The sequence below is a fragment of the Procambarus clarkii genome, chromosome 64 (genome assembly GCF_040958095.1).
Source record: "Procambarus clarkii isolate CNS0578487 chromosome 64, FALCON_Pclarkii_2.0, whole genome shotgun sequence".
NCBI classification, from domain to species: Eukaryota; Metazoa; Arthropoda; class Malacostraca; order Decapoda; family Cambaridae; genus Procambarus; species Procambarus clarkii.
The window spans coordinates 11,792,898-12,081,255 of NC_091213.1; the positions used below are offsets into that span (position 1 = coordinate 11,792,898).

The 288,358-nt window shown below is 42.6% G+C and overlaps 3 protein-coding genes and 1 long non-coding RNA gene across 7 annotated transcripts; 1 reads left to right on the plus strand and 3 right to left on the minus strand.

Moving 5' to 3' along the window:
* Positions 1-33,739: 33,739 nt before the first annotated feature.
* LOC123768994 (probable Na(+)/H(+) antiporter nhx-9) lies at positions 33,740-214,461 on the minus strand. Of its 3 annotated transcripts, none has more exons than XM_045759925.2 (18): positions 213,884-214,461; positions 66,243-66,506; positions 63,941-64,137; positions 62,946-63,100; positions 61,870-61,971; positions 60,697-60,914; positions 59,228-59,430; positions 58,268-58,357; positions 57,841-57,911; positions 56,731-56,925; positions 56,329-56,458; positions 55,273-55,416; positions 47,945-48,035; positions 47,016-47,087; positions 46,150-46,227; positions 43,313-43,372; positions 40,597-40,752; positions 33,740-40,441 (listed from the first exon to the last, which is right to left on the minus strand). In XM_045759925.2, exons 1-18 carry the CDS (start codon positions 214,293-214,295, stop codon positions 40,086-40,088), a joined length of 2,994 nt encoding a protein of 997 aa, XP_045615881.1. In that variant the 5' UTR covers positions 214,296-214,461; the 3' UTR covers positions 33,740-40,085. The 3 variants fall into 3 exon arrangements, with proteins under 3 accessions (XP_045615881.1, XP_045615882.2, XP_069165288.1); XM_045759926.2 differs by lacking the exon at positions 213,884-214,461 and adding an exon at positions 204,941-205,671; XM_069309187.1 differs by lacking the exon at positions 213,884-214,461 and adding an exon at positions 92,532-92,797.
* Positions 214,462-227,391: 12,930 nt separating this feature from the next.
* Positions 227,392-232,606, plus strand: LOC123768995 (regulatory particle non-ATPase 6). Its single transcript, XM_045759927.2, is given in 3 exon segments — positions 227,392-227,553; positions 230,542-230,786; positions 230,788-232,606. Coding segments are annotated over 3 exon segments (1,248 nt in total). The 5' UTR covers positions 227,392-227,468; the 3' UTR covers positions 231,706-232,606.
* Positions 232,607-234,800: 2,194 nt separating this feature from the next.
* Trmt112 (tRNA methyltransferase subunit 11-2) lies at positions 234,801-245,899 on the minus strand. Of its 2 annotated transcripts, XR_011223669.1 has the most exons (5): positions 245,470-245,899; positions 243,768-243,869; positions 242,401-242,493; positions 235,945-237,113; positions 234,801-235,906 (listed from the first exon to the last, which is right to left on the minus strand). XR_011223669.1 is itself a non-coding variant. In XM_045759928.2 (4 exons), the coding sequence occupies exons 1-4, from the start codon at positions 245,545-245,547 to the stop codon at positions 237,012-237,014; spliced, it is 375 nt and encodes a 124-aa protein (XP_045615884.1). In that variant the 5' UTR covers positions 245,548-245,899; the 3' UTR covers positions 234,801-237,011. The 2 variants fall into 2 exon arrangements, 1 of the variants encoding a protein (XP_045615884.1); XM_045759928.2 differs by having other exon boundaries at positions 234,801-237,113.
* Positions 245,900-251,751: 5,852 nt separating this feature from the next.
* LOC138354729 (uncharacterized) lies at positions 251,752-255,433 on the minus strand. Its single transcript, XR_011223670.1, has 3 exons — positions 255,338-255,433; positions 252,296-252,448; positions 251,752-252,013 (listed from the first exon to the last, which is right to left on the minus strand). It is a non-coding gene; the product is annotated as an uncharacterized lncRNA (long non-coding RNA).
* Positions 255,434-288,358: the final 32,925 nt, after the last annotated feature.

Genomic DNA, 288,358 nt, shown 5'->3' on the forward strand with positions numbered 1-288,358 from the left:
CGCCGCTAGCGGCCAGAAACTATGCGATTTTTGCAGCTGGCGGGCTAAAACAATGCGATTTTCGCAGCTGGCGGGCAAAAATTGCGATTTTCGCCGCTACCGGCCAAAAATAGCGCGATTTTCGACGCTAGCGGCCAAAAACCGTGCGATTTTTGCCGCTAGCGGCCAAAAATCGGGCGATTTTTGCCGCTAACGGCCGAAAACCGCGCTATTTTCGACGCTAGCGGCCAGAAACAATGCGATTTTTGCAGCTGGCGGGCAAAAATCGCGCGAATTTCGCCGCTACCTGCCAAAAATCGACCGATTTTCGCCGCTAGCGGCAAAAAAAGGGGCTATTTTCGCCGCTAGCGGCCAAAAACGGGGCGATTTTCGCCACTAGCGGCCAAAAATCGTGCAAATTTCGCCGCTAGTGGCCAAAAATCGTGCGAATTTCGCCGCTAGCGGCCAAAAGTCGCGCGATTTTTTACGCTAGCGGCCAGAAACTATGCGATTTTTGCAGCTGGCGGGCAAAAATAGCGCGATTTTCGCCGCTACCGGCCAAAAACCGCGCGATTTTCGCCGCTAGCGGCCAAAAACCATGCGATTTTCGCACCTGGCGGGCAAAAATCGCGATTTACACCGCTACCGGCCAAAAATAGCGCGATTTTCGCCGCTAGCGGCCAAAAACCGTGCGATTTTCGCCGCTAGCGGCCAAAAATCGGGCGATTTTTGCCGCTAACGGCCGAAAACCGCGTTATTTTCGACGCTAGCGGCCAAAAACCATGCAATTTTTGCAGCTGGGGGGCAGAAATCGCGCGAATTTCGCCGCTACCGGCCAAAAATCGCGTGATTTTCGCCGCTAGCGGCCAAAAACCATGCGATTTTCGCCGCTAGCGACCAAAAATCGCGCGATTTTCGCCGCTAGCGGCCAGAAACTATGCGATTTTTGCAGCTGGCATGCAAAAATAGCGCGATTTTCGCCGCTACCGGCCAAAAACCGCGCGATTTTCGCCTCTAGCGGCCAAAAACAATGCAATTTTCGCAGCTGGCGGGCAAAAATCGCGATTTTCGCCGCTACCGGCCAAAAATAGCGCGATTTTCGCCGCTAGCGGCCAAAAACCGTGCGATTTTCGCCGCTAGCGACCAAAAGTCGGGCGATTTTTGCCGCTAATGGCCAAAAACCGCGCTATTTTCGACGCTAGCGGCCAGAAACCATGCGATTTTTGCAGCTGGCGGGCAAAAATCGCGCGAATTTCGCCGCTACCTACCAAAAATCGACCGATTTTCGCCGCTAGCGGCCAAAAATGAGGCGATTTTTGCCGCTAGCGGCCAAAAATCGCGCGATTTTCGCCGCTAGCGGCCAGAAACTATGCGATTTTTGCAGCTGGCGGGCTAAAACAATGCGATTTTCGCAGCTGGCGGGCAAAAATTGCGATTTTCGCCGCTACCGGCCAAAAATAGCGCGATTTTCGACGCTAGCGGCCAAAAACCGTGCGATTTTTGCCGCTAGCGGCCAAAAATCGGGCGATTTTTACCGCTAACGGCCGAAAACCGCGCTATTTTCGACGCTAGCGGCCAGAAACAATGCGATTTTTGCAGCTGGCGGGCAAAAATCGCGCGAATTTCGCCGCTACCTGCCAAAAATCGACCGATTTTCGCCGCTAGCGGCAAAAAAAGGGGCTATTTTCGCCGCTAGCGGCCAAAAACGGGGCGATTTTCGCCACTAGCGGCCAAAAATCGTGCAAATTTTGCCGCTAGTGGCCAAAAATCGTGCGAATTTCGCCGCTAGCGGCCAAAAGTCGCGCGATTTTTTACGCTAGCGGCCAGAAACTATGCGATTTTTGCAGCTGGCGGGCAAAAATAGCGCGATTTTCGCCGCTACCGGCCAAAAACCGCGCGATTTTCGCCGCTAGCGGCCAAAAACCATGCGATTTTCGCACCTGGCGGGCAAAAATCGCGATTTACACCGCTACCGGCCAAAAATAGCGCGATTTTCGCCGCTAGCGGCCAAAAACCGTGCGATTTTCGCCGCTAGCGGCCAAAAATCGGGCGATTTTTGCCGCTAACGGCCGAAAACCGCGTTATTTTCGACGCTAGCGGCCAAAAACCATGCAATTTTTGCAGCTGGGGGGCAGAAATCGCGCGAATTTCGCCGCTACCGGCCAAAAATCGCGTGATTTTCGCCGCTAGCGGCCAAAAACCATGCGATTTTCGCCGCTAGCGACCAAAAATCGCGCGATTTTCGCCGCTAGCGGCCAGAAACTATGCGATTTTTGCAGCTGGCATGCAAAAATAGCGCGATTTTCGCCGCTACCGGCCAAAAACCGCGCGATTTTCGCCTCTAGCGGCCAAAAACAATGCAATTTTCGCAGCTGGCGGGCAAAAATCGCGATTTTCGCCGCTACCGGCCAAAAATAGCGCGATTTTCGCCGCTAGCGGCCAAAAACCGTGCGATTTTCGCCGCTAGCGACCAAAAGTCGGGCGATTTTTGCCGCTAATGGCCAAAAACCGCGCTATTTTCGACGCTAGCGGCCAGAAACCATGCGATTTTTGCAGCTGGCGGGCAAAAATCGCGCGAATTTCGCCGCTACCTACCAAAAATCGACCGATTTTCGCCGCTAGCGGCCAAAAATGAGGCGATTTTTGCCGCTAGCGGCCAAAAATCGCGCGATTTTCGCCGCTAGCGGCCAGAAACTATGCGATTTTTGCAGCTGGCGGGCTAAAACAATGCGATTTTCGCAGCTGGCGGGCAAAAATTGCGATTTTCGCCGCTACCGGCCAAAAATAGCGCGATTTTCGACGCTAGCGGCCAAAAACCGTGCGATTTTTGCCGCTAGCGGCCAAAAATCGGGCGATTTTTACCGCTAACGGCCGAAAACCGCGCTATTTTCGACGCTAGCGGCCAGAAACAATGCGATTTTTGCAGCTGGCGGGCAAAAATCGCGCGAATTTCGCCGCTACCTGCCAAAAATCGACCGATTTTCGCCGCTAGCGGCAAAAAAAGGGGCTATTTTCGCCGCTAGCGGCCAAAAACGGGGCGATTTTCGCCACTAGCGGCCAAAAATCGTGCAAATTTTGCCGCTAGTGGCCAAAAATCGTGCGAATTTCGCCGCTAGCGGCCAAAAGTCGCGCGATTTTTTACGCTAGCGGCCAGAAACTATGCGATTTTTGCAGCTGGCGGGCAAAAATAGCGCGATTTTCGCCGCTACCGGCCAAAAACCGCGCGATTTTCGCCGCTAGCGGCCAAAAACCATGCGATTTTCGCAGCTGGCGGGCAAAAATCGCGATTTTCGCCGCTACCGGTCAAAAATAGCGCGATTTTCGCCGCTAGCGGCCAAAAACCTGTGCGATTTTCGCCGCTAGCGGCCAAAAATCGGGCGATTTTTGCCGCTAACGGCCGAAAACCGCGCTATTTTCGACGCTAGCGGCCAAAAACCATGCAATTTTTGCAGCTGGCGGGCAGAAATCGCGCGAATTTCGCCGCTACCTGCCAAAAATCGACCGATTTTCGCCGCTAGCGGCCAAAAAAGGGGCTATTTTCGCCGATAGGGGCCAAAAATGGGGCAATTTTCGCCGTTAGCGGCCAAAAATCGTGCGAATTTCGCCGCTAGCGGCCAAAAATTGCGCGATTTGCGCCGCTAGTGGCCAGAAACTATGCGATTTTTGCAGCTGGCGGGCAAAAATAGCGCCATTTTCGCCGCTACTGGCCAAAAACCGCGCGATTTTCGCCGCTAGCGGCCAAAAACCATGCAATTTTCGAAGCTGGAGGGCAAAAATCGCGATTTTCGCCGCTACGGGCCAAAAATAGCGCGATTTTTGCCGCTAGCGGCCAAAAACCATTCGATTTTCGCCGCTAGCGCCAAAAATCGGGCGATTTTTGCCGTTAACGGCCGAAAACCGCGCTATTTTCAACGCTAGCGGCCAGAAACCATGCGATTTTTGCAGCTGGCGGGCAGAAATGGCGCGAATTTCGCCGCTACTTGCCAAAAATCGACCGATTTTCGCCGCTAGCGGCCAAAAACGGGGCGAATTTTGTTGCTAGCGGCTAAAAATCGTGCAAATTTCGCCGCTAGCGGCCAAAAATCGTGCGAATTTCGCCGCTAGCGGCCAAAAATCGCGCGATTTTCGCCGCTAGCGGCCAGAAACTATGCGATTTTTGCAGCTGGCGGGCAAAAATAGCGCGATTTTCGCCGCTACCGGCCAAAAACCGCGCGATTTTCGCCTCTAGCGGCCAAAAACCATGCAATTTTCGCAGCTGGCGGGCAAAAATCGCGATTTTCGCCGCTACCGGCCAAAAATAGCGCGATTTTCGCCGCTAGCGGCCAAAACCCGTGCGATTTTCGCCGCTAGCGGCCAAAAATCGGGCGATTTTTGCCGCTAATGGGAGAAAACCGCGCTATTTTCGACGTTAGCGGCCAGAAACCATGCGATTTTTGCAGCTGGCGGGTAAAAATCGCGCGAATTTCGCCGCTACTTACCAAAAATCGACCGATTTTCGCCGCTAGCGGCCAAAAAAGGGGCTATTTTCGCCGCTAGGGGCCAAAAACCGTGTAAATTTCGCCGCTATCGGCCAAAAATCGCGCGATTTTCGCCGCTAGCGGCCAGAAACTGCGATTTTTGCAGCTGGCGGGCAAAAATAGCGCGATTTTCGCCGCTACCGGCCAAAAACCGCGCGATTTTCGCCGCTAGCGGCCAAAAACCATGCGATTTTCGCACCTGGCGGGCAAAAATCGCGATTTACGCAGCTACCGGCCAAAAATAGCGCGATTTTCGCCGCTAGCGGCCAAAAACCGTGCGATTTTCGCCGCTAGCGGCCAAAAATCGGGCGATTTTTGCCGCTAACGGCCGAAAACCGCGTTATTTTCGACGCTAGCGGCCAAAAACCATGCAATTTTTGCAGCTGGGGGGCAGAAATCGCGCGAATTTCGCCGCTACCGGCCAAAAATCGCGTGATTTTCGCCGCTAGCGGCCAAAAACCATGCGATTTTCGCCGCTAGCGACCAAAAATCGCGCGATTTTCGCCGCTAGCGGCCAGAAACTATGCGATTTTTGCAGCTGGCATGCAAAAATAGCGCGATTTTCGCCGCTACCGGCCAAAAACCGCGCGATTTTCGCCTCTAGCGGCCAAAAACAATGCAATTTTCGCAGCTGGCGGGCAAAAATCGCGATTTTCGCCGCTACCGGCCAAAAATAGCGCGATTTTCGCCCCTAGCGGCCAAAAACCGTGCGATTTTCGCCGCTAGCGACCAAAAGTCGGGCGATTTTTGCCGCTAATGGCCGAAAACCGCGCTATTTTCGACGCTAGCGGCCAGAAACCATGCGATTTTTGCAGCTGGCGGGCAAAAATAGCGCGATTTTCGCCGCTACCGGCCAAAAACCGCGCGATTTTCGCCGCTAGCGGCCAAAAACCATGCGATTTTCGCACCTGGCGGGCAAAAATCGCGATTTACGCCGCTACCGGCCAAAAATAGCGCGATTTTCGCCGCTAGCGGCCAAAAACCGTGCGATTTTCGCCGCTAGCGGCCAAAAATCGGGCGATTTTTGCCGCTAACGGCCGAAAACCGCGTTATTTTCGACGCTAGCGGCCAAAAACCATGCAATTTTTGCAGCTGGGGGGCAGAAATCGCGCGAATTTCGCCGCTACCGGCCAAAAATCGCGTGATTTTCGCCGCTAGCGGCCAAAAACCATGCGATTTTCGCCGCTAGCGACCAAAAATCGCGCGATTTTCGCCGCTAGCGGCCAGAAACTATGCGATTTTTGCAGCTGGCATGCAAAAATAGCGCGATTTTCGCCGCTAGCGACCAAAAATCGCGCGATTTTCGCCGCTAGCGGCCAGAAACTATGCGATTTTTGCAGCTGGCATGCAAAAATAGCGCGATTTTCGCCGCTACCGGCCAAAAACCGCGCGATTTTCGCCTTTAGCGGCCAAAAACAATGCAATTTTCGCAGCTGGCGGGCAAAAATCGCGATTTTCGCCGCTACCGGCCAAAAATAGCGCGATTTTCGCCGCTAGCGGCCAAAAACCGTGCGATTTTCGCCGCTAGCGACCAAAAGTCGGGCGATTTTTGCCGCTAATGGCCGAAAACCGCGCTATTTTCGACGCTAGCGGCCAGAAACCATGCAATTTTTGCAGCTGGGGGGCAGAAATCGCGCGAATTTCGCCGCTACCGGCCAAAAATCGCGTGATTTTCGCCGCTAGCGGCCAAAAACCATGCGATTTTCGCCGCTAGCGACCAAAAATCGCGCGATTTTCGCCGCTAGCGGCCAGAAACTATGCGATTTTTGCAGCTGGCGGGCTAAAACAATGCGATTTTCGCAGCTGGCGGGCAAAAATTTCGATTTTCGCCGCTACCGGCCAAAAATAGCGCGATTTTCGACGCTAGCGGCCAAAAACCGTGCGATTTTTGCCGCTAGCGGCCAAAAATCGGGCGATTTTTGCCGCTAACGGCCGAAAACCGCGCTATTTTCGACGCTAGCGGCCAGAAACAATGCGATTTTTGCAGCTGGCGGGCAAAAATCGCGCGAATTTCGCCGCTACCTGCCAAAAATCGACCGATTTTCGCCGCTAGCGGCAAAAAACGGGGCTATTTTCGCCGCTAGCGGCCAAAAACGGGGCGATTTTCGCCACTAGCGGCCAAAAATCGTGCAAATTTCGCCGCTAGTGGCCAAAAATCGTGCGAATTTCGCCGCTAGCGGCCAAAAGTCGCGCGATTTTTTACGCTAGCGGCCAGAAACTATGCGATTTTTGCAGCTGGCGGGCAAAAATAGCGCGATTTTCGCCGCTACCGGCCAAAAACCGCGCGATTTTCGCCGCTAGCGGCCAAAAACAATGCGATTTTCGCAGCTGGCGGGCAAAAATCGCGATTTTCGCCGCTACCGGTCAAAAATAGCGCGATTTTCGCCGCTAGCGGCCAAAAACCTGTGCGATTTTCGCCGCAAGCGGCCAAAAATCGGGCGATTTTTGCCGCTAACGGCCGAAAACCGCGCTATTTTCGACGCTAGCGGCCAAAAACCATGCAATTTTTGCAGCTGGGGGGCAGAAATCGCGCGAATTTCGCCGCTACCTGCCAAAAATCGACCGATTTTCGCCGCTAGCGGCCAAAAAAGGGGCTATTTTCGCCGATAGGGGCCAAAAATGGGGCAATTTTCGCCGTTAGCGGCCAAAAATCGTGCGAATTTCGCCGCTAGCGGCCAAAAATCGCGCGATTTGCGCCGCTAGTGGCCAGAAACTATGCGATTTTTGCAGCTGGCGGGCAAAAATAGCGCCATTTTCGCCGCTACTGGCCAAAAACCGCGCGATTTTCGCCGCTAGCGGCCAAAAACCATGCAATTTTCGAAGCTGGAGGGCAAAAATCGCGATTTTCGCCGCTACGGGCCAAAAATAGCGCGATTTTTGCCGCTAGCGGCCAAAAACCATTCGATTTTCGCCGCTAGCGCCAAAAATCGGGCGATTTTTGCCGTTAACGGCCGAAAACCGCGCTATTTTCAACGCTAGCGGCCAGAAACCATGCGATTTTTGCAGCTGGCGGGCAGAAATGGCGCGAATTTCGCCGCTACTTGCCAAAAATCGACCGATTTTCGCCGCTAGCGGCCAAAAACGGGGCGAATTTTGTTGCTAGCGGCTAAAAATCGTGCAAATTTCGCCGCTAGCGGCCAAAAATCGTGCGAATTTCGCCGCTAGCGGCCAAAAATCGCGCGATTTTCGCCGCTAGCGGCCAGAAACTATGCGATTTTTGCAGCTGGCGGGCAAAAATAGCGCGATTTTCGCCGCTACCGGCCAAAAACCGCGCGATTTTCGCCTCTAGCGGCCAAAAACCATGCAATTTTTGCAGCTGGCGGGCAAAAATCGCGATTTTCGCCGCTACCGGCCAAAAATAGCGCGATTTTCGCCGCTAGCGGCCAAAACCCGTGCGATTTTCGCCGCTAGCGGCCAAAAATCGGGCGATTTTTGCCGCTAATGGGAGAAAACCGCGCTATTTTCGACGCTAGCGGCCAGAAACCATGCGATTTTTGCAGCTGGCGGGTAAAAATCGCGCGAATTTCGCCGCTACTTACCAAAAATCGACCGATTTTCGCCGCTAGCGGCCAAAAAAAGGGGCTATTTTCGCCGCTAGGGGCCAAAAACCGTGTAAATTTCGCCGCTATCGGCCAAAAATCGCGCGATTTTCGCCGCTAGCGGCCAGAAACTGCGATTTTTGCAGCTGGCGGGCAAAAATAGCGCGATTTTCGCCGCTACCGGCCAAAAACCGCGCGATTTTCGCCGCTAGCGGCCAAAAACCATGCGATTTTCGCACCTGGCGGGCAAAAATCGCGATTTACGCCGCTACCGGCCAAAAATAGCGCGATTTTCGCCGCTAGCGGCCAAAAACCGTGTGATTTTCGCCGCTAGCGGCCAAAAATCGGGCGATTTTTGCCGCTAACGGCCGAAAACCGCGTTATTTTCGACGCTAGCGGCCAAAAACCATGCAATTTTTGCAGCTGGGGGGCAGAAATCGCGCGAATTTCGCCGCTACCGGCCAAAAATCGCGTGATTTTCGCCGCTAGCGGCCAAAAACCATGCGATTTTCGCCGCTAGCGACCAAAAATCGCGCGATTTTCGCCGCTAGCGGCCAGAAACTATGCGATTTTTGCAGCTGGCATGCAAAAATAGCGCGATTTTCGCCGCTACCGGCCAAAAACCGCGCGATTTTCGCCTCTAGCGGCCAAAAACAATGCAATTTTCGCAGCTGGCGGGCAAAAATCGCGATTTTCGCCGCTACCGGCCAAAAATAGCGCGATTTTCGCCGCTAGCGGCCAAAAACCGTGCGATTTTCGCCGCTAGCGGCCAGAAACCATGCGATTTTTGCAGCTGGCGGGCAAAAATCGCGCGAATTTCGCCGCTACCTACCAAAAATCGACCGATTTTCGCCGCTAGCGGCCAAAAATGAGGCATTTTTGCCGCTAGCGGCCAAAAATCGCGCGATTTTCGCCGCTAGCGGCCAGAAACTATGCGATTTTTGCAGCTGGCGGGCTAAAACAATGCGATTTTCGCAGCTGGCGGGCAAAAATTTCGATTTTCGCCGATACCGGCCAAAAATAGCGCGATTTTCGACGCTAGCGGCCAAAAACCGTGCGATTTTTGCCGCTAGCGGCCAAAAATCGGGCGATTTTTGCCGCTAACGGCCGAAAACCGCGCTATTTTCGACGCTAGCGGCCAGAAACAATGCGATTTTTGCAGCTGGCGGGCAAAAATCGCGCGAATTTCGCCGCTACCTGCCAAAAATCGACCGATTTTCGCCGCTAGCGGCCAAAAAAGGGGCTATTTTCGCCGATAGGGGCCAAAAACGGGGCGATTTTCGCCACTAGCGGCCAAAAATCGTGCAAATTTCGCCGCTAGTGGCCAAAAATCGTGCGAATTTCGCCGCTAGCGGCCAAAAGTCGCGCGATTTTTTACGCTAGCGGCCAGAAACTATGCGATTTTTGCAGCTGGCGGGCAAAAATAGCGCGATTTTCGCCGCTACCGGCCAAAAACCGCGCGATTTTCGCCGCTAGCGGCCAAAAACCATGCGATTTTCGCAGCTGGCGGGCAAAAATCGCGATTTTCGCCGCTACCGGTCAAAAATAGCGCGATTTTCGCCGCTAGCGGCCAAAAACCTGTGCGATTTTCGCCGCTAGCGGCCAAAAATCGGGCGATTTTTGCCGCTAACGGCCGAAAACCGCGCTATTTTCGACGCTAGCGGCCAAAAACCATGCAATTTTTGCAGCTGGCGGGCAGAAATCGCGCGATTTTCGCCGCTACCGGCCAAAAATAGCGCGATTTTCGCCGCTAGCGGCCAAAAAAGGGGCTATTTTCGCCGATAGGGGCCAAAAATGGGGCAATTTTCGCCGTTAGCGGCCAAAAATCGTGCGAATTTCGCCGCTAGCGGCCAAAAATCGCGCGATTTGCGCCGCTAGTGGCCAGAAACTATGCGATTTTTGCAGCTGGCGGGCAAAAATAGCGCCATTTTCGCCGCTACTGGCCAAAAACCGCGCGATTTATGCCGCTAGCGGCCAAAAACCATGCAATTTTCGAAGCTGGAGGGCAAAAATCGCGATTTTCGCCGCTACGGGCCAAAAATAGCGCGATTTTTGCCGCTAGCGGCTAAAAACCATTCGATTTTCGCCGCTAGCGCCAAAAATCGGGCGATTTTTGCCGTTAACGGCCGAAAACCGCGCTATTTTCAACGCTAGCGGCCAGAAACCATGCGATTTTTGCAGCTGGCGGGCAGAAATGGCGCGAATTTCGCCGCTACTTGCCAAAAATCGACCGATTTTCGCCGCTAGCGGCCAAAAACGGGGAGAATTTTGTTGCTAGCGGCTAAAAATCGTGCAAATTTCGCCGCTAGCGGCCAAAAATCGTGCGAATTTCGCCGCTAGCGGCCAAAAATCGCGCGATTTTCGCCGCTAGCGGCCAGAAACTATGCGATTTTTGCAGCTGGCGGGCAAAAATAGCGCGATTTTCGCCGCTACCGGCCAAAAACCGCGCGATTTTCGCCTCTAGCGGCCAAAAACCATGCAATTTTCGCCGCTACCGGCCAAAAATAGCGCGATTTTCGCCGCTAGCGGCCAAAACCCGTGCGATTTTCGCCGCTAGCGGCCAAAAATCGGGCGATTTTTGCCGCTAATGGGAGAAAACCGCGCTATTTTCGACGCTAGCGGCCAGAAACCATGCGATTTTTGCAGCTGGCGGGTAAAAATCGCGCGAATTTCGCCGCTACTTACCAAAAATCGACCGATTTTCGCCGCTAGCGGCCAAAAAAGGGGCTATTTTCGCCGCTAGGGGCCAAAAACCGTGTAAATTTCGCCGCTATCGGCCAAAAATCGCGCGATTTTCGCCGCTAGCGGCCAGAAACTGCGATTTTTGCAGCTGGCGGGCAAAAATAGCGCGATTTTCGCCGCTACCGGCCAAAAACCGCGCGATTTTCGCCGCTAGCGGCCAAAAACCATGCGATTTTCGCACCTGGCGGGCAAAAATCGCGATTTACGCCGCTACCGGCCAAAAATAGCGCGATTTTCGCCGCTAGCGGCCAAAAACCGTGCGATTTTCGCCGCTAGCGGCCAAAAATCGGGCGATTATTGCCGCTAACGGCCGAAAACCGCGTTATTTTCGACGCTCGGCCAAAAACCATGCAATTTTTGCAGCTGGGGGGCAGAAATCGCGCGAATTTCGCCGCTACCGGCCAAAAATCGCGTGATTTTCGCCGCTGGCGGCCAAAAACCATGCGATTTTCGCCGCTAGCGACCAAAAATCGCGCGATTTTCGCCGCTAGCGGCCAGAAACTGCGATTTTTGCAGCTGGCGGGCAAAAATAGCGCGATTTTCGCCGCTACCGGCCAAAAACCGCGCGATTTTCGCCGCTAGCGGCCAAAAACCATGCGATTTTCGCACCTGGCGGGCAAAAATCGCGATTTACGCCGCTACCGGCCAAAAATAGCGCGATTTTCGCCGCTAGCGGCCAAAAACCGTGCGATTTTCGCCGCTAGCGGCCAAAAATCGGGCGATTTTTGCCGCTAACGGCCGAAAACCGCGTTATTTTCGACGCTCGGCCAAAAACCATGCAATTTTTGCAGCTGGGGGGGCAGAAATCGCGCGAATTTCGCCGCTACCGGCCAAAAATCGCGTGATTTTCGCCGCTAGCGGCCAAAAACCATGCGATTTTCGCCGCTAGCGACCAAAAATCGCGCGATTTTCGCCGCTAGCGGCCAGAAACTATGCGATTTTTGCAGCTGGCATGCAAAAATAGCGCGATTTTCGTCGCTACCGGCCAAAAACCGCGCGATTTTCGCCTCTAGCGGCCAAAAACAATGCAATTTTCGCAGCTGGCGGGCAAAAATCGCGATTTTCGCCGCTACCGGCCAAAAATAGCGCGATTTTCGCCGCTAGCGGCCAAAAACCGTGCGATTTTCGCCGCTAGCGACCAAAAGTCGGGCGATTTTTGCCGCTAATGGCCGAAAACCGCGCTGTTTTCGACGCTAGCGGCCAGAAACCATGCGATTTTTGCAGCTGGCGGGCAAAAATAGCGCGATTTTCGCCGCTACCGGCCAAAAACCGCGCGATTTTCGCCGCTAGCGGCCAAAAACCATGCGATTTTCGCACCTGGCGGGCAAAAATCGCGATTTACGCCGCTACCGGCCAAAAATAGCGCGATTTTCGCCGCTAGCGGCCAAAAACCGTGCGATTTTCGCCGCTAGCGGCCAAAAATCGGGCGATTTTTGCCGCTAACGGCCGAAAACCGCGTTATTTTCGACGCTAGCGGCCAAAAACCATGCAATTTTTGCAGCTGGGGGGCAGAAATCGCGCGAATTTCGCCGCTACCGGCCAAAAATCGCGTGATTTTCGCCGCTAGCGGCCAAAAACCATGCGATTTTCGCCGCTAGCGACCAAAAATCGCGCGATTTTCGCCGCTAGCGGCCAGAAACTATGCGATTTTTGCAGCTGGCATGCAAAAATAGCGCGATTTTCGCCGCTAGCGACCAAAAATCGCGCGATTTTCGCCGCTAGCGGCCAGAAACTATGCGATTTTTGCAGCTGGCATGCAAAAATAGCGCGATTTTCGCCGCTACCGGCCAAAAACCGCGCGATTTTCGCCTCTAGCGGCCAAAAACAATGCAATTTTCGCAGCTGGCGGGCAAAAATCGCGATTTTCGCCGCTACCGGCCAAAAATAGCGCGATTTTCGCCGCTAGCGGCCAAAAAACCGTGCGATTTTCGCCGCTAGCGACCAAAAGTCGGGCGATTTTTGCCGCTAATGGCCGAAAACCGCGCTATTTTCGACGCTAGCGGCCAGAAACCATGCGATTTTTGCAGCTGGCGGGCAAAAATAGCGCGATTTTCGCCGCTACCGGCCAAAAACCGCGCGATTTTCGCCGCTAGCGGCCAAAAACCATGCGATTTTCGCACCTGGCGGGCAAAAATCGCGATTTACACCGCTACCGGCCAAAAATAGCGCGATTTTCGCCGCTAGCGGCCAAAAACCGTGCGATTTTCGCCGCTAGCGGCCAAAAATCGGGCGATTTTTGCCGCTAACGGCCGAAAACCGCGTTATTTTCGACGCTAGCGGCCAAAAACCATGCAATTTTTGCAGCTGGGGGGCAGAAATCGCGCGAATTTCGCCGCTACCGGCCAAAAATCGCGTGATTTTCGCCGCTAGCGGCCAAAAACTATGCGATTTTCGCCGCTAGCGACCAAAAATCGCGCGATTTTCGCCGCTAGCGGCCAGAAACTATGCGATTTTTGCAGCTGGCGGGCTAAAACAATGCGATTTTCGCAGCTGGCGGGCAAAAATTTCGATTTTCGCCGATACCGGCCAAAAATAGCGCGATTTTCGACGCTAGCGGCCAAAAACCGTGCGATTTTTGCCGCTAGCGGCCAAAAATCGGGCGATTTTTGCCGCTAACGGCCGAAAGCCGCGCTATTTTCGACGCTAGCGGCCAGAAACAATGCGATTTTTGCAGCTGGCGGGCAAAAATCGCGCGAATTTCGCCGCTACCTGCCAAAAATCGACCGATTTTCGCCGCTAGCGGCAAAAAAAGGGGCTATTTTCGCCGCTAGCGGCCAAAAACGGGGCGATTTTCGCCACTAGCGGCCAAAAATCGTGCAAATTTCGCCGCTAGTGGCCAAAAATCGTGCGAATTTCGCCGCTAGCGGCCAAAAGTCGCGCGATTTTTTACGCTAGCGGCCAGAAACTATGCGATTTTTGCAGCTGGCGGGCAAAAATAGCGCGATTTTCGCCGCTACCGGCCAAAAACCGCGCGATTTTCGCCGCTAGCGGCCAAAAACCATGCGATTTTCGCAGCTGGCGGGCAAAAATCGCGATTTTCGCCGCTACCGGTCAAAAATAGCGCGATTTTCGCCGCTAGCGGCCAAAAACCTGTGCGATTTTCGCCGCTAGCGGCCAAAAATCGGGCGATTTTTGCCGCTAACGGCCGAAAACCGCGCTATTTTCGACGCTAGCGGCCAAAAACCATGCAATTTTTGCAGCTGGCGGGCAGAAATCGCGCGAATTTCGCCGCTACCTGCCAAAAATCGACCGATTTTCGCCGCTAGCGGCCAAAAAAGGGGCTATTTTCGCCGATAGGGGCCAAAAATGGGGCAATTTTCGCCGTTAGCGGCCAAAAATCGTGCGAATTTCGCCGCTAGCGGCCAAAAATCGCGCGATTTGCGCCGCTAGTGGCCAGAAACTATGCGATTTTTGCAGCTGACGGGCAAAAATAGCGCCATTTTCGCCGCTACTGGCCAAAAACCGCGCGATTTTCGCCGCTAGCGGCCAAAAACCATGCAATTTTCGAAGCTGGAGGGCAAAAATCGCGATTTTCGCCGCTACGGGCCAAAAATAGCGCGATTTTTGCCGCTAGCGGCCAAAAACCATTCGATTTTCGCCGCTAGCGCCAAAAATCGGGCGATTTTTGCCGTTAACGGCCGAAAACCGCGCTATTTTCAACGCTAGCGGCCAGAAACCATGCGATTTTTGCAGCTGGCGGGCAGAAATGGCGCGAATTTCGCCGCTACTTGCCAAAAATCGACCGATTTTCGCCGCTAGCGGCCAAAAACGGGGCGAATTTTGTTGCTAGCGGCTAAAAATCGTGCAAATTTCGCCGCTAGCGGCCAAAAATCGTGCGAATTTCGTCGCTAGCGGCCAAAAATCGCGCGATTTTCGCCGCTAGCGGCCAGAAACTATGCGATTTTTGCAGCTGGCGGGCAAAAATAGCGCGATTTTCGCCGCTACCGGCCAAAAAACCGCGCGATTTTCGCCTCTAGCGGCCAAAAACCATGCAATTTTCGCAGCTGGCGGGCAAAAATCGCGATTTTCGCCGCTACCGGCCAAAAATAGCGCGATTTTCGCCGCTAGCGGCCAAAACCCGTGCGATTTTCGCCGCTAGCGGCCAAAAATCGGGCGATTTTTGCCGCTAATGGGAGAAAACCGCGCTATTTTCGACGCTAGCGGCCAGAAACCATGCGATTTTTGCAGCTGGCGGGTAAAAATCGCGCGAATTTCGCCGCTACTTACCAAAAATCGACCGATTTTCGCCGCTAGCGGCCAAAAAAAGGGGCTATTTTCGCCGCTAGGGGCCAAAAACCGTGTAAATTTCGCCGCTATCGGCCAAAAATCGCGCGATTTTCGCCGCTTGCGGCCAGAAACTGCGATTTTTGCAGCTGGCGGGCAAAAATAGCGCGATTTTCGCCGCTACCGGCCAAAAACCGCGCGATTTTCGCCGCTAGCGGCCAAAAACCATGCGATTTTCGCACCTGGCGGGCAAAAATCGCGATTTACGCCGCTACCGGCCAAAAATAGCGCGATTTTCGCCGCTAGCGGCCAAAAACCGTGCGATTTTCGCCGCTAGCGGCCAAAAATCGGGCGATTTTTGCCGCTAACGGCCGAAAACCGCGTTATTTTCGACGCTAGCGGCCAAAAACCATGCAATTTTTGCAGCTGGGGGGCAGAAATCGCGCGAATTTCGCCGCTACCGGCCAAAAATCGCGTGATTTTCGCCGCTAGCGGCCAAAAACCATGCGATTTTCGCCGCTAGCGACCAAAAATCGCGCGATTTTCGCCGCTAGCGGCCAGAAACTATGCGATTTTTGCAGCTGGCATGCAAAAATAGCGCGATTTTCGCCGCTACCGGCCAAAAACCGCGCGATTTTCGCCTCTAGCGGCCAAAAACAATGCAATTTTCGCAGCTGGCGGGCAAAAATCGCGATTTTCGCCGCTACCGGCCAAAAATAGGGCGATTTTCGCCGCTAGCGGCCAAAAACCGTGCGATTTTCGCCGCTAGCGACCAAAAGTCGGGCGATTTTTGCCGCTAATGGCCGAAAACCGCGCTATTTTCGACGCTAGCGGCCAGAAACCATGCGATTTTTGCAGCTGGCGGGCAAAAATAGCGCGATTTTCGCCGCTACCGGCCAAAAACCGCGCGATTTTCGCCGCTAGCGGCCAAAAACCATGCGATTTTCGCACCTGGCGGGCAAAAATCGCGATTTACGCCGCTACCGGCCAAAAATAGCGCGATTTTCGCCGCTAGCGGCCAAAAACCGTGCGATTTTCGCCTCTAGCGGCCAAAAACAATGCAATTTTCGCAGCTGGGGGGCAGAAATCGCGCGAATTTCGCCGCTACCGGCCAAAAATCGCGTGATTTTCGCCGCTAGCGGCCAAAAACCATGCGATTTTCGCCGCTAGCGACCAAAAATCGCGCGATTTTCGCCGCTAGCGGCCAGAAACTATGCGATTTTTGCAGCTGGCATGCAAAAATAGCGCGATTTTCGCCGCTACCGGCCAAAAACCGCGCGATTTTCGCCTCTAGCGGCCAAAAACAATGCAATTTTCGCAGCTGGCGGGCAAAAATCGCGATTTTCGCCGCTACCGGCCAAAAATAGCGCGATTTTCGCCGCTAGCGGACAAAAACCGTGCGATTTTCGCCGCTAGCGACCAAAAGTCGGGCGATTTTTGCCGCTAATGGCCGAAAACCGCGCTATTTTCGACGCTAGCGGCCAGAAACCATGCGATTTTTGCAGCTGGCGGGCAAAAATCGCGCGAATTTCGCCGCTACCTACCAAAAATCGACCGATTTTCGCCGCTAGCGGCCAAAAATGAGGCGATTTTTGCCGCTAGCGGCCAAAAATCGCGCGATTTTCGCCGCTAGCGGCCAGAAACTATGCGATTTTTGCAGCTGGCGGGCTAAAACAATGCGATTTTCGCAGCTGGCGGGCAAAAATTGCGATTTTCGCCGCTACCGGCCAAAAATAGCGCGATTTTCGACGCTAGCGGCCAAAAACCGTGCGATTTTTGCCGCTAGCGGCCAAAAATCGGGCGATTTTTGCCGCTAACGGCCGAAAACCGCGCTATTTTCGACGCTAGCGGCCAGAAACAATGCGATTTTTGCAGCTGGCGGGCAAAAATCGCGCGAATTTCGCCGCTCCCTGCCAAAAATCGACCGATTTTCGCCGCTAGCGGCAAAAAAAGGGGCTATTTTCGCCGCTAGCGGCCAAAAACGGGGCGATTTTCGCCAGTAGCGGCCAAAAATCGTGCAAATTTCGCCGCTAGTGGCCAAAAATCGTGCGAATTTCGCCGCTAGCGGCCAAAAGTCGCGCGATTTTTTACGCTAGCGGACAGAAACTATGAGAATTTTTGCAGCTGGCGTGCAAAAATAGCGCGATTTTCGCCGCTACCGGCCAAAAACCGCGCGATTTTCGCCGCTAGCGGCCAAAAACCATGCGATTTTCGCAGCTGGCGGGCAAAAATCGCGATTTTCGCCGCTACCGGTCAAAAATAGCGCGATTTTCGCCGCTAGCGGCCAAAAACCTGTGCGATTTTCGCCGCTAGCGGCCAAAAATCGGGCGATTTTTGCCGCTAACGGCCGAAAACCGCGTTATTTTCGACGCTAGCGGCCAAAAACCATGCAATTTTTGCAGCTGGGGGGCAGAAATCGCGCGAATTTCGCCGCTACCGGCCAAAAATCGCGTGATTTTCGCCGCTAGCGGCCAAAAACCATGCGATTTTCGCCGCTAGCGACCAAAAATCGCGCGATTTTCGCCGCTAGCGGCCAGAAACTATGCGATTTTTGCAGCTGGCATGCAAAAATAGCGCGATTTTCGCCGCTAGCGACCAAAAATCGCGCGATTTTCGCCGCTAGCGGCCAGAAACTATGCGATTTTTGCAGCTGGCATGCAAAAATAGCGCGATTTTCGCCGCTACCGGCCAAAAACCGCGCGATTTTCGCCTCTAGCGGCCAAAAACAATGCAATTTTCGCAGCTGGCGGGCAAAAATCGCGATTTTCGCCGCTACCGGCCAAAAATAGCGCGATTTTCGCCGCTAGCGGCCAAAAACCGTGCGATTTTCGCCGCTAGCGACCAAAAGTCGGGCGATTTTTGCCGCTAATGGCCGAAAACCGCGCTATTTTCGACGCTAGCGGCCAGAAACCATGCGATTTTTGCAGCTGGCGGGCAAAAATAGCGCGATTTTCGCCGCTACCGGCCAAAAAACCGCGCGATTTTCGCCGCTAGCGGCCAAAAACCATGCGATTTTCGCACCTGGCGGGCAAAAATCGCGATTTACACCGCTACCGGCCAAAAATAGCGCGATTTTCGCCGCTAGCGGCCAAAAACCGTGCGATTTTCGCCGCTAGCGGCCAAAAATCGGGCGACTTTTGCCGCTAACGGCCGAAAACCGCGTTATTTTCGACGCTAGCGGCCAAAAACCATGCAATTTTTGCAGCTGGGGGGCAGAAATCGCGCGAATTTCGCCGCTACCGGCCAAAAATCGCGTGATTTTCGCCGCTAGCGGCCAAAAACCATGCGATTTTCGCCGCTAGCGACCAAAAATCGCGCGATTTTCGCCGCTAGCGGCCAGAAACTATGCGATTTTTGCAGCTGGCGGGCTAAAACAATGCGATTTTCGCAGCTGGCGGGCAAAAATTTCGATTTTCGCCGATACCGGCCAAAAATAGCGCGATTTTCGACGCTAGCGGCCAAAAACCGTGCGATTTTTGCCGCTAGCGGCCAAAAATCGGGCGATTTTTGCCGCTAACGGCCGAAAGCCGCGCTATTTTCGACGCTAGCGGCCAGAAACAATGCGATTTTTGCAGCTGGCGGGCAAAAATCGCGCGAATTTCGCCGCTACCTGCCAAAAATCGACCGATTTTCGCCGCTAGCGGCAAAAAAAGGGGCTATTTTCGCCGCTAGCGGCCAAAAACGGGGCGATTTTCGCCACTAGCGGCCAAAAATCGTGCAAATTTCGCCGCTAGTGGCCAAAAATCGTGCGAATTTCGCCGCTAGCGGCCAAAAGTCGCGCGATTTTTTACGCTAGCGGCCAGAAACTATGCGATTTTTGCAGCTGGCGGGCAAAAATAGCGCGATTTTCGCCGCTACCGGCCAAAAACCGCGCGATTTTCGCCGCTAGCGGCCAAAAACCATGCGATTTTCGCAGCTGGCGGGCAAAAATCGCGATTTTCGCCGCTACCGGTCAAAAATAGCGCGATTTTCGCCGCTAGCGGCCAAAAACCTGTGCGATTTTCGCCGCTAGCGGCCAAAAATCGGGCGATTTTTGCCGCTAACGGCCGAAAACCGCGCTATTTTCGACGCTAGCGGCCAAAAACCATGCAATTTTTGCAGCTGGCGGGCAGAAATCGCGCGAATTTCGCCGCTACCTGCCAAAAATCGACCGATTTTCGCCGCTAGCGGCCAAAAAAGGGGCTATTTTCGCCGATAGGGGCCAAAAATGGGGCAATTTTCGCCGTTAGCGGCCAAAAATCGTGCGAATTTCGCCGCTAGCGGCCAAAAATCGCGCGATTTGCGCCGCTAGTGGCCAGAAACTATGCGATTTTTGCAGCTGACGGGCAAAAATAGCGCCATTTTCGCCGCTACTGGCCAAAAACCGCGCGATTTTCGCCGCTAGCGGCCAAAAACCATGCAATTTTCGAAGCTGGAGGGCAAAAATCGCGATTTTCGCCGCTACGGGCCAAAAATAGCGCGATTTTTGCCGCTAGCGGCCAAAAACCATTCGATTTTCGCCGCTAGCGCCAAAAATCGGGCGATTTTTGCCGTTAACGGCCGAAAACCGCGCTATTTTCAACGCTAGCGGCCAGAAACCATGCGATTTTTGCAGCTGGCGGGCAGAAATGGCGCGAATTTCGCCGCTACTTGCCAAAAATCGACCGATTTTCGCCGCTAGCGGCCAAAAACGGGGCGAATTTTGTTGCTAGCGGCTAAAAATCGTGCAAATTTCGCCGCTAGCGGCCAAAAATCGTGCGAATTTCGTCGCTAGCGGCCAAAAATCGCGCGATTTTCGCCGCTAGCGGCCAGAAACTATGCGATTTTTGCAGCTGGCGGGCAAAAATAGCGCGATTTTCGCCGCTACCGGCCAAAAACCGCGCGATTTTCGCCTCTAGCGGCCAAAAACCATGCAATTTTCGCAGCTGGCGGGCAAAAATCGCGATTTTCGCCGCTACCGGCCAAAAATAGCGCGATTTTCGCCGCTAGCGGCCAAAACCCGTGCGATTTTCGCCGCTAGCGGCCAAAAATCGGGCGATTTTTGCCGCTAATGGGAGAAAACCGCGCTATTTTCGACGCTAGCGGCCAGAAACCATGCGATTTTTGCAGCTGGCGGGTAAAAATCGCGCGAATTTCGCCGCTACTTACCAAAAATCGACCGATTTTCGCCGCTAGCGGCCAAAAAAGGGGCTATTTTCGCCGCTAGGGGCCAAAAACCGTGTAAATTTCGCCGCTATCGGCCAAAAATCGCGCGATTTTCGCCGCTTGCGGCCAGAAACTGCGATTTTTGCAGCTGGCGGGCAAAAATAGCGCGATTTTCGCCGCTACCGGCCAAAAACCGCGCGATTTTCGCCGCTAGCGGCCAAAAACCATGCGATTTTCGCACCTGGCGGGCAAAAATCGCGATTTACGCCGCTACCGGCCAAAAATAGCGCGATTTTCGCCGCTAGCGGCCAAAAACCGTGCGATTTTCGCCGCTAGCGGCCAAAAATCGGGCGATTTTTGCCGCTAACGGCCGAAAACCGCGTTATTTTCGACGCTAGCGGCCAAAAACCATGCAATTTTTGCAGCTGGGGGGCAGAAATCGCGCGAATTTCGCCGCTACCGGCCAAAAATCGCGTGATTTTCGCCGCTAGCGGCCAAAAACCATGCGATTTTCGCCGCTAGCGACCAAAAATCGCGCGATTTTCGCCGCTAGCGGCCAGAAACTATGCGATTTTTGCAGCTGGCATGCAAAAATAGCGCGATTTTCGCCGCTACCGGCCAAAAACCGCGCGATTTTCGCCTCTAGCGGCCAAAAACAATGCAATTTTCGCAGCTGGCGGGCAAAAATCGCGATTTTCGCCGCTACCGGCCAAAAATAGGGCGATTTTCGCCGCTAGCGGCCAAAAACCGTGCGATTTTCGCCGCTAGCGACCAAAAGTCGGGCGATTTTTGCCGCTAATGGCCGAAAACCGCGCTATTTTCGACGCTAGCGGCCAGAAACCATGCGATTTTTGCAGCTGGCGGGCAAAAATCGCGCGAATTTCGCCGCTACCTACCAAAAATCGACCGATTTTCGCCGCTAGCGGCCAAAAATGAGGCGATTTTTGCCGCTAGCGGCCAAAAATCGCGCGATTTTCGCCGCTAGCGGCCAGAAACTATGCGATTTTTGCAGCTGGCGGGCTAAAACAATGCGATTTTCGCACCTGGCGGGCAAAAATTGCGATTTTCGCCGCTACCGGCCAAAAATAGCGCGATTTTCGACGCTAGCGGCCAAAAACCGTGCGATTTTTGCCGCTAGCGGCCAAAAATCGGGCGATTTTTGCCGCTAACGGCCGAAAACCGCGTTATTTTCGACGCTAGCGGCCAAAAACCATGCAATTTTTGCAGCTGGGGGGCAGAAATCGCGCGAATTTCGCCGCTACCGGCCAAAAATCGCGTGATTTTCGCCGCTAGCGGCCAAAAACCATGCGATTTTCGCCGCTAGCGACCAAAAATCGCGCGATTTTCGCCGCTAGCGGCCAGAAACTATGCGATTTTTGCAGCTGGCATGCAAAAATAGCGCGATTTTCGCCGCTACCGGCCAAAAACCGCGCGATTTTCGCCTCTAGCGGCCAAAAACAATGCAATTTTCGCAGCTGGCGGGCAAAAATCGCGATTTTCGCCGCTACCGGCCAAAAATAGCGCGATTTTCGCCGCTAGCGGCCAAAAACCGTGCGATTTTCGCCGCTAGCGACCAAAAGTCGGGCGATTTTTGCCGCTAATGGCCGAAAACCGCGCTATTTTCGACGCTAGCGGCCAGAAACCATGCGATTTTTGCAGCTGGCGGGCAAAAATCGCGCGAATTTCGCCGCTACCTACCAAAAATCGACCGATTTTCGCCGCTAGCGGCCAAAAATGAGGCGATTTTTGCCGCTAGCGGCCAAAAATCGCGCGATTTTCGCCGCTAGCGGCCAGAAACTATGCGATTTTTGCAGCTGGCGGGCTAAAACAATGCGATTTTCGCAGCTGGCGGGCAAAAATTGCGATTTTCGCCGCTACCGGCCAAAAATAGCGCGATTTTCGACGCTAGCGGCCAAAAACCGTGCGATTTTTGCCGCTAGCGGCCAAAAATCGGGCGATTTTTGCCGCTAACGGCCGAAAACCGCGCTATTTTCGACGCTAGCGGCCAGAAACAATGCGATTTTTGCAGCTGGCGGGCAAAAATCGCGCGAATTTCGCCGCTACCTGCCAAAAATCGACCGATTTTCGCCGCTAGCGGCAAAAAAAGGGGCTATTTTCGCCGCTAGCGGCCAAAAACGGGGCGATTTTCGTCACTAGCGGCCAAAAATCGTGCAAATTTCGCCGCTAGTGGCCAAAAATCGTGCGAATTTCGCCGCTAGCGGCCAAAAGTCGCGCGATTTTTTACGCTAGCGGCCAGAAACTATGCGATTTTTGCAGCTGGCGGGCAAAAATAGCGCGATTTTCGCCGCTACCGGCCAAAAACCGCGCGATTTTCGCCGCTAGCGGCCAAAAACCATGCGATTTTCGCAGCTGACGGGCAAAAATCGCGATTTTCGCCGCTACCGGTCAAAAATAGCGCGATTTTCGCCGCTAGCGGCCAAAAACCTGTGCGATTTTCGCCGCTAGCGGCCAAAAATCGGGCGATTTTTGCCGCTAACGGCTGAAAACCGCGCTATTTTCGACGCTAGCGGCCAAAAACCATGCAATTTTTGCAGCTGGCGGGCAGAAATCGCGCGAATTTCGCCGCTACCTGCCAAAAATCGACCGATTTTCGCCGCTAGCGGCCAAAAATGGGGCAATTTTCGCCGTTAGCGGCCAAAAATCGTGCGAATTTCGCCGCTAGCGGCCAAAAATCGCGCGATTTGCGCCGCTAGTGGCCAGAAACTATGCGATTTTTGCAGCTGGCGGGCAAAAATAGCGCCATTTTCGCCGCTACTGGCCAAAAACCGCGCGATTTTCGCCGCTAGCGGCCAAAAACCATGCAATTTTCGAAGCTGGAGGGCAAAAATCGCGATTTTCGCCGCTACGGGCCAAAAATAGCGCGATTTTTGCCGCTAGCGGCCAAAAACCATTCGATTTTCGCCGCTAGCGCCAAAAATCGGGCGATTTTTGCCTTTAACGGCCGAAAACCGCGCTATTTTCAACGCTAGCGGCCAGAAACCATGCGATTTTTGCAGCTGGCGGGCAGAAATGGCGCGAATTTCGCCGCTACTTGCCAAAAATCGACCGATTTTCGCCGCTAGCGGCCAAAAACGGGGCGAATTTTGTTGCTAGCGGCTAAAAATCGTGCAAATTTCGCCGCTAGCGGCCAAAAATCGTGCGAATTTCGCCGCTAGCGGCCAAAAATCGCGCGATTTTCGCCGCTAGCGGCCAGAAACTATGCGATTTTTGCAGCTGGCGGGCAAAAATAGCGCGATTTTCGCCGCTACCGGCCAAAAACCGCGCGATTTTCGCCTCTAGCGGCCAAAAACCATGCAATTTTCGCAGCTGGCGGGCAAAAATCGCGATTTTCGCTGCTACCGGCCAAAAATAGCGCGATTTTCGCCGCTAGCGGCCAAAACCCGTGCGATTTTCGCCGCTAGCGGCCAAAAATCGGGCGATTTTTGCCGCTAATGGGAGAAAACTGCGCTATTTTCGACGCTAGCGGCCAGAAACCATGCGATTTTTGCAGCTGGCGGGCAAAAATCGCGCGAATTTCGCCGCTACTTACCAAAAATCGACCGATTTTCGCCGCTAGCGGCCAAAAAAGGGGCGATTTTCGCCGCTAGCGGCCAGAAACTGCGATTTTTGCAGCTGGCGGGCAAAAATAGCGCGATTTTCGCCGCTACCGGCCAAAAACCGCGCGATTTTCGCCGCTAGCGGCCAAAAACCATGCGATTTTCGCAGCTGGCGGGCAAAAATCGCGATTTTCGCCGCTAGCGGCCAAAAAAGGGGCGATTTTCGCCGCTAGCGGCCAGAAACCGCGATTTTTGCAGCTGGCGGGCAAAAATCGCGCGATTTTCGCCGCTACCTACCAAAAATCGACCGATTTTCGCCGCTAGCGGCCAAAAAAGGGGCTATTTTCGCCGCTAGCGGCCAAAAACCGTGCAAATTGCTATTAGCGGCCAAAAATCGGGCGATTTTTGTCGCTAAGGGCCGAAAACCGCGCAAAAATCTACCGATTTTTGCCCGCTAGCGGCAAAAATCGCCCTATTTTTCGCCGCTAGCGGCGAAAATAGCCCCTTTTTTGGCTGCTAGCGGCGAAAATCGGTCGATTTTTGGTAGGTAGCGGCGAAATTCGCGCGATTTTTGCCCGCCAGCTGCAAAAATTGCATGGTTTCTGGCCGCTAGCGTCGACAGTAATCTGTTTTGCCCTTTCAAACAATGGTTTTAATCTAGGTAAAATATTTCAGAATATCTGAAGTTTGGCAGACAAATCATTTAAGAGCTTTGATTAAATTTAAGTTAAAGACTTTGAAGCATCTATACAACATGGTTTTCACAGTCTCACTTTTCTAATGTTTTGTAAATTTAACAATGATCTTTAGTTAATTTAATCATAATTTGTACAAAGCTTAGGTGTTGCATAGCTTTAAATTTACTTTCAAATATGAAAACTAAAATATTTACTAAAGTTTCTTCCACTTTAATATTTCAGACAAACTAACAAATATTGCAAGTTAATGTAAATTGAATAGGTAGTCCACTTTTACATCTTTTCAATGCATTTTGCATGCACCTATGTAACAAGTTACAAATAGGTGTAAATTTTACCAAGTATTTATTTTCAAAGTAAAACAATTTCAGATGTTTAAACATTGCATCAATAGTAGTAAACAATTTCCAGCATAATTTCAGGATAAGGTATATAAAGTAGTTTCATTAAAATTGTTTTATTTAATAAGTTTTACATATAGTATTTATAATACATCTAATATTTATTACCGTTTCAGGTTGTGGGACAGATGCTCCTAGATGAACAGAAGATCCAAAAGGCCAGGACAACTCCAGAGACAATCACCTGTAAAAGAAAAATAAACATTAAACAGGGACACTATTTTTATTATCACCAATGCCTAATAAGCAAAAAAAATCCTAACACCCAACCTTTTAAAATTGGCTCAGCAAGGCCTATGCCTTCCTCTGATTTTAGTGCAGAGTTTGTTCCCCGAATGGGAACATTACATCCACCACTTTAGTGCCATCAACACATTGTACATATGCTTTACTGAAAGCCCTGTACAATGCATGCCAGGCACTAAAGTTTTAGATGCATCCACCCATTCAGCAAACAAGCCCTGTGAGAATTAACAATGTAACCATTGTTAAGGGTCCCTAAACCTATGCAAATCTAGTCCATCTATTAGATGGGTAGTAGAGCAAAGCTCTGAAAAAGCCAAGCCAGGGAAATCTGCAGGACTGCCTGGTCCCCTTTTATGAAATCGGGTAGGATCAGTACAAACTGCATCATCCCCTGTGGGTTGTAACGGTAGGACATGGTTACACACCTATAAATGGACTAGATAAGAGAATTAAGATTAGGTCATTGATATAGCTAAAACATCAAATTCAAACTCTCCCACTTTTGTAGATTTCCTTTTGCAGAGTAAAGGAGCCTCACTCCAAGCCAGTCCATGCATCATAATCACTTTCACCTGAAAAATATTTCAACAAATTAATTTCAGATTTAAAGCCAATCTTTCTTTACTTTTCAAATTAGCATTCAGTAGTTTACAAATTCAGATGGAAAAAATTTCTTTAAGGAATTTACCTTTCCTACATATTCTAGTAGCAGTAGTAAAGATCTAATTTAGCAATATAAATATATATGGCATAAATTTGCCAAGTTTCAGTAAATGTCATTTGAGAAACTATCCACAACTGCACTTCAATGGCAACTTACATTTATCTTTAGCCAATGCAATATTGTTTAAGTTATTACTATATTTTTACTTTTATGCAAATCTGTTCAGATTAACCTTTACTACAACTCGCCTGATTCTGTTTAAGCAATTAACTTCCAACTGACGGACTTCTGGACTTTCCAAACCACATTCTGGAAAGCTATATAAATTTAAAACCAAACTAAAGTAGACATTGAATATTTTTTTTACTTTCAAGGGAAAAATACCATCACTTAGAACAAAACTTTCCCTGCCACTCTGCACCAGGCCCGGATTCTTGGAACTCCATATACATAAAGAACTAAAAAACCACTATCGCAGGCCCTCCACATTCTGTGGAGACAAAGCCTAGATACTGGCGTTATTCCTGATATACTAAAAACAGCAGAGATAGCACCACTTCATAAAGGAGGAAATAAGGCAGAGGCAAAAAATTACAGACCGATAGCGCTAACATCGCACAAAAATTTTTGAGAAGAGTGCTAAGTAAAATCACAAAATACATGGAATCACAGCAACTCCATAACCCCGGACAACATGGTTTCAGAACAGGGAGCTCTTGCCTGTCGCAGTTGCTGGACCACTATGATATGGCATTAGATGCTATGGAAGACAAACATAACGAGGATGTAATTTACACAGATTTCACAAAAGCTTTTTATAAATGTGACCATGGTGTTATTGCACAAAATGCGTTCAAAAGGAATTACCGGAAAAATAGGCAGATGGATCTACAATTTCCTGACCAACAGAACCCAATGTGTAATAGTCAACAAAAAATCCAGCCCATCAACCGTGAAGAGCTCAGTCCCCCAGGGTACTGTGCTTGCTCCAGTACTTTTTCTCATCCTCATTTCAGACAGACAAGAACACAACCTATAGCACTATCATCCTTTGCAGATGACACTAGGATCTCCATGAGAGTAGGCAACATAGAGGTCACGGCGTGGCAACTACCGACCAATCTCACTCTTAGACTCAATAGGCAAGTGCTTTGAAAAAATCATGTCAAACCGCCTTAACTACTACATGGAGTACAACAACCTCTTCACAGAAAAGCAGTTTGGCTTTCGAGCACATAGATCAACCCAGCACGCAATTAACATCATCTACGACGCCTTAAGCTCAATTCGCAAGCAAAAACAGGTAGCCTTGATTGCGACGAGGGACGTACACAAGGCCTTCGACAGCCTGTGGCACGATGGTCTGGTGTACAAACTAGCAGACTTACCAGCGCAAAACTGGACCCTCCTCAGGCTGATCAGTAATTTCCTTAAGAATAGGCAAGTTACCCCCAGCTTCAAGGCAAACGAGGCCGCAGCCTTCACCCCAACAGCTGGAGTCCCCCAAGGATCATGCTTGAGCCCGGTTCTCTTCAACATCTTTGTAAATGACCTGCCCCAACCAGAGTATAGGGACACCATTATCGTGCAATTTGCGGACGACGTAACGCACGTAATAACATCTAACCCTAGCAGCCAAGCGGCCAAACATGCAACTGCAACCCGTAAGGCAAACGTAGAACTAGCAAGGACTGCTAACTGGGAAAGGAAATGGAGGATCACCACTAACCCAGAAAAGATTCAATTAAGCACTGTCGGCTGTATGGCCTTCTCAATTGAAAACGAGGGGGGAATAAGAATCAGGGGTGAACCCATAGCCATCTCAAACTCCAACACAGTGCTCGGTTACAACTTCAACAGGCTTCTCAACTCCTCCCAGTACGTATCCCAGAAGACAGCGATGGCCCGGGGCTCACTGGCGAGGCTCTTCCGTTTCAACCAAGCCCCATCCCACATCAAGCTCCACCTATACAGAATGATCATAAGGCCTAGCTTGGAATACCCATACGTTCCCCTGAACCTCACCAACAAATCCAACATGTTGAAGATTCAACGAGTACAAAACAAAGCACTTCGCTTTGCAGAGGGCCTGACTCTGAGTGACAGGGTGAGAACCGACCTGATCCATGAGACGCTCAACATGAAGCCAATGAACATTAGGCTCAGTTACCTGGCCAGAAGACAGCTGTACCGTATGAAGAACATGTATGTCCCAGACCCAGAAGATCCCTTCGTAGCAGAAAACACCACCAGCGACTACGAGATCCACGAACCACCACACAGAACCAGAAGAATCACTCTCCAACAAAAAGTGATCAGACATATCCATGATGAGGCCTTCCCAAGCCCTCAGATACTAAGCGGTCTGCCAGACGATCCAGATGAGTGGCCCATCCCGGACCCAATCTACACCAAATGAAGAATAAAGAAAGAAAGAAAAAAAAAAATAAATAAATATAAATAATAAAAAAAAAAAAAAAAATAATAATAATAAATAAATAAATAAATAAAAAAATATATATAAATAAAACACCTACAAAAAATATAAAACCAAAAAACCATTTGTCGTGGCGTCAGAAGTGTAACTACCCTGATGTTTCTAAGATTAGCCTCCTTCAGCCAACTCCATCGGCTCTAGTGCTTTAGGACACCAACAAGGTCACAAACACTAGCCCCCCCAGCCAATGTACTGACAACCCAACATAACACACACGCAAACAAACAACACATACAAAAATGTCAACCCATGGTGGACAGGCCACCGAACTTTCAAACCTCCTCTCTCTCGACACCCGCATCCTCTTCCTGAATTTCATCTCCCCATCCCTCTACCTCCCCCATCCTTTCCATTCCCTATGGACATCAAAGCAAAGGTCACGGCGAACCTCCAGTCAGATGTAGATCAGGTCTTTCTATGGGCTACAGAAAATAATATGGTGTTTAACGAACATAAGTTCCAGCTCATGCGCTATGGAAAAAATGAATATAAAAACGGAAACCACGTACAAAACTCAGGCAAATCATAACATAGAACGAAAAGGCAATGTAAAGGATCTGGGTGTACTCATGTCGGAAGACCTTACCTTTAAAGAACACAAAGTAGCCGTCACAACTGCAAGAAAAATGACAGGTTGGATAACAAGAACTTTTCACACTAGATATGCTATACCGATGATACTTTTCAAAACGCTTGTGCTCTCTAGAGTGGAGTACTGCTGCACAATGACGGCACCTTTCAAAGCTGGAGAAATTACTGAACTGGAGAGCGTGCAGAGATCCTTTACTGCTAGAATCCACTCAGTAAAACATCTAAACTATTGGGACCGACTAAAGAGCCTAAAACTGTACTCCCTTGAGCGCTGGCGGGAGAGGTACATAATTTACACGTGGAAATTATTAGAGGGGCTGGTCCCAAACCTGCACACAGAAATAACATCACATGAGACCAGAAGACATGGCAGGATGTGCAGAATACCCCCGTTGAAAAACATAGGTGCAACTAGTTCTCGGAGAACTATCAACATCAGAGGTCCGAGACTGTTCAACACGCTTCCACTACACATAAGGGGCATAACTGGCCGACCCCTCACAGTGTTCGAGAGAACTGGATAAGCACCTCCAAAGGATACCTGATCAACCAGGCTGTGACTCGTACGTCAGGCTGCGAGCAGCCGCGTCCAACAGCCTGGTTGATCAGTCCGGCAACCAGGAGGCCTGGTCGACGACCGGGCCGCGGGGACGCTAAGCCCCGGAAGCACCTCAAGGTAACCTCAAGGTAGCCATTAACTTTATTTGACTCAATATTACCCTTAACAGTGTTATACATTTATAGATTAAAGCTTATTTAACAAACATTTAATGTTAACTAAACAAGATTTATATTTCATTAAAATTATTAATAAAACACCCTCAACTATGCTGTTTAAGATCTAATGCCTCACATTAGAATTTTCACAATTTCAACATACCATTCTATTCAATACATTCCTGAAAGGACTAAACTTGCAGATATGGTACCCACTAGCCTAAGCCTAGACTTCCATACCCATTCAATTTCCATACCCTAATATTTAATAGGTTTTTAGCAATTAACTTGTACCCTCTAATTCCAATGTACACAACACTACTTACTGTAGATCTGCAAGTATTTTCCTGCAGCTCTGTTGCCAGGACCTTCCACAACCTGTCATGTGAACAGTAAATATTACTAAAGTTATTTGCATAGCGATGTTATTTTGTTCATACCTGTACCACCAGTTTAACAGTTGCCCATTTACTGTACCACTTACATTTTAGTGTGGGCTTCATCCACTATCCTGATGTTAGCTGGAACATTTGTGCCAGCTGCTGGTTTGAAAGGGAGGCATACCATGTGCCAATTCAGGAAGCTTTCCACGTTCCTCACTGCATGTCAGCTCAGGACTTCACTACCATGTTGGGAGGCAGTTGAAGACTAACCAATCAACATCCCAGGCTGGAGAGCAGTGCCAGCTCGGGGAGAATTTACCACCTGCAAAAAATTTAATACTCTTAACAATCTACATCTATCTCATCTTTACCTAGCCCCCAAACCTTACATTTGTCAGCATTAAACTGCATCTGGTAGTCTTAACCATTTCAAAACTATATAGGGCATCGGTATTTTTTATTTGCCAATTCTGCAACTATTGCAGTCTAAACCATAATCTTGCGAATAACCGAGGTCCAAGGAGAGCTTTTAGGCACTACTTACAAAACTTCTCCCAACTTAACCCCATTTATACTAATTTCCTTTGGTATAGCCATGACCTAATCAACTTTAGTCAGCATTCCTAATGATCCGAGCCCCTATCAATTTTGCGCCACTATCAAAATCTCTGCTGAAGTCAAGGTACACAAAAAACCAAACCTTATCACCATTTCCTCAACTATGCAACCTAATCCATGAACATTTAGTAATAAAACTATGCGATTCATGTATCTAGTCATGTTTCTCAAAAAGAGTAGAGAAATGGCACTTGCAATGTTAGATTCTAGTAACTTTCCTCACAATAGACTAAGCTAATTGGTCACTAACTTAAGCGTTAAAGTTAACTCAAACTTTTCCTTTAAAACTTGCTATATTAGGAACTTTCCACGACCGGCCTTTACCCGACATAATTAAATAGGGTAAAAACGGTATTAAATGCAGTAAAACTACGGTAAATTCAATATGATAAACTTGCATTCTTTAAGCATGGGCTGCATAGTAAGTGAACTAAACTAAATGTTAAGCACCCTGGCAAACCACTTCGTTATATTCAATTTATTTAATCACTTTGTCCGGCTAGAATTTTTAAGATTAGATTAAAGGAACACCCTCCCTGGTAACGGCTGAACTAGTTAACCAAATACAAATATTTAGGCAAAATACTTTCATAAAACCCGTCTACTTCCCCCACCAGTAGACTTGTTCAGCTAAAGGCATACTGTAATGTTCCACTTTAGTAAATAAAGACTTAAAAAAACACTACCCCATCTGTGTAGTTACCGGTTACCTGACATTCTACGCTTAAAATAACCCATCTATTCTCCATAATTGTTCGATATAACTTACCTCTCACCCGCTGGTCGAGTACACAGCAGTATATATCCTCCTCCATCACTCACCGCGTGGATACTATTTCACTCTGGCCGCAAATTGCCTCAAATCACCTACGTTGTCCATAAACATATATAGAAGAGCAACTGACCATAACACCCGTATAGCGATCATCACATAACGTGGGAACATTAGTAGTACTGCTGTCAAAACATAGATGGCGCCAGGACAAACGGTAATTCCTATGGACTCGCCTAGTTATGCGTAGGGAATTGAGCTTCAGCTGTTTGGTCCCGCCCCTCAGCTGTATTCACCTAGTTGTACTCACCTAATTTGTGCTTGCAGGGGTTGAGCTTTGGTTCTTTGGTCCCGACTCTCAACCGTCAATCAACAGGTGTAAAGGTTCCTGAGCCTATTGGGCTCTATCACATCTACATTTGAAATTGTGTATGGAGTCAGCCTCCACCACATCACTGCTTAATACATTCCATTTGTTAACTACTCTGACACTGAAAAAATTCTTTCTAATATCTCTGTGGCTCATTTGGGTACTAAGTTCCCCTTGTTCGTGTTCCACCCGTGTTAAAGAGCTGTCTTTGTAACTATCAAAATGCATATATCTTTGCTTTCACTTCAGTTATATTTATGATATGGGATTTAAAATTTGCCTATATTTCTGCTTCTCTGATGACATTAAAAAGTTTCGTTTATTACAGTATCTACATAAAATTAACATTTATCTTCATTAGGTTGTAGTTCTCATCAATAGGGAGAGCGTCGGTAAAAAAAAAAAAAAATTGTTTAAATATAAATATCTTTCCTCTCTCAATAATATGCCCGAAACGCTATGCGTACTAGTGGCTTTAGGTATTGTATGTACTAGCTCTATCTATAAATATCTATTTCTGCCCGAAACGCTTTGCGTAATAGTGGCTAGGCATTGTATGTACTAGCTCTATCTATAAAGCCAACAAACTTTGTAAAATCTCTTTATGTATGTACCTTACCTAAATAAAAATTATTATTATTATTATTATAAATCCAATATTATGTTTGTAAATCGACTATTTATGTACTTTCCTCAATAAAATGAACTTTACTTTACTAATATCTAATCTCTGTGACTAAAACGTAAGAACGACTTTATCTATGCCTTTTTGATAACATATACAATTATAAGCTTTATTAGTGAATCTCTATTAATTAAACAATATATCAGAGAGTGTGTAAGGTTCGGTGTTCCATGTGCGAAGAGACATGGGAGATTTTACATCAGTACAGTAAATGTTTTAAGTAGCGAACGCATACTAACGAATAACGATTAGTATAGACCAACACTATTGTTCTATGAAGTCGATCTAACTTCCAGACAAAGTATTTTTCAATAAGTCTTAAATATTTTCTAGCTAGTTATGTTAGATATTATTAGAAATACGTATTCTACTTGTTAATATAATAAACTAAATTCTCATCTATGTCATTGATGTATATGACAAAAAGGGTAAGCCCCAAAATGAACCCTCTGTGGCACTCCATTTATCACATTTCTCCATTCAAATTCGTCCCCTAAGATGGGTATGGGGTGCATAATAAATGAACTAAACTAACTAAATTCGTCCCCATCTAGCATGGCCCTTTATTCCGTTTGTTTTAACCATTATTTTATCCTCTCTAGTATATTACCATTTCTTCCATTCGCCTGTAATTTAATTGCCAGTCTTTCATGTGGTACCTTATCAAAGGCTTTAACAAAATCCATGTATATTACATCTACTGAAAGGCCTTTATCTGAATATCTGATTACCGTTTAAAAAAATGTGAGCAGGTTTGTAAGGCAGGAATCTATTTTTAAAAAATTGAACGCCCTTAAAGGCAGCCTGTCCCCTTGGCCGTATTCTAGCACCATAATCGGCAGTGGGAAATAGTTCTGGCCGAGTCAAATATTGTCCAAACACTCTTAACTCGCAGGCACTTAATGGAATGCCACCCAGCTCCTTATTGTCCAAACTGCATTGTCCCACTTCATCATGCATCTCCTTGTAGAATGTGGAGATTTTCAGGATAATCATGTCTTGCTTCACTAATGTTCCACAAGGTCATTTATCTATAAACAGAATCCTTGGTGAATCTGATACCTTCGACATCACTCGTGTGCTTTTGTTCTCATATTGGCTTCCTAAGTGATATTTAGCACCTTTTGAATATCTAAGAACACTGATGGTACTACACAAGTGTCCCCAGCTTAGAGCCTTCATTTGATAATTACTTAAATATATTCTAGATACCTTTTTTCCATTGGTTTATGGGTGGGGAAAATGCATATACATAATCTTTCCCAAATTATTTTACTGAAAACATGTGTTAATGAATTTAATATCCTGAATAAGCAAGTTTCTTTAAACAAACATTCAAAAATTTATGAATAGGAACAGAAATTTCTATGTTTTCCAAATTCTGATGGTAAAAAATTAAAAAAAAAAGAGGTAGATTGTTTCTTTATATTTATTTACTATTTACAGTCATATAAAAATAGACTCCCACAATGCAGTGGCAACAGTATCACAACGAGTATGTTAAGACTGGGATAAAATAGGGAAGCCGGGCCAATGGAAGGAGAATTGAGGTAAAACATGGATTGGAAAGTTAATGTTATAGAGTTATTGAGATGTAATCAAACAGGGAACTGCTGGGTACAAACAAGGAAGAGATAGTGGAGGTAGAAAGGAGAGAGTGGAGTGAAAATAGATAGAAGTCAAGATAAAATAAATTGGGGATGAAACAGGAATGACTGAGGTAATGAGGGAGTGTGTACAAGATTGACTGCAATATAATTTAGATAATTAGTCTAAAGAATTAGGGTTGCAACTAGTAAAGTCATAATATAGAACTTAGGTTCCCATATTAAAGTATGATGGCTGGTGTTAGTAAGGTAGTTGAGAAGTGGAGAAGGAAAACATCCCAGTCCTCTGGATCTTATAACCCATACTGCCAAGATTTGTCAAAAGTTCCTTAAGTTCAATTAGCACATCTACCACCACTTTCCCACTTCCACTGAATGGGAAAGCACTTGGCCTTAAATGGGAAGATATAATAAAGTCTATACCCCAGTCTACTTCCTTAAAGACAGGGCCAGGCACATACAAAAATTTGACAGTCAAACCGTTGGACAACAGATACTAAACATCAGAATTTTGGCAACTTGCTAAAAGCTTCTGGGTAAGGTAAGCCAGAAGGTAACCACAAGGTAAGCCTTCTGAAACAGCAGACTGACAGCACCAACATAAGTAGTGCATAGTTAAAAGCATGCTATAAATATTACACCAAACCAAGATTTTCAAACAAGCAATACAAATCATAAGAAGATTCTTTTACCCTTTTTTGCAATCAATTAAGGCATGGTTTTGAGATACAAGAAATGCCTCATTTTAATATTTAGCCTTAAAATTTGCAAATTTGCTTGAAATAAAAGTAAGATCTAACAAATATAACAACAATTTGTGACCATTTAAGAGACCATTAGTAGTCCCAAACAACATTGCCCTAAAATACTGGAAATCTTGCATAACATCCCTAGGCTAGCAATTAAACTCCTCTTTATGTAATGGGAATAATTATTGCTATGTGTTAAGTATATATTATTTATAGTTTATACAAGGTATGGCAACTATCAACAGTACACACCTGATTTTGTGTAAATATTAAGAAGTGTTAGGTAGATCTGCCAGAATTGCCAACCATATAGCTCAAAAGAGCATTGCACCATTGTACATAAATGTTCATAGTTATATATATATTATATATATTGTACCTAATATCCAGAATTGCCCAAGCTGAATTATCTTTTAAGCATTAAATTTGTCAACAAATCCTCTTTGAATTATACTTCTTTTATTATATACATGACCTTTTTTTTCTTTTTTGGAATCAAAAGTTAGAACCTAGCAAAGTATTTTTCAATACTGCCTACCATAGGTAAAACTTGGCCTAAGTTAGAAATTCATGTCAATATCCCAATATTATTAGTGCAAAAATGCTCTGACTATTAGACAAAGTAGTACAGTTCTGGTTATTAGGTTTGACATTAATTGTTATACTGTATTTATGTATATACTGTTTTATTTCTATATATATATAATATACATATTATATATATATATATATAATATATAATTTTGATTGCTCATGCATTCTCTCTCTCTCTCTCACACATATACACACACACACTTCTATTATAAAACAGTATATTCACTGCATAGTTTTAAAATTTCAATCTATAAATAATTTAACTCGTACACTATGTACAGCATCCACACTCAGAAAGGCCAAGTTCCACGACCAATTTTCACACATAATTAATTAATCGGCCATAAAAGCTTTGCATTAGTCAGCACCAAAGCAATTGCACACAGATGAAGTTGTTGGTAGTAATGCTGAAGACATTCCAAGAACAGATCAGAAGTGACACAGTGCCAAAGCTGGTACGTATATATATAGACTATATGTACACTGCTAAAAGCTTATGCAATATACAGTAGTTTTACAGTATCTTGTTCTCGTGAGTTTAATTATTTTGACAGCAGGAAAAAAAAAGTGTCCAAGCTGTAATGTCCCTGTATGTATGACATGCTTGTCAATTCATCAGTCTGGTTACATACTGCTGGATCTGGTTACATACTGCTGGATCTGTCCAGTAACTGGATGAGTGACCATGCATATAGTCTTGCCCATGGCTTTAAGGGGCTCCCAATAAGCCATATAGGGTTCTTGTCTTTGAAAATGGTGCACCAGAGTGAGTGAGTGTGTGTGTGAGTGAGAGTGTGTGAGTGAGAGTGTGTGAGTATGAGTGTGTGAGTATGAGTGAGTATGAGTGTGTGAGTATGAGTGTGTGAGTATGAGTGTGTGAGTGTGAGTGAGTGTGTGTGTATTCACATAGTTGTGTTTGCGGGGGTTGAGCTTTGCTCTTTCGGCCCGCCTCTCAACTGTCAATCAACTGTTTACTACTTTTTTTTTCACACCACACACACACTCCAGGAAGCAGCCCGTGACAGCTGACTAACTCCCAGGTATCTATTTACTGCTAGGTAACAGGGGCATTCAGGGTGAAAGAAACTTTGCCCATTTGTTTCTGCCTGGTGCGGGAATCGAACCCACGCCAGAGAATTACGAGTCCTGCATGCTATCCATCAGGCTACCTGGCCCCGGGTGTGTGTATATGTGTGCGAGTGTGTGAGTGAGTGTGAGTGAATGTACTGTATATATACATACACCTACATAGTGGTGTGTACATACATGTACCTACATAGTGAATGTATGTATGCATGTATATATGTATGAGTATATATATGTATCTATATATGTACATCTGAATGTATGTATCTATAATATGTTATTGCTGGAAACATGTAGAAGATAATTCACAGGTTATTAAGTTCAGTTGTTTTATGCAGTAACTAGGCATACTTTACTGTACAATCCTGCAAGTATAATGCCTGAGCAAATCATTGTCAAAACCACTAAGGCAACTCCTACGAGTCTCTTATTTAGTTATCTGAAGAGCTCTGACATATATATACATATATAATCTAATGTTTAAAAGCTGCATGAACGCGCAAGCCATAGATCACTAGGAACTATTTGACCCGGCAAGGATTTAAACCCATGCCTTCCGCGTACCGGTGGTCACAGTACTGTGTACGTTTAGGGGTGATCCTGGACGGTATGGGTTTGAATCCTGGTGGGCATTGGTTCGAATCCTGGCCGGGTCAAATAGTGTTGTTAGTGATATAATCTAATATTTAAAAAAGGCATCCAACCATGCAGGACTGATTACATTAGGCAAGATGCTCAACATGGTTAACAGGTTAGCACAAGAGCATTATCTCTGCCTGTTCCGAGTACTGATCTGTCTGAGCGAAAAATTAAACTAAACCAAAAACCTCAAGTGGGCTTCAGGACAAGAATCAGCAAACTTTAAATTGCTTCAACAGTATTTTTGTGCATATTTACAACAATCAAATCCAGTGATGACCAAGTCAAAGAATCTATGTACAATATACAACACGATCTAATGCATTATTAACTAGCTGAAAGTGTTACTTTGAATCATATTACTTTGTCTAGAAACTTTATATTATAAATGTGTTAGGAGAAAATTAGTACTGTACAATCATTTGCATAAATATCACTGATATTAGTACAGTGCAAAAATATTAGGGTCAAAATGCCAGTAACAAAATGAAAATAGTGGACAAATATGTAATGAATAATTAAATAATCATTATTAATATATCTGGCATGCAATCCCAATTATGAGATCTAAGAAATGGGCAAATATAACCAGTTAAAAATATTAAACTGAAATCTGTAAATTACAACAGAAGGGAATGGTTATTATAAATATTTGATTGTATTTTGCAAATGCATCATCCAACTTTAACTAAACATTCAAACTTATACAACTTAAAACAATTTTAAGATAAAATTTAAAAACAAATGTATAATCTTATATTACAGTACATCAAAGATTATTTCCAAGTGAGTATCATCTGCATTGATCTGTATCAATACAGATATTCAACAAAACCTTGCCTGCATTTAATGGATAAAATACAAGTAGACTCATCTTATGTCAGTGATGATAACACCAGATCACTCGAGATGTCCCTACACGTATTCATCAATATATATATGTGTATATATAAATAAACATTTTTATGTGTGCAAAAGCACACATAAAAACTTAAAACACAAGACAAAGGGTCTTTCTACAATGGAATGTCTAGCTTTTGGTACCTCTATAGTGTTGACTTAATTTAGTCTCTTAACATTGTGGAATATTAGTAAAGCACAAAGTGGTTTAGCAGTAAAATCACTTAGGACTAGCTAACGCCTCACCCAGGTTGCCACCATAATGGTAAGAAATGGTTTCAAAACATTAACTTGGCATAATCACCACACATGGGGACAAATTTGATAATACTGCCACAAAAGCAGCCAAGAGATACTGTAACTATGTAAAAAATTGCCTCATGTGTGGGAGTAAAGCAAAGCCCAGCATCTCATACATAGTATCTTATATATGCATTAAATATTTGGCCACTTTTTCCCACCATGCTCCAGATTAATACGCATGTTTCTTCAAACCATTTCAGAATCTTTTAGCTGAAGAAATTAAATATAAAGTCGTTTAAAGCTTGAAAATATAATCTAATTTTACAGGAAATGCATTACAAAGATGAAAATATAGCTTAAATACAAGCATAGTCTGTGTGTAGAGTGCAGTGGATGACGTACATATCGATCAGTCAGGTTAAGGTAGGCACTGGATGGATGACCACTTGGACAACCTCCTTCCCTAACTAGGGAAACCTTGATAAGACTAAAAGGCTGCCTGTCTCAGACAGGCTTTACTTTTACAATTTGTAAATATAAGGCAGAAATGAGAAAGTATTGTAATGTGTACAGTACATATTAATAAATCTATAATATATACAGCAGTTAAGTACTCCTTCAAATCTGAACACAAAAATGTCAAATTAGCATCAACTTCAAGTAGCAGTTGCCTCGGCATGCAAGGTGGTATTAATCTTGAGCAAAATATAAAAAGGGATATGGATTATTAAAAACGTTAAAACAAAATTCACCTGCATTTATCTGTTGGTCACCCTCTCCAATGGCCTTGTTGGAAACACAGAAGCACCTGGCTTGTGAAGGGTCCCCTATTTTGTCCAATGATTTTGTCTAGGTATGCTTTAAATTAGCATTGTCCTTGCTTTGGAAAGTTTAGACTGCTTCTTAACTTGCTCTTTACAAGGATATCCTGTCGTCAATTCTACAATGTGCCTTAGCATTCTTGAAAACATTCTCTTATACATGTTGAAAACGTGTTTAGAGTTTAACTTATTGAACCTGTTCAATATCCTGCACGTTTCTTGATGATCAGCTCTATTGTGCCTTGTTTGAAACAGTGTCTGCCGCTGAGCCTTCAGTCACCTATCCTGGTAAAGAAGGTGACTTCTGGTTTGATTCTTTTTATCCCCCTTCACAATTTTAGCCACAATCTTCCTGTTCCTACTACAGCCACTATGGGGACACTGGCCAATAGATAACTCATCCATACAGACAACTAAATAAAACTTTTTATATGAGCAAGAAACAAAGTATAAATAATGTTAACAATTTTGAGGGTGAGGTTTAAAAAATTAATGTTTTGCATTTGCTACAATTTATAATGCATAAGAATGTATAAAATGCAATAAAGTACCAGTAATCATTATTTGTAAACAAATTATGCAAATACATCTACTGTAATCAAAATATTGTCACCCATGAACTATTTTAGGTACATTGGCCAGCAGGCTACATAGGAAGTATAATGTTTATGAAGACATTAGGCCTATATATTTGACTAATGACAATTTTAATTATAAAGTAAGGCTCATGTCTAGTTCACTGATCAAAATGCAATACCAGCCTATAAGATGCTGCACCATTTGGATACGGAACATAATGTAACCAGCACATTTGGCCTGACCATTGAAAAAACTAGGCACCATATCTAGCACTTACCAGGGTCTGGATACAGTATACTACTGGAAATAGCACTGCAAAAACTAATATAATACATTTGCCCTAAGAAGTAGTGCCCAAAACTTAATATAGGCATTAGGCAAGGTAGGCATTATCTTGGAATACAGTAAACTTATACATTCCAATAAAATACATCAGAACATAAAATCTTTGTCTACATTTAACACTAAAAGATAAACGTTTTACTAATTTTACCTTTATAAGGACAGTTACAAAAATTTGTGTATGTCTGTCAAGTGCACAGACTACATTCGCGTTTGTTCCCGTTCTCCATCAGGATTCATTTCAATTACTGTATCACACCGCCGTCCTTCCTCTTCTGCAATTGTAGTATTAAGAAGGGAATGTTCTCCTGTATAGGAATGCCGACGCGTATGCAAAGACATATCAGACTGATTTAGAGGTGATGTGGGTGAGGTACATTCACTCAGAGAGCCCCGATGAGCTATCTCTTTGACAGAACCTCGCGAGGCAGACCGCTCTCTGAGAACATTAGGGGGATCTTTCAAAGATCCACGACGGGAAGATAATGAAGAGCTGCTGCTGCGTCTTCCGAAAATTTCTCGTACATTTGGATACGAGTCATGAGTTCCTATGCCACCTATGGAATGAAAGCAATACTATGTTATATAAATGAATTGAAAACTATAATTTGTTAACTTCATAAAAAAATTCCAACACACCATATTTCACTTACAGTATGAACAAAAATATTAATCTATTTAAAATTTTGTTAAAATAAATTAAAGTATTTACCAAGGAAAGTATTAGAAGGAGAATAATAGCAAACATATTCCTTATTGGATGCCCATGCAGGGAATTCAGACTGACGGCGTGGTCGGTCACAGATCTCTTCATCTTCTGGTCGCTTCCAGGGAAGTGTAACTTCAGCCATTGTGGGAGTGGTAGTGCCTGTAATATATAATAATTTATGTCACAAAATCAAATAGGTGCCTTCCTCCAAATCTCTCAAGCATTATATCTCAAGCACATCTGCTTTTCCTGCACAAGTTCTTTGTTGCACCTATATTTATCAATCACTCAAAGATAGCAAACACTCTGTACTATCTACATTTTCCTTCAGAAATTTCTACACTTGCAAGGTAAAAAAATCAGAAGGGTCTTGGATTTTTATCGTCCCTTTGTATCAAGAGTAAGAAAATCTTGACCATATACACTATCTTTTATAAAATATTATTGCCCCTCTTTTTACCATAAACTGTTAGGTTGCTCAAGCCCTATCTACTTAAACTTTTTTGGTAGAGTTGTCACAATAGCTTCCCCAATGTTAAAGCCATGAAGGAACCAAGTCATAGGGAGCACACCAGGAATCTATGACCCAGAAGCACCTACTGGGACACCAGGACCAGAACCAGGACATAATCAGTTATGAAGGAACGTGTGGATATCAGAGATAAGCACAAAACTGTGCAAAAGACCAACCAGAAAATCAAACTGCTCTGAAACAATTAACTACTTGGGAAAATTTGTAATCCTAATGAAAACTATGCAAACAATCCCTTCCACAGCAAAATCATCACGTAACTGTACTTGCCTGCCAACGGATGGCAGGTCCAGGCAATTCTATGTTTCAGTCAGCCAGCCAACTCATTCACAACCCTGGTACAGGTATGACACACTGCTCTATGGACCTGTCACATTTCACCTTTCAAATAAATGGAGCTGGCGATCTCTGAAATGAATGCTCCGTGCACGAGCCATTGCATGGTTTTGTTTATTTTGCTTCATGTTAGTGTTCCGTGCAACCTATGCCACAAGTTCTCTTTGTTGACAGTTCACTCCAGCTACTGTATCAAGAATTCTCTTCCATGGTAGCCAGCTTGCATTGCATTCCACTTGCATTCCTAGTGGAATGCACTAGGAAATGGTGTAGTGGAGGCTGACTCCATACACAGTTTCAAATGTAGATATGATAGAGCCCAGTAGGCTCAGGAATCTGTACACCAGTTGATTGACAGTTGAGAGGCAGGACCAAAGAGACAAAGTTCAACCCCCGCAAGCACAATTTGGTGAGTACAATTAGATGAGTACACACAAACAAACAAACACAAATACACACATCCCCCAGCAAGCAGACTGTAACAGCTGTCTAACTCCCAGGTACAGTACTTCCTTCTATTTACTGCTAGGTAACAGAGGCATCAGAGTGAAAGAAACTGACCATTTGTTTAGGCCAGCACCGGGGATCGAACCCAGACCCTTAAGACTACATATCTTATTGCTTGCTGAAATATTGAGAGATTGCTGAAATTGAGGGAATACAGAGAACATATACAGCACGCATAGACAAGATAAAGCACCTAAATTATTGGGATTGTCTCAAAGCTCTCCAAATGTACTCACTAGAAAGGAGACGAGATACCAAATAATATACACATGGAAAATACTGGAGGGACAGGTCCCAAATCTGCACAGTAAAATAACAACGTACTGGAGTGAACGACATGGAAGAAAATGCAGAATAGAACCAGTGAAGAGCAGAGGTGCCATGGGCACAATCAGAGAACACTGTATGAACATCACAGGTCCACGGTTGTTCAACGTCCTACCAGCGAGCATCAGAAATATTACAGGAACGTGGACATCTTCAAGGGGAAACTAGATTGTTTCCTTCAAGGAGTGCCAGACCAACCGGGCTGTGGTGGGTATGTGGGCCTGTGGGCCGCTCCAAGCAACAGCCTGGTGGACCAAACTCTCACAAGTCAAGTCTAGCCCCAGGCCGGGCTTGGGGAGTAGAAGAACTCCCAGAACCCCATCAACCAGGTATCAACCAGGTATATCCAAAGCGCTGTCCACTCAGCCACATGGCCCCCTAGGCTTCCCTTCTCTGTGGGTCCTGTTGATCGAGTGTGTATTCTTTCTATGGATAAGCTAGTGTGCTCCCTTCAACATCGCTCTTCTTTTGAACTTATGCTTCTCCATAAAACATGTTCTCGGTGTTCACTTCTTTCAATTGGTCAGCAGGTTACTGCCATAAGCCTTTTTGTGATGCATTCTGTTGACAATTTTTATGGGAAGGACGTTGTAGCAGTTTTGACACACTTTGACCCAAGATACCCAGGCATATTGGGTAAGTGTCTCAGGGAATTCAGTGGGGTTGGTTCATTTACCCTTCCAGGGTCTTTGACTCCTGTTCAGCTATCTATCACCATTAAAGATTCATACATAATAATACAGTATTTTGTTTATACAAGTATACTGTACATACATTTGATACATGAACAGTAGAAGATACATAAGTAAGATAAGTACAGAGCATAAATCCACTAATATCAGAGTGATTCAGACATTTTATCAGTGATGACTAAAATAATTTAGTATGAATTGCCAAGCCCTAAAGTTTGATCAATACAATATGCTAATTAACTGATTGGTCTTTTCAATTTGTCAGCAACTAGACATTCTAAATTAAAGAGAACAAAATATATGTTCCGTAAAGCATTCTACTTGCCATCGTCTGGAACGATGCTCAGTTGCCGTTGTACTTTCCGAGCAGATGTGGGAACATCCTCTGTAATTAAAAATAAAAATTAGAGGATCACCATAGTGTTAAATATTAATTTATTTTAGCCTGTTACTCTGACTTTGGTTAAAAAAAAAAAAAGTTAAGTATGCATGAAATTTTATGTTGTTACAGCTAACATAATCAAATGAAGAATGTAAGCGGTCATACATACTTAACTATCAATAGAAAGAGTTAAGAAATATTCCAATCACATGTGTAACACTCAAGAATATTGTCAAGTTAAAGACTATAAGCTCCAGAAGTGTCTGGAGACTCCATCTAAAATAAGGAGTTGGCTGAAGTACTACGCTAGCCACCGAAACTACAACTCTGAAAATGTCTTGAACAAGGAGCATTTTTAATCACACAGTAGTGTGCTCCTCTAAAAGACTTTCAGATGAGTTGGTAGTAGTTTATGAAGAGGTGAAGAGGGGGTTAATAACTGTATTATGATACATTGGTGCACTGGTGTGGATAATCTGCAAGTGTGTGATAGTGCCAATTCTATGTGATGCTTATTAGCAAGGAAGATGCAAGAACTTTTTTTACTTCTAGAGTTCTTTCATTCTTATACAGCCACTGGCACGCATAGCATTTTGGGCAAGTCCTTAATCCTATGTTCCCCAGAATATGACCCGCCAAATCATTTAACAACCTGGAACCCATTTTGCTGTTGGGTAAAAAGAGGCTACAGTTAAGGATTGACACCCAAAATATCCTCCCCAGCCAGAATAAGAACCCAGGACAAAGCAATCATGAAATGCCAGGTGAATGTCTTACCATTACACTACGGAGACTTTTTTCCATGATGAAGCTAAATTTCCTAATTGTATATTATATTAAAGGTAAGTTACTGTACCTTTAATGTGTCTCATTATACTTAAACATTCTCTCAATCATCTCCCACACTTTAAGTGTTTAGCTTATCACCTGAATGTATCGTCTTGTGCTTCTTCATAGTTGCAAGATGAGTGAATCAATTCCCATGCTCTGAACACTCATGAGGTTTGTGACTTGAATGCACTAACATGTGCTCTATTGTATCTCCACGTCTTCTAAATTTTTTGCCACACTCGGTACATTCAAAAGGTCTTGTATCCGTGTGCACCATCATGTTGTGTCTCTTCATATTTCCAAGACGACTGAATCTCTTCCCACACTCTGGACACTCATGAAATTTGTCATTTGAATGCACTGGCATGTGTTGTATTATATATGTATGTCTTTTAAATTTTTTGCCACAGTCAGCACATTCAAAAGGTCTTTTATCTGTATGCACCATCCTGTGTGTCTTCATATTTCCAAGATGACTGAATCTCTTCCCACACTCTGGACACTCATGAGGTTTCTCATCTGAATGTACTAACATGTGTTGTACTATATCTCCACGTCTTCTAAATGTATTATCACACTCAGCACATTCAAAAGGTCTTTTATCCATATGCACCGTCCTATGTCTCTTCATATTTCCAAGACGACTGAATCTCTTTCCACACTCTGGACACTCATGAAATTTATCACTTGAATGCACTAACATGTGACGTATTATATCGCCACGTCTTCTAAATGTAGTACCACACTCAGCACATTCAAAAGGTCTTTTATCCGAATGCACCATCCTGTGTGTCTTCATATTTGCAAGACGACTGAATCTCTTCCCACACTCTGGACACTCATAATGTTTTTCACCTGAATGCACTAATGTATGTTGTATTATTTCTCTATGTCTTTTAAATTTTTTGCCACACTCAGCACATTCAAAAGGTCTTTTATCCGTATGCACCATCCTGTGTATCTTCATATTTCCTAGACGACTGAATCTCTTCCCACACTCTGGACACTCATAAGGTTTTTCACCTGAATGCACTAACAAGTGCCTCTTCACATCTTCAAGACAAGTGAATACCATCCCACACCGTGGACACTGGTGAGTCTTCATCTTCTCTATGATAGGTGCAGTTTGTGTCAATGTTTTATAATCCTTTATATACTATTTATACTCCAGACTCCTGTCTGGTCACTGGAATGGTCATTCACCAGCTGCCTTTGACAAAATGGCTCCTGACCATACACACACGCATTCCAATGTTTTTTCTAGTTTCATTTTTTCCTTCTTCTTAGTTTTTGCTAATAACTGGTTTTCTACATCTATCAGCTATATTTTCTTCTCATCTTTTGCAATTAAGGAATGTACTTGGAATTCTTTCTTTGTGTATCATACATACGATTATATACTTTTTAAAGGAATCAGTTGTCTCCTTATGGATGCACTACCTAAGTTTACCTGGGAACCACTTAACTCTAATAGACTTGATGAGGACAGGAAGCCCTGTCGAAAGCGCTTGTCGAAAGTCTTCCAAATTGTCTTTATGATCTTTTCCAACTGTACTTTAACAGTTAATATTAAAGTATTTTGGTATTTTCAGCTTTGGCGGGTAGACAGTTCCATGGGTTCATAATCCAAGGAGGCAGAGAAATCTTTGAATATGTTAGATATACTACTTAGAATTAACACAAATTTGTTTGTAGTAAGCTGGAAGAAATTTCCTGAACATGATACTTTCTGAATCTGTGTATAGTATCAAAGGAAGGAGAAATGGTATTAATGATATGTTGCATTTAAAACAGGCTTAATATGTATTAAATGAATAAATACTGAATAAAACATAAAAATTACAACTGAAATTTGAAAACCTAATAATGACTGACTTCCCGAAGATATTCACAGCAAATTAACTCACACATACACACACACGTACACAATCAAAATCTATCAAACTTGCCTTCAGAGTATCTTTTCCATGGTAATGCTGATTCTGCTTCTGTAGGGCCACGTATTGAATTTTTAGCAGTAGTGTTATCTGCAGAGTATAGATAAAATGCATGAGTCGCTTGGCCTACCAGTTAGTTTAGTTCATTTATTATGCACCTCATACCCATCTTGTGGGTGGTCTACCACAATGAGGTATATACTTTTGCCTCCCAATTTTTACTTTATGCAAACACAAAAATTATTAATTTTTCATTAAAATTTGTAGTAAAACTATTACAAGATGGTAGAGAGTTAAAGGTTAAGCACATGCTACATATACAGTTGTCTAATAGATTTTATATTGCTATACTATATTTAACACCTTTTTGATACAAAAGCTGAACTTCACAATAAAATACCTCTACCTAGAAATGCATCTAAATAAATAATTTTCTATATACTGTAAGTACAGTATATAACATATTATATAACTATACACTATAACACATTATATTTTGGAAGCTGTGCTTATATCTTCGAAAAAAGAGGAAAGTGGATACAACTTAGCAGAAGTAACAGTACATGTATCCCCCATTGCCTCCAAAGATGTCAAGAGCTTCAATATAATGCATCATTTAGTGACAAGCATTAGCCCAAATTCAATTGTAAAGTGAACTTTGGTGAGTAAATTTTTCAACTTCCTTCCCAAATGAAGTTGAAGATCAGGTATACAGAGAATATTTCTGCTGGAATCACTGATCTCTTTCTGTCATATTAAATACCATTTATAATATTATATACATAATGTGCGATGTGTAATTTTTTTGTGTTATATTTTTTTTGCATTAAAATTCAACTTAAAAAAACTTCTGGATAAGCATTGTTTATGTGGCTCACCTCTAATGTATGGGGTCCTGCCATCGTCGTCTACAAAAGCAGGGTTGTCTCTCAACACGTGTTCCATGTAGTCTGCCAGAGTCAATAGTCACATGTACAGTATAAGCATGCAAAAGTCGAATACACTCCACTTTTATATGAAACATGGACATGGTGAGAACAAATCTAAATTTTACGGTGTGCGTATTAGTGCCAAAGCATTTAAAATTCAATAACTCTATGACAGAAGTTGTTAAGAACAAGTATTGAACTAAAAGTAAGAGAAGAATATTAAAAAAAAAATGCCACACATGTGCATGTTGCAGATTTACAGAAAGGAAGGAATAAAATTATACAAATTTGACATTTCAGAGGAAATAGACAGAAGTAATAGCTATAAAATGCCTAGGCACAAAATTATTAAGTGCACTTGGTAAATATAACTTGTAGAATTTGGTATAAAACCTGTGATGCATCCAGCAAAATAAATATTGCATATTTAATACTTGTCTAACATTCAGTAAGTCTCATATGACTGAATTTAACTAAGAAGCTTAGGTAGCTGTGTCAAAGTACAAGTCTCTTATGTTCCTTGTGTGATACAATCTTAATCATTTCGAAAATCAGAAAATTATGCATGACATTTTCTTCACAAAATTTAAATTTTTAACCCAATAATAACAGCTAGAAATCTGAAAATAAATTAATTGGGTATATAGTGTACATTAACATGTACTGTAAATATTGAAGCCATACAATGGGATTAAACCTATCATATGGCATCACTATTTTCTCATAGGTTTAGCATGTTCTTATTCCACAAAGAACATTTAAAAGAATGTTAAAACAAGACCAGAGTAAGAATTTGTCATCCTGTAAAAATGTTTAACGAGTGCATTGTGAAACTAGTAGCAATTGACATTTCTACAAAACTAGTTATTACAACTCACCACTTTGCAGTTTAATAGCAGAACCATTCTGTTGGAAAGCTGCCCTGGCATCCTCTACAGCTTTGACATCCTTCACTACACCATTCTCTGTCTGGCAAGAGCAAGAAAAATCCGCTATAAAGTCAACATATACACATAAGCATACCACATTTAAGGTAAAAAAAAAAAAAAATGATCAAAGACGTTGAATCTGAAATTGCCTTCGTGGTTAAGAATTTAATTTTCCACAAAGTACTTTCATCATGTTTCTTTAATATTGTAGGTTATGATTAATTTTTTAAGGAGAATATATATAAAATTTTGGAAATCTATTAGTTTTCAGTACCATGAGCATACTGCATTTTGCATAAAAAAATAATAGTCAGCAATATTTTAAATTATCATTTCAGTTTTAATGTACAAATTTACCCCAACACCAGTAAATTTAAATAGCATATAAAAACATTAGTGAATATTACTTTTGAATTGGATTTCAAAACTATATACAACACCAGTGAGAGAACAGAATCCCATTACTTTTGATTACGGAGAGAAAAATGCATGTAGAAATTAACTACTGGTACAGTATATTAAAACAATCCTCAAAGCTCAAAACATATTTGCCGAATGCTCATGAAAATAATCAGTTGAGCTTTGTACAATGCTACAGTTTATTTTTAAAAAATCTTCATTCTCTACAACACCTTATTACAGTAGAATAATGATCAGTGTGCTATAAATTTAACTACATGATCTACATAGCTGCTGTTAGAATGCTTCAGACTCTTTACTCCACCACCAACTAATCTACTTCCTTATGTTAGTCATACCGCAGAAGTTCATGCATCTCCATATTAGAGAGGTAACCAACCACAAAACCTTCTGCATGCTCCAGAGAACACGCTAATGGTATAAAATGGTGATAACAAGTTGGTTATCTTCTGTCACCTAAGAATCATGCAGATTTGTGCACTCATATGCAAGAGAAAATCTGTGAAACTGCCACAATGCTCAGTACTGTATATCTAAGAAAACAAAAATAGAGAAACAATCATAATCTCATTATCACATACACACACACACACACACCCAAACATTCTAGACATGCAACTTGTACAACATCCTCACACGCACGTGCACACACACACACATACACACACGTGGTAGATGTGTTGGTGTAGTAGACATTTTCAGAGTGGTAGACGGTTGGAACAAGTTAGGTGAGAAGGTGGTGGAGGCCAAAACCGTCAGTAGTTTCAAAGCGATATATGACAGAGTGCTGGGAAGACAGGACACCACGAGTGTAGCTCTCATCCTGTAACTACACTTAGGTAATTACCCTTAGGTAATTACACAGAATTGACTGTGTGGATAGCAGCCGTTGGCTGTGTGAATAGTAGGCTGGACATGTAATCCTGTGGCCAGGGTTCGATTCCCGGCACTGGCAAGAAACAATGAGTAGAGTCTCTATCACCTTAATGCCCCTGTTACCTAGCAGTAAATAGGTACCTGGGAGTTCGACAGCTCTTACGGACTGCTTCCTGGGGGTGTGTGTGGGTGTGAAAAAAAATAGTAACAGTTGATTGATTGACAGTTGAGAGGCGGGCCGAAAGAGCAGAGCTCAACCCCCGCAAGCCCAACTAAGTGAATACATACCCATACATTCTAGACATGTAACTTGCACACCATCACCACACACATACATACATATAGATCAGAATGTGCAGCTGTTGTATGGTGCTCATTTCTCTTTAAAGAAATAAAATAGAAAAAATGTAGACATTACTAAACAGATCCTGGGCCTTAAAAAAAAAAAAAAATTACGAGAAGTTGGATGCATTAAATATGCCACAACTATTTAACAGAAGAAAATTATATGAAATGATTCTTTTGTACAAATTGTAACAGAAAATCATTGAATTTTAAAAGGCGGAGTTTTTTTTGTAAAAACACAACATCGAGAATAAGGTCAGAATCAGATTAAAAAAGCGAAGGTGTTGAAAAAGGTATGTAAATTAAGTGAAAGAATAGTACAGTACTCTACATGCCAAAAACCATCAGAAGCATCAATACTTCATATAACAAAGGCTATTGGAAAGTCAAGACACCACAAGCATGGCAGTCTTCCCAAATTGGTGCCTTCTTTTGATAATTACTTACTTACAAGCATGGCTCTTATCCTGTAATTATAATTGGATAATTTCCCACCACACACACACTTATTACTATGGTTACTAAAGGAAGTAGCAGGAGCATTATTTATACTCTTTACTATAGTGCGCCAGTAGCATTCAACTCGCTGGAAAAGGCTGAGCGTCTAGACAAAAACAAAATATAAAAAACCAGCGTTGAATGTAATGAAACGCCATTTTCTGGGTGAGACCCGGAGGCTCCCCGGAGCTTTACCGGCTGATATGCTAATGTCAGACTTTGGCATCAGTCATGTGTATGGAGTTCTAGGGCCTACCGGGGACCACGAGCCAGAACCTGGCCCCCTCAGAGAGGCAAGGGGAGCAATGGCCTATAGAAACCCCCGTGTGGTTGGAAGCATTCTATGTCTGCCATCGACCGGGTCAAGCATCCAGAAAGGTAAGCATTCCAAAACAAACCCCTATTCTGGTGAAAATTGCTACCTAAGCCGAACTAGTGAATAGAACTCTTCAACAGAAAACAAGGAAACTAGTATGACGTCATACGTCACCGCGCCGCTGTCTGCGCAGCTCCCCCCTCCCCGGGAGGGGGAAGGGGGAGCCCCAGACCTCCCACGCCGGCTATCCACCCATCAGTTCTGAGGCTGGATGTCAAAACACGCGAAAAACGCCGACCGGAGGGAGGGAGGGTTGCCGGGGAGCCTCCGGGTCTCACCCAGAAAATGGCGTTTCATTACATTCAACGCTGGTTTTCTGGGGGGAGCCCCGTCGGCTCCCCGGAGCTAACTACCCACAGAGGAAGGTCAAAGGGACAAAACCGGGAGGCGGACACCACGCACCCCCCAAGGAGGCTAGACAACCGGCAGCAAACGCCAACCCAAGGCGCCACAGCCCCGAAAATCCCGGGAACAACACGAGAACCACGAGCAGCAAGGCCCCTGCACGAACACCAAAAATCCATGCCCGAAAGACCGCAAGGCCACGTCGCCCAGACGGCAGCGAGAGCAGCAAAGCCACGAACGGCACAGACATGAGGGAAGAACACAGGCAGCTTATAGCATCAGCCGAAGAACTGATGGGTGGATAGCCGGCGTGGGAGGTCTGGGGCTCCCCCTTCCCCCTCCCGGGGAGGGGGGAGCTGCGTAGACAGCGGCGCGGTGACGTATGACGTCATACTAGTTTCCTTGTTTTCTGTTGAAGAGTTCTATTCACTAGTTCGGCTTAGGTAGCAATTTTCACCAGAATAGGGGTTTGTTTTGGAATGCTTACCTTTCTGGATGCTTGACCCGGTCGATGGCAGACATAGAATGCTTCCAACCACACGGGGGTTTCTATAGGCCATTGCTCCCCTTGCCTCTCTGAGGGGGCCAGGTTCTGGCTCGTGGTCCCCGGTAGGCCCTAGAACTCCATACACATGACTGATGCCAAAGTCTGACATTAGCATATCAGCCGGTAAAGCTCCGGGGAGCCGACGGGGCTCCCCCCAGAAAAGGTCTGATAAGTGGCTGCCTGAATTTACTCCCAATAAATACAAGGTCTTTAAGATTGAGAACAGATAAAAGGAGACTAAGGCATCAAACCAGCCGAGAGGAAAACATCCAGCAACAAGTGTGAGAAAGGAAGGCGGCCCTAACGGAGGTCAACATCATATCATATATCTGTTCAAGGGCTCACATTAATTCCCATCGTTGAGGGGATAGGAAACCTGTACATGGACTTAGTGAAGTCCAACAGGTCAACTACTGACCATCCCCAGGATGCAAACCACAACAGTTACCCATTTCCTGGGTACCTATTTACAGCAAGGTGAACAGATGCATCAGTTGAAAAGACATGTGCATAACCATTTCTGCCCTGTCCAGGAATATCAGTGGCATAAGCAATGTCAGCAAATACTAGAACAATATTCATGATCTTAGCAAAGAATCACTCACAATACTAGACACACATATTAGGCTGATACAGGATTACACAGTACACTGTACAGAATTTTAAGCTCATACTATCTCAGACATGTAAGATGGATAAAATCTAGAAATTTGCCACCATATCAATCCCTGAGATAATGGAATTGTATTATTAGAACAGAAACATAGAGAAGACATGATCACAACACCCAAAATACTTAATATCTAAATGTATCAAAAAGGCATAAACTAAATTCGTCAGAGTAAGTATGGTGCGTGAAATGCATTAGGAGTGCTGTAGTTATAAAGGATAATGATAAAAAAATTTACCTTTAAAAAGGGAGAAATCCGAGTTGGCCAATAGCAACACCAAACAATTGATAGTTCATACGTGTGACTGAAGAATCACAGCTCGATCATCATTAATGCACACACATGCAAAACACACACATACACACACACACACACATACATTTTGTTATTTCATTTTTGCTGCATTAATAAATCTGTAAAAAATACAGAATAATGTTTGCACAGATACACGAAGAAAGTAAACACACTACACATGGGTGATCATGCACTTATTATTGTAAAACAAGGGTTTATACCCTATATCAAATTTCTTGTAAATGATGTCATATTGTGCTATACATTGTTATATATATATATATCTAGGATTAAAGCAAACCAAAATACAATTTGTGTATCAGTAAGCCTCTTGTAATAAGATGTCACACCAGACTTGATGCACAGATCAATGGAACGTAATGGGCAAGGGTACCATTAACCTATTACTATTATAAAAGCATAACTGGTGTGTAGAAACGGCAGGTATCTGCGTCGTATTATGCATTATAATAGTAATAGCTACAGATGGAACCACAGCCTATACTGCTCCATTTATGGTTACCTGGATGATGTTTTCCAGATTGTCAAAAAACTGAACGATTTGTGACAATCGGACAGCTTGTAGATGCTCAGGGCTGACCGAACCTACAGCATTATCCTAAATCACCACTAGTCATTAGATTCATATTAATGCTAGAAAATTCTGCTTGAACTTATAATAAATTGTTACTATTTTAAGAAACTGTTTGGAGACCCAATTTAAAAAAAAAAAAAAGTATAATATACAAAAGCAACTCAAAGCCCATATTTACTAAATATATTTAACACAATTCTTATGATTAATATACATTTATGAACTACTGTATTTCAAACAACTTAAATACAAACAAAATCTGCTAAACAAAGTTGCATTTGTATGTCTTACAGTAAACCCAGTCCTTTCCTCCCTCTTGCCCTCAAGACATATATCAAATGAGATGACATGTTTGTTTTATTTGAGAATTTTTTGAGACCTGCACATTAATATATTTACATATTATATATATACATACATATGTACATACATACATGCATGAATGCATATATATACTATACATATAGAGTATATATATTATATAATTACATATATTATTAAATACATGTACAGTACCTTTATATTATTATGACTAATACAGTGGACCCTCCCAAATCTGGATTCTGGGGTGATATACAGTGAAATCTGGATTGTTTATTCATCACCATAAAGTGGTTTCCATTAAATTGTACTTGTTTTATTTTTGCTAATCTTGCTTTTTTATTTGTAAATATCATTCAAAATAATTCATTAATATTTTAGAAATGTTTCACTATGCTTGTAATCTATTATAAATTGTGCAAACGAGTTTGTTTGCGACAAATTTTCCGAGGCATCCAGACATTGTGATAACATATGGACTAGCCATACATTTTCCTCTTGCAAGAGTGTGGTCAGAACTCTTGTTACTCATGTATTTTCACTGGCTTTTCTTCTGCTATTATTATTATTCTCACGCTGAAGCCATGTCGTGCACAAGCGTAGCATGGGTACATCAGACAGAGGTAAGGGCACTTTCCTTATCATGAACAATGAGGCCAAGTTGCTAGACAATGTAATCACAGATAGGGAGGAAAATGTCTGGCAGCGGAGTCTAGTATTAGTGCTAGTACTGTTTCTGACAATTAAACCAATGTAAGTAGATCATAAAGTTTGTGAACAAACCACAGAGAGTAATGGTGGAACGATAAGTGTCTAAAGCATTGAAACGTTCCAAGAAAGAGGATTTAAAGGATGCCATTTTCCACCGATTTATGTAGCAGTGCAGTATGGAGCTGGCTGTTGGTGGTTAACAGTTACAGTTTTGTAGCATTAACCATTGGTACTGGGATCTTCAACACCAGGTTGGGGTGATTGTTACAGTGTGACAATTGGCATGATAGTGCAATAACTGCATTTTGCTACCACTTTGTTATCAAGACCAGCTAGTATTGGTTATTATTTCTTAATGTTGACCAAACTACACACTTGAAAGTGAAGGGACAACAACATTTCGGTTCATCCTGGACCATTCACAATCGACTTGGGAATGATCCAGGACGGATTGAAACGTCGTCGTCCCTTCACTTTCTAGTGTGGTATGGTCAACATATTTCAGCCACTTTATTGTGACTCCTCGTCTGCTTATTTCTTAATTTTTTTCATACATTTACCTGAGGACCTCTAACACTCTAGAGGCCTCGGCAAGGACAGGAAGCCAGTAGCTTGTCAAAGGTCCTCCCCCCCATTTGAACACTTGCTACAAGAAAAATTCTGACAATTTGGCAATAAATTACCAAAGAAGAGAACATCTCTGGAAATTCAAGTTTGACGCAAATCCAGATTAGGTTCAGAATGACATCAGAATTTTGAAGGTGCCACTGTAGTCAGAACTGGTCTACTAACCCTAGTAGATCCTAACCATTTTTTATAATAGCAGAGCATTTTTAAATATTACCTTCATATCCTTACAAAAATTTGCCTGCATGTGATGAATAAATTATACTGATTAAATTTATCTAATTTATTTAAGCCTTGTTTTTGCCTATGTCAGGCAAAGTTAATGAATAATAGACATACTGTATTTAGATTAGATTGTTTGGTTAGTTTTGCTTCCCATTAAAAATTCTACATTGTATTTATTAAACTAAATTTACCAATTATAAGTAAAATTTAAAGAAAAACATTTAAATATTTAAATATATTCCAATATATGTATACACAGTTTTTACATTTTTTATAGTATATTTATATACAGTATATGCATTTATATACAGTAATGGTATATTATTTACATACTGTACTGTCATACATCCCTAAATTTTCCACATTAGAGTGGAAAAACAATAATATAGTATAGTGTATTCTGTACATGATTATAATTAAACTTACTGCCTTTTTGTTTCTCTTGCTCTGCTTTCTGATGGTGCTGACAAACTGCCGAGTATGGAGATACATGTTGTGGTGGTTAACGTCCATCTGCGTCTGCATGTCGTCATCCTTCACAGCATGCCTCTTGTACGTCGAACCACGGTGCTGATACAAGCCAGTCATTATTAATGCACCATCAAACTTTCAGAATTTTATGATATATCACTCAGTATCATTGTCACCAAAAACTGGAAGTTTCTTTCAAATGGAGTACAGTGGTCTACGTCCTTGGCTCCCAACCAAGGATCCTGGATTTGACCTCAGGTGGGATGGCAACAGTTAGGTACTTTTCCATTACCCTGATATCTCTATTCACCTAGATGTATAAAGGTACCTAAGAGTTTGGCAGCTGTTGTGGGTTGCACCCTGGAAAAAATCAGTAGTTGACTTGGGGGGGGGGGGGGGTCTCAATAAATCCAATTCCAGGCTTCCTCTCCCTGACAATGGGACTCATTAAATCATTTATTTGCCTTCAATTACAGTAAATCTATGCAGTTTCCAACTGTTGGGGGACTGGAAGCCTGTTAGGCTGATTGAGGTCCCTTAGACCAGTGGTTCCTAATTTTTTTATGTGTTATTCCACTTTTTTCAACCGCCTTCTCACCTGTGGACCCCTACAAGTACGTGCTAACCTGTGGACTTCTAAAGCCTTGTTCTCACTGTGGATCCCTTACAACCACATTCTCATCTATGGATCCCTTAAAATAAAGGGAAAACCTCTGCATTTGGTAATCGACTGACCTTCCCCAAGATGCAAACCAAAGCAGTTGCACAACTTCAAGATACCTATTTACTGTTAGGTGAACAGAGGCATCAGGTGTACGGAAACATACCCAAATATTTCCTCCTGCCCAGAAAATGAACCTGAAAATTTTCAATCTTTAGCCAACTGTTCTGACCACTGCACTTTTCATGACTCCACTATGATTTGAATTTTACTCTTTAATAGGAACATTAACAAAATAAAACACATTTAACATGCAAAGCACAATTCTTCCCAGCTCCTTGTTCACTCACCCGCTTGACAGCAGTGTACTCGCTGGACAGAAGATGGTGGAATTTGGCATCATTGAGGTCCCGTACATTAGGGTTATATTCTAATTCTCCAACATCAAGGTTCCATTCACCTTGGCTGTTCTTGAGGAGGCTGAGGAAGAGTGAACATGCAATCGACTTAATTCCCTTGTATATTTTGATGAATTTCCATAATTATGTTTAGTTCATTATCATGTACAGTACTAATTCACAACATTTAAAAACTGTACAGTATTATGAAATTAGAAATACCTAATAATTTTCAAGTTTCAATGAGATTAAATGGCAAGTGAAATTGGCCTTATCGTCCAAAAATTTTTGACAACCATTTCCTGGCACAGAAAGAAAAACCAAGACGATTAGAAGATGTGATACGAAACTTACTTTGGATGACTTGCAGCATTTCGTAATAAATTGGTAAATGACTCGATGTTGTTGCCTGCATTGCCACTGGTGGCCATGTAATGAAGAGCCTCCTGCATCTTGATCTGGCTAAATGTTTCTATGAATTTAGGCTCCATTACGTTCTTCTCACGAACTAAAAACGGTGTCAGGTATTTATTGCTGAACCTCTTGAATCTAAAAACAAATAAAATGGTTTACTATTAAAATTATATTGTTACCAAATGGCACATTGGAGGAAACCCCATATTTGAAATCCCCCACCACTTGTGAGCCAGGAAAAATATACTTCAATAACTATATGTTTCTCAGTACCCGACACATGATAGACACTTTGTAGAGGCACAGATATAATTTTAACAATTAGTTTGACTCCTTTTAGATGTCAAGATTCATCAACAATCTATAAACAAGTAGTATAAGAGTTCTTAGAGGTCTTAGCCTGTAAACAAAAGTCACAAGACTTCTGCTCCTGTACTCGGCTTCTCTATAAAATGAACAAAAGTATCTACAAGATAAATATGAAATCTGTGCAAAAAATAATGAAGACTACCACAGGTGATTCAAAAAGAGGGGTAAAGTATTACATCTATTACCTGATAGATGGGAAATAGTAAATCACTTAAGCTTTGACAGATACAAAAATAATACAAATTCAAATAGAAGAAATGTTTGAGATTTCAGAGTGTAATGCTGATCCTCAGAAGTGAGACAAATTTTAAAGACTATATTGAACCTAAAAATTTTCTTTAACACATGAGCAATAATTCAATAAATTGAATTATTAGAAGCATAAGAGGTGATCATAGATCCTTTTTCTCAAATCCCTTCTAAAGCTTCATACTCAAGGTCAAATTAATTATATTCATACCTTTAATATGTCATTTCTGGCTACATGATTCTCAAAGTTATCATTAGTGATATGAAATGCACACAGAATGATTGGCAAGGTATAATACACACATACAGGAAGTGTTGCTGTGTGATATACGCATACAGGATGAGTGCCGAGTTAAGGAGATGCTGGGAAAAAGAATATACATGCATCTGTAAATAAGATGAAAACAGTGACACTCAAAGCAGCACACTTACTTGTTCCTGAAGCTGAGGTTTCCATGCCCGCCTGTTATATCTAGAATGCCTGATACAATGTAATCCATTGTCTGCAAATTAAATATGACATCATTACTCATAATAAATTATATTGTCAACAGAAATAGAAATTTTCAATGTCTAAATCATGAACATGACCGATAAGCAATGAATACTAATTCAATTAGATTTTCTTGTTATATCTTTATGCTTGTTTATTTGCCAGAAATGTTGTGCATGATTAGTAGCAGTACACAGAAAGTCACCATGATGTACAATGTATGTACTGTACTGTGTACGATTTAATATATATACAGTGCATATGATAATATTTATTTATACAAATACAGTGTAATATACATTACAATTGCAGTACTGTTATTGTTATAATATTATTTACATAACCATACGAGTTTCGGTAACTCACCCTCTCGTGGAGGCGTTCATTCATGGTGAGCGTACGCTTATTTGCTTTCTTCACTCCCAGCATCACTGTTAGCGGCTTAATGGTAATACCCTGCACCATAAGACAATATTATTGTAATGAATACAGACTAAAACATCAGTAATTATAAAAAATAATATATTAATATACAGTATATATAGATATATACTGCATACACAGTATATATATATCATACAAAATTTGTCTATTGTATTTATACAAGATATTATGATTTTTTTACCCAAACTACAATCTTATTTCAGCCATTCATCACCTTATGTAATGTCTAATGTATTAGTAGCAAGAACGTTTACAAATGCTAAGACTTTAAATACACTTTTAAAAAATGTACAGTAAACATAACTAAGCTTCAAGTAAACTGCCAACTTATATTCAACCCAAAGAAAAAACAATTAAAATCTGCAAAGAGTAAGGTTGATGTATGTTTTACAATTCAGTCAATCCAATATTAAAATTACCAATTTGTTGTTTGGGAGGGAAAATGGAGAGTTGATACACATATCGGCAGAATTCCTCTACTTTCTAGGATTCTATTTTAGACAGCTAAGAAGTACTGTATATCAAAGGTCAACTACCAGCACTGAAGTCAGATGGGAGTTATTTCTTCATCATAATCTAATTGTTTTCCCAAAAATACTTTTATAATATTCATCACAATAATTTACATCATGCCTTTTATCTGGTATAAATTAGAGGGTCCTGGTAGTAGAGTTGGGTTCGTTCAAGACTCACAATCATGAATTCCAGGTTCAAATCCCAGGCAGGACAGAAATGGTTGGGCATATTACTTATCACCTAATGCTCTGTTCACATAGCGATAAGCAGGTACCCAGGAGTTAGTCAGCTTCTTATGGGGTTGCATCCTGGGGAAGGGTGTTAATGTTAACTTTATAGTAATGTTAACACAATTCAAAGTCTTACCTGCAGGAAAACAGTAAAGTAGACCATGGCCATGGTGGCAGTAAGCATTATGGGCTGGCTAGGGATGTGTTCAACGTTGACAGTCAGAACTAGGGCAAAGGCTACAGCACCTCTTAACCCACCATATGACAGGATGAATTTATCCACAAAGTTGACCTTCTTGACACGGAATCGATTGCACATTGCACTGAAGATCCAGACACCTAGATGGAAAGGGAATGCCACTTAGAAAGGTAATGTAAATATTGTACTGGGACGGGTGGTGGGGTGGGGAGGGGGTGGGAGAGGTTCTTTGCTGTGCCTGGGTCTTTCTCCTCCCTTCCCATTTCACCCCTCTCCCTTTCCCACCCCCTTTCCTCTCTTCGAACATCCCCCCCCCCCCTCCGCTCTCTCAGAAAGATTACTGTATATAACAAAACATTTAAACTGTTGAATAAATCAATAGGAAACATATCCATTATTTCAAATTTGGCTTCACAAAAATCACATGAAGGGAGGGTTGGAGGTTAGTTAGATGCTAGTATTTCTTTAAGAGAGTACTGTTGGCAACCCCATCTGGCCTATGTCAATTCACTTCCCCGAAAATCTTCATGGGTGAAAGTTGGACGAGGCTAGCCCCCACGCATCTGGCCTCCAACCTTCAACTGACAATCATTATCTCATATATGAATATATATATATTGTATACAGTACTGTATATGAAACATACTGTAGTTCAATACAAAAAATTGTGAACTTTGGCCTCACACACATGGGGTCCACAGTTCGAGTCTCCTAAGAGTCCAGGTGAATGTTCCTTTTGCTTCTGTGCAAGCAGTAGTGCAATCAAAAAATGTTGAGAAAATATTGGATCAACAATGATATAGTTTGTATAGTTTTATGGAAGGGAATGGAACTATCAGGGGAAAGTGCCAAGCTACAATGACTATAAAGCACTTGGAAGGAGTCAGGATAAGAATTTGGGGTGGGACTGGTGGGAAGGAATGGTGCCCGACCTCTTGGACAGTCGGGGATTGAACGCTGACCTGCATTTTGCCCCGTTACCAATGGGGTAATCGAGTAAGATATCCCTTTTTCACCCATATAAGTTGTCTACCCACCAAAATTGCAAAATGCCTAGAACTTTTAGACAGTACAGTACTGTATTCCAGTTTAAAATTCAACTAGAAAAAAAATCTTCAGGAACAATGGGGGAAACCTTTGATAAGTAGCCAGTTTTCTGTTCCTATTCAGGTCTCTAGAGATGTTAGCCCCTCAGATAAATGCAAGTTATTAATCTATGCATCAACACACTTAAAACCCTAAGGTTGAGCACTCCTCCCTGAGGTGAGTCCAATTTAAAGGAAACAGTAGAACTACTTTTACTGTATTGTAAATGGCTGGGGCAGTACTGTTATTCAAGTGCCCTTATTTTTAAAAACATCAAATTAACCTCCATCAATCACCTATCACCAGTCCAAACCACTCACCCATTATTCTGTATATGGAGCAGAAGACGATGGTTAGGATGACAAACCAGGTGTTCCACTCATGCTTGCTTTGGACAGTGGAAACACCCAAGAACATGAAGATGATGGTTTCCGCTGATGATGCCAACATCTTCATGGCATACTTTATAGTTGTGTGTGATTTGGTCGAGATGTTCTGCTCCACATAATTTTTCATGGTTATACCGCAGAAGGTAATGCTGTGAAGAAGTGAAAATAATTACTCTCCAAAATTAGAATGAAAAGTCAAGTTAATACTGTACTGAGATTTAAAGAACTAAGAGATTTGAACTAGGGCCAGGTGATGTTCCTGCAGTTACACAATTTTACTAATGGGATAAGTAATCAAGGTATACAAAATACTCACAATTATTAATGATCTTCATTTTGTTAGTCCAATGATTATAAGTGAAAATTATATAATCAAAAGGTCATTAATTATAAGATGGAATATTTAAAATAAACTTCTTTTAAATGACTTCTTATATCGTACGATTTAGATATGGTTGACTGTATGAGTGAGATTTAATTAAGATGATACTTGGCTACCAAGGTGAGTAATTGAGTAGGGTATCCCTGGCTACCAATGGCAGGTAATCGAGTAAGGTATCCCTGGATACTAAGAGGGTAATCGAGTAAGGTATCGCTGGCTATCAAGGTGAGTAATCAAGTAAGGTATCCCTGGCTATCAAGGTGGGTAATTTCTGTACCGCCCGGGGAAAAAAACTGGGTTTCCTGACTGAGAGTTGAGAATAAAGTTTGTAATTTTCAAGTTAATATAAAGTAACATGACTGTAACTTAGCATTTATTTAAGTTTATTCCCAATGGAAACAAATAATAAATTCATCAAATAAATGAGTTTCTAGGGCCAAGCTTCAGTTACAATTTTATTAGTTACAATTATTTTGTTTATTTATTAGTTGAATTATTAGAAGTCCCTAAGCCCATTATGTGCCTCTGTAACCATTTCCACTACCGCCCACAAGATGGGTATGGGGTGATAATAAATGAACTAAACTAACTTATTATTAACATCCATAACTTTCCTAATGAACCCAAATCTTAGCTAAAAAAAACTTAAACAAGAAGAAAGAAAAGCTAGAAGGAGTAACTAGATGAAGAAAAAGGAGAGAAGGTGGTATGAAGATACTTACGACAAGATCCCAGAGAGATGGAAGATCTCAGCATTAAGATATGCAAGGTAGGACATGACGAACACGAAGATGGGCTCGATCACTCTCACTTGACTGGTGAACCTGTGAAGAACAGCAAATAAGTGTCTTCAACCTCTCAAAAGTAGTACAGTACTCAAATACACAGAAATAATTATCTTAATTTCGTGTATCAGTGGTTTACCTAACAGTACTACATTATTGAAAACCGTAGCTACATTTATCCAAAGGTACAAGACTACGTTTATTACTCATATTTATTTAAATATACTTACAGGTCAATGGGGATGCGAAGAATTCAGAATGACACAAGTGGCAAGAGTGTAAACTATTTAAAAAAAATGCAGTCATGACAATTGTAAGAGGAGAGCACAAGTGTTTTTATCTGTGAGGCTGGGGGAGTGAGGGGCCCCAATGTATGATGGGAGTACCGGGGCTGGGGGTGAGGGGGACCCCTGAATGTATGGTGGAGTACCAGGGCTGGGGAGGAAGGGGCCCCCCGAGTGTAAGGTGGAATACCGAAGTTGAGAAAGTGAGGGACCCCTGGGTTACTAGAGTACTGGGGCTGGGAAAGTGAGGGGACCCAAGTACATAATTGTGCACTGGGAGCCCACTTAGTATTGTGAATTAATACAAATTATATTTTACTGTTCTGAAATTATTCTGCTCGTATACAGATGCTTTGATGTAAAATATTTATCATATAAATAAGAAGAATCTATATACAATTGGCGAGTTATATACACAAAGTAAGCAAAAAATCAATTCTCAAACATCAGACGTCAAATATATAGTGTTCTGGCTTTAAAGGCTTAAGACTGCCAGGTAAAACTCGCACTCTTCCTCCTCAACTCTTGGATTGTAAACCTCTTGATAGTTTTAGTACAGTACACGATTTAATTATTGAATTGATATGCACCTAATATATACGCATAAAGACTGGGTTGGGATGGAAGTACGTATTGAGCAAAAGCCATACATGGCAATTCAGTTCAGGAACTGATCCACAATAATGCTCAAGTTACAAACTAAAGGATCATCAGTTTCTTCAATTTTACCTTGTGACGAAGGCGGTGAGAAAGCCCCAGATGATCCCGATGGCGGTGCCACCGAGGGCCACCAGGAGGAAGGATGCTATCCCGGAGGCAATGTCAATTACCTGCACGTTGTCTTCCCCAAGATCGTTGTAACCCTCAAACAAGTGGTACAGCACCTGCGGGAGGGATGTAGATCAGTCAAAAGACCAAGTTTTATGCATACCGCAGCTTATTGTCTTATTTTAAAAACTGCCTTTCAAAGTAATATTATAACATCAATTCTAAATATAAGCAATGCACAGACCAAAGGTTTTAGAATTCCTTTTGCATGGATACCGTCTCACATTGGTATTATGCAGCACGTTGATATAAACGAGACATGTAACAAACATGAAATGAACTACTTTGGTACTCTTTCTTATAATCTCTATCGTCGAAGCCACACTACTCCAAAAAACTATGGCTGAAAGATGAGCAATCACCGACATTCGACATAAAGCACTATAATATAGCTATGATATATTTAGAACTGGGAACACCATGTACAAAACTACACAAAAACAACCAGCAAATAGTGAGACATTGTAAGTGCCAGAATTAGAATGGAATGGCATCCTTACGTATGGCAGGAAATTATTACCCAGGAAATTAATCACATTACCGTTAAGTAGTAGAACTGGTAATGCTTAACATGCAACTGTAAAATCCGTTGAAAAGAGATAGGACACGCTCTTCAACTCGGTGAATAGCTACTTATCAATGATTTTAGTCAAAATGACACGTGATACTATAAGAGCATAGTAATTATTAATTCACTCACAGATAGTAGAAGATATTATCATTACCTAGAAGACTATGAAAAAAAAGACGACGAGAAAAAGAAGAAGTTTAGCTCATTGAAAGAAGACAGAGAAAAATTAACACATCGAAAGCGATGAGAAAGAAGATTACAGGAGAGGCTCAAGCTTGAGAAGCAGCAGTTGATCAACCTCGGTCAGCTTCCGACGTAAACTCACCACAGTGACGCCATCGTTGAGCAGAGACTCGCCGAACACCAGGATGTAGAGGACCTCGTCGACGTGGATCTCCTCGAACACCGCCAACACGGCGACGGGGTCGACGGCGGAGATAAGGGAGGAGAAGAGCAGCATGTGCAGGATGGGGATATCCATGCCGAAGAGCCCAGTTAGGTTCACTGCGTACATGGAGATACCTGAGGCGAGAGACGTCCTATAATTTTTTTTTCTCCAAATATGACAAATATGAAATATTGATCGATTCTAAATGATCCACCGTAAGTTGTCAGGAAAGGAGTCACCAAATTATAAACGTTATCGATATTTGGCTAAGATGTCTGGTAATTAGGCTGCCATGAAAGATGTACATGTTTCGTAAATGAACATATCTGATGAAAATCCTGGTCAAGGGCAATGTATCGCATTCAAGAGGCTCGTATCATGGATGAGAGATAAAGGAGACTGCAACGCTCTATATAGCCTCTAGAGGGATATATGTCAAATGATCGCTGCTATCATGGTGGTATCATGTTTATGTACGAGACTTTTCTGTACCGAGCGTGACCTGACGCGATTGTAACTTCCCTCCTGTGACCTGACGCCCTCGTCACAACAATCACGTGCCGTGATTTACACACAGAGATCACACTAACGTGATGCATCAAGTGAAGACAGTCTCCGTGGTGTAGTGGTAAGACACTCGCCTGGCGTTCCGCGAGCGCTATGTCATGGGTTCGTATCCTGGCCGGGGAGGATTTACTGGGCGCAATTCCTTAACTGTAGCCTCTGTTTAACGCAACAGTAAAATGTGTACTTGGATGAAAAAACGATTCTTCGCGGCAGGGGATCGTATTCCAGGGACCTGCCCGAAACGCTACGCGTACTAGTGGCTGTACAAGAATGTAACAACTCTTGTATATATCTCAAAAAAAAAAAAAAAAAAAAATCCACAATGGCCGTGACGAGGATTCGAACCTGCGTCCGGGTGTCTGGGATGCTCCCGGACGCAGGTTCGAATCCTCGTCACGGCCCTTGTGGATTTGTTCACGTGACCTGATTCTCTCGTCACAATAGTCACGTGACCTGACCATGCAAATCTTCACGTCATTTCCCCATCTTTAACTTTACCAATTTATTACACACTTATCTATTATTTTATTATTTACTAATTTATCACGTGTTTGCTTATTTAAAATACTTTTATGGCTCATTTACAACACTAACAGACGCTCCATAAAAATTTAATTATACGAGAGTTGAAAATAGTGTTTAAGACCCCGACTATATATTTTATTTTATTTAATCCAAGACGATTGTCTGGTCGAGTTATTAACTCCCATTCCACCTATGGGATGAGTTGATGTTAAAACTGTCATATGTTTACGGTGTAACTGGCATTTGTGTGTATGTGTGTGTGTCTGTAAAAGAGAGAAAGAGAGAGAGTGATAGAGTGACAGAGTGACAAAGAAAGAGTGTTTGCCGGAAACGCTATATGCGTGTTAGTGACTTTAAAAGAATGTAAAATCAACTTCATTTCTAAATGTTCTCTCTTAACCCCCAAATGTACCTTCTTGTATATAAATAAATAAATAAATAACAAGAGAGAGAGAGAGAGAGAGAGAGAGAGAGAGAGAGAGAGAGAGAGAGAGAGAGAGAGAGAGAGACAGAGACAGACAGACAGACAGACAGAGACAGAAACAACTTACAAAGAGAAAAACAGAAACAACGAGAAAAAATTATATAAGCACTTGAAGAAATCGAGAAGAAAGAAGGAGTGAAAAGAGTGCACGAGAGAATGTCAGTTGCCGAGGTATTGCTAGGATACGCCTATAAACCTCCTTCACGGGTTTTCGCGGTTCAGACACGCTTAACGCCTTGTCCAGCACTGTTGAAGCCATGAATATATCAACTCCACTTCGCACGCACGCACTCAAATAATAGAAACCACGATGGAGAAAGTCCAACAAAATATTATTGACCGAAGTTGCCCAGTCAAAGAATGTTGGCCATGTCGAATAGGCTAGAACCGTTTTGGCTGCGTAACGACTACCGGAAAAGCCCATAGGTCTTAAAACTGAAAAATATTATATCTTCCACTGCCCGTCTATTCAACCAATGCATCTTATTTTATAAGCTATAGTCCCCAACGTACAAAATAAGGGGGAAACTATGAAAAACAGACTTGTAAACACTCCATGCACATCGAGGGGCCCTTTTTGGGAACCTATTCCACTGTAAAAATACCAATAAGGTCGTCGATGGGAAAACAAAACATGATACACGATCAAAAGCGATGTCTTACCGATAGTCAAGGCGTTCCAGATGGTGCCAATGACAGCGTAGACGAGGATGGTGCCTAGGTGGTCAAAGAAGAGTCGGTTGGGCATGAAGTAGCCGGCGTCGAGGATGATAGGAGGCAGCAGGTAGAGGAAGAAGACATCGGCGGTGAGGGGGGAGACGGAGGCGGCTTGGGTGTAGAAGAGTAGCAGGCCGATGATCACCCCCAACACAATCAACATACACGACTCCGGAAACACATGGGACAACTTCGGCGTCATGTGGAATCCTGTGGAGATACACACACACACCGTTAGTTTATGGCGGGAATGGAACAGTAGTCATTTATGGCGGGAAAGGGACAGTAGTCATTTATGGAGGGAAAGGAACAGTAGTCATTTATGGCGGGAAAGGAACAGTAGTCATTTATTTGGGGAACGGAACAGTAGTCATTTATGGCGGGAAAGGAACAGCAGTAGTTTATGGCAGTAACAGTACATTGGTAGTTTATGGTAACATGCACATAACTTCGCGGCAATCTGTGACAACACACACACACACATATTGATTAATTTCACCAGTTATTGACAGTCGAGAGGCAGGACCAAAGAGCCAAAGCTCAACCCCCGTAAGCACAACTAGGTGAGTACACATAGGCAGTCTACGACTGGAACCAAGTCCTTCACTGGACCACATACAACATAAGACCATATATAAACGCTGTGCATAACGTTCATGGTGAATAAAATAAAATTGGCCAACTCCTATGCATAATAAAATACAAGATAATAAACCCGGAACCGCTCACAAAACGCAGCTAAAGGAAAATAACATTTGAAGAACATAATAAAGTAACTAACACAACAGCAAAACATTCGATGATTTTCACTCAAAATCACAAAGCAAGATTGATCATTAAAATGAACATGAAAATGTTTTTTCCAATACAAATGATGAAAAGCAAATGTGTTTTTTATTAGAATTCGCTTGATTTTCCGTCATTGACGGGTTTGATAAGAACTTGTTTTCAGACAATGAAATCCCAGGCCAATGATACTACTTTTTAAGACATTTAACACTTTTTATTAGGTATAATAATACTATTCCACATCAGTTACATCACTCAAGGATGCAACCGTTGTTGATCCTGAGAACGTACCGAGAACATGTAATATCTGAATCTACTCAAACAACTAAATTATTGGGAACGCCTAAAATGTCTCAAACACTATTCCCCGGAGCGTAAGCGAGAGGCATGATAATCTAAATCTTGAAAATATTATAGGAGGCGCTGGTTTTAAATCTGCACGACTTTATAATACCTTACGGGACCAGGAGGCATGGGAGAATGTGCAAAATTACTCGAGGGCAAAGTGGAGGAGCGATGAAAACACTAATAAAATCTTTATGTATTGAGGTGCGGGTTTTATACACAGGACGCGAGATTTCATATTTTTGGGGGATAGGGTTTCATAAAAGAGGGGGTGGTCGGGGTTCGTAAAACAAGGGGTGGTTGGGGGGAGATCATATTGTGAGAGCGCATGAGTATATAATGTGGTTACACACAGATATCACACTAACGTGATGCATCAAATGAACAAAATGATTAAGGCAGTGTCTGGGATGCTCCCGGACGCAGGTTCGAATCCTCGTCACGGCCCTTGTGTATTTGTTTATAAAATGTGGTGTAAGGTAACTGAAGAAGGTATATAAATAGAAAGAATAATGCTCCCTGCCGTTGTTGGTCTGAGACTCCCGTAGATGCAGGAGGGGAAAGCCCCGTGGGAACACCGGAACACTAGGGTCATCCGCCTGGCCTCCGTCAGGACCTGGCAATACCACATCATAAAAAAAATGCCCCCAAAAAACTTGAAATTCCATAAACCGGGTCGGGACATTCCCCCGCCTCATCGTATTTTATCAGCAAAGCACACAAATTCTTAAGTAAATGACCTCATAATCCCAGCGAATGTGTGTGGGTGTGTGTATACTATTTGTGCCTGCAGAATCGAGCTGTTAGCTCTTGGACCCCGCCTTTCTAATGCATTGACTACCGACCTATTTTCCTCTACAATTTACAATATCGTATCATATCTACATGACTCTCTAACTCTCTCTCTCTCTCTCTCTCTCTCACACACACATTCTAGGGATGCAGCCCGTAGCAGCTATAACTACCTGGTACCTATTTACTACTAGATGAACATCGGCATCAGGTGAAAGAAATTCTACCCATTTGTTTCTGCCTCATCCGGGAATCGAACCCGGAGCCCTAAGGACTGCGATCCCCAAGCGCTGTCCATTCAGCTGTGAATGTTGAATGAGTTATTCAATTAATCTAAGAACATTCAGAAGATGGGGCTAGGAGCCTAGCTCGACCCTGTCAGAACATCTAGGTGAGTACATTTAGTCGAGTATATCTAGGTGAGTATATTAACTTCTCCAGCTGTTAATGAAATTATATTTTGACTATTAAATCTACATGTCTGGGATTGGCAAATGTTCACTGACCTAAGTGGTAAGAGTAACGATGACGGATTAGGATAAGTTCTTAACTCTAAAGAAGGAATCTGTTGTTAATACAACAATATTAAAGCCGTGTCTAACCACACCTTAACATCAAGCATCCTTAACCTAACCTAACCAAGGATAAGGAGTAGATAACAGTAATTATGTAGTCATTCGCAATTCATTCCCTTGAGCGGATCAACTCCCTGAGGACAGGTTAACTCCTTAATTGTCTATCGTGACTTGTCTCTCAAGAGAGAGGGTCTGCAGCTGTGAGCCAGATCCTGCAAGCACAAAACTTAAGAATATCTTTGTTGTTGTTTTTTTAACATCAGTAAGTGTTTGTAGCCTGAGACACAAAGTGACGTTCCCAGTTACTAGCCTCGTGATTGTGTAAATTAAAAAAGTTTGTCACCTGTACTCCATGTATATACTTCCGTGTACCTCCCTGGGAACTCATTTCCTTTATTTTTCTACTACGTCTCTTCGCCCCCACACACACAGTCAAGGTCCACGTACTCTTATCATCTTTCTCTTACCCCCTCTCTACTTCTTCCTCTTCCCCGCCGCCTCGACCTCACTTTTCCTCAGCTTACTTCTAATCATATACTTCCTAGTAAAGATTCCTCTCTGTTTTTCCTGACGTCAGAGATGGTGTGGTTGGGGAATTTTCCCTTGGAGTTTACAGCCCAAGCAGGGTATGACTAGACCATGGTGGGGGAGAGAGCAGGACGACGGGGAATGAGGGGGGAAAAGTGGGAAGGGGTCTAGGAGAGATGAAGGAAAAATAGATTAAGGACCAAATAAAGTTTACGTTGTATTACTGAATGAACCCAAATGGCATTCTAAGAAAATTAAAAACAATCTAACCTAATCTGTCCGAGAAATCCTAAGCCTATAGGTTTAGGCATGTATAGGTATATATAGTACATATATATACTTTACTATAGGCCTTGGAATGTTTAATTTTGGGTTTGGGCTTATTTTGTTCATGCCCTCTACAACATTTCTAGTTCAAAACATGAACAGTGTTGGCTGTAACAGCTCACTGTTGAACGTTTGAATAGTTACAATAAGCACTTGACGCGTTTTCTCAACTAATTGGTTACGATAACGAAGAAAACGCGACCTATGTTACAAAGGTAACCTATTAAGAAAAGTACCGGTTCCCAAATATTCACGTCTTCTAATAATCGGAGACAATAGGTTTGGTGGGTTGCTGTAAGTTCGTAGATTTTTGGATAGGCTAAAAGATTGATTTTTTTTTACGGACTGGCAAATGAAGAGAACGGGATCAAGTTCTATCTTTATTGAAGATAGGTTAGTAAATATTGATGAAACTCAAGATGAACTCACTCACTCACTCACTCTCTCACTCTTACACTCTCTCACACTCACACTCACACTCTCTCTCTCTCTCTCTCTCTCTCTCTCTCTCTCTCTCTCTCTCTCTCTCTCTCTCTCTCTCTCTCTCTCTCTCTCTCTCTCTCTCTCTCTTTCTCTCTCTCTCCTCAACCTCTTCGTCATTAGGCCTTCTGCATTAACCCTCATGCCTATTAACTCCTATAGTATACTTCTTACATTCTTCCCCCTTTCACCTCACATTCTTTCCTTATATATTTTGACGTTCTCCATCACACTTTCTTCTTACGGGTTATTCATGTCCATGCCACCTTTCAAATGGCTTAATCTTCATCAATCAATCAATCACACTTTCTTTCAAGTTACAGCCCCGCTCTTGTGCCAGGTAAGTCCACTACGGGCTCACCATAGCCAGTGCTACTTGGAACTTTTTGTTACAAGAAGCTGAATCTAAAACAACAACACACTTTCTTCTCACTGGCTACGCAAGCCCATGCCACCTTACTCTTCATCAATCATCAACCACTCTTTATGTGATAATGGTGCAGAAGGATGCATGTCATTTTCAATGTCATGTCATGTCAATAAGGTGCATGTCATTTTCAATGTCATGTCATGTCAATGTCATGTCAATAAGGTGCATGTCATTTTCTCTATGTTTAGTTGTGTGGTTGGTTATCAAGATTTTATTATCATGAGGAGGGAAAAAAGTAAAAAGAAAGATGCATTTAAAAATATATGAAAGGGGAAATAAAATAGATAGAATTTGAAGAAGATTGAAGGAAAAATTCTATTGGTAGTAAAAAAAAGATTAAAGAATGTGGGAAAATTAATACAGAAAACAAGATGGGAAGCTTAGGGAATATTCTCAGATTTTTCCTCATTATAGACGGTAAACTAGATCACCTGAAGGAAGGTTGGTGACTTAGTGAGGGTAGAAGGGAATTCCCGGGTATAAGTTAGTATATAGGTATGGGTTATGGATGGGGAGGCCCCCTGTACCATAGCCCGTGCTACTTGCCCCGCTCCTGTGCCAGGTAAGTTACGGGCTCACCATAGCCCGTGCTACTTGGAATTTGTTCCGATTAGCAGAATCTATAACAACAACAGATGGGGAGGAGTGGGGTGTGTACGAGTGAATGTACTCGCCTATTTGTGCGTGTGGGGGTTGAGCTTTGTCTCTTTGGTCCCGCCTCTCAACTGTCAATAAACTGGTGTACAGATTCCTGAGCCTACTGGGCTCTATCGTATCTGTATTTGAAACTGTATATGTAGTCAGCCTCCATACAAGATTTATGTCTTCACCAATTGTGCTTGCAGAGGCAACTTGGGATAAAGTGTGTCCTGGCACTGTATAAATAAAATTATATATATTTTTTGTTCCTGGGTAGCAAGTATAGTAAGTATTGCCTCCAAAGTATAGAAAATGGACACCATTGTCCCTCAAACTTTGTTTCTGTGACTATGATGGGCTTTGCTTCTGCCACAATGTGTGAGTGGGGGGACTGGGAGAGATAACGTCAAGTGGGAGCCATTGGGGAAGGGAGCCCTGGAAGGTGGCTGGTATCATCACTGGACATCACACTAAGTCTTCATGATACAACGTGTCACAGCTCTAGATAAGGAATGTTGCCGCTCCAAGCAACTTTAGGGACTTTAGTAGGTATATTAAAGCACAAAGTTACGTAATCTCTCTCATGTTTTTTCTTACAATGTGCCTGTTAACATTTTATAAATTTTGCTAGAATTTACGCACTTAAAATTATCTGTTAGATTAAGGACCTGCCCGAAATGCTACGCGTACTAATGGCTTTACAAGAATGTAAACACCATGCTATGTATCCTCACAAACCCAATGTACCTTCTTGTATATAAATAAATAAATAACTGTTGGCTTAATCTACTCGCTCCCGTTCTCACTCCACTCGATTTCTATCGTACTCACAAGTCAATTGTGGAGTAGAAGAACTCCCAGGGACCTCATCAAGCAGGTAAGGCGCCGGCAGCCTTCAAGAGTTTTTCCTAAGCTGTCTGGGGCAAAGGTCAAAGCCATCGTCTTCGTCGGACGATACAAAGAAGATCCTAGAGTGAAAGAATTCTCCCAAGAAGCTCACTAGGATAGAGAAACTACGGAATAAACAAAGAACCCCTAATTTGAATATAAGTCCTTTGAACTGCTCAATTTTTCGGTCTAGCCGTAACTATTGTTATTTCGACGTATTGGAAGATCAAATATCACTAACATTCTTGAATTACTCCAAAGGTTTAATTTATATTCCCATTTATTTCTGGCTAGCGTCTCACAATGGGTCTTTCTGGCCCGGAGTTCGGTCTGTCAACATTGTCAGGTGCCATGTCAGCTTTTTATTTTTAAGGATGTCTGTGTGAATCGTTGCCAAATGTCGGCAGCTAGTCTCTCATCCTATTTTGAGAGGTATAATTTTAGCCTCTTCTAGATTGTGACGACAGACGTACATATGCTTCACCTTGACATTCCTATTACAGATTCGCGTCATTATCTCCTATTTCTGCATGATATTAATTGTGGTGTAGGTTTTACAAGCGCAAGACAATCTTCCCAGTGGGCGTCGGTTTGACGCTGAATCAAGGCTGATGTCGATTCTGCGTTGAATCGACGCCGTTCTCAGATATTGTGACCACAGAGTTACTGCTGATAATGAAAGAACCCGTTCTTGTTGACAAATGACATGCTGTCACTCTTCAGAAGCTTCCCATCCCCCCAAGTCCGAGATTTTAACCAGTGAGCACATATGCTCAACTAACGACGTCCATTTAACGTTGCATTAACGTCGAGTAACGTTATTCAACGTTACTCAAGCACAATTTTACCCTCTGGGTAACTGACTTAGAGAAGGCACTTCTAAAATATTGACATGAAAAACATTGCATAAATCACACGTATACATGATATACAAATATACACATGTACAGCCAACACTGAGCATACACCTTGTATTTACGTTCCATAGAGACAAGATAAAACTTGTGTGGCCGCACATAGCAGGGAGTGAGAGGAGATTTCACTGGATAATCAGCTAAGAGAAAGACTTAATGTGGTTTAGAACGAGTTCAACTGGTGGTAAAAAGCTAAAACTATAAGCCCTGGAAAACCTCTTGTCACAACAGATGAAGTAGAGATCTTAAAGAAGTGTAGAAGAGAGAGTTACCGTCATGTACAAAGGTAAATGTTCTCAAGATATCTCCATCTGACTCAACTTCGTGGACAATCAGGCGGCAGTCACAACATAAGGCGCTCAGTAGTATAACAGCATCATGTTGGTAATGCCTTTTTGAAGGCATATTATATATATATACAGACCTTCATACAGACCATATGAAGGCTTTAGCACACAGATGGCTTCTGGTTCATCCTGTTCTCCACTTGATCTCCACTTAGCATTAAATTTGAGTTTAATTGCAATTTATATAATAAGCTCATAAAATGAGTGAGTTTCTAAGGTCGAGCTTCAGATGAGCTGATGTATGATGTTGTTGTTTAAGATTCGCTACTTAAAACAAAAAGTTCCAAGTAGCACGGGCTATGGTGAGCCCGTAGTGGACTTACCTGGTACAGGAGCGGGGTTGTAACTGGCTACTCTATTCCTTGGAGATGTATTTTATTGTTTCAATAAACGTACTTGAACACCACACCTAGCTAACTGCCTCATGACATCCAATTATGGCTTTCCATCTCCTTCCTCCACTCCCACCTCATCTATCCTGGCAACCGATTCCACACCTCCATGACCCAACTCTGAGCTCTTCCGACATACAGGATCCAAGATGTGTACTCCATAAGTAGGGAAACTGATGTAAAATGATAAAAAAAATGATCACTCGAGGATGTATATGAATTGTTTTCACAGGAAATAGGCGCAGAACTGTGACAGGTCATATAATTAGGGAAGACAAGTCTATTTAAAATAATATAGGCTTATCAGATCAGGTTTCTATCTGCTTGCTTGGCCATTTTCCTTCCCAACCCTCCTCCCCTCCACTTACCTACCTCCCTAACCCCCCAACCCCCGCCCCCCACACTCTCCCTTCCTCTCTCCCTCTCTCTAGACCACCTTTATCCATTGCTTTTTGTTAAATTGGGCATAACTTTCCAGCATAGAAAGCAGGCTACGGAAGGGAAGGGAATTATCAGGGGAAAAGCGCCGGGCCATTACGACTATATAGCACTGGGAAGGAGTCAAGATAAGAATTTGGGGTGGGACGGGGGGAAGGAATGGTGTCCAACCCCTTGGGCGGTCGGGGATTGAACGCCGACCTGCATGAAGCGAGACCGTCGCTCTACCGTCCAGTCCACGCTCCGGAGAGCATGTCATACATCCACAAATGCTATCTGGATTGGCAGTGTCGATTTTGATGTTGATATAGTGCGTGGCGTATATAATGAGGACTGGCGCGGATAACGAGTTCTTTTGCCAGGACTGGTGAAGATAACGAGTTCTCTCGCCAGGACTCGTGGTGATAACGAGTTCTCTCGCTAGAACTGGTGCTGATAACTCTATTTGATCTTAACAGCAGCGACAGGCGACGACATGCAGTGATTTTGTTAAAGGCAAAGTAATTATGAGAAGGTCCTAAGCCAGTACCATATAGCACTGGGGAGGGATACGAGACAGACTAAAGAGCTGATGAGGAAAAGTAACGGATCGATGCCCAACCAATTAGATCATTGAGGAGTCCGGTTATGTTTTAACAAGTCTCAGTAGATGAACAGAAGCGAGAGGGTGTACACGTGTGTGTGTGTGTGTGTGTGTGTGTGTGTGTGCGTGTACTCCTGGAATATTCAACGCTTGCATAGTCGCTGAGTCAGGCTACCGTCGCTCCCGGCTTTCCTCGTGACTCCCGGGGAAGCCTGTGGCCGAGTAGCGGGAAAAAACCTGTTGACACGCAGGCTTCTGCAGTGCCGGGAGTGAGCGCCAAGCAAGCAACCTGTCCACTTGCATAACATATAGTATTTTGACACAGTCTTCCCCTCAAAAACAACGTCAGATACACTTCAAGTCATAGCGCACAAAAATTGACGTGATGTTCTGTTTTCTATTTGTGAGTCTTTGGTTAATGTTCGGGATGTTTAGTACAGCGGTTTAGTTGTGAACGGCGTAAGGCTGGGAGATCGTACGTCGCTCGTTCGTTAGGATGAACGTCGCAGATCGTAACTCGCTTGTTCGTTTGTGTGGCCGTAGCATACCGCCGCCTGGTAGCCCGACCCTTACAGCAAGCACTCCTACTGTATCCTGCCTGTTCCCCAGGCACCCCAGCCCCCAGGCACCCCAGCCCCCAGGCACCCCAGCACCAAGGCACCCCAGCCCTCAGGCTCATCCGTAAACATGTCTCTCTCACTGTCACAAAGAGCTAATAGGCAGGCTAACACGCCGAGGCATCAAGCCAGTTCACACCCTCACAGCTGACGTCAGGAGTCATAACAATTTAACAGCCAGGAGTCGTCAAGCATTTATGCATCCTGGGAATCTTTCAACAATTATGGGAAGCTTTAATTACATTTATTAAGCAGTTTGAGAGCCCCGAAGCGCTATGAGTTTTGTTTATAACAATAATATCCTTGGATTGTGAAGTTTCAAAGCTCGCAAACTGTTTAGTAAATGTAAACAAAGCCGCCATGATTGTTGAAACATGTACAGGTTTCGTAAATGATTGCTGAATCATGGCCATGTTAAGGTGAAAAACAAAATAGTAGATCCGCATACCTCATCGTAGACGTGGGAGGAAACGCTGTCAAAACTACCCCGACGACTTTTTCTACGATGAAGGCACCACTTAGAGAGTCCTTCTAAGCATGGGAATCCGGGAGGTCGTAGGAGAACGGAGAGGTGGTCCAGGACACAGTTTTATAGACTTCGCGATAATAGCTCCGGGAATCATCCGAGAGAAGCTGCTAGGTTTGGCCTTTATTGTTTTGCTGAGTGCCCCCCAAACAATATGTCCCGTCACCCGGATCTCCTGAATACAACTTAACCACAACATTGTCACACAACTTAATGTTGCTGCAATGTTGTGGTTATCACTGATACAACATAAGACGTAATGTATGTTTCTTGGGAAGGGGGGCATCACATCTTATCCACAACATTGCGGCAACATTATCACTGCTACAACATAAACACAATGTTATCTACAGGCGATGAGTCACATTAACGTGGCTAAAGTATGTTGACCAGACCACACACTAGAAGGTGAAGGGACGACGACGTTTCGGTCCGTCCTGGATCATTCTCAAGTCGACTCAAAAAATCGACTTGAGAATGGTCCAGGACGGACCGAAACGTCGTCGTCCCTTCACCTTCTAGTGTGTGGTCTGATCAACACAATGTTATCTCTTTCTTAGTAAGGGGGCCATCACGACGGCCACAATATTCTCCAGTAAGCGTTTAAAATTGGATCGACGTCCTTTGCCCAGATTTACCCGGGGGGTCGAGGTTGTAGAGGAGGAAGGGATAATCTCACTGTAGTCAAGAGAGGCGGCTACTTCTTCCCCACGACCTTCACCGTCGCCTTGGACAACTTAAGGAGGAAAAGACGGGTTTTTAGGAAGTCTTGAAACTGAAAATCTTGGCTTTGCTGCACGCTGACGTCACAGTAATTATATATTTTCTAAATAATATCACTTGAATAGAATTTATTATGTAAACTATAAACTAAAACCTGCATAATATATAATATTATATACATATATAATATTATATATGTATATAATATATATAATGTATACAATATTATATACATATATATAATATTATATACGTATATAATACGTATATAATGCAATATTATATATGTATTATATACATATATAATATTATATATAAGGGGGCCATCAGGATTATATATGTATATATTTTATATACAATTATATATACATATATATATATACATATATATATACGGTTAAATATTCATATATAATATATAATACTGTATATACATAATATATATACATACAAACATTGTATGTATATGTACATATACATACTATGTGTGTACATACACATATATATGTGTACATACACATATGTAGATACACAAATATATACATACATATATATGAGGCAAATAGATTCTCCATTGTCGAGAATAGAAGACTGTTAGGCTTATCGAGCCCCCCCCTTCCTAAGCCAGCTAACCTGTCCTCCACAGAACGCAACCCACAATAACTGACCAACTCCCAGCCCACCAAACACGCGACGAAACTAAGACGTCGCTACAACGTCCGAACAACGTTCTAATTCGTCATAAAAACGTTATACCAAGATGTAACAACTTTATTACAAGTTGTAACAAGCGGAAAGTTAGGGACAGTTACGTTGTGTGTTTTCAGGGATAGGTCTTTTGTCGCGCCACGGGAATCGAACTCGGGATATTTCGGTGTTATGAACCGACGTATGTACGAGCCGCTCTGTGCATTGTAATTATTTACATATTCATAATATATATATATTATATATATATTATGTTGACCAGACCACACACTAGAAAATGAAGGGACGACGACGTTTCGGTCCGTCTTGGACCATTCTCAAGTCGAATGCACGACTTTTCGGTTATTGAAAGTTTCAACACTCGAGCGAAATCTCTTTGGTCCCGCTCCTGCTGGTCCATGTGGCTCATAATAATCTCTTTAGGGGCATAATTATCTGAAAAAAATTATATTTTGGGGGAGGCACATGTCAGAGTTGAATTAGGGTCCCTCCTGGTACAAAGGTCTACGTTGTCGACTTCCAGTCGGGAATCCCGGGTTCGATCTCCCTGGCGGGACGGAAATAGAGTGGGAACTTTTAATTTCATCTGATGTCTCTGTTTGCTTAGCTGTAAAAATTTTCCCCAGGACTTAGGACCCTGTTGTGGATTGTATCTTAAGGGAGATCAGTAAGTTCGACCTAGTGGGGATGGGGGGGGGGAACTCGATACAAGACTAAGTGCAGGCTACCTGTCCCCGACAATGGGACTTGTTACTGCCTGCGTCGTCGTCGTCGTCGTCGTTAAGGACGAGCCATCAGCTGGTATTGTCGTCGCTGTTCCTATTTTAGCATGGTCGTTGTATGGTGGAGCTCGGATCAGCCTGGTAAGCTAAGTAATTGGCACACGAGTCATTACAGCAAAGTGGCTCAACTGGTCTGGACGAGTCAATGGTACAATGCGGCAGGATAATGGGGCAGAATGGGACAATAGAGCCGAGTGGAATAATTAGTCAACACAGGACAATAGAGTACGGCGTAACAATGATGTAGAGTGGGACAGAGTTATGCAAAGTCTGCATCATCAAAGTCCATGCAAAGTCTGATGAAGGTGCGCCTGGCATATCAAGCGAGGCTAATAATATTATCATGATGGCGTACCATTGTCAGAGAGGAAAGCCTGGAAGGTGGGAGGGGGAATATCGCGATAAGCCTTTCTAGAGATGAGACTGTGCGTGTGTGCACTGAAATAATTACATATTATTGCAATCGCAGAAACATGGATGTCGAAAACAGTACAGTATTCTTGGAATGTGAATTAAGGATATACGTATCTTCGCTGACAGGCAAATTAAGCAAGGTAGAGTACCATTGTTTGCCAGGGAATTTATTAAATGGACATCAGGGTGAAAGAAATTGTCCATTTGTTTTCGCCTCCGCCGGGAATCGAACCCGGTTCATTAGTACTACGACCCCCTCAAGCGCTGTTTACTCAGTCGCGAGGCCCTTGTGAGACTTCGGAGTGTGTGTGTGTGTGTACTCACCTAGTTGTGCTTGCGGGGGGTTGAGCTTTGGTTCTTTGGTCCCGCCTCTCAACCGTCAATCAACAGGTGTACAGGTTCCTGAGCCTATTGGGCTCTATCATATCTACACTTGAAACTGTGAAACACAAATTGTGTGTGTGTGTGTGTGTGTGTGTGTGTGTGTGTGTGTGTGTGTGTGTGTGTGTGTGTGTGTGTGTGTGTGTGAGAGCGCGCGCGCAAGTACACACACACACATGCACCCACGCACACCAACAAGGATGGGCGAGAAACAAGACAAAGCCATCTGCACACTATTCGTCCGTCTCATGACTGGCGAGGAAGATTTTCCCTGTCTCCCGTTCCTCTCTTCTCTTCACGCTCACCACCAGGAGCTCAAAACTTACTTCCTGGAGCTCTATCTCTCTAAAACACCCCACCTCCTCCTTTCCAGAACTTCTCCTTCACCCCCCTATCCTCTTCCTGCTTACTTCTCACTATCCCTTCCCCCCCTATCACTCCTCCCATCATCCTTCTCCTCCCCTTCCCCCAAAGCGCTTCGTGCAGCTGGTGACCCGTGGCCTTTGACCCCTCCAGAGACGTCTTCCTCCTTCGGCACTCCGGTTATCAATCCTCTTCACCTCCACTTTAGCGGCTATCTCTCATGATAGCGGCTCTTCCTCATTCCTACAGCGGTTTTATCTCCGCCAATATCTCTTCCTGGGAGATAAGTATATTCCTGATTTGGGTATGAATCGGAATCGTCGTCTTTGCTGCTTATGCTGTTTTTTATTGTCTTGCTTTTATATTGGATTTTGTTTGCTTTTTTATGGATTGTCTTGCGTTTGTTGCTATAATAATCAGTTAACCATTTGCTTGAGTTCATTACGAATAAATGGATATTACATTCATTACGTTATAAATGGAGTTCATTACGAATAAATGGTCTGGATACGAAGACTTTGGTTTCTTGAGGTTATCTTGAGATGATTTCGGGGCTTAGCGTCCCCCGCGGCCCGGTCCTCGACCAGGCCTTTGGGCTTTGTCAACAGTAACCATTACTGTAGTACAACAGTAGCACTGATCAGGCTACTTCTACATGTATCAGTAATAATTATATCACTTCGTATGGGCCGGTGGGCCTTCTGCAGTTGCCTTTGTTCTTATGTTCTTATGTAACGTGGTGGAGGTGGGGTCCCTCGATTGTTTCAAGCGCGGGTTGGACAAGTATATGAGTGGGATTGGGTGGTTATAGATAGGAGCTGCCTCGTATGGGCCAATAGGCCTTCTGCAGTTACCTTTGTTCTTATGTTCTTTCTTATGTTCGACTTATTTTTTAGTATTAATAGAAAAAATATTCTAGTATTCTACTATTTCTGCTATTGCTAATACAATTTTGTATATATTTATCTAACAAATACGAGAAACAAGAAAAAGTCATATATGTATTTTTTATATGGTTGATATAACAATGGGTTATATTAAGACTGAATGAAATTTGCCTTCCAATTTCTGAGCCAATTATGTGCCTCTGACTTTTCTCCATTACAGCACATATAACCAGCCAGCCCTTACTTTCCCCAAGCCACTGATAGGTAACTACTGATAGGTAGCTACTAATGGGGAACTACTGATGGGGAACTACTAATGGGGGGAACTATTAATGGGGGTATGCAGTGAACAATGGACTCTAAAGCTACATACTAACAAAGACGTCGAAAAAATCGTACTTCATTCTTTTCCTGTATCTACGAGGCCCCCTTCCCCCCCACACCCCTACACGCCACAACTCCCCAACCACCAACGACCTTCACCTACGATCCCTGCATGATGTGTATAGGGGGGGGGACAAAGGGGATGGATGGGGGGATGATGGAGGTTACAATGGTTGGGGGTGGAGGGGTGGGGGGGTTATCGCCCGTGAAAAGAAAACGGGATACACGGCAACACTGTCTCGTGTAATATAGTATCCCTGGCGATTTCGGATTGCATACTGATAATATTTATAATTATAGTGGAGAGAGTGAGAATGGCAGGAGAATAAATGTGCAAATGTTTGGTACAAACGGTACACGTGGGTTAATGGTCAATTAATGCAACAGCCACTCAAATAAATAAATAAATAAACATTTTAGGAAATTCGTGTCCTTGGTTTGACAACTACTCGTTTGTGAAATATGTGGCATGAACACTCGGTACAGACATGGGACATAGAAACAATCATGTACGTATATATATATAGCGCTAAACGACAGATGCAGGCGATGAGTCACAATAACGTGGCTGAAGTATGTAGACCAGACCACACACTAGAAGTTGAAGGGACGACGACGTTTCGGCCCGTCCTGGACCAATCGACTTGAGAATGGTCCAGGACGGGCCGAAACGTCGTCGTCCCTTCAACTTCTAGTGTGTGGTCTGGTCTATATTCTAAACGACAGATATATTGTCTCTCACGCCCCCCTTCCCCCTTCCTTTCCGCCAAGAATACGCCAAATCATCCATACCTATTTCGCGAGCTTGCTTCTCTCTCACACAAGCACGTGAATAATGATTTATGTCCGGCTGCTTTTGTCCGTGACATGTGCGTCCTTGGTGGCAGCTTACCCAAGATTCATACACTTACCTATTACTGTGTACCTAGTTGTGCGTGCGGGGGTTGAGCTCTGGCTCCTTGGTCTCGCCTCTCAACTGTCAGTCAATTGGTGTACAGGTTCCTGAGCCTATTGGGCTGTATCATATCTACATTTGAAACTGTGTATGGAGTCAGCCTCCACCACATCACTGCCCTCTCTCTCTCTCTCTCTCTCTCTCTCTCTCTCTCTCTCTCTCTCTTCTCGCTATGTAAGGTCGATTACCAAGATTAGCGTAACAAATTGTACCTTATTCCCCCTCTAGAAATGCTATTTAGAGGCATTTTTGAGTCTGGTCTGGTTTTGATAGTTTAAGACCATTTGGCTATTCTTAATTAGGGCTGACTGCACTCCCAAGATATAACCCACAACGATCGACTGATTCTCAGCTACAAACTAGTTACTAGGATAACGAAAGCACAACGAGCACAACGGGTGCTCATCGGGGCTGAGGTTTACGTCAAATGCAAAAACAAGAATTATAAACAGTGCTTTTGTGGGGGTTGCGGCGGGTCGGCCTTGACAAAGGGTGGAGACCCCAGGCAGGAGGGAAAGAAGGACAACACCCTGTCTCACGTGTGGGTAGGACAGTTCTCTGTTGATGATTCGTGGGGGTGAAGGCAGGACTCGCCTTATCTGACGCCCATACCTGGCGGAGGGTTATATGTAGGTGTGATATGCATGGCTTGAACACGATTATAGGTGTTGAGGCGACTGCTCGTCGAGCCGCACCACAGAGAATGTGACGAGGGGTGACTTGTATAGATGGCTGATAAGCTGGAGTATTGTAGATATGATTTACTTATGTTGGGCTGGAGGGGGTATGAATAACGCTGTATGGACTGTTGATGACGCGTGTTACAACAATGGTGCAATCTATAAAAATAAATGTTGTAGGAAGAGGTTGTATAGCCAATATTTACCTGTGAGGTCAGTTCGTCCTCATCAGTTGCGACAACGGACAGAAAATGGTGTACTAAAAAGCGCAAACCTAACTAAACCAAAACCCTAACCAACTCGTGCATAGAAATAACCCGTCTTCTCCATTACTGCACTACATTTTGACGTCAAAACTGACCAGCGGACAAATAAAGAGATTATTGTAAATCATATAAGATGTATTATTATTTTGCCCGAAACGCTATGCGTACTAGTGGCTTTAGGTATTGTATCTACCTTTATCTTTAAATCAAACAGAATGTTTGTACTGTAACTCTGCAACTATGTATGTACTTTTCTTAAATAAATTATTATTATTATTATTATCATATCGACTCACAAGTATTCACGTTTTCTGTGCATGGGGTCGATAGGTTAAGTGACCAAAAGTATGTAACTGGGTTCGAATCCTTCTCAGTGCTCTTACTGATTGTCTCATTGATACGTTAATGTGATTTCGTTGTGCATTAGGGTTGACCGTTTTAATACACCATTTTCTGTCCCTTGTGGCAACTTTGGAGCTGATTAAAAATAAGTATTTTTTTCTCAGCCGCTATGTTTGCCAGTCACTCTATTTGACATCAAAATGTGATGTATTATTTCAGAGGACAATTTTCCGAGGTAAAAATATGTATACAAATTGATTTAACAGGGAAAAGATTAAAGGGAGTCTTTTTCTGTGCAAGATTAAGCAGACTTTAAGAAAGAGTCTTGATTACAGGTCTTTGATGATTGGCACACGAATGCGTGTGTGCGTGTGTGTGTGTAGGGGGGCGGATGGCTGTTGGTCGTTCGGTGTTACAGGGGAAGAATTCAGCATCAACAGTAAAACGAGATGAATTGACATCCATACACGGGTGCAGAATCGACAGTGTTGAAAGACATCGTCTCGCATGCAGTTACATTTATGGAGAAAAGTTATATCTCGTTCATTGCGTGGAATATGAACGAATTGGACGTGGTATTGGGGACTCTGGTACTCCTCCCACTCTACTGGTGTGGGACATGGTATACTGGGAGGGGGGGGGGGGGGTGAGGAACCCCCTCCGTAAGGGGAAGCAAGGTAGTAATTTCCTACCCGGAAGACACATTCATGATAACCATTGTGTTGTACTGTATTTAATCGTTATTCTAAACGCTGCTACTCTACCCAGAGTTAACACTGCCGGGTATATGTTTTAGGTTCACTTCGTACACCTTCCTGTTTTGTGGATAAGGAGCTCCACCTTTACTCGTCAAAGGGAGTGACAGAAGTCCAGAACAAACAGGGTAGTCTAGTCATAAGGAGTGGCCGAGAAGCGGAAATCTGAGGCACTCAGATTGCCTCAGCTTATTTCAAAGCTCCCATTTACGGTTCTCGTGTCTTGACCCCCCTCATAATTGCTACAAATTTAGTTCCGAGAAACTGATGGAAAGAATTACAACGTTGTGAACTGTTGGAAGTATGAGGCACGCCCTGGTAAGTGAGTCACACACACACACACACACACACACACACACACACACACACACACACACACACACACACACACACACACACACACAATACACAGTTTCAAGTATAGATATGATAGAGCCCAAAAGGCTCAGGAACCTGTACACCTGTTGATTGACGGTTGAGAGGCGGGACCAAAGAGCCAGAGCTAAATCCCCGCAAGCACAATTAGGTGAGTACACATACATACATACATACATACATACACACACACACACACACACACACACACACACACACACACACACACACACACACACACACACGTGTGCAAGTTCAACAGGAAGCATACAAGTCACTGTAGTACAAGTAATACACATCTAGGCGAGTACACTATGCAGCAATACCACAGGAAACTATTACTCGCCCCTCCCGTCTCGCCTCAAAGATCCAGTTTCGATATTCACGAGAATTAAAAAAAAATGGAAATACTGAAAAACGTATCCCAAGGTCGACAGGCAGTACCACGCATAAAATAAACACACCGGTGAGGCGATGCATGATATGAACAACATGAAGGTTAGAAGGTCTCTTGGCCAGTTACAGCCCCGCTCCTGTGCCAGGTAAGTCCACTACGGGCTCACCATAGCCCGTGCTACTTGGAACTTTTGTTCCGAGTAGCTGAATCTAAAACAAGGTCTCTTGCTAGACACGCTTACAACAAGAGCCTTCACGGGAAAGCCATATCAGCTGACAAAATATGCTACAGTAACGTTTAATAAACGTAGGATCGACGTTATCAACCATGAGTCATTATTTGAATTAACGCCATTTGCCAAGGATGCAGGCGGGAAGGGGGTTAATTGGTCCCAACTGGCCATTGATGCAAAGGATCGTTCAACAAACGTTAGCAAGACTGACTCATCTTCAACGTTATTCCAATAATATTTTTCCTCCTGGGCGTATGAAGAGTGCGGTGATACCGTCTTGCTCCAGAGGTGTGGCCGCCTAGCCTCTGACCTGCTAAGTCACGGCCGGAATAAGCAACAAACTACTAACGACTCAACATCCTGGAAACCCACAAAGGTGACACAGCAGCCATCGCGGCGTTGACAATAGACCTGTGTAACGCAGACGACGCAGCAGACAGTCATGCAGTGCGTCCCTTTCCCCTGGGAAGGGTATAGTCAGGGGCCAGTGCTTCCTGCTTGCTCCCCCCGCAGCAGGTGTCCTTGAGGGAGGAGGAGGAGCGCCTCTGGTACCGTTGGACGCGTGTGGGAGAGCGCGGCCCAACACGGAACACCAGACGCCCTCGCCAACCCCCGGGGAAGGTGTAGGTCATCAACAGGCTGGAGGTCATCAACAGGCTGGAGGTCACCAACAGGCTGGAGGTCATCAACAGACGGGAGGTCATCAACAGGCTGGAGGTCATCAACAGGCGGGAGGTCATCAACAGGCTGGAGGTCATCAACAGGCTGGAGGTCATCAACAGGCTGGAGGTCATCAACAGGCTGGAGGTCATCAACAGGCTAGAGGTCATCAACAGGCTGGAGGTCACCAACAGGCTGGAGGTCATCAACATGCTAGAGGTCATCAACAGGCTGGAGGTCATCAACAGGCTGGAGGTCATCAACAGGCTAGAGGTCATCAACAGGCTGGAGGTCACCAACAGGCTGGAGGTCATCAACAGACGGGAGGTCATCAACAGGCTGGAGGTCATCAACAGGCTGGAGGTCATCAACAGGCTGGAGGTCATCAACAGGCTGGAGGTCATCAACAGGCTGGAGGTCATCAACAGGCTGGAGGTCATCAACAGGCTGGAGGTCATCAACAGACGGGAGGTCATCAACAGACGGGAGGTCATCAACAGACGGGAGGTCATCAACAGACGGGAGGTCATCAACAGGCTGGAGGTCATCAACAGGCTAGAGGTCATCAACAGGCTGGAGGTCATCAACAGGCTGGAGGTCATCAACAGGCTGGAGGTCATCAACAGGCTGGAGGTCATCAACAGGCTGGAGGTCATCAACAGGCTGGAGGTCATCAACAGGCTGGAGGTCATCAACAGGCTGGAGGTCATCAACAGACGGGAGGTCATCAACAAGCGGTCAGGATGGACAACAAGACAAGACAGCTTTACTGAGATTCAAACCTGAGGTCTCATACAGGTCTGTTCCATCACCTGGACCAGGAATCGAGCATTAACGCAAACCTTTACGAAACCTGTTTATCTTTCCATAATCATGAAGGCTTTGTTATTATTAAACAGTTTATAAACTCCGAAGCATTACGACATATCGAAGCTCTTAAACTGTTTAATAAATGTAAACAAAGCTGCCATGATTGAGAAAAGATACACAGGCTTCGTAGGTGGTTGGGTAAATGCTTGGGTGGGTGGGGGGGGGGGTACAGGTTGGCAGGAAAGGACTGGAGTCTTGTGAGAATGGCCCCCCCCCCTAGCTCGTGACGTCACGCGCCCACGTGACGAAGTAGACCTACATGTTTATTTCGGTTACTGATTTTTTTTTTTTTTTTTGAGATATATACAAGAGTTGTTACATTCTTGTACAGCCACTAGTACGCGTAGCGTTTCGGGCAAGTCCTTAATCCTACGGTCCCTGGAATACGATCCCCTGCCGCGAAGAATTGTTTTTTCATCCAGGTACACATTTTACTGTTGCGTTAAACAGAGGCTACAGTTAAGGAATTGCGCCCATTAAATCCTCCCCGGCCAGGATACGAACCCATGACATAGCGCTCGCGGAACGCCAGGCGAGTGTCTTACCACTACACCACGGAGACTGTAAACAAAAAAATAACATTATATATATACCTGAATACACTATGTAGTACACACACACAAAATCACATCTCGTGGAAGTGCGCGTTTTTCTTTTAAGTAGCATAAGTGATCACTAGGCGAATCTAGCCATATTTTAGCCTATTTTTAATAGTGTATTCCTTATTAGGTATATATATAAATTTAACTCAGAGTTGAATGGTTATTCCGGCGATAAAGAACTGTCATCAATGCAGGATAAACTGATATAGCTCACCGATAAAAATTTGGCTCTGTTATTTTAGCGTGGAGACTGCGGCAGCTGACTCCAACCCCAGCTTTGTTTACCTGAAACAGCTGTTCGTGTGACGTCAGTCCAATGGGTTTACAGGGACCTTTTTACAATAGATTGGATATAAACACGAATCTCTGCCCCCCCCCCCCTCACCCTCCTCCCTCTAGGACAATGTATGTTGTTGTTGTTGTTATAGATTCATCTACTCGGAACAAGTTCCAAGTAACACGGGCTATGGTGAGCCCGTAGTGGACTTACCTGGCTCATGAACAACGCTGTCTATATAAGCTATTGTGGTGGTCTTAATAACCCTCCCGAGGTCAATAGCCCAGTGCCAAAACTTGCTGATTGGTCAGTATAAGGTCTTGTAGCGACCTTAATAATCATAGAGATTGATAAGCATTAACTCCGGTACCAAACCAAACGCGAGATATTAAATGGAAGAAAATGGAATTGGAACCAATTGCCGCGTAACGTGGTGGAGGTGGGGTCCCTCGATTGTTTCAAGCGCGGGTTGGACAAGTATATGAGTGGGATTGGGTGGTTATAGATAGGAGCTGCCTCGTATGGGCCAATAGGCCTTCTGCAGTTACCTTTGTTCTTATGTTCTTATGTTCTTAAAACATGGCAAAACTACAAGGTGTCCCTTCCTGATGATATCACTGGTTAATGCTGCTCAACTGCTAGAATTGTTCTTATCACCGTCGAGTGTCTAGTAATAGAACATGTAGGCTGTTAATATACAATTCCTTATAGTGATGTAACTGTTAGCTGTCTACTAATCCTTATACCACCTTATAGTAATTCGTTTTCTCAGGGACAGGCAGCCTGTGCGTATATTATATATATATATATATATATATATATATATATATATATATATATATATATATATATATATATATATATATAATATATATTGTATATATAATATATATATAATTTTACATATATATTACATATACGCGAATGTATATAGAAATATATATTTTACATATATATTACATAAGCCCAGAACAGGGTAGCCTAGTCATAGGGAGTGGTAGAGGTCCAGAACAACTGGCGTTTACCTTTCCATTGGAGACTTTCGGCACCGTGGAGAGGGGGGGACCTGCTGCATGGGTAACAGCTTCTCCTCCGTATCAACCTACCCTGGCTTTACGCCCTGGTGAAGCCACTCCAGACCAACAACCAGAGCGCAACTCCATAGTCTCACGAGACTGATGGATGCCTACTACTATTACTACTGACCCTCCCCAAGATACAACCCCACAGCTGACTATAACTCCCGGGTACCTATTTACTGCTAAGTGAACAGTGGCAATAGGTGAAAGAAAACGTGCCCAACCATTTCTGTCCCGACTGCGAGGGGATAATGAGCCTACAGCTATACCACCGTGACCCCACCTTATATATCTGCTAGCCTGTTAATAACTACGGCAACTAATGTTGATATTACTAAAACTGCTAACACTTTTGCAATAATAATAATGAAACAAGAACGAAATCACGTAACATGCTACCAGCTTGTTCTGTTGCAGGTGGCAACAGAACAATCAGGTGGCAACAGAACAAGGAGGTAGCAACAGGAATTCCCAACGCTCCTGGCCAAACTACCCCGGATGGGGGTGGTGGGGGGTTAGGGGGGGAATATTTTTATGTAAACACATTGTTCCGGGTGTCTCCTATCATTGGTGGGGAGGGGGGGGAGGGAGATTTCCGGCTTACGGGGGGAGGGAGGGGGAGGACAATGTGTGGGGGAGACAAAAGGGGAGAATTACGGGCTCACCATAGCCCGTGCTACATGGACACTTCGTTCTGAGTAGCTAAATCTAAAACAACAACAACGAATGGGGAGAAGGAATACGGAGACGGGAGAGGAAGAATTAATAGGGAGACCAAAAAATAGAATGAGAATTGACAGGGATAGAGGAATATCAGAATGGCAATTGAAGAGGTACAAAAAGGATTTATTTGTCGAGAAGATACTGTAAATTTATATTGCAATTGATATAGTTATTAATTATACATTCTAAAAAAAAGTTTTTTTACCCCAAGTGTAAAAGGATTTTAATAAGTATCCTCCCCCCCCCCTACCCACCTTAACCTCCAAGACCACTACCTCAACTCATCACATCTCAACTCCCAAGATTACCGCTTCAACCTCCACCATCACAACCCTTAGTACCATCACCGCCTCAATCACCTCATCAACCACTCCACCGACACTTCCTCGTCTCAGGAAAAACACTTTTCACACTTAAAACACCTTTTCTTAACCAGTCTCTGTTGGGGTGTTGGAGTGCTTTGGAGTCGACATTTCCATGACCCCTAATGCAGGCGATGAGTCACAATAACGTGGCTGAAGTATGTTGACCAGACCACACGCTAGAAGTTAAAGGGACGACGACGTTTTGGTCCGTCCTGGACCATTCTCAAGTCGATATGTGATGAGGAGGTAGGGTCAGGCAATAAAATTGCCTGACCCTACCTCCTCATCACATATCGACTTGAGAATGGTCCAGGACGGACCGAAACGTCGTCGTCCCTTCAACTTCTAGTGTGTGGTCTGGTCATCAAAAATGACCCCTAAAGCCAGAGAGGACTTGGAAATGGGGAAAGAGGAAGAGGTGGGGGACAATACAAAGGCTGGAGGGTTCGATAGATTGAACAGATGGGATAGAGGGACACTACCTCTATTGATACAACTCGTCCTCGTCGCATTTTGACGAATAATTCCCCTAAGACCAAAAATTGATGTACTAAAAACCATATTAACTCGAAAAATTGACGGGATGTGCCGTTTTCTCCTCTTTCTACTCAGTTAGGTTCGGGAAATTTAGTACATCAGTTTAGTGACGTCGTGAATACTCAAGACGGGGTAATTAATAACACTATTTCTGTTAATCTGATTGCTCAAATACTTTCTTAATATTTATATACTGGTTAATATCCATCAACAAAATATTAAGTCGACTCACAAAACTGGAATGTTATAAAACACATTTCATCCTCTGTTGACCCCCAATTATTAATTACTGTGACAAGCCTGGTAACGTATTGGCGCCCTGTGCAACGTATTGGCGCCCTGTGCAACATATTGGCGCCCTGTGCAACATATTGGCGCCCTGTGCAACTTATTGGCCCACTGTGCAACTTATTGGCCCACTGTGCAAAGCCTAATAACGTATTGACGCCCCCCCCTCCCCCACCCTGTTTAAAGCCTATTGATGTATTACTTTATGCAAACCCACTCCTGCAGAAAGTCTAATAAAGTGCAAATATCAGTTTTATCCTCATTTTCCATTTCATTTTGCCTTAAACAAATCCGCGCAACACTGCGTTATCATCGTACCATGGCGTAATCTGTTCTTATCTCCACACTACATTCCAACCCTTTGTTTCCCGCCAACAGGTCAATATTGACTGACGCACAAGTTGGTTTCACCAGGGCGGGAAGTGTTGAGTGAACTCCTAACTTAGGAGTTTGCGTCTAAATATAATCCGAGCTATAAATGAGCGGAAGACAAACGGGAAAGCGAGAACTAGGTAGTCAAACTGGGAACAGACCAACAGTGGTAGTTTCAAACAAGGGACAAAGAGCAACAGGAACAGCAGTCACAAACAGGGCACAGAATGTAAACGATAAAATTAGCCAAGATGGAGATTGACTAACTGTGGAACAAACACCCTGAAGATCAATTTCTAAGCCCGTTTCTAATTTCTAAGACCAGCTAAGCCCGTTGCTGCTCTTGCTATATCTAAATGATTTGAGCGAATAATTAATCTACTTCTGTCACTGTTCGATTACACGTGTAGCCACACAAATGATTAATTAATTTCAAACCAAACAAATCCCAGGGCCTGAGAATAGGGATGATGAAAGGAGGAACAATACACGAAGGAGGTAGGGAACCTACGCGTCACCGATCCTTCAAAAGGCATAAATATTTAGGGTCACATTTACAACTGACATCTGAAACACACACACACTCAAACTCACTCAGTCTCTGTCTGTCTGTGTGCGTGTCTCCCTCTCTTTCTCTCTCTCAGGAGACCCGCCATATTTCTCCCCGCTGAATCCTATCAGCAAATTCGCTGTCACCCATTCCTTCGCACGAGAAGGACTTTCACTAGCGGCTTTGTGGGAAGCAGGACACTCCCGCGCTCTACTTGTCATGTACAGCTAGTTTTCACTTCTTTAATCTTTAACGCAATCTGGCAACACTTCTTACAGCGTCAACTACCGCAGGAAAAAAACAAATAAAACAAATTCAATCTCTACAACACCACCTAGATACAGCCTTTTCAACTTTCCAATTACCCGGAAGTAACGATTGTTAAACTGAACCACCTTTTAGCATTTCACCGTTACTTTTAAAACGAAACGTTTCCTGGTTTGGGGGGCTGACAATGAGTGTTAAATGGCATAAACCATAAGGTCTTTTTTCTCTCTTTTCCAACCCCAGCCCTCCCTCCCTCACCTCCCTGTCTCCCCCCACCCAGCCCCCTCTCCCTCACCTTCCTGTCTCTCCCATCCCAACCCCAGCCCCCTCTCTCCCCAACCCCCCCCTCTCTCTCTCACGTCCCTGTCTCTCCCAGCTCAATATCCCCCCCATGCAGTCCCCATCCCCCCACCCTCTCCTGTCTATCGTAACCTGATAAATATATTGAATCTGTGCGTTTGCAACATTCTTTATATTTTGACATTACATTATTCAATATTATCACATTCGTCTCTATTGTGTACGTTAAAAGCTTACAGATGTACAAGGGTAAACTAAGTATCATTTGCATATCTATAAACATAAATATATATAAATACCTATAATAAATTTATATCTTACGACTGATGTGTACCGATGTTTAGAGAGACCTGATAAGCTGCAACATATATATCGTTTTGGTCCGTGGAAAATATTGCAGCCCAACAATGCAGTATTGAACATACTCGAAGGTCATACGAGGCGGAAAATAATTGTCATTCGCGAAGCGCAGAAAACCCTTAATAAACCAGTCTTTACTTCTTTATAAACAAAACGTGACAATGAAGACGGTGGGAGGCATATATATGTATATATTTGACTAAACTACCAACCCGTTCTCGCAATTTCGTATAGTCAATATTGACTTATTAAATACGTGCATATGTGACATACTAAACATACTAGTTTACCTTGAAAAGCTTCATAGAAAACACCGATCTTACCTAACTTTCTTAGTATGTTAAGCATCTTATTGCTTCGTAATTACAATTATTACTTAACCTATTAGAGGTATAGTTGAAACGGGTTGAAACTACACTATACTATATATGAGGCTAAAGAGTTTTATATTATCCCTACAAATTATGTATGATAGGTCTAAAAATGTGTATTTCAGGAGGTCTAAATATGTGTATTTCAGGCAAAGGATTGCTTGAGGGGTTAGGTTAGGTTGATGATTAGGCTGTTGCAGTTTTTGTTATGCTGTAGTATACAAATACAAAAAGATAGACCGATTTTAGATACAACTGTTCATATTTTCCACATTCCGTCAATTTCTGATACAATTATTATATTTTTTGGAGGGCAGATTGCCAAATAGATATCGATCAAGAGCTATTAAAAGTGAAAACCTTGAAAGTGTTGTTTCGGAAGGACGAAGGTCAGGCGATTTGGGTATGTGTCTGCTGCGTAGTGGCCATACGCAGAGGCCAAATTGCCACAGGGCGAAGCAGGTGGGTAAACTCTTCCAAGGTGACACAGGTGACTGAGCCAGGTCCATACTTCTTCAACGCGACCAGCAGTCAGCTTCCACACGAGCGACCAGCAGTCAGCTTCCACACGAGCGATCAGCAGTCAGCTTCCACACGAGCGATCAGCTGTCTGCTTCCACACGAGCGACCAGCCGTCAGCATCGAAATAAGCGCCACACTGTCAGCCACAACAAACAGCTCGGCCTCATAAACAAACTCGTTAATCCAGCCGTCAAACCCCTCCGTCTATGAAAGAAAACGGCTGACACACGACTCACAACTGAACATGTCCTTAGACCAAGTCCATTCCATGCAGCGGTCGACCCCAGTGACGCATTCATCAATTTTTAACATGCTGTTCATTCGAAATAGGAATTTTCTCAAATATAAGTTAATATTGTTGTGTATTAGCATAATGTGTATATTTAGGCATTGGTTAGGTTAGGTGTTTAGGTTCTGTTGGCGATTATTTGTATTTGTAGTACGTGGGTGAAGCATTTACAGCGTTGTGGTTCGAACAAAAGTCGTCAGCGAAACACTTGTTCCGGAAGTGTTCGAACATCAGTTGTGAGTCGTGTGTAACCCGTTTTTCATTCACAAACAGGGGGTTTGGTAGGTGCATAGAGTAGACTTTGGACTTTGTTTATGAGGACAGGCAGGACAGCTGATGACTTTCGATCATTTCTCGAATAATGTTTCACTAACAACCTCTGTTCGAACCACACCGCGGTAAATTATTCACCCACGTACTTCAAATACAAATAATCACCAACAGAATCTAAACACCTAACTTAACCTATGCCTAACTATACACTGAAGTTTTTATATATAATAATATTAATATATATATGAGAGCAAACCTGTTTCTAATAGATAATACGTTAAAATTGATGAATGCGTATGGGAGGGGGGGGGGGAAGAGACGGCCGCCGCTTTAACAATCCTTGCCTGAAGCTCGTTAAGAAATTCGTTGCAACAAACCCCCAACAAAAGAAACCAGCTGTCAGCCGAGGTATAGTCTACATCAGTAGAAACCCAGACTTTATTTCCCCTCCATGAGCAGCCTTAATGCCATATGCACGGCCCAGATGAACCCTGTCACCCGCCACCAGAGGGCAGTCAGTAACGCAACAACATAACACAAGGAACAATTATCAAAAGATGACGCCAATTATGCCTCGGAAAGTTATAATAGCACCGCTTGTGCCACAGAATATTCAAGAGGTTCTTAGATATCATTCAGAGAGCAAGTATAAAAGCGAAAAGAAATATATCGGACGATCCACGTTAAAGGTACCCATTCACAGAGGATTTTACCGAGGAATACACGACTGAAACAGTGGGAAAAGAAAAGCACCGATCATCATGAAACTCAAGATAGCTTACGAGGAAGAGAGAAAATAGAAATAAAACGTGGATGAAAGGAAAGAATAAAATATGTAGTGGAAAATTATGATGTTATTGTTGAAGACTTGCTAAATGATTTGAGGTGAATTGAAAGATAATTTGAAACAAATTTGAAATGTAACTGAAACACAGATGTGAAGACTATCATTATCTGGCTCATTCAAGAAGAACATTTTAACCAGAATTACTTGCCAAAAACGTAACTTAAAAATATCCCGCAAATGAGAAACTTTCAACATATAGAAAACGGGAGACAATGAAGCAAGTCTCGCCTCCCGACCCTGGAATTTCCTCCAGAGAGAGAGAGAGAGAGAGAGAGAGAAAGGGGTATAGGCTGGCTCTCTTCATATTACCTTTCACAAGATGATGCAAACTAGTCACCGACCTGCAACCTACGCTAAACTATCATTGCAATACGGCCCTGCAAACCAGCATGCACAAATTATTAAAATATCCAAATACAGCTACACATATTTTACAGCCACGGCTATGAAGAAATTGTCAATATGTTCGTCCCTGACCCGAAAAGCCCAATTTAAAGTTTCCTACATTTCCTATAACCAAGACATCCAGCACGCTCTCAAGATGTGACAAGCGTCTAGTTAGAAATTATTTTCCTTAGCCTGAAGCGCACGAATTGACAAAAACACAACTAAGCACGAAAGGCCAATCCTTATACAACCTGTCCTTTCGAATCATACATCGCATTTTGATGTCAAGATTCCCAACGGGCAAAAGAAATTTCAATGCGTGGATCGCTCGGTTAAGTTAAGTTATGGTGTTTTAATACACCATTTTCTGTCCGTTGTGACAGCTCAAGAGGACATGCCTTGCCTTATCCCGATAAAGCGTCCAAATTAAGATGATTCAATTCCATAATACCACAACAATATGGACACTGGTGCCCGTAGGGTGCGTTAATTTGAGAACAGGTTGGAACGTAAACAAACTTCTTGCGCGGACTTTTCCTCGGTAGCAACATGCGCGCGCAGATATTGAATCACCTTGAGACCAAGGTGAATTTACCGTGGACCGAAGGGCTATTGTTCCTTCGTCGGTGGTGTGGTTTTAGATTTAGCTACTCAGAACAAGATGTCCATGTAGCACGGGTTATATAGTGAGTTCGTAATTAATGTTCCTTCGGGTGAACATAGGCTGCGTGTACAGTTAACGCAGTATATTATTATGGTAATTGCGTTCCTACCATTTCGTCCTTACGACATTCTGCTGGAAGCCACCTAGCGGCCTATAATTGAACTACTGACCCACGACTTAAAAATCTATGTATAATTAATATTAAACCATGCAATTTGGAATGCGTGTCATAATCTGGAAGCATAATTAACAACTAATTATAATCACCATGAAGAATAATTGGAAAGCATAATTAGAGGCTAGTTGCGTTTAGAAAGCAAAAGTTATGAAGGTTGCTAACCCCTCCCAAGTAAGCTTGTTACTTGGCTTAATGGTCCTCCCCACCTGGCTATATGGGACCACTCCATCTGACTTAATAGGACCTCCCCTACCTGGCTTAATAGGACCACCCCCAGCTGACTTAATGGGACCTCCCCTACCTGGCTTAATGTATCCTCCTCCCAGCTGACTTAATGGGACCTCCCCCACCCCCAGCTGACTTAATGGGACCTTCCCAACCTACCTTAATGGAACCTCCCCACTAGTGTAAAGGAATTTCTAAGCCTGTGGTAATGAGACCATCACACCTGGGATAATGGGGGCACCGCATCATGGTTATGGGGACCACACCCATCAGGAGTAATTGAATTACGTGTACAAGAAAAATTCGCAAGAATACTAAACAAAAAAACGAAGGTCCTTGTTTCTGCCGCTTGCCACTCAAGACTCCGGCCTAGGGTACTGCGAGAGAGGAGGGAAAAGAAGAACGAAATGGTGAGAGAATGAGAGCGAGAGCTGCTTCTAGATTGTTAACGAAAGACAATTTCAACACTTCCTATGTTAGACTGGAATCTTAATCGCACCAGACCAGCCCACAATTGACATTGGATCCCAAAGAATATATTTCAATAGCAGACCATTTTGTATGCACACTGTACTCTCATCATGTTCACTATCTATACCAGTACACCTATAATAGGGAGGATCTTGACCCCGGAGAATGCGGCCTGAATATGGTAGTTCACCCTACTCTAGGTCAGGGTGATTGGAGACTAAATTAAAATGGGAGGTGAGAAGCTGGGGTAGAAATTCAGGCCATTGTTAGTGCTAGACAGAGAGGATCTTAAATGGATATATAAGAAGTATCAAGTAGGGATTCTAGGATGGGAATAGATTTGCTCACCTCAGTTTGTTGCCAGACTGGGGCCAGATTCACGAAAGCACTTACGCAAACACTTACGAACCTGTACATCTTTTCTCAATCTTTGGCGGCTTTGTTTCCAATTATTAAACAGTTAATGAGCTCCGAAGCACCATGAGGCTGTTTATAATAATAAAAACAGTTGAATGGGAAGTTTTCATGCTTGTAAACTGTTTAATAAATGTACCCAAAGCCGTCAAAGATTGAGGAAAGATGTATACGTTCGTAAGTGCTTGCATAAGTGCTTTTGTGAATCTGGCCCCTGTACAGGCTTCATCTGTTCGTAGGGGCACAGACAGGTCGAGCAATGTGCTTGTCCAGGATAATGCAATCAGACTGGGCAGCGACCTTGGCAAGAGCCTGTACCCCTCAGTTGTTGCGGGATTCCCAGTAGACATACTAGCAACCAGCGTCACGCGGGTATGCTTTTGTTAAAGGTCGAGCTGGCCTGGTGGGAGGAATGGGGAGGTATATTCCTGTGATGAAGGAGGGTCTCGCGAACCAAATTATAGAATTAGAAATCATATACGAACATGAAAAATAGCTTGTGAGATTAGAAAAGATCTCCGCTGTTGTAACTAAACAAAAGAATCATATATATCAACCCTGGACTCAAGGAATTTATTAAAATAAAACACATGGCAAATGGAACACAAAAGCTAAAATTAGTTATGTGATTATTTGTTCCCCCGTTAAGCCATATACATACATACATACATACATACATACATACATACATACATACATACATACATACATACATACATACATATGTATAAGTATATGAGGACAAAAAAAGGTAAATACAGAGAAACAAATGAAAGTGAATCTGGAGGCATATCTATTTAGAAAACGGGAGACCGTAGCAGACAGAGACCAGGAATGAGGCTAAAAACAGTGAAGTACCAACGGTACACACAATGAGACGAGTACCTCGCTTCTCCATGTATATATAACCTGAGCGTATACTTTAACCCTGAAATATATTCAGGACTAAAGTATACTTGCTAGTCAGTAAGTTACCTTTCAACTCTTCCTCAAGGTTGATTGGTTGATACACTACCTCCCTACACCACCTGTCTCTGTAAATACACATGCCAATCAAGGCGCCTTGAGTATACTTGCTTGATGGCTATTCTAAGTGTATATTACATATCACATCAACTCATAATATACTGTGCATGCCAAACATGGTGCCTCGTATACGCCCAGTAGTTGTATATGTATATGTATATATGTATATGTATACAAACTAGAGTGTTATAAAATCTGTGTTTGGGATATACATATTCAGCAGCTGTGTATTGACAACTAATCAATAGCTCTGTCATGAGCTCTAGTGTAATACAGTTAGAATTAGAGCCACCGAGTTGGCGTTTAGAGCCACAAAGCAAGCATTTAGAGCTATAAAGTTCGCGTTAGAGCCGTATAGTTCGCGTTTACAGTCATAAAGTAGGCGTATGAAGTTTGTTAAGAGGCGTAGAGCTAGCTATAAAGTTTACCATAACAATGCTTGTTTAACCTTGAGAGTGTCTCACCACCTCACTGTTATTGCTATCATTTTGTCTATTTTTATCATTTTCTCTACATTCTCCCATTACTTTTCTTTATCTCTGATAGGTTTGAGGAAGAAAATAATCATTTCATTTCACTCCACCTCCCTTCCCTATCCTATTGTCCCTTTCCTCTCTCCTTCTCCCGTTGCCCCATTCCTTTTCTACGTCCCTATTACCTCCCATCTTTCCCATTACCAGTTTTCTCTCCCTCCTCTGTACACATTTACCAATAATCACTTCCTCCTCCTCTGCTTCTCCATCAGTATTCATTTCCTCTCATTCTATTGTTATCTTAATATGGGCCTGAACGCCGCCAGCCGAGTCTTCACCTCATATGTTGCGTGTCAAACATGTCTTTGAAAAACTGTTTGTTTATGTGTGTTTTCGCGCCAAAACAGTGTTGCTTAGTTATCCCTCTCGCTGGTGTTCCGCTCCTGGCGTAGAGAACGGGCAAAATGGTTTTGTAATTCTGTATACACAGACTTGGCAAAAACGTTCGACTTGTTTGACCTTGGTGTTATTGCGTATTAAATTGCGTGCAAAGGGATTCGTTGGCAAGGTAGGACGATGGGTCTTTGTTGGCAGAGTAGGAAGACGGATCTTTGTTGGCAGAGTAGGAAGACGGATCTTTGTTGGCAGAGTAGGAAGATGGATCTTTGTTAGCAGAGTAGGAAGATGGATCTTTGTTGGCAGAGTAAGAAGATGGATCTTTGTTGACAGAGTAAGAAGATGGATCTTTGTTGGCAGAGTAAGAAGATGGATCTTTGTTGACAGAGTAAGAAGATGGATCTTTGTTGACAGAGTAAGAAGATGGATCTTTGTTGACAGAGTAAGAAGATGGACCTTTGTTGGCAGAGTAAGAAGATGGATCTTTGTTGACAAAGTAGCAAGATGGATCTTTGTTGACAAAGTAGCAAGATGGATCTTTGTTGACAAAGTAGCAAGATGGATCTTTGTTGACAAAGTAGCAAGATGGATCTTTGTTGACAAAGTAGCAAGATGGATCTTTGTTGACAAAGTAGCAAGATGGATCTTTGTTGACAAAGTAGCAAGATGGATCTTTAATTTCCCAAATGAACAGAAACCAGAGTGTAATAGTCTACAAATCCGGATCATCCACTGTGACAATCCTTTGCAGGTGACACTAGGGTCATTTTTGTTTGTATTCAAAGACCTCATAAGATAACATGATGCTTAATGAAGAAAAGTTCCAGCTCCTGGGCTAAGGGAAAACGAAAATATTAAAACGGAAGCCACATATAAAACGAAGGGGGAAGAGTAGTGGATGATAGGTAGTATATTAAGGATAATGGATGAGGGAGAGGGGTATAGTGGATGAAGGGTTGTGGATAAGGGGGTAATGGAGTGCATTAGAGCAGTAAACTACCGTGAAAACACCAGTGAGAGCAATTAGGCACTTCAAGTGGCTATTACCCAACTATTAAGTTGGAGGGGGGGGGGGTTGAGAGGAGAGAAGCTAGAATTATTGTGTGAGGGAAGGAGGAAGATAGACAATACCATGGGAGATTATCTTGAGATGATTTCGGGGCTTAGCGTCCCCACGGCCCGGTCCTCGACAGGCCTCCTTTTTTTGGGTTACACATACCCAGGAAGCAGCCCGTAGCAGCTGTCTAACTCTCAGGTACCTATTTACTGCTAGGTAAACAGGGGGCATCAGGGTGAAATACACTCTGAACGAACATTTATGCATTGATTTTTTGGTTTTAAATTCTTACTGATCATAACTCCCAGATCCCTTTCGCAATCCGACTTGGTAATCTCAACACCATCCAGCTCGTATCTTGTAACTCTATCATCATTACCTAGCCTCAAAACCTCACATTTTCAGCATTAAACAGCATCTGCCAATTATTTGACCATTTCAAAACCCTATTTAGATCGCCTTGAAGTGATAATAATAATACAATACAATTATAACTTGAGAATAATCTCTGTTTGCGACAATGGTTCATTTGCCAGTTTACGTGTAAACTATTACTGGAACCGTAATATGCTTTCAGACCATCACGAATATCTAAGATGACTAACTATCCAGGTTGCTTGAAGAGGGGATTACACACAGAAATCACAATAGCGTGATGCATCAAATGAACAAATCCACAGGGGATTCTTATACCATGTCGTAGCTCAGTCGATTAAGGCGCGTCTGGGACCCTCTCGGACGTAGGTTCGAACCCTCGTCACGGCTCTTGTGGATTTGTTCAAGAGGAGGTTGTTGTAGTTTCTCATGGTAATAGATTTGCTCTGAGGACAGGCTCTACCATGAGCTATGGGGGTAGAGAAAGCTCTCAACCCGCTACCATGAGCCAGCAGTCAACTGTTCCAGTACTCTGTATTACCATGAACAAATCCCCAAGGGCCATGACGAGGATTCGAACCTGCGTCCGAGAGCATCCCAGTTGCTCGTGTAGTTTCTCAGGTACAACATATTCTTGTGATATTAATGAGCATTGGTAAAAGTAATCCAATACACTATCACAAACCTCACTCTATGAAACCATGGGATTGTTTAATTACTTTTGATCGTCCTACTTCGCCTGTCATCTCTGGTTACCTGGAAAAGACAAGAAATAACAGATTATAATATTACCGGGGAAAAGTTATTAATTAAATGAACTAATAAGCTTGAGGAAACGTTTCTACAAATTTGAATGTAATTTTTAAAACTCGATTTTGTTGGGGAGCGGAAAGGGGGATGTGTAGGGGAGGAGAGATCCCAGCAGGTATTAAGTGTTGGACTGTGTCGAAGTGGGGGGGGGGAAGTTGGCTGCCTGCCTGCCTGTCTGTCTGCCTGCCTGCCTGCCTGCTTGTCTGTCTGCTTGTCTGCCTGCTTGTCTGCCTGTCTGCCTGCCTGCCTGCCTGTCTGCCTGCCTGCCTGCCTGCTTGTCTGCCTGTCTGCCTGTCTGGCTGCCTGCCTGATTGCCAACATTATACTCAGTGATGTTGTCTTGCCTACCTTCCTATCTACCAGCCTGCCTGCCAGCCTGCCACCACCGTCCCTAACTTTATTTCTACGACTGTCCTCATCTGCCATTTGGTTGACTAGCTATCCCTGCCTCAACCTGCTTATCCTGGAACCTGGCAGGTATCCCAAACCTGCTTCACTCTCCCCCATACCTAATAGCACTACTAGTATCACAACTATTACCATTGATAGCGTTACTACTACTACTGCTAAGGTTACTAAAAATAACAATTCTGCCATCTTCTTAAAAGGAGTGTACTCACAGTACCTTATTTGGTCAAAAGTAGCCCAATATGTACTGTTGGAGACGTCCCCAAAAGTTCACCTTTAGTATTATTTAACCCAAATATCACTCTTAAAAATAATGGAAATGTAACTAAAGAATCTGAATTGTCGCAAGTATTACTAGGCCTAATATACGCTCTCTTAGGCCTAATATAGTACATATGTGTACTATACTAGGCCTAGGAATGTTTATGTTTGGTTTTTAGTTTGTTTATATGCCCCATATAAAATTTATATTAATTTTTGTTAGCATTGTTAGCTGGAACAATTCATCTTTAAACGTTCAATATATTAATTTTAAGAGGATGGGTTGTAATAATAATAATAATAATAATAATAATAATAATAATAATAATAGAAAAAATAATTTATTTTCTGTATGTCCATCACGAGTTTTATTTTTTCTCCAGGAAGCGTTATGCCGCCTGTTCCAGGGCGTGGTAGGAATAACAACGACCTCCAAGAAATTATTTTCCATTTACCTGAGCAGTATCTTGTGAAATTCGTCCAAAAACCTTTTTCCCTTCCAAAATATATCGTTCAGCAACTGCGATAAGGTTTATTTTCATATTTTGTTTCCATAGGCAAGTTGTCTCAGATGGGAAAATGTTGTTGTTGCGTTATTGATTTATATCTGAAGATGTATATTTAATTTCTTGGGACATAAATTGTGTATTTTTCTTGGTGTGTGTGTGCTCACCTGGTTGTACTTGCGGGGGTTGAGCTTCGGCTCTTTGGTCCCGCCTCTCTACTGTCAATCAACTGGTGTATAGATTCCTGAGTGTGTGTGTGTGTGTGTGTGGAGGCTGGGCCCGGGCAGGAGATATCAATGAGGAAGAAAATAGTGAGCTCCATTGCCTCAAACCACCTATATATAGCATACCCACACACCACGCGCTCCCACTAACCACCTACTCCCACTAACCACCTACTCCCACTAACCACCTACTCCCACTAACCACCTACTCCCACTAACCACCCACACCCACTAACCACCCACTCCTCCCACCTCACCACAAGGACACAGCCAAGCACCAACGTTAAGATCTACGTAAACACATAAAGTTATGACTCTTAGACGTAGGAGAATACACCGGCGCCGACCAGCTCGGTCTCTTAAGTGGGTGTTTATGTTTCCCCATTTAAGTGGGCGCCCCCCAGCCCCCCCCCCCACGTCCCCCTTCCTTGTCTCAGGCTTCTGACACTTGGGTTCAAGCCAGATTGGCCAACATAAGAACGACCTTTAGAAACTTGTGTATGTAATCATTCAGTACCTTGTATACCACGTATGTCAGACCAATCCTGGAGTATGCAGCTCCAGCATTGGAGTCCATATCTCGTCAAGCATAAAACTAAATTGGAGAAGGTTCAGAGGTTTGCCACTAGACTAGTGCCCGAGATGAGGGCATGAGCTTTGAGGAGAGACTTTGGGAATCGTCCTGTCTTCCTCACGACGTTGGTAGACAGGAAAATTAGGTGGGACATGATCACCGCATACAAGATTCTCAAAGGAGTTGATAGGGTTGATAAAGACAGTTTATTTAACACGAGTAGCACACGCACTATGGCGGCACAAGTTGAAATTGAGTGCCCAGGTGAGCCATAAAGGCATTAGAAAAATTTTGTTTAGTGTCAGAGTAGTTGATAAATGGAATTCATTACGAAGTGATGTGGTGGAGGCTGACTCCATACACAGTTTTAAGTGTAGATATGATAGAGCCCAGTAGGCTTAGGAACCTGTACACCAGTTGATTGATAGTTGAGAGGCGGGGCCAAAGAGCCGAAGCTCAACCCCCGCAAGCACAACTAGGTGAGTACACACCTACTCACAACCACCTGAACATCGTCAACACCCCCCCCCCCCCACACACACACCTGTCACCACCAACACACAGTAAGATGCCCATCTTAAAACTTAAAGATAAGAAAATTTAAAGAAAGATAAAGATGCCCCAGTATAGCCATATCATAGAAAATTTATCCAAGTGTCCCCTCATCTCTCACGTTTTTTATAATAATCGCCCACTCCGTTAAAAATGCGACGCATTAGTACAAATTAAAGCATCGTAACATTGACGTTTTCCAAGCATTGGCCTTGAGAGGTTAGGTGGGTTGCTTGGGTTGGGTAAATCATGAGAGCGGGCTGGTACGTGTACCAATAAGGACGGCCTTAATATATTGACAAGTGTTGACCCCTTGTATACCACGTATGTCAGACCAATCCTGGAGTATGCAGCTCCAGCATTGACAAGTGTTGACCCCTTCCGTTGCATGCATATTGACCCTCCCGTCGCATCTAAGTTCCATATCAGTGATGTACCTAAAAATCAATATATTAAAAGTATGTTTCTGAATCAGACAAAAACAAATACACACAAAAAAAGCCATGTCAAGCGCCGCGCCGAAGGTCAAGGCGCGGGAGAACAGTGACCCCGGGGAGCGGCTTTAACCCCGCGGGTCATAGACAATGGGATAACTCGAATACTCAAGGTGGGTTAACTCTCTTCGTGGATTCACATTCCATTTAAGCAGAGTTGAGGTGTATGTGAAACGCTTCGAGAACGCTGTCAGGGGGTTTGAGAGTTGCGATAACGCGTCAAGAACGCTCCAGAACTCCATTCTGCCCCAGTTGAGGGTTGTGAGAACGCCTTGAGATCTCCCTTCAGCAAGGATCGATGTTTGTGAGAACGCCTCAAGAACTCTTCTAAACTCTAAGTCCTGTGTCGAGGAGTCATTGCTTTTTTTTACTCTTCAAGGCTTTTAAGTAAATAAAAGGGATGAATGGGAGTGTTTTTTTTTAATTCGAACAAGAGAATAAGTATTGATAGGTAATTGCCGTGAAAAACAGACAAATGCCAAGAAAATAGTTTAATGACACGAATAAAATATTCGTGAATAAATGACACGAATAAAATTGTTAGTCAAAGCCGCGCAAATTGTCACTCAAGGCAGCGACAATAGCCAATCAAAGTGGTGAAAACAGTCATTCAAGGCCGCGAAAATATGCCGTCAAGGCCGCGAAAATATGCCGTCAAGGCCGCGAAAATAGCCAGTTAAGACCGGTGAAATCAGCCAGACAATGCGGCGAAACTGCAGGTCAGTTTAAGGTACACAAATATCGGCTTGGTGACTGGGGGACTCCCAACGCCAGAGTGACCCTTGACTTTTACCACACGTTAAGTTAGTGAAGTTTATAGTTGTGTCCCTTCCCAGGTCAGTCCTGACGGTGTGAGGCTGGTGGTGATGCTTGTCTCTCTCTCTCTCTCTCTCTCATCTTATTCCCTTCTCTCATTTTCTTCCCTCCCTTCAGCTTTCTCTTCCTCGTCGTCTTCCGAAGGTGCCTCATATGGGCCAATAGGCCTTCTGCAGCTACCTTCCTTCCTTCTTATGTTCTTATATTCCTTTCCACATTGTCTTCCCTTCCATATATCCTTCCCTCCTTCATCTACTTTCCTCCCTCCCTCCCTCACCTCCCTCACAAGTCTCTCCTTCCAATCCTCATTATTTCTCACCCATACTCCCTCCATCCTCGCTGCCTCCTTCTTTTCCCCCTCATCTCTACCTCCTTCCCTACCCTTGCTCGAGCCCAAGCTTAGCAGGATTGAACCTGTACTTGTGACCTCACGAGGACAAAAACTGGCTCACAAAGCTACCCTATTTTTTCCCACCGCCCTTAGTAAGCATCTACCAGCACAGATCCGGCTCTGACGTGTATACTGGGAGGGACTCACGCCAGGGCAGACGCAAAGCTGGGTAAGAGAGGCACTGGGGACTTACCACCACGATGGGGGGCACGACTAGAGTGACGCACAGACTGCTATAGACCACGATTCATTCGGTGACTCGAGAGAAAGTGTTCCAGCTACTTGGGTTGGAGGGTAGAGCGACGGTCTCTCATCGTGTATGTCGGGGTTCAATCCCCGACCGTCTATAAATGGTTGGGCACCATTCCTTTCCCCCCTGTCCCATCTCAAATCCTTGTCCTGATCCCTTCCAGGTGCTATATAGTTGAAAATTATCTGAAAATTCCCTTCCCTCAAGAGAAAGTGATACATACCCAGCATGACTGTGTGATATATGGAGGATGATTGGTACTTTATGTACCAATCATCTGAAGGTCTACTCGAAGCCTTCAGGATATGGTTGGGTCCTGAAGGCCACGAGTAGATTGCGTCCTCGGTTCACACCCGTGGGGCCCGGGTTTATTCCCCGGCCAGGATAGAAACGCTTTGGGTTACGTTTCCGTTCACCTAATGACTATGTTCACCTAGTAGTTAAATAGATACCCGAGACTTTAGCTCCCGGGTACCTATTGTACCCCTGAGATTGTGGGCGGCAGCCTTGGCAAGGTCAGTAGTTGGCCGAAGGAGATCCCTATAGGCCTAAATACAGGCCTCCTGTCCAAGACAACGGCAGATTACACGCAGGAATGGTAACCAGAAATCATCGTGCCTGGTGATGAATGGCAGAATGGTGATTTGTCGCCTTGCATGACTGGTGATTACACCGTTAGTGACTTCACTACACAACAGTGTATTGCACTCTCTTCTCCCCAACTAACATGGCTTAAAGCACACACGCCAGCGCTATTATCATCACCCTCAACCTTCATTACATCCGTGCGGCTTGATGTAATACTGGACATCAATCTTCTCCTCCTCCGTCTCTCTCTCTCTCTCTCTCTCTCTCTCTCTCTCTCTCTCTCTCTCTCTCTCTCTCTCTCTCTCTGGGTAGCCGGTGGCTGAACGGACAGCACGCTGGACGCGTGATCCTGTGGTCTCGGGTTCGATTCTGGGCGCCGGCGAGAAACAATAGGCAGAGTTTCTTTCACCCTAATGCCCCTGTTACCTAGCAGGAAATAGGTACCTGGGAGTTAGTCAGCTGTCACGGGCTGCTTCCTGGGGTGTGTGTGGTGTGAAAAAAAATAGTAGTTAGTAACAGTTGATTGACGGTTGAGGCGGGTCGAAAGAGCAGAGCTCAACCCCCGCAAGCTCAACTAGGTGAATACAGAAATCACAATAGCGTGATGCATCAAATGAATAAATCTACAAGGGATTCGAACCCTCGCCACGGCCCTTGTGGATTTGTACACTAGAGAACATGATGCGTCTATATCCGCCACCAAGATAATGTTATTAAAACCAGAGCAAAAAGTAGGAAACTCTACCTTCATTTAAAACTTTGACCCAAATATTATAGTGACAAGGTTATTGCGAATAACCGAACTCAATTACGGGCTCACCATAGCCCGTACTACATGGACATTTGAGTTCCGAGTAGCTAAATGTAAAACAACAACTTGACTTGCCTAAGGTAACGTAATTTTGAGGAGAAATCGCTCAGATTAGGATTAAGGATTAATCTTAAGAGAAAGCGCTCAGATTAAGGATTCAGAGCTCCGATATGAAGACAAGGAGCTGGTATATGAGGACAAGGAGCTGGGATATGAGGACAAGGAGCTGGGATATGAGGACAAGGAGCTGGGACATGAGGACAAGGAGCTGGGATATGAGGACAAGGAGCTGGGATATGAGGACAAGGAGCTGGGATATGAGGACAAGGAGCTGGGATATGAGGACAAGGAGCTGGGATATGAGGACAAGAAGCTGGGATATGAGGACAAGGAGCTGGGATATGAGGACAAGGAGCTGGATATGAGGACAAGGAGCTGGGATATGAGGACAAGGAGCTGGGATATGAGGACAAGGTGCTGGGATAAGATGACAAGGAGCTGGGATTTGAGGACAAGGTGCTGGGATAAGATGACAAGGAGCTGGGATATAAGGACAAGGACCTGGGATATAAGGACAAGCAGCTGGGATATGAGGCCAAGGAGCTGGGATATGAGGCCAAGGAGCTGGGATATGAGGCCAAGGAGCTGGGATATGAGGATGTAGTGAAGAAACTGTAACTATCCACCAGGATCATATCCTTGCGGTTACCTTGTATTGATTCCGAGGCCTAGTCTCTGATCAGGCCTCCTAGGTCCGATCAACCAGGCTGTTAGACGCTACTCATCACAGCCTGACGTATTAATCACAGCCTGGTTGATCAGGTATCCTTTGAAGACTCTTGATCAAGTTCTCTTTTGAACACACTGAGAGGCAGTCTACTTATGCCCCTTAAATATAGAGGGAGAGTGTTGAAAAGTCTTGGGTCCTTGAAGTTGACAGAGTTCTCTCTCAGCGTACCTATTGCACCGGTGCTTTTCAATGGGGTTATTATGCACATCCTGCCATGCCTTCTGGTTTTATGTGTTATTTCTATGTGCAGATTTGGAACCAGTCCCTCTTAATAGTTTCCTAGTGTAAATTATTATATATATATCTCCTGCCTGCGCTCCAGGGAATACGGGTTTCAAGGCCTTAACTTATATTGCTCGAGATTATATGAATGCTGAAACAGTATCAGACGAAGCAAATGAACTCAAAGACCTGTGGATACAATACCTGATGAAATAGCAATATTAGAGACAAATATATGGAATTATCACTAATGATAATGATTATCATTATCTCTAATTACACCCTAGATAAAGGCAGGATACACAAACAAAACAAAAAAACGTGAGCAAACAAGACATGTAAGCCATGTCGAGAGGTTCATATGAGCCAAAATACAATATGAAAGAGGCCGGGTTCTAGAGCTGCATCTCTTTCCACGCAAAGCTCTACTATGTAAGTCCACACACAATATACCTCAGCAAGACATCATTCACTCCTCACAGCCACACACACACACACACACACACACACACACACACACGCTGCACCTCGACTATCGTCAACACACCTAACGTCATTTAACCCCAGGGAACAGATTCACGAAGCAGTTACGCAAGTACTTACGAACGTGTACATCTCCTCAATCTTTGACGGCTTTGGTTACGTTTATTAAACCGTTTCCAAGCACAAACACTATCCAAACAACTGTTGTTATTGTTATAAACAGCCTCCTGGTGCTTCGGAGATCATTAACTGTTTAATAATTGTAAACAAAGCCGCCAAAGATTGAGAAAAGATGGACAGGTTCGTAAGTGATTGCGTAAATGCTTCGTGAATCTGGCCTCTGGCGACGACACACAAACCCCCTTTGATAAATCTCCACACCGACACGACACGCTCTCACACAACACAGCCTAAACGACCTCTTGTGTCCGCATCACACGACGCCATTAAACTTAAGAGTGCAGCATCCAGCAATCAGCTTTAGCTGAGAGAATAATCTCTCTATATCCCCAGCATCCGGCCATCACAAGCAGCTTTAGCTGAGAGAATAATCTCTCTATATCCCCAGCATCCGGCCATCACAAGCAGCTTCAGCTGAGAGAATAATCTCTCTATATCTCCAGCATCCGGCCATCACAAGCAGCTTCAGCTGAGAGAATAATCTCTATATCTCCAGCATCCGGCCATCACAAGCAGCTTCAGCTGAGAGAATAATCTCTATATCTCCAGCATCCGGCCATCACAAGCAGCTTCAGCTGAGAGAATAATCTCTCTATATCTCCAGCATCCGGCCATCACAAGCAGCTTCAGCTGAGAGAATAATCTCTCTATATCTCCAGCATCTGGCCATCACAAGCAGCTTCAGCTGAGAGAATAATCTCTCTATATCTCCAGCATCCGGCCATCACAAGCAGCTTCAGCTGAGAGAATAATCTCTATATCCCCACAGAGACCTCATCAGGAGATAAATATAGATAAGAATACACAGAGACATCCCATTATCATGATGTATCAATGAACAAATCCACAGGAGCCGTGATGAGGGTTCGAACCTATGTACTGGGTGTTCCCAGATGCACGCTCTGGTCAACTGCACCATGACATGGTCAAAAGAATTGCAACCTTTGGTACTGGGATGGATTTGTTTACATATTAGATTGTTCGCGAAGAGAGAGAGAGAGAGAGAGAGAGAGAGAGAGAGAGAGAGAGAGAGAGAGAGAGAGAGAGAGAGAGAGAGAGAGAGAGAGAGAGAGAGAGAGAGAGTTCGCGACAATTGCCGTCAATTTCTCATCACAATTAAGCCATTAACTTAGACTGTGCGGCAGAGCGAGAACCCCGCTTCTTCCAGCGTCGGTGTTCGATCCCTGATGGTTCAAGTGTCTTTTTTGTAAGTTATGTTCGGTCCTCTAAACTCGATTGTTACCCTGTAAGACCCAATCCACAGTAGAGGGGATTGGGTTGTTGATTTGTGGAACCAATTTCTGCTTAACATTAGGTGGGGTCCCTTGATTGTTTCAAGCGACGGTTAGACTTAGTTTGAAAGTCCAAGTGGTTGGACGGGTGGATATAAATAGGAGCTCCCTCGTATGAGCCAATACTGAGCCGCTCCTGTGCCAGGTAAGTCCACAACGGGCTCGCCATAGCCCGTGCTACTTGGAACTTTTTGTTCCAAGTAACGAATCTTAAACAACATATGGGCCAATAGGCCTTCTGCAGTTACCTTCATCTTAATGTTCTTGTGTTCTTATAACATATCCTTCACTTGGATTATCGGAGATACCATTGAAATAATATATTTATATCCTTATCCACATATCCCTTCCTATTACTAGTTGCTTAGCGCTGTCATGATAATTAGCTTACCTTATCACCACAACTAATGACGACAATTTTTAACTTACACAACAGATTATGACGGAGGGAGGGGGAATGGACGGACGCAGACAGTCGCACACTGCCCGGCGGACAGCAGAAGTGACAGATAAATAAGACAACGAAACAGATTATCCACGGTACACTCTATAATTTCCTGAAGACGGTAACAAAAACTTGACAGTGAGTGAATTCGGGGAAGTGTGTTCTGTCCAGAGCTCCCAACACCTCAGAGAACCCAACCCTGGAAAGCATTTCGTGTGTTGACCAGACCACACACTAGAAAGTGAAGGGACGACGACGTTTCGGTCCGTCCTGGACCATTCGTGTGTTCTGATATCTCTCTCTCTATCTATCTATCTCTCTCTCCAGGAAAATTCAGAGGTCAAGACACTAGGCCTTGACCTCTGACCTTCTGTGCTTCATGTGACTTTAAAAACCCGTTATAATATTAGTCATGAGATACATATATACCTTCTTTTGCTTTTAGGCAAGGTGGGGGGAGGGGGGAGGGAGAGCTGGTGATGGGTTAAGGGATTGGTAATGGGGATAGCAGGTTAAGAAATGAACGTACGAGTAACGCAGACAACACCCTGTGTATGCGTACAAGGCACGTAATACGCACGGTGTCAGTGTATCTCCCATACTAATGTATATCTAAATATTTTATAAGCTCGCCTGAAAAAGCCTTGACACGTTGAGCAACAGTGATAAAATCAACGTCATGAAAACATTCTTGGAAACAGTAAAGGGGAAGACCTTACACAACAGATAAGGGGGGGGGGGGGAATAACAGAATTCATGAAGTAAAATCTAATCTAAAATAAACTACAAATCTAACAGAAAAATGGTAATAGTTTTACCGTTTTAATCTAAAAAAATATATACAAATTTAATCTAAATTTTGTAATAGTTTTTATAAGAAAAAAATATATATTTAGTTTTCTTCTTTTATATATAGAATTAGAAAATCCACGAAACTGGAACAATTTACATGTGTACGAAATGTGTATTACAAATGTGTATTATATGTATTTCTGACACATAACACACATGTATTTACATGTGTATTATGTGTACGAAAACATCTGTTTAGACGCCTACATTACCACAGTAACCTGAACGACCATGTTTGGGGCGCAGACACTTGCGTCTGGGGGTGGTTGTGAGCAGTGGAGTGAATGATGGATTGTTTCCCAGTGTTGGGCAAGTCATGGGGTGCCTGCCTGCCTGGCTGGCTGGCTGGCTGGCTGGCTGGCTGGCTGGGGGCGGAAACCTTCGCCAGCGACACAATGGACAACCCAGAGACAATTGTTGACACACATAGGCAAAGAGGGAGGCAAGAAGGGAGGGAGGGAAGGAGGCAGGGAGGGAAGCCGAGAGGGAGGCAATAGGCAGGGAGGGAGGCAGGCAGGAGACCATTTAGAGAAGGAGACCAGGGAACACATCGAGAGTATAGGAGAAGAGCAAGGAAAGACTCAGGTAGGGAGGTGGAAGGAAGGCAGAGAGGGATTACAAGAAGGAGGCAAGGAAGGATGGAGTAAGTAAGATGGACAGGCACGAAGACAGGCAGGTACTGAAGTGTACAAGAACTCCATCAGTAACTCAAATTAACCCCAAAAGAACTGAAGATTGAAAATGCTTCAGAAATGCTCAAAGTTGTTGTAAAAAGAACTGAATGCTCCTCCTGCCCAACCCCCCCACCCCCATATCTCCCCAGCTCCTTAAACGCACTTCACCTCACCTCCTCTCACCTTCCCCTCCCTCTCCCCTCCCTTCCCTCCACTCACGAGAAGTTAGCATTCCACGGAGAGTGGCAGAGGGGGACAAACAGGTGTTCAGAGTTCCGTATGCACAACTATTGTTTTGCAACACTTCAATCGTGTGTTTGTAATCAAATTACAACGCGCGAAACTCCGGCAGAATAATAACACTCTGCTATGTAAATTCTGAAGTAAATGTGTTGCCAGCTACGACCCTACACCGCCCTCAAGGGAGGGGGGAGGAGGGGAACAGGGACTTCAACGCCAGTATGGTGGGTCTGGTAACATTGAAATAGAAACACGTGTCAAATCAGCTTCCATTTTTGCGTCTTGTTTGGTTACGCGCGCATTTAGACCCGTATCCAGGCACGAACGCACGCACCAAAGGCATTTACGCACGCGTCACCATCATTGCTAGTCTGTTCATCATTAAAAGTAGAGGCATCACACATGCCATCACAGTTACACTGTCACGGTGAATGCCTCGACCAACAGTCATCACTGTACAACCATCGCCAATGTCACCAAAGGTACCATCATCATCACAACTCACCACCACCACCACCATGGTCACCACCACAATCACCACCACCACCATGGTCGCTACCACAATCACCAATACTACCACCACCATCGCCACCATGGTCGCCATCACCATCACCCATACTACCACCACCATGGTCGCTACCACCATCACCACCACTACTACCACCATCACCACCAATGGTGGAGATACTGAAGGACAAGTTGAGGTAATTTAAGGTAAAGACAGTGAGAACCCATGACGTCAACTCCCACTTTCTCAACCTATTTCATGGCTACCATTGTGACCTCCAACTCCACCTAAACTCTTCACGTTGCACAACTTAGCCTTTTCTCCAATGCATGATAGATTGATTGACGAAGATTAAGCCACCCAAGAGGTGGGACGGGCGTGAATAGAATAGGCAAGATGGCTTGCCATTTATGCCCGAAACGCTTTGCGTAATAGTGGCTTTAGGCATTGTATGTACTAGCTATACCTATAAGTTAAACAATCCTTGTAAATATTTATTGTATGTATGTACCTTACCTAAATAAAATTGTATTGTATTGTATTGTATTGTATTGTATGTAGCGTGAATTTAGATTTGTCTCTAGAAGGTTTAATTGTTTTAGTCTAAAATAAAATCTTTTAGTGATTTTAAAATTTTTAGATTTTAGATTTTTAAATTTTTAGATTTTAAAATTCTTTAAAATCTTTTAGATCTTTAAAATCTTTATATATGACTTCGGCTACCCTATTGAAACCGAACTGCTTGTAGCTGATTAATTTGTATTCAAGCTGCGACAACGTCTGTTAGTCTACTGATTGTGTTACATGCGCAAGCAAAGAAGTTACCTTTTACGCATCGTGATAAACTGTGAATTTGTTAGTTCCTGTGAGCACTATTCTACTCCAAGTCCATCTAAGATTTCTCCTCTAATGAGACGTTTAAGCGTTCTGTCTGTCAGCCCAAGATTACGCCCAACACTGACTATATTTAAGCGTAGCAAAGTGGCAGACTCGCTTGATGCTGAGAGTATCAATTGTTCTCATACAGCATTACATAGCGTGAAGCTTCTCACAGACACTATTCGTAGCAGAAGCAGCAGCAGCAATGTCAGGGCGGCGGCAAGGGCGTCAAATAAGGCGAATTCCCTTAATGATAGTTAGTTTCAATAGCCCTAAAGGACCTATTATCTTGAGGTTATCTTGAGATGATTTCGGGGCTTAGCGTTCCCGCGGTCCGGTCCTCAACCAGGTCCCCTTTTCGTTACACAGCCCTAGGAAGCAACCAGTAGCAGCTGTGTAACTCCCAGGTACCTATTTACTGCTAGGTGAACAAGGGGCATCAGAGTAAAAGAAACTCTACCCATTTCTTTCCCCCTCCACCGGAGAATCGAATCCGAAACCTCATGACTACGAATCCCGAGCGCTGTCCACTCAGCTGTCAGGCCCCACCTCACACGAATTGCCTCGTCAGAAACATCACGATGGACAAGATGATTAATTATGGGGGTTTTCATCATCGCTGGAGCCTAGTTAGGGGTTCTTAACCGAGCAAGACGTATTACATTGATAGTCGAGAAAGGAGAATAGGCAACAACACGCGTAAGTTAATGTTTGTTTAGTGGATGACTTGCTTCTTCATTAGCGACTGGGTTAATATAACTGCACTCGGCGTACTAATGTTCCACAGTAACATGAGGCGTGAGTTACTTATTTAGCGGTGAGGTGAAAAAATCTGCACCAAGTGTGCGCAAAAAAATGTCAACAAACATGGTGTCATGGTGTGCCAAAAACGTCAACAAACATGGCTTCTAGCTGAGCAAAAACGTCAACAAACATGGCGTCTAGCTGAGCAAAAACGTCAACAAACATGGCGTCAAGGTATGCAAAAAACGTCAACAAACATGGCTTCTAGCTGAGCAAAAACGTCAACAAACATGGCGTTTAGCTGAGTAAAAACGTCAACAAACATGGCGCCTAACTGAGCAAAAACGTCAACAAACATGGCGTCTAGGCGTGCTGAAAACGTCAACAAACATAGCGTAAAAGCTATACAACATACCACAAGACCCAACACACACAGGGGACAATTATCAGCAGCACAGACAACAGGAGCAAAGCATTCAAGTGACAGAAGAAGGACGCGATAATAATCTTGGCCGACTAATAAGGGAGACAAGGAATAAATGATTTGGATGACGGTGGGTGATATCAGAGGCCAGAGCGGCCGGCCACTCCACCGACACATCGGCTGTTCTACCCAGGGTAAGCCAGGCGACTCTCTGGTGAAAGTAAGACACGTGATGTGAATGTTAATGTGGCCGCACTTAAGTCATTAATTAAACGTTATTTTATCTCTTGACTTCAGGCAGTGTATATAATAATAATTGAAACTGGCGAAGGCTTATATTCTCCTATAAGAGGCAGCTCCTATGCCCAAACTCATTCATATATATATATATGTCTAATCGACGTTTGAAGTGAGCCAGCGTTCCCTTGTTTATTATGTTAACAACAATAGAATTACGGTAATTCAATGGCTAATCACCAGTTGAGATGAAATTCACGTCGTAAGCTCACACTCAGACCTTGATAAATTACTCAGAAGGGTTAAAAAGGCTTGGTGTAAATCTTGACATAAAATACACAAATACATAAGAACATAAGAACATAAGAACAAAGGTAACTGCAGAAGGCCTATTGGCCCATTCGAGGCAGCTCCTATTCTATAACCACCCAATCCCACTCATATACTTGTCCAACCCGCGCTTGAAACAATCGTGGGACCCCACCTCCACCACGTTACGCGGCGTGACTAGAGCAAGATATAAGAACATAATTGTGGGCTTTTATCCTTTGTTATTATTATGAGAATTTAAGAACATAACAATCAAGGAATGTGTACAAGACGTATCGGGTTGTTCACTAGCTGTAACTTGAGCTTAAGCTTTACATTGAGCTTAAACCGTTAACTGTTAGTTCTTAAAGAGTGGGGTACAATGCTCACCCCACACCACACACACACACACACACACACACACACACACACACACACACACACACACACACACACACACACACACACACACACACACACACACCACACACACAAACACACACACACTCTCTCTCTGTTTAGAAAGAGTCATTGCCAGGTTGTGGGGGACGACCGCCGGAGTCCTGATGGTCCCCAGGTCCAGCCAACAAATACATTTTTTGTTATTAGACAAAGAGTGATGGGAAGACGGGACACCACGCGCATAGCTCTCATCCTGTAACTACACTAAGGTAATTACACTTACGCAATTACACACACACACACATGCAAGCAGGTCTTCTCTTCCAACAACATAAAATGTTGATATTATTCCCGGAATTGCACAACGCACATGCATTATGATCAAAAGTTATTATGTACAGTAAAACACAAAATATGGGCGTGTTAGGGGTCAGAGATCACGTCAGGAGTCGGAAGTCACGTCACGTGGCAACTGAAACTGCCACATATGACAGGCGGGACACAAGCCCCCACGTATAACACGTGATAATGTTGACATCACAAAGTAAACAAACTGCTGCCGTCACCGACCCCCCTCGCTATCTTGTAGCGCTGGCATGGCAACACTGGTGAGGAAACTTTTCGGGGGGTGACAATTATTTCCGCTGCAACAGTGCTGGCGGGCGTGGCGTTTAAGAGGATGGCTTAGTGTGGGGGAATGGCCCCAGATGGTACCGGAGCCACACATGCGCCGTGGTCACCGCTGGTACACAAATAAGAACAGACACACAGAGAAAGAAAGCGAGAGAGAGAGCGAGAGAATCGAGATAGGGAGAAGGGAACTATCAGAGGGAAAGAGAGAAAGAGAGAGAGACAGAGAGAAAGAGAGAGAGAGCACCAGACATGTTATGAGTGGTGTTAAGCGTTTCATTAGAGGGACATCTGGCGGCAGGATCAGCTCGCATGAGACCATTGTTTACGAGGACGGACCGCCCTTATATAAAAGCCCTCATTAATCCCCCACTCCCTCCAACAGGCCAACATACACATTGTAAGGTGTTATATATATATATATATATATATATATATATATATATATATATATATATATATATATATATATATATATATATATATATATATATATATACACACCCCATTTCTCAGTCTATATACACCTCAGGGTTCACTGTAGCCCCTGTAGTATGTTCAGGACTCGAGTATATTTGCTGGTTAGTCAATAAGCTGTTGGATATACTGCCTTAAACCCTTTCTTCAGTCTATAGGTCTTAAGTCCAAAATATTTATACAACTACTTGCGAAACCTATATATCTTTCTTCAATAATGGCGGTTTTATGTACCTTTATTAAACAACTTTATGTGCTCCGAAGCAGTATACGAGATTGTTTACAGTAATAACCTTGGGTTGTGAAGTTACAAGCTCGTAAACTCGTTAATAACTGCAGACCAAGCAATAATAATTAAGGAAAGATGCACAGGTTTCGTACGTGGTTGGGTAAATACTTGATGACTCCTGTGTGTAAACAGTGAGAGCATGTTGTTGTTGACGTCACGCTGGTCCGCCAATCACGCCGCTGCTGACGTCACGCAGGTCAGCCAATCACACGTGCTGACGTCACACGGGTCAGCCAATCACACACGTGATGACGTCACGCGGGCCACCCATTCATGCACTTGTATTAATACGTCAGAAAGTAAAAGAAACGGACCGAAACGACGACGTTTCGGTCCGTCGTGGACCATTATGACCTGAACGAGTTGGTAACGGTCCAGGACGGAAACGCTGGGTCAGAGACGCTAGATATCAGGTTAGGACTCATCAATAATTTTGTTTACATCCCATTACGAAACATGTATATCTTTCCTTAAATCATGGCGAGTTTGTTCTACATTTATTAAACAATTTACGAGCTTGCAAACTGCACAACCTAAGGTTATTATTGTTATAAACAGCCTCGTAGCGCGTAAACTATTTAATAAATGTCAACAAACAAACCATGATTTTAAGAGAGTTGTACATATTTCATAATACAACATTATGACGTCACGAGGTGTGTGACGTCACTATATGACGTCACGAGGTGTGTGACGTCACTATATGACGTCACGAGGTGTGTGACGTCACTATATGACGTCACACACCTCCTGAAACCCTATGTATAAAAAATACAACATTTTATCTTATTTTCATTAGGCTACGTTTAGTCAGTTAATTATGAGGGGAAAAGCGCCAGGTCCGTGTGATTACTTAACACTTGGGTGTCCAGCGTTATTATGCCGTATTGGAACGTTGTTACAACTTGGTGCCCAATTACTTGGATTGTCGGGGGATCGAACTCCGACCTGCAGGAAGCGAGGCCGTTGCTGTACCGACCAAAATGTGAGATTACAATAGGATAGGTTAGGTAAGGGTGAGTTACGCTAGGTTAGGTTAGGTTGAGTTACGCTAGGTTAGGTTAGGTTGAGTTGAGCTAAGTTAGGCTAGATTAGGTTAGGTTAAATTAGGCTAAGTTAGGCTAGATTAGGTTAGGTTAAGTTAGGCTAAGGTAGGCTAGATTAGGTTAGTCTGAAATAGGCTAGGCTAGGTGTGTTTACAGCGTAACGATGACGGAGGGAGAGAGAGACACACACACCCACACACACTTTCCTAGGGTCGTAAACTTTGTTCCGCATCACACCATCTCGAAAATCCTGGTTGAATTCCCCTGCCAGAGTCCTGGATGCCCTGTGACGCACAGCGGGCTCCTGCCTCCTCCAGCACCACCAGGAACTCTGGGTAATACCAGAATGTTTTTTTCGACGAAAATATACGTATCCTAACGCAGGTATGTCACCATGCTTCAAACGTTTCACCCATCCGTCGCCACAATACCAAACGCTTCTACGTTGCTTCAGTTGATTGATTGATTGATTGATGAAGGTTAAGCCACCCAACAAGTGGCACGGGCATGAATAGCCCGTTAATTTGATTCGTGCCTGATGCCACGACAATAGGTTAGGATAGGCGAAGTTCAGTTAGGCTAGGTTATGAGAGTTAATGATTAATTAGCATGGTTAGGGGAGATGAGGTTTAATTGGGGCAGGATAAGTTAGGTTGGGCTTAATTTGATTAGGCAGTTCAAAAAATCGTATTGAAAGCGCAATCAGGAATCTGATAGCCTACGACACAAGTATCCTCATTATCGCTACCTTTCTAGTTGTTTCAGAACATGTTGTGTAGTCCCCCTCTTCCTCCTCCGACCATAAGAGAAAGGAGAGAGAGAGAGAGAGAGAGAGAGGAAAGAAAAGAAAGAAAAAGAAGTAAGGAGAAATGAAAGAGGATAACTTAGACAATGCAGGAGGTGGAAGAATGGAGATGTGGAAGAGAAGAAAGTTGGAAAAGGAAGATGGAAGAGAAATTAGGAATAAAAGAGAGCTGATAAACCAAGAAAATTAAAATAATTGGTCTATCACCTATGGTAAATGGTAAAAGAAATGTAATGTAAACATAAGTAAAAAGTTCTCTCGGTGTATTTCAGAGTAAGTCGATTGTCTACATACTCATAATATATATCTATTCATCTATCTACACACGGTATATATATCTATCCCTCTGTTTAACTATCCAAACAACTTTCTCTCCGTCTATCCACCTATACTTGTACCCGTATCCAACACGCGGATTCTAATGTGAAAAATCCAAATATCAAAACACAAGAATATTTGTTTTCTTGTCAGGTAAAATGTTATTGCGAACAAGGACATTAGGTGATGTCCTTGTCCTGTGCCCCTAGGAACCCCCTCAGGGTATCCCCCTCAGGCAGGATACCCTCCTATGGTCAGGCAAAGGATGTTACGTGTTGGTACACATGGTACACACAAGGGTACGTCTGGGTACCTCCGGTACACACAAGGGTACTGGTAGGTGTGAGGGGTATCTGGAACCAGTAGGTAACCGGGTACACCAGAGACACCTCATCCATCTTGCCGGATAGATGGATAGATATAGCCGCTCGCGAGTAACGAGAAGCATCCATTTTAACTATCCCCCCCCCTCTTCCTCCCACCTTCGCTCGGTCCTGTCCTTCCCTCCTTCTCTTCCTTCCTTCATTATTTATTCCATGTTTCCTCCTTTTCCTCTCGCCTTGCGTCCACCAGCCTTGACGCCGACGACCAAACCGACGCCGACGACTATGGACACAGTGTCCACCCCCTCCTGTCCCGCAGGAAGGGGAGGGGGGGACAAGGAGCGACCGTGACATCCTTGACGGGGGGGAAAATAACCTGTCAACACACACAAGAGGACAGCTAATGATTGCTTGAGAATGATGGGGACAAACACATCGCCTGGCTGCCAGACTTGCTAGTCTACCTGTTCGCCTGGACATCAGCTGGCAGGGTAATTACCCTTCAGGCCCCACACACACACACACACACACACACACACACACACACACACACACACACACACTATTCCCTGGATACGTCCGTTGCTTTGTACATAGAGATCTGTTGCCACTCGGCACTACAGACCGACTGTCATTAAATGCATCACATATCCTCCCCATCCCATCCCCCTACCCTTCATCCTTCCCCCAACTATCCTTCACCCCCCTACCCCCTACGGGGGCCATGAACACAGCATACAGCCCCGCTCCTGTGCCGGGTAAGTCCACTACGGGCTCACCATAGACCATGCTACTTGGAACTTTTGTTTACAGTAGCTGAAAAACAACAACAACGCTAAGCCTATATGACTATATAGTACTGGAGGGGATACAATGACAGGATAGACGATAGGATGAGAGGACAGAGGGAAGGAACGGTGTCCAACCACTGGAACCGTTGGGGATCGAACACTGACCCGCATGAAGAGACGAATCTTGCTGCACCAGCTTAGTAATGCGACAAATCGTGATCTCCAGCTTAGTAACGCAACCTTCAGTATAAGCTTTAAATATCTTTATTAAGCTCTAAACTCTAATAACTTCAGTAAGCTCTTAAGCTCCTTCCTCCTACGTTGAGCTCCGCAAACACATGAGTCAATCACAGGCAAACAAAGTTTTGAAGTGTGTGTGTGTGTGTTTGTGTGTGTGTGTGTGTGTGTGTGTGTGTGTGTGTGTGTGTGTGTGTGTGGTTTGCTTATAAATATCCTACTGATAAAAACCATGTTTATAAATATGACCATATGTGTGCTTGACATTCTTCAGTTGTTTTATATTTGATAATACGTGAGCCGCGCGCGCGTGCGTGTGTGTGTGTACTCACCTATTTGTGTTTGCGGGGGTTGAGCTTTGGCTCTTTGGTCCCGCCTCTCAACTGTCAATCAACTGGTGTACAGATTCCTGAGCCTACTGGGCTCTATCATATCTACATTTGATATGATATCTACATTTGTGTGTGTGTGTGTGTGTTTTGCGTCATGTACGTAGACTGCAGCGTATGTGTAAACTAATTTGTATGTGTCCATATATGCATGGACATGTACGCACCCTAACAACCCACCTCACAGCCAAACGAGGCTGCTAATTCATACAGAACTCGTCAATATCACGGTGCTTTCAGTTTTGCTCACACGTCGCAATTTTTTTTTAACCGGTTTGTCGAATCCGTAATTACGGTGAGAGGACGGATTATTAATCTGATTTCGCGTTCTCTTACGTCGGCCGATCGCGAAAGGTCGCGAAAGACCATATAAAGGTACCTGGCAGATTTTTAACGTCAAAGGCTGGTTAGTTGACGTTGTTGAACTCTGTTATAACTTGGGCATGACTGAGAGACTGAATCGAACCGAGAATAACTTACCTACCTTGTGTCTACCTTTTGCTGGTTCCAGGATTCAATATTACCGCGTCCGGGTCTCTGACAATGCCCTCGATGATTGGTAGTTTGGTCAACCAGGTTGTTAGACGCTGCTGCTGCTCGGAGTCTGACGTATGCATCACTGCCTGGTTGATCAGGCATCTTGTGGAGGTGTTTATCAAGTTCTCTTTCACACGCAGTGAGATGTCGGGTTATGTTTAGAGAGAAAGAGTGTTGAAAAGTCTTGCGCCCTTGATGTTGATAAAATGCTCTCTCTCTCAGCGTACCTATTGCACACATCTGCTTTTCAACGGGTTTATTTTACCCATTCTGTCATGCCTCCTGGTCTCCTGTGGTGTTATTTGCCTGTGTGCAGATTTGGAACCAGTCTCTATATTATTTTCCCATACCTTTCTCTCACTCCACACCCCATCTTCCTATCCACCCACAATAATCACTCCACTCTGCTTCACACCCACATCAAAATTCCTCGACCCCCAATCCACAACCCCACTCCCTTTTCAAGTTCAAGTATGTTTATTGAGACAAGAAAGAAATACATCTCAAAGGGATAGAGTAGCTTAGGCTATTTCTACCCCCCTAACTCCCTTTTACCCCCTCCTCCTCCTCCTTCTCTCTCCCCACCTCAACCCCCAAATCCTCCCCCACTCCCCCCCACTATCCTCCCAACCACTCAACCCTGGCAGCGACGTTATACGTATGACTGTGTGGATGTGTTGCTAAGGGCTCACCATAGCCCGTGCTACTTGCAATTTTTTGTTCCGAGTAGCTGAATCTAAAACAACTAACAACAGGTTGACTGGAATAGGAATGACAAAGGTGGATGAATAAATGATTTGCCTCCTCACTGATATATAACAGTGTATATCCGGATAGATAAATGGATGTATATATGACTGGGTGGATAGACAAGTGGGACAAACAAAAGCACTGACAAAAAACAAACAGACAAGAAAACACAATGACACTATAACCCCAAGGCAAGAAAATCGATATAAACTATCACCCAACCACTTGAAAGACAACCGAACAGTCATTGATCATTGCTCAACCTCAACCACACTCGTCAACCTTAACTGCCACTTCCTGTCAATCTATATTTATGCACTCTATTATTGCCTCGTCAGTTTAATACGAACATTCCTTTCCCAGGACGACAAGAGAATGTTAATGTGTCATCTAATGTTATTCATCTTCACTAGTGCCTGGAAGATGAACCAGTCAGCAACAGTCCACCAGAGATCAACCAATCAATGACGCAGTCCACCAGAGAGAGATCAACCAGTCAATGACAGTCAACCAAAGATGTCCAGTCAAACCAATGCCACAGTCTGCCCAACTTAAAACACCATCAACAGGAAGTTATACATCAAGGTTGCAGCAAAGTTATATAATATGGGTTACAGGAACGTTGCAGCAATGTTATATAATAGTGGTTACAGCAACGTTGCAGCAATGTTATATAATAGTGGTTACAGCAACGTTGCAGCAATGTTATATAATAGTGGTTACAGCAACGTTGCAGCAATGTTATATAATATTGGTTACAGCAACGTCATAGATATATACCAGTGCTACAGCAACGCTGATGGGCTCAAGTGATACATCTAAGACAAAAAGGATGTGTGCGTCGGTACCCCAAGAGATGCCAGCCTCCTGTACTCCGCTTTCAACCTGAAGGCAGATCTACAACCCGAGCACGGGCAGAGGGGACATGTACCCGGACATCTACAGAGCCAAACGCTATACGAATACCGGACGTACGATATATATTCCATACGAGTGTCGAGAGGTGTAATGACCCATCAGAGTGAGAACGTGCAAAGCATAGAAATGAGCAATTAATTCCATTACAACCAAAAATAATACTACTTACTACAAATTTTAAACAGGATGTCTGTGAGAGAACGATGGCTTCAAGCATCCGTGATCTTCATTTAAGAAAATGTAAGCTGCGGGTTCGCACAAAAATACAGTTAAATAAATCACAAGATCCGGTGTATTTTGTGGCTGGTCGAGTGTATACGACTACATTCCAATGAATAGAACTAAATGCTTTCATCCTGTCATTGAAATTTGTTGAAAATCTTAATTTTTCTATCTTTGTAATCAAGATTATAAATGATCTGAATCTCCTGTTTAATTTCCTATAACATTCACACCATTGGAGCCGCAAATGCAGAAATATAGAAGAGATTTACACTCATATAACTTTCTGAAAGTCGTATGAGTGTTTGACATGCAGTACTTAGGCTATGTCTAATCTTCAACTGTTGCTGTATCTGCCGATAATTTCGGTGTTGTTGGTCAAGACATATCTGATGATGGTCTAGTTGAGTGTAAAAAATAATGTGATCTTTTGTTCCCATTACTGGAATAAAATGAAATGATAAAGCCTTATTGTTTGTGCACTGTCAGATGTTTTAAAAGCGATGTTGTCGTCTGCCCTATATATTGAGATCGTTGGGGGCTTAGAGTCCCCAAGTGAGAATATAAAACTCATCTCTTTCAAGGCGTTTCGCTTGCCATCTAGCCAGATCTTCATGAACACGTTGGCAGTCTTCATACTCTTGCAGTACACAATGAGCTGTATCTTTTATGTTAGCGTTAATAGGGGCCAAGTGCCTGTAGATTATGATTATCGGTACACTATCCTCCGGAGAGTCGCCCTAGTCATTGCTAGTGACGTGAAGAATGTCGCCATTGGTCGCCGCTACGAAGATGCCTCCGAGGCTGTCATTCCCACCCACGCAATCCATGTTTAATTATTAAACAGCCTCGTTAAAGCCCAACCCGTCGAATGAATTGTGAGGAGCTACTGACGGGAGGAGCTTGAGAAGCGGGTTGTGTTGATGCATAACAGAAATGTTGCTCAACACGGCTACCGTGCCACTAGGCTACTATGCCGCCAGGCTACTGTGCCGCCAGGCTACTGTGCCACTAGGCTACTGTGCCGCCAGGCTACTGTGCCGCCAGGCTACTGTGCCGCCAGGCTACTGTGCCACTAGGCTACTGTGCCGCCAGGCTACTGTGCCGCCAGGCTACTGTGCCACTAGGCTACTGTGCCGCCAGGCTACGAGGCTATCAAGCTATCGTAGACAGATACGGCTCGAGGCCCCATCCACCTATAGACAGATACTGAATGAAACCGTGAAGATGGAGCAAGACAATGATAAGCCACATGTTGCAAGGGGGGGGGCTGGCAACATAACTATGCAACAGCCACCGGACGCCCGACCCGTGTTGAGAAATCCTCCCCCCCCCCCCCTCCTTTCCTTCCTCCTGGCGTTCAATGCTTATAACTAACTACTCCAAACAACGGGTTATAAGTTCACATTCAAAAATGATATGAGTGGTTCCACCCCCACTTTCCACTCTGTTGAGTACAGTTTGAGTACAATCACCTCACCACCCCCTTCAACCTACGTATAACTGGAATTGTATACAATCCTCTGTTTTCCTCTAACACAACAGAGATGAGCAAAAACAGGATGCTGGGTATTCCTGCCCGCTCACGTTCTCTTAAACGATAAATTGATAAAATTTAAATACATATCTCAATAAAACCTTTTGATAGCTATATGCTCACCTTAATTCCTGAACCGTGAAATCAGAAGAAGACATTTACATTTTAAGAGTGCATCTGAAGCCACAAGGGGCAAAGTTCACTCCTGGAAAGTGCATCTTGGACCGACAGGGACAAAGTTTCGACTGAAGACATTTGAGGCAAAGAATAGCAGAGTACAATCATGTAATCTCCATCTGACTCCAAGAAGAGCTCAGTACACTCCCTGGAAACTCCATCTGACGCCAAGAAGAGCTCAGTACACCCTTGGAATCTCCATCTGATGCCAAGAAGAACTCAGTACCATCCTGGAAACTCCATCTGACGCCAAGAAGAGTTCAGTACACCCCTGGAAACTCCATCTGACGCCAAGAAGAGCACAGAACAATCCTAGAATCTCCATCTGACGCCAAGAAGAGCACAGAACAATCCTAGAATCTCCATCTGACGCCAAGAAGAGCACAGAACAATCCTGGAATCTCCATCTGACGCCAAGAAGAGCACAGAACAATCCTGGAATCTCCATCTGACGCCAAGAAGAGCACCGAACAATCCTGGAATCTCCATCTGACGCCAAGAGAAGGGCAACACAAAACAAGCCTTACAAGAACATAAAGTATTGCCCCAATCTGGAATATCAACAGATAGTAACAGCAATGCTAAATTGCAGTTCATAAAGTATATATTTTTCACTTTCACTACAACATTTGCATTATTTGATCGCACGAGCTGAACTGCTTTATGGTGGGCGGTGAATGACATACATTCCGTACGATTCATTGATTCAGTAAAATACGTACATTGATTCAGTAAATCACAGAGTCACTCCACCAATAACAGCAGGGACAGTGGTGTCACAAGCAATAATATTGGCTCAGTAAATCCTAGTGGTTTCACAACCAATCAGAACTGTCGTCTATAAAAACTGCAGAGCGATTTGGCAATTTCTTCATCAAGCTAAATTTCCCTTTATAGCCGGGGTCCTCACAGCTGAGCAAGGGGGCCTGACGTCTGAGTGCGCAGCGCTCAGGATTCGTAGGTCAAAGATTCCGAATTCGATCCCTGGCGGAGGCGGAAACAAATGGGCAGAGTTTCTTTCACCCTGAAGCTCCTGTTCACCTAGCAGTAAATAAGTACCTGGGAGTTAGACAACTGTTAAATGCTGCTTCCTGGGAGGGGGGGGGGGTGTAACAAAAAGGAGGCCTGGTCGAGGACCTGGCCTCGGGGAGGCCAGCCCGTAGCAGCTATCTAACTCCCAGGTACCAATTTACTGCTAGGTGAACAAATGCATCAAGGTGAAATAAACTCTACTCATTTGTTTCCAACTGCAACGGGGATAGAACCCGGTACCTCAGGACTACGAATCCCGAGCGCTGTCCACTCAGCCGTCAGCCCCCCCCCCCCTCACCAATTGTGGCGAGGCATTTACACTAACCTTCATCAGTCAACAGAACTTGCCGGATTTTTATCCAATGAGGATACAAGTTCACCTCGTTGCCACTCCGTAAATAATGTAGTGGTTTTTGCCTAACCGGAAGCGTCAGAATCTAGGCAACTCACCTAACCAACCGGAGCCGCTCTCATTAGTACCAGGAAGCGTAAGTATTGTGGTGATTTTAATTTCCTTAAACCACTGCAGTTTTTACGTTTGGATAGTGTGAAAAATGTAGTGTGTTTAATAAGAGAATATAGGCTGAAACCGGACCCCAGGACGAACAACCTTGCCCCCTCTCCCTATTCCTTCCATCCTACCCCCTTGCTATCGACCTCCAAGGGACCCTCTCTCCTCCCCCTATCGACCTCCAAGAGGACCTCCCTCCTCTCCCTATCGACCTCCAACAGACCCTCTCTCCTCCCCCTATTGACCCCCAACAGACCCTCTCTCCTCCCCTTATCGACATCCAACAGAACCTCTCTCCTCTCCCTATCGACCTCCAAGGTACCCTCTCTCCTCCCCTTATCGACTTCCAAGAAACTGCGGAACATCACTCACCCCCCCTTGCCCCCCCCCCCTGCAAGAGACCCAGGGTCAACGGTCTCGGGCAAGATGACGCAACATATAATCTGCAACACACCTCAACCCCCCGAGTGTAAATAATGCCAACACCATAAATTACATGACTTTGAATACAGTTGTATTTATGTATTCGTCAATGTCCATGTACTGATTAAGCCAAAAACTATATTTTCTCATATAAATTTAAATCGAAAAATATTATAGTTTTGTGTATGTATAGTTATGCCTATGATAGGTTTTTGTGTGTTGGTTCTGTTGGCAATTGTTTTGATTTGTAGTTTTTAGTGTGATTCGAACCGTGAGAGAAAGCAAAGCACTGTTCAAGGGGAAATTATTATTATTATATATATATATATATATATATATATATATATATATATATATATATATATATATATATATATATATTATTAAATATGACCGAAAAAGTGAGATTACTAATTCTAACACGAATTTTCTCAATATTTCTTATGTTTCTTTTTACTGTCGATGGTAATTGAAAATTCAATTCTCGAAAATTCATTTATATTTCTAGCCTGAGGCGACGCTTGAACACGTTTCGTTATAACTTATTACATTTTCAAAGACTTTAGTTTACACAACTGTAACCTGAAAACACTAAACAGAGTTTTACTTATACTAACACTAAACAGCTTATCCGTCATACATATACTCGCACCTAAGTGCGAGTAATATATATATATATATATATATATTATATATATATATATATATATATGACAGTGTCAGACCACGGAGGAAGAATTGAAACAGGAATTTCCTTAAGTAGTTTAGTATATTTACGAAAATGCTTAAGGAAAATCCTGTTTCAATTTTTCCTCCGTGGTCTGACACTCACATTTTTCATTACGTGTTAATTTTGGTGATTTACACACACACATATTATATTATATTATATATATATATATATATATATATATATATATATATATATATATATATATATATATATATATATATATATATATATATATATATATATACATATACATAGCTGTGAGGTATGTGTAAAGCGCTTTTCATTCATAAAACAGACGTGGTTTGGCGGCTGAATTAATGAGCATCTAATCACTGTTTACAAAGATGGGCTGTAAATGATTCATTAGTCACGCGATGACCTACTTGCGAGCCAAGCAAAGTTTATGACGTAGTTGGCGATAACGAGCAGGTTGACGGTGCTTAACAAGACGCGAGAAGAACATTTCAGAAAAATAAAAGTCGAGCGTAAACCAGGACTCACCACCATCTTGGCGAACCTACAAACACTTCAACGATAAATTTGCTACACAGTGGAAACTTATCATACGGTTTAATTCTCGCACAGAAAGCTCCCAAAAAGTCACACACATATATATAATAGTAAATCAGCCTATTACACACAGAAATCACAATAGCGTGATGTTCATTTAAACCAGCCTATCTTCAGAACTGAGCCGCTGGGTTCAAACTCTATTACTCTATTATTTTCATTAAAACCTATGTAAGAAAGAGGACAAACTTATAAAAAAATGATTAAAAAGAACAACATAAAAAAGGAAAACTTATAAATTGAAACACTTATAACAAAAATAACAAAAAATCAAATTTATAAAAAAAGAGGGTATGAAAAAGAAAACGGAAAACCTATATAACCCTGAATCTGTAGTGGCATGACTTGAGATTGCCTTGACAGGGGAAGGAGGGGGGGCTGGAACCTTTGGAGGAGGGGGAAGGGGGAGGGCTGGAACCTTTGGAAGTGGGAAGAAGGTCCCTCAGGGCTCCCTTCCCCCCATCTCTGGGTGCCTGGTGGCAGATGTTCCCTTGGTGAAAGTCTATCCTCTCCCCCCCCCCCGCATCACCTCATTACGGCTAATACCTTTCCTTTCCCCTCCTGCAGGTGTCCCAGTGAACACCTGTGAAGACCACAGGTACAAGGAAGTGATCTTGAAAGGAAAATTACCAATTAAAATAGCTCATTTCATTTATTTATCATTATAATTATTATTATTTTCTTTAGAAGCAAGCGTGTGAGTTTATGCTTCTCGAACATGATAAATTTATTGATATATAAATTATTAAATTAAATGCACCTATATTAAAATACATTACAGATTGGCATTAGTTTTGATTTGCAGTCGTCCATGTTAAGCTGTAATGTGCGCAAAAATATCTGGAATTAAGCTAAACATGCTCTTAACCCATCAACTGCTGAAACATACTGAACTACACATGCTCTTAACCCATCAACTGCTGAAACACACTAAGCTACACATGCTCTTAACCCATCAACTGCTGAAACGCACTAAGCTAAACATGTTCTTAACCCGTCAACTGCTGAAACGCACTAAGCTAAACATGTTCTTAACCCGTCAACTGCTGAAACACACTAAGCTAAACATGCTCTTAACCCGTCAACTGCTGAAACGCACTAAGCTAAACATGTTCTTAACCCGTCAACTGCTGAAGCACACTAAGCTAAACATGCTCTTAACCCGTCAACTGCTGAAACGTACTAACCTCTCAAGTAAGATTCTACGATTGACGTGGTAATGCGCCAAGTGACGCCATCTTTAGAGCTTCGCAATGTCGGGAACAGAAAGCCTCTTATAGGCTTTTCAAAGTCCAATAAGCCAACTACTGACCTTCCCAAGAATACAATCCACAAGGTTGCCTAACTCCCTAGTACCTATTTACTGCTAGGTGGATAGGTGCATCATATGAAAGGATATGTGCTCAGACGTCTCAGTCCTGTCGTGAGAATCGAGCCCGGGGTGTTTTGGTTATGAACCTGGTTGATACCTGGTTGATGGGGTTCTGAGAGTTCGTCTACTCCCCAAGCCCGGCCCGAGGCCAGGCTCGACTTGTGAGAGTTTGGTCCACCAGGCTGTTGCTTGGAGCGGCCCGCAGGCCCACATACCCACCACAGCCCGGTTGGTCCGGCACTCCTTGGAGGAATAAATCTAGTTTCCTCTTGAAAATGTCCACGGTTGTTCCGGCAATATTTCTTATGCTTGCTGGGAGGACGTTGAACAACCGCGGACCTCTGATGTTTATACAGTGTTCTCTGATTGTGCCTATGGCACCTCTGCTCTTCATTGGTTCTATTCTACATTTTCTTCCATGTCGTTCACTCCAGTACGTTGTTATTTTACTGTGTAGATTTGGTACTTGGCCCTCCAGTATCTTCCGCTGAGCTGACTAAAAAAAAAATAAGGGTCGTAAGTGGAAATATTGTGTAACTTTGGTTTTACCTAAAATTGACTCCGAGGATTAATGCTCCCGCGGTCCGGTCTCTGAATTCTCCTGGTTGACAGTCTGGTCAACCTGGTTTTTAGACGCCGCAGGACACCATTTGACATATGAATCACACACAGCCCGTTGATCAGGTACCTTTCAGAGGAATTTATCAAGTTCCTTCTCGAAAGCTGAAAGTGGTCGGATAGGCTAATTATGTCCCTAATATTTAGAGGGAAAACCTTAAAAGCATATTTCCATTTTGTTCTTCTGACGTGTTTATATTAATAATTCACAGCTCCTCTTACTTCAACTTCTTCTCTTACTGTACGCACTACATTTTTTTACGCAATCGACCTCAACGTAAAATTTTGGTGCTTAAGGGGGTAACTAAAAATTCGGCAAATATTTTCGCTTCCTGAATCTAGTGACAATTCGCTCCTGTAGGTTACGTGGATAGCCTAACTCTAGGTTTTAACGCATTTTGGTTAGGCTAACCAACTACATTTTTTTACGGAGGGGAAATTGTAAGAACGGGCTGCCACGTCAACACACCATTGCCCAATGTTCTTCTAATCTCTGATTTGTAAACGCGTCATGTGATGAAAAGGCTATCATCTTTCTTTTTTCCAAAATGTTAATTGTAGATAAAAACGCCAAGTCTCTCCTTGGTGCCTCATAAGATATATATATCTTTTATTTATAAACAACGCAAATATGTATTTCACCATTTAACATTTACCCAGACATATTTAATCGTGATCACATGACGAATTGGTCAATTTATAGACAAAGTTAATGCACTTTCCCACTTTATTCCACTTTTGATCATTCGGTCTCGTAAAGCGTTTGGGGCGACCAACAAATTAGGCTAAAAACACATAAAATGCCTGGGAAAGCGAAATGCACTGATCAAAGCATTAAAAATGCATATGGCAAACCAAAACGTCCAACATTCTTCATGCAAAGATCTATTTTTTTATTTTTGAAAGCAATGTATCAGTGTCAGTAACGAGGTTTTTAATACGATTGAAACAGAGACCCTTGGGGGAGCTACGATAGCTCTGAATCAACATTATGACTAGCGTCCACAGTTACTTCCGCTCCAATTGGCCGCAAAGTGTACACCTTGCCTCACAGTACTTCGCGTACACCACATCCTCTGTTGGTACCGAGCCCGAGCTTGTGACGTCATGTAGTTACTAGCAGGGGAGGGGGGGGCAAATGACGCTGTGTTCGGCTTATGTTTACAGCGTTAGATGTAAACTTTAAGTTCTTATTGGGGGGTTCTAGTCTTAATAATGACATCACAGCAAAGATCGAAATATGTGCAGCATCTCCATCATTCTCACCTCTGGAAGACATGTTTGAGCCCTGCGCTGTGACATTTCTCCGCAAGCGTCTGCTGAGTATTTGCATACATCATTCGGTATCTGGTATTCTGATGCAGTCGGGTTACAGCCGCAAGGTCCCAGGTTCGACTCCCAGGGTAGGACCGAGATCTTTGAGCATATTATTAATACCTTTCACTTGAAGGACCTGTTCACCAAACATTAAATAACACCCGGGTGCTAGTTCAACCCGTCCTCTCATAGTACACTGCATATTGACGTACAAATCTAAGGTCAACGCTCGAGAGGAAAGCTGGGCCAGTCAACTGTTGTGAGTTGCATCATGGGGAAGGTCAGTAGTTGGCCTAGTTAGGACCTCGATTAACCAAAACAGGCCTCCTGTCCCGGATTATACGAATCAAAATGAGTGCGATTTAACCTTGAATATCACATGATTAGCCTACTGAGAAATAGGCTATTATCCAAGACAATTCAACACCAAAACTCTTAATACAAGTGCAACTTATTAATGTAATTGGTATTCAAATGTACAACTTTTTTGCCATCATATACTCTGCTCTCCCTCCCCCCCCCCCTTCCCTGACCAACCCCCAACCCTGATAACATTTCCTAAAGCGCCTTTCCCTTCACAAGTTAAGTGTTGGAACCTTCAAACTGGTTTACAGATCTGATGGCTTGAATAGTCTCCCAATATTATTATGCTTGAAATACTGATGTTAATTAGCATGAATGAGACTAAATTTTTGCGTCAGGATACATACGTCCCGCCTAGCCTGTTCGACCAGTGACGTCATGCCTAGCCTGTTCGACCAGTGACGTCACGCCTAGCCTGTTCGACCAGTGACGTCACGCCTAGCCTGTTCGACCAGTGACGTCCCGCCTAGCCTGTTCGACCAGTGACGTCACACCTAGCCTGTTCGACCAGTGACGTCTCGCCTAGCCTGTTCGACCAGTGACGTCTCGCCTAGCCTGTTCGACCAGTGACGTCACGCCTAGCCTGTTCGACCAGTGACGTCACACCTAGCCTGTTCGACCAGTGACGTAATGAGGCTACTCAAGAAACAAATATAATATTAACATTATGCTTATAAACATTTAACTTATACTTAACAGATATTGTACGTTCAAGGTGCTGCTGAAGAGCGTTGCTACCACAGCTCTAATTGCCAATTTATGTCCCAATTACTAAATTGGTGGTTGCGTCAGTTGGCGGTATTCCAGGTGGAGTAATGCACTCGGAGAGTAGCTACTGTATTCCTGGTGGAATAATACATTGCTTAAGTATCCACTGCATAGGTTGATTAATGCATTTTTTCTTGAGTAATCGTGTGCTCTTGAACACATTAGAATAAACTTGTAAGTTGGATTACAACTAGCTGTTACAGAGTAGTAAAAGGGGGAATAGCCCAGACCAGACTATAGCTAGATATGTCATTGATTAATCATCTTTTGTTGATCACATATGTCTTTCTAGCTGCACCTTGGAACATTCATTTTCCGTTGTGTGGATGGTGGCGTGTTACGTCAAAAAGGCAGTTGATTGTGGATCTTACAGCATCTCTTCTAACCAAAGGATTGGAGACAGACTAAGAGTAGTTCACCTTATAGGAATAAGCACTGTGGATCAGTCACTGAACCAATGTTGGGATTCGTTCCAAATTCCAATATTGGTTCAAACGTTAGATGGTAATTTATGTTTATGACCTGTCATTATTTCGCCTGAGAAATTATTGATAACTCGTCATTACAACCGATGATTGGTTGAGATTAGATGCCTTGCAAATATCCAAACTATCCTCTTGTTTAGATAGTAGTTTTTTGTAACTATATACACTATAGTACAAAGATTGACATACTAAGCAATTAGATAGTATATTAGAAATTTATACTATTCACTTTATAGCCCGAAAAAATTAAGCTAAAAAACAAACTTATATATTCCTAGGCCTAGTATAGCACACATGTGTACTATGTTAGGGTCATATATCGTGTATTAGGCCCAGGTAGGTTAGGTTAGTCTAGATTGTCTTTCCAGCATAAGTATAAAATCTTTTCCGGTTTGTCCAAGTTCAATAGTACCGATTTCTACTTTCTAATTGCGTCGTACGTCAGTATATGTACTGGGGTCCTCATCAACACATAGAAATCACATTAACGTGATACATATTAATGAGAAAATCCACTATAGAGCAGAGGAAGAGTCACAATAACGTGGCTGAAAAATGCTGATCAAACCACACACCAGAAATTGACGAGACGACGACGTTTCGGTCCGTCCTGGACCATTATCAAGTCGATTGTAGGTATATAAAGAGTGTTCGGCTTGGGAATGCCATGACCGTTGGCTCGCGCCCGTCTCATTGCCCTAATGGACTCTCTCATGGACCTCATTGTTACTATAAGCACCCCCAAAACACAGGAAGATGATGCACAGTTACAGCTCCGCTCCTGTGCCAGGTAAGTCCACTACGGGCTCACCATAGCCCGTGCTACTTGGAAAGTTTCGTTCCCAGTAGCTGAATCTTAAACAACAACAACAGGATTATGGGGTTGAAACAGGAGCACAAGAGGAGGGGCTGAAATATCTGGTTCAAACAAATGACGGCGCCAAGTATGCTAAAACTGACAGACATTTCACCATCATGCCTCCTCCCCCCCCCCCCCCCCCCACCTCCCAATCCTCTTCCCCATGTGTGATGATGGAATTCATTGAAGTTTCATATGAAAATTTAATCTTTGAGACCTGATAATTTTTGTATAAGCAACTGTAATGAATATTTATGTTCAGGTATCATTATATACTAAAACTATTGCTGTTATGTAACACTTATTGAACGAGAAGTGGAGAGAGAGAGACAGACAGACAGAGAGAGAGAGAGACAGACAGACAGAGAGAGAGAGAGAAGAGAGACAGACAGAGAGAGAGAGAGAGAAGAGAGACAGAGAGAGAGAGAGAGAGAGAGAGAGAGAGAGAGAGAGAGAGAGAGAGAGAGAGAGAGAGAGAGAGAGAGAGAGAGAGGAGAGACAGACAGAGAGAGAGAGAAGAGAGACAGAGAGAGAGAGAGAGAGAGGAGAGACAGACAGAGAGAGAGAGAAGAGAGACAGAGAGAGAGAGAGAGAGAGAGGAGAGACAGAGACAGAGAGAGAGAGAGAGAGAGAGAGAGAGAGAGAGAGAGAGAGAGAGAGAGAGAGAGAGAGAGAGAGAGAGAGAGAGAGGAGAGACAGACAGAGAGAGAGAGAAGAGAGACAGACAGAGAGAGAGAGAAGAGAGACAGAGAGAGAGAGAGAGAGAGAGAGAGAGAGAGAGAGAGAGAGGAGAGACAGACAGAGAGAGAGAGAAGAGAGACAGACAGAGAGAGAGAGAGAGAGAGAGAGAGAGAGAGAGAGAGAGAGAGAGAGCGCAGTAGATGTCACGTGACAAAAGTACCTGTCCTCTCACTTAATGCGCCACAATTTTTAAGCTGTCGAACAGAGCGTCAAAATTACGATGTGTGAGTAAACAACGAAAGCACCATAATACTGACGCCTTCTCGAACTAATGAGCATCAACCTTGATAGGTTACGTGAGTTACTTAACGATCGAACGCCTCTGATTAGACTGTAATTCATTAATCACTGCCTAACCAGAACCGTTCGATCGCTTATTACAACCAGTGATTAGTTAGAAGAAGCATCATAGATTTCGTTCAACATTCATGGATTATTAGGTGAAACATAATAGATATATGTTCTGCGATCAATGATTAGTAGATGACACACAAAAATCACAATAGCGTGATGCATCAAATGAACAAATCCACAAGGGCCGTGACGAGGGTTCGAACCTACGTCCGAGAGGAACCCAGACGCTGTGTTCATTAGTAGATGAACCAGAGTAGATCTATCTACCCTCTACGATCAAGCTGAAACGTCCAACTGAAGTGGACGAGGCTACAGCTGTGTTATTGTTTTAGATTCAGCTACTCGGAACAAAAGTTACAAGTAGCTATAGTGAGGCTACAGTTTTTGTAACTGTGAGGCGGTATGCGTGCAGCCAAGCTTGGCATTATCCCAGCATGCATGTGCGCGCGTGTCCCCCCATGCGTGCGGTCATGTGCGTGCGTTCGCGCACGCCGGTGTCTGCAATCTTGATAAATTTACGGTGTCATAATCGAGTCACATGTCTACTAATGTGAGCTGTTGAGTTAGGATTTTATCGATGCAAATCTCTTGCCAGCAATAAATTTTCGACAGCGAGCATGAGGATGCATGCATGATATACATACATACATGCATACATACATACACACGTTCGGGCATACATACACATGGCGTCGAGTGCGCAATCGTTTACAGTAGCTGGATCTTGCGACAAACTTTTTTAAGTGTTTATGCATTAAGTGAACTTTCAGTTCAAGGTTTTGGTAATTGGTAGTGAATTGTGGGAATGTTGTTCTGTGCTGGTTCTGCGTCCGACTGTTGTCCGTTGCTGCCTTTCTGTCCGTCGATCAAGATGAAAATTAAGCCATCCAAAAGGTGGCACGGGCATGAATAGCCCGTAAGTGGTAGCCCTTTTGAGCCATTAACAGTATCAAGAGCTGATACTGGAGATCTGTGGAGGTGCAACTGCACCCTGCGTGATGGGAGATGTCTCCCGTCCTGATCTGTCCGTCAGTTAATTTGTCTATATATATCTCAGACCGTCAGATGAACATCGACATCAACACTTGGGAGGCAGCAGCTGCGGACAGATCTGCCTGGAGATGCAAACTGCAGAAGGGACTCCAGCAATTCGAGGATGAACTGAAGAGGCAGGGGGAGGATAATAGACTTCAGAGGAGGTCTCGATCACTGTCAGACGCACCCGCTTCGGCGTTTATTCGGCTCGCTGCAGTCGGGACTGTCGACGGGAGACAGCTCGCGTCACGCAGGGTGCAGCCGCACCTCCACAGATCTCCAGTATCATCTATTGAAACTGGTAATGGCTCAAAAGGGCCACCACTTACGGGCTATTCATGCCCGTGCCACCTTTTGGGTGGCTTAATCTTCATCAATCAATCAATCGGGACTGTCATTCTCGGGTTGGCCTTCACAGCCACAGCAGGCGCTGCATCCATCTAGACTACAACAACTAGATACCCAGGGCACAACTCCATAGCCCCACGGGATTGACGGATGCCTACCTACCTCACACCGTCGTATGAGGTTGCATCCAATTTCGTATATTACATTCTGTTCGCATACTTTGTTACTCATTTTATTTTCATTTTAATAAACAAAAAACTACATTCATCGTCGAAATCGCAGAATTTTGTGCTTCGTTTAATAAGTAATTGTAATTTATATTTTTTTTATGGTTTGGAAAAATTAATTCAATTATTATTGCTGAATCCTCTAAGAGTCCTGAAGCTTCCACTGAAGCCCAATCAGATGTTTCACGCACTGCCCCCCTTCCTTGTTACTCTGGCTGAATTGTTTCAGACCATGTTCCGGTGTAGTGGTCAAGGTCGTTAGGCTTGGGACTGTGTGTGGGGTTCGAATTGGTTCGGTTCGTTTCCTGTATTCTTATGTTTCTATACCCAGAAGCTCCATAAGAAATGTTGTGAAACCGTACAGCATGGATAGGGCGCCTTAACCCTGCAAACACAACGTAACTGTCTCTATTTTCCGTTTGGTACAACTTGCAATAAAGTTGTTACATCACGTTATAACGTTTTGTGACGAATTAAAACGTTGTTACAACTGGCAATATTGGTTGTTACAACTTATTCGAACGTTGTAACGACGTCGTAGTTTCGTCGAATATTTGGTGGGATTGAACTTGCGATTCACGTTCGAGTTATGTCACCGTGATTCGGATGTTCGAAGAGTGTGTTTACAATTGACTTCTGAATTTGGCCAGAGGCGCTAAGATGCCTTGAAATCCCCGGGTTGTCATCACCGTCTATATATTTAGGCCGGAGGGCCATGAGTGCTTACAATTCATCCATGAACTTAGGCAGGGCAGCAATGAATGAACACAATCCCCCCCCCTCCCCCGTCCCATCCCAAATCCTTATCCTGACCCCTTTCAAGTGCTATATAGTCATAATGGCTTGGCGTTTTACACCAGGTACTTCCCTTCCCTTCCCTTCTCTTCTCTCCCCAACAACATATGTTAACTAGGCTAAACAGTACACAAACTCCAGTTCACCTTGCTATGTCTGCCCTTTTAATTATACTCTCTAAACTATGCCGTCTTCCACAGACTATTAATTAGACAAACAGTTAAACCATCCACCACCACCACCAGTGTTAATTACTAAGCACTAAGAGGACGAATGCTTGAGGCTGATCTTTAGTGTGTAGTTGTGTTTACTGAGCACACAAAACACTCCTTTGCAATGAGCACTCCTTTGTAACAAAAAGGAGGCCTGGTCGAGGACCGTGCCGCGGAGACGCTAAGCCCCGAAATCATCACAAGATAACCACAAGATAACACGCTTATTATATCTTCTCCTCTACTTACTCTCCTCCAATATAAATTTCATCTCTTGTTAGGAATGCACACATAACAATTCTAACATTTAGGAATGAGTGGAAATATTTTTAGCTACATTTCAGAGAGAAAACTTAACAAATAATATATAATATATATATATATATATATATATATATATATATATATATATATATATATATAACTGAAAACTCACACCCCAGAAGTGACTCGAACCCATACTCCCACAACTGGTATGTACAGGGACGCCTTAATCCGCTTGACCATCACGACCGGACATAAGGAAGTGATAGCCGAGGCTATATGAACCACTTCCCCGCCGGCACTCGGATGGTAATCTTGGGCATAGCATTTTATCAAATCACCTCATTCTTTGGGGTACACGTGAGGAACACAAATGCAAACAAGCCTGAATGGTCCCCAGGACTATATACAACTGAAAACTCACACCCCAGAAGTGACTCGAACCCATACTCCCACAACTGGTATGTACAGGGACGCCTTAATCCGCTTGACCATCACGACCGGACATAAGGAAGTGATAGCCGAGGCTATATGAACCACTTCCCCGCCGGCACTCGGATGGTAATCTTGGGCATAGCATTTTATCAAATCACCTCATTCTTTGGGGTACACGTGAGGAACACAAATGCAAACAAGCCTGAATGGTCCCCAGGACTATATACAACTGAAAACTCACACCCCAGAAGTGACTCGAACCCATACTCCCACAACTGGTATGTACAGGGACGCCTTAATCCGCTTGACCATCACGACCGGACATAAGGAAGTGATAGCCGAGGCTATATGAACCACTTCCCCGCCGGCACTCGGATGGTAATCTTGGGCATAGCATTTTATCAAATCACCTCATTCTTTGGGGTACACGTGAGGAACACAAATGCAAACAAGCCTGAATGGTCCCCAGGACTATATACAACTGAAAACTCACACCCCAGAAGTGACTCGAACCCATACTCCCACAACTGGTATGTACAGGGACGCCTTAATCCGCTTGACCATCACGACCGGACATAAGGAAGTGATAGCCGAGGCTATATGAACCACTTCCCCGCCGGCACTCGGATGGTAATCTTGGGCATAGCATTTTATCAAATCACCTCATTCTTTGGGGTACACGTGAGGAACACAAATGCAAACAAGCCTGAATGGTCCCCAGGACTATATACAACTGAAAACTCACACCCCAGAAGTGACTCGAAGTGAGTTTTCAGTTGTATATAGTCCTGGGGACCATTCAGGCTTGTTTGCATTTGTGTTCCTCACGTGTACCCCAAAGAATGAGGTGATTTGATAAAATGCTATGCCCAAGATTACCATCCGAGTGCCGGCGGGGAAGTGGTTCATATAGCCTCGGCTATCACTTCCTTATGTCCGGTCGTGATGGTCAAGCGGATTAAGGCGTCCCTGTACATACCAGTTGTGGGAGTATGGGTTCGAGTCACTTCTGGGGTGTGAGTTTTCAGTTGTATATAGTCCTGGGGACCATTCAGGCTTGTTTGCATTTGTGTTCCTCACGTGTACCCCAAAGAATGAGGTGATTTGATAAAATGCTATGCCCAAGATTACCATCCGAGTGCCGGCGGGGAAGTGGTTCATATAGCCTCGGCTATCACTTCCTTATGTCCGGTCGTGATGGTCAAGCGGATTAAGGCGTCCCTGTACATACCAGTTGTGGGAGTATGGGTTCGAGTCACTTCTGGGGTGTGAGTTTTCAGTTGTATATAGTCCTGGGGACCATTCAGGCTTGTTTGCATTTGTGTTCCTCACGTGTACCCCAAAGAATGAGGTGATTTGATAAAATGCTATGCCCAAGATTACCATCCGAGTGCCGGCGGGGAAGTGGTTCATATAGCCTCGGCTATCACTTCCTTATGTCCGGTCGTGATGGTCAAGCGGATTAAGGCGTCCCTGTACATACCAGTTGTGGGAGTATGGGTTCGAGTCACTTCTGGGGTGTGAGTTTTCAGTTGTATATAGTCCTGGGGACCATTCAGGCTTGTTTGCATTTGTGTTCCTCACGTGTACCCCAAAGAATGAGGTGATTTGATAAAATGCTATGCCCAAGATTACCATCCGAGTGCCGGCGGGGAAGTGGTTCATATAGCCTCGGCTATCACTTCCTTATGTCCGGTCGTGATGGTCAAGCGGATTAAGGCGTCCCTGTACATACCAGTTGTGGGAGTATGGGTTCGAGTCACTTCTGGGGTGTGAGTTTTCAGTTGTATATAGTCCTGGGGACCATTCAGGCTTGTTTGCATATATATATATATATATATATATATATATATATATATATATATATATATATATATATATATATATATATATATGTGTGTGTGTGTGTGTGGTGTGTGTGTGCATACGGGGTTTTGCATATAAATGTATTCAAAATCACTCGCTTGAAAGTGTGTGGCCTCATCATAATCATATACGTCTTGAAGCAATATAATACAATTAATATCACAAAAGAATCAGTCACAACATATAGAAGCTGAAAACAAGTAACATATGAAGCTAATTTATTACAATTATCTTAGCTTCCTAACTGTCCAAAAAGTCGTGAATTTTGTCCTTTTATCATAAAATCTATATATGATTAAAAAAACGTATCTCCCCCAATAAAAAAATAATTACAAACTGTTGATAGAACCAGCGTCGCCTTTTGTTATATTGCATAAAACAAAATATATTATATATGGTCACGCATTGGTAAACAGGACAATACTAATAGTTTCAAAAAAATAATAATAATAGCAGTTGAAAGCTCATTCAGAAAATTATGTAAACAATAGAACAGCGATGAAAACACTGTGAATCACAGAGGTCAGGTCCTAATGAGTGTGGTGACCTTTTTAGGGTGGTGACCTGTTCTGTGGTGATCTTGGTGGATGGTGACCTATGTTCTGTGGTGACCTTTACTGCGTGGTGGGGAGACCTTGTGACATCGTGGTTGGGGGAGTTCCCGTCATCTTCTGGTGAGGGGAGAGAGAGGGTCACCTGAAGGAACCAGGTCAGGGACCAGACTGACAGGGGGAAAGACAAAGGTCAGAGGGCAAACGGGGAGAGATGCAGGGGGAAAAAACGATGGTGAGAGGAGGAGAGGTGATAGTGAGAGGCGGAAAAGCGACTGTGTGACAGAGAGAGGTGGCATTGAGAGGGAAGGAGGGGATAATGTGGGTGAGGTGATAGTGAAATAAGGAGAGGAGATACTGAGAGGGAGAGAGGCGAGAGTGAGAGACGATTGCGAGAGTGAGAGAGGATAGTGAGAAAAAAGATGGAGAGACGGGAGAAAGCCTACGTCACACATAAACAAACTCGTGAACAAAATCGCAATACAAAATACAGTGAATAATTTGCATACTAAAATTACACATTAACATTTCGAAATTATACTCTCGAGTGTTCGTGTGACAGAAAACATACAATTAGCGCTACACCTTCAATTAGCGCTTAACACAATTAGCGCTTAACACACAATTAGCGCTTAGCACACAATTAGCCCCAGACAGTACCATTAAAAATACATTTAACCAAAAACTATGATAAAATATATGTTTAAAAACATTACTAATAAACGTTTTGCTTCTTTATAAATAAGTTACAACAAAAATAAACATCTAAGGACACAGTTAATAATAAAATAAAAATTAGATATCTAGTTAAGATGCCAGGAACCCTGAAGCCTAGGATATCCATAGGCTTTGGGGTTATCTTACAGGAAATAACAAGATTTCAGAGCTTATGTTTGAGTCAAAGTTTACTTAGCCTAAGATTTCAATCAAATGTTACTTAGAATCTTTTAACCTATTGTTACTAGGCCTATATTTTAACCAAAAATGACTGGGCCTATGTCTTGAAGCAAATGTTACTACGCCTGTGTTAGAATTACAAAAGAAAGTTGTTAACTTTCCATCAAAAACGCATATTTTAGCTTACCAAATGAAATTACTTTAAATGTTAAATACCACACTTCCATTTGTGGACGAAATATTTCTTGATTTTTAAAACACAATTTTTGTTGTTAATTCTCGTCACACTCTGCAAGGCAGCATCAACACACAATACGGGAAGAGGAGAGACGGGAATGGGAGGAGAGGTGAGGGAAGGGGCTGAAATGGGAAAAGGAGAGAAGGAAAAGAGAAGGGAGGAAAGAGGAAGGGAGAAGAGGGAAGGGGAGGTAGGAAAGGAGAGTGAAAGGAAGGGAAAGGAAGGCAATTGACTTGGCCGAGCCACTTATCATACGACCCAGCGAGACACAGGGACACAACAAAAACAAGAAGTGCCAATTATGGCGCCACACAAAAACTGGCTCCAGGTGGCGTCACAGGTGGCGTTACGGGATAGAACACGTCAGGATAGAACACAGAATAGTCGCGTTAGTCGGATAGAACATGTTCTTAATCCGGATAGACCTGCGTTCGAGCCTGTCTGAACGGTTGCAGCTGCAGGGCACAGATTTCTATGTGTCCCCTCCTGTAGCAGCATCAGTTTCAATAGATTCTCTGGATAGCCGAAGACTGACTGACTGCTCTGATGCTCCACACCTCGCCATTCACCATATGTTATTGTATTGTGGTTTTCATTGATATTATCATCCTGTTGTGATCACCATTAACACGATATCAACTACCACAATACCTCGATATATGTGTGTGTGTGTGTGTACTCACTTAGTTCTGCTTGCGTGGGGTTGAGCTTTGGCTCTTTGGTCCCGCCTCTCAACTGTCAATCAACAGGCGTACATATTCTTGAGCCTATTGGGCTCTATCAAATCTACATTGCCACGTGTGTGTGTGTGTGTGTGTGTGTGTGTGTATTCACCTAGTTGTGGTTGCGGGGGTTGAGCTCAGCTCTTTCGGCCCGCCTCTCAACTGTCAATCAACTGTTTCTACCACTACTACTATTTTTTTCCTCACACACACACACACACACACACACACACACACACTCCAGGAAGCAACCCGTGACAACTGACTAACTCCCGGGTACCTATTTACTGCTAGGTAACAGGGGCATAGGGTGAAATATATACATCACAATATACACCACAAATATCACCACCAATATACATCACAAAACCAAATTAATGTTAACAGCGGTGCAAACCTACATACCTGAAATTTCAAATCTTGAAGCTATATCTCAAACCCAGGTTCGAATCCCGCACTAATTTAAATAGCAATCAACAATATCTATACTCGATAAGCAGACCATAATAACAGCCCATGAAATTCGTGAACCCATTGCAATTTTAGGGGGGAGGGGGAGATGGTATATGATTTTCAGCAAGAACTTGACCAATCGTCAGTTCTTGCAGGATCACCTGGCATGTGAACGCGCCCAACCATGTCTAAAGTTTTTGCCAAGCACAGAACGCGACCACCTCCAAGTCTCGGCCATAAAAGCGAAAACATACAAGCGTTTAAGAAGGGAATTATCTGGAGAAAGCGTTGTTGTTGTTTTAGATTTAGCTACTCAGAACGAAATGTCCATGTAGCACGGGCTATGGTGAGCCCGTAAAGAGAAGGCGCCAAGCCATTACGGCTCTATAGTACTTGGAAGGGATCAGGATAAGGATTTTGGGATGGGACGGGAGGGGGAAAGGAATGATGTCCAACCACTTATGGACGGTCGGGGATTGAACGCCGACCTGCATGAAGTGAGACCGTCCAGCCCAAGCGGTTGGACTGTTCGAGAGCGGGAATTACAAGCGTTAGTGTTAACGCAGCCGCCCTTAAGCACTGCGGTTTGTTACTAGTTGTTGTCAACGAGAGCGCTCAACCCAAAACAGTTTTGTCCTTATACGGAAGAGTACGCAGCAATCTCTCTTTCACCCCTGTCTCCTCCACTCTCGGGGCGTGGATGGGGGCCTGGGGTAGGACGGGGAAGTGGATTGAAGGGAGGGAGGTTGTGTGGAAGGGAGGGAGGTTGTGTGGAAGGGAGGGAAGGTGTTATGGAAGCAGGGATGAATGGAAGGTATTTGCGTGATGGGGAATGGGTACTTATACGAGTATAGGAGAGAGGGAAGGTGAGAGGGAGAGAGATGGAGATGATAAAAATAATTAGAACCGGAGGGTAGAGAAGAAGAAGATTAATGAAAGTAAAAATCTTTAGGAGGGAGAGACGGACTAATAAAGGCTGAACAAACGAGGGAGATAACAAAAAAAGTAGAACAGGCGTATGGAATGAGCCAAGGGGGAAATAGTAAAGATGGTGTACAGTGAAAGGAATTCTATATGCGCCACACCTTGCTAACCACACCAATAAAGGATAGGAGGAGGATGGAGGATTGAAGTCGTGGGTTCCTAACCTAAGGCAATCGACTTGAGAATGGTCCAGGATGGACCGAAACGTCCTCGTAACTTCACTTTCTAGTGTGTGGTCTGGTCAACATTCCTAACCTAACTTCGCATATAGTCACCAGAGATCTCAAAGAATGCAAGGAGGAGCTCTGTGGTCCATTATGAAGCATATTTAATAAATAGATAACATCTGGTCTGTCCCTGTTGCTTGGAGGGTTGCTAATGTGGTAACTTTATTAAATAAGTGTTATTGCTTAGCGTCGAGCGTGGGGAAGGTTCTTTGAAGTAAAATTTGTAAATTCAATACAAATTAATCTCGAAAAAATAGTTTATAAGGAACTTTCAGCATTATTTTCCCCCATAGGCCATAATTACGTCACAAATTTACTCTTTCCATTCAAATGCATGTTCAGAAGTAGTCAATAATAGCACGTATGTTTATCTTGACCTTAGTAAGACTTCCACTGCTGTTCTGCATGAGAGGTTGATCAGAAATCTTGTAGAAGATACACTAAATCTAATCTGATTAGAGTAATTATCAATGTGTGTGCCTCAGGGTGCTATATTGAATCCGCTAATGTTTATAATGTATATTAATGATCTTTATGTTGGAGTAAACATTAGTAGTAGGCACACAGAAGTCACAATAGCGTGATGTATCAAATGAACAAATCCACAAGGGCCGTGATGAGGGTTCGAACTTACGCACGGGATATTCCCAGCTGCGTCTTTGTCAAGTTAACTTTAATTAACCCTGCGCCTTAGTTAACCATGGTGTGGCACAGCACCGCCACAGCTGATTGCGGCGGTGCTGGATGCGGCGGTGCTGGGTGCGGCGGTGCAGGGTGCGGCGGTGCAGGGTGCGGCGGTGCTGGGTGTGGCGGTGCTGGGTGCGGCGGTGCTGGGTGCGGCGGTGTAGAGGTGTTACTGGCGGTGGTGTAAGGTCAGGCCAGGCTGCTCCTCGGTGCAACATGACCCTACGAAACACAGTTCCTTATTTATGTCCACATGTGTGTGGCGGAAAGGGGAGAAAGAGAAACATGGAAGGGGACGGAGGAAGGGGAAGAGTAGGATAATAAAGGGAGCAGGATAGGGGAAGGAAGAGGGGAATGGCCGGGAGCAACAATGGACAAGATGATGGTGCATGATTAGCAGCGGGTAGAGGAGAGACAGCAGACAATAGGAAGGAGGGTTGTTGTTAGTGGTTTAAGATTCAGGGACTCGAATCCAAAAAGTTCCAAGCAGCACGGGCTATGGTGAGCCCGTAGTGGACGTACCTGGCACAGGAGCGGTGCTGTGACTGGGGAAGGTCGGGGGGGGGGGGGGGGTATATAAATGGCAAACAGAGGGAGAGTGTGGACGGGAGACATCTCCCGTCACGCAGGTTGCAGTCACACCTCCACAGATCTCCAGTATCATCTATTGATACTGGTAATGGTTCAAAAGGGCCACCACTTACGGGCTTTTCATGCCCGTGCCACCTTTTGGGTGGCTTAATCTTTATCAATCAATCATCGGAGAGTGTGAATGGCAGACAGAGGGAAGGCGTGCATGGGGGAGACAGGAAGAGAAGAGGAGGAGGAGGCAGGAAATGAGAGGTAAAAGTCAGTGGCTGGAACAGTCTTTCATGTAAGATTAATGACGAACAATGCTAGATTGCCACCTTTCACAAGTGACTACCACCACCACCACACCCACCACCACCACCATCAACCAGCCATCACCACCACCACCACCACCATCAACCAGCCATCACCACCAGCACCACCACCATCAACCAGCCATCACCACCAGCACTAACATCTGGTCACCCACTGTTACTGGCACTAAAACACCTAAACGTTAAGACCTAGAGTGGGTTCTGGGAGTTATTCTTCTCCCCCCAAGCCTGACCTGGGGGGTTCAGGCTTGTAATAACTTGGTCCAAGATGCTGTGTTGCCTGCAGCGGCCCGCCGGCTCATACACCATCCTCTGCAGACCGGTTGGTCCGGCATTTCCTCCAGGAACGTGTCTAATGTTTTCCCTCAACACGCCCCCCCTTCTTCGTTCCGGGAATTTTCCCCTGTCAGGAGGATACTGAAGAGATTCAGCCACACAGCCCCCCACTTCGTTCCGGGAATTTTCCCCTGTCAGGAGGATACTGAAGAGATTCAGCCACACAGCCCCCCTCTTCGTTCCGGGAATTTTCTCCTGTCAGGAGAATACTGAAGAGATTCAACCATACAGACTGTGGTCGAATAAGAGGATTCAACCAGTTTCCACAACAACAACAACCCCTAACAGTAGAGGGTACAGGTGATACAGAATAAAACATGGTTTGAAACGGCTATATATATGAGCTTGTTGGGCCGATCCAAGCTTGGCCTGGCCTCAGGCCGGGCTCGGGGAGTATAGAACAACTCCCAGGACCCAATCCAGGTCTAACCCCTGGGACCTACACCCAATCCAGGTCTACTCATAAAAACCCTTTAACAAAGAGTTTATGAGGATGTAAACAAAGCCGTCATGAGTGTTGAAAGATGTACAGATTTTGTTAGTGGATGCGTAAAAGCTCCGTGACTCGTGGCCCGGGTATAGAGTACTACATGTGACGTAGTGCAGGCAACGAGGTAAAAACTTGATGATCAACACGTTAGTTCACCTGCACAAAAGATGCTGCATCTTGCGTACCCTGATCCCTCAGGCTCGGCTCATCTGTAAACAACAGCTTCACTAATTCTAAAGGCCAGATAAACTCGCATATTTATTTATTTACAAGAAGGTATATTGGGTTCATGAGAGTACAGAGACTTGATGTTTTACAATCTCGTAAACCCACTAGCACGCATAGCGTTTCGGGCAGATTTGTGCATCATATAAGGCGGGTTTAAACTCGAATACCTGTCAACTTGACAAGTGAGTCAACTCAACAAGTGCGCCGATACGACAAGTGCGTTAATTTAATCTGAAAAGCGGTTTGGGTCGTCGCGAAGTGCGTCTATGGTTAAAGTCAAGCTTTTGGTTAAAGTCCGTTTTACCTTCTTCACCTTAATTATCCCACTTCCGAGAGCCGAAATCACTCTGTGTTCCAAAACCACCCCCCCCCACCCCATCACCCACCCCTACTGTTCGACAACCTCACTCACCTCAACCACCCATCTCCACGACCTGCCCTCACCAGGCCCTCCCACACCCCACCCACTGCTCCAATGCCGGGGGGTTGGGGGTGCTCACACCCATCCCTACAGCGATCCACCGACCGTGGTATTTTAAATGACCTTAACCAGGTGGTAGCTTTACGGGCTATTCATGCCCGTGCCACCTCTTGGGTGGCTTAATCTTTATCAATCAATCAATCAGATGGTAGCATGTTGTCTACGGCCCAGTAGATAAAAAGATTATCCATCTGGTACATATTCACCCAAACCCAACAGTTTTTTTTCATTTTTTAAGGGTTGCCGTAGATTGGGAGATTGGGGAATAAAGAAAGGGCATGAAGAAGGAAAGGATTGGATAATAAGGGTGTGGGGGGGGGGGAATAGGATGACCGAGGAAACAGGTCTTGAGGAATTTGCCTCCCCCTCAATCCCCCCCCCCCCCCCAAGATTGAACAGTGATGGGACCTGTTTGGCTGGCGACAAAAGTCTTGTTTTTGTGCGACTCAAACATTTAAACGCCCCGCAGACCGGGTCTGTCTGATTAAATATATGGAGAAGGCTGACAAAGCTGCATGCGCGCGCGCGCGCGTGTGTGTGTAGGGGGGTGGGGGTGAGGGCTCAGGATATTCCCTAGGCCCACCATATTGGTACTCTAGCAGGAATCTTGCACCACTTGGCCTTGAAACCCTTGGATCACCAAAATACTTGCATCCACCCCTGCAAACGTACACAAACAATTCCACGTTATTTAAACTAAAATTACCTTCCTACAACGTTGCAAATACTTAAAAGCACTGAGGTTATGTTGTGTGTTTCCAGGGTCCAGACCTGGACCCTGGGTGCCCAGGGTTTCGAAGCCCTTGACACCAGGGGCTTCGAAACCATAGAGATGATGGAAATTAAATGCGAAAGAAAACCATGGATAACAATGGTGCCGAAACAAGAATAAGGTGCAATATATATATATATATATATATATATATATATATATATATATATTATATATATATATATATATTAGTATATTTTGGTAGCAGTCTTTCCTGTAGACATATATTATTAAATATGACCGAAAAAGTAAGATTAATAATTCTAACACGAATTTTCTCAATCTTTCGTACATTACGCTTCACTGTTGGAGGTAAATCAAAAATCACTTCTCCAAAATTCATTTTTATTTCTAGTCTGACGCGACACGGGCGCGTTTCGTAAAACTTATTACATTTTCAAAGACTTCAAAAATACACAACTGATTAGAACTTACGTATCTCTGATTTTATATCTACATTTGAGTGAGGTGGGAGGGGTGATGTGGCATTAACACAAGACAGAACAAGAGGGGATATTAATAGGGTATTAAAAGTATCAACACAAGACAGAACAGAAACAATGGGTATTGAATAGAAGTGTTTGTAGAAAGCCTATTGGTCCATATTTCTTGATGCTTCTATATTGGAGCGGAGTCTTGAGGTGGGTAGAATATAGTTGTGTAATAATTGGCTGTTGATTGCTGGTGTTGACTTCTTGATGTGTAGTGCCTCGCAAACGTCAAGCCGCCTGCTATCGCTGTATCTATCGATGATTTCTGTGTTGTTTACTAGGATTTCTCTGGCGATGGTTTGGTTATGGGAAGAGATTATATGTTCCTTAATGGAGCCCTGTTGCTTATGCATCGTTAAACGCCTAGAAAGAGATGTTGTTGTCTTGCCTATATACTGGGTTTTTTGGAGCTTACAGTCCCCAAGTGGGCATTTGAAGGCATAGACGACGTTAGTCTCTTTTAAAGCGTTCTGTTTTGTGTCTGGAGAGTTTCTCATGAGTAGGCTGGCCGTTTTTCTGGTTTTATAGTAAATCGTCAGTTGTATCCTCTGATTTTTGTCTGTAGGGATAACGTTTCTATTAACAATATCTTTCAGGACCCTTTCCTCCGTTTTATGAGCTGTGGAAAAGAATTATTAGAATTATTAATCTTACTTTTTCGGTCATATTTAATAATATATATATATATATATATATATATATATATATATATATATATATATATATATATATATATATATATATATATATATGGCTGAATTAAACAGTTTAAGACAGACGTAAAGACTTATATTAGGGTAACACTTGTCAGTTCTTGCACCACACAGCACCGCTCCTGTGCCAGGCAAGTCCACTATGGGCTCACCATAGCCCGTGCTACTTGGAACTTGTTCCTAGTAGCTGAATCTATACAACAGTTCTTGCAGATCAACCTGTCCTCTCGCATTTTCACCTCAAGATCCGCCAACAGACAAAATATGATATACTATAAATCACTTCAGCTCATAAACATTCGCGTTTTCTATGCCTGGGTCGCGCGGCTAGGTTAAATTAGGTTCAGTTTCTTTAGTACATCATTTTCTGTCTGTTTTGGTAACACGAGAGGACGGGTTGGATGCAGAGGCAAAGTTAGTATTTAATAAACTGTGAAGGGAAGAGAGGAGACGTCAGCCCCGCTCCTGTGCCAGGTAAGTCCACTACGGACTCACCATAGCCCGTGCTACTTGGAACTTGTTCCGAGTAGCTGAATCTATAATAACAAACAACGAGGGAGAGAGGAGGAATAGGAGCAGGAAAAGGAAAATGAGGGTGAGGAGCGGCAGGAGGAGCTGTCCGTCTCTCAAACTTTTTTTTGTATTTCTTGTTTGTGGAAGAAGCCGGGACAAATAAGGCAGGGTACAACATGTGCATCGTCCGTGTGTGTGTGTGTGTGTGTGAGTGTGTGTGTGTGTGTGTGTGTGTGTGTGTGTGTGTGTGTGTGTGTGTGTGTGTGCTTGTGTTAAACGCACACATTCACAACATGTGTGCAGGGATGGGGGGGGGAGGGGATTCATGGACTTCGAAACACACAAGACAAACAGAACACTGCCTATAGACCTTCACTAACAGGTTCGTTATATAATTTGTTTTATGATAATTAAAAATACACTGATACGTGTATAGTTGCGGTTATAAGGTTATAAGGTAACCTTATAATAATAATAATAATACCTCTTTAGCTTATGGTTAAAAATGAGGTTGAAGATTATCCCTTGATAGCAACTTCACGAAATTAATAACATTAGATTTTTTAACATACAAGTTACAAAGATATGTATAATGTGGGTGTATAGCAAGGAGGAGGAGCTCAATAAGAACCTGTTGTGCACCTCCAGTTGCTAGGTGCCCGGCTGCTGCTGCTGCTGCTGCTGGGGGCTGGTTGGACCTGCGTGGCAAGTTACCCTATTTGAGGAACCATTATGTTCCTCAGTGGCTGGCCAAGCCTATTTCGCCCTCGGTTACATGACATCTCCCTATTTTAGGTACCGATATGTTGATAGGTAGCTGGCCAAACCTATTTTTCTCTCCGTTATTTCTCCCAATTTCCAACCTGCTCCCAAGCAACCGAATTTCAAGTAACCGTAACCTCAAGCAACCGATCCTCAGCGCAACCGATCCTCAAGCAACCGAACCTCAAATAACCGTAACCACACCTCACTCGGACAGAGGAAACAGCACGGCTAGAAGACAGCAAGACGTGAGACAGCTTCTGGTGAATGATTCACCCTCGCCCAGAAAGTCTAATAGGTCCATCAGGGAGCCCATAAGCCAGCCAGCCACTATAACCTTCCCAAGGATGCAACACACAACGTTTCTGGTTATGCAAAAAGCAGTGTCAACTCGCGAGAATGGGCTGGTGTTGTTGGACTAGTCTGGTCTATTTGCTTGTCTCTTCGAAGGCGCCACTAGCCAGCTGGCGGCCAGGTCTGGCCTCCGCACCCACCACCTCAAAGCCGTCAGTAACCAGCTGGCTGGCTGGCCAGTTGGCCTTGGGGAGATCATGAAGATGTATTTCTTCACTTTCGAGATGTTTGGCTTGGTATTTACTCAAGCATTTCACAAGACCCTTGCTTGCTCCTCTTCCTTTCTAACGCAATTCATCTTTTGCAAGAATAGAGATCACAACAAAGGTTAATACAGTCATGGTGCATAGTAAGAATGTACATATTTATTTGCATCTGCATATACATATACATACCTGTACACGAAAGGAAATCTATGAAAAATGCATAAATAACATTCTTCAGTAGACAATATAGAGAAGCAAGGGTAGGACAATGAAGACAGAACACGGAGGGCAACAGTGGTAACCTTACAAGAACCAAAATTGCTAAAAATCAAGAAGAATACAGAAAGGTATGGCTCGTATTGGCTCGTATGGGCCAATAGGCCTGCTGCAGTTCTCATTACTACTATCCCCTACACCTGACTTTCCTCCTCAGCTCTCTCTTGCCTATTTAATGCCTGTCCCTACCTGTCCTCATCACAATCGACTTGAGAATGGTCCAGGACGGACCGAAACGTCGTCGTCCCTTCAATTTCTAGTGTGTGGTCTGGTCAACAATACAGAAAGGTAGTTTCAGAAATGACATAGCTGCAAAAGATAAGGAGCCTCCCTCGCTGAAAAGACGTTTCAGAATGACATAACTGCAAAGGCTAAGGAGCATTCCTAGCTGAAACAAAGTCCGATAAGGGGGTAAAACCCGTTAAACACCATATGATTAAGTTGAGAAGAGATGGAGGGAAGTCCTATTGTAAAATATAATAAAATGATGTGTGTGTTGAACTCAACGAAAGTTCCAAAAGGTCTATGAAAGAGATCAAAAAAGGAAACTGGTTGTGTGTAATGGCAGCCGACCAGAAACAATTTTAGGAGATACATTCGTACACCTCTAGAAGGAGTACTGTGTGAACTTAGATTTATAATAAACCACTGTAGTCTGGATAATTCCCAGAAACTTGGAAAGAATGAATAAATTATCTGAATTAAGAAGAATAAATTCAGCTATGGGATCTAAATCTAAGATCCCTAGTGGAGCAGAAGGTATATGATCACGATATACAAAATACTGAGGCGAATAGAGATACTGGACAAGGACAGCATCTTTACAGTGAAGAAATAAAGCTCCAAAGACAAGGTAGAAGCTGGAAAGGCAAATGAGTCTAAGAAATATGTGGTCATATCTTTACCCTGAACGGTGGCATGGAAGCTCCATCGACAACTTCGATAGAAAATACGACGCAGAACTCGATGGGTGAAAGAAACTCGGCCCATTTGTTTCCGCCTTGGCCGGGAATCGAACCCGGGCCCTTAGGACTACGACCCTCCGAGCGCTATCCACTCAGCCGCGAGGCCACTCGTGTATGTGTGTGTGTGTGTGTGTGTGTGTGTGTGTGTGTGTGTGTGTGTGTGTGTGTGTGTGTGTGTGTGTGTGAGTATATTACAGAGAAAAATGACTCGGAAGTCAGAATATTAGACAACCGACGGTTAACAAGGCGGGATCCAAGTAGTAAACACACACACACACACACACACACACACACACTGGATAGAGCCCAGTAGGCTCAGGAATCTGTACACCAATTGATTGACAGTTGAGAGGCGGGCCCAAAGAGCCAAAGCTCAACCCCCGCAAGCACAATTAGGTGAGTACTGGAGCTCTGCCAAACAACCAGCCTGGAACAATCTCCGTCTTCCAACAAGCGACCGACGACTTTCAAGTCTTCTACAAATTTTGCGGCGTTGTTATTGAATTAAAGTCTGCAGAAAACTGGAATTCTGGATTCAGATATTCAGAATATTTTCTCTGTTTCTATGAGCTCAGCCTTTGTTTATGTTCCCCGTCTGTCTTTTATCTCTTGCTTCTATTCATATATCAACCACATCTCCATCTCTCTCTCTCTCTCTCTCTCTCTCTCTCTCTCTCTCTCTCTCTCTCTCTCTCTCTCTCTCTCTCTCTCTCTCTCTCTCTCTTCTCTAATGACTCTAAAATTCTTACATTAACTCCTTAATATTAAATTCACGTCTATAATGGGTTAAGAGACGTTTTTCTAAACTTTACTCGGAATCCCCAGAGCCTGAAGAGAAGTGAAAACAAAATATCAACGGTGTTTAACCCATGCAGATGTGCTAAGAAAGAGGGACTGCGAGTTGCGAGTACCAACAGTATGAGGGAACCAATTAGTCTCTTAACCACAAGTCCCTGTCAGAGACCGGGCCTTGGAGATACTGGCCCACGTAACCGCCATAACAGAGTCGCTATAGCCCCACTTAATCATATTTTCTGAGCATACATTCATATAAATTGTCATCCACACTTCTGTTGAAATAAAGATTTTATTGACCTGGGCTCTGGGCGACTCGATAAAGCTTCGCCCTCACACACAGGTGGGGTCCACGGTTCGATTCTCCTAGAGCCCAGGGGGCCAGATTCACGAAGCAGTTACGCAAGTACTTACGAACGTGTACATCTTTCCTCAATCTTTGACGGCTTTGGTTACATTTATTAAACAGTTTACAAGCATGAAAACTTCCCAATCAACTGTTGTTATTGTTATAAACAGCCTCCTGGTGCTTCGGAGTTCATTAACTGTTTAATACTTGTAAAGAAAGCCGCCAAAGATTGGGAAAAGATGTACAGATTCGTAAGTGCTTGCGTAAGTACTTCGTGAATCTGGCCCCTGGTGAATATAATGCATTCATATTTGTAATCACAAACACACTTGCAAACAAACACAAACGGGGGAAAGATACTATACAAGTGGACACAAACACCCGAATGAGCTATAGAGTAATTGGAAATCAACTTATTTAACTAAAAAAAAAAGACCGTTTTTTGAGACCTCCTAAAAAAGCGAGCCACAACAGAGGAGTTAAATAGCCATTGTCGTTATAGATTCAGCTACTGGGAACAAAAAGTTCCAAGTAGCACGGGCTATGGTGAGCCCGTAGGTTAAATAGCCATTCAGTGAATTCCCATATAACTCTGTGGCCCAGGTGAGACACAAGGTCAGGCCAGGTCGATACTCGCACAGAGGTCAAACCAATTATCTGATCCATAATGGTAGGTGGCACAGACTAGCAGCAGCTCCCAGACCTCGAGGCGCGCAAATTGGCATCTTGTCCTGGGTTGCGATTTGCAACTGCCCCAGCGCATGCAAGTACGCTTGCACAGCCACACGCAAACTGCGTCTCTCCCTGCTACATCTCCAGACACTTGATGTGTTGTGGGAGGGAGCGAGACATGACCCCGTCCTCCCTGATCCACACCTGGCAACGCCCTTCCGAGAGACCCACCTCCATTCTCCGATAGAACGCCTTCTAATCATATTTCCGGATTGTGATTGGAAGGGAAAGGGAGAGAAAAGAGAGAGAGAGAGAGAGAGAGAGAGAGAGAGAGAGAGAGAGAGAGAGAGAGAGAGAGAGAGAGAGAGGTTATGTCTTCCAAGGACCATCTTGTACGCGAATGAACAATTACAGATGAATCTTATCTATTTTTTCTGTATTTATCACTATCTATACTTAGTAGATCCAGGGGCCTGACAGCTGAGTTGACAGCGCTCAGGATTCGTAGTCTTGAGGTTCCGGGTTTGATCCCCGACGGAGGTGGAAACAAATGGGCAGAGTTTCTGTCACTCTGATGCGCCTGTTCAACTAGCAGTAAATAGGTACCTGGGAGTTAGACAGCTGCCACGGGTTGCTTCCTGGGATTGTGTAATGAAAAGGCCTGGTCGAGGACGCGCCGCGGGGACGCTAAGCCCCGAAATCATCATAAGATAACATCAAGATAACCTCAAGATTGTATATTGCAAAAAAAAATCCATGATATACATTTATCTGCAGAAAAGAACTTAACAGTAAGGAAGAATCCCTCATTCCAGTTTAAAATCCTTAAAAGGGTAAAAATAACCAATCTAAATGACCTTTTCTCTGTTCTAGTGTCTCATTATACAAATTAGTTCCACCATGAAGTCTCATTATACGGTCCGAATCACCACGCCCACTCGCCTGCCCCGCCCACTCTCTGACGTCAAGCGTGTGAGGAGCGCTGATTGGCCACTTCCCAACCCGGGGCGTAGGTGTGGCTCAAAGCACTCAATTTGATTATAGTCTTTTGGTCGTTCTCTAATGAACGAATCTTTGTTTTGCTGTTTTCGTTTGGTAAACTTAGGTAAACTGGCCGACCTCTCGCCAGTGTTCAAAAGAGAACTTGATAAACACCTATCAAACTCTGGAGGGTTATTAAGACCTATCAACCTCTGGAGGGTTATTAAGACCTTTCAACCTCTGGAGGGTTATTAAGACCTTTCAACCTCTGGAGGGTTATTAAGACCTATCAACCTCTGGAGGGTTATTAAGACCTATCAACCTCTGGAGGGTTACTAAGGCCTATCAACCTCTGGAGGGTTATTAAGACCTATCAACCTCTGGAGGGTTATTAAGACCTTTCAACCTCTGGAGGGTTACTAAGGCCTATCAACCTCTGGAGGGTTATTAAGACCTATCAACCTATGGAGGGTTATTAAGACCTATCAACCTCTGGAGGGTTATTAAGACCTATCAACCTCTGGAGGGTTACTAAGACCTATCAACCTCTGGAGGGTTATTAAGACCTATCAACCTCTGGAGGTTTAATTAAGACCTCTCAACCTCTGGAGGGTTATTAAGACCTCTCAACCTTTAGAGGGTTATTAAGACATCTCAACTTCTGGAGGGTTATTAAGACCTATCAACCTCTGGAGGGTTACTAAGACCTATCAACCTCTGGAGGGTTATTAAGACCTATCAACCTCTGGAGGGTTATTAAGACCTATCAACCTCTGGAGGGTTATTAAGACCTATCAACCTCTGGAGGGTTATTAAGACCTCTCAACCTCTGGAGGGTTATTAAGACCTCTCAACCTCTGGAGGGTTATTAAGACCGTGGCAGTAGTTTACTATTGACCATCCAGCAAGAATACCTTGGTCTTGAACATGTATATATAAATTTATACAGAGTATATACAAGCTTATATATATGCATACAAAACCCAATAAATTCAAGAGTTCTTGCACTAAACCATATTTAAAAAAAAAAATTATGCACAATTTACAAATTGACAATTTCGATTTATTTTTTATATATTAATTTTTTGATAAATTATGTTAAACTTAAATAATAACATTTCCTAGGACGGGACTAAGATTAATACGGAGAGGATTAACATGATAATATTTCACTGTGTACACGCCCCCACATGTGTGCGTGTGTGTACACACGATCGCATGCGTGTGTGTACTCACGTTCACATGTGTGCGTGTATATGCATGTGTGCGTGTATATGTACTCACGTTCACATGTGTGCGTGTAGTATATGTACACACGTTTGTATCTGTGTGTACTCACATAGTTGTGCTTGCGGCGGGGTTTGAGCTCGATATAAGCCTAACATGTATATATATATATATATATATATATATATATATATATATATATATATATATATATATATATATATATATATACCCTGACTGCCTGTCCTTCTGACACAATGAATTATAATAAACTAATTATGTCTAATCTACTTATGTTCACATTTTCCTGTCTTGGACACAAGTCATAATACAATTAACAGCAGATGATGAGTCACAATAACGGGGCTGAAGAGATGAGGACCAACCCACACATCAGAAAATAAAGAGACGACGACGTTTCGGTCCATCACCACAAGCGACTTGATAATGGTCCAAAACGGACCGAAACGTCGTCGTGTCCTCCACCTCATCTTCTGGTGACTGGTTTGGTCAGCACACACAAGTAACTATCTCCACAAATATACATTCTTTCCTCCAAAACGAAACGCTGTATCGATAACGAATCATTTGACAAGATAATGACTGAAGTATTTACGGTTGATGTGGTACTGGGTTATCAACTGTTGGCTGAGCTTCTTTAAATGTGTTGAGGGAGAGAGATAAGACACTTTATGACGTCAATGACCAGGATTTGTCACACGCATTTTGTGTATCAGTTTACGAAATCTGTACATCTTTCAATAATCACAACGGCGTTACATCTTTCAATAATCACAACGGCGTTACATCTTTCAATAATCATGACGGTGTTACATCTTTCAATAATCATGACGGCGTTGTTTACATTTAATATTTACTTTAGTAGTCCCCCGTGGCGTAGTGGTAAGACTCGGGCCCGGCGTAAGTGTTTTATAGAAATAAGAGAAATATGAAAGGACAAAAAGAGAAAATTGCAAATCTAAGAAGTAGAACAGTGTGTTATCACTGTGTATATGTGTGTGTTGGTTGGTTGTGTTATCACTGTGTATGTGTGTGATGGTTGGTTATAACGACCCTTGTAAACCCAGCAGGTAAACTGCCCCCAGCCCTACAGGTGTGCCAGGGTGAGGCATCAGCACGCTGGCTCCCCTGGCACTAAAGCCACCTTATGCTTGGTGTGTCACCAAGCATATTGTCTCCCTGCACCCTCTTTCCTACCCTACACATCCTCGTATTTTTTCCCTCTTCCTGTTTTTATTCCCCCTCCGTTTACCCTCTCTTCATTCCATTTCTATCAGTTCCTTCCCCTCCTCTTGGCGGTTGGATTACCGAGCCTTTGGTCTTTGATGACGAGGACGGGCTGGTTGACGAGGACGGGCTGGTTGACGAGGACGGGCTGGATGACGAGGGCGGGCTGGTTGACGAGGACGGGCTGGATGACGAGGACGGGCTGGTTGACGAGGACGGGCTGGATGACGAGGACGGGCTGGTTGACGAGGACGGGCTGGATGACGAGGGCGGGCTGGTTGACGAGGGCGGGCTGGTTGACGAGGACGGGCTGGTTGGGACCACCCCAAGACCCAGGCGCTGGCCTGGTCTTCAAAAGACCCGTCTGAATGAACGCCAAAACTGCCAATCACTGGTCAACATTGTGGCCACGACCAGGAAGTGACTGGTGAAGGCAGGAGAGCTGACAATATCCTGAGGCCAGATTCACGAAACAGTTACGCAAGCACTTACCAACCTGGGGCCAGATTCACGAAGCAGTTACGCAAGCACTTACGAACCTGGGGCCAGAGTCACGAAGCAGTTACGCAAGCACTTACGAACCTGGGGCCAGATTCACGAAGCAGTTACGTAAGCACTTACGAACGAGTACATCTTTCCTCAATCTTTGACGGCTTTGGTTACATTTATTAAACAGTTTACAAGCATGAAAACTTCCCAATCAACTGTTGTTATTGTTATAAACAGCCTCCTGGTGCTTCGGAGCTCATTAAATGTTTAATAATTGTAAACAAATCCGCCAAACATTGAGAAAAGATGTACAAGTTCTTAAGTGCTTGCGTAACTGGTTCGTGAATCTGGCCCCAGCCCCGTTCTCCTCATTTGCCACTCCGTAATAAATCAGACCTTTTGCAGCTTAACCAGCAACGTACGAACCCAAACAACCCACTTAACGATTGATGACGATTAAGCCACCCAAGAGGTGGCACGGGGATGAATAGCCGTAAAACCCACTTAAGGACTGAACTCCGATACATAGAAAACGTAGATATTTATGATCCGTTACTTTTTTTAATAGGATACATTAGTACCGATGGTTACGAAAACGTAATAAAAACGACCTATTAATTGAGAGGATGGTTTGAACTATTATCATTCGAGTGGCATGGGAGTTTAACCCAAATATACATATGAATAAAGTCCCCAATTATCTGGTTCAGTCTGGTGAGATGTTTTACACTTTCTTACTCTATTAAGAGCGAGAGTTTGTTTTCTGAGGGGTGAGTGGGGGGGGAGGTTATGGGAGGTGAGGGGATGTGAGGGAAGGTGAGGGGGAGCAGAAAGGTCTCTGTGTCTCCTCACAAGGATCAATTCTCTGTCACTCTGTTCAAAAGTTCCATCTCTATGAGTCAACTTCCATTAATACTCAGTACACAATATACATATATATATATTTATACATTATAGCCAGTCAACTACCAATCAAAACATTACACCCATTCAACTGCCAATCATAACGGGACGAAATGAAAACTAAATAAAACTTTCCATTTACACCTGTAAATATAACCATATCCTTCATGACAATTTATAACCAACTGGAAGTAATAAGCAAATACAGATATAAAAAGGCACCTTATTCCTAGACCCTATTAAGGCGAAAATGTAATAGGATATGGTAACCCAACGCCCCTTTGGAACTCAGCTGAGGTAGTAAGCCCAGAAGTGATTTTAATTATGTGTAAACTCTTAACACTTGCGACCCTAAAAGGAGACTTCATCGAAAATATATTTTTTAAATATTATATAAACCTAATTGACCAGATAGGTTTAACTGCCCACTAATGATTATAGCTTGTTGATGCACCCTTGACTGTCAAGGCCTATTGGGTGTAACATAGCGAAAGGGGAAGAGGGAGAGAGAGATGGTGGCTGGAAGAGACGGGAAAAGGAGAAGGAAGGGAGGGACAGAAACGGTTTAAGTGTGATTAAAGGTTAAACTTGAGGGGAAAGCCGGCATGAATAGAACCAGGAAGCTTCGGGGGAAGAGAGGCGTTATATGGACAAGCATTGAAGCCGAAGCCTGAAGCTTAGTTGAGCGAGGGGCCTGGACGTGAGACTGGGACTAAAACATGGGACTGGACGTGAGGCTTGCACTAAAACATGGGCCTGGACGTGAGGCTTGCGCTAAGACATGGGCCTGGACGTGAGGCTTGCGCTAAAACATGGGCCTGGACGTGAGGCTTGCGCTAAAACATGGGCCTGGACGTGAGGCTTGCGCTAAAACATGGGCCTGGACGTGAGGCTTGCGCTAAAACATGGGCCTGGACGTGAGGCTTGCGCTAAAACATGGGCCTGGACGTGAGGCTTGCGCTAAAACGTGGGTCTGAACAGTAAATTGGCTGGTCTCTGGCGTGACCTAAGGTCATCAACACCAAAGTAATTTAAGCCATGAACTCAACCCGTCTTACTCAACACATCCCGGCACGTGACAATAATAACAATAACAATGATTATGATCGTGTTTAAGTATGAATGTGCGTGCGCGCGCAGCGTTACATCTAGCTGTCCGTGAGCGTGATGACTCATGTCACCAGAGCTCTCGAAAAATCGTCAGCCTATAGTGACTCACGACTCATTGTCAGTCAACTGACTCACATCATAGTCCATGATATATAGTCAGACTAGTGTCTCGCGAGCGGTCAACATAAGCCTAGGAACTTCACCACAGAGCCTAGGTCAACATCCCAAAAAGCGCGCGCACACTTTCCTACCACGTGGTATTGTTTACAAATAAACCCGGATATACACATATCCTGCTTGAAGGTCCCGTTACCCTCCCGACCAAGGTTACTCTTGTGGTCAAAATCGAGCATTGTAGTGATATGCTAATGCTGCAAAGGTCAACATAAAGTGTTAAACCAGAAGTGTCAAGTGCTTAACATCTCGTAAATAACAGTGAATCCTTAGATCATTAGTTCTTAGTGACTAACAGCATACGGTGACTAACAAATCCTTCATTATCTCCTCCTAGTAACATCTTTCACTTCTAGTATATCTCTCTTCTTGTCTTCCATACTAATTCTACTTTATAAGTGTCCCTTTTTTGTTTGTTTTTATTTTTTATGTTTTAATTTAGTCCTTGGGCTGGACTGGTCGATCGGCCTTACTTCATGCAGGTCGGCGTTCGATCCCCGTTGGTCCAAGTGGTTGAGCACCATTCCTTCCCTCCGTCATATCGAAGTTCCTCGACCTCATATCCCAGCGCTTGGACCTCATATCCCAGCTCCTTGTCCTCATATCCCAGCGCCTCGTCCTCATATCCCAGCTCCTTGTCCTCATATCCCTTTCCAAATGTTATATAATCGGACTGGCTTAATACTTTCTTATAATAATAATTTTCCCTTTAGTCCTCAAGTTAATACTACTGTAGACTCCTTGAGACTATTGAGCGCTATGGTTGCCTAGAACTGAGCCGTCAGTTATTTTACAACCATGTGTACAGTTACTGTGGTGGGTGCCGGGGTTGCTAGAGAACTATTGTGCCCCTCTTAACAGCCCATCTGTCCGGTTATCTCTTGATATCAGTGATGTCAAGTGTGCCTCCAAAGAGAGTTAACTTAACGCGCAACAAATCTCTCGCGCGGCCTCTCCTCTTACGCTTGGATACAAATCACAACGTAACCAAAACGATTCGCCGATCATACCCAACCAATCTTAACCCCACAGAAAATGGTCAAATCTAATCCAACTGAGCCTAAACACAGCCTAACCGTTCAGCCCGACCTCCTAAGGTTTCCAACGTCAATTTGATTGATTGATTGATGAAGATTAAGCCACCCGAAAGGTGGCACGGGCATGAATAGCCCGTAAGTGGTGGCCTTTTTGAGCCATTACCAGTATCGAGAGCTGATACTGGAGATCTGTGGAAGTGCAACTGCACCCTGCGTGACGTGAGATGTCTCCCGTGAACGTCAATTTAATAAAACGGTCAATTTAAAGTGTCTTCTCCTAACCTACCAGAGGACCCAAAACAGAAAACGGGACAGTACGTCACTTTCGCCAGCCACTTCCATTTTCTAGTACGACCATTTTTGGACTTATGTAACGCATACGAGCGAAATGTGACGTTCTTTGTAGGACAATTTGAACCATTGCTAGTGCAATCGAAACTTGACTATATACACCGTTTTCATAATTAGGGATCAATGTCCACGCGGCCCGGTCTCTGACCAGGCCAGTTCCCAGTTGGTGGTCTGGTCATCCAGACTGTTTAGACGCACAGCTGCTCGCAGTATGGCCGTATGAATCACAGCCCGGTTGATCAAACATGCTTTTATAGACGTTTATCAAGTTCTTTCTTGAACACCATGAGAGATGTTCAACAGCTTCTCACCTTTGGATAGCCTGAGCGCTGAGCACAGGGGCCTGATAGCTGAGTTGACAGCGCTTCGGATTTGTAGTCCGGAGGTTCAGGGTTCGATCCCCGGTGGAGGCGGAAACAAATGGGCAGAGTTTCTCTCACCCTGAAGCCTCCTGTTCATCTAGCAGTAAATTGGTACCTGGGAGTTACACAGCTGCTACGGACTGCTTCTTGGGGGGGGGGTGTAACAAAAAGTAGGTATGGTCAAGGACCGGGCCGCGGGGACGCTAAGCCCCGAAATCATCTCAAGATAACCTCAAGAAGATAACCTTCCGAATCTATTTTCCATCGTGGAAAGAACTCTCGCCCACTCTCTGCTCCACTAGTTTAATTCCTCTCTCTACCCAACTCACCGTTTTTGGAGGGTACGGAAATTAATAGAGGAAGGAGTGACAGGAGAGAAAGAGGGGAGTAGGTGACAAGGAAAGAGAAGATGTAATTATGAGGAGGAAGCGCCAAGCCAGAAAGACTAAACAGCACTTGGAAAGTGTATGAGGACAAGGAGGTGGGATATGAGGACAAGGAGCTGGAATATGACAAGGAACTGGGATATGAGGACAAAGAGCTGGGATATGAGGACAAGGAGCTGGGATATGAGGACAAGGAGCTGGGATATGAAGACAAAGAGCTAGGATATGAGGACAAGGAGCTGAGATATGAGGACGGAGGCAAGCAATGGTGCCCATTCACTTGGACCATCGTGGGTCGAACGTCAGTCTGCATGAAGAGAGGTCATAGCTATACCGACGATTCAAATTGAAACGAAGGAAAAGGAAGGATAAGTGTATCGAAAGGTAGGAGGAGTGTAGGGAAGAGAGGAAGAGTGAAGGGAGAGTGAGACAAGGATGGGGAGGGGAGGGTTAGGATGAAAGTGAGAGCGGGTGTAGGGAAAGTGGACATGGCAGGACCAGAAGACGCAGGAGGGGGTAGAAAAGTGTGGGTGTCGCGTGGGAGGGTGGAGGCCTGGCGGGTGCTGAGACTATTTGGGAGGGGGCTTGCTGTGGGGGGGGGGGGGAACTGAGCATGAGAGATACTGGAGTGCATGCCAGTGAGGAGACACATTTGCAGAAGACGAAACAGAGGAGAATGAGATAGAAAAACACAAGAGCGAAAGAGAGGGGGCGAGGGACATGAAGGATAAAGAGAGAGAGAGACAGGGAGGATGCAACAGTCAATACCAGACAGCGTGGAGCCAGTGAGACACTCCAGGTCGACCAGTCAATATCCATGGGAGCCAGTGTGACTAGCCCCAGGTCGACCAATCACCCAGTGGAGCCGGTCTCTCTATCCCCAGATAGACCAATTATCCAAGGGAACCGGTCTCTCTATCCCCAGGTCGACCAATTATCCAGTGGAGCCGGTCTCTCTATCCCCAGGTCGACCAATTATCCAGTGGAGCCGGTCTCTCTATCCCCAAGGCGACCAATTATCCAGTGGAGCCGGTCTCTCTATCCCCAGGTCGACCAATCACCCAGTGGAGCCGGTCTCTCTATCCCTTCTCATCCTCCTTCTCACACCCGTGGTCGAGCACCATTCATCTAGATATTTACATTTGTGTAAACAAACTCAGTTACAAAAACGAAACCATTTTTTAAATAAAAATATCTAATGTTTATAAACACAACCATTTGTACATACATGAATCAATGTTATTATTTGCAATATGTGTGTGCGTGTTGAATTTGTTAAAAAGATACGTTACCGTCCGTTTAAGTAGGCTGTTAGCTCTCTCAAGTACATACCTGTAAATACAAGAAATACAACCGTTAAAATATGCCAAGAGTAACAATAAGAACGTTGTGGTCATAATGTTATCATGAGGCATTATATGCTAATTACATTAATATATCCATTTCACAAAGTTAGCCGGAAAGTTAGTGGGATTTAACAGCTGGATGATAGACTTGTTGTTTTAGATTCAGCTACTCGGAACAAAAATGTCCATGTAGCACGGGCTATGGTGAGCCCGTAAAGGGTGGATGACAGTTGACTGATGAAGATTAAGCCACCCAAGAGGTGGCACGGGCATGAATAGCCCGTAAGTGGTAGATTTTATTTGGAGTGAATGTAATCTTTGGTCGTGAGGCTGAACGACAACAAGGAAGCGATATATACCCCAAAAAAGTACCACACTTCTCGGTGTACACCTGTGAGTTTACTTTGGAGTTAAATTATGCTCAGGACCTGAGTATACTTGTTAGTTGATCATTAAACCACTGTAGCGGCCTTAAATAACCCTCCATACCGACAAACAAGCGGTTCTCAATTCTCATGGCTATGTTCATTCCATCCAGCAACCGAACCCAAAGACACACTCATCAATTTTAACATTCTGTTCATTCAAAACAGTAATGTGTTCTAGCATTTTCAGAGATTTTATGAAATCTCTGAACAGCCACGTGTGTCGTCGGGCGTTTGTTGATCATGGAACTTGTGTATATATAAATTTCCTGACCAACCCACACTTAGGGAGACACACAGCACCGCTCCTGTGCCAGGTAAGCTACGGGCTCACCATAGCCCGTGCTACTTGGAACTTGTTCCGAGTAGCTGAATCTATAACAACAACCCACACTTATAGACGCTCGACTGTGCAGTGGTCAGAGTACCAGCGCTGTTGATGTGGAGACCTTCGCCGGCCTGGGTTCGAATCCTGAAGGGGGTCAGAGCCATACAAAGTAACTTGAAATCGAAATCCACTCCAAACTCATTCATATACTCGAGATCAATTTTGAAGCAATGTAGTAGAAGTGATCTCGGGTCACCCCAGGCGCACGCATTTCCAACTCAGACCATCGTTTTATCATTGATAAGTCAGGCTATTGTGATTTCAGTTGGGTATTCATAAACATATGCTTGAAATGATGAATTTTAAGACGGTGACCTACCACTTGTTCGTGATCATCATGCGAAGATTCTCTTCCTCTTCAAACACCTCTTAAAGGTGAACCAGGTTCACGACACGACCGAGCGTGTTATATACTGACACACCAGTTTATTATTGGTAGCGCGATGCACGAGGTGCCGGGTGTGTGTGCCCCACAAAACGTGTACCTGAAGCACAATGACCTGGCACAATATCAGCCGCAAGACAAAAAAAAACAAGAGAGACTGCTCACGCCAGACAGGAGGTACACGCTTCCTCCGATGAATGGCTGCCGGAGTCAAGGTTAACCCGAGGAAGTTAGCGCTGGCGGCCAGGAAAGTGTTACCAGTCCGTTACCTCACACCATAACCTCGGCGGCTAAGTGTTGCCAGGCCGCCATCACACCATAACCTCGGCGGCTAAGTGTTGCCAGGCCGCCATCACACCATAACCTCGGCGGCTAAGTGTTGCCAGGCCGCCATCACACCATAACCTCGGCGGCTAAGTGTTGCCAGGCCGCCATCACACCATAACCTCGGCGGCTAAGTGTTGCCAGGCCGCCATCACACCATAACCTCGGCGGCTAAGTGTTGCCAGGCCGCCATCACACCATAACCTCGGCGGCTAAGTGTTGCCAGGCCGCTATCACACCATAACCTCGGCGGCCAAGAAAGTGTTGCCAGTCCGCGCCGCCTCACACAACCTTGGAGGCCAAGTGTTACCAGACCGCCAATTCACAAAACATCATTTGGGGGTATAATTCGTGACGATTTGGCTAGATACATTGTAAATCAGATGATTTATCTTTAATACGTATGCACATTCTTGTACACACGTACAAGATTGGTATTAAGTAATTAGTAAAGATGAATATTGCGAAAAAGTGCTATGGGATATGATATCACTGTTACCTTCGATGCCAAACTTTCACACTGAATATTTATAATATATTTCCTTATTACAAAAGTTTCAAAAACCGAATAAAATACAGTAAAGTAGATTTGATAGTAATTTAGAGCGCTACGGAATGTCTTTTTATACAAAAGTGCATTTCCACCAACAGCAAATCCATACCGTCAACGATTCCACTCATATTGCGCACCCTACGCGCTTGAACCCCGAATTCCAAGGTTCAGCCACTCTGGGAAAACTGCATCCTCATCTCTGCGTTAAGTTTTCAACATTTTACAAATTATCGGTAACGTGCACCACGCGGAAGCTTTAAAACAAGGCTAGATAATCAAGTGTTCTCACTGTGGCCACAGAACGTGACTGGCCCCATCCAGTGCAGTTGCTCAAGCTGGCGGTGAAGGGAGTTAGTTACAGCCTCTTGGGTTAGGTAACGTGGTTAAGGAATGAGAGTACTCCGCGGGTCTCTTCATGCAAATGTGTGTTTGTGTGGTTTTTGCTGTTATATATGCGCAGTACATTGTTGCTGTTGTATCTTCCTTAAAGACCATCACCAGTTGCTGTACACAACTGGTATCAAACAGATCTATAACCTACCTATCCTTGCATAGTGTAGTATTGATATGTTGGTTAAAAATTCCTATTTATGTGCAGATCCACTGTATAACCTACTCTTAGTACATCGATGTGGTGCTGGATACGGAATCCTAATTATGTGCAGATGTATAATCTGTTCTTAGTACAGCGTTGCTGTGCTTGCCAAAACTTCCTAGTTATGTTCTCTAATCGACCTTCAGTAGTTTTGATCCCGGAAGTTACATCATGATAAACTAAGAATAGACGACGTCCAGACTGTAATTGAAAGCAAAAATAACATTCAGGGTTTTTCGCACTACTTTTTTTTACGAAACTATCACCAATATGCACTTTTTTATTAACAAATAAATAATGTACATTCGCATTTATGCAACTGCCCTAAACTATAAGAAGGGTTATATAGTGTCTCAAGGGATATGAGATCTCTTGACAAAAGATCTATGAGATACTAAGAAATGTCCATCTCGCAGGATGGTTAGCCATACAGGGGGCATGTGATCAGTAGCATATCTGCACTTGCAAACTTTGGCTGAAGTATGAGGATATCCTCTAGAACATAAAAGCTCCAGGTACTTCATACCGGCAGGTCTGAAGGGTCCAATGACTGGACACTGAATAATGTAGTGTGTGAGACCATGACCGAGTTCCTCCTGCTCATAGAGTTTACACTTGGGTTAGAGAGATTTGTCCCCTCTGGCAGCCCATCACAGGTATCGGTAGCCCAACCTGATCCTGGCAACAGCTAAGTCGCACTGTCTGGTAGACGTTTTGTGCTGCCCATATACATAGGTTTCAGATCTAAACAAATCATAACTGTTTACATTGGTGCTTTCAGGTCTTTGAGAGTCCTTTGAGAGAGGCCTTTGAGTTACGCTCCTGTCATTCGCAGACACAAACCACACCTACTGAACACAATCAACATTTACAAGTTTATAAATGAAAAAGATGCCTCTGTTCACCTAGCAGTAAATAGGTATCTTGGAGTTAGTGGACAGCGGTGAGTTTCATCCTTGGACTGGTCAGCCGTTGGCAAGGGTAACCTCGATAAGCACAACATGCTTCCTGATCATGATAATAGGAAACACTATCCAGGCAATAAACAATCACTGATGGTGACACGGCAGAAGCCTCGCCTTGTATGCCAAATAGTGTTCTAGCCGCTGGGATCGTTGTTGTTGATTTAAATTCAGCTACTTGGAACAAAAAGTTTCAAGTAGCACGGGCTATGGTGAGCCCGTAGTGAACTAACCCGGCACAGGAGCGGGGCTGTAACTCTGTGCTTGGGTCGTGGCACGAGGCACACGTAAGGTGAATGCTCTTCCGATAACTGGGACCCGTCTTGGACGCTCTTGCGTCAGTCCAATCCCCATAAACCACACACTCGCCAGAAGCTAAATTCCTGCAGAGGTTATTTCAGCCCGAGGTAACCTCAATTAAGCACAGTTAAATAGCATCATTATCGACCTCCGGAATTCAAAGATCTCTCTCTTTTTTCCACTTTTTTTCTCAGACCGTTTTTCTGTCTTTACTTTTCTACTGTTTAATATGTTGCTAACTCTGTGCCTTTCTTTCTCTGTCCTTGCTTCCCTTTCTCTCTATCTATTTAAGGTCATTACCTTATCATCTTTCATTTCTCACTCCTCCTCCACACCCTTTCCGGGCCCTAATCCCCAACAGAACCATCGCATCGAGGTTGGTGAAACCTATTCACACGATGACCTTGCCTATCCACATGATGGCCTGGATGTCTATTCACACAATGGCCAACAATCCCTATTCACAAGATAGCCTGAAATACCTGTTCGCAAACTTGCCAAAAACGCCTAAACACAAAACAGCCAGAAAAGCCTAATCACAAAACAGCCAGAAAAGCCTAATCATAAAATAGCCTGAAAAGCCTAATCACAAAATAGCCTGAAAAGCCTGATCACAATATTTCTGGAAAAGCTAATCCCAATTAGACCCGAAAGGCCAAATTGAGATGCGCCACGATGGCACATCTCTGGCCGGGATGTCTAATATATCGATGATCAGTAGAGGCTATTAAAAGAGACTACATAATCACATGATGGGTTATCACATGAAGGGTCCGGTCATGTGTTTGTTGCGTTGTTGAAGCGTTTCCTGAGCCCGTGATATCATTTAATTTGAGTTACAAGATAAGCGCGTAAAATACACCGATGATAAGTGAACCTATATTACAAATCACTGTTGACATACATGAGTAAAGGCAATGAGGTTCAATGGGATCAGTGGGTTCAAGGGTTGCCAACCCATTTCCACGTTTATGCTACATTATACTTATGTATGAAAATAGACATTATTATTATCCCCATTTTTCATGGACTTAATGAAAATGCGATCTGCAACTGTTTCGATCAAAGGCGAACTTACAATTTTTGTTCGGTTATGTTAGGCCTAGGTTTTGGTATATAAGTCCTAAGGTAGGGAAAGTTGGGTTTTGATTTTCGTTTTGACTCCATTTAATGCTAAAATTGGCGTTTCAGTTGGTATATGTAAGTACAGATCAAACGTAGTGATGAAGAGTCGACGTTAGAGGTAGGACTATCAAAGTCCCTTATCGGCATTGCATGTTGGCAGGAACTACGAGGGATCACTGTGACAACACACCATGTTGGCAGGAACCTCGCCGCACCATAGAAAAGGCCCGACATACGCCCTCCATGATGACAGCTCGGCTGCTACAATACACACACGTGCTGGAAGTGTCGCAAAATGAGCCGGGGTTCGGGAATGAGGGGTGATGTGGAAAGAGACAGACAGACGTGATAGCCTTTCAAACTCCTGTTAAGTTTCCGTGATTAGGCTTCCTCACCCTCCTACTTTATTTAATCAACATAATAACCTGCGTCTCCCCAGAAATTATATATATATATATTTTTTTTTCGTCAGGTGCGGCAATTTGCTCCCCAGATATAAGTCATCACTTTGTCAACCACCTTATTCACCCTCGTGTTCTTGAGAATATTCTCATAATGCACCCAAAGTTTGCCAGTGCATGATCATATTCCTATGACTAACCACCATCCTGCGAGATGAGGATTTTTTACACAAACTAAGTAATCCTTCATTTAGCCTAAGCTAGCTGCATAAATTAGGATGTACCTTAATATATTAATACCAAAGGACTATTCAGGGGGCAATGGATTCATTAAACATACGCATTTAGTATACAAAATGAGCGACAAAATCACCTTATATTAGAAAAAAACATACCATATCTTAAAACAAATGTATTTACATTATAAAAGCCGGTTGATTTAGGAGAGTATGAGAGAGGAGTGAGCCACCTACGCCTCCTCCCACGTCCTGGAAGCCAGGCGGGTTGAGGCCGGGTTGGTGGGTCTATCGATTTGCCTCAGCTGGATGGATGACCAAGGTTATCCTAATCTGTCACGAACCCTGCTACTGGCTATGGTCGTGTCTAGGCTGCTGGTCTCACGATATTCAGGCTAAAAAAAGAACGAGTGGTGCACTTTTTATTCTGAAATTTTCCGTTGAGTAGTGAAGTAACGATTTTTTTTAGGCCTGTCCCTGGTGAGCTGGCGCAGAGTGCATTCTACAGTGACCACTTCTGGATTGGCGTTAGACTTTATAGTACTCTCTCTCAACTCTAGACTCAAAGAGGGTTTTAGAGCCCCCACAATAGTTCTGATTAACGAACAAGTATACTTTAGTTGAACACCGTCTAGGACTAAGGCAAACTCAGTGTATACACCAAGCAGCGGAATACACCTCTCGGTGGATATATATATACAGTATATCGATTGTGACACTCTTGGTCATTGTGTGCTGAAGCAATGCTGAGCCGGTTCCATATCCATCCACCATGCTCAAGTTCAACTATGTTTACTGAGACAATAAATAAATCTCAAAAGAATAGAGTAGCTTAGGCTATTTCTACCCTCCTCCACCAAGCTTTTGGATGCTTGTGCACTTGCAAACTATGAGTCACAATAACGTGGCTGAAGATATGATGAACAGACCACACATCGGAAGATGTAGAAATGATGACGTTTCGGTCCGTCCTGGACCATTATCAAGCCGTATGTGATGGAAGAGAGACTGATTGATTGATGAAGATTAATCCACTCAAGAGATGATACGGGCATGAATAGCGGGTAAGGAGAGAGTGATTGATGATTAAGCCACCAAAGAGGTGGCACGGGCGTGAATAACCCGAAAAAAAGAGGGAAAGAGAGAGGAAGGCACAGGCAATAAAGTGAGGTGAGGAGCAGGTAAGAGAGAAGAAGGTAATTTCTAGTAGAATGTAAGAGTAAGGCTAAAAGTAAGAATAGAATGAAAGGTACGAATGGGATGTGTAATAATGGGATGCAGGAATAATGGGATAGGTAGGAATAAAATGAGGGTAATAAAAATAAAAATGGGGGAGATTAGGCTTAAGTCAAGTTACGTTTGTTTGAAAGGTTAGAGCATTTGAGTATGTACTGTGAAAGGGAAGAGTCAACAGTAACAAAGCCAGGACTCAGGTTCATGTTGGGTATCAGATCCGATTCGACAAGACGGCGTCTGTGAAGGGTAGAGGTAGGAAAGATTATTTTAGAGGAAGACCAATCACTAGGATAAGTCTTCGTTATGCAGTGGCAAGACACTCGCCTCGCGTTCTGCGAGCGCTTTGTCCTGGGTTCGTATCCTGGCCGGGGAGGATTTACTGGGTGCAAATCCTTAACTGTAGCCTCTGTTTAACTCAACAGTAAAATGGGTACTTGGTTGTAAAAACAATTCTTCGCAGCGGGGATCGTATTCCAGGGACCTGCCCGAAACACTACGCGTTAGTACTAGTGGCTGTACAAGAATGTAACAACTCTTGTATATATCTAAAAAACAAAATAATAATAATAATTAGAGTCCCTAACGTAACAGAAGGGAGGATTGTTTGTGTCTGCAGACTTAACACTTCTTTTATGTTCTTTAAGTCTTGTCATCTCCCTCTCTCTCCCATCACATACGTCTTGATAATGGTCCAAAACGGACCGAAACGTCTTCGTTTCTTCTTCTGGTGTGTGGTTTGGTCATTATGTTTGTGCACATTTCATACCTCTTCACGTGAAACAATTGGGCGCTGTAGCCTATTCTATAATCGTCCACGGAGCCGGTGACTGAACGGATAAAACACTGGACGCATGATCCTGTGGTCCCGGGTTCGATCTCGGGCGCCGGCGAGAAACAATGGGCAGAGTTTCTTTCACCCTGATGCCCCTGTTACCTAGCAGTAAATAGGTACCTGGGAGTTAGTCAGCTGTCACGGGCTGCTTCCTGGGGGTGGAGGCCTGGTCGAGGACCGAGCCGCGGGGACATTAAGCCCCGAAATCATCTCAAGATAACGGGTAAAGGTTCGTCATTTAACCGGTTCCCAATCTGTTTTCTAGGTACGTCACATGTTGGGGGGAGGATAATAGTTTTAATATGAACAGTATCAATAGCAGCATCAACACCAACAACAGCAGCAGCGTCAACAGTATCATCAACAGCCGTGTCAACAACAGCAGCATCGTCAACAGTATCATCAACAGCCGTGTCAACAACAACAGCACCAACGGCATCAGCAGCAAAAACACAAGCGCCACCTGTACGAGAGGTCCTTGCACGTAGTCATCCAGGATATGGGGAAAGGATGTGACGCGTCTCACAGTGGAAGCTTGCTAGCATGACGCGAAGAGACGTGTTCTGCTGTTTTACCGCCTTTCACAGTGCAAGCGTACTAGCCTGACGCAAATTTTAGAGGAAGACCAAGAATACAAAGAGATGTATTCAGCAGTTTTCTCGCTTTTCACAGTGAAAGCGTATTAGCCTGACGCAAAGAGGTGTATTCTGTTGTTTTTCTCGCTTTTCACAGTGGAAGCTTGTACTAGCCTGACTCTGAGACGTATTTTGCAATTTTTTCGTATTTAAAATGATGATAATGGTGATATGATGATGGTAATATGATGATAAATCTATTGAGTCCAATGTGAAGGTAATAATGACTACCATATAATGATGTTATATATAATTTTAAAATAAATTCAATTACTTCCAATTACAGTAATTGTAACTCATCACACACAACCCCCGGGACGCGAAAAAAATTGCGAGGCATGTTTCCCTTCACCTAATGCCTCTGTTCACCTAGCAGTAAATAAGTACCCGGGAGTTATGCAATTGTTGTGGGGGTTACATCCTGGGGAGTGTCAATAGTTCGACCTTGAGGGAGGGGGGGGGAGGATGGTCCTCGTAAATTATATATATACCCAGGCTTCCTGTTCTCGACAAAACGAATCATAACATACAATAATTAAATGGCGTAAAGTTTGAGCATTATATTACAATCATGTCACACTAAAATTCCATTAAACCATTTACACCAATAATATAAAATACCACCAATTTTTGTGATCATATATGTGTAAAACTGTGAAATTAGGCTTTATTAATGTAATTAGTGTGATAACGTCATTGAGACGTAGGTAGTTGATGGAGGATCTGTCAATCCCTTCCTCCCTCGCGTGAAGTGCACCCGTTCAATCCTTCTTGGCCTGCTCTTCCTTCCGTCTAGATATGCAAGAAGATCCATGTTATCCAAGACGTTCTGCAAGAGTCTAATCTGCCGTTGTTTATTCTAACCACAGAATTAATTCTAACTAATAATTAATTAGTCTAACTACTCTTGATTAAACCCCTCCTAACCTAACTTGACGTGGACGATGTTAACCGGTCAGGGAATGCGTACATGTTGACCAAAACACACACTAGAAAGTGAAGAGACGACGACGTTTCAGTCCGTCCTGGACCCATTATCACAATCGACTTGATAATGGTTCAGGACGGACCGAAACGTCGCCGTCTTTTTACTTTCTAGTGTGTGTGGTTTGGTCAACATTTTTCAGCCACGTTATTGTGACTCCTCATCTGCAATGCGTACATATTGAGTCGCTTAAATTCCGCTCAAAGCACCTCATTTTAGACGCTGCCTGGCGATCGTGTCCGAACTGAGGTACTTTAGAATTGAGGACGGGGATGGCACCTAGAGCATTACAAACCACAAAAGATATATAGCGTATATTTATATCTGGTCCGTGAAAACCGTGCTGTAATAGAGGCCCAGCGCCGTGACGAGCGCCAAGGACGCCGTGTTCCGTGGCGGCTTGCCTAAGCATCATCATCATGGAAGCCTCCTCCAGGCAGACGATGTACAGGTTATCTTGAGATGATTCTTGAAGAGGCAACCTAGTTTAAAACTAATTTTGCGCAACCCGTAATCCCCCCCCCCCCACCTCGCCTAATACGTTGCAATTTTTTAACGGAATCAACCTATCCGTCAAAAAAAAAGTGAAAAGTTAAGTATCCTATTATTGGCGTTGTGTGTGCATTGGCTTCGATTAGGTTAGGTGGGTTGCTGGGGTTCGTATGTTGATATATATAGGCAAAACGGTTGTATTTTTTACGGAGATATTTGTGTTACCCGGTATATTGGTTATACACATTATTTATTTATTATTATTATTATTATTTATTGACAAAATTTATTACAATTTTGCCTAATAGGGGACTCCATTAACAGTCTAGTTATCATAATGAAGAGAATGGGGAACAAGAACTTGTTTTATCAACAGAGATTATAAGGTCACATTTTACTATTTTCTTAGAAAATGCATCAAGTAATGCTTGTAATCTAGTCTTACCGTGTGCCATTATGCAAATATCATCAGCATAATAAATAACAGTTTCAGTAGGTTGTACAGGTAAGTAGTAGTATTCTTTAAGTTAGTCTTCTTTCTTCTTCAATCCTTTTTAGTAGTAAGTAGTAGTAGTAGTTTAACAGTTTTAAGAAGGCTGTACATGAATAAGTTTGTGCATAAGTATATTTAAGAGCATATAAGGCTTAGTACACCACCTTGAGGTGTGCCTACTTCAAATGCATTTGTTCTACTTTTATCCAACGGCATATGCCATTGGATAGGTAGTTCTTATCCAACAAGGATGCTTGTGTTTTGGGTTCATTAGCGGCACCTGTAGTAACTATAAGCGAAAATACCTTTACGGGTGAAATAATAAATCGCACTAAAATAGTTGTATCGCTTACCAAGACATGAAGATAATTATCATTGTTCCATCATAACAGATATGCTTAGTGCTATTATAAGACGGTGATTTTAAAGCAGGTTATCTGTTTCCGGTAGAAATGAATTCTGGGAATTACCCCATCTGCGTCTTAATGCGTGATGTCGTGAAAGACTGCTTGTATATCAGCTATCTTGAAAGTGTGTGTGTGTGTGTATTCACCTAGAAATACTCATCTAGATGTGCTAGTAGGGTTCAGTGTCGGCTCCTAACCCCTGCGATGCTGAACTGTCTGCCTCTCTCTCTCTCTCTTTCTCTCTCTCTCTCTCTCTCTCTCTCTCTCTCTCTCTCTCTCTCTCTCTCTCTCTCTCTCTCCCTCCCTCACACACATGCCAATTTTTTGTTTCTTTATTAAATAATACAAACACATGCCAAAATTGGAAGACAGAAGAAAGTTGGTGATAAAACCAAATACAAAAATCGCGCTAGGACTCAACTATTTACACTGTACAAGAACTGCCACAAGCCACACCAACAACAAAAGCTCAGAGGTAAAACAAATGAGGAAAACACAGCTATCATTGAAAAGCACAAACATACGCTTTTTAAACAGTGAAAGACCGATCGAATTGCTTAAAAAGAAAGGTTCTCGTATGTGTCCCAACACCATTAGAAGTTTTAAAGCTGTATATGATAAAAAACAGACGAGGACACCACGAACTTAGCTCTCTTCCTATAAATACACATTGGTAATTACACACCCACCCACACTCCAATTATTTTAAGCCTCATAATTATATATAAGCGAGTCATGCACCAGTTTTGTCACAAACCGCAAGTTATATTTACGAAGACACTAATGTGATTAGTGGCATTGTTAATAAATAGTTACATACTTGTAATGTGCTTGAGAATTATCATCATACTTCTGATGTGATTCCCTATGCTTCCAAGGGAGGACTCGAGTGTTTGTAATTTTCCTGTGCTTCAACGGGAGGACGAATCGTGGGTTACCGACGTCAATTACAGTATCAAATCAGCCCAAGGAAGCGTCTTAATTTCACTACGGCACCGGAATTTTGACGCTGTAGTTACCCTTATTTCACTGTATCAAGGTTATTGGCGTTAGTCACACCATCAATGATGCATGCTAAGTGCTGTTCAATATATCGAGATTGGCCTTTATTAAGTCTGGCTCGTGAGCACTTGCTATAAATCACTTTCTGCATATTGCAAAAATATTTGCGTTATGCAACGCTAACATTCCTACTGATAGCTGGGCGCATTATAGTAATAAATTCTGATTATTATTATATATATATATATATATATATATATATATATATATATATATATATATATATATATATATATAAGCCTGAATGGTCTCCAGGACTATATACAACTGAAAACTCACACCCCCAGTTCGGGTTCGAGTCACTTCTGGGGTTCGAGTCACTTCTGGGGTGTGAGTTTTCAGTTATATATATATATATATATATATATATATATATATATATATATATATATATATATATATATATATATATATATATATATATATAAACAGTCCAGCACTACGAGTTGAACAATCGCAGTGTTACCAACACCCTCGTCCGTAAGCCGCTCCCCCCCCCCCCCACCCCAAGCACTACAGAGACAGTTCTCACATGTTGCTTAACATTGCTAGGGGTGAACGTGGCAATACTGCTTCCATGGACAGTGTTGCTTCTGGCGACGTAGTCACACCATTTGGCAATGACTTTGTCCCACCTTATTCAATGTATTAATGAACAGATTAGCATCAGAGATGTATCCTCCAGGGGTCACGACGATCATATATGCTGATGACATTCTTATACAAGGCACTTCTGGGAACAAAATTCAAGATGCTCTTAACACACTTGGTACAACCTGTCACAAGTTAGGCTTAGTTATAAATGCAGATAAAACCAAATACGAGTATAGGAAACGAAGAAATATAACACTTACTCTAAATGGTGTGGAACTGAGCCGTGTACAGAAGTACAAGTATCTGGGCATGTATGTTGGATACACATGTGAGAGTAAAAATGCTGAAATAAATCATATCAGCACCTTATGTAAAGCCCGTCTGCATCCTCTAAAAGCACTGGCTTTTTCTGGTAAAGGTGTTGGGGTACCTATCTTGCGGATGTTATACATAAGCACTGTTCGATCCCTGATAGACTACGCAGCACCCGTATTGTCTTACACAGGCCAAGGCAGAATTCAAAAAATAGAGCTGATACAGAACGAGGCTATGAGGATTATTCTTGGATGTCAAAGAAATGCAATGATTGAAATAATGAGAATGGAATTAAATTTACAGAGTGTGTGTGATAGAGTCCGTGACATTAACACTAGAGTATCTATTCGTTTCATGCGGAGAAAAGGAGGGGATAAGCTGTTTGAGAGCGTTCAGACCTGCTTGAGTGACGTACACACTTCCAGGAAACTGAGGGAGACTCGCTATACGAGAGGATTAGCTCATGACCTCAGGGAATACGACGTACTTGACTGCTGTAAACCCTCTCGAAAGTGTAATATGTCTGCTCCCTGGAAAGTACAGAAAATAGACGTCGAAATTGTACCCCTCAAGGTGAAAAAGATTCATCATGAACCGGGACAATTACGGTGTTTGTATGGAAGCATGATATCTCGGTTACCAAGAGGCAACAGTTTACATGTATATTGCGACGGGTCGGTGGCGGAGGATGGCAGGGCAGGGTGTGGTGTCCTAATAAGGGATTATACGGAGTTTGGGACTGTGGACAGGATAATTGAACTCCGGCTTAGTAATTATATATCATCCACACAAGCTGAACTGCAGGCCATTCTGGCGTGTTTGGAGGAAGTACGTCATGACGACAAAAATGTTTTTGTATTTGTCGATAGCCGAGGAGCACTGGAGTCCTTAAACAGTCGAAACCCAGTCTTCATGTCTATAGTGGAGGACTGTAAGAGAAGAATAACTGAGATACAGCTGAAAGGTTATAGTGTGAAATTCATGTGGATTCCATCTCATGTTGGAATAGTGCTCAACGAGGTGGCGGATGACTTGGCCAAACGTGCCACATCAAAACCACAAGTTGACATTGAATGTGAATTCACAATGAGACAAATAAGAAGCAAAATCAGAAATATTCAGGCACAGGCGGGAGTGGAGAGGAGAGAGATAATGTATGAGAGTAGTCAAACCATGCAACACTACATGTATGTGAGTCAAAACACCCATTTCACTTATGGTAAAAGGAGAAATGCTTGGAGTGACTCTGTGTACATGCGGCTCAGGCTTGGGTACAAATATTACTGGGAATATGGGATAGATGTTCATGGTAATGACACGAAGTGTAAACTATGTGGTATGTTAAGGTCTCACACCCTTGCCCATTATATTCTTGATTGTCCGTTGATTAGTGTATATAGAAACACTGAGATAAGGACTGTTCCTGAACAAATAGCCTGGATGTGTCACAACGGAAAGGTTGATGATATTCTTGAGAGATATAAGAATTTTGCACCAAGATTGTAATATTTTGTTGAATTATCTGCAGGTGTCTTGCAAATTGTCTATACAGTATACCTAGGTCATAAAAGTATTTGTGTGTACGTCTGATACCATACTCCTTGTGAGGGAGGAAATGTATATTTTTACCTCTCAGAATGTTTGGTAATATGTTTATTTGTGATGTGTGTATATGTATATATTAACACGTTGTACTGAACGGGGTGAGAATAGCTTGAGCTACCTCATCCCTTTGTGTGTATTTTACCTCAATAAACTTATTTCAATTTCAATTTCAATTTCAATGACTCTTACTAATTTACGATGCCATTTGCTGAGGAAATTGGGAGTCGACAAGTCTTTAGCCCGCTATTAGTTACACAGAAATATGTAGTGGATAAGGTGTTAGAACAAAAAGCTTTATACATCACTCGATACTAAAGCGTAAGAACATAAGAGCAAAGGAAACTGCTAAGATCTTTTGGCCCCATAAGAGGCAGCTCTTTATTTACATCCACCCAGACGCAAATGTGAACTGGACAATGCTTAGAATATTAAATATAAATACAAGTAACCGCCACACACTAACCGCCCCCCTCCCCCCCACTCTATTCATTCTCAAGCTCTCAGCCCCAGGAGAAGGCCACGCAATCCGCCAATACGAGACCATGTACACAACCTTCAAGACAAATTCCCGCCAATACTGACACTCAAGCCGTGAAAAAGCGCGCGAACCGCAGCCGTTCTCACGGTATGACAAGGGAAAAGAACTATCAGGAGAAAATGCCAAGCCATTACGACTATATATAACCCTTGGAAAGGATCAGGATAAGGATTTGGGAGGGGGAAGGAGGGAGGGGAAGGAATGGTGCCCAACCACTTGGATGGTCGGGAATTGAGTGCTGGCCAGCGTGAAGTGAGACCGTCACTCTACCCTCCAGCCTAAGTATAAGTTTAAAATATCTCAATATTGTATTCCCTGGAGCGCAGGCGAAAGAGAAACATCTGAAAACTATTAAGAGGAACTGGTTCCGAATCAGGACACTGGAATAATTTCTTGCAAAAACTAGGACCATGATTCATCTAGCACTTAAGTGTCCCTTTTACGATACCTGTAGATCTTTCCTTGGTCATAGGAGCTCTCGTTTGTGTTCAAGAGGAAACTTGATAAAACACCTCAAAAGGGTACCGGATCAACCAGACTCGCGTTTCTATCGCCGATATGCAAGCTGCGAGCACCAACAGTCTGATTGACCAGATCATTAACTAGCACTGGTCATAGGCCGTATCGCAGGGGCACTGGCCCCCCGGGATCAACACAGGGTAAACGTGCCTGTGAGTAAGTAACGAATGAGTGAATGAGCATGTGATATTTTATGAATGAGTACTCACCTAATTGTGCTTGCGGGGGTTGAGCTTTGGCTCTTTGGTCCCGCCTCTCAACTGTCAATCAACTGGTGTACAGATTCCTGAGCCTACTGGGCTCTATCATATCTACATTTGAAACTGTGTATGGAGTCAGCTTCCACCACATCACTTCCTAGTGCATTCCATTTATTAACTACTCTGACACTGAAAAAATTCTTTCTAACGTCTCTGTAGTGTGAGTGAGTGAATGAGTGTGAGTGAGTGAATGTGTGTGAATGAGTGTGAGTGAGTGAGTGCGAGGGAGCGAGAGAGTAGAGCACAAATCCTGGCGCGTTGCAAGCCTGGCAAATACAATTACCCAACATCAATCACCCGAGTGAGTAATGGTCCACCAGTCTCTGCTTGACACGGCTTAAACTATTTAAAATAAAAAATATGTTGATTAAATATGACTGATTTAATACCTTACGATATGTTAAAACCTACTAAAAAAAAACGCTGTGGTAGGCTCCTGCAGATAAATGAAACCGTGAGACCCCTGTTAGCTTGTATTTAACATCACAACAGCGGGTTTTCTTCCTATTGGGGAGTGTTGTACATGCTGCTATGGTGAAATGACCACTCATCCTGGCGCTATCCAGTAAACTCGCCCCTAGGGCAAAATTTTAAACAAAAAATAAACAGAAAAGTTGTCATTATTTTTATGTACCTTTTTTGCCGGTGGATAGAACGCATGCTTTTGGTCCACCACCAACCGAATATATAGAATGTATTTACAGACAAAATCATGTTTTTTCCACTTAAAAAAACACTGGATAACCACTTTCAATAAATGTATATTGAAACAAAACAAAAATTTGCTTTTGAATGAGTCTTAAACGCCAACAAATAGGATAAATAGTTTAAGATAAAACAGTTTTGATACTAAACTACAGAGGAAAAAATATTCAGTGATAGTCTTGATTAACAGCAAATACAATTATATACGATATAAATAACCTACCTATACATGTGAATAAAATTATAGTGATGACGTCTTTTTCATACGGGTGGGCTAAGCTATTTGTTGTCAGTCACGTTATTGTGAGTTGTTCTCTGAATATACTATATATACAAGTTACCCTACGTGCTCTAAGACAAGATAACAGAGTGAGAACATACTGCACCTTCCCAGACTGAGCTGGATTCCAGTGAGACAACGCTACAAATCTATGATTACATCAGGGGAAGCGGTCCAATTATGTTGTCGCTTCAGTGATGGGTCTCACGCAACCACCTTCACTCACCTCCTATTCCTAGTTCCCTGTCCTGAACCCCCCCTCCCAATTCCCCAATTCCTGATTTTCCCCTGTCCTCAACTCTTCTCAACTCCACTGCTCCCCCCTCATTTCCCAGTCGTTACCAATTCCCAACTCTCGTGACTCCAATTCCTTCATCTTCAACTCATCTCAACACACATCCACCAGCTCGATCAAAGTTCAAGAGATCTACCAAGCTTTTAGATGGGGCTGGTGATACTTCATCGTCTTCTTCTTACATGGGTCGGTGTTCGATTCCCGATGATCCAAGTGGTTCAGCACTGTTTCATTAATTCGCCCTCATACCCCAGCTGTTAGTCTGTCCGGATCTCTGAGTGCTGTCTCGTATCCCTTCAAAATGCTATACAGTCATACTGGCTTAGTGCTTTCATCCTGATTGACCAGACCACACACTAGGTGAAGGGACGACGACGTTTCGGTCCGTCCTGGACCATTCTCAATTCGACAATCGGCTTGAGAATGGTCCAGGATAGACTGAAACGTCGTCGTCCCTTCACCTTCTAGTGTGTGGTCTGGTCAACATATTTTAGCCACGTTATTGTGACTCATCGCTCTCATCCTGATGATTATCTCGCCTTATTATAAGCCGGTAACGGTGATTTAGCTTCAATTCAACAGAACCCGAGAATCATTAATTCTACTTTACAAGACTATATTAATCATCCCGCGTGACACTTCAAAACAAGCCATGTATAATTACACCATAAGAGCAGTGTATAGAACAATAACATAAAGCCAGGCACTATAACTGTTAAGCATATGGTGAATAATCACAGAAATTATATCATGACGGGAAAATCAAACCCGTTGCATGATTACTACATTGGCTTCTTGCAATGATGCAATGTAATAGGTTAATTTCATGACACAGGGCCGTAGGTGGTTGCATGACGGAAGAGAATAAGACTTTGCATGATCTCACATAACCAGGACATTATATTATATGATGTTGCCTAGCAGTAGGCTGCGGTGGTCTTGATAGTCAAGGCAATTGTGTGATGAAACTTGACCTACATATTCGTCCGTTCGCTCCTAATAGATACAGTATCAAATGAAAGCAATTGATGAAAACCGGTATATAAAATCTGTTAATAAACAAACATACATAAGTTAACTTTCAAAGGATGTATTTATTAGTCCAACCATCCTCTTGGACTTGGACTTCTTGCAGGGGGGTCAGCGTTCGATCCCCGATGTTTCAAATGATTAGGCACCATTTCTTCACTACGATCCCATCTCCACGCTCTTAGCTCTGTCTCATATCCCTTCCAAGTGCTAGATCCTCAAACTGTCTCAGGTCATTCTCCCGATAATTATCTTATCAGCCAATGTTGACCCGCTCTTCATCAGTCACTCACTAACGCCTCATTATCAGCTGGGGTGAGGAAGGTATTCTAACACTCTACACGGGAAAATGAGATAACTAAAGACCATTCGGTCTTTACCGAAGTTATTCACTGGAAATGGTTAAATATTGCCTGTCGACGCTAGTTATACCACAAGTCCCATTCAGACTTTGAGATCAGTACGAAGTCACAAAATTATGTTCTCATGTGTAAGTTCTTTTGCTTCTTATGAGAAGCAGAAGAACATAAGAATTGAGGAAACTGCAGAAGGCCTATTGGGCCCATACAGCGCCTATCTATATCCACATCAAGCTCATCCATATATCTAACGTACACTTGAAACAACCATTCCGTGAGAGCGTAAACATGTAGAGTGTTCCAAAGATACTCGATTGGTCTTCCTCTGCGACTCCTTTACCTTGACCGCCAAAAAAAATAATTCCAAGAATATTAGAATTGTATTAAGGCTGAAGACCCCTTCAATGGTAAAACATATAATTTAAAACTGGGTGTTTACTCTTTGATTAAAGACATATTAAATACAAGGAAACAAGACACTGAGAGAGCCAGAGTCAAGGGCTATCGTTTTCATGAGTTGATAAATCCACCAATGTCAACACAGGGGTCAAGAAGGCCTGGTATTGCACAGCAGATGCGCTCGGATGATAGCTATGTGTATCTTCAGCCCACCTATGTTCGGTTATGAATTAACACAGCGCATACCAATTGGGTAAGATTGGATTCAGAAAAGAACTGGTTAGAGACTGGATTGGAAGTAGGATTATTAGAGTTTTGAAATAGGTTATCGGTTAACATTATAGACGTGGGGGGAGAAGGGGGGGTTCCTGGCATGAATGGGAGGAATTTCTTGTTCTCTGTGAGGATACAGTTTTTTGTATCCTCACTGTGAATGGGTTCCTCCCCCTTCCCTCTATCTGATATGGTAGACCAGTTCCCTTTATCTCGTTTCTTCTTCACCTCCTTCCTGCCCTATCTTTATTTCCTCACTTTATTCCTTCGCTTCACGCTTTCTCCCTCTCCCCACCCTCCTCATAACCTCCCCGCCATCCCCTACCTCCCTCCCTCCAAACCTTCCCCACTCAAACTCCATACTTTCTCCCCACCTCAACCTCCATACTTTCTCTTCACCTTCTTCCACTCCAACTCCCCCTACCTCGACCCCACCTTCCTCCTCCCTTCCCACCTTTCATATTCCCTTTCCCCTCCCTCCCCACCTTCCATATTCCCTCCCCTCCCTCTTCCCCACCCTCCCCAGCAATCAGTCGAGAAACAGCCCACCTCTTCACCAGTGGGCCGCAGCAATGAGCTTCCATATACTGCCAGCATTACTTGGCAAGTTTCCCAGCGTGACTCAGAGACCAGCATTGTATTCCTCGTGGTAGCCTCAAGGTGCTGATATCTTACACCCATTATGAAGAACAATGATTTCTCCCAGCTGGACCAGACAACTTGGCTGATCAAGAACCACTAAGGCGAAAGTGGTTGACCAAACAATATACGAATTTAAAACCAACAACAAAAAAATCACTTCAAAAGGCCTCTTGGCCAATGCGTTGAAGCTGACATTTCGACCTTTCCATTCTTCACTATATGTACGGACAATAGTACATATATTGACTATTCCCGACATCAGTAAGTCATTATTTACCTAACCCATCTGCCAATCAAATGACAGGATGAATTTTTTTGTTAAACTAGCCATGTTTTTTTCCTTAAATATAAACTAATTCTAATATATATTGCGGGTTCATGCATAGTTAGACCTAGGAAAGGTTAGGCAAGTTGTTTTGGTGACACTGACTTATGGAGTGGTTACACGAGAAGCCAAAGTGAATAGGCATATCTAGAACCGCAGCTTCGAATAATCCGAATCACATATATATACAAAATATGTACTATTACCAACTTGGATAGTCCATAGTTTGAACACACACACGTTGTGATCCCATAACCCATTTATTGCGATGGTGGCGTTATTTGTACTTTTGGCCTACCACTTCCGAAACCTGTAATTACCCAACCCAATGTAATTATGAGGGGGACAAGGAAATGGTGTATGAGGTCAAGGAGCTGGTGTATGAGGGCAAGGAGCTGGTGTATGAGGACAAGGAGCTGGTGTATGAGGACAAGGAGCTGGTGTATGAAGACTGAGGCAAGGAACAGTGCCCAACCACTTCAACCATAGGAGATCAAACTCCAACCCTACAAGAAGCATTATCCAACTTTACCCTAAAATACTGTATCGAGCTTGCATCTGATATTACCTGATAACCTGACCCAATCACCTGAAGTGAATGATGATTAACAACACCTGATTAACAATATTTCAATCCCTGTATGCTTCAATCACCTCGCTTCCTTGTTATACACTTCAACAAAGAATATGTATTTACCTCTTCATCAAAATCCTAATGCCCGAAATATTCGAAATGTTCGTATTCCTGTTTTAACCAGGTTCGCCATGGAATTAAGCACAGTGAATGATATCATTCGGCAATGCAGTCACGTTAAGCCCCGGTGGGTCTGGCTAGTACCTGGATGGGCTAGCTACTGGACCAAGGACCACTGAGGTGAAGTAATGAAAGCAGTTAACAATTGATGATTGTAAGCAATTGATGCTTGCGGTGGTGAGTGAATAAACCAGGCTAATTGTTGATAGAATTTTAAATTTATGTCAAATAAAGCAATTAATGTGTGAATGATTTTTTAGGGGGGAGGGGTGCGGAATAGTTGAATGGGCGGAAGGGGGAGGGGGTGAATGAGTCTGGATGATTGTCAGTTGGAGGAACGATGAATGGGTGAGAGTAAGTGGGTGGATGAGTGAGTGGGTGGGTGTGGAGGACGAATGATTGTAGCAGTGAGCCTGGTTCACTTTCCCTACTAGCACCTCACCTTCGTCGTCTGACGAACATGTATACACCTCCCCATACACACCCTCTCCCATACACACCCCCTCCCATACACACACCACCCCATACACACCTCCCCCTTCCTATAGTGCTATCCCTCGTAACCCTGTGTCCTAATCTACTCACTTCCTAAACTTACCATTAACACTCTTCGTGATACCTTGAGGCAAATACAAGATCTCCGATAAGAAAATATCGAAGTCGTACAACGGGACCGAACTCGTGTCCGCTGGACCCCCCAGACACACACACACGCACTACCCACTAACCATGACGAGATCAAAGGCATCACATCCATCTACAACCAGACTTATATGGAATTTAGAAGGCATCATTCGGTAGCAGAATCCAGACTCAGTAGAGAGAGAAGTAGAGAGGTTACCTGTCCACTGACTGACTGACTGACTAACTGACTGACTCTCTCCCTATTGCATACACACAATAATTCACCGAGCAGCAGGTGCATAAGTGGCTCCTTGGGGCAGGCTCAATGGTGTGGTCAAGGTGGCAGCGCACGGGGTCAGGCGTGATGGAAAACAGAAGTTAGGGTTGGGGATTGGTGGGTAGTGGGGGGGGGGGTTAGGTAGAGGGGGAATTGTACAATCTGAGGAAGATTTTGCTGAAAAATAACGGAAATACTTCAAGCCCTCTACAATATATTTAATAATATATTCTTCACTAATTAAAAATCATTAAAACTCAAAAATCATTAGGCCAGGTTTTACAATAGGTTTAATATTGACTTTAATAACGTAATTATTTATTTGTTAATTACGCTATATTTGAACAAAATTAAACACGAACAATATTTATCAATGAAAAACAAAAACACTACAATCATCCTGAAAATCCTAATTAATAGTATTTATTTAACGGACATAACGCGCTAGATATTATAATTAATATTTTAAGCACAGCGCTGAATGAATAATGTGAGCATATGGCGCTTTCATTCCAGTTCTAGTTGTACCTAGTTGTATTCACCTCGTTGTGCTTGCGGGGGATGAGCTTTGGCTCTTTCGGCCCGTCTCTTAACTGTCAATCAATCATTTTTTTTCCACACACACACACACACACACACACACACACACACACACACACACACACACACACACACACACACACACACACACACACATACACACACACACATTCAAGAAGCAGCCCGTAGCAGCTGTCTAACTCCCAGGTACCTATTTACTGCATTATTGTCGCGTTGCTTGTAGGACATATCTGTGAAGAGGGTTGAAGTAGCCTAAGCTACTCTATCCCTTTGAGATGTATTTTATTGTCTCAATAAACGTACTTGAACTTTAACATAGGACTGGCGATAAACACCGTACTCAGACAGCAAGTCACAATAATGTGTTGTTTAATGGTATGAAACACACAAGGTCCGCCCTGCCTTCCCTAGAGTGTCCTGCTTGCACGCCTCTTGTGGGGCGTTGACGTCAGAGCCTCTGATGACATAGAGCCTTTAGCTATGGAAGGAGGAAAGCTCTTAGCCTGCTAACCGGAGTCAAGTCACATGTTCCTATACCTACCAGTGTAAAAGAAATACAAAAGGTGTACGCTGTTGAATCAAGACTGCGCAGCTAACAAAATGAATGTGTAATACACAGCAAGTACTCAAACCAAGCGTCTGCGCAGTCTGTGCAATATAAAGACAAAGACAAGTGTCGGGTGACTTTACCCGACACACTTGATAATTATACACTTGTATAATATTTACGGGCTCTCCATAGCCCGTGCTACATGGACATTTCGTTCTGAGCAGCTAAATCTAAAACAACAGAGTGGTGCCGAGGCTTCTGCCGCCTCTCCCAACTTTCACTGCTACAAGAAGGCCAATGCTGTTTGTTTTTCTCGCTGCTGTTTAGCGACACTCGTTTTTTTGTCTCGGCGCTATCAACAGTTAGCGACGGTCTCGCTTTATGCAGGTCAGCGTTCAATCCCCGACCGTCCAAGGGGTTGGGCACCATTCCTTCCCCTCCCTCGTCCCATTCCAAAATCTTTTTCCTGATCCCTTGTTGTTGTTTAGATTTAGCTACTCGGAACAAAAAGACCTTGATATAAGTCCAACATGTGTATATATATACACTGGCTGCCTGTCCCCAGTAACAATGAATTATTATTATATTTATGATAAAAATATATAAAAAAATCGCGAGAGGATGGTTTAAAACGCTTGAGAGAGGCGTTGTTGTTCTTGTTGTTTTAGATTCAGCTACTCAGAGCAAAAGTTTCAAGTAGCACGGGCTATGGCGAGCCCGTAGTGGACTTCCCTGGCACATGAGCGGGGCTGTAACTAAGAGAGAATAACTACCGCGCCTTTAACCCTCTTATACTCGCTCCTCAAGGTTATAAAAGTCAATGCCAAGGAGAAGGAAGATTCGCCCCTTAAAAAGACTTGCATATATATAGAAATACCGAAGACTTGCAACATATTATGTAGTTTGTTGTCGTTCGTGTATTTTCGTATCTAGTGTTTTCGTATCTAGTGTTTTTGTATAAATATTAGACGACTTATATTTATGCATTTTTGCCTGAAAACTGTGCACCCCTCAGCCCGTTCTTTGGATGTAGTAAAAATGGTAGCGGCTCGAAACTGTCGTGATGTCCTGTTTTCTGTGTGCGGAGGGGGGGGGGGATCTCGGGTAGGTTAGGTTCGGCCAGTTTAGTACAACTGTTTAATGACGTTGGGAACGCCCGGAGTGAACAGGGTGACTGACCCACCGCCTGGACAGGTTAGGTGGGTTGAATAGGTTCGTGCGCTACATGGGTAAGCCAAACCACTATTTGTAACACTTGTCAAATCAAGAGAGAGAACTGGCCGCGCTCAATACAATAACAATCGTGCTTTTAAAACATAATCCGAGAGTTGACCATTATTATTATTTATGTATTAATATTCTACGCCATTTGCATTCTATGTTAAGAACCAGAATATTTTGTTCAAATTATATCAAATCGCAAATCTTAAATATTTACGAAAGGAGTTCGCAGAAATGCGGAAAAACGTCCAATGCCGCATTTTAACCTTGGTCAAAGTATCGAGAGAAAGGGGCTTGCTTGCTCGCTTAGAAAGAAAAAGAACGTTAGTATAGTTAACAAATATTACTCTCCTTTCTCACAGTTACTATATAAAGTCTGGATTTGTTTTCAAGAATTCGAATCCTTAATTTCGTTTTCAGCAATAGGTAATAAGATTTGTTGTTTTAGTAAAGCAATAATGTTTATTACTTTAAAATCTTGCGTCTGGCACCACGTAACGAGTAATGATGTCGACATAAGGTACATTGTTACGCCTTGACGCCATGTGTTAGTAAATCATGTACCCAATATTAATAGGAACAGGTGCAGCGTGTGTGTGTGTGTGTGTGTGTGTGTGTGTGTGTGTGTGTGTGTGTGTGTGTGTGTGTGTGTGTGTGTGTATGAAAGCAACAATAGTTGCAGTAGGCATCACTTTCTTACGACTATTTACTGATAATAGCTCTCTTGGGAAAAGCATGGGATTGATCACGCACGCCAAACATAGATGACGCGGCAAGAATTCTCCATTTTACCGTCACTAAAGATGCCACGTGAATCTTTGAGAGCGTGGCAGGAAATTCCTATTGCGCTCCAACCAAAATTTTCACACTGATTGGAGCTTTGATACAGGAAAATAATATGCGTCTTGAATCCTTCCTTTAGGTATTGGGTACAAGGAAAACGCTTCCTTTCCTCCACATTGCTCTCTTGAATACCAAACGAGAGGCTTTCACAAACAGGTGCCTGTAGACTGATCTTGCATTTATTTCAATTCGATTCTAGTCTCCACAATATACGACCATATTTCACAGTCATTCCTCCTGCCGGAGCGAAAGGGATGTCACCTCTGAAGAAGTCCTCAATACATAACTGTTATTGAAGAATAACACAGCCTAGCTCCCATGACTCGATGTTCGAACGAACCTTCTCAAATGCCTAAGACTCATAGGGAAATAGAAATGAACACTAAGTCTCCTGAGTTTTTGTAACACCTGACTGTGATCGTAACATACGTGTAACATAACTATGACCCCCCATTAAACACATGCACAAGCTGTGACCTCACCGTACATAGCACACACAGCTGTGGCACTATGAATCGAACCTCGCAGGGAGTGACACCCGTCCTCGACTCAAGTCCATTACATTCAGCGGTCAACCCCACAGACGCATTCATAAATTTTAACATGCTGTTTATTCAAAACGGGAATTTTCTCAAGGATAAATTAATATTATATTAGCATATTGTGCATATATAGGCATAGGTTAGGTTAGGTGTTTAGGTTCTGTTGGCGATTATTTGTATTTGTAGTACGTGGGTGAAGCATTTATAGCGTTGTGATTCGAACAAAATTCGTCAGTGAAACACTTGTTCCAGATATGTTCGAACGTCAGCAGTTGTGAGTTGTGTGTAAACCGCTTTTCATTCATAAACAGGGGGTTTGGCGGGTGCATGGAATCACTTTTGGATCTTTGTTTGGAGGACGGGCTGGGGAGTGACACCCTGCTATACACAAGGTCCTTTACGTCTTTCTCAAAGAACTCCACAACCTAGCCTACTCCCGCACACCCTAGCCTACTCCCGCACCCTAGTATATTCTCGCACATCCTAGCATGCTCATTTAGTCACAACCAAATGGTCCCGGGTGCGATTCCCGCGCAAATCGGGAAGTCTGAAACTGTTTCCTTTCATCTGATGCCTCTGTTCACCTGACAGTAAATAGGCAAAAGGGAGTCAGTCGGTGGCCTTTGAGGACTTCAATAAGCCCAACAGGCTTCCTATTCCTGAGAATGGGAAGCCATATTTTGAGACCCTGGAGGTCGTTTCCGTGTTATTTTTAAACCGGCATCTGCTGGAAGGTCAACCTGCAGCATAAGTGCAGCTTTCTTAACCTTCAATCAACTTGAAACTGAGGTTCTTAGTTGATAAATAATAGGAGGATATAGATATATATATATATATATTATATATATATATATATATATATATATATATATATATATATATATATATATATATATATATATATATATATATATCTGGGTGCACCATTCTGGGAGCGGTATGCAACGGTGGTTCCTGAGAGTGTTAAACTGGCTTGGACCACATTGGACCTCACCTAACCCGCCTGCTCACCACTCCCTTCCCAGTCTAATCCACACCCTAGGGCCGATTTACACACTTTAGAATTGGTCCACGCACCCTAGGACCGATTGACACACCCTACGACTGGTCCACACAGCGTAGGACTAGTCCACGCACCCTAGGACCGGACCATATCCCCCGCCTAGCTCACTATCCAGGGCAGGCACCTTTTTTTTTCAACCGTGGACGTAATACCCGAAGCGGTACATTTAGACAGTGAACAACATATATATATTATATGACAATGTCAGTCCACGAAGGAAGGATTAAGACAGGAATTTCCTTAAGTACTTGCGTATTTAATAATACACCTTCCTTCTGAAGATGTATTAGATTAAATACAAATTAAATTAAATCTTACGTCCCTGGAAGGCAGAAGAGTTAGAGAAAACATGATCACCACCTACAAAATTTTCAGAGGAATTGACAGGGTGGACAAGACAAACTATTTAGCATGGGCAGAACACGAACAAGGGGACACAGGTGGAAACGTAGTACTCAAATGAGCCATAGACACATTGGAAGAATTTTTCCCAGTTTCATTGTAGTTATCAAATGAAATGCACTAGGCAGTGATGTGTTTGAAGCAGACTCTGCCCGTACACAGTTTAAAATGTAGATATGATAGAGCCCAACAGGCTCAAGAATCTGTAAACTAGTCGATATACAGTTGAGAGGCGGGACCAAAGGGCCGAAGCTCAACCCCCTCATGCACAACTAGGTGAGTACATTGAAAGGCGAGAGAATGCTAAAGCGCTTTCAACCCAGCAAGGGGCCTTCTTGATTTGCTACTGAAGAAGGCCCCTTGCTGGGTTGAAAGCACTTTACCATTCCCACAATGAGGTTAGGTTGTTTCCGCAATAATGTGATCAGTGTCATTGAACATTATGGACGGTGTAATATACAAGTAATTACGAGGATTAGTTGCTGCTTTTACCTATGGCAAGTAGCCGCAATTCTCGGATCTGCCAATAGACAATTGCCGCGTAACATTGTGGAGGTGGGGTCCCTCGATTGTTTCAAGCATGGGTTGGACATGTATATGAGTGGGATTGGGTGGTTATAAATAGGAGCTGCCTCGTATGGGCCAACAGGCCTTCTGCAGTTGCCTTTGTTCTTATGTTCTTAGACCCTTTAGATCATCGAGTATGTTCTTGAAGTCATATAACCCCTCATAAGTTTGATAGTGTCTTGTAGCCTCATATATCTATGCAAGCTCATCGCGCTAGATGGGGACGCTGGCAATATATCGCTATCACTTGACAAATTAACTTTTCCTATAATTTAGTGTCATCACAGTGATACAGAAACTACCAAGTATGTAAAGGCCAATAAGAAAGTATCTTTTAAGCTATTAACGTAAAGAAATCCAAAATCAATAACTGGCCATGAAATTTCCCCTGACGCTCCACTCTGAATGCTACCTGTCTTAAACACACCTTGTAACTATCAAAAGAAAGTGCTAAGCATCTTGTGAGGCATTCAGCGTAACATGAGATGCACAAATAGCCTGAGTAATAACATTCCAATCACTTCGATCATCGGAGACTCGAACACGGGGCTCAAAAGTACGAGACTGTAGCCCAACCAGGACATGGAGGCTCAGAATGTGGTTCTCAGAGATAAGTAACTCATACCTTACTCCGAAAGTCCAAGTGATAGTTAAGCGAGATATTCGAAATGATGGACCTACCGACCTGAGAGGCCACTAGTAGCCTACATTATCCCAAGAACCCGCCCCTACAGCATCGTATTTGATTTAGACAGATACATAAATTCCACATCCTAATACCACACAGCCTATTCCTGGAACAACTTAATTCCAGAACTCTACATAACATAAATCAAAGGACAGGCGACGTACAGCACGAAGTTCCCGGTTCCCAGTTGCTGATTATATTGTTTCCAAGAATTTTGACCCACTGGCTTAAATGGCCACTCCCTGGAAGCCCTTCATTCCATGGAGCCCACACCCACTGGCGTACATAATGGCAATGTAGGCGAATAAAGACTATGGCTACCAGATTTCCAGATACTGGATATGAAAGTCCCTGGAAACAGAGAAGCTGACATTCACTCGTCCACGTGGATTAGTTTATTATGAACCCATACTCATCCTCGGGACAACAGCAGGAATGTTATAGTAACATAATAGCTTCAGGAACTGGACACCAATGTTCCTTAGAAGAAGTAATTTATATCCGAGGTAAAATAATTTGATTTTCTGATGACTCAAAATCGAGTATCTTAATGGGTTTTACCTGTCTGTTGTGACGACTCTCGGATGTAGAATGCTAAATAAGTAATCATTAAAATTCGCTTCAAAAGGACGTAGGTTCTAATCCTCGTCACGGCCCTTGTGGATTTGTTTGCTTCAAAAGTATATTCTAGGAATAGTAAAAAAAAAAAAAAAAAAAATGCGAATTCATCCACTACTGCAGGAATTGAAACCTTTGAAAACCCAAAACAATCACAACAGTGTAAGATCTCGGTACAACTGTGCACGAGTTTGGGGGCAGTGTAGGCTACACGAGCCTGTCCTCAGAGCAATCCATTACCACGAGCGACAAACAACCCCGTCAAACCACCTGGAGAGTTATCTAGATATTTGTGATAGTCTGAAAGCGTTTTAATGTTCCAGTAATAGTTTATTTGTAAACTGGCAAGTGAATCTTTATCCTAAAGAGAGAATATTCTCGTTATATCTTTATGGTATTATAAATCGTAGGTTTAAAATATAAAAAGTTAAAATATAAAGACTTGTACAGTAGTAGACTACTCAAGACTTTTTTTTCTTTATTAAATAATATGCAACATAAAAACAACAGCGCACACACGTGCGTGCCTACATATACGTGTGCTCCTAAAATAACCCAGAAAAATATATATCTGGGATCTTTAAACACTAGAATTTATTGAAAATATTCCGAAGAATCTGCCTGAGAATAACCTGGCTTCCAGAGACCATAAAAATGAAAACTAGTCTAACTGGAATTTATTACCTATATCTTACGTCGAAACGAGTTACCTGACCAGCATGCCTTGACTACACTCCCATATTACTGTTCATTTCAGTAAACTACAGCGCTTCTGTGAGGACGAGTTGCACTCTAGCTCTGGTCCCCTTTCCTGCGACCATCACTCACTTTCCCCCCCTCGCATTTCTTCAGCAGTTACCGGGAGATCAAATACCTCTTAATCCATCTCATTATCGCTCTGAGAAATTCCTGGTCAGGGATGTTTCCAGTTCCCGTAATTCGTTTGACCTTTTCTCAGTTACCACTGGATAACTTGACAAATTATCTGTACAATTTGCGCAGTTCAAGACTCTTGAGTCTTGACTTGAATTTGAATTTGAAGACTCTTGAATTTGAGCCATCTCTAGGTGCCTGCGAGGACCAAGATAACTCAGCCCAACCTCCAAAGGTTTCCCAACGTCAAGAAAACGATAATTTTAAAGCGTCCTCTCCTAACCTACCAGAGAACCCAAAACTGAAAACGGGACAGTACGTCACTTTCGTCAGCCGCTTCCATTTTCTAGTACGACCATTTTTCGCCTTTTGTAACGCATACGAGCGAAATACGACGTTCTTTGTAAGAGGACAGGTTGGTTCACTAGTCTTCTTTTCTGTTCATTTAATCCACCACAAGGCTTTCCTCTTCCTGGGGTAGTTCAGGCTTCAATACTAGATCATCTGAACCTATTTACTCCTTTCGTTGTCACTACTCTAAACTCTTCAGTAGTTAGTAACTCTGTCACTTCCTCTTCTAACCGTTATGTAGACATTATTTGCATCTCCCTTTATCATTGGTGTAAATGACTTGTTTGGTTTGGAGTTGGGTTTTAGACCTATCAACCAAGGGAGGGTTATTAAAGTCACCAGTAGCGAATTACTGACCAATCAGCAAGTATACTTTAGTCCTGAACATAATTCAGGCATAAACTCAAATTATATACAACGACTGCGCTGACGGACATTTTAAAATCAATTTCCACTCTTAAATCCTCCACTAGCTTCCCTCCACCTCACTTTAAATTCTGTCTTGGCACCTTTAGTCTCATCAGACATGGTGCAAAGCCACCACTAAACTCTGCTCAAATACTGCAGCAACCTTTCCAAACACACACAGTCACAACAGCACACACTTGCGTGACGCAGAAGCACGTCTGAACGCCATGACAGCAGTCGGATGACCTGTTAAATTAATAAGCGTCAACATTGAAGTCTCGCCTGCGGACTCGGCTGCAAGTAGAAACCGTCTGAGAAAATATTATGGTAACTGGATGAAGTTGAATTCGCATCTCTGGACTTCCCAGAGGGTTACCATCCCGGCTAAAATTGCATTCGGGTCTGTCCACAACTAGCTAGGCTACACTTGCTTGTGCTGTGTGGATTTATCACTTTCTTTATCCATCCGCTTCCCCTCTCTCAGGCTTTTTCGTCTGAGCTTACGAAAAAATACGCTGGCGTAGGTAACAATATATATATATATATTTTATATATATATATATATATATATATATATATATATATATATATATATATATATATATATATATATATATATATATATATATATATATATCACCATTCAATTTGCAAGCTAAATGTTTTACAGTTCATGTCTAAAAATTTTGGTTTGATTTACACTGCAAAAATTGTAACGACTTGTAAAAGTTGTTACAAATGAAATATCTGTTTACAATTTTTTCTGGCAGCAAAAAAAACTAGATATGAAAAGACTCTTTTGTATCAGTTTGAAACTCACAAAATCTGATTACCAGCAGTTGCAAGGATATACAACGAGAGGTATTATATACACAATTGTTTCCGTCCTAAACAATATTTAGGACTAAAGTATACTTGATGGGTGGTTAGTAAGCTATTGTCGTGGCATTAATAACCCTCCATAGATTGATAGGCATTAAGGTCAGCATCAATCAAAAAGAAATCAGCAGTCTGCGAGAATGCAATTTCCTACTTAACTCAAAAGTAGGCACGGGTATTACGGTACATGAGTTTGCATTTTTGCATCAATGCTGCAGTCAATTTGCAAAATTTTACAATCGCAGGTTGATAGAGAAAGCACGTTGCAGGTTGGTTATTACCAGTGTTACATAACAGGATAGAAAATTTTTGACACAAAATGTTAACGTCAAAATATAGCATGTCCGGATGCTCCTGGGAATATAAACTCCTCAATTCGAGGTTTTAATCAAACTAAAGAGTGCTTTTGACAGAATCAAAGTGAAAATGTTAACATTAAAGAAAAATTATGATATCATTTATCAGTTCAAATAAATTAAAAAACGATTTAAACTTAAAATTAGGTTTCTAACATAATAAATTTTGATTTTATCGTATTTCAGCGAGACTTTGAACATATACCTATACCTCACTGAATACCTATTGTGAGAATTACGGGCTATTCATGCCCGTACCACCTCTTGGGTGGCTTAATCTTTATCAATCATATTGTGAGAAATTATGAACACGTGGGGATTTTAAAATGTAGATCTGATGGATTATCAAAAAACGTTGCTAATTCTCACCACCAACACACTCTCCATCACCACCAACACCCTCTCCCACCAACACCCTCTCCCATCACCACCAACACCCTCTCCCACCACCACCAACACCCTCTCCCACCACCACCAACACCCTCTCCCACCACCAACACCTCCCACCACCACCAACACCTTCTCCCACCACTACCAACGCCCTCTACGGACCAGAGAGAGTCCGGTACGATCCAGACTTTCACGGGAAGGTTTTTCCCTCCTCCTCTCTCTCTCTCTCTCTCAAAGAGGTAGAGATGGGAGAGAGAGAACGTTACATCATCTTTCTTTCATTACAGCTTTATCTCCAAATGCTCCCATTTTTCTCTACATATTCACCGATTTTTCTCCACACACCCCTCCCATATTCACTCCAACGCACATTATGGCTGTTATCCTCCTGCCCCCGCCATCCTCCTTACATTCTTCACTCCCTATCACTGCTCCCATACCAACCCCCCTTTCCTGGCATCCTGCCCACCGTCGCTAGCTTCTCTGTCACTCACGCACGCACGAAAGCGCGCACGCAGACACACACACACACACACCCTCGCTTCGCATTGGCCCTTGTGGCTGAGTGGATAGCACTTGGGAGGGCGTAGTCCTAATGAGCCGGGTTCGATTCCAGGTGGAAACAAATGGGCAGTTTCTTTCATCCTGATGCATCTGTTCATCTAGCAGTAAATAGGTACCTGGGAGTTAGACAGCTTCTACGGGCTGCTTCATGGGGATATGTGTGTGTTACAGATAAATATATGCAGTAGATGTAACAGGAAAAATAGATTAGTTAGAAAGGCGGGGTCCAAGAGCTAATAGCTCGATTTTGCAGACACAAGTAGGAAATACAAATAGTAAATACCCACACAGAGATTTAAAATTGCGAAAATCCATCACTTTCGACCTGACTTATATGTCGTAGAAGCGTATGTGCCATATTGCTGAACTGTGTTTAGCGACGGTAAAATAGGTACCTGGGTGTTAGTCAGCTGTCACGGGCTGCTTCCTGGGGGTGGAGGCCTGGTCGAGGACCGAGCCACGGGGACACTAAAGCCCCGAAATCATCTCAAGATAACGGTGAAGTGTGTTTAACAACGGTGAACTGTGTTTAGCGATGCCACAGTCGTATTGCCGTGGGCAGGGAACAATTTGGCGAAAGCGCCTTGGATATGTGTTCACTCCTGTGGATTTGAGTGGAGGCACTCGAGTATGGTTTTGTTAAAAGTCTGTATAGTGCTACAGAATCACCATCCATTTATATGCAAAATCGTCAAATTGCATGCTGATGAGTGATTTACTGTTGTTCATTTGAATGTAAATCCGTTCAGTTGAGTGCGGTCCCTTTAAGTTGAGGGTAGTGCCATCGAATTGAATGAAACTCAATTCAATTATATGCATGAACGTTCCGTTCAATTGAATACATTTCCGTTCAACAGAATACTTTGCCGTTCAGTTGTATAAATTGCCGTCCAACTAAATACATTATCGCTCAATTGAATCCAATGCCGTTCAGCTGAAACCATTTTCGTTCAGTTGAATAAATTGCCGTTTAGTTGAATGCAAGCCGTTCAGTTAAATAAATTGATATTCAGTTGCATGCATTAATAGTAGTAGTAAGCATCCATCAGTCTCAAGAGACTATAGAGTTGCGTTCTGGTTGTCGGTTTGGAGTGGCCTCTCCAGGGCGCAAAGCCAGGGAAGGTTGTTGAGAAGCTGTTACCCATGCAGCAGGTCCCCCTCTCTCCACCGCGTCGAAAGTCTCCAATGGAAAGGCAAAGGAACTGCATTACAGTTCCGTTAAATGCATCACCGTTCAGCTAAATACATTTTCGGCTCAGTCAAATGCATTACCGTTTAAATACATAGCCGTTCAATCATATGCATTATTGTTCAGTCAAATGCAGTTCGATGAATGCAGCACAGTTCAACTAGGCGCACACAATTACAACAACAGAGACGCCAGAGTATCACAACACAAGCAACAGCGTCATCATTCACATGTAGGACAAAGAAGTCTCTGGTTTTGGGAAATAAGTCAGGGGCTATAAACCAAAAAACACAAACCACCAAAAGGTTGATGTCTATCGAACCGAGAAGAGACAACCGCCACACAATAATCACATTACTCCCAAACTCACCCAGTCTTGTGCCACCCCAAACTGACACCCCAAGGGTCGAAACACGGATCGGGGCTGTCATTAGGACACCCAAGGGTCGAAACACGGATCGGGGCTGTCATTAGGACACCTAAGGGTCGAAACACGGATCAGGACTCTCACCAGAGGGTGACATTGGTGATAGTTGGCTGGTTAGTGTGTTTTGTATGGTGATATATGATATAAAAGTTCACAGCATGAAGCTTTTGAGTAGAAAAGAAACGAAGATAGAAGAGAAGAGAAGAAAGAAGAGAAAATGAAAGAAAGAAGAGAAAATGAAAGAAAGATAACAAAAAAAGGCAAGAGAAAACGAAAGATAAAATGAAATATCACAGAGAAAAAGACACGAGAAAAAAGAAAGTAAAGATAAACAGAGAAAGACAAAAGAATGAAGAACAATTACAACCGTAGGGGAAACTTGTGCTAGTAAAAGCCTTAATAACATTACGTTATTGCCGTATAACGTAATAATTCACATCGTCTCCCACTAATACCGACGTTAATAAGCCTTAATAAATATTTTTATCCTAAAGTTTTAATAACATACTCGTCATACAAATGTAAAAAAAAAACAGACTGCTTTAGAACCCCTACAAAAATGTACATTGTAGCCCGATATGATCAAACGTATTTGTAAAGGACACACCATTAAATAAATTCCAGGAGCAAATATGGCGAAAAAGCGAAGTGCGTCCCAGGTGACCTTGGCCCACAATGAGAGTCCGGGGAGGTGTGTAAGGGGTCCAACCTGGCTCGGCTAGGCTACCCTCCACCCTTTGGGGACCCAGCTAGGCTACCCTCCACTCTTGGGGACCCAGCTAGGCTACCCTCCACCCTTGGGGACTCTGCTAGGCTACTCTCCACCCTTGGGGGCTCGACTAGGCTACCCTCCACTCTTGGGGACCCAGTTAGGCTACCCTCCACCCTTGGGGACTCTGCTAGGCTACCCTCCACTCTTGGGGACCCAGTTAGGCTACTCTCCACTCTTGGGGACCCAGTTAGGCTACCCTCCACTCTTGGGGACCCAGTTAGGCTACCCTCCACTCTTGGGGACCCATCTAGGCTACCCTCTACCCTTGGAGTGTACGTGAACATGTGATATGTATTGGTAGAAATGTACAGGGATAGTGGAGACAACGCAAGAGGGCATGAACGGCACTAGAAGAAGAAAGAAGAGCATGGGGAGGACTACAATGTGGAATATCAGAGATTTGGTTAAGAACGGCGGTGGAATTATATAATGGAATAAAAAAAAAGTTGATTTGAAGGGCAAGAAAGAACTTGACAGACATGTACTCTTGTAAGACAACGACTCTTGCTCGCTCTTAACAAAAAAACATCCACACAAATCTTGACCATAAACTGCAAACCAGATTCTGCTGCAACTGTTATCTTATAGCTTAACGTCAGAACAAAACATTTTCGAAGGTGCCAACATGAACGTGAGACAGTAAGTGACTTCTACGTAATGTGATGACTGCAGTGTTCCAGAGAATAATAACAAAATTTGCATATATAACCTGACCTTTGTGCCCCCCCTCTTCTCCTCACATCAATTACTGAGAAGGGATGAGATGGGAACGAAGGGAAGAGGGAATGAAGGGAGAGTGAGAGGGTGTGGAAGAAGCGGGTGAAGTAGAGAGAGACCTAGAAGGAAAGAAACACATGGAGAATGAGGGAGAAGGTGACAGTGTTGAAGGAGGTAATGATAGTGAAATACATGAACAATGCGAGGTAAAGAAACGGAAGGAGAAAGAGTAAGAATACAAAGACAAAGAAACTGGAGAGGATGGAAGAAAACAAACGAGAGAGGTGAAAAGATGCAACATTATGCTCGCCATTTGGTTTGTAATGAATGAAACATGGCATAACAACATAAAAAAAGCTCCGTGTACCTTCAGAATAACAGTACAATAATTAACAACTTGTCTGTCGCACGGTTGTAACTCCTGCACAAATCGGAGTCAGCGTTCCTCTCCTCTACAAATGTTTTACCACAATAAACTACGGATTAGCAAAGTAAGCAACCATTAGCGTGGGAGGCGGCTCAGCATTATCCACTCACCTTCACTGACGTTCTTACAGTGATGTAAAATGCCATTGTCTCTTCCTAAGGTGTATCACAACATTGAGTGATACCAAGTGGTTAGCGCTGTCTGCTCAAAACCAATTGGTCTTGGGCTGCATGTTGTTCACCTAGCAGTAAATAGGTGCAGGCTAGTTAAACTGTTGTGGGGGTTGCATCCCGAAGCAAGTTCTTCGTTGGCTAGGGAGACGGAGGGAGGGGGACTTTAATAAACTTTAAGGGAGCCGGTCGGCCGAGCGGACAGCACGCTGTACTTGTGATCCTGTGGTCCTGGGTTCAATCCCAGGCGCCGGCGAGAAACAATGGGCAGAGTTTCTTTCACCCTATGCCCCTGTTACCTAGCAGTAAAATAGGTACCTGGGTGTTAGTCAGCTGTCACGGGCTGCTTCCTGGGAGTGGAGGCCTGGTCGAGGACCGGGCCGCGGGGACACTAAAAAGCCCCGAAATCATCTCAAGATGATACAAGCTTCCAACCCCCTGACAATGGGAATCTATTTGAAACGATGGTGGTGCCTGCCAACCCGCCATACAGCTTATCTGGTTTAACAGCTTTGGATCCACTCAGACCTCAGCGTCGGCTCAGGATGTAACACTAGTTCTGGAGTTTCCCACTTGTGGTCCTCTCTCACATCTTCATTCCTCTAAGAGTCTCACATTATCATTCATCAATCAGTGAATAATACCGACACCACCGCCCACGGCATAGGTATGGGGTGCATAATAAAAAAAAAATTTTGTTGTTGTTTTGCAGGGAAATTCCTGCGCGGGCCCTAAGCCTCTGGCTGGCCCAAAGAATTGATCAGTCTGCTATCCAAAAATTACTGTACTTGTAATAATATTAAGGATTACGTACAAAATTTGGACTGTTGTACGTAAAGAAATCACAATTTGTTTTATGAATTGTGTAGGAGGGCAGGAAAAGAAGGCAACAACCAAACCTAAAGTTTCCTAGGCCTAGATTTGCCTATTTAGGCCTTGAACACGTTAGGTTAGCTTTATAGTTACTGTTTCATATTCTGGCATTCCATCTGAGTATTCAGCCGATTTTTATACGTGGCACAAATAGTTGATACAAGTTCTATCATTTGTTGAGGGTGCATGTGTGTTTTATTTATCTTGGGGCTATTTCCAACCTAATGTTTCAGATTAGAGCAACTAGGTGCGTGTGTGTAAGCGCGGTGACTGTTGCATCATAGCACCAATGATCAACACGTTGTGACATCAATCCCTCATCCGGATCATCACCTCCTCCCCCACTCATCCGGATCAACACCCCTTACCCCACTCATCCGGATCATCACCCCTCCCTAACTAATCTGGATCATCGCCCTTCCCCATTCGACTGCTACATGCCTAAGTTTGCTTCGTCGCAATATTCCATCAAATTCTCTAATTGACCTACGTGAACAGGAAGCGTTAACTCCAAATTTTACACAACTCCCAACCACGCATAGACAACTAGAACGTCTGCAGATGCCTTTATTATTGCATTATTCTGTAACAGGAACTTTAAAATTTGCATACAAAATATCAGCATTTCTGAACCTCAGGCATTGTATGAATCCGTGTATTTAAAATTAAGTTTATTGTATTGCTAGGATATGTCAGGAATGGCATCGATTGTTGGCATAACCGCGTGTCTCAACCTTTTAAGAATGGCTGAAGTTCCAAATATGCAACCCGTTCTCGCACTTGCCTATAGTCAATATCTTGCTTATGAATAAGTGCATATGTGACATACTAATTTATTGTTAATATTTGAGTTTACCTTCAAAAGCTGAATAGAAAACCACAACCTAACCTAACCTTCTTAGTATGTTAAGATATTACAATTAGTATTGAACCTATACCTATATTGATATTACAGTTTTATAAAAATAATAAAACAAAACTAAAATATTGAAATAAATTGTAAAGTAACTCAGGATATTGTCAAATTTTGTATAAAATCTCTATTGTTTAATAAAACTGAGAGAAAAAGTTAGTGCCTTGAAAAAAATGTCTTGGAATATGTCATATATATTCTTATTTATAAGCGAAATAGTGACTATGAGCAATGTCATATATGTGCTGTCTTGTGCGAGAGCAGGTTACAATATGATACAGCAAAGTATAAAATGACATATTTAATATTAGTCTATGTGATGTAAAAAAAAAAAAGAGGTTATTGTTTAACATTTTGACAGTGGTATCGGCTGCGCCAGGGTCTCTTTGCCTTCTTCCCCTCTCTTCTAATCTTTCCCCTTTCCCACGTTTTCCCCTACTCCTTCCTTCTCCACCCCTCTAACCCAATCTCCCCCTGCTTCCACTCTTCACCTTTCTTCCCCAACAACTCTTACTTCCCCCTCTTACAACTCTTCCCTATCTCACCTCTCAATCTTCCCTTCTCTCCTGCCTCCCTCTTCAGTCATCCCCCTACTTCTTCCTTCTCTCCAACTCACCCGCGCTCTCTTTCAAAACTTTTTTTTATTATTAATAAATGAGGTACATCTGCATTAGTGCAGCTACCCTAGACTATATGAAGTGGAGTACAGTGTGTCAAAAAAGCTAACTAGGTGATGCTAAAAAAAATCCCCATCACACAGGATGGTTAGTCATACAGAGGCATGTGATAAGCAGTCTGCACTGGCAGACTCCGGATGCATTTTGAGGATATCATCAACACAAGATTGAATAAGGTAACAGTGGTAATAAAAGTCTCCATCCCACAGGATGGTTAGTCATACAGGGCCATATGTTTAGTAGCCTGCACTGGCAAATTTTGGGTACACTGTGAGGATATCTTCAAGAATACGAGAATGAATAAAGTAATTGCAAAGCTCCAGGTACCTCATGCCAACTGGTCTGAAAGGTCTAATAACTGGGCATTCGGTGATGTAGTGCGGGAGATCGTGCCGTAGTTCCTGCTCACAGAGTTCTGTGAGTTCTGCTCACAGATTTCCTGCTCTCTTTCAAAACATTTATGAAACTGGTGAATAAGTCTAGGGGTTACACAACCAATATTTAAATTTTACCTATGAAAATTGTAAATGGTGGGGGTCGTAGGTTTATATGGCAATATTTCTTAAAGTGCGGCACTGGAGCTGACCTTGACTGGCCTATGACACTTCCCTACCCCTCATGCTTCATGAATGAAATTTGGGTAAAGCCCCAAACGTCTGGTCTCCAGCTTGGATAGATAAACATTCTTATAGATAGAGAGATTATATATATATATTATATATACATATATGCTATACCAAGCTTAGTAGTCAGCCCATCTTCCTAAAATTATAGTACTTATAGTAACCATTTCGTCGAAAGCACTAATATGTAGTGATGGACCACCAAAAAAAGTTGACATTTTGTAATACTGAATTTGGCCAAATGGGAAACTTTCAACAGCGCCACATAAAAGTAGAGCATAACCTAACTTCCCCTTCATTCATTCATTCATTCATTTATTTATTATTTCCCCTTCTCACCCTACCCGTCCCATGAATGCTGGTGGAATATAAAAATAATATTGCTAAATTATTATTATTATTATTATTTTGAGCTCTAGGAAGAGTTCTTCGTGTTTCTAAACATGCTGATGGCGTCATAATATATTCCTGCCCGCTTGACCCCAACCAGGGTTGTCGTAGGCTCCATTGGACGCATCATGAGTGTGTGAAGCAGAGCTTTGGCTTTCAATGTGTGTAGGAAATACGAATCAGAGACCTGGCGATTAGTATATGTAAAAAAAAAAGGTGTTACTTTTCATTATTTTTACATATAATGTTTTGTTAAATGCACATATTAAATGCAATATTAAGTCTTGTGATATTTATCCACTCTCCATTACATCACTTTTGACATAGACAGTTTTCCTAGTCCTGTTTGAATTTCATACTTTGCAATAATAAAAAGCGAATAATTCTAATAAGTTCGACTCAGTTATTCCGGCTGGAATTTGAACTAGTTTCAGTCGTAATTTAGACCGTAATAATAAGCTATGATGTACATCTCTCATCCGTTTGTATTATTGTTTTCACCGAGACTAGTAATCCCCCGAGCACTAGCGACCTAGCCAATATCACCAAAGATATTTCTCATTTATTATATACAAGATTAACATTGATCTTGGGGCCTTTGTAAACATCCTGGCATTACAGAAAAGGCACTTTGCATGGCGCCCTGGCTAGTCCCCCCTCCCCTGACACACCTCTCATGATATATGATTTGGCACCCTGACAAGACGTCCCCTACCCTACTACATTATTAAGTAGCTTTAGTTCTTCCGTGTTTGTACGTGTACAACATTTGTCATTAAGACACGTATCTAATCGTCTTAATGTTTGACTACCTTTATCAACAAATTGCCTAATCTAAACATGGAAATCTGCTCGTTAATGAAATTTTCTAAATGATTTGCATAGACTTTCATGCTAAATGACTTGAAATAACTTTTCTTATTGGTTAAACATCTGTCTGTATGACCGTATGTCAGTGTAAGTGGACTGACGGACTGTAGTGTTCACTTCGTACTCCGGCTTAGCTGGTACATTATTATTAAACTTCCTTAGGTAAGAAAATTTGTAATGGCCTAAAAATTACCGAGATTAACTCGGAATAAGTCAAATAATCATCCTATTTTTTATAATAATCGGTTGATAATTTAACTTTACAATTTAGAAAAATCCTTTTTAGTTAAATTATTGGTTTCATTCTACAGATTCAGACTAATAATAACATGCACATATTAAATATATTAATAAAGACAAGACACAATTGACCACTGTGTTTTAACGAAATATAATAGTTTTGGATGACCCTGCCAAATATAACCTCACTAATAACATCAATTTGTTAGCTTTGATGGGCCTTGCATAATTTAACATCGCTAATAGCCTCCGATGAACAGTTAGAGGTGATCCTAATATAACCTCGTTAGCATCATCCACTCGTTTAGACAGCCCTCAGTGACCTTGTCTAATAAACCTCGTTAGCATCATCCACTCGTTAAGACAGCCCTGAATGACCCTAATATAACCTCGCTATCTTCAGCCATTCGTTAAGACAGCCCTCAGTGACCTTGTCTAATAAACCTCGTTAGCATCATCCACTCGTTAAGACAGCCCTGAATGACCCTATCTAATACAACCTCGCTATAATCCACACGTTAAGACAGCCAGCCCTGAGTGACAGGCGTAATTTAACCTTACCTATTTTGCCGAGACAAGCGCAGAAGATCCACAGACTGATGATGAAGGGCGTCTGTACCCTGGCGAAGTCTTGAACAGCCACAGGGTATCTTTCATTCCCACTCCCATGGCCACCCCCATGGCCACCCCCATGGCCACCCCCATGGCCAGCCTCAGCCCCATGGCCCGCCTCAGAGAACCCATGGGGGTCCTCCGAGGCGAGGCCATGGAGATCAGTCTTGGCCACTACTCCGGAGTGGTCACTGATGACATTGTGACCAGAAGAGCTGTTGTAAGTGACGTCCACATGGTGGGCCTCGGTGGGTGTATTGGCCAGAACAACGCACCCTGGACACACCACTACACACACATACAATAAAATACACTTCATTGTCATCGTTTCACTCTATGTTCTTGAAAAAAAAATTAAATAGGTAGTCGAGAGCACTCACGGCCGTTCCAGATATCGTGATCTCTCTCTATAACACCGGGATTGACTGTAAAGAATTGTGCAGCTCTTTTCACCGCAAATATGCCGCGGTTATCAACGGGCCTAGAAGGCTGTTGTGTGGAGGGGAAAGCAGTTTTTAGTATTTCCATAAGTTGCAGGTCTAGTCACGACACGTGGGAGGCGCAGAAGGTGGTAGAGTGAAGGAGAGTAGTGAAGGGTTCAGGTGAGAGACAGCTTCATGGTGCTGCTGCTACCTGCCGCGCGGCCAACAGCTGACTGACTGCTGGTGGGTCTGGCTCCATGCTGCCGCTCTCAACAACACACACGCACACACACACATACACACACGCGTGCACACTCTTTCCTCCTTCACCCTCCCTCCTCCCTCCCGCACCTCGCGCGCGCGCGCACGAAATCTCCTTGTTTCCCTGCCCACACGAAGTTTCTCCCACTAAAATCAACTCTTCTTCTCAACCTATTCTTCTTTTCTCCCCCACTTTTCCCTTCACCCATTCGGTAATTTTCCCTCTATGTATATGTGCGCACACCGTCCCCATCCCTGCCCGCACGCACTTACACATATAGGTGACATTATGTCACTTAGTTTAAATTAGATCCAGCCGAAGATATTACCTTCATTTTTGTAAATGACCCATTTTTCGGGATCCGAATATTAGACATTTTGAAAATATAACAAAAATGTGGACTATTTGATGTACAAAAGTACATCAAGTACTTGCCCGAAACGCATTGCGTAATAGTGGCTTTAGGCATTGTATGTACTAGCTCTATCTATATATCAATCCATTAATGTAACATCACTTGTATGTATATACCTTACCTGAATAAACATCTGAATCTGAATCTGAATCTGTACATATTTTATGCATATACTCAACTCTTCTCTCTTAACAGTGGAATGGATTGCAATTACCATGTTATGAATAAATAATGTATAATTCTTATACGATTTGTGTTCATTATATCACATATAAAATGAAAGCCTCTTTATGGGTGACAGACGAGCAATAATTCATTAGCCAAAAATTTAAGTCGTTCTTAATCCCATCACCATATTTACTTAAGGCAATAATAAATATGAAGCAGCTTTACGAAACGCCCACTAACCAAGATTTACTAACATTGAACAAAACAATTAATATTGCAATATCCAGGAGAATAAACCTTAAATCCTGCATAAGTATACACCAACCGGACAAAACTGGGTCGCGTAGCTGTGTGTGAGCATAATTCACAACAAAATCCTTACGTTTGCAAATTGCATATGAATGTTTTCGTTTTGCAACCTTTGATGTATTCCGAGTAGAGTGATGGAATATTTAACCCATCAGTTCTCAGCTTAATTTATGGCACTTGCCGTCATTACGTTCATTGTTTATAATAACTGAATAACGCAGGAGTTTAATAAATATAATTACAAAAATCGATCTGGAGCTATCACTATTTTGCAACGCAAAAATGCCAAATTATTTCATAAATTTTAAAATTTTGTTAGTTTATATTTTAATGAAATTTTAAATTTAATTTTGTCAAGCTGATAGAAAAATACAAATCATTTTGAACTCCTACAGTTCAATGTCATTCCTTTGCAAAACTCCCTATGTGACCCAGTTTGGCAGAGCACTGTAATCCTACAGATTTTGCAACCTATGGTTTAGAAATTATATTCTATTCATTTGTAATTTGTGGAAAAGTGACTAAAAAAAAAATTACAGTGAGTTACATTCAAGTTTAAATTTGTTTTTCTTCTTGGTACAACTAAATTGTTTTAATTAATTTATCTAATGCAAAGGTTTTCGTCAGTTTCCATTATGCACCGCAAAGTGCTCGTGATATTATGTAGGTGTGGGCATGATAAATTAAAATTTTAATTATTTCAAGGTTACACAGAGCTCCTTCGATAACTAACCACGAATGTGTAAAATCAAGAAATCCCTTATTTTTCAGGATACGTAAATTACTCATTATGTAACATTCAGACTGTGGTAAACTCCCTATTTACCCTGTAAATAAGGCTCACTTTAATAGTAACTAAAGTGTCTTGTAATTAACCTGTATCTTGGTTGACCTACAACGTTTCTCGAGATGATTTCGGGGCTTAGAGTCCCCGCGGCCCGGTCCTCGACCAGGCGTCCTTTTTGTTACACACCCCCGGGAAGCAGCCCGTAGCAGCTGTCTAACTCCCAAGTACCTATTTACTGCTAGGTGAACAGGGGGCATCAGCGTGAAAGAAACTCTGCATATTTGTTTTCACCTCCACTGAGGATCGAACCCGGAGCCTTAGAACTACGAATCCCGAGTGCTGTCCACTCAGCTATCAGGCCCCCTTCTGGTTGTGGGTGAAATATTTTACCTGTAACTTTATTCGTTACCTTCTACTGTTTATAACCCTTGAACTGTAAGTCACGCTTCCTGTAACCTGCCCTACCTCTAACTAATCTTATATATTATACATACAACTCACCGACCTGTAACCTGTAATTACATATTACGTGATCTGTAATCTGCTCTGCTCATAACATTATACTATAATATATATTTCCTTGAATTCCACTATTCAAAAAAAGTTGTATAAGGTAGGTGTTGACCTCAAGGCCTGTCAACCTGAGGGTCATCAAGACCACTAACTTACCAATCAGGATGTATATTGTAGTCCTAAACATAGTCCAGTACTAATGTTAATTCTTAAGTGTATATACACCAGACAGCAGGTACACCTCTGTGTGTGTGTATAATCTTTTAGAGCAAGGATAGTTCGGTGTTGGGTTTAACGTCCGTCAACCTATAGATGGTTATTAAGGCCACCGCAATTGCTTACTGACCAATCTGAAAGTTTACCTTAGTTCTAACACAGTTTAGACCCCGAAGTAAACTCGGTCAACATAACCCCGGAAAACGGGGCACACGTTACTGTATATACACCTAGAGGTGAGGTATACCTCTTAGTGTACATATCCATATACACAGTACATATATACATGTACTTCAGTACATGATGTCACATTAGCCGTACCGAGCTAATGCTTCAGAAGTTGATTGATTAATTGATGAAGATTAAGCCACTCAAAAGGTAGCACGGGCATGAATAGCCCGTAAGTGGTGGCCCTTTTGAGCCATTACCAGTATCAAGAGCTGATACTGGAGATCTGTGGAGGTGCCACTGCACCCTGCGTGACGGGAGATGTCTCCCGTGCTTCAGAAGTCATTGAAGTACCTTTTTTTATATAAATATAAATGTATATGTCGGTATCAACTATGATCCAAGCCAACACGACATGACCTCTTGCTTACATTATATCTCACAAAAGTCATCAATGTACAACAAGCTGCTTATAGCAATTCATTGTGGGCTGGACGGTAAAGCGACGGTCTTGCTTCATGCAGTTCCGCGTTCAATCTTCGATCGCACAAGTGGTTGGACACCATTCTTCCCCCCCCCCCATCCCATTCCAAATCCTTATCCGGATCCCTTCCCAGTGCCATATAATCGTAATGACTTGGCGCTTTCTCCTGTAGTTCTAGTTCAAGTATGTTTATTGAGACAAGAAAGAAATACATCTCAAAGGGATAGAGTAGCTTAGGCTATTTCTAACCCCCCCCCCGGTGATTCACATCACGCACCGCTCCTGTGCCAGGTAAGTCCACTATGGGCTCACCATAGCCCGTTCTACTTGCCTTGCTCCTGTGCCAGGTAAGTTACGGGCTCACCATAGCCCGTGCTACTTGCCCCGCTCCTGTGCCAGGTAAGTTACGGGCTCACCATAGCCCATGCTACCTGGAGCTTGTTCCGAGTAGCTGACTCTATAACAACAACAACAACCCAGTGATACATTCTGGCAAAGTCTCGCAAACACGCACAGCGTTTCGTGCAGCAAGATGCATTTAGTGCGTGTGGATGAGAGAATGTGGAAGGTTCAAACTGAATCTGACGTGATATGATATGCCGTGATATTACTCAACACATATGTTGAGTAAACAGTAATTCTTTGGAAATATTGAACAAAACTTCATGACGGAACAGACTTTAAATAATATATTTGATAGCCATAGAGTTGACAGCAGATATAAATAGTTCGGGACCAAGGTCAAAATTACTGCATCAAAATGTCATCACCCACACACGTCTTACATAGGTCTTGAGTCTATGCATTTATAATCGCTACATACAATATGTAAAAAGGTCACAAGGCAACTTAAATCTGTGGCATGATCCCCCAAGTCTGTCCTTGTCACTGTCGACAGTTCTTCGGAATTAAAACTTTTGTTTAGTGGCTCATAAGTGATCAAAGCTGGCTTAGAACGTGCCCAGAGGAATATGAAACGAATACTGTCGTACTAATATAAGGTTAGGTTAGGTCTGGCCGTCTACTTTGAAAAGTCATATTTTTTCTTATAAATATACTAGTAGATGTACCCGGCAGTACCCGGGATAGTTTATCTCACCTGCAGCCCTCCATCCCACCTCTCTTCTTTTCCCCTCTCCCACATACCCCTGTCTTCCCTCTCTTTCCCCTATCTCCTCTCATCTCTTCTATTTACTCCCTTCACCCCCCCCCTCTCCCACATACCCGTCTTCCCTCTCCTTCCCCTATCTCCTCTCATCTCTTCTATTTACTCCCTTCACCCCCCCCCCCTCTCTCCTACCCTCACCCCAAACTCCCTACCCTCATCCCTCACTACCTACCCTCCCCCTCCAACCAAGAACAGACATTTTGATTTATATATCTAGTAGGGGTACGCAGCTGCATCCAGTTCTCGTCCCCCCTCTTTTCACCCTTTGTACCCCCCTCTTCACCATGTCTCCCCCTTGACTTCCTCATGCCCACTTGATCCCTCTCCACAATGTCTTAGAAAATTTATTAAAAAGCACTGAAACAACAGAAAGATTTATTAGAAAATACATTATTACGATCTCTAACATTTTTAAAGGAATCACGCCAAACATTTCACACTTGACTACGAAAATTGCAAAGGGGGTCTTTATAAATGTTAATATTTCTTAAAGCATTTAACCTATATCTACCAAGGCCAGCCTATATCCGTCCCGTACCCCAGACCATCCCCCCTGCAAAGTTGGGTGAAGCTAGCCCCAAGAATCTCGCCTCCAACTTTGGACAATCAATTATAGATATTCTATCTTATAGAATATCTTCTACCTTCTGACCATTCCACTGTGGAAGTGTGTCATCCTGTAACCTAGGAACTAAACATGCATAGCAAAACACCAGGAACATCCTGCTGTGTTTTTGCTCATTCGCAATCATTGTCATTTTCTCCGGCAATTGAATTACCACTGAAAAATGCCCTGAAATGCAAACGAATTCGGTCCAGAAAACTATCCCTCTGTAGCCTAATATTCCTGTCATTTTTTAAACGCGCTAAGAATATAGAGCTACAAAAGAGGAGCTTTCTAGGTCGGTTTAGAGATCTTCAAGTTCAAGTTCAAGTATCTTTAGAGATCTTGTTTATCTTGTACAGTTCGGTTGAGGACCTTATTCCGTAAAAGTAAATGCAGATACTTATTGTTACTGTTATTGTTACCCCCATTTGACGAGGGTGACTGAAAAAAAGTGCTGTTTTACGACTCGGTTATTACCCAATTTAAGGAGTACAGCATATGAAATTCGTTTAGAATGAAGGATCTGAATATTTCCAGTCTTGCATTGCAAAGCAAAGAGGTGACAATACTAAATCATCAAAATACATGCTCGTTTTTACTGAAAAATGCTTAAATAATGCTTGAAATAGCATAAAGGGTAAAAGTTGGTTGTATGTAAATAATTTACATACAACCAATTGCTGTATGTAAAAAATAAATATCAAAACGTCTTCAGTAAAGTAGAATGTCATTTCCGTGTTAAGAATAATGCGATCCCCGGGTTCACCATAACCCGTGCTACTTGGAGCTTTTATTCCGAGTAGCTGAATCTAAAACAACAACAACGTATAATTGAGAGCTATACCGTCATGCCTATTTTAGTCTGCCAATAACACCTTGTTATAACCAAAAAGGTCTGCCGTTTTTTCCTACTGTGTGCTCCCAACACACCTAACTCTATACATATCCCTTTCCATCCAGCAATGTAGGGTAACACCCCTCCACTGTGTGCTAATTCAGTAGTAACTGTGCTGTTGGTGATAGTGGATCACGTGACAGTTATTGCAGTGCCTGATGGAACGGTGTTGTCTCCGTGGGAGGACTAACAATTGCATAGTATGTGGACTCATGGCCTGGTAGGTGTAGTGTGTATTTGTGTGCTTTAGAAGGGAAGTATGAGGAGAACTACGGGCTCGCCATAGCCCTTGCTACATGGACATTTCGTGCTGAGTAGATAAATTTAAAACAACAACATATGAGGAGAAGGCGCCAAGCCATTACGACTATATAGGACTGGGAATGGGTCGGGATAAAAGATTTGGGATAGGACGGGGGTAAGGAATGGTGCCCAACCGCTTGGACGGTCGGGGATTAGAACATCCTGGGGAGCCATGAATAGTAGGCATTAGTGTGTGTGTGTGTGTGTGTGTGTGTGTGTGTGTGTGTGTGTGTGTACATATTTCACATATTTACACACAGAAATCACAATAGCATGATACATCAAATGAACAAATCCACAAGGGCCGTGATGAGGGTTCGAACCTACGTCTGGGATGATCCCAGACGCGCCATGATCCCAGACGAATCCCAGGTTCGAACCTTCATCACGGCCTTGTACATTTGTTCACATGTTTCTTTATTATTCACGTAATAATTGTTAAATATATCCGGCATTCTATATAATATGGAGAAATAACACCAGCAATTATCATAAAGTTTATCCGCTCTTGTCACTCCTCACTTTTAGCGTTGCAGTTTGCAATATAATGGCCCTTGAAAACGTGGAAATAATATATAACAACTTGAGCTACTGTTTTTCACCCTGTGAAAATATTGACTCAGTACGAAAAGAAACACAGTGTAGTCATACGAGTCATATATATAATGGTGAAGCAGGTCTACAGGATAGAACAATTAGCAGGGAGATCCCCAGCTGGATATTTGGAATTATGAAGATACTACTGTCGCAGAGAGATGGATTACTGGCAGACATTTTGAGTCCTAATGAATATAGATCAATGTTGAATGAGCTGTGTGTTTTGAGTGATTTTGATCCGGGCTAGCCCCAAAATCTGTTGATGTATAATACTGAGGGTGTGCACTCATAAATGATCGAAGCTCCTGTAACCAAATGGCTTTCAGTCAATAACCAAGGAGACCCTCGGGTTTGTACCAGATTAGGTTAGGTTAGAATAGAAGGTTTGATCAGATTTGTGATTCGGATACCAAGCCGTATTCCCACTGTCAGATCTTCGGTCATAGATTAGAGAGTTAAGACTTACTGCACGGACAGATGTCATTTAACCAGTAATGGCTATATAATGTTTAACAGAACTAACCAGGACTCTGTGTTAATATAAGAAGAAATGAAGCGTAGAGGGAGTAGAGGCAATAAGAACATAGCGGCTCCCTCCCAGATCACCCATACAGCTGCTCCATCAATGGGCACCCAGCTGCCCCATACAGAGGACCCAGCAGTTCCATTCCATCCATCCTTGCAACAGCTCACTCTCTGGGGAAAGGCCCCTTGTGTCGCGACCCTCGCAAGGGACCTTAAGCAGCTTCTCCCTCCCAGGGGGACCTTATGCAGTAACGCCCTCTCGAGGGACTTGTGCAGCAGATCCCTCCTAGCAGACCTTACGCAGTGGCTATCTCTCTCAGGGGACCTTATAAACATCATCTCTCTTCCAGGGGACCTTACACAGCCTCTCCTTTCCAAGGGACCTTACGGAGCGACACCCTCTCAAGGGACCTTAAACAGCCTCTCATTCCCAAGGACCAACACCATGGACTCAACACCAAAGTGTTGGTCTGTAGCTCGTGGTCTGAACTTTTTTTTGCTTTCCTGACGGACAAACGATAATATTATATCCATCTGTGAGTTAACTTCAGTGGCTAGCTCCTCCACGTTGAAATAAAAGAAGCCGTGACATTTTCTTCCTTCGCATGTATTAGGATGTCACCAAAGTACATTAAAAATTAATGGTAATTGCAAGTTTCTCTGTGATATTCAGAGCAGAGATTTTCGTCTTAACGATTCCCCCGTGACTGACTTTAGTTTCCCCAAGGGTAAATTACATTGTTTCCCTGTACCATAGCTGTTAATATGTTTATCAGTACTAACATATATCACGTGATGTTTATACGCGAATATATAATGTGTTTGTTAGTCCTAGAATATATAATGTGTTTGTTAATCCTAGAATATATAATGTGTTTGTTAACCCTAGAATATATAATGTGTTTGTTATTCCCATTCCACGTATATATCAACCAACAAAACAATATTACATTCACGCAGAAATGTTCTGGAAAGCAGCGGATTGTTTTATTTAACTGTAGTTCCCAGCATTACGATTATTGTGGATTGTTTATAAAATTAGGGATAACTTACCTAATTTGCCGATACATGCGTACAAGATCCACAGGCCGATGATGAAGGGCATCTCAACCCTTGCAAAGTTGACGACAGCCACAGGATACCTTTCCAGTTTGGGTTTATGGGCGTGGGTTTCATTGGCTGCTACGATGTTTGAGTGATTGGCAAGCAAGCTGTTGTTACCGAACCCGTTGATGTTCATGGGATTGGTAAGCAAGCCATTTTTATTAGAGGTTCTGTCGACGAAAGGCATGGGGCTGGAGACCTGGAGGTTATTGTTTTCGTTGTTTGCTCTTATTTTTGAGTTATTAGATCTGTTGTCGATAGTAATGGAGGTCTGGGTGGTTGTGTTGGCCAGTGCGCAGCATCCTGGAGATATAATCGCTACTGCGCAGGTCAACAATAATATGCACTTTATTATCTTCATCTTGAAGGCGATGTTCTTGCCGTCCGTGAATACTTTTCTTGTATTGGTAAATATGAAATGATCTAATCGACAATTTTCCGGCGTTCCGGATGTTGTGATTTTTCTGCAAGGCAAACAGTCCGCACCTCTTTATCACCACGAATATCCCAGTTATGTACAAGTTTCAAAGTCTAAGTTAAAAGGCAGTGAGTTTTCAACATTTCCACTAAGCTACAACCCCACAACATGCAAGCAGCGCATGTAGTCGTTGAAGGCGGCCAGCAGGGTATGTTGAGGCCAGGAAGGAGGACTTCGTGGTGCTGCCAACAGGGAACTAACTGCGGGTCTGGTGGGTGCTTGGCGCTCTATGCTGGCACCACATCCCCTCTTTCCCGCGCTTTCGCAACACTCATACATGTTTCTCATAGTAAAATGGTATGCTAATGGCAGCAGTACTGTATCACTAATGGACAATTGTAACCATAGCGATTGTTCTTGTGTAAAGTTTGCCTTTCCAGTCAATAATTACACATCTTTGATCAAGTGCCCATCAAGAAATGGACAAAAATCCTGATTAAATATTATTTTAGTTTCCCATATGCCTGAATAAACTATAAACACATACCTAGTTTAGTTTTCAACACCTGAATAACAAAAACATTTTGATAGGCTACAGATAAACTACTAACACGATTTATTTACACAAAGAAATCTCTTGAGAGATCCTCAACAAGACCATCAACCTAAGAGTTCAAATTAACATCGAGTCGTTGTTATTCCATCCGGGTGGTACATGCATTCAGCACGCTGTGTCCTTTCTGAATGTTCACTTACGATTTGCCAATGCTAACGAAAACAGGCTCTTGCAATACCCCGAGAACATGACCTGAGCCCTACATGGGAGTAACTCAACCAGACAAAACTGGGTCCTCTGCGAGTATATCAGCATACTGCTCTCCAGGGACAAACATTTACGTGACCGAACTGTAAACGAGTATTTTAATTTTGAAATCTTTGATAAATGCCACGTAGGTTGATAATATGATTTAGGATTTTTATGATGAATTCAGAGAACTTAAATTTGCAGCCTTTTGCTAATATGCCTAAAAACGTAAATTGGACCAAATAATAATCGTTTTAGAATTTTGTAATTTGATCTGCCACGCAAGATGGCACAACTTCATTATTTCTCAAATCTAACACGTGGATATGCTCGTTTTCTGAATCTCAATTGAACAGTCAAGACAACATAATTGCTACATATTGATCTACCGTAATACGTAGATTGAAGGAAATATCACCATCTTCTAACACACTACACCTCACGATGTACAAATGAATATTACACGACTAAATCATATAACATTTAATTATAAATTATCGAATTCAGCAGTAGTCTATAAAATATAGAATCACAGGCGCTAATAATCTCATTCTTAGTGAATACACAACTATTAATTTTTAATTTTCCCAAACATTTTTAACTCGTAACTAAGGATATTAACAATATTATTTATTACCATCAACTTTTATAATTACTTATAACTTATTATTTTAATATTTATTAATATGATTTGTTACTTATTATTACTATTAATGGTGTAGATTAGGGTTTACAGGAAATAGAACAACTAGTCAGCAGAGAAAACACGAACACTTCCAGTTGGAAGACTGAAGAAACTTGTAATTATGAAGGAACTACTGACACAATTAAGAGATGGCTTACTGACAAGCATTTCACATCCTACTGAAATCAGATCTATTTCTGTGAGTTCAGAGTGATATTGATCCAAGATAGCCCCAAAATCTATTGCTAGAAAATAGTGAGGGCGAGCAAATTTCCATAACTTTATGGAATAATTGATCTATATTAGTTAACTTTCAAATTATCTTCTTATCGTCCCAATTGAGTCTATCTCTACATTGTTGATATAACTTTTTGACAGCAGTTAAGGTACAAGGGACTGAGACACCAAGACAATTTATCCTTTCAACTGAGAAGGTAAATTACTCACACGTTAGTTACCGATTTTGAGACCTTTAACAGAAAACTGAATTGAGCTCGATGGGAAACTCATGTTTTTGTATTTTTGTAAATTGCGTAGTCTTTTAGTACATGAGTCTGTTTGCTTATTACTCTCTGAGTAAGCTATTTAGTCTATGAATCTGTTACTCTATGAATCAGTCACTTAATTCGTGAATCTGTTACCGGTGAGTTAGTGACTTTTGCAAGAATAAATCACGGACTCTCACAACTTTCTGTACTTTCTTATATACTGTTTATATAAATGAGTCAGTCATTTAGTTTGTGAATCTGTTGTTCTGTAAGTCAGTCGTTTACGGCCCGACCGGAGGGCGTTGATCCCTAAAAAAGTACACAACAGATATACCTTTCCCTAAGCCATGATGACACTCGCTTTTGTGTAACATATGAAGTTCTATACTAACTAGTCAACACTTTTTATAAGCTAACATTCTCATATAAATAAGTCCTATATCACTCCTTAAAAACTAATCCATGCAAGGTGTTGCAACTGGATTAAACCTACTTTTAAACTGGTATTGAACAAGGCTAACGTCACTGGCTGACACTTACTATTAAGCTGATGAATAGAAAAGGTTATTATGACTGGATTATACCTGGTTCTAGCTCAGTATTCTAGAAGTTGATTCAGGTTCGATTAATTGGAACCACAGACGGAATACAACCACACCTTTCACACCCGAGGTCAGGTGTGGCAATAGGGTGGTTGATGGGAACGTTAGATGAAGAGAATGATGGGTAGATAGGGAAGGGGAAGGTGGAAATGCGGAAGAAGAATAGTAGAGGACTGGGATAGAAAAAGATGAGGATATGGGGGTTTTAGTGGTTTATGGCAAGCTCAGTTCAGGTCCCTGTTTAGACTAGCTAATAATCCCTACCACCACTCCCTCCAACCATAAGGCACGAGCCTAGTATTGATCAGGTAACAGGAACATTGAGGCTTATTACCTCCCTTCCTATGTAAGATAAACCGGTTCGACACCACCTGACAATCCACTCACACCATTCTGGGCTTGTGAGCATAGCCCGGGGCTGATCATTACCCAAGCAGGTCATAACATAGTAAGGAAATAAAGTTTCTAGCCCCCGTTCGCTTCCAATAGCTTCAGATCATTCTCCTAGCAGCACCCGCTTGATCTCTCGCTCTCCTACCCTCCTTCCCAGCAGCTCATACTCCCAGCAACACCCAGCGTTCCTTCCTAGCAGCTCTTAGGCACTTGCTGGCCACATCCGCCTGCCGTCTCAGGCTACCCTCTGTCCTCACTAGCCGGGCCAGTCTGCGCGCAACATGTTAATGTTGTTTCAAAACTCTCTCTTGTCGCTTCTGTAGAGTTCCTCCGCCTCCAGGATTGAATGATCTTGCTAATGTTTTAATTTATAGTGAATAAAGTGAAATCTCGCTGATGCTAAGATTCAGTAGTTTAAATGAGCTTTAGTACATCTATTATAAATGACAGATAAATATCCCTGTGAGGGGCAACTCGGTATGGGCCTAAAAGGCTTCTTTTTTTTGTAAGTTTTTGAAAACTTATGAAAATATGAACTTGTTATCTAAATTTCTAATAGTATTTTTTACGATTTTGGAAGCTAAACTCATTAATCATCACTCCCAGTAAAATAAATGCGATTATACAACATCTCAATATCCACATTAATGCTCGAAGTGGTGAAGAGAATGAATTACGGGATATTCCCGTAACATGCGATATAATCAGGAAGAGAACTGACAAATTGAAAGATTCAAAATCCCGAGGTGTGGACGGAATTCAAGTCGTAAAGGAACCGGCAGATGAACTTTGTCTACCACTGAAAGTTATTTAGAAATTCAGTAGACCAAGGGATAGTTCCCCCCCCCCCCCTAGAATGGACATGTACAAATATCACCCTTATTTATAAAGCAAATAAGGTAGAAGAAGCTCAGCAGTCGGATCAGTTTGACCTCGCATGTCTGCAAGCTCATGGAGGGACTCCTAAGGGAGGGAATTACGCACCATCTCACTGTGAACACTTTAGTCAAATCAACTTGACACGGATTTGTTAACAATAAATCCTGCCTTACAGACCGGCTTACATTTTTTTTAGCAATGGTTACCAACTATTCGGACAAAGGACTTCCAGTAGACGTTGTGAACATGGACTTCGCTGAAGTTTTTTATAACTTCAGCACATGAAAGACTGGCAAGGAAATAACAAGCACATATAATAAATGTAGAATTCTAGAATGGTTAAAGCAAACGTTAAAACAAAATAAGCAAAGGGAACGGAAATGAATCTGACCGGAGAAATGTAGTGAGTGAGGTACCACAAGGTTCCATTTTGGGGCCAACCCTTTTTGTCATATACATCAATGTTATAGATGAGAATATCACAAACCACATCGTCAAATTTTGAGATGACAATAAGGTTTATGGACAAGTAGGAAGTTAAAATAATATTGAGGCATTACACAAAAAGATCTACATGAACTTCACAAATGGTCGAAAGACTGACAAATGCTTTTTAATATCGAAAAATGCAAGACCTTTCATGTGGTTATGGACACAGACCGACACAAGCCTACGGAATGTTTACTCCATTTTCCAATTACTAGCCCATGTCATTATGTAAATTGTTCCATAAAAAATATTAATTTATTCGTTGAAAATTGCATTACGTATTAGAGAAATTATACATATTTGGAAAACGAATATATTAAGATTATTAACAAATACACACATACCACTGAGTGTATTCGTGGTATGCTACACTCTGCATACCACGAGTACACCGTGTAGACGTCTTACACTTCACTTGCAAGCTGGAGGTAAGCGGCATCACTCGACACCATCCTGAATCGCCAGGAAATAGTGAAGAACACCACAACAACCACGCGCACCGACGATCGAAGGAGCCTCCATACGCTTGAGGCCGTGTTCATTCAGGAGCCGACACCAGTAATCAACATTTAGACAACAGTACGATGGTCCTCCGTTGATCCAGAGGGTAGAGAGCGGATATCAATCCGACGATCATTCGGAGCTTCCTACGATTAAGGAGGATAAGTGAATCGTAGGGTGAGGTGACCCCCTACGATTCACCTCACCATATAAGGTCTACATGGAAACTTAGTATACCTGTGTCTTTTGGACATAGTGTGACCATCTGGTCACCACTTGGTCCGAGAGACATCTCCCGTCACGCAGGGTGCAGCCGCGCCTCCACAGATCTCCAGTATCAGCTCTTGATACTGGTAATGGCTCAAAAGGGCCACCACTTACGGGCTATTCATGCCCGTGCCACCTCTTGGGTGGCTTAATCTTCATCAATCTTCATCAATCGGACATAGTGTGTGTTCCTGAAGATGCCATTGCTGACGAAACGTCGGAGAAATAAAATGGAAAGATTAAGTGATCTAGTGTATATTCACCTTCTAGTTCAGTGGTTCATTATTGAACCACTCCAAACTCTTTACTGTCATTATCCCTTTATCCATATAACGTCCGTATTAATGGCCCCATACACTCAGTAAAAGGCCCTTCTAGTATCATAACCTCAACTTATGGCCTTTTACATATTGTAAAAAGCCCTCCTCCCCAGTTTGGGAACCAGTGCTCTAGATAGTACAGGGTATTTACGTAGAATGGAAAATATGCATAAGAAAATTAACAAAAGGTTACAATTTCGTTTCAATTCTCAGTTTACCTTGTTTTTAAAAGCAGGTGGAGAGGAGACATCAACCTCGTTTGAGTACATTGCACTCGATAGATTTACAGGGAAAAGGGTTATCTTTATTTTGCATTGCTAAATAGGGTTACCAATGCACTTAGAATGAAATGCAATGTAGAATTACCATTTTGATCAATGTATATGTGAACAGGTTAAAGTTTTTCGTTAATATTAATTAATCTACCTTACGGTAATTCCGTAGATCACTTGCCCGTGATCTACGGAATTACAACGGATTTAATCCGTGATCTACGGATTTAAGTGATCCGTAGATCACTTAAATCTAAGATCACTTAGATTTAACTAAGACCTGGGGAAAGTATGGGACCGTCTACATCATCGTTACTCTTTAAACAAACCTAACCCAACCCTTCCTAACCAAACACAATCTAACCTAATCTAACACAACCAAATGTAACTCAACACAACCTAATCTAACCCAACCTAACCAAACCCAACACAAATAAGAGTTAAAATGTCGAGTTTTATATATATGTTGCGAATGAGGTGTGTAATGTCACTATATCATAATTTTAATGCCGGTTCGGGTTTTGGAGCCCACTGCCGGTGTCCGTGAGGTTGAGCGAGGAGTTCCTGTATTGTTGTGATGGTGGGGTTAGGGGTGGCTACAGCACCAATCCGTATGCACCCCCCGTCGAACCAGACGAAGCTGGATGGAGCCTGGACGCTCAATATGACCCGGACTGGTTATATAAGCTCAGCAAGAGGATCTATAGCATGGGGGGAGACGATGACAGCTGATCTAACTCTCAGGTACAGACGTCATGAAAATACTGGAACCTAAATACAATTAATGCTTGAGCAAGTAAAAAGTTCTGTAAGTTAGACAGCTGCCAGGGGGTTCCATGTTGTGAGATAAATATGTAGATATGATAGGTCCGGAGTCTGTTCATTAGACAAACCACGGTTGAATAGGCGGGATCCAAGAGCTAACAGCTCGATTCTGCAGGCACAAATAGTAAAAACACACACAGAAACTTAACATAAAAGATAACATGATGAAAAGGGAGGAAGGGAAGGGAACTACAAGTAGAGAGTGCTAAGGCATTGCGACTATATAGCACTTGGAAGGGATCTGGACAAGGATTTGGGATGGGACGGGGGAACCTTGTCTACTGGACCCGATTCTCACCCAAAACGAGGAAGATATCTAGAGCTCGGACCATGAAGCTCCACCAGGAGCCTGTGATCAATGTGCTGTTGTGGACTATACGATAGAATTAAAAGTAATAACTACAAATCACAGGAGGATACATAGAAGAGTGTATTACAGAAAATGACAGTAATTGGAAATGTGCAATGGAAGGAAGGAGGAGGAAGACAGTCCAAGAAATGAAGACACATACCAACAATAGCGGATAAATGCCTGAGGTAATATAACAAATGCTTCATCGGAAAATGCCACGAAACAAAGAAAAAGAGCAGATATGAACAAATAAAGACATTACAGCAGAAAACCGACAGAGTTAGGAATACATTACCAAAAGATATCTCATTAACAAAAGATAAACTTTCCTTTAACTCTGCATAAAAACTATAAAAATAACATTGCATCCCAAGATTCAACGAAAGTTATTACACAGATATAAACGAAAATATATATAATGCATGACCAAGCAACTATACTATGCAAGATGGAAGAGGAGCGGGAAATAAATTAAGCTTAAAAGGAACCACGAGCAACGTTAATAGAGTATTAACGACAGAATGCGAACAGCTTCCAGTGCTGGATTTCAACACCAGCAAGTGAAACGTGATGAAAATGGGAACATGTGATGAGAGACCAGGAGGAGAATGAGAGACCAGAAGGGAGGAATAAATGAAGGGGAACTACCTTCTTAAACGACTAGAAAAGATCATATAGGTAGACACAATACCAAGTTTAATTTCGGAGGCCGCTGTAAATAGGATATTTACCTATTTTGCCTATTAATAGGTAAATTAATAGTTTAATACTACACAACGTCTGTAGTATTCACAAAACTGGAGAATATTAGGTTATAAGAACATAAGAACAAATTACAGCAGCAGAATAGTATACATACATACAGTATACAAACCTGTTGTATACTGGCCCATACGAGTATATATATTATATATATATATATATATATATGTCGTACCTAGTAGCCAGAACTCACTTTTCAGCCTACAATGCAAGGCCCGATTTGTCTAATAAGCCAAGTTTTCCCGAATTAATATATTTTCTCAAATTTTTTTCTTATGAAATGATAAAGCTACCCATTTCATTATGTATGAGGTCAATTTTTTTTTATTGGAGTTATAATTAATGTAGATATATGACCGAACCTAACCAACCCTACCTAACCTATCTTTATAGGTTAGGTTAGGTTAGGTAGCCGAAAATGTTAGGTTAGGTTAGGTAGGTTAGGTAGTCGAAAAACAATTAATTCATGAAAACTTGGCTTATTAGGCAAATCGGGCCTTGCATAGTAGGCTGAGAAGTGCGTTCTGGCTACTAGGTACGACATATATATTATATATATATATATATATTACACATATACACACATATGCCCAGTAATTTGTCCCAAAGATCTACAACCTTATTCTCTAACCAGTACTAAACTAAGACCTTCCTGAATCTAAACATTGAGTAAAGATGTCATGAGCTACACAAGACGCTCAGGAAAGGTGTCTTGAGCTGCACAAGGCGCTGAGTAAACAGAAGCTCAGCATAATCAAGCAGCTCGGAGATTTGGGCAGATGTGAACACATAGTTTGGGACGTGTTGTCGATTCTAATTCGACTGCGTTGAGAGTTGAATTGAAAAGTACTGCAGAGTGAGGCAAAGAAGCGCTTACATTAATTACGACACACCCTCTTCCCTCGTCTCTTGCTGTAGCAGTATTGTTTCTACCACAGACGTGGTTATACATTAATGCAATTCTAACCAGCTCATATACATTTCCGTCTGTCCTACATAAGGATGGTTGGAGATCGGGCCAGATTCACGAAGCAGTTACGCCAGCACTTACGAACCTGTTCATTTTTTCTCAATCTTTGGCGGCTTTGTTTACAATTTTTGAACAGTTAATGAGCTCCAAAGCACTAGGAGGCTGTTTATAATAATAACGACAGTTGATTGGCAAGTTTTTATGCTTGTAAACTGTTTAATAGATTTAACCAAAGGCGTCAAAGATTGAGGAATGATGTACACGTTCGTAAGTACTTGCGTAACTGCTTCGTGAATCTGGCCCCTTACAAAAACACATTAAAATTGTAACCGGCATATATATATTTATTTTTCGTCCCACCTACCCTGACAGGGCAAGAACATAGCGAGCAGTTGGGAGTGAAAGTTTCCTAGGAGCAAGTTTTCAATCGTGTTGGTTTAGAGGTCTTTCTAGTAGACAAGAGCTAAGACCACACTATTCCCTATGTAAAATGGTGAAAGCGTTGGTTTAAAAGCTTTCGTAAGATGTGCTTTGCTCAATCGGGGTGTTACTATGGGACCTCGGCTGGCTCCTGACAATGCTGGTTTCAGTTTTATAAACCGCATCCATCTCGGTTAATATGTGTGACGTAAACAAGAGTGTGTGTTGAAAGTTTTAGAGATTCTATCCGTCTTGCTTTACCTCTTCACGGCGTGTGAAGAAGGCAGTCGAAGAGCAAGTAGTTTGTGCTGGAAAGGGGTGGATGGACGAGCGAGGGTAGGTACGGATAGTGGAAAATAGTCGATAGAGCTCCGGCGTCACAAGCGTGGGGTCCACAGTTCGAGACCCCCCATACAGCCCAGGTGAATGTAGCGGATAGTGGACGCTATGGGGCAACAGAATATGTAATCAGCCGGAAACACAGTTTGAGATTCAGTATCTCGCATCATTTGTTTACACAAACACAGGAGTCACAGGTTCGAAGTATGTGATATGCCTTCCTGTTCTTACTCCTAGCTTATGTGTGTTCTTACTCCTAGTTCAAAGTGTGTGATATGCCTTCCTGTTCTGACTCCTAGCTTCCCCCGTACAGGATGTTCGGCTTCGCATTAATTTCGAATATATTATGATTCCCAATTTGAGGTCATGAACTGGGATGATGGCCTTGGTAACTAGCACAATGCTCCCTAGTATGCTCCTAACTGTCGCGTCTGTTTGCTGTGAAACTTATCATGCAGGTTCCAGCTCCAGGCCCTGGCTCGCAACTCCAGAAATAAGCTGTTGCAATAAATCTTACGAAGTGTAGATGTATAAACTGTTAATAGATTTTATTATTATTAAATACTATTATTGTTTTCAAATTCATGTATAATGTGGGATCTTAACATTTTCAAATAAATGGATCCAAAATTTCAATTTAAGCAAATGTATCAACTAAAAAAAATGGAAGACATTTTTTCGAAGGGTATACTCCCAGTCCAGAGCACGACACAGATGACACTGATGAACACAGTAAAGCTCGACTTGTTAATGCTGCACGAACGTGGAGTGAACAGCTAAGGAAGTAGCCTCATGGTTGCCACCTGGCGTTGGAAGACCATCGATGATACGCCCTTATTGTCTCTGAGATATATTTATTTTGTTTTAAAATCTGCTAAAATATTGTTAAAATCGGTCTACCTCGCCTTTCTGAATATCAGTCAGGAATTTGGCCGAATGAATTGAACTATCAGGATAAAACGCCGAGCCATTACGACTATATAGCACTTGGAAGGGATCAGGATAAGGATTTGGGATGGGACGAGGGAAAGGAATGGTGCCCAACCACTTGGACGGTCTGGGATTAAACGCCGAGCTGCAAGAAGCGAGACCGTCCAGTCCAATTGGTTGGGGTCGAAACGAACGCAAAATGATTGGGTTCGTGAGGAAATATCTTCGTTTGTAAAGGATTTGTGAACTCTGAGAGACGCAGACTTAGGCTTATAATGGGTAGAAGGCGAAGGAGTGGGGTCAGGTCAGGGAGGTGAAGGAGTGGGGTCAGGTCAGGTAGGTGGGGTGAGGTCGTCTCGTCCCCGGATGTGGACGAGACGAGGGTGTGCGCCGCTCGCATTAGTATTGAAAAGTTATTTAAATCAATAGACGGTATATTAGGTCAGACCTCGGGACTAGAATGCTAGGCGGGTTTACTTTCTCTCGCTTGAGTTCGTGTGCATTTATGTAGTTAGTATCTGTATGAACCGTTGTTGTAACTATTCACATTACTGCGTCAACGTTATGACATAATGCTAAGACTTTTTATATAAATATATAATAATTATTTTGTGGTTATATAGTTATTTGGAGTCGGAAATATTTCAGGTCTTCTGTAGTAAAATTTACTCATAACAAAAGCTATACGTTTGGGCACGTCTCCTCGTCTCTGATGCCTCTGCTCACCTGGCAGTAAATTGGTACCAGGTAGTAAGACAACAGTTGTGTGTTGTATCATGGTCAGTCGGTATAATCTATCAGGCTTCCTCTCCCCAGCAATGGGAAACCATTATATTTACACACAATTTTGATCAAGATTCACAGTACTTCAGAACTACATCGTTCAACCAACATAACAAGCACCAGTCATTATCCTCGTTCTGGAATATTGTCCTACAAGCAGCCCATCATCATAATATTGCCAAAAAGTTCTTTAATTTAATCACAAAATCCCGTTTATGAATTATTTTTTTGTACAAACGACTTACCTGCCCTTTGATGACGAGGTCGGGCTGGACTCTGCAGACTGCTAGACTTACAACTAATATTACGTTCGAACTCGAACTGTGCTTCTCTTACTTCCTAAGTTCGAAGCTTGGGGCTCCGCGATTACAAACCTAAAGCATATCGAATATTAAAGCGTACCAGGTATTGGTTAAAATAAAGCCAACCCATTCTCATCAACAAAGGCCAATGCTCGTTAATCAAACCACCAACCCCTCTGTTTATGAGTGAAAAAACTTTCCACACGACTCACAACTGATGACTGACAGATGTACTGCTGTTCTCGAACAGCGTTCATGTCCTCTGCTCGAATCGCCTCTCTATAAATGCTTCATCCACATACGGCAAATAGAACCTAACGACCTTTATTCAATTATCCTAATACAAAATTTTCCTATATTAATTTACAATTAATGCATTTCCAAATGCATGATGAGACTACAACCAAATAAAGTATATGTACTTTGTTATTTCTTGTGTAAATTTCTTTATGAAAAAATGCATTTCTCATTTAAATAAATTGGTGTTATATAGTCATCAAGGTAAAGTGGGGCAAATATTGGCAATGTTAAGTGCCATTAACAAGCTTCGATACACAACACTGTGCTCAACAAGCCATAGTAAAGGACAGAAAATGCCTTTTCACTTTAAAATAAAAGGACACAGTTTATGAAACTCACTCACTAATGAATTAAAAAACTGTTTAACCTATGTTTTATTCAAAAGTGAAACGAAAACGTACCTAAGTACATCCTCATAGTTTCCTACATTGCGCTTCAAACTCACACTGTATCTTGTACTACCCACTCACCCAATTTTAGTACTTAAGTCATGCAACTTTACCAGTATAATCAATACTATAAATTTATATTGTAATTATCATGTTGAAATCAAATTCTACTGCAATGTACCTATTAATACTCTTATTTTTACTTTATCAGTTAGATTAAGGACCTCCCTGAAACTTTGTGCGTGTTAGTGGCTTTGCAAGAGGGTAAGAACAGCAATATTATGTACTCTAACAACCCATTATACCTTCTTGTATAAATACATAAGTTCCTAAAGAAGATGGACGAGGAACTCATTAGAAAAACTAAAAACTCAAGAGTGGCCAGTTTTCTGTTCCAGCACGTCTATGTCGCTATCCAGAGAGGAAATGCGTTCTGTATCTTGGACATGTACCCAACCTCCGAAGAGCTGGATGAGGTCTTCGAACAGTGATTGTTATGTGTATATGTGTGTTTTCTGTAAACTGTAGCAATGTAATATTACATATTATATATATATATATATATATATATATATATATATATATATATATATATATATATATATATATATGCCAAAAAATCACTTGACCTATTAGGCAAATCGGGCCTTGCATAGTAGGCCGAGTACTGCATGGCTACTAGGTACAACATATAAACAGACGTTATTGCTACAATGATAATGAAACAACAATTTACATTTCCCTTCTTTATTAACTAGGTAAAGATGCACGTTAGAGCGCTATAAATAGCCGCATTAGTAAGACTGCCCCATAACAAATCTCGAGTCATGTTCCCTTTATTTAAAACAAAGGGATAGCCATTTATGTCCTTAAACAGCCATGCTCATAAATTAAAGAGGATGAGAAATAATGTCTTATTATATATGGAACGGTAATGGGCCAGAATATGGGATAATAGTGTAGTATATAGACGAAGATAAGGTGCGGGGAGACGCTTGCCGCTGCGAGCCTGCTTACTCCCCCCCAACAGTTACGTCAAAGCAATGGCTGCTGCTACCCTCGTTGAAAGGGCTCCGGCAATTTCCCTGTCTAAAATGGAAATAGACACCTCCACACTGAATAATATAGGTAAGGCAGACTGGGCGTGAGGGCTTGGAGGCGGCCGGGGACGTGTGGCACCGGCAGCGCCTCCTACAAGTGGGGAAATATGATGTTTATGTCCGCCTTCCGTCACTTTGCTGATTCATTCTGGTGGCCAGGTTGGCCTCCTGCGGTTACATATGTTCCCGGAGAAGTGTCTTGTGATCCCCTGGCGTTGATTTCTGGCGTCTTTATGGGTCATTAAATTGGCAGGAAGGCGTGGGTGTTACGGGTGACAGCCGGACACGGGGGATATAAGCGGTATTCATTGTGCTACTGTCAGCTGGTGTTGGAGGAGGAAGTGTGTCGTATCCTAGATTGTTGTTTTTGAGAGCTTTCTCGAGGGAGGAATATGGTGTGGTTAAGCTTTCTTTAGTCCTTTCGTGGTTTTACAGTCGTTAGTTACTAAACGTCCTCCCGAAAGGGCACGAGTTAAATGTTGTGTCTGACTATTACACTTTCCCAACGAGTCGCCCTATTTTGATCATGCTGCTAGCCTAAACTAGACAAATAGCTAAATGTAGTGTATTCAGAAAATGAGGCCTTGTACTGCACACACACACACATTTAGAGCTTTGTGTGCCTACCAATCTTAGGATAGGTTTGGAATGATGGATTCATTATACATTTTAACCTCTAAATTATTCTTGGGAACATACAGCACTGTGCAGAACATGTACATTGAATAACATAATTTTCAATATTCCTCAAGCCAGACCCCTGGGGCCTGACAGCTGAGTGGACAGCGCTTGGGATTCGTAGTCCTGAGGTTCGATCCCTGGTAGAGGCGGAAACAAATAGGCAATGTTTCTTTCCCCCCGAGGCCCCTGTTCGCCTAGCAGTAAATATGTACCTGGGAGTTGGACAGCTGCTACGGGCTGCTTCCTGGGGATGTGTAACAAAAAAGGAGGCCTGGTCGAGGACTGGGTCGTGGGGACGATAAGCCCTGAAATTATCTCGAGATAACCCAACCTAGCCAATAAGTGGTAATCAAATGCAGTATTGAAAAATTGTCTTTCAGCTATTTGGTGAAGTTGTCAATCTCTGAACACATTGATGTTATTGGTTTACTTTAAAACTTATGGTTTGAATTGAAAGACATTCTATAATATAATAGTCCCCCCCCCCCCCAAAAAAAAAAAAACTATGCATACAATACCCATGGTACAGTATTAATTGTAAATTAATGGTGTGCAAAGTTTTTGAAGGCAGTGTCCAGACAAATGGATATTTTACTAAATTCCCAGAAAGTTAGTGATATAAACATATTTTGTATGTTTATAATGTAAGGATCTACTGAACATCTTAAAATACTGTATAACAGATCATAAATTGCAAATGAATTTTGCTTAACTATTGTTAAAAAACCTTACATTAATTTACCCAATAATTCAGCATCGGTGGGTAATGGCCAGTATATAGGTTGGCGGTTGTTTGCATTGATTCAGCAGATGAAAATGGACGTGTTAACAGTAAAACCCCATTGATCATGGGGTGGTTGAAGGTCGGTTTATATACATGGCCAGAGGCAGACTTCAAACTCCGTCAATCACCAGTCATGTCCGGAGACCGTGACATATTCCCATGTTCAATGCCGTATGTCATGGGAACTAGTGAGCATTTGAGATCCAGTTTTTCTATTCAATGTAGCATGTTTTTCTATTTAGTTTGGTTTGTTTCTCAGGAGAATGTGGGAGTTAATTTTTCCCATTCAGTGAACAGGTGAGGCATAATATCACATTATGCTTGGTATTACCATTCCTAGGTGTCAACATCTTTAGTTTGACTAAATAATTGTACAATATTTGCCTCTTGATTCTAGTAAGACACGTACCTGGATGTTGAAAAACATTGGTCACAGATATAGCTGAATTTATATAAGGGCCACTATCACCCTCATGGCCTTGATAGGGACAGGAAGCTGATGGCTTGTCAAAGGTCTCTCCATTGTTTCTCGGGATTGTTTTTAATTAGATTTTGAACTTGCATAAGAAATATCTTGGCGTTTGTGGCTTCAGTAGGTGGTTCTGTGGGTGAAAAAACATCTCTTGTTTTCTGTCCTGCATTGTGTTTTGTTGTTTGAAGCTGTTGCCACCTTGTATGCTGAACATTTGACCTTTTAACATGGTATGGGTTAATATACTTCCACTTGTTCGGTATTTTGTGTGTCAAGATGAGCCCTGACATGTCTAGTTTGTAGTGTTGCTTATCCTGTGCCCTCAACTGTTGCTGGTAAATCCATTTATGGATATTTTAATTACATGGTATCTTTAACTTAATAGAAATACAGCTAGAGGCTGTGTTCGTGTTCCATGTCTTCAATCACCCCACAGCCACCACACCGTCTACACCAACAACCACCTAGCCAAAGCTACTTCTGTGATCTCTGTACATCTGTACTATATAGCATTTAATTACCCAGATGCCATAGGTTAGCACATACTGGCTTGTTTGTGCCGCTATTCCATAACTTCTACCCCTGGGTTGAGACCCTGGGTGTTGTAACCCCCCTTTGGTGCCAACTGTCTTATATCACTCTAATCCTCCTGGCCTGACCAGGTCTATAAAAATTTGATGGCCCCTACTTGGTCACCTGTCTTCTCTCTTGGGATTTCTTGTCACTCCCTCTTGTGTTACACTATTGGGTTGAGGCCGCCATTCACACAACACCTGCACAGTTACCAGTACACAGAAGGCTTCTGGTGTTGCCTCCCAGTACCTGGGGTCAGAAGATCGCATTCCTGCAAGCCTCCCCACTTGTAGATTTATTTGCACAGGTAATCTTTCTCTAGATCCCATTGATTGAACAGTACTGTATTTGTACAGTACTGAAATTAGTCTTTTAAATTTTGGGTCACTTACCTAATAATTTTGTATTTTATCCATAATTATGACAAATTGGTAGTACAGTAATAGTAAAACTGTAAAGTGCTTATTTTTTTTACTTCTTTTGCTAACGGTGCAATTCCTTCACAGACTCCGAGGAGGAAGATGATGTGGCCACAAGAGAGGCAGGCATCTTGTCACTGGCTGAGCAGTACAAGAAAGCAGGCCAGGCCCACCAGTTGGCTCAACTCATCAAGGACACTCGACCCTTTCTTGCTCAGATCTCTAAAGCCAAAGCTGCAAAGCTAGTGCGGACAATGGTAGATATGTTCCTTGACATGGAAGCTACAACAGGTTTAGAAGTTGAAGTATGCAGGGACAACATTGAATGGTCTAAAAATTGAACGACGCACATTCTTGCGCCAATCACTGGAGGCCAGATTGGTAGCACTTTTTTATGACACACAACAGTACACAGAAGCCCTTGCCTTAGGTTCTCAGTTATTAAAAGAACTTAAAAAATTAGATGACAAAAACCTCTTGGTGGAAGTTCAACTGTGGGAAAGTAAAACATATCACGCATTGGGTAACTTACCTAAAGCTCGTGCTGCCTTAACTTCAGCACGCACAACAGCAAATGCTATATATTGTCCACCTAAACTTCAAGCGGCTCTTGATTTGCAATCTGGTATTCTTCATGCTGCTGAAGAAAAGGATTTCAAAACTGCTTTTTCATATTTTTATGAAGCATTTGAAGGATATGACAGTATTGATAGCCCTAAGGCACTTACTGCACTAAAATATATGTTGTTGTCAAAAATCATGCTACAACATCCAGAGGATGTCCACAATATTGTAAGTGGGAAATTGGCGCTGCGGCACAGTGGCAGTCATGTGGATGCAATGAAGGGCATTGCTTCTGCTAGTAGTAAGCGCTCTCTGGCTGACTTCAAAACAACACTCAATAATTACAAGGAAGAACTAGAAGGAGACATGATAGTGAAAGCTCACTTAAACACCCTATATGACAATATGTTGGAGCAAAATTTGTCTAGAATCATTGAGCCCTATAGTAAGGTGCAGGTAGCCTACGTCAGCGAAACTATAGGTCTACAGCAGGATGCTGTTGAGCGTAAACTCTCTCAGATGATCTTGGACTCCAAATTGACTGGTATTTTAGATCAAGGAGCTGGGGTGTTGATTGTTTGGGACCCTGTTACCAAGGACAAAACCTATGAGCATGCTCTTGATACTATTAAGGCAATGGAAAAGGTTGTAGATGTCTTGTACCAAAAGGCTAAAAAACTAACGTAAAAAATAGCAAATTTAGCTTTGCACAGTTTCGCTATATAGGATTAGGGCTTGGTTATCATTCTGGTATACTGTATGATCCCATACTGTGTCTGTATTGTGTGTCATTCATGCTGTATGCTGCAGGAATGTTACAACTGTCCAGATCTCCACAACCCTAGGGATTTTATTATTTTCCTTAATTGTGATGCAAAACCAGGAATGTGAGTTGACTGATACTTGTTCAGTTGTGCTACTGTTGACATCCCCACTGTTTTGTATATATAAACTATCATTAAGTGGGGGAGGGGAAAGTAGTGGGTTGTGACATTGGTGAGGATAGTCTGTTAAGCATACTGCTGTTTTCTCTCTAAGTACACTATAATTTGAGAGTAGAAATGTTAAGTTATTTACTACTGTTGTGAAAAGGGGCAGACTTTTTATATGTTTGATAGTAAATAAGGAGCACTATCAATATAATGCTAGTACTGTATTTGTAAATTGAACCATTTTGAATCAAAATTGTATTACTCTACCTGCCAAAACTTTTTTTCAAATAATGTTTACTGTTAATCTCTAATGTTTTTTATTTCTAACAGAGGATAAATATTCCTTAGTTACCTAAATGATCATTGTACAATATTAAACAAATTCATCTTTGTGCTTGTAATTAACAGGCACGTACTTGTAAGTAGCATCAAAATCTTTTTAAGTGCTGCATTAACTGTGCCCTAGAAATATTCAACTACTAACCCATAAAGCGGAGATGATGATCTCTGCTCTATGTTGTGCAGTATCAATAATGACCGTGATAGGGGTAAGGATAGCCACTACATCGCGACTGTTTTGAAGTCCTAATTATAATCGGCTTACCATCAAGATTTAACTTTGAGATATTTTATAAAATAAAAAAAAATGTATCTTCTTTAGAATTTGATTTCACCTTAATTTTTTTGTTAAAAAAAAAAAAAATTCTGGCCAATGTTACCAACTAAATTTGTACAATATAATTTATTTTCCAGGTATCTGAGGCTGCTTTGTTCAGTTGTTTTACTATACTGAAAGTGCTTTGGGTGGCTAAAGATTTTATGATAGACAAAATTCCAACCATTCTAACAATGATGATATTAGATAACCAATTATGGACTCTTTTTGAATGAATACCAGTATACCGTGTAATAAACTAAAGATAATAATAATAAGCATTATTGATATGGGTGTGGACACAATTTTAGCGATTTAAAAACAAAAAAAAAAGGGGGCAAGTTATCCGTTACACTAACCACGAAAAAGCTAATCCATAGCCACACCCCACCATTTTATAAGAACAGGCATGCAGTACAATACAAACTGATGTAACTCAGCTCTGTACCCAGCCATTTCCTGAATGTTTTTTCACATTATCCCTACTTTCTCTTGCAGCAATAATATATTTTGCCATTAGAGTTTACATAGCGAGCAATGTAGTGAATAATGTATTAATGAGGCCACTAAGTGTGCACAGAATTTTTATTAAAGCTAAGTAATAACCTGAGAGGACTGAGATACATTCAGATATGTAGTAAAAATTTGCTAGTTAAAAATACAAGAAAATATGGAAATAAGTTGCAATAGTACAAGGGATCTTCATGCAGTGAACTGTAAAGTAATTGAAAATGTAACATTTTCTGCTGATTATTGATAAATATTAAATTTTAAACTGACAGAAAATAGTAAAGATGCGAGATTATGAAATGACAATACTAGTACAAATTTTGGAACAGCAATGGCAATCATGTTTAAAAATAGTCCTATGAAAATTCACAAATTACATAAAATGGTTACAATTTGTTACCGTGTATTAGTATTACAAGCATTTATTCCTTAAGAGTTTGCAGTTAAAACATATTACAGAAATATTTTTAATTACATTTGTATATTATGGCATATAGACCCATTTAATTGATGTCAACTTAATGTATGCTGTACAGTACCTATTTAATGTGCATTTCTGCCAGCTTGTAAGTGAATGCAGTACTGAAATAGGTTTTAGTGGTGATTCTGGCACAGTGATAAAGATACTGTACACAATTTGATCATTGTTGTGTTGCAAGACAATTGTCTTTAACACTAGAATCTCCAATAGCAGTTTATAAATAATAACACTAAACATTGTGGTTTGGTCAACACTAAACATAAAATAAACAAAGCTCCATTTAGCCTCCAAAGATAAGAGATTTAAGAAATTTTAATACAGTACTGACTATTCTCACTTATCCAGACTATATGGGTAGGAGCCCTCACTGGATAAGCCAGACATCCGAATAAGCAGGAATTCTTACTGGGAAAATTAAAAAATAAATATTGCAAGTGTTTCTACTACAACCAATGTAATTTAAATGTCCACACACTGTAAATCAAAAATATAATTTAAAACAAACTTTAGCTTACCTTGTCTTCTTGGCCAAGTCAGTTTTGACTGCCAGCAGCTGAAGTGTCACTGGGTGATGTAAAGAAGTGTCAAAAGAAGGCACCAGGTTCTTGGCTTCCTGGTGAGGCTACACTTTTCAATGTTGAAATACATTAAAGTGAGGCACAATATTGTGCCTCGCTTTGAACCATGAAATCCAACCATCACTTACCTTGAACATCTGTATTCCACGGTCAACTGCAAACCTGCTTGCAGCATTTCCGATTTCTGCCCCGCAAATTGTCTCAAACTGTACAGTGCTGTGCAAACCACTGATATATATATATATAGCCTCATTCATCTGCATATTCTGTGCAGGCAACAAAGTTTTTCTATTACACCCTCTGCTAGTGCTTGTACCCCTCACTCTCGCTGGTTGGTAGACATTTCAGGTACAGTATTCATCTTTGTGTTCCCTTATATCAGACAGTACTTGTCCCTATACCAAAATCTTTTACAACACTCACAGCTGGCTGGCCATTTTCACTTATTCAATGACACGTAACTTGTCTTTAATGGTCAACACAACCTTCTTTCTCTTAACACCTAACAAATTATGAAATTTCAATACAGTAGTTCGATCATAGTCACCAGTATCAATAAAAATGCAACCTAACACAAATACTTCTGACAATGTCAACCGGGCATCTAAGGATAAAGATACTACAGATTATTACTATTACAATACTTTAATTAAAGTTTCTTATAAATTTCTGATAGTTTGGTTAAACAGATCAAAGATGTATGAACTTACAGTCGTGAAGTACACTAAACACATCAGATACATATTCTTAAAATTGTGTTTGAGTTTAGTAGCCTGAAATGGATAATTTTGGTACTTACCTTCCCATTTTGAAGCAATGTATCCTACTGAGACAAAAATTCAATAAAAAAGTCTAAATGCAAATTCGTAATTATGTGATCTTGTTAGCTATGAGTCAGGAAGATGGAAGCTTGTAGAATTTTTTTAAAACTTTAATTTCAATGACTCAAATGAGCCCCGTAAATCTTTGTAGCTGGTTCAAAACAACAGTTGTTCGTTCGGCCTACATCAAGGTATTAATACACTGTAATTCGTCTAACTGGCCAACAACTCAAAAGTTTACATTCAAAGTGATGGCAAACTCCTGGGCCACAAAAAACCCAACTTCTGCACTAGCCATAAAAGAAAAGGTAGGCAGGTAATTATGAAGAGAAAGTACTAAGCTTGTGTGACTGCACAGCATTTGGATGGGAATATGAAGACATGGATGTGGGGTAGTATGGAAAGAATGGTGCCCAACCACTTAGATCAAGTGGAATTGAATGCCGACCTACCAGAAACAAGGACTCTGCTGTATCAACCTGTTCAGGTGGCTGAGCTAAAAGGAGAAAATAGCAAATCCAGTTATTTTAATTGCAGTATCAATAATTATATATAATTCATATTTTATTCTTATAAATACAATTATAATTGTATATAATTGTGTAATATAATTGTATTTTTATTCTTATAAATACAATTATAATTGTATATAATTATCATAATATATATAAAATTATATATATTATGATAATTTAAATAACAAGGCTCCAAGTTCAAATAAAAGATAATTTCTAATGCATATAATTCAGTTGCTCCTTCAAGTAAGATCTCACCGTGTCCTTGAACATTCCTTGAACAACACATTAGGCAGGGGCGGCACACAGCACGGACCAACAAGAATTTTTAAGCATCTGTACAGAATAATATTGTCTCGAGTCACTATAAATAAATAAATCCAGCCTGGAAATGACCTCGGAGGTCAATCCATAAAATCCAGCCTGGAAATGACCAGATGTCAATCCATAAAATTCGGCTTTTCCAAAGGCTGAGGACTAACAACCAGCTGGTTGTTAAGACATGCCACTAGGTGGCAGCACTGTGCTCGCTCCAGGATACAATGAACTCGGCCAACGCACTCCCCGAGAGCAACATGTAGCTGGTTCATCAGAAATTCAAAGCTATGATCACTGTACTAGAAGTGGCAAAGTAGATCATGTAAATAGCATTAATCCGTTGAGTGCCATAAGGTGTGTATGTGAAAGGCTGATGAAATAAATAACAAAAAAGTAGCCCAGGAAACATAAGGATCACAATAGAGCAGCTATGAACAATACATTACAAAATATTAATTACTGGGAATTGATGAAGAACACAATAAAATGACAAAAAGAATTAAATGAACATGAACTAATGCAACTTTTCAGTTTCCATGGAAGAACAAGACCCCCAAAAAATTACGTATTAAATATCTATAATTTATCATCTCAATCCGAGTTTAAGGTTTTCATAGTGTCATGATAAGAGGCTTCGGTGTACTGTAAGATACCCATTGTATTATACAGTGTATTGAAGGATAATGAGTTGTAAGGTGTGTATGTATTACATGAAAACAAAAGACAATAAAACTCTTTGATAACCTTTCCAATGTTAAAGTAACAAAGCAGAAACTTTAGTGTGGAAAAACTACTTGAGTATTGTACGTATCAAATTTAAGTTTCTATCGAGAGTTTTTCCGAGTGGGTTTTGTGCAATGGTTACAAAAACTATAATAGCTTTCTAGAGTATCATCAATATTACAAATCAACTAAAATATTATAACACAACTAAATATATTAACTACAGTATACAAATGAAAATAAGATATTCAATCACAATATAATCGAAATAAAGCCACAAAATAAAGCAATAAATATTGTTTCAATTCTCTTCGCCATATTATCGAAAAAAAAAAAACTCAATGACCGTATCTCTTGGATAAGATTTTTCATTCCCAGATCTCGGAATATGAATTCACACAAGAAAAGTTTGCACTTTTATTAAAAGTATCAGTTCGTTATTATAATAATACAGTATGTACTACACTTCGTCTTCATTTAGTAGCATATTCGGTATTCCATTGCTGATAGGAAACTTTCTCTGTGTTTCTGGACATTCAAGGCATCCGTTGATGACTTCCACCTGTGAAACGAAAATGCAATTAAACAATAAGCAATTAATTTATAAAAAGAAGGCACCAAGCCAGGAAGACTACTTTGCACCCCTCGTGTCATGGGATATTTAAAAGGTGCTAAATATTGATCAGAATGCCAATACTAGAGCAAAAATACACAAGACAAGACAAGATGAGGCATGTCAAAGAATTGATACTTGGTACTTATTGTTTAAGGAAACAATTCCCTTTTATACAGCATATCGCGCTAAATTTATGAAATCAATTAGTTTGCCTTGGTGTTTATGAAAACAGTACATGAGATGTACTGGAAAGCACTTGCACTTTGGCACCAATTAGTGTTGTGATACACTATCAACCAATACATATTTTCTTTAATAATTTGCCTCTTCTCATTGTGTATTTTTATCCCTATCTAATACCATTGCATTTTTTGCTTCTCTCTATTTTCTCATTTATATATTTCCCAAGGCAATCTTGAGTTTTGTTTACATAATTCTACTTGTGGTTTTAACCAAGTGGCAAAGCCTTCTCGTAACTTACAGCTAAAGCAGAATGCACAACATTTTAGCAATTATTTGACAGCCCAAAGAAGTCTGAAGACATTTTGATGGATGCAATATTTGGGAGAGGTTATACACACAGAGGGTCCCGGTAGTACAGTCGGGTTTATTCTCGACGCACAATCGAGAATTCCGGGTTCGAATCCCAGAACTTGATAAAAGCCAAAATGTGTATGAATACACTCTGGCTTCCTGTCCCCCGACAAATTGAATTATTATTATATACTTTACATATAACATCCATTTAACCCTTCAACTGTGTAACAGGCTGGAGTTGATCACACTCATTATCCGCAAACTGCGTGACACGGCTGGGGCTGTTTTAAAGTACTGTACCATATAAGATTTTAAAGTTGCACATTTACTCAGGGCTTACATCTGCTTCCTCAGGCCTCCAGTAAACAAATAATTATCAAAAGGCAGCACCAAGCTGGGAAGACTATGTAGCACCAAGGCCTCCAGTAAACAAATGCCATCTTGAAAAATAAATTGTGGGCACCCCTCCAGGGTGAGAGCTTCAGTACCGAGAAGGCAACTATGAACAGTGCATGCAGCAGCAGCAGCTGCTCATAGCAGAGCTATGCAGCATGTGACCACAGCATCACTTAATGCAGTAATAATGAAATAAGTAACTGCAATTATTTACCAATGATAAATTCTATGTACAGAGTTTACATATCAATTTACCCAATGCTATTTTATTTATTTGTTTATTTATTTGTATATACAAGAATTCCTATATTCTTGTATAACCCCTAGTACGCATATTATTTTCGGGCAAGACCTTAATCCTAATATTTCCCAGAATACGACCCTCCAAATCATCTAACAATCAGGTACCCATTTTACTGTTGGGTAAACAGAGGCTACAGTTAACCCTTAAGCTGCTAAGGGGTCCTGAGGAGATTTACACCTCTGTGTGCAAGAAAAAAATTCTAAAAAATTATTTCGTCTTCTAAAAATGTTAATTTGTGTTCCCTGAACACATTTTGGTGACATTTTGGGCGCAATAGGCCGAGGAAGTCTGGCAAAAAGTGGGCATTGACAGAGTGGTCGTCAGAGCCGGTCAGCGTCACCCGAGTTGACAGGTGGGAGTTGCCACAAAGATGTAAGTACCTAATTATTTCAATATCTCTGATTTTGTCTTAGTTTTTTTTGCAGCAATATTATTCAATAGTGTGTATTGTGATATATTTATATAATAAAAGGGGTAAATCATCGCTATACTCAAAAGTATGGTGTACATATTAGTGATTCAATTATTATGTTCATAAAACAATAAACAAATAGTTTTGCTGTTATTACACTCAATACACAGGTTATATATAAGTATCTGCATGTTTTGTTCACCATAACGAACCACTAAGTGGGTATTGAGAGTCGAAAAGCAACAAGCAACACACCAGCCAGCCACTCGTTGCCACTCCCTCAACAACGCCTCACTTGCCAACTTTCTCCTCCCACCATCCTGTTTTTTATTTTATTCACTATATACAGACGTTATATATAAGTATCTAGATGTTTTGTTGAACACAACTGTACAACTAAGCTGATATAGTTAGTTCAGGCACTAAGAGTTGTCACTACACACAGTTAGCTGGCGGCTGCCTCCCTCACTCATTCAAGGTCACACGCACTAAACTATCTCCCCCAACAATACTGTTTGCATTGTTATTACACTATATACCCACATTATATATAAATATCTACATGTTGTATGCACTGTAACTGTACACCTAAGCTTGTAGGGTTCCCAAAGAGCATAGTGGCCACCCTCCACACAGCCAAACAAGTCATACAGATGATGCCACCTCCGTCACCGAAATGGCTCCTCCCAACATAATCCTTCTGCTGTTATTACACTTGTAACACGGGTTTGGGTTCCTCTCTCTTTACTTCCTTCTTTCTACTCCCTCTACCCGTATTCTTACTTATTATTCTCTACCAAGGGACTCCAAAACTTTTACCAAAGCCAACTCCACGCCACGTGGTCCTAAGACGATTGACCGACTTAGGATTCTACACCCAGTATGACGTGACCTAAGCTCTGAACAAAACCCTAGAGTCACCTCTGCTGCCACCACCAGACCAGTAATACAAGAGCAATGATCGAGGTCTGGATCGATCACGCTAATTAATCAACCTAGGGGCTTGATCCCCACTATAAACGATGACCTTGAGTGTGGAATAAATTACACGGTAATGATAATTCCGATTCGATGTTAGAATCGGCGCCCAATGCAACTCTGCCTCGTGTGGACCACGTGACCAGGACAAGTATACACATAAAACACATGGAAACAATAAAATGCAAATTAATAACAAATTTAATTTATTAAAAGAAAACTAAAACAAAATCTAAATATGTTCACTCCCTATCACTTTAACACTCCCTACTTGACCTGAATGGCAAATGAGAAGACTATCCCTATAATTTCCAATAGCAACTATACCTTGGGCGACCACAGCTCTAGGTGTTGGGTGGTCTTGGGGAGAGGTAAGATGTTTGACCTCTCCCAGCTGCTCCCGTATCCACACTGCTTTGTCCTCGTCTGGCCTAGCCCAGACTAGAACCTTGTATCCTTCCGCCTAGTCAAAGTTCTACCCAGTTACTTTAGCAAGGTTTAAGTTATAACAATTAACCTCTGTTGTACTTAATTGATCCAGACTGGTTGAATTATTTTACTGAATTAAATTACAAACATCTAACGGCAGAGCTGTTCCCGATCACAAAAATGGTTATTAAAACTTTGAGAAATATTAGACATGTCAACCCTGCTGACCTATGACCGCCGGTCACTCCGCCTCAAAAGTTAGATCTGATTCGTGACGTCACTGATGGTGACTTAAACTCAATAATTAGAATACTCTTGATATTGTATCCAGTACTATTATACAATACAATTTTAATGCAAAATGAATAAAGGCTAATTTTCTCTAAATTCCTGAATACTATAGGATGATTCATTATACGCAGATATGAACAAAGCGTCGGTTATTTCCACCGCGAATTCCCCTGGGGGTCAGGTCACCATGCGGCTCAGCTTCCCATTCTCTTTTGTCGATAAACCACTCTGGATAATTCTTACAACAGCCTAGTTTGTTACACACTAATACACACATTATATACAAGTATCTACATTTGTGTTCATCATAGAGAACCACTGAGCTGGTATGGTGAATGCAGACAATAACAGATGGCCCTTCGGAATTCTTCCCCTTCGGAATGGGAACCCAGCACAGGGGCAAGGAAGGAACAATACGAGGAGTAATATGAGAAAGACGAATGGAAAGGGAGTCCTGTAAGTGAGATAGCCGGACAGAAAGAGGGAGGTGGTGAAGAGGAACAGGTACTACAGGAGAGGTAAGTCAAAGCACGGCAGAGGCGAGAGGAAGGATGATGCAAGGACCCCGCCAAATAGCGAAGACAGTAGTGATCAAGGCGGTCCCAGAGATAGGAATCCAGTGTCAACATACAAGCTGAGGGTGGGAGTCGAACGAAAGGCACCAGAGCTGAGGCGCAACCCAGCATGGTGCAAAGCATCAAGACAGCGAAGAGTAGAAGGAGAAGCGGATGAGTAAGCAGGGCAACCATAATCAAGTTTAGACAGGACAAGTGAGGAATGTAAGGAGAGGAGCGTATGCCTATCCACCCCCAAGAAGTATGGAACAAAACCTTAAGGAGGAAGAGGGCCTTAGAGCATTCAGCGTAAGAGATATGGGTTGACCAAGACAAACGAGTGTTAAAGATTAACCCCAGAAGTGTAGCAGAATCCTTGTACACAAAGGGAGTCCATAAAGTGACAAAGCAATACAAATAATATTAAATTATGACCCAATGCATCATTGCACTTAAAAATCAATAGTAAAACATTAGAAATACATTAGAAATCAGATAATCATTCTATGTTGTTACAATGTCTTGAAAAACATTCATGGCTAGGCTGAAACCTGATAATGGGTTACGAGATTATTACACCCATCAGAAGTGTTTAGTGGCTTGTAATGGTGCAAGAAAATGTAGAAGTTACATATAACGTCTATACACTGTATAATGTAATAACAACAAAAACAGTACGTTTTATTGTTCTATGAATATTATATTGTGCACGAATTAGTGATATGAATATGTTTGAGCATCTCTATGTTCCACACATTATATAAATTTTTCAAATGACACATTACTGAATAATATTGCTGCAAAAAATCAGAGACATTGAAATAAATGTTTAAAAATATCTACAGCAATTCCAGCCCCTACAGTAGGGGTGGGGTGACCGCCACAGAGCAATCGCTTCGTGATTGCTTGTGAACTGGATGTCACCATGATATTTGTGTGTTTCACCATGGCCAAAGGAAAGTATTTTAATAATATTGCAATGATTTTTTGTATTTTTTTCTTGCACACCTGGCAGTTATTATCTATAAACAGTGGCACAGTGCAGGGCTCAAGGTTTTAAATGATGTTCCCCAAAGAAATAAGACACTGAAGAATACATCAAACATTTTATAGTGATTGCAAAAAAGTTAATCACTTACAATTATCTAGTCATTATCCATAAGATGGTGTCTGTTTACCGGCATCCTGAGGAACAGGATGCGAGTCCTGTGCACCCACAGTAGTTATGAATCTTATGATAGATGGATGGATCGATAGACAGATGGGATATAGACAGACCCAGGCAATGCTGGATAACCCCCCCCCCCAATAATTTTATAAAGAAAATCTTACTTCCAGAAGAATGTGATGCAGTTTCTTCAGCAGCTCGTCGTCATCTTCGTATCCTTCAGGTAACTTTTCAGGCAAGTCCTCCTGGTGACCCACCTAAAAATTTATTAGAAATAAAGTCAATATTGTTAATGTCTAATCCTATACTTGAGAATATATACAGTATCATTTAACAGAGATAACCATTCAGCATCCTATTAAAGAACATCATTCTGCACCCTAATGAAGAATATCATTTAGCATCCTACAAGATCAGTAAGCATCCTGTTAAAGAGCATCATTCAATACCCTATTTAAGAATCAAAGCAGAGGTAATTACAGTGCATGCACAGATCAATCAGGTTGATAAAACTGTTGCATAGAAAAGAAATGTAGGTGTTCTTTCAGTACTCTTAAGGCTTTGTCAGTGTGAGAGATTAGTTTTCCACAGCTGACATGTGTGGTATATTGCAGAGCATCCTAATGTATATTGCAGAGCATCCTGAGGTACATTGCAGTGCACCCAGCTCGGAGAAAAGTCTCAAATATTAGCCAATTAAGTCACACACAATTATTAATATAGCAAGGACCTGAGAGAGTCCTTTTGCTTAATTATGCATCAAAGGATTTTCTTAACCAAAATTAATTTTGATCAAGTGAACACCTACCCGAATCAGACCATCCACGGTGAGGGCCAACTCAGCGAGGCATATTCAGGTCTTGCACCCATACTTTGCAGTTACCTTGAGTTGGTTTTGTGGTTCACGTTCCAACAGACCAGTCTTGGGTATGGCCAACCAAACAGTTGGACACAGATGTTCCAGCCTGATGTATGAATCACAGCCTTGTTGATCAGCTATCTTTTGGAGGTGTTTATCAAGTTCTATTTTGAACTTTTGAACACCATGAGAGGTCGGCCAGTTATGCACCTTATGGTTTAGAGGGAGTGTTGAAAAGTCTTGGGCCTTTGATGTTAAAAGAGTTCTCTCTCAGCATACCTATTGCACCTCTGCTTTTCAAAAGGGCTATTTTGCACTTCCTGTCAAGTCTCCTGGTCTAATGTCAACAAGAAGCCGAGCTAAAAATAATCGTCTGTCATATCTTTATACCAGAAGGTAATTTCAAATTGTGAAATGTGTCCCTATACTACAAGAAGGCAAATAAAGACAATTACTCTCACTTCTAGTATGAGTGGAAACAAAAAAATCATAAAATCATTGAGAAAATCATTAGGAGCCTTAAGGAGGATTCTAACCCACTCACTTGGTACTCCCAAAATAGTGCCCTAGACCACTACACCATGACACGGTCCAATTTTCTCATTGATACATCACGTTAAAGTGATTTCATTGGGCATCATAAAGTCAAATTTGGCACAGATAATAACTTACACATTGTGCAGCAAATGTAAGTGCATTCCAGTCCAGTTTAGGAACCATTCTGCATATAAATTCTCGGTCGAAGTCGATGTCCACATTTCTCACTTCATCTGCCTACAAAAATGAAAGAACATTTTGTTATGGGGGTCATTCATCAAAAAAATGAAATACATTAAGCATATTTTGTTTTTACTTAAATATTTACAGGTACTGTACCTGATACTGTACCTGTAAGCAAAATCGATATTTTCACAAGTTTAGTGAGTAAATGTTAAAATGTCACAAAGCCACTAACATACAGTAGATAATTACCATTTCCAATTCCATTCTTAAAAAAAAAAAAAAAAAAAAAAAAAAAAAACACATATATCAAACATCCTTTTAAACACAAAAACCCAGCACTGAATATAATGAAATGCCTCTTTTTTTTATTTTTTTGGTTGAGCTACAGTGGCTCCCTGAAGCTGCAGTACAGTATTTTGCTGAGATTGCTCCATATTAAAAGTCACATTAGTTCTGCTTGGCCTACCTGGGACCAGAGCCAGAACCTGGCCCCCCTCAGAGAGGCACAGGGAATGAGTGACAATTTGTCACCCCACTGGTAAAAGGATACAGAAAGTCACAGAAGCTTTACAGATAACATGAAGGTTCGCAGAAAATGAAGCCATGAAACCATCAAACAATTCCACAAATGATTAATGCAAAACACGGGATTCACTCAAACTAGCTCGAAACTCATTAGTACTTATCACTGCCACTAGGAGGCCCAGCCCCAGGCTGTGGTTGGCTTCCCTGACCAGCCAGTTCTAGAGCTGAAGAACAGCCGACTGATTTGCGAACAGATTTTAAAATGTATCTAACATTATCCATTATGTCATTTAGCTTAACCACATGTAATCTAGGATAATGCAGCCTAACTTAATGAAGTATAGTTTTTACAATTAGAAAACAAGCTTCGTCAAAACACAAGCATACTATTTGACCATACCCATGTCCCTAAGGACATTTGGTCATGTGTATGTGGGGTATGGTCCTTTCGAACACGAGACGATTCAATGAAGCTCGTTTTAAGTTTGCTAACACCGTATACATTGCTATGCTAGGCTGTGTTAACTTAGGTTAGGAAGTATTGGGTTCAGTTCAGTTAGGTTAGGTTGAGATAGGTTAGGTTAAGTAGGTTTCAAAATCCCCTGGCGAATCGTTGTGTTCGATGTGACTTGTATCCATTTATGCTTACCTGATTCCTCTGTTCACCTAGCAGAAAAAAAAAGATACCTAAGAGTTATACAACTGGTGAGGGCTGCATCCTGGTGAAGGACAATCATCGGCCTGGGCTGACCACAATAAACCTAAAAGCTAGGCCTCCTAGCACTACAAAACCATACCATTATGGAACATTAAGGTATTATTAGGGTCCCAGTAGTACACTCGGGTTCGTTCTCTACTCCCAATCGAGAATTCTGGGTTCGAATCCCAGGCGGGACAGAAATGGTTGAGCGCATTTCCTATCACCTAATGCATCTGTTCATCTAACAGTATGTACTCAGGAGTTAAGTCAGCTTGTTATGGGGTTACATTCTATAGGTGGTCAGACCTATCTATACATAAAAGCCTAACATGTATCAATACACTGGCTGCCTATCTGTCCACAATGAATTATTATTATTATTATTATTATTATTATTATAGTAGTTTAGTGACTCTTCTACTTTACCTGAATCTTTAGGGGGAATCCTTCCTTCACATTTTTAATGCCTTTGCTGGTCAGCATATTGTGGGTAATAAGCTTCATCCTTCTAATTAGCGTGATAAAAATCTTGGCGATTGGTACAGCGGCCCCACAATACAAAAGCCTAAAGCAGGTTACAGCAGGTTACAGATGTGTAGAGACGTGTAACGATGTATGCCACAGGATACAGGCAGGTGGCAGCAGAAGACGGCTCGCACACATATTTACCATTTCCAGCACAACATTTGTACGTTTCGTATATAACGTTTCGTATATAATATATATATGATTGGTCAATATTAAAACCAAAATATAATGCTGTTAGCAGTTAAAATCTTCTACTTAATAGGCATATGGTTATTATTAAATAAAGTTGAGTGATATGTAAAGACAAATCCAGGGTTCATAGGAACAGCGGCCGCCGGTGTATATACTTTAGACGTATACATGTAAATACTTAGGAGTATTTAGGAGAGAACCACATCAGATTGCCTTTAGAATTTTTAGATGGTTTTAGATGCTATGCTTCGTGGTTTTAGGCGTTTTTTTTTAACAAATTTAGCTACACAGAGCAATATGCTGCTACCCTATTCTATATGAAAGATTAGTGTACATATTGAAATTGAAATAAGTTTATTGATGTAAAATAAACACAAAAAGTGTAGATAAAAAAAACTAGCTATAAGGTTATTTAATAAACCCCATTTCACAGGATGGTTAGTCATACATGGAATCAAGAGAAAATACCTGCCGCAATGCAACAGATAAATTAAACGTTACTAAATAATAACAGATTTTCATACGAGCTAAGCCTGACTTTAGGCAAAGTATACTAGCTATATCTAGTAATCCAACATTCTGTTTGTAACTCATTTTGTATGTATGTACTTTTACCTGAATAAAAATTATGTGTAAAGAATCATTCAGAACTTTGTACACCACATATGTAAGACCATGCTGCTCCTACACGGCTCACACTGTCAGAATATGCAGCTCCAGCATGGAGCCCGTATCTTGTAAACTACAAGAAGATGGAGAAAGCTCAGAGGTATGCCACTAGACTAGTTCCAGAACTAAGAGGCATGAGTTACTCAGAAATGCTATGTGAATTGCGTCTCACGTCACTGGAACACAAGAGCTCGTTGAGACATGATCACCACATACAAAATGTCTCTGGAATGACAGAGAAGATATGGACGTATTGTTTAACACGGTATTTTATGGGCTATTCATGTCCGTGCAACCTCTTGGTAAGATTTAATCTTCAACAATCAACACGGTACTCGCACAAGGGGACATAGGTGGAAGCTGATTGCCCAAATGAGCCAGAGACATTATAATGAACTTTTTCAGTATCAGAGAAATTAATAAAAAAAGGAATGCATTAGGAAGTGATGTGGTGGAGGCAAACTCAGTTTCAAATGTAGATATCAAAGAGCTCAATGACATCAGGAACCTGTACACTGGTAGATTGAGTCAAGAGGCGGGGCCAAAGAGCTGAAGCTTAACTAGGCGAGTTCATCGAAATTCCTACAAACAAGTTTGAAATTGTGGCAAGTTTTTGGGTAAACTCCAATTACAAATTCCATTTATTGTGTTATAGTTATACCTGTATACAATATTTATTAAAGGTAAATGCCTAATATGTAATATTAATGAATAAAAACTTCAGAAACCACACATCTGTCTCCCCATGTCTTGTGTTTGGGTATAAACCCAACAATGGGTTTAGTTCATTTATTATGCACCCCATACACATTCTGTGGGCAGTAATGGAAAAGGTTACAGAGGCATATAATGGGCTCAGGGAATGAAACCTCACAATTCATTTAGCTTAGTCTTAGAGATAGTTACAAAATTCAATGCACATTAGTCACATCAATAATGGGTTCAATACCGATCACAAGTACAGTTTCAAAATTAAGCAACTGACATATGTGGAGAACTAGTGTCACAATTGATATAGTAAAAAGTACCTAAAAGTATACTAAAAAGTACCTAATTTCATCTTCATAGTTTTTCACCTTCTGCCTTAAAATTGCACTGTATCTATTGCTACCCAATCTCCCAACCTTTATGTTCCCAATTTGAACATCTTTACCATTGTGATCATTGCTGTCTTCTTATATGTACTGCCAATCTGCTGTATGGTGTTTATTAATCTTGTTTATCTGTATCTATTGCTACCCAGTCTCCCAATCTTTATGCACCCAATCTGAGCATCTTTACCATTGTGATCATTGCTGCCAGTGGGCAACAGTAGATAAGTTACAAAAAAGTGAATTATTATTAAGTATTTTGGGCGCTCTTGTCCGCTAGCTGGCGTTCACAAATCGCTTATCGCTTTTGAGGACTAGAATTACCTGAATTTACCCCGGGGCCACTAACACTCCAGTGGTTCGATAACAGGAAGCTGGGAGTTTTTCAAAGGCCCTCCCCCCTCCCATTTGCCCTGATGATTATTTCCAGATGGATTAAACAATTTAAAAGTTTTTGGCATGTACTGCTTCGGTGGGTAGGCGGTTCCATGGGTTTATAGCCCTATGGGCGTAAAAGCATCTCCCATTTTCAGTCGTACATTGTGGCTTGTCGAGCTTGAAACTGTTGCTCCTTGTTTGTATTACATCTGACCTGAAGAAATCGTCTGGACCAATATCCTCCAAATTGAATGTTTCAAAACATAGTAATTAAAATAATAATAATGTTTATTTATGGAAAAGTACACAAATACAAAAGTTACAATATGAATGTTGGATTTCCAAATACTGTAGAGTAAGTATATATGACTGTATGCCTAGAGCCGCTAATAGCCACAGCGCTTCGTGCTTGATGTGGAAAAAAACTTATGAACAGACTTAAAACTAATTCAGCTCAAAAGCAAAAATTGAACTAATGTAGAAAAACGAAAAAGAATGACTAATTACATTTTTAAATGAACAGCAGATAGTAATTTTAATTAAATAAACAGAAGGAATAAATTTGTTAAAAGTTTTTATATGGCAGATATCAGCAGTTTTTCAAGTTCAGGCATTGATCATTAATATCCAATAACAGCACAACATAGATTGACATTTAGAAGGTAAGGTACATCGAGTTGATTAGGTAGTAGTTTCTCTCTTAAACTGGCTGAGAGGGACAGTATTTGACATGATTGGGAAGGTCATTCCATATTTTGGGACCCTTAATTTGCAGAGCATTTCTACTTTGGTTAAGTCGCACTCTTGGAACATCAAATACTGTAGATATTAGTTTGGTGCCCGTGGGTTCTGTTACAACCGTCTAGGAAGTGTTTCAGGTCAGGATTAGCATTGAAGTTCAGAGGTTTATATATATAGAGTACACTTGAGAGGATGTGCAGTGACTTAATATCTAACATTCAAAGATTTTTATACAAAAGTTTGTGAATGTTAATAATTTATAGGCAGAATGACAATCAGTTCTGAACATGTCAATTCATAAGTACCAAGATCAGAAGAAAATATATATATATTGAACATAAGTTAATAAATTACTACCGTATTTAGAATCCAGAGGCAAAATTCAATAACATGTTCAGAAACTTTGAAATATATGTTAACAGTATTTTACTTTAAGAATACTTCAGTAAATTTAATATTTGGATTTATATTAAATTTACTTTAATCTTAAATAAATATACAGCTCACCTTGTCATCCATATGCTTGAAAGTAAAGAATGATGTCGCATGTTGGCCATGGAATAGCATTCATGCTATTCCACGTTCACCAGCTCACCACGGTGAGGTCTGCGAATACGAGCTGGACCAGGGCTAATCGTCCGAGAGAATCCTACAAGGAAATCCTTCATGAAAGACTTCCCTGAAGGAACTCTCTCGTTGCGTTGAACCCTAAACAACGCACCAAGGGTTACTTCGGGATATCTAATGATAGCTAGACTAACTATCACTAGACATCGCTCACCAATAGCAAGCTAATGGTGATGTTTATGAAGACCACCCACAAGGAGTGGCGAAAAAAAAGGGGAAAAGGAAATGGGAAAAGGAAATGGGAAAATAAGGATAAAGGAAGTTATGTGGACGGCCTCGTGAATAGAGGGCTCGTCACTTGAACTGCTCAGGTACATTTCTTGCATTGTTCAGTCCACCCACAGGAATGGTCCATGGACAATATTTACTATAACGTCCTGGATAGGACTTCTTGACAATTGGGACAAAGTCCTCACAAGAGAGTACCTGCAGTCATCTTGAGAATCTAATATTTTGGCAGAGCATATTCTTTGTGAAACATGGACTAAGTCCATAAAAAGAATCCAGATGAGTTATCTTCAGAAATATACAGGAATCCAATGATACTGTAGTTTGGTTGAGTTAAATCCTTGGGAAACACAGAGTCCACAACAGGAAGTTAAATGAGTTGTCTTGGGAAATATACAGGAATCCAGTGATAGTTTTGCTATTCTTGTCCAATCCTTGAAAAATATAGGAGTCCACATAAGGAATCCAATGAAGAGTTTGCCTGGAAACTCAATAAAAATTTTGCAGTTTAATCCTTGGGAAACATGGACAGAGTCCACAAGTTGAAGTCAGATGAGTTATCTTGAGAAATATACAGGAATCCAGTGAGTTTCATAAACCTTGTCCAATCCTTGAAAAACATGAAATAAGTCCACATAAAGAATCCAGTGAAGTGTTCTAAAACTATAATGATAGTTTTTCCGTCAAATCCTTGGAAAATATGGAGAGTCCACATATTAAAGCCAGACGAGTTATCTTGAGAAATATATAGTAATCCAGTGATAGTTTTGCTATCCTTGTCCAATCCTTGAAAAACATGAAATAAGTCCACATAAAGAATCCAGTGAAGTGTTCTAAAACTATAATGATAGTTTTTCCGTCAAATCCTTGGAAAATATGGAGAGTCCACATATTAAAGCCAGACGAGTTATCTTGAGAAATATATAGGAATCCAGTGATAGTTTTGCTATCCTTGTCCAATCCTTGAAAAACATGAAATGATTCCAAATAAGGAATCCAATGAAGAATTCTCCTGTGAATTCAATGTATATTTTGCAGTCTAATCCTTGGGAAACATGGACAGAGTCCACAAGTTGAAGCCAGATGAGTTATCTTGAGAAATATACTGTACAGGAATCCAGTGAGTTTCATAATCCTTGTCCAATCCTTGAAAAACATGAAATAAGTCCACATAAAGAATCCAGTGAAGTGTTCTAAAACTATAATGATAGTTTTTCCGTCAAATCCTTGGAAAATATGGAGAGTCCACATATTAAAGCCAGACGAGTTATCTTGAGAAATATATAGGAATGTAGTGATAGTTTGACCATCACTTTCTAATTCCTAAAATAGTCCAATCCTTGAAAAACATGAAATGATTCCACATAAGGAATCCAATGAAGAATTCTCCTGTGAATTCAATGTATATTTTGCAGTTTAATCCTTGGAAAACATGGACAGAGTCCACAAGTTGAAGCCAGATGAGTTATCTTAAGAAATATACAGGATTCCAGTGAGTTTCATAGTCCTTGTCCAATCCTTGAAAAACATGAAATAAGTCCACATAAAGAATCCAGTGAAGTGTTCTAAAACTATAATGATAGTTTTTCCGTCAAATCCTTGGAAAATATGGAGAGTCCACATATTAAAGCCAGACGAGTTATCTTGAGAAATATGCAGGAATCCAATGATAGTTATGGTAATCCTTGGGAAACATGAAAAGAATCCACATTATTCCTATACAGTATTCTTATTCTCTTGAGAATGAAAGATGAAACTCTTGAAATACATTAGAGTCCATTCTTCTGTAAACAATTTGGACAGCCTCTTCAAGAAAGCACCAATACTTTCGACAGCAATCTCAGAATCCGTATTATTCGTATTATTCCGTAATCCGTATTATTGTTGGTGAACTTCATTGACTGAATAGGAATTCGGATTCGAAATAGGAATTCGTATTATTCCGTATTATCCGTAATCCGTATTATTGTTGGTGAACTTCATTGACTGAATAGGAATTCGGACACAAGTCCACCATCAGCATTAAGAAACCTACCGTTATGCTGAGGATGAAGCAATAAAGACTTGAACCTCTTGTCATATTTATATGACAGAGGTTAAGTATGACTACTCTAATTTAACGTGACAATAAAGAACATGGAAAACTATATAACTTACCGGATTTTGTAGGAATTGTGTAGTTACTGAAGGGTAAAGTTACTGTTCTATAGGATCATGTTTGTGTTTATAACACCATTATTAAGATAACTGCCAGAATTCATTTATTACTGCACTCTTAATTTTGTTTGCAAATATTTAACAATAGAAAATATTTTCTACACTTATGATTTTTCTACTATCAGATCTTTGTATCTTTACACACATTTCACATTACACACATATAGCACTTTCACTCGTCACCTGATTATTGGCATTTATTTTTTACTTCAGAGCCACCTATATGGTTCTGCCATTTTCTGAACTGCCAATGGTACGTTGGTACAATGGTACCTCAACCACCAGTTATTACAGCAAATCTGCAAACATGAAATGCGTTCAAACATTTTCATGCAACTGACTTAAATTATGTGTAGTTTTATAAACGTTTAGCAAACATGTATATTTGACTAATATTTAAAAATAGATAATTACTAAAAGTTGATAAAATTTAAAAAATTTACAAGAAGCTTGCTGCACGTAAGCTTTAAATGTAAAAATAAATGCATAAAAATTAAAAAAATCCAGAGCTATATTAAGTTAAATAGAAAATCATATGTACTAGAATATTATACTGTATAGTGAACTATTATCAAACTTACTTGTTTGAGAAAGACCAATCATTGATGAGAGAAAGACCGATCATTGATGAGAGAAAGACCGATCATTGATGAAAATACTTTCAGCTGGTTGACCAGACGATCAACGGGAGGCCTGGTCAGAGACCGGGCCATGGGGCCATTGATCCCTGAAAGCTACACAAGGTAGCCACACAGTAACACAAACAATTTAAACAGGAAACGTTGTAATAAATAATTATTACCTGGGGTAGATAAGTTATATGGAAAAAATATTTGGTTGCAAAAACAAACCATATAAAACTTGTTAAACTGCAAGGAACAAAACACAGGTTTAAGAAAAATAGTACAGTATAGTCATTATAAACAGAGTATACACAAATTAAATACACAGAAAAGCAATTAAGATACGCAAAAAATATTCAATGCGATTAGCAGATTTATTTTCTAAAAAAAAAAAAAAAATCTGTAAAGTAAGTAATTGTACAATTAAGCTGTAAAGAGAAAAATATCATACATACGTAAAATATGTTAGTTGTTTAGAAACCCCAATTTAGATGTAGATAACAATGTCAAAAATAATTTGAGCAAGCAAAAAAATACTCTTGCTTAAGAAAAACAGTACAGTCATTATAAATATCAACAGTTACTGAAAATGACATAATTAGGCTGTAAACTTTAAAGCAATTACACAAAAATTATTAATAATTTTTAAGTAATTAAGCCAAAACATGATAAATAGGTTGTAAGATATAATTAACCTGTAAATAAAGCACTTAAACTGGCTGTAAGGAAAACACTAAATATATACACAAGAAAATCTATTTGAATAGGTTGTAAGAAAAATTATCTGTAAGGAAAGTATTCATATAAATGGGGTGAAGTTATATTAATAATCTGCAAAGGAAAACACTTATTGAATTATGCTGTAAATTAAATAATTATATGCATAATCTACTTAAAATGCAATGTATAGTCAATAAATTTAAATTTATAAATAGGCTGTAAGATATAATTAACCTGTAAATAAAGCACTTAAACTGGCTGTAAGGGAAAACACTAAATATATACACAAGAAAATCTATTTGAATAGGTTGTAAGAAAAGTTATTTATCTGTAAAGAAAGTATTCATATAAACGGGTTGAAGAAGTTATATTAATAATCTTAAAATTAAAATTAATTAACTTAAACTTAAAATTACTTACTAAGGTATTATTACTGTACTTACTAAATTACTTACTTACTACTTAGTAGTAATTATTACTTACTAAACTTAAAATTACTTACTAAGGTGTTTATTACTTACTAAATTACTTACTACTTAGTAGTAATTATTACTTACTAAACTTAAAATTACTTACTAAGGTGTTTATTACTTACTAAATTACTTACTTACTACTTAGTAATAATTATTACTTACTAAACTTAAAATTACTTACTAAAACTTACTTACTTACTAATACAGTACTAAAATTAATTACTAAGGACTTAAAATTATCTAGTATATTAAGGATCTGCCCGAAACGCTGCGCATATTAGTGGCTTTACAGGATTGTAAATACCATGCTATGTATTCTCACAAACCCAATGTACCTTCTTGTATATACAGAAATAAATAAATACATAAATAATCTGAAAGGAAAACACTTATAGAATTAGGTTGTAAATTAAATAATTATATACATAATATATTTAGAAAGCAATGTATAGTCAATAATGGAAAATCAATATACCACTAAAATAATAAAGTCACCAAGGAAAAACATTGGAATGCAAGGAAATATTAAAAACATATATAGGCTGTAAAAGGAACAAATTATGCTGCTAGGAAAATACTTTACACAGTATAATTATTAGGGTGTAAAAAAATGGGAAAGCCATTTAGTACAAATCTGATATAAAAATGATTAGATGTTAAAACTCAATTAGTACAAATCTGATATAAAATGATAAAAGTAAAAAAATTAATTACTGTACAAGAAAATAATATAAACTCTTAGGACTACCTAGGGCATAGACGTGGCCCCAGGACTACCTAGGGCATAGACGTGGCCCCAGGACTACCTAGGGCGTAGACGTGCCCCAGGACTACCTAGGGCGTAGACGTGCCCCAGGACTACCTAGGGCGTAGACGTGCCCCAGGACTACCTAGGGCGTAGACGTGCCCCAGGACTACCTAGGGCGTAGACGTGCCCCAGGACTACCTAGGGCATAGACGTGGCCCCAGGACTACCTAGGGCATAGACGTGGCCCCAGGACTACCTAGGGCATAGATGTGGCCTCAGGACTACCTAGGGCATAGACGTGGCCCCAGGACTACCTAGGGCATAGACGTGGCCCCAGGACTACCTAGGGCATAGACGTGGCCCCAGGACTACCTAGGGCGTAGACGTGCCCCAGGACTACCTAGGGCGTAGACGTGCCCCAGGACTACCTAGGGCGTAGACGTGCCCCAGGACTACCAAGGGCATAGGTGCCCCAGGACTACCAAGGGCATAGGTGTGCCCCAGGACTACCCTGGGGAAAGACATGCCCCAGGACAACTACCCGAGGTAAAGGCCTTCCTCCAGGACTTCCCAGGGCGAATAAATGTACAAGAAAGACCAGGAAACCCCAGTTACTACACGACTACTTTTGTTAAATATATAACATATCAAATTTCGGTAAAGGTGGATCATAGGACTAACCCTGGGGAAAAGCATTCTTCAGAAGCCAACAGGAAATATGCAGGATATATTAGGAGTTTCAGCAAAAATAATTTGTTACAAATTATTATAAACCTACCAAACGAATTTTAAAGATTTCCACATATAAAATAAATCAAGCAGCTTTATTTAATACTGTATATCCACTACCCACTCTAAAAAACAAACTAAAGAGCTAAAAAAAAAATGATTTGAAATACAAAAAACTTTAATATAAAATATTTATCATACCCAAAATCTTGTCATAATTTCATTGGTCTCAGACCTACAAGATGTTGATCGTGTACTCACCTATACCAACTATTTTGCAGGAATTGAGCGCCAGCTCCAGGGCCCGCCTCATATTGACCTCTCTCATACCTCTTTTTGAATCCTTCCATTGTCGGTCTCCATCTTCTTAAATTTGTACTCCATTATCTTCAAAAGTTGAGCAGATTTGACAAGGACGAGTCAGTCTGGAAAGAAAATTTGAAGAATCAAAATACAGTATATTACTTTGGCTACCAAATTTCGTAATGACAAATTTAATGCATTTTCTTGAAAATATTTAATATCAAATACGCATTTATTTAATTAAAATATTTTAAAATTTTTATACTGAACGTAAATTTTTGCCTAAAACAAATAAATTTTTAAGAAGAGGCAATACTTTAACAATGAAGATAACATGGTATTAACACCTTCCTGGCTTTCGGTCATTTTAAAGGTTGTTCCAGCTTCCAATACTTTACCTCTACTTAGTCTAAAGATCATTAACTATCTACAGCAAGGGCGTGGAAGCCAACAGCTGGGTTACCCAGGTACTCTGAGAGAGAACTCTATCACCATCAGAGGCCCGAGACTGTTCAACACGCTTCCGCTACACATAAGGGGCATAACTGGCCGACCCCTCACAGTGTTCAAGAGAGAACTGGATAAGCACCTCCAAAGGATACCTGATCAACCAGGCTGTGACTCATACGTCAGGCTGCGAGCAGCCGCGTCCAACAGCCTGGTTGATCAGTCCAGGCCGCGGGGACGCTAAGCCCAGGAAGCACCTCAATGTAACCTCAAGGTAACCCTATCTTATAGAATTAAAGCATCAGCTACTATAAATGGTTAAGAGTCTTAAGCAGCATCTTTTATCTTAATCAAATTCCTCTATCCTCCAACATCAGTTCTCCAATTACTGCTGGGTGAACAGTAAAGGGGTAAACAGTAGCATAACGGTAATGTGAGTGGAGTGAGGGAGGGGGGGGTATAACAGGAGGGCTGAGGGGGGGGTATTACGGGAGGGCTGAGGGGGGGTATTACGGGAGGGCTGAGGGGGGGTATAACGGGAGGGCTGAGGAGGGGGGGTAATTACGGGAGGGCTGAGGGGGGGTATAACGGGAGGGCTGAGGGGGGGTATAACGGGAGGGCTGAGGGGGGGGTTACGGGAGGGCTGAGGGGGGGGGTATTACGGGAGGGCTGAGGGGGGGGTATAACGGGAGGGCGGAGGGGGGGGGGGTATTACGGGAGGGCTGAGGGGGGTATAACGGGAGGGCTGAGGGGGGGGGGTTATAACGGGAGGGCTGAGGGGGGGGGAAATGCAAGTGGGGTGGAGATAATACTTATAAAATATATATCTTACCCAAAATCGTGTCATAATGTCATTGCTCTCAGACCTACAAGTTGCTGATCGTATACAAGATTATATACGAGTTTTTAAAATTGTGTACAGTATATAAATAAAAAAATAAATAATGCACGTCAGCAATTGGGAGATGAAGGCATGGAAAGAATTGTTCGGATGGGACGGAAAGGGGGTGATGCGGAAGGGGGGGGGGTTGCAGGCAGGAAACCGGGGGGGGGGGGTGATGCAGGCGGGAAACCGGGGGGGGGGGGGGGTGATGCAGGCGGGAAACCGGGGGGGGGGGTGATGCAGGCGGGAAACCGGGGGGGGGGGTTGATGCAGGCGGGAAACCGGGGGGGGGGGTGATGCAGGCGGGAAAGGGGGGTGTGATGCAGGCGGGAAAGGGGGGGGTGTGATGCAGGCGGGAAAGGGGGGGGTGTGATGCAGGCGGGAAAGGGGGGGGGTGATGCAGGCGGGAAAGGGGGGGTGATGCAGGCGGGAAAGGGGGGGGGTGATGCAGGCGGGAAACCGGGGGGGGGGGGAGTGAAGGCGGGAAAGGCGGGAAAGGCGGGGGGGGGGGGGTGCAGGCGGGGGGGTGGTGCAGGGGGGGATGCTGGCGGGGGGGAGGGTGATGCAGGCGGGAACGGGGGGGGGGGTGATGCAGGCGGGAAAGGGGGGGGGGTGATGCAGGCGGGAAAGGGGGGAGTGATGCAGGCGGAAAAGGGGGGGGGGTGATGCAGGCGGGAAAGGGGGGGTGATGCAGGCGGGAAAGGGGGGGGGGTGTGATGCAAGTGGAACAGAACATTAGACACACAATATACCTGAAATAAACCATATTTAAAAACTTATAGGCCTCCGCGACCACCCACAGGATAGCAATATGCGCCTAGGGGGGTGGGCGCATAATTACGGCACTAATCTTACTAAATCAGATCAACCTGCCGTTGCTTCCGGCTCCCGAATTTACCTGAGACTTCTTGGCATGATTACACTTCATAACAACACATATTAACACGTAAGTTTTAAATAAAGAATGACAAAATGTTCAGAGGTGCCGGCAGCACAACTTACCCCTTCGGAAGATTCACGTGGACTGCCGCCGGGCGCCCCCGCACCGCCTTTTATACTTCCCGCCCATTTTCCCGCCCGCGGCAGTGTCCTGACACACACACACACACACAGGCGGGAAAGGCGGGGGGGGGGGGCGAAGGCGGGAAAGGCGGGGGGGGGGGGTGATGCAGGCGGGAAACCGGGGGGGGGGGGTGATGCAGGCGGGAAACCGGGGGGGGGGGGGTTGATGCAGGCGGGAAACCGGGGGGGGGGGTGATGCAGGCGGGAAAGGGGGGTGTGATGCAGGCGGGAAAGGGGGGGGGTGTGATGCAGGCGGGAAAGGGGGGGTGATGCAGGCGGGAAAGGGGGGGTGATGCAGGCGGGAAAGGGGGGGGGGTGATGCAGGCGGGAAAGGGGGGGGTGATGCAGGCGGGAAAGGGGGGGGGTGATGCAGGCGGGAAAAGGAAGGGGGGGGTGCAGGCGAGAAAGGGGGGTGATGCAGGCGGGAAAGGGGGGAGTGATGCAGGCGGGAAAGGGGTGGTGGTGGGGCAGGCGGGAAAGGCGGGGGGTGGTGGAGCAGGCGGGAAAGGCGGGGGGGGGGGGAAGGCGGGAAAGGCGGGAAAGGCGGGGGGGTGCAGGCGGGGGGGGGGTGCAGGCGGGGGGGTGGTGCAGGGGGGGATGCTGGCGGGGGGGAGGGTGATGCAGGCGGGAACGGGGGGGGGGGTGATGCAGGCGGGAAAGGGGGGGGGTGATGCAGGCGGGAAAGGGGGGAGTGATGCAGGCGGAAAAGGGGGGGTGATGCAGGCGGGAAAGGGGGGGGGGTGATGCAGGCGGGAAAGGGGGGGGGTGTGATGCAAGTGGAACAGAACATTAGACACACAATATACCTGAAATAAACCATATTTAAAAACTTATAGGCCTCCGCGACCACCCACAGGATAGCAATATGCGCCTAGGGGGGTGGGCGCATAATTACGGCACTAATCTTACTAAATCAGATCAACCTGCCGTTGCTTCCGGCTCCCGAATTTACCTGAGACTTCTTGGCATGATTACACTTCATAACAACACATATTAACACGTAAGTTTTAAATAAAGAATGACAAAATGTTCAGAGGTGCCGGCAGCACAACTTACCCCTTCGGAAGATTCACGTGGACTGCCGCCGGGCGCCCCCGCACCGCCTTTTATACTTCCCGCCCATTTTCCCGCCCGCGGCAGTGTCCTGACACACACACACACACACACAGGCGGGAAAGGCGGGGGGGAGGGGGGGCGAAGGCGGGAAAGGCGGGGGGGGGGGGGGTGAAGGCGGGAAAGGCAGGAGGGGGGGGATGCAGGCGGGAAAGGCGGGGGGGGGGGGAAGCAGGCGGGAAAGGCGGGGGGGGGGGGGGGGGAAGCAGGCGGGAAAGGCGGGGGGGGGGGGGGAAGCAGGCGGGAAAGGCGGGGGGGGGGGGGGGGGGAAGCAGGCGGGAAAGGGGGAAGTGATGCAGGCGGGAAAGGGGGAAGTGATGCAGGCGGGAAAGGGGGGATGATGCAGGCGGGAAAGGGGGGGTGATGCAGGCGGGAAAAGGGGGGGGGGGGTGATGCAGGCGGGAAAAGGGGGGGGGGTGATGCAGGCGGGAAACCGGGGGGGGGGAGGGTGATGCAGGCGGGAAACCGGGGGGGGGGGAGGGTGATGCAGGCGGGAAAGGAAGTGAGTGATGCAGGCGGGAAAGGTGGGGGGGGGGGGGGTTTGGTGCAGGCGGGAAAGGGGGGGAGTGATGCAGGCGGGAAAGGGGGGGAGTGATGCAGGCGGGAAAGGGGGGAGTGATGCAGGCGGGAAAAGGGGGGGTTTGGTGCAGGCGGGAAAGGGGGGAGTGATGCAGGCGGGAAAGGGGGGAGTGATGCAGGCGGGAAAGGGGGGGTGATGCAGGCGGGAAAGGGGGGAGTGATGCAGGCGGGAAAGGGGGGGTGATGCAGGCGGGAAAGGAAGGGAGTGATGCAGGCGGGAAAGGGGGGGGAGTGATGCAGGCGGGAAAAGGGGGGGTGATGCAGGCGGGAAAGGGGGGGGGGGTGATGCAGGCGGGAAAGGGGGGGTGATGCAAGTGGAACAGAACATTAGACACAATATACCTGAAATAAACCATATTTAAAAACTTATAGGCCTCCGCGCCGCCCACAGGATAGGAATATGCGCCTAGGGGGGTGGGCGCATAATTACGGCACTAATCTTACTAAATCAGATCAACCTGCCGTTGCTTCCGGCTCCCGAATTTACCTGAGACTTCTTGGCATGATTACACTTCATAACAACACATATTAACACGTAAGTTTTAAATAAAGAATGACAAAATGTTCAGAGGTGCCGGCAGCACAACTTACCCCTTCGGAAGATTCACGTGGACTGCCGCCGGGCGCCCCCGCACCGTCTTTTATACTTCCCGCCCATTTTCCCGCCCGCGGCAGTGTCCTGACACACACACACATTATCTTCCCCTCATATATCTTTATAAACAATTATCTACAAAAAAAACTCAGTTGCCTGAATAGATAACTAGAAAATGAATTTTGTAGCAAAGGAAAAAAGGTTCAGATACTGAAATATTTGTTTAGCTAAGCCAGGTGCAATAATGCTCAACAATGTTGCCGTCACAATTTTCATGACTACTTCATTTTACGGGCGTTGTTTATTACTATGACAAAGAAATACCATTTATTTATTTTTATTTTATTTTATTTATAAATTTATATACAAGAATGTACATTAGGTTTTTGAGAGTACATAAGACTGATATCCTCACATTCTTGCAAAGCCTAACACCCATAGCCTTGCTATCATGACTTAGTTGCTACCTTTTTTTCTGAATAGGCGCAGGTTACATCTATTTTTTACAATATAACTGAGCCAAATCTTGCCCTTATATTTTTGTAATGATTTTGCCACATCAAGTGGGAAGCAAGCCATGTTACGGGTTAAGCATGGTGCAGCACGTAGAAGGGATGCCACAGCATGAAAAGGAAGCATCAAGAGAAATGTATGCCATGACGCGTTTAAGAAATTTCATGGCAGGAAAAGGCATACCGCAGGCATTTACCTGAGGGTCACTATCACTAGTAGCCTCAACGAGGACAGGACGCTGACGGCTTGTCAAAGGGCCCCCCATTTGTTCTGACGATTTTTTCTAGTTGTATTTTAAAATTTAACGGAGTTTTGACATTTACGCCATCGGCGGGTAGGCGGTTCCATAGGTTTATAACTCTGTGGGTGAAAAAATATCTCCTGTTCTCATTCCTACATTGTGGCTTCTTGAACTTGAAACTGGTGCTCCTTGTTTGTGTTACATCTGGTCTTTTGAAGAAATTGTCTGGATCAACGTCCATATTGTTCAGTATTTTTAAGTTTCAATGACATCCGTCGTCATGCCTGGTTTGCGGTGTTGTTAGCCCTGATGTGGCCCTCGGCCCTTTTTGATACGAGAGATGACTTAGCTCTGGAATGATTTTCTTGCGCATTATTGAACTTTCTCCAGAGCAGCTATATCCTACTGAAGATGAGGTCTCCATGCTTGGATACAGTAATCCAAATGGGGGACGCGCCAGTGATTTATATAATTGAATCACTACCTTGAAGTCAAAGGTACGCCTGATTATTCCTAGGATTAGGTAAACTTTTTTTTACTGCTGCTCCTACCTGTTGTTCAACTTTCAGTGAATGGTGAATTTTGATTCCAAGGGGCCACGAAGCAGTTACGCAAGTACTTACGAACGTGTGCATCTTTCCTCAATCTTTGACGGCTTTGGTTACATTTATTAAACAGTTTACAAGCATGACAACTTCCCAATCAAATGTTGTTATTGTTATGAACAGCCTCCTGGTGCTTCGGAGCCTATTAACTGTTTAATAATTGTAAACATAGCCGTCAAAGATTGAGGAAAAATGTTCACATTCGTAAGTACTTGCGAAACTGCTTCGCGAATCTAGCTCAAGGTCCTTTTCTTTATCAATCTGCTGCAATTTAATGCTATTAATTTGGTTGTTGTGTTCACAGCTGGCATTGGGTATATGTAATTAAGTTTCCTGACTATAGGTAATGCATGCAGGTGATTGTACCTTTCTTTAACCGTTCACTGGATAGATGCGGGGGTACAATGATAGGCTAGTTAACATTGGATGTAACTGGCTCCACGAATAAACTCATGCTTTGTGTTAATCCAGGAAAGTGTTAATAATTATCACTTTCCTGGATTTTCGACTTGGACTTACGGGCGGTTTGCTTAACCGCTTGTCTGATCACGACGTAAATTTACGGACCGTGTTATATTGGGTATTTACTACTCGATCGACTTGGGGTTTGTATGAATATGTTTGCCATTAAATTTTTGTTTTCTCTAATAGGCACTGTGCCTATTAGAGAAAACGGCAAAGTATTGTAATTTAGAGGAGAGACTATTGAATTGGTGACACAACGAGGGTAATCGCGCACTCCACACTCTCTTGTGTTGGCCGTGATCATGATTCTACATTTATATGCATATGTCTGTGTAGAGAATTTTATTCCGAACACTATACAAAAAAAAAAACGGAGTGAATCAAGTATAAACTTGAAAAAACATGAGCAAAGTAAAAACTTTTTACGCTCACGGGTACAAACACGCGTAAGATTTTATTCGCCGCAAATTTATTTGACGCTCTGTTGGCCAATTCTACCCATGTTCTTATAGAACTTTCTATTGCGAACACATTGCTATAAAAATGAAATACGTAGCTTGAGAAATAATGTCATGACAGTGAAATAAGTATAAACTTTCAAAGCGATGCATCACAACAGTGTCGTTGCTGCTGAAATCATGGCTAACGCTTCGCCCAGTTCCCACACTCGTGCGGAACATAATTAGACATTGATAGGCATATGTCTGGGTGGGGAATTTTATTGCGAGTTCAGTGATATCAAAATAAGCGCTGTAGGATGACTGTGAAGCTGGCAACAAACGAAAGAGTATGAACATTTACTTCCTGTTTGGGTGTCACGGCGAGTCATCTTCGTGTTTATTTACTTCGTGGTGGGATAGTAAATGCTTGGGTGACATTTTATGCATATGATCTTGTAGAGAATTTTATTGCCAACGCATTGATACTAAAATGAAAAACGTAGCTTGAGAATTGATGTTAGGAGCGTGAAAAGATTATAAACTTTTTTGTGTTTACGCTTGAGCGCCCAGAACGCCGCGCGCACAACCCGCTTTTTTTTTCAGGGAGTGCCGCGCGCACTAAAGTGTTTTTAAGTAAAGCCTATTGCGGTCACGGCGATGTTAGTTTGATGAACTAATGATACTATTTATTTATTTTATTTATTTATATACACAAGAAGTTACATTGGGTTTATGAGAGTACATAGCAAGATGTGTTTATATTCTTGTAAAGCCACTAGTACGCACAGCGTTGATTTATTTATGTTAACAAGTGTAACTAATCCATCGGTGCTGTAATTTGTTTGGTTAAATAAATTTTAGATTTCAGTCCCTGAACTCATTATGTGTCCTTAACATTTGCCACCTACGATAGCAGGATGGGAATGTGGTGCATTATAAATTAATTGAAATAAACTAAACTAAAAACCTGTCTGAGGATAGAAACCGAATACAATCGGCTGAGAGCCAACAGCAGGTAAAATATTGTAAAAGACCATTACAATAGTCTAAAAATTAATATTAGTGACGGGTGCATCAGAAAATAAGAGAAATAAAGGAAATCACAATCACTATATTTTTAAATTAGTTACCCTTTCAAAACATAACTTTCTGTTATGCTCCTATGAAAGAAAATGATTTTAACCCGTATATAAGGGCAAACTATTGAAATAGTTTTTGTTCGACATAGGTATGTCGAATTATTATATATAATGACCTGAGGGTCACTATATCTTTCTAATGGCCTTGACGATGACAGAAAACCGGTGGCTTGTCAAAAGTCTCCCCAAGTGCTGATGAGTTTTTCAATCTGGATTATAATATTAAGCATAGTTATGGCATTTACGTCTTCGGCGGGTAAGTAGTTCCATAGGTTTATAACCTTATTTTATCTGAATTCACCTGAGAGCCCCGAACACTAGTGACCTCAACGAGGAGAGGAAGCCGGAAACTGGTGGCTTGTCGAAGGTTCCCCCATTTGCGTTGAAAAAGCATCTCCTGTTTTCAGTTTTACATTTTAGTTTGTTGAGCTTGAAACAGTTGCTCAAGGTCAGAGGCACATAATGGGTTCACCCTACGTAACATTTCCACTGATACTTATAGGGTAGGTATTATTTAAAGTAACAACAGTTGACGATAATGATTATTTTAGAGATAATCACGATAATTACGCTACACGAACACTATGCTTAAACTGATGGCTCTGTGCAACTGTCAACAGGACACATTACAAAGAAATCACAATAGCGTGATATATCAAATGAACACATCCACAAGGGCGCACCTGGGAACATCCCATGAGTAGGTTCGAACCCTCATCAGGGCCCTTATGGATTTGTTCAGCTTGTATACGTTCTACAGAAATAAAAGGTGAACATAGTACAGCTGTCATAAAACTAAATTCCTAACTTAATTCCACATGCACAGAGCTGCACTACAGTCACTAATACATTGTCAGAATTCGGCTCAAAAATCACACTCAGGAGTCAAATTTCGGACATTTACGATATTTTGAAAACTGCAGGGGGGTTTGGGCAAAATATGAGCCATCACCGTTTTCAGCAATTAGCATATTTTCGGTGTAAAAAGTCGTAATTTGAAAGTGAAAATAGGTGCAGAGAGTCAGAATTCGGCTCAAAAATCACGCTCAGGAGTCAAATTTCCGACATTTCAGATATTTTGAAAACTGCAGGGGGGGTTTGGGCAAAATATGACCCATCGCCGTTTTCAGTAATTGGCATATTTTCGGTGTAAAAAGTAGTAATTTGAAAATGAAAATAGGTGCAGAGAGTCAGAATTCGGCTCAAAAATCACGCTCAGGAGTCAAATTTCCGACATTTCAGATGTTTTGAAAACTGCAGGGGGGGTTTGGGCAAAATATGACCCATCACCGTTTTCAGTAATTGGCATATTTTCGGTATAAAAAGTCGTAATTTGAAAATAAAAATAGGTGCAGAGAGTCAGAATTCGGCTCAAAAATCACGCTCAGGAATCAAATTTCCGACATTTCAGATATTTTGAAAACTGCAGGGGGGTTTGGGCAAAATATGACCCATCGCTGTTTTCAGTAATTGGTATATTTTCGGTATAAAAAGTCGTAATTTGAAAATGAAAATAGGTGCAGAGAGTCAGAATTCAGCTCAAAAATCACGCTCAGGAGTCAAATTTCGGACATTTACGATATTTTGAAAACTGCAGGGGGGTTTGGGCAAAATATGACCCATCGCCGTTTTCAGTAATTGGCATATTTTCGGTGTAAAAAGTAGTAATTTGAAAATGAAGATAGGTGCAGAGAGTCAGAATTCGGCTCGAAAATCACGCTCAGGAGTCAAATTTCCGACATTTACGATATTTTGAAAATTGCAGGGGGGTTTGGCCAAAATATGACCCTTCGCCGTTTTCAGTAATAGCATATTTTCGGTGTAAAAAGTAGTAATTTGAAAATGAAAATAGGTGCAGAGAGTCAGAATTCGGCTCAAAAATTACGCTCAGGAGTCAAATTTCCAACATTTCAGATATTTTGAAAACTGCAGGGGGGTTTGGGCAAAATATGACCCATCACCGTTTTCAGTAATTGGCATATTTTCGGTTTAAAAAGTAGTAATTTGAAAATGAAAATAGGTGCAGAGAGTCAGAATTCGGCTCAAAAATCACGCTCAGGAGTCAAATTTCGGACATTTACGATATTTTGAAAACCGCAGTGGGGTTTGGGCAAAATATGACCCATCGCCGTTTTCAGTAATTGGCATATTTTCGGTGTAAAAAGTTGTAATTTGAAAATGAAAATAGATGCAGAGAGTCAGAAATCCCGCTCAGGAGTCAAATTTCCGACATTTCAGATATTTTGAAAACTGCAGGGGGGGGGGGGGGGGGGCAAAATATGACCCATCGCCGTTTTCAGTAATTGGCATATTTTCGGTGTAAAAAGTAGTAATTTGAAAATTAAAATAGGTGCAGAGAGTCAGAACAGGATTGCCAGGTTGGGCTACAAGTAGCGAATTGGGCTACTTTTGAGAGCCCCACGCTCCCAAATTTTTAATTTCGCTACTTGCTACTTTTTGGGGTAGTTTAAACGCAAGTTGGGCTACTTTGGGCTATTAATATTAAAAAACTCAATGATGATTATTTATGCTATAATAATATAATCTGTACAAATCACAGCCAAGTCCAACAGCCTGATTGACTAGACCACTTACCGCAGGAGAGCCCTGGTCAGAGACCGGCCCCTGGGGACGTTGATCCTAGGAACTTTTGAAAGAAAAAGTAACCGCAAGGCAAGGTAATCCTCCCCAGGGGATTTCCCAACCTTAATTGTTAATAATACTTCATCCCAAAAGCTACACCTGGTTCCACAGATCTTCATTAAGGGGAGAAAGTTATCTAGAAATTTACAGATTGATAAATGATGGGAAAGATCCCTTACAGTTAATACCTTTGTCAGGAAGACGATGGTTGGCAAGGAGCGGTAGTGTAAAGCGGCCGTTTGATCAGTTGGGTTCTCTAACAACTCATTACCAAATAGTTTTTTCCTCTTGTGATAGATATGTTGCAAGGCAACTATTTTCAATGTACGCTGATCCCTCCAATAAGCTATATTTCACATGTCTCAAACCAATCCTAAATGATTTTGAAAGGATGAATTTACTTTATCAAAAGATGAAGCAGATCAGTATAGCCTTCACACTGTCTTAGAAAACTTCTCTCTTGGAATACTCAGAAGAATCTTTCGTCCTCATCATGCAAAGCTTCATGTTAATTTGGACTACAATTCTATGTATCTGCCCCTGGAGAAAGTTGACTTTGTTTACGAAACCATTTTTGGCCACCATTTTCGGAACTTCCGTTAGTATTAGCTGACCAATCTAAGCTTAGTGAAATTGAAAGTCAGTGGCGCCTACTGTTAACCATTGACTAGTCCAACATTTGTAAGGGACAAATTCCGACATCTGAATCGTCATTTTAGACCAAGACAATAACTGTCAAGAACACTGCTGGCGATCCCATACTGATTGACCTCGCTGAGTTTGTGTTGAAAATATACAGCTTGCCAATCAGTAATGCCCTGGTTGAACGGATATTTTTGAGAGTAACGTCTGTGAAAACTAAACTGAGAAATCTTGAATGGGAATGGGACTTGGGCTTTTGACATCAGTCTTGAGAATCAAAACATATCTTGAAGAAAATGTAACTTGTTGCTCGTCATTTGAACCACTCATGTCAATGCTTAAATATGAGTCTGCAATATACAAGAACGAGGTTGTGGATGCAGATCAAGATCTTGGTAATCTTCAACTGTAAAAACGTGGAAGGACTTCACACCCATTAAGCTTCAAACGGTAAATATTGGTAAGTTTTCCTATTATCATATTGGTTAAATATTCGTGTTAGAAATTATTAATCTTACTTTTTCGGTCATATTTAATAATATATATATATATATATATATATATATATATATATATATATATATATATATATATATATATATATATATATATATATATATATATATATATATATATATATATATGTGCAGAGATAATGTTAATAAAACAATTAAAATCGTTTAATGTACTTTATATATCATAATAGATTACTTTGAAACTCGTATCAGTCACTAAACAAAAAATTGGGCTACTCTTATTACCAGTTCGCTACTTTTAGACCGTCAGCTCGCTACTTTTAGCAATTTGAATCTGGCAACCCTGTAATACACTAATAAATACTAGGGAAGAAGCAGTAACTTTCTGTGATTCAGAGTCAGTTCTTCAATTACAGTAATTGAAGAAAACAAAATGGAAATTATATACTACAAATATTATAATAACAATCATTAATAATGTAAATGATGTACAGGACAATTTTCAGAATATCCATGTATAGACACCGTCTCTACATATGTATTATGCAACATGACTATACATACAAGGCAGCTAAAGATGCATGTAACAAACATGAAATTGAACTGGACCTAGGTATCCCAGTCACTATTACAATAACAATATTCTAATCTAAGAGTTTATAGCTGCCAGAAGAGCAGTGACTGGTCAAAGGGCATAAATAACTAGTATAAAGAGTATTTAGAACTGAGAACTATATGCTCAGTTTAGAATTACGGGTTATTCATGCCCGTGCCCGTGCCACCTCTTGGGTGGCTTCATCACTCAATCGATCGAGAACTGTACGTACGAAAAGCACAATATATTCACCATTCAGTGAATAGGGAAGGGAGAGTTGTATTCACCTCTTTGTGCCTACAAGATCGAGCTGTTAGCTCTTGGGCTCCGCCTTTCTAACCATTAACCGTTTAAAGTTCTGACTCGAACTCTCTCTCACGCACTCAAACAATTATCCTCAGGATGATGTCCACAAAAGTTGTCCACCTCCCAGGTTTTTATGTTTCACAGACGATGCCTAATAGTCTTCCGGGATTGGCGTTTCCTCTGGATAATAACTTACTCGCTAAACCGTAACTCATTGCATGTTTACATAGCAAACTTTACTTTACAAACCGGCCGCTACACTTTACTCGAAAGCGTTTCGAATCCGCTACACTCTAGCCAAAAACAAAAACAAAAAAGTCTCGAATCCGCTACACTATACCTGAAAGTGTTTCGAAATTCGCTTCACTCTACCTGAAAAGCGTTTCGAATTTGCAACATTCTAGCTAAAAAGAATCCCGAATCCACTACACTCTAGCTGAAAAAGAATCTCGAATCTGCTACACTCTAGCTGAAAAAGAGTCTCGAATCTGCTACACTCAGGCTAAAAGCGTCCCGGAACTATTTCCAGCGACTACGAGCTAATGTTTACACCTGCCCTTGAGTGAGAAGTGGACCAAGCACTGTTAGAGAGTTTTACCCTTCCTCGTTTCCCCTTTACCTCCTCCATATCAATCATAGAAGAGGGGAAATGGGAGCATGGAGAGATGGTGGGAGCATAAGAGAGATGGAGGGAGCATGGGAGAGAGGATAGAAGCAGATCCAGCGCTGCGATAAAAGGCTTTAGTTGTTTTAGCCATTAATGAATTTCATTAGAACGCTTTCACAGGAGTTTGGCGTGTGTACTTTAGGAATGAATAGGGCCTGTATCTATCACTGAGATGAACCCTCCTATTAACATATACACACAATGCCTCTTCTTTCTCTGCCTCTTCCTTATTTTCCTCTTTCTCCTCCTCCTCATTCTCTTCCAACACTCTCTTCTTCCTCTTTCTCAAATTTATATTTGATTTTTCTTACCTATTCGTTCGGTGTCTCTTCTTCCCTTCAAGCATAAATAGGTTGAAGTAGTTATCACAATCTCTTAGTCAACGACATCATCCTTCCTGCCCTACGACCTATACCTACCTCCTTCCGAGACTTGCTCCTTCTTCCTCTCTCCTCCTTCACCGTCTGGCGTAGTATTTTTGGAGAGAAATTAAGATGCTCTTCGGGGACCTCTTAAGTGTCCCTTTTTTCTTGTGTGTAAGACCATTATTTCTCTCTCTCTTTCTCTCCTTCTCTCAAAAAGGCAAAATTCGAAGCCTAATACTATCACGAAACAATCTCTCAGAGAGTACACCTCATAACTCCCAACATTAGTGATGTGAAAAGCACAACCAAGCACACAACTGTATGAAAAAGTTCATAAATTCTACAAAAAAATCATCAAACATAAAAGAAAAGCGGTCACCAGCTCTCCGGTCTTTTATGGAATGGACCAATCTGTTAAACACGCTCCGTACAGTGTGAGAACAAATTAAAGGGGCGAAATATTTTCGTCTCCTCTGCGCCGCCCTCTGTTCCCACCCTTGCACAACCTGTTCTCCTACAAAGAACGTCGCTTTTCGCTCGTAAGCGTTACATACGACCAAAAATTGATGTACTAGAATGTGAAAGCGGTTGGCGAAAGTAACGTACTGTCCCGTTTTCTGTTATGAGACCTCTGGTAGGTTATGAAGACACTTTAAATTGACCGCTTTCTTGACGTTGGAAAACATTAGGAGGAAAAGGGGGGGGGGCTGTCCTGTGAGCTGTCAGACACTATCTTCACCTAGTTGTGCTTGCGGGGGTTGAGCTCTGCTCTTTCGGCCCGCCTCTCAACTGTCAATCAATCAACTGTTACTAACTAATTTAAATTTTTTTGTGTGTGCCAACCCTTGTGAGCTGTAGGGCCCTATAAGAATATTTCAAAGCCAAAATATTCCTCAGAAGAATATTATACCCAGTATATGCATACTTACAAAATAATCAACGCCGGTTCTTTGAAAGAGAGAAAGAAAACTTTTTCCTGAAAGAATGCATTTTTTGTATTAACATTTGTACCTTCAAACTTGCACGTATAATCGAAATAGCAGAATATAATAATTAATGCCAAACTAATGAGCTAACAATGAGAAAAAAACAATACATACGACCATTTAACCACACCGGCATACATCAGAGACAGACGCCATAAAATAGAGCCTTAATAAAACAGAAAAGCCTCCACCACCCTCCATTAAAAAAAAAAAAAGAGAAAAGCCTAATACAGTCCTCTAGCCACAGCTGGCATCGATAATGAAGGACTATTATTATATCAACAGCTCTCCAGCGCTTCTCCTGGGGAATTCCGTAAACACTCGATGCAAAATAAAAATTGGCGAAATTTATAAGGAGTCTGGATTTGAAGTTTTGGAATGATTTGGCAGTGGCGAGGCACTTTATGGCCTTGATAATGACTCCGGTAAAGAACGTCCGCGGGAAACGCCGAGGTTGCCGGGGCTCGCCGGCTGGCGATCCCTGCCAACCTAAAATGCTAAAACACAATGTTAAGATTAACTGAAATACTTATCTTGATGTTATCAAATATCATTCAAGCTGTGTAGTAAGGATGATCTAAAGAGGTAAACCGATAAGATAAACCACGATGGATATCCTAAGATGAAAAAAATAAGCTAAATTTATATTGGTGCTTTGTTTCACCTAAATTTCGTAAATGGAGGCACAGATCTTTATCACCCACCTCCGCCGCGATATTTCGAATAGTACGTCGCATTTTGACGAACAAATCCCCTAATAGTACGTCGCGTTTTGACGAACAAATCCCCTAATAGTACGTCGCATTTTAAGGTATAAATCCCCTAAGCCCAAAAACTGATGTACTGAAAACCACAACGGATCGCAAAATTAACATGATGTCCCTATGTCTATTAGTTGGTCCTCGGTTTTGGGCAATTAGTACATCAGGTTTCGGGCAATTAGTACATCAGTTTAATGAAGTTGTGAGGGCTCGAGAGGATAGGCTGCTTTCTCATATGGGAAAGTAAGGCTACTAGCCAGGATAGGAAGGTAGGCAGGCTGATTTAATTGAATTTAGGCCTGAGGCTAAGCACTGCTTTGGAAGGAAAAGCAGGATATTTCCGCCGTCGGTTGATCCCTTTTATGTTGCATTCAACACCACATCACGTCAACATTACGAGTCTCAAGCCTTGCCTTATGGGCCCCTGACACCACTTGTGCCCTCGAGGGCATGGATCTGGCCTCTGTGACATAGATCGAGCACCTTAAATCTGTCTCGTATTGGCATCATGTTCAGGAATATTCGCATACTCTGCATCACTATGTGATGGAATGTGAAAAACTTTAAGAATTTATTGTACAATACATGCGTAAGAAGCTAATTAAAGAATATATATTACCATAAATCTGAGCCGAATATCCCCCAAATTTGATTACTGTAGGTAGTGCATGCGAGTAATTAATTGTAAACTTTGCTTCGCCGCCCAGTGGATGGGCGTGGATGCATGAAATGCAAATTAAATTATGTGTAACCAGCCTACCATAAATGTAAATTGGTTAGCTGAAATAACATTGGGGGTCCAGTACCTGAACCCATTATGTGACACTGAAACCTTTTTACCACTCACCCATAGCATGGGTTTGGTGGTTTATAATAAACTAATTAAACTAACACAAAACTCTCACTCTTAGAGGTCATGATGATGCAAGTGGGACAACCTTTGATTAGGCTTTTGATGTGAATATTAACAAACTACGTAACTAACTCATTACTGCTGTGCTTTGCTTAGCTAAACGAATTTGTTGGAGTTCAGTTCCTGAGCTCATTATGTGCCTCTGTGACCTTTTCCACTAAGACTCACAGGTTAGATATGGAGCCTCATCTGTGACACGTACAGTGACATGGAGCCTCATCTGTGACACGTACAGTGACATGGAGCCTCATCTGTGACACGTACAGTGACATGGAGCCTCATCTGTGACACGTACAGTGACATGGAGCCTCATCTGTGACACGTACAGTGACATGGAGCCTCATCTGTGACACGTACAGTGACATGGAGCCTCATCTGTGACACGTACAGTGACTTGGAGCCTCACCTGTGACATATTATAATTCATTTTACATAATTAAGTATTATATAGCCATACGGGCAATTAGCTGAGCGCTTTCGTTTTGATAAGCACTTATTTCCTTAGATTGTCCAGCTCTTGGGCTCCAGTTCTCGAGCTTTGACGAGCGTCTCAGGGCAGTGCTTCTCGCCCAAGCAGGCGGTCGGACGAGGGCGATTCAGCGCCTTCGTGAGAGACACTCTGCCCGTATAACTTATTATCGGGGGTCTTGCTGTGCTGGGAAGTCGTCGTAAAGGAGGCCTCTTGCCTCCACAAACTCCCTTGGCCCACCAGGTACACACATTCCTCTTCGGAGACTTGCACGCTTTAAGTATTTCAACGCTATATGGGGCCCATGTGGTTTTCAGACCACTCATCCAACAAGATTCAATTGCTTGTGTTGTCTGCCCACTGTTGTAAGTGGGGAAGTTGTGTGTACTGGTGCCCACTGTTGTTGATGGGGAAGTGGGGTGTGTGGTTTACCCACTTACCCAAATTTGCAGGGGAAATGGTCTGGGGTATGGGACGGACATAGGCTGGTCGAGGTAGGTCTAAGTTAAATGCATTAAGAAAAAATTGCAATTATAGACATCCCTCCCTCCCACCCCCGTGAGATTTTCATGGAATCAAGTGTGAAAAATTTGGTGTGACATCCATGGAGTTTTCAGAGATCATAATAAATTTTCCGAGAAAAGGGAAAAGGGGAGAAGAGGCTGAAAGAGGAGAGAGGGGAAGGGTGTGAGACAGAGCACCCCGGGCACCGCTGGGTACCTCTCCTAGTAACAATACTATATGATAACTACTATTTTCTTCCCTTTAATCGTACAGTATTTAATACGTTGTCCTCCCTGAAAACAAATCAAATTAAAATCATAGATAAACACGTAATTAACACAACAAATTATCCCAAAATATTTAATAAATAGTAAAACGAATATAAAATCAATAATGCATAACATAGTTGTTTATATATATATTTTTTGTGTTCAATCCACACACAAAACAGAGGAGAGAAAGTTACTTTTTATTCCACATGGAACTGAATGCAGCTGAATGTAAACATGTGCTGTAATGTGGGCAAACTTCGCGTGCTGAATAGCAATATTGAGAGGGAAAATAGGAGAAACCGAAAAATTTCCCCCCTCACAGTGACGTCTGTGCCAGAAGCATATATATATGTTGTCACCCTTGTTCGCAGGGAAAAAATGAAGAGTCGAGGAGGGAATTTCTCTACTTTCTAGGGAGAAACTGGAGCACATTTCCCTACCTACCCCCACCCTTCAGCATAAAAAAACACAAAAAAACACGAGTCATTGAGGGGTGGTCACCCCAGCTGCATTAGGGATGTGTAGAGAGGAGGGAATAGTTGACCTCAGTGGCAGGGAAAGATTTTTGGAATTTCCCTACTTTCCAGGGAATGGGGGGATGGGGGAAACTTTGAAGGTGTGTGGGGGGGGGGTGAAGGGGGGTTAATTGCAAGGCTGAGAGGCTATTGGAAGTTAATGGGGGTCGATGGAAAAGGGGTCGAGTGAGGGGTGGGTGGCATAGAGGAGATATAATTCTCAGGTTAGTTAACTTACAGGTTAAAATAGAGATAAGACCAGGAGACCCACCAGGGCAGTGTTGGGGGTCCCAGCAGTGAGGGACCGATGCATCAATGACCTGGAGACCCACCAGGGCAGTGTTGGAGGTCCCAGCAGTGAGGGACCGATGCATCAATGACCTGGAGACCCACCAGGGCAGTGTTGCGGGTCCCAGCAGTGAGGGACCGATGCATCAATGACCTGGAGACCCACCAGGGCAGTGTTGGGGGTCCCAGCAGTGAAGGACCGATGCATCAATGACCTGGAGACCCACCAGGGCAGTGTTGGGGGTCCCAGCAGTGAAGGACCGATGCATCAATGACCTGGAGACCCACCAGGGCAGTGTTGGAGGTCCCAGCAGTGAAGGATCGATGTATCAATTCACGGGCTACAATATCGGGAGAACAATTTGATAGTGTTTGGGGTATAATTGTGAGAATTGGTTGGGTGGGTTGAGGGGGGGAATGGGAGAGAAGCCATTTTGAAAACCCAGGAACCCGATAATATGGATTAAAGATTTCAGGGGCCCCATTTGGAGGAATTGGGAGCCTTAGATTGGAGAGATGGGGGCCCCTAGTGAGCCCAAGAGTGGAGAGCTGGAGTCCCGATGGAGATTGAGAAGGGAGAGCTCGGGGGCCCAAGATGAGAGATGTTGGGGCCCCGAGAGCGAATAACTTTGGGTCCGAGAGAGAGAGAGAGAGAGAGAGAGAGAGAGAGAGAGAGAGAGAGAGAGAGAGAGAGAGAGAGAGAGAGAGAGAGAGAGAGAGAGAGAGAGAGAGAGAGAGAGGAAGGGGGCAAAAGAAGAGAGCTGGGGGCCCAAGAGGGAAGAGGTGGGGGGCCCTGGGGCTCATAAACAGAGCGCCATCACTCCCCCCTCCCCCACAACCCAGTCCCGACACCTACTACCTTACGACCATTTGACTTGCTAATGACCAGACGCTGACGACAGCACGGGGAGTGGGGAGGGAAGCAGGGGAGTGGGGAGGGAAGCAGGGGAGTGGGGAGGGAAGCAGGGGAGTGGGGAGGGAATCAGGGGAGTGGGGAGGGAATCAGGGGAGTGGGGAGGGAATCAGGGGAGTGGTGAGGAAGGCAGGGGAGTGAGGTGACATGAGAAATGGGGAAGAAGGTACGCGGAATGGGGAGAGAAGCACAGGAAATGGAGAATGTGTGTATCTGTTCTATTTATTGCCTCAGTTGTGTGCAATATAATGTGTCTCCCTTGACAGGTCTATTAAGATGTATTATACAAGACATTATTCAATATTCTCTCTGTTGAAGGGGATGACATTTTATCAATAAGTTGGAGCTACGTGTTTGCTCAGGTACTTTACCTCAAGATCTATCAGTGATATAACATATACTTCATGGTCGCTGGTGGATGTAACACATACTTCAAGGTCTCTGGTGGATGTAAAATATACTTTAAGGTCTGTCATGGGTAACAACGTCCTTGACCTAGAGAAAACCTTGACCAAGAGGAAGCCTTGACCTAGAGGAAGCCATGACCAAGAGGAAGCCTTGACCTAGAGGAAGCCTTGACCTAGAGAAAGCCTTGACCAAGAGGTAGCCTTGACCAAGAGGAAGCTTTGACCAAGAGGAAGCTTTGACCAAGAGGAAGCTTTGACCACGAGGAAGCCTTGACCCCGAGGAAGCCTTGACCAAGAGGAAGCCTTGACCTAGAGGAACCCTTGACCAAGAGGAACCCTTTACGACGAGGAAGCCTTGACCTAGACCTATTCCCATTAGCTAATGACGACAATAGAAACTATTCCCATTAGCTAATGACGACAATAGAAACTTCCCATTAGCTAATAAAGACAATAGAAACTATTCCCATTAGCTAATAACAATAGAAACTATTCCCATTAGCTAATAACAATAGAAACTATTCCCATTAGCTAATAACGACAATAGAAACTATTCCCATTAACTAATAACGACAATAGAAACTATTCCCATTAGCTAATAACGAGAATAAAAGTCTGGTTCACTTGCTAATAGCATCAACAGAAATCTAACCCGACTAGCTAATAACGAAGACGACATCTATCCCTTCTCGATAATAACGAACACCCACCCATCTCGCTAATAGCAACAACGAACAACCACCCATCTCGCTAATACCTGACTGTGATAAGAACTATGACGGCACTGCCAAAAATATGGAGGCAGATGCCGCAGTATTGTTGTGGGGTCGATCTGAAGACCTCAAACTCAGGTATACGACCTTGGGCAGTGATGGGGATTCTTCAGCCTTCAATAAAGTTTGTGCAATGAATAATGGTGCTGGTCCATATCGAGATGTAACCGTGGAAAAGGCTGAGTGTATAAATCACTTCAGCAAGAGACTTGCAGCACAGCTCCGGAACTTTCAGAAAACAGCTGTGGAATTGAAAGAGACAAAAGGGAATGTCAAAAAACCCAGACGAATGTCACTGGTGAAAGGAAAAGGTAAATTAACTGATGTCACCATTATAAAGTTGGCAAGTTACTTTACAAAAGCCATCAGGGATAACGTCAACACAGACTGGAAACGAATGAGGGATGACTGTCTGTCCGGACATGCACTGCCCTAAAGGGAAAGAATCTTGGTGTTTTTACCAGCAAGACATTGCAAATGAAACGACCCCAAGATCACACAAGACGATGAGGGTACATTTCCAGCTACCCAGTATTCACATGACTGAAGTCCTGAAGATATACTACAATCTTGTATCAGAGGACAACATGACCAAGTGTCTGAAGGGGAAGACTCAGAATCCAAAGGAGTCTCTACGCCACCGAGTTTGGAAACTCGCCCCCAAAGACAGGTATGTCAGTCGTGTAATGGTAGACTTCGCCATGGCAATGACAACTATCAACTACAATGCCGGATATATGATGGGATCTCTGACCAACCTCCTTGGTGTACCATAGAGTGACATACGGGACTGGTACTTTAGTAAGAAGGACAAGGAGATGCAGAAACCAACGAGACGCACCACCAAGCCAAGAAGGGCCCCTGAGGGAGCTGACCCCAGCTCTGGGGCAGGTGCCTACTAGTGCCACCTTGAGGACCCATATTTCTGACCAATTATATTAGGTTAGTATGTTTTAGTGTTATATTGTGATATTACTTCATAAATATTTGTACATATAAAACTGGTGGCAAATATATAATTTTTTTGTATTTGTTTAATTTTTTTTCTTTTATTAATCAGGCGATCTTCATGGAACTTGCTCACCTTATTGAACCCATGCCTATCTACAAGGGTGCAAATTTTGAATGATATTGGTCAACATCAACCTCACCCAAAGGTGGCTGAACTTTGACCTTCGTTTGTGCAGGTAAATATTTTACAACTATATCTGATTTCATAGCCTTTATTTATTATTCAATTTACATGAAACTTGCACATTATATGTAGAGTTTATGCCTCTAAAAACACACGTAGCTTTTCTTTTCTACGTAGATTTATTGATTTTATAAATGTTGATAAACATCATTTTGTTGCATACGTTTTTGGGAAACTTTAAAAATCTGTATTATTGCTGCACTAAATACATCTGGGATAAAAATCCTATGTCGAAATCTTTATTATATAGTAAGGTCATAGCTAAGTGTCATAGAAATGATTTCGGTTCACAATTGTGGGCTGTGAAATTATTTGAACATTGTTGAAAAATTATCTAAAATTTTTTTTTCTCCCTTTCTATTTAGGCTGCGATGCTGAAACTTGGCCCAGTTGCAGCACCTTTCACATGTATCAGGATAATAAATTTTGAATGCTCTACAACAACTCTCTTATTTCCAAACTAATGCCCCCTTAGCTAATAACGAAAATAAAAGTCTGGTTCACTTGCTAATAGCATCAACAGAAACCTAAACCGACTAGCTAATAACGAAGGCGACATCCATCCCTTCTCGATAATAACGAACACCCACCCATCTCGCTAATAGCAACAACGAACACCCACCCATCTCGCTAATAGCAACAACGAAATCCCAACTTTAATACCTGCAAATATTCTCACCTTCCTAAAAAAAAGATACTGAGTAATAATAATACAAAAAAGCGTGTTTGTGGTCTTTTTTAAATTAAGGTTGAAGCGGGTGCCGTCCACAATGGCAGAGCCCAGAAAAAAGTTTTTATTACGTAATTAAATCTTTAAGCCGCGTAGACCAGCATGGCTGATTATTTTATATTTAAACCAGAGTGAGTGAGGGAGGTGGGGGGTGTGGGGGTGATGGAGGAGGTGTAGAGGGGGAAGAGGAGTTAATTCACTATTTGTTAATGTGGAGGGACTTATATATTTTTTTTGGTGGGGAGAGGGGGAGAGGGGGGGGATATCTTCTGTTGCTGGGTTAGACGTTGAAGGGTGGGGGGTGGGGGGGGGGGAGGTAGAGAGGGAATTGTTGTGAATTAATGGTGGTGAGGGAGTGGTGGTGGTGGGGGGGGGGGGGTGAGGTACTAGAGCGAACAAGGACAATAACAGTGGAGGTAATTGCGGTAATCTTAGCTGTAGAAATGTGGAGGTTCTCATCTGAATAATATTAATAGAATTTTTATTGAAATCTCGTAGTAGTAGTAGTAATAGTAGTAGTAGTAGTAGAAGAAGTCCGAGAATAATCACACTGTCGTGATTGCATCATTGAGATAATCCGTAGGAGCAGTGATAAGGGTTCGAACCCATGCGTGAGTGTTTCCCACACATACACGTTCTAGCCACTAGACCACATGGCACCATGTATTGGTCTAGTCACTAGAAGCGTCGCTAACGATAATGTGAAATATGGAATTCAAAATAATTTGAGTATGCCTTCAAATTCCATTTACAGAAAACCAAATTTTCGAAAGAAAACTGCATATTCCGCATATACTTTTTAACATTTTAAACCAACTATTTATATTATATTAAAGTTATAACTTGAGAATAATCTCTGTTTACGACAAAAATTCATTTGTCAATTTACATGTAGACTATTACTGGAACCGTAACATGCTTTCAGACCAACACAGACATCTAGATAACTATCCAGGTGGTTTGAGGGAGCAGGAGGAGGTTTCTCATAGTAATGGATGTGCTCCGAGGATGGGCTCCTAAAATAAAACATTCATTAAAATATAATATTCGCCAAGTATTATTTAGATCCTAAGCAAGTAATAATTTGCAATGGGATCTGAGAAACACCTGTGATATGATAATTACAAGAGCTCAGAATTTTCTTTGACTGTCACACAGATAACTGGAGACTGGAGGCCTGTCAACAGTCATCAGACAACTGGAGCCCGGAGGCCTGTCAACAGTCATCTGGGAACGAAGCAAATCTAACTTTTAAGTTCTAAGTCTCATATTTGCATATCGAAGTCCTCTGTTCTCCCTCGAGACATTTGTATGCATGAAAAGGTGTGCGATTGAACGAATAGGAGATAGGTGAAGGTAGGAATGAAGTAGGTAGGCCTAGGAGGGGTGATAGACACAATAATATATATTATCTATTGGAACTTCCTTCTCTAGAAAGCTAAGGCGGCTGAAAATTCCTTCAGCGATTCATTTCTTGGTTAGGTAATGGAAAATGCTTTGAGCTCTAAGGCAGTGTGGTGGTTCACCTAGCAGTAATATCGACCTTGACTCTTGTAGGTCGGCGTTCGAATCCCGATGGTTCAAGTGGCTTAAGACACCATTCCTTCTCTCCTTCCTCATATTTTAGATCCTTGGCTCTCACATTCATCCTTCCAAGTGTTATAGAGTCTTATTGGCTTAGTGTATTCTCATAATCTTTATTCTATTCACCACTATTCTCTTCACCAAAATCGTCACCATCATCACCATCACCAACGCCACTATTATCATCATCACGCCCCTCATCATCACCACCACTACCACCATTACCACCAGCAACATCATCACCATCACCACCATCGTTACAACCACCAACATCGTCATCACTCGAATGATAATATGGTCCCATATGCAAATTAGCCTTCCTACCGTCAAGTACAAGGGAAGTAGCACCTAACAACCTCGTTAGAGGCGAGAAGGGGCATTTAAAGTACTCCTCTTTTGAGTTTCTCGATAATCTTACAAAAGACAAGACTTTTTTGGTGAATGTAATCCGGACACAAAAGCCTGGACAATATCGCTTCACACACACACACACTCACACACACACACACACACACACACACACACACACACACACACACACACACACACACACACACACACACACATTTTTCAAAGGAATTGATAGGGCTTATAAAAACAGGCTATTTAACACAAGGGGCACACGCACTAGGGAACACAGGTGGAAATTGAGTACCCAAATGAGCCACAGAGATTTAAGAAAGAAGTTTTCAGTGTCAGAGTAGTTAACAAGTGGAATGCATTAGGCAGTGATGTGGTGGAGGCTGACTCCATGCACAGTTTCAAATGTAGATATGATAGAGCCCAGTAGGCTCAGGAATCTGTACACAAGTTGATTGCCGGTTGAGAGGCGGGACCAAAGAGCCAGAGCTCAACCTCCGCAAGCAAAACTAGGTGAGTACACATTCACAGTCAGGATTTTCCCTTAGCAGCTCAAACTCAGGAAATGTTACCACCAGTTACAAAATATCGCAACTGTAATGTCGTCCGACAACATTACAATATCGTTCCACAACACAACAATATCGCCTCACAACGCAACATCACCCCAGAACAACAGTAACGCCTCACAATATAACAACATTACCCCAATCACAACAACATCACCCCAAAACACAACAATAACACCTCAAAACACAACATCACCCCAAACACGACAACATCACCCCAAAACACAACAATAACACCTCACAACACAACAACATCACACCAAACACGACAACATCACCCCAAAACACAACAATAACACCTCATAACACTACAACATCACCCCAAACACGACAACATCACCCCATAACACAACAATAACACCTCACAACACAACAACATCACCCCAAACACGACAAAATCACCCCATAACACAACAATAACTCCTCACAACACAACAACATCACCCAAACACGACAACATCACCCCATAACACAACAATAACACCTCACAACACAACAACATTACCCCAAACACGACAACATCACCCCATAACACAACAATAACACCTCACAACACAACATTACCCCAGAACAGGACAGTATCGCCCCCAACCTGTCACCATCGCCTCACTTCAGTACCGGCCGCCCGGCCCACATTACCCCGCCGAGCGACAGCGCGCTAGCCAGCACCCCGCCGCGCGATGTCACATTGGGGGCGAGGGGTGGCCACAGCCCAAGGCGATGAGGGGTGATGAGGGAAAGGAGGAGGGGCAGAAGGAAGGGGGTCCCAGGGGAAAGAGGAGGGGTGGAAGGAAGGGGGATCCTAGAGGAAGGCAATGGGGGAGGCCCGGGGAGCTCGGCGCCGCCCGTCACCGCAGGCAATGGGCGCGCAATTACCATCAATTCAAATTTTGGCGGGCGCGGGAACGCCTCTAATTGGCTGACAATGCCAAGGCGCCGCAGGGAATCTACCAATGATCACCCTTCGCGGTTCATTACGTCACATGATTCAAGTTCAATTTGAGGACTTTTTTGAGGGGTTGAGAGTTGGGGGGGGGGTAGGGGGTGGGGTGGGCGATAAAAGATGGCTCAATTCAGCAACTATATACCTTCGAAACGTTGAGTAATCACTGAAAGTTGTTATTGTTAAAAGAAGAGCTGATAAAGACTGTAAGATGTGGATTCAAGCTAAAAAATTAATGGAACATTAAAATATTAACTAATAATGATAATAATAATTGCAATGACAATAATAATAAATAACGCTAACAATAGTAATAATTAAATATCACTAAAATACTAATAAAAACAATAACATATTATTATTGTTATTATTATTAATACGATTATTATTATTTTATTTAAAATTGACATTTCAATTTAAAAAAAGACAGAAGAACAAAAGTGTGTCTGAAAGAAGGGAATTAAAGCCAGGAAGGAGGAGGAAAAATACATTGAGGTCAAGAGTAGAGGTGAGGATGAAGATAGAGGAGAGGAATATAATCAAATCAAATAAACAATTGTGTGAGAGCTTTGCCGACAGAATTTGAGTTGTATCTCAATTATATTCCTTATCCCGGCTTCTTGCAGGGTCGGCGTTCGATTCCCGAAGTGGTCGGTCACCATACTTTCTCCTCATATCCTTTATAATTATCTTATTCCTTTTTCTGATTAAAAACAGTGAACTAAATGAGGTTCAGAAGTGCTAGGAAGTCTTCCTTTTTTTAACAAACAAGAAAAACAAACATTAAAAAGCTTGTCACACCTTCACACACGAGTCGCAGATGAAACCAATTTTAGAAAAAAAAGAGATTTCTCCGCTGTGAAGTCATGGGTTCGAACCCGTCAACGCCAATTCCCCTTTGGGCCAGCGAATCGGGGGAAGCTAATGCGAAAATAGCTCAAATTGGCCGTCTTGCCTGTCATTCAATAGCTAATTTGGACAGTAATAGCAGCCTACGTCATAACAGTCCCCTCTCTCATGCTGAAGGGGGTAGGGGAGCAGAGCTGATATATTGGGTAGTGGCGCCACCACGTACAGTGGCGCCACTGCGAACAGTGGGTAGTCACACTACCTCGTACAGTATGGCTACCTTTTACAGTGGGTACTGCGGCCACTCTTTACGGTAGCTAGGTCACTCTACTTGGCTACCTTGTGTTACTATTTTCTAGTAGTCTTATTTAATGCTACGAGTCGTCTTTGGAACAGATGGTAGGGGAAGTACCATGTAGAATCAGACGAAGAGGAAGCATTTGGGATCTTCAGTGGGACACCCAAAGAAGAGGAGGAACCTTGCGACGGGACGACCAAAGAGAGATCTACATCAACCAGACGACCAGAGAGGGACCTAGAGACGAGACGACCAGAGAGGGACTAATAGAGACGAGACGACCAGAGAGGGACCTAGAGACGAGATGACCAGAGAGGGACCTAGAGACCAAACGACCAGAAAGGGACCAATAGAGACCAGACGATCAGAGAGAGACCCATAGAGACCAGACGACTAGACAGGGACTTTTAGAGATCAGACGACCAGAGAGGGACATATAGAGACCAGACGACCCACGAACGGCAGTCAGCTAAAAGGCTGGTGGGCTGGGAGGCGACTTGGCTCGCTCGACGGCAAGAGAGTAAACAACATTTGCAATCTTATAAGCCTCCTCACTCCTGGGATATGAACCTCGGCCTGTCATCTCTCACCCAGAAACACCCAGGAAAGAAGCAACAGAATAACACACGACGGCTTCTCAAGGCTATGTCCTTAGGAGCTTGCTTTATACCATAGAATTTTAGTCTGGCAGGCGCCACCAGGAAGTTAGTTATTGATACAAAGAAAGAGAGAGAGAGAGAGAGAGAGAGAGAGAGAGAGAGAGAGAGAGAGAGAGAGAGAGAGAGAGAGAGAGAGAGAGAGAGAGAGAGAGAGAGAATGGTGCCCAACCGTGCAAGTGGTTGGGCACCATACGTTTCCCCCGTCCCATCCCAAATCCTTATCCTGACCCCCTTCCAAGAGCTATATAGTCATAATGATGGCGCTTTTTCCTGATATTTTTTTCCCCTTCCATGCTGGGGATGCACATTCAAGAGTGGGTATACAGAGTGTGCCTTCGAGTATATATAGGGCCCGAAAATCCCCTTTGTCCATTTGTCTGTAGGAATCAGGGACGTTGGCCAGTATGCTATATGCTTTTGTTATTCTGCTTATGTGGTCTTCTGGTATTAGATTTGGGGTTATGTTCACTCCCAGGTCTTTCTCGTTTTCTGGTTCAAGAATCTGTCTTCCTGTCATTCCATACTACATAGTCTCTCCACCTTGGTGCCTTCTTTTGATAATTACTTCATTTTGAACTGCTATGCTGGTCTTCCCACTTCCCATTTTCAGATCCCTTCTGGAGTGTGTCCAAATCCGTTTGCAATTATCCCTGTCCTGTGTGTGTGTGTGTGTGTGTGTGTGTGTGTGTACGAGGTATAGAACGGGCGGGCGTCCCAAAGAGACAGAGGATGAGCAAGCTGCGCCCAAAATGACTGAGAGCGGCACTCCGCCAGCCCGTGTTGACTCTTGCTGGATATTGGTCCCTTGTAGCCGCCGACCTCCCAATAAAACTCCCTTTTCCACCTTTTACCTTCAGATGCACCCGACTCGTATGTCGACCCGAGGACCGCGGGACCTGGAAGCTTGTGGACCTAGAAATCCATTGACCTGGAAGCTTGTGGACCCAAAAACTTGTTGGCCTGGCAGCGTGTGGACCAAAACATTCACCCCATAAGACTTGGGGACCTTGGGAACTGTATATTTGGTGCCCTGGGGTCCTATGAATGTGTGAGCCAATAGACCTGGGGCTCCTGGATGACCTGTGGTCCTCTCCTGCTACGGATTTTTATTCCTCTATCGACAATGTAAATACTGAATATGGAATACATTTAACCGGACGAAATCCTGTATCATAAGTCTTCAGCAAATATGGAATGCATTTAGCTACAGAAATCTGAATAGTTATTGTCTTCTTTATTGATGTAGTTGAACGAATAAAGAAATGATCATTTGACTTTAGTAAATTGACTCAAGACTGAAATAATAAACACCTAGCAAGCCAGCCAGAGGCTTAGAGCCCCCCACAGGAATAGTGTAAAAGAATAATAATCATTCCACGAGCAGTTGTGAAATCGAGAATTGCATGAATCTTTTATAGATGCATACTGGACTCTTAGAGGACTACTCTTAAGAGTCCATTTACGAAGACAGTCCTTTATTTGTTGTAAAATGGAGCCTGACATTCCGAGTGATTGAAACTTTGCTAGTAATCAGTGCTAGACCCAATCAAAGGCGTCTGCAATGTTAATGTCCAGTGCAACATTTTAACTGGTCATGGACTCATTCAATGACATTACCGCTTAATGGGGAGATTTAGCAAGAAATCAGCATCAGAGTGTCCTTTTCTAAGACCACATTGTCGCCCATATAGTAGCTGATGATGGTTCAAATATAATGCCATTTGTTGAAGGATTGATGTCTCGAGAAGTTTGTCTGTAATTGAAAACAGTGACATTGACCTGTAAATGCTGACCACTGAACTACTCTTCCTTTTGCGAACTGGAACACCATCTGCTTTCTTCCATACGGAGGGCAAAATTCCTTGAGCTAGGCAGAGGCGTGTGTGAGAAGTAAAGCTGGCAAGACTGCACGATTGCGTAGAAGTCTGTGGCTGGCCTTATCCGGCCCGACTGCCTTTGCTATGTTGGGTGTTTTAAGACGGTGAAGTTCACCCTAATGACTATAACCTCTCCAGACAAGCTGGATCCAGTCATTGGATAAAGATGTGGAGGTCGTCGTTCAGGATCAGAGACTTGCATCCAAGCAACAAAATGATTTGCCATTAGTTCAGCCGTTTCCTGGTTTTTGGTTGCAGCAGTTCCATCTTCCCTGTCTAGTGGCAGGATTATGTCATCAGATGAATAGCTCTGCTGATCTTTAACCAGAAACCATCAGACTATAGAACCAAGTCTTCCTGATGCAGATTTTGTTCTAGTTTCTGATTCCCATCTGGATATTGCTCACTTGTGGCCTTTTTAATCTCCAGGCCTTTGTTTTAGCCTCAACTGCCCACCGGGCAACGATAACCAGACCATGGGGTAATCGGAAGGCTTGGTTAGATACTGCCAATTAGGAATATACATTTGCTGTAGGTCCAGTATGCGACTGTTAAGGCATTTGCTTGCCTATTTACGTCCCTCTGGAGCAAGAAATTATATTCAGTTGGTCATAAAACTGAGCAGAGGGTTTGCGAGCTAACCTTGTCAGTCAGCCAGGTTGTGTGAGCGGATTCTTCACCCCCTTCTGTTGGGAGAGCCAGTGTAGTGAAGGCAACTTGGTAGTCTGATGAACCAACATATCTTAAGGGTCGAAAATGAACTATGCTTGCAGGTAGGTTAGTTATGACAGGGTCAAGGTAAGAATGTGAAACATGAATTGGGAAGGGCCATTACGACTATATAGTTTTTGGAAGGGATAAGGATTTGGGATGGGACGGAAGAAAGGAATGGCGCCCAAATACTTGGACGTTGTTGTTTTAGATGCAGCTACTCAGAGCAAAACGTTCCAAGTAGCACGCGCTATGATGAGCCCGTAGTCGACTTAGCTGGCACAGGAGCGGGGTTGTACATAGGGAGGCTGATTATTTGCACTTGGACGGTCGAGGATTGAACGCCGACCTGCATGAAGCGAGACTGTCGCTCTACCATCCAGACCACAATGTTTTCAAGGTTGAAAACTTCTAAGATTTCACCAAAGTCCCTCTGTATGAGATACTGGTTGAGGTCACCCACAGTTATAATGTGGTAACCGATAGTTATATAGGACAGGTAGGCAGTACAGATTGTCTATCAAAGAGTTGATAGTGCGAGTGTGGGAATTATGAATATTTTGAAGATCAGAATTTTCAGATAAACAGATATGACCAAATCAACAGGTTGGGCACATAAAAGATTTGCTGAAGTAAACTGCATCTCTTCCACCCTCTAGCTCTTGGCCCCGACTGTCTCGACCCTTCCATGAGGTATACCATCTTAGGAAAGAGTTCTCAGGAGTAGTGTCATTAAGAAATGCTTCCAGCACAACAATGGACGATGCTGCGTGATCACGAAGTTGTGTGTGGGAGATTTCCAACACTGGAAACGAAGCGCCTGATATTGGCAGATATTATGTTTATGGCTTATCTCTCTCTCTCTCTCTCTCTCTCTCTCTCTCTCTCTCTCTCTCTCTCTCTCTCTCTCTCTCTCTCTCTCTCTCTCTCTCTCTCATCCTCAGGAAGAAAGTAAGATGTAACGCTGAAACAACATTTTGTCAAGCAGGAGTTCTTAATAGAAATTCTTTAGAAAGGGAAAGAAGTGAGCAGGAGGAGGAGGAGGAGGAGGAGGAGGAGGAGGAAGAGGAGGAAGAAGAAGAAGAGGAGGAGGAGAAGAGGGAGGAAAAAAGGAGCAACAATGACGATGGGGAATAATCACATCTGAGAACACCAGGAAGATGGGCAAACCTTCCCAAAAAATCAACAGACATAGAGAGGAAATGAAAGAGAAAAGAGAGAGGACAGGTATAGGAGGAAAAAGAGAAAAAAGAGCAGGAGAGAAGGACAAAGCATGTAGATAGGGAGAGGAGGAAGAAAATAGATAATGATACGGAGATATGTAGGTAGGTAAATAGGCAGCCAAGTAGGTGGGTTGGTATTGATATAAGAGGGTAGGTACAGTATTTAGATACGTAGGTAAGCAGATATGTATAGGTACTGAGGGAAAATGGAAGGTGCAAATTAAAATAGGTAGACCTGAATTAAAATAGGTAGGCACGAATTAAAATAGGTAAGTACAGATTTAGAATAGGTAAATTCGGATTTAAAATAGGCAAACACTGATATAAAATCGTAGATAAGGAAATAAAAAAGGTTGATACTGAAGTAAAGAGGTTGGTAGGATGTATAGAAGAGGGTGTGGGAAGATAGGTAAGGAAGACAAGTAGGCAGAAAGATAGGCAGGACCGTGGGTATGGGGAAGGAGGAGGGGAAAAGAGGATAGAGGCACCACCACAAACAAAGGGGAAAAAGTATTCAAATTAAAGTTTTTCTATTAGTTCAACGCGACTAGGGTCACCCCGGGATCAAGGCCCACGCGGCATACCATGGGTGACATCATTTGAATATCAAATTAAAACTCGATTCTTGTTTCATCAGAGGAAAGAGATGGCACGAGAATGTGTGTGTGTGTACTTACCTAATTGTGCTTGCGGGGGTTGAGCTCTGGCTCTTTGGTCCCGCCTCTCAACCGTCAATCAACTGGTGTACAGATTCCTGAGCCTATTGGGCTCTATCATATCTACATTTGAAACTGTGAATGGAGTCAGCCTCCACCACATCACTTCCTAATGCATTCCATTTGCTAACTACTCTGACACTGAAAAAGTTCTTTCTAACGTCTCTGTGGCTCATTTGGGTACTCAGCTGTGTGTATGTGTGTGTGTGTGTGTGTGTGTGTGTGTGTGTGTGTGTGTGTGTGTGTGTGTGTGTGTGTGTGTGTGTGTGTGTGTATGTGTGTGTGTGTGTGTGTGTGTGTGTGTACTCACCTAGTTGTGCTTGCGGGGGTTGAGCTCTGGCTCTTTGGTCCCGCCTCTCAACCGTCAATCAACTGGTGTACAGATTCCTGAGCCTATTGGGCTCTATCATATCTACATTTGAAACTGTGAATGGAGTCAGCCTCCACCACATCACTTCCTAATGCATTCCATTTGCTAACTACTCTGACACTGAAAAAGTTCTTTCTAACGTCTCTGTGGCTCATTTGGGTACTCAGCTGTGTGTATGTGTGTGTGTGTGTGTGTGTGTGTGTGTGTGTGTGTGTGTGTGTGTGTGTGTGTGTGTGTGTGTGTGTGTCTCGCCTCTCAACTGTCAATCAACTGGCGTACTGATTCCTGAGCCTACTGGGCTCTATCACATCTACATTTGAAACTGTGTATGGAGCCAGCCCCATTTGTTTCTGCCTCGGCCGGGAATCAAACCCGGGTCCTTAGGAC

Bases quoted from the DNA above. Each gene is read 5' to 3' on its own strand.
- LOC123768994 (XM_045759925.2), bottom strand. From the start codon at position 214,295: ATGAAGATAATAAAGTGCATATTATTGTTGACCTGCGCAGTAGCGATT. The intron at 57,912-58,267 runs GTGAGTTACCGA...TTTAATTTGCAG, and splicing joins ATGAACGCCTCCACGAGAGG to ACAATGGATTACATTGTATC. The intron at 40,442-40,596 runs GTAAATACTTTA...TTCATTCCATAG, and splicing joins TCCTTCTAATACTTTCCTTG to GTGGCATAGGAACTCATGAC.
- Trmt112 (XM_045759928.2), bottom strand. From the start codon at position 245,547: ATGAAGCTTATTACCCACAATATGCTGACCAGCAAAGGCATTAAAAAT. The intron at 243,870-245,469 runs GTAAAGTAGAAG...TCATTTTTGTAG, and splicing joins GATTCCCCCTAAAGATTCAG to GCAGATGAAGTGAGAAATGT. The intron at 242,494-243,767 runs GTAAGTTATTAT...ATAAATTTTTAG, and splicing joins TTACATTTGCTGCACAATGT to GTGGGTCACCAGGAGGACTT.